The sequence below is a fragment of the Anguilla anguilla genome, chromosome 8 (assembly GCF_013347855.1).
Source record: "Anguilla anguilla isolate fAngAng1 chromosome 8, fAngAng1.pri, whole genome shotgun sequence".
Classification (NCBI taxonomy): Eukaryota; Metazoa; Chordata; class Actinopteri; order Anguilliformes; family Anguillidae; genus Anguilla; species Anguilla anguilla.
The window spans coordinates 23,526,004-23,773,030 of NC_049208.1; the positions used below are offsets into that span (position 1 = coordinate 23,526,004).

At 39.0% G+C, this 247,027-nt stretch overlaps 7 protein-coding genes across 37 annotated transcripts; 2 read left to right on the forward strand and 5 right to left on the reverse strand.

The window, feature by feature from the left end:
- Nucleotides 1–5,819: 5,819 nt before the first annotated feature.
- ube2v2 (ubiquitin-conjugating enzyme E2 variant 2) lies at nucleotides 5,820–18,598 on the reverse strand. Its single transcript, XM_035430529.1, has 4 exons — nucleotides 18,527–18,598; nucleotides 10,200–10,348; nucleotides 9,848–9,973; nucleotides 5,820–8,084 (listed from the first exon to the last, which is right to left on the reverse strand). Exons 1-4 carry the CDS (start codon nucleotides 18,540–18,542, stop codon nucleotides 7,938–7,940), a joined length of 438 nt encoding a protein of 145 aa, XP_035286420.1. The 5' UTR covers nucleotides 18,543–18,598; the 3' UTR covers nucleotides 5,820–7,937.
- Nucleotides 18,599–20,526: 1,928 nt separating this feature from the next.
- Nucleotides 20,527–28,838, reverse strand: mcm4 (minichromosome maintenance complex component 4). Of its 2 annotated transcripts, none has more exons than XM_035428094.1 (17): nucleotides 28,749–28,838; nucleotides 27,975–28,046; nucleotides 27,201–27,365; nucleotides 26,616–26,779; nucleotides 26,420–26,518; nucleotides 25,674–25,769; nucleotides 25,457–25,552; nucleotides 25,153–25,291; nucleotides 24,809–25,029; nucleotides 24,099–24,219; nucleotides 23,715–23,974; nucleotides 22,758–23,123; nucleotides 22,510–22,637; nucleotides 21,925–22,132; nucleotides 21,608–21,836; nucleotides 20,945–21,078; nucleotides 20,527–20,827 (listed from the first exon to the last, which is right to left on the reverse strand). In XM_035428094.1, exons 2-17 carry the CDS (start codon nucleotides 28,039–28,041, stop codon nucleotides 20,735–20,737), a joined length of 2,586 nt encoding a protein of 861 aa, XP_035283985.1. In that variant the 5' UTR covers nucleotides 28,042–28,046; nucleotides 28,749–28,838; the 3' UTR covers nucleotides 20,527–20,734. The 2 variants fall into 2 exon arrangements, with proteins under 2 accessions (XP_035283985.1, XP_035283986.1); XM_035428095.1 differs by lacking the exon at nucleotides 28,749–28,838 and adding an exon at nucleotides 28,690–28,711.
- Nucleotides 28,839–34,937: 6,099 nt separating this feature from the next.
- cebpd (CCAAT enhancer binding protein delta) lies at nucleotides 34,938–36,474 on the forward strand. The gene has a single exon (XM_035430102.1). The coding sequence runs from the start codon at nucleotides 35,211–35,213 to the stop codon at nucleotides 36,087–36,089; it is 879 nt and encodes a 292-aa protein (XP_035285993.1). The 5' UTR covers nucleotides 34,938–35,210; the 3' UTR covers nucleotides 36,090–36,474.
- A 446-nt stretch (nucleotides 36,475–36,920) lies between these two features.
- On the reverse strand, nucleotides 36,921–105,918 carry spidr (scaffold protein involved in DNA repair). Of its 3 annotated transcripts, none has more exons than XM_035430100.1 (20): nucleotides 105,752–105,918; nucleotides 105,087–105,248; nucleotides 104,209–104,272; nucleotides 103,363–103,548; nucleotides 102,001–102,125; nucleotides 93,943–94,163; nucleotides 88,445–88,545; nucleotides 78,745–78,946; nucleotides 66,224–66,416; nucleotides 65,460–65,659; nucleotides 53,738–53,896; nucleotides 47,927–48,014; nucleotides 46,565–46,705; nucleotides 46,060–46,119; nucleotides 43,027–43,231; nucleotides 42,565–42,726; nucleotides 39,762–39,855; nucleotides 39,343–39,457; nucleotides 38,473–38,526; nucleotides 36,921–37,766 (listed from the first exon to the last, which is right to left on the reverse strand). In XM_035430100.1, the coding sequence occupies exons 1-20, from the start codon at nucleotides 105,767–105,769 to the stop codon at nucleotides 37,578–37,580; spliced, it is 2,739 nt and encodes a 912-aa protein (XP_035285991.1). In that variant the 5' UTR covers nucleotides 105,770–105,918; the 3' UTR covers nucleotides 36,921–37,577. The 3 variants fall into 3 exon arrangements, with proteins under 3 accessions (XP_035285991.1, XP_035285990.1, XP_035285992.1); XM_035430099.1 differs by having other exon boundaries at nucleotides 102,001–102,128; XM_035430101.1 differs by lacking the exon at nucleotides 46,060–46,119 and having other exon boundaries at nucleotides 102,001–102,128.
- A 3,988-nt stretch (nucleotides 105,919–109,906) lies between these two features.
- Nucleotides 109,907–126,390, forward strand: LOC118233430 (ethanolaminephosphotransferase 1-like). 2 transcript variants are annotated; one of them, XM_035429204.1, is made up of 10 exons: nucleotides 109,910–110,103; nucleotides 111,928–111,996; nucleotides 114,451–114,559; nucleotides 114,848–114,922; nucleotides 116,333–116,598; nucleotides 117,727–117,835; nucleotides 119,433–119,481; nucleotides 120,133–120,313; nucleotides 120,778–120,960; nucleotides 121,724–126,390. In XM_035429204.1, the coding sequence occupies exons 1-10, from the start codon at nucleotides 110,047–110,049 to the stop codon at nucleotides 121,787–121,789; spliced, it is 1,164 nt and encodes a 387-aa protein (XP_035285095.1). In that variant the 5' UTR covers nucleotides 109,910–110,046; the 3' UTR covers nucleotides 121,790–126,390. The 2 variants fall into 2 exon arrangements, with proteins under 2 accessions (XP_035285096.1, XP_035285095.1); XM_035429205.1 differs by lacking the exon at nucleotides 121,724–126,390 and having other exon boundaries at nucleotides 109,907–110,103; nucleotides 120,783–120,954.
- A 752-nt stretch (nucleotides 126,391–127,142) lies between these two features.
- On the reverse strand, nucleotides 127,143–166,475 carry mapre2 (microtubule-associated protein, RP/EB family, member 2). 3 transcript variants are annotated; one of them, XM_035429208.1, is made up of 8 exons: nucleotides 166,370–166,475; nucleotides 162,104–162,143; nucleotides 144,785–144,912; nucleotides 138,760–138,905; nucleotides 138,136–138,352; nucleotides 134,750–134,889; nucleotides 131,158–131,316; nucleotides 127,143–128,461 (listed from the first exon to the last, which is right to left on the reverse strand). In XM_035429208.1, the coding sequence occupies exons 3-8, from the start codon at nucleotides 144,903–144,905 to the stop codon at nucleotides 128,384–128,386; spliced, it is 861 nt and encodes a 286-aa protein (XP_035285099.1). In that variant the 5' UTR covers nucleotides 144,906–144,912; nucleotides 162,104–162,143; nucleotides 166,370–166,475; the 3' UTR covers nucleotides 127,143–128,383. The 3 variants fall into 3 exon arrangements, with proteins under 3 accessions (XP_035285099.1, XP_035285097.1, XP_035285098.1); XM_035429206.1 differs by lacking the exons at nucleotides 162,104–162,143; nucleotides 166,370–166,475 and adding an exon at nucleotides 152,545–152,803; XM_035429207.1 differs by lacking the exons at nucleotides 162,104–162,143; nucleotides 166,370–166,475 and adding an exon at nucleotides 145,252–145,273.
- Nucleotides 166,476–170,637: 4,162 nt separating this feature from the next.
- Nucleotides 170,638–242,401, reverse strand: dtna (dystrobrevin, alpha). 25 transcript variants are annotated; one of them, XM_035428662.1, is made up of 26 exons: nucleotides 240,267–240,683; nucleotides 235,046–235,075; nucleotides 233,361–233,505; nucleotides 220,437–220,504; nucleotides 219,427–219,507; nucleotides 218,304–218,517; nucleotides 218,024–218,109; nucleotides 216,997–217,151; nucleotides 215,700–215,805; nucleotides 213,112–213,278; nucleotides 211,782–211,906; nucleotides 208,415–208,423; nucleotides 207,588–207,671; nucleotides 206,104–206,190; nucleotides 203,002–203,082; nucleotides 197,551–197,643; nucleotides 192,743–192,830; nucleotides 191,181–191,281; nucleotides 189,971–190,084; nucleotides 187,960–188,056; nucleotides 186,852–186,872; nucleotides 183,800–183,965; nucleotides 181,743–181,832; nucleotides 179,733–179,856; nucleotides 179,049–179,178; nucleotides 170,638–176,724 (listed from the first exon to the last, which is right to left on the reverse strand). In XM_035428662.1, the coding sequence occupies exons 3-26, from the start codon at nucleotides 233,444–233,446 to the stop codon at nucleotides 176,683–176,685; spliced, it is 2,415 nt and encodes an 804-aa protein (XP_035284553.1). In that variant the 5' UTR covers nucleotides 233,447–233,505; nucleotides 235,046–235,075; nucleotides 240,267–240,683; the 3' UTR covers nucleotides 170,638–176,682. The 25 variants fall into 25 exon arrangements, with proteins under 25 accessions (XP_035284553.1, XP_035284563.1, XP_035284561.1 ...); XM_035428672.1 differs by lacking the exons at nucleotides 233,361–233,505; nucleotides 240,267–240,683 and adding an exon at nucleotides 242,392–242,401; XM_035428670.1 differs by lacking the exon at nucleotides 233,361–233,505.
- Nucleotides 242,402–247,027: the final 4,626 nt, after the last annotated feature.

Sequence of the window (247,027 nt, forward strand, 5' to 3'; positions counted from 1 at the left end):
ACTGATGCTGTGTTTTTTATGACAGCATGAATCATCCATTGCTTGCTCTGAACTTATAATCTGGATTGTGTGTCCTTCTATTTATAGCATTTCTTGGCCTGACACTTTCTCTGTAATACATTTTCATGACATATACAGTTGGTAAGCTAATATTTCTGTATTTGAGTGCACAAGACATATAATATTTTTGAAGTTATTATTACACAAAATTAAAATCTTAAGTGCTTCAAGTCCTGTCTCCAATACTGGAGAAGCACAGTTGGTCGGGAGCCAACTCTACATGCACAAATTATTGTATCTGAGTCTGTGAGTTTTTGAGTGGGAGGAGTACTATCAAATTTAGCATATTTGACAAGGGCATATCTTGGCTCTGTTGTTAAATAATACAATCTGGGAAAGTCAACCGTGTTTGATATAGAGAAGGGCTAGTACATGTGACACAACTGGTACACAAGGGACAGGCTATAGGACTGTGTTTAGTGTTAGGCACTTTTTTTTTTTTTTTTAAGTTTTACTGAGGTAATGTACTGGCAAACAGTTTAATGGAGGTTTCATCCACCACTGAGTCTCCCTTACTTGGAATATCCTGTTACACAGGCAAACTGACATGGGAGACCACCATCACAGCTCAAGGAATAAGCGTGTGGTCATACATTTTTTTTGAGCACTCATTATGTTTACTGTGTGTTGTTTATGACTTGGGTCGCTTTGACTCTGCCTCAGAGGGAATTTCACAATGCGTGTTTTAAAAAATGCTACTGCTTGTGTTCAATGCTGCTTTTAAGGTTTATAATTACAGCAGTGTAGGGCTGATTCATTCAGGACTGCCTCTGGTCTGCTGTGCATTTTATTCATGTCAAGGAACTGCATGGTATCATAAGCTATTTGTTCAAGGGTTTGTCCGTTCTATAATTCAGTGTAGATGGAAATGCTCCTTTGGGTGTTTGTGTGTGTGTGTGTTTGGGTGGAGGGGGGGTTACCGTGTAAGACACAATGAATATTATGTGTTCTGTTCTAGGTAGAATGGAATACAAGTGTGTGTGGGGGGGGGGGGGGCTCCACATGTTTATCTCCATTACTGAGCTGAAGCCAAATTATAGAACCCCAAGTTTGGATTCTACAATAGAATTTCAGTATCCCAGTATGCTGGACACAAACTTGCTTGCTATGTTGTTATAATCATCAAGCTATGTCTGCTAGATTTAAAAAGCAGATTGTTAATACAACACTTCCAAATCATAATCTGTTAAATGTAGTGTCTTAGGTGCCCTGCATTACAGAAATGGACAAAGAGATTGATTCCCAAAAAAGATGTTTTGTAGGGCTGCAACATGGCTCAATTTGCTTCAGACCTGTTCTAGTGTACAGATGAAAAGAAGCCATGTCCCTTCAATTCCTCCATTATTCTTGGTCATTTAATCCAATTACCTACATTCATTAGAGATTTTCAGTACTTATTAATGGCTTCATAAAAGTAAGCCTATTAATCTTAACTACTTTAAATGAAGACGCCTGAGCTTTTCCCCCAAAAACACTGGCTTTCCAACCAAGCCTGCAGGCCCTGCTTTTCACAACTGAGACTAATCACTATTACGTGGGTTACAGGAATTAACAGTGTCGGAAATGAGGCATGAAAAATGTGCAGGACGTGTTATTACTTCCTGAATAGAAGCAGGCAGAAACGTCCCCCTGGATCACACACTCAAAATGCATATACCATCCGAATAGTGCAGTACAACTCACAAATACTATGACTTATGTGAAACCTGATACACTGGACGACACTGTTAGCTCCTTGTTACCCGTATACAATCACAATAACCTAACATGTACAAAGAGCCTGATTTCCTTGATATATTTCCTTGCCATATTGTCAAGTATTTAATTTTCAATTTATTCTTCAAATGACATTTGGCGATAGAGGGTACGTGCTAACATACTGGGTTGTTTATCATTTTGTTATTGGTCGTGATTTACCACAAATGTGAATCAGTTATGTTTCCCTTCTATGGCAAGCCATGTTCATTGGATTTACACCATCACATCCACATCCAAACTGGTGTTTTGCATCACATTGTAAGTTTAAAACAATGTCATACCTCATTGTCAACATCTATTTTTCTCAAAGCAAATTGCCTCTTTGTAAATTTTTATTATAAATCATTTTTGCGTCATATATTATTTTACTGATTATATTTTTTGCATTTTGCATTATGAAAGCAAATGTAATACTTTCATGTTCATCTCATACATTACACATTTCTCTCACTCTGTTAATCATGTCCCAGATATAAGATTAAAATAAACTTTGTAACTGAAGTCTGTTTGTTTCATCATTATACCTCCTCCACAGCTGTAGAAGAAGAGACTTGCAGAACTGTTAAGGTTGCGATGGAAACCCAATTATATTGAATTTGCTTAAATACAGAGCAATGGCACCACTGTGTGGTGAAAATCAGTTAAAGCACTTATAATTGTAGAAAAATCTGTCTGCATTAAAATAATTATACTGGAATATATCATTTTTTTCCATTAAAACCTAAAGACCCGTCATTACCCAGAGGTAAATCTGCTTGCGTATTTGCATATGTGTAGTGCATATGCATCAACCTACAGGATGTGGTGTAAAACTGCTTGCCAAAAAAAAAAGAGGATCTTTTTCATTCTGGGCAAAGTCACTGACAAGAGGAGGGCCTTCTTAACAATGGGAAATTGCTTGAGCAAACAGAGGATATGAACCTTGCATTAAAATACACCTTTTCGGCAAAAAGTGCATGCACATTCAAAGATTCACATTCAACTCAGGATGGGTTCAATGGACCATGTGTACTTTAAAGTTCTGACTGGCTTATGGTTTCCCCAAGGAGTCTTCATGACCCTACAGGGATCCTCTGAATCCCATGCTGCCAAAAGCAATTTGTTTGCTTCCCACTATGCAGCTCCCTAGCTGAGCTGTATAACACAGTCGTGTTAAGAGCTCAGATAAAAGGGGGGGGGGGGGGGGGTAGGGTGGGATGGGGCGGGCTATTTACAAAAAGTGCTGTAATTTCTACATGGTGAAATCAAAATGCATACAAATATCCTTTCATAAAAGCTGAGAATCTGTACTGTAATCACATTAATTGTTAAATTACAAATATATAGATACACAAAATAAGAAGCTAAACAAGCATTCAAATTATGGCTCACAGACTAACTGAATTAATTCACAACACAAATAGTGTTATATTTGTCATCCTTTGTGTGTCATTCAGAATTTAGTTGAATTACTAAATTATTCTGAGCATGGAAATTAGCAGTTTTACAAAACCAGAATATGGTCAGGGTTAACTAATGTATTACCACAAAACTTGGGTAGGCACAATCAAAACTACAGAAAACTTCAACAAAGAGAAAACAATACATAAATACTATGGGTGTACTATATAAACCAAAAAGCCACACTGATGTAGATATACTGTTTGGGGTGGTGTGGCGTGGTGTGGTGTGCTGGGGCCTTTGATTGGCGCACTTCTGAAGGACGGCAGCCTAGGCGACTGCCCTTATCGCCTGTGCCTAGAACCAGCCCTGGGTCAAAGTATCAAAGGCAAGTAAATGATCCTTGAGAAAAGGGGAAAAAAGGACGGAAAAAAATCTATCTGTTAAGCTTGTTGACTGTAAATACATTTTAAGTTCAAGAAGTCTCTGGTCCCTCTTGTGCTTGCAAGACAAAATGCTTGCCGGTGTATTTTAGGGGGGACTCCGCTGGTAGCCACAGTAAATGTACCCAGTGCAAAAATACGGAAAATATGGTTTTGATGAGGAATGTCACGCTTCTACAGTATATTGTTCCTGCAAGGTTTTGCTTTGGTACCTTTCATGTAGGACATCTAATGGACACAATACGGTTTGTGGGTATGAATGGGTTTTCCTTTTTTGCGAATCACTTACTTCTTCTAAAATCCATTCTCTATTCCTTGTTGTAAAAGGTGAAAAAATTATTCTGGCTAACTTGGCTGAATGACGTTTTATTATTGTATGCCAGTGAGGATGTATGTATTTAAGGAAACACATTAGCAAGTTAGCGATCAGGCTGGGAATCGAACAGGTGGTATGTGTTCCAAGACTGAACCATGGTGGACAACTCCAAAGAAGCAAATTTGTGTTCCATTTCACTAAAATTATAAGGAAGCATTTTAAGAATGGAAAAGAAAAAAAACAATTCTAAGAGTTCTGATTTTTAGGTGTCACAGAAGGGAAGTAGCCATGTCAACAGTTTATTTGAATGGCCCCAATTTCAGAATACTGTACATATGCTCAGGAAAAATAATAATGAAATAAAAACAAAACACAAAATTTGTGTGATATGTACTTTAACTTGGCTAACCAGTTTGCACAGACTGGTAATTACTTTTCTATCTACTGATGTTTTTGTCTTTGTTTTTCTTCATTGACTTGCATGCTTCAGTGACGGACAGGACAGTCTCAGTAGAGTGGCCAGCTCTGAAGTCAGACTGGAAGGGGCCAAAGAAGGCTACTTTATAACAGGTAGTAAGAAAGTTGAGAGTCAGCTTCTTCAACACTTGTGTAACTTAGGACTCCGTGAAGGTTTGCACTGCCTAAGGCCAATCACTGAACTATGGACATTCTATAAATCTTTGTGAGGACCTTAAAAATATTTAATTTTAATTAAACATTTGCAGCTGGTATCACTTCTGTGATTGGGCAGTGGTACCAGCATGCTGACATAAATGCATGTGATTACCATGATACCTATGAAGCCAACTAGGAGGCAGCTGCCATTGAAATGGAACACCGTCCATATACATTTAATTTCGTCCATGTTAATTGCGAGAAAACCACTAAATGAATTTTTCCCCCTTTGAGAGACACATTTACGCACATTTTGGAGACAACTTCCACACCGTTCACAAAACAACACTAAACCTCGAAACATTGTTAATTTGGTTCATTTTATCTATCTGACATGGAGTACATTAACAATCTTAATCATAAAATGAAATCTCATCCAGATCTATAAATTAATATTAAAAAATTGAGGTGTAAAATTTTACTCTTTGGAGGAGTGTGACACACTTTTTTTCATTTATCCCTAATAATACACTTGTTTACTTCCATGTTTTACCTGAAATATACAGACTATATACTGCTGGAGTTATGAAGACTTATTTCAGGGTCCATGGTAATAGGCAGAAATTGTCTAAAAATATCAACAGCCCTTAAGGGCTTAATACATTTTGGATTTGTTTTGTTGCTGTTGCTGACCTAGGATAGTCAGAATGAGGAGGTTATTTTAACTAGTGCTCAATAAGACAAGCGTACAAGGACCACAACAATGGCTGAAACTCTCCATTCATGGATGAAGATTAATTTTGCACTGTCCAGTGGAGCTGCTGGCCATACTGCCTGTAAACGTCTCTTTTTTTACCCAATTATTTTTATAATCCACATTTTTAATCTGTGTATATGCTTGTGATTTTTTTCATATGCCAGTACTTACCATGGCTCGTAAATAAGTTGTGAATAGTATGGTTATCCTAAGGAATTGCATACGGAATGTTTACAAAGGCATCGTTTCAGCAACAAATACAGAATTCATCAGTTTTAAATGTGAAGATCTGATATTTTAAAGACATTTTTGCAATTAACAGCTAGAGGAATAATTACAAGCTTAATTACGATACTAATTATGCTCCACTATGGGGCATGATTTGACCAGCTGATGATCGTCACTGCAGGTACTTGACATCTCACCCAACACTACATTATATCTGGGGGAAAACGGTGTTTGGCAGAAACACTTTAGAATGAAAACAAACTGTGGGAATATTACTTTTAATGGTTGCTTGAAACAAGGAAAACAGACAGACCTGCATTAATCTGCCAACATTTTCAGCTTGGTCACTAAAATTAGGCTGACGATTCAGTAACTGAAGCCATTCACAATCCTTAAGTTTCAGTGTAACTGCCTGCTAATCTTTAACTCTAAAAATGAGTGCACATTCCAAAATATTCTCATATTCATAAAAAATCAGTGATATGAACCAATTTATGATTCAATTAACCAGTTGGATAAAATAGAAAAACAACAAACAAAACAAAACACAAGGTTTTCTTATTTTGAGCCCCATTATCAATAGGGAAAACCATGTCAACAGTTTATTTGAATATTTGAGTGGCCCCAATTTCAGGATTGTGATACACCGCTCAGAAAAAATAAAATAAAATAAAAAAATAAAAGCCCAGCATGTAAAAGCAAAAATAATATTTAAAACACACACAAAAACCCCAGGCCAAAAATTGACAGTGTGACAATGTCTCCTCATTCAAATGGACAAAATGAATAACATGTGACCAATGCAGACTACTTAAATGAGCACCATCTTGTACACAGCAGTTTGACTTAAAGTTCGCTAATCATGCATTCCAATAGTTGGATACTAGCCTAGATCTGTTCTTCACACTAGCTAAACTCAGGTTTCATCTGTGCCCATTATGTCAAAGACTTGGCGCCAGAATGGCTTCAATACCACAGCTACAGGGAAACACGTAACATGGTAAAAGTTGCAAACCTACAGCTTTCAGATTCACAGACATATTAGGCAATTAAAGATCTATTTGACAGATAAATGATATTAAATCAAAGAAACACCCACTGATTATACTGCAGATATTTTTGACCAAATTTAAATAGTTTCCTTTTCTGGGGAGACATTACTCATACAAGTGACAGCCATACAGTTAGAATTTCCGAACCGCAGGACTTATTCCTCATCTATTACAAAAAAAAATCCATACAAATACAATTTTAAGCAGATGCTTGGCAATTGTGTTTTCAATAAAGGCGCATGGTTCTGTAGGAATTATTTCTTAAATGGAATCCAACTACTAAACTGTTGAAGATTAACAACAATGCTAATGGATGGTAAAAACATCTAAGGGACTGAAAACCTGTTTCTAAATTTGCATATGCTGAAGAGGCCCAGTAGGGACAAAAGTACTCACTGGGTTCTAACCCAAATGTCTGCTTTCTTCCCTAGGTAGCACTAAACCACAGTCAGCCAGTCACAACTTAAGTGGAAACAGTGCCTAAATCCTTTCCCTTTTACACACAGTGGCCAATTCCATCCCTTCATGCAAAGCAATTAAAGCAAATACCATTATTTTTCTGTTCTTGGAGAGTGTACCCTCATCATCTACATTTGGTAGAAAACAGGAAATGAATACTTTAATCTCAGAGTTTGAATTTAATCTCAGAAAATCACATTTCCATACACCTATTGTCTTTCACTTTTATTTTCACTAAAAGTTAAATGCAAGATATTTGTAGAACAAAGACTTGAATGTCTGCAATATTCGTTACATGTCACACAGAGCGGCTTTACAGAAATCAGTTGGTATTGTGTCAAATACAGACATCAAAAACAATCCTGCACACTCTGTGACACAACTAGTAGTCTACAGCCACACTAATATTCATGAACAAAATTGGAAACATATTTCAGTGTACCCGCTAGATTTCACTAACATACAACTTAATCTGTAGCTCTTTTTTAATTAAGATGTCGTTTTAAAGCATGCCATTATATACATCCTATTTTTTGTTTATTATTCAGACCAATCATCTCATCTAAATATGTATAGCTCTGAAATAACCTGACCTTTTGTATCATCATGCCTGCCTCAGAACAATAAGCCAACTTTTAAAGATATCACATACTTCAAGCTCATGATCCCAGTGCCTCCAACAGATGAAAAATAACTGTGCAGTTCTAGTAATTTGTTGTTTTTAACACTTTGTTTGACTAACAGATGTCCCAATCCTGCACCTGCACAGGAAAATCATGATGTGTGGGTGGTGAGCATTGTGAAAATTTACAAGAACTTTTTTAAGAGAGTAATTTTTAAGACAGAGGGTCAGAAGATTCTATGGAGAATTAATTGCTGTAGGTCTGTCCTTCTGGTGGTTGACAAAGTTTCGCATTATCTTTGGACAGCATTAGACGCCTTAGGTCTTCAAGAACCATTTTAATGTTATAAATATTCTGCCATTTGGCTAGAATTGGTATGCTACGTGAATCCACCTGCAATGAGAAAGAAATTCACAGTGAATGCTGCGTGAATCATGAAAAGAGGAGCAGTTATACAGAAGTCTCTCAGTATTGCAAGCACAGCAATTTCCCAGTGTCTGTTTTTTTTTCTAAAAATAAACTAAGAAACATAGCCCTGAAGAGAATGCATTTTACCATCACACTGAACAGGTTTTGGCCGAAAGACAACCAGTTAGAACCTTTGAACAGAATATTTCACACTGCTACTGACAAAACAGAATTTATGAAATAATCAGTTAAAAGTTTAGGTTTTGCCCATCTTTTTTTATTTACATTTATTATTTTTTTTATTTGACATGTCCAATGGCAACCCTAATTTGGAATGTTCAATCAGCCATTTTGTTCATGTGGTGAACAGCCCTGTGTAACACCGGAAGGAAGGCATCCCAGGGCGATACAATCAGCAGATACGCAGGGCTTCCAGCCATGGTCAGCACTGAAACAGTCTGGATTAGGGGTGGGACCGATTACTCAAGTAAACAAGGACTCGCTGGCAGATTTTTAATTGCTTAGAAAAAAATTTCAAAGGAAAATCATACTTAATGAAGCCCCATTTCTCAAAGAGAGAGGTTGAGCCAGTTCAACCATTTATATGTGGTTCTGTTATTTTCTTTGCCTAAAATGAAATACTGTTTCTGCATTTAATGCTGTAAAGAGTATTCATTTAAAAGCACTTGAATCTAAAGTTTGAAGGGTTTCCATATGATCAATAAATATATTTCCTTTAAAGTAATTACCTAGATAAAAATGACCAGCGCAAACAGTCTGGGCTAATATATTTAGGCTAAATCGACCTTGCATTAACATGCCACTGTCATCCTCTCTCTTTAAATTCTTTTGGTTTATGTAAATTGAAAGTGATAGCTAACTTCATTAAACTATAGGCTTAAGGCTAGATATTTTGCAATCTTAGGCCATTGTACGCCCTTCACAAAAACATGTTAAGGAATTATTAATGGTTTTCCTTTAATGCCATTAATTTAAACTGATCGTTCATTCCAAAGTCTTAGTGGTCCATGGCTGAATGTCATCAACAATGTCAGATGAACTCTCACAAAGGGGGGTCAATGTCATTGAGATTTTGGAATGCATTAGTGAGTTCAAGATTAGAACCTGGAACTGCACTGCAGTTTTCTAGAAAATGACAGATTTTTAACCAGTTATCCCTCAAGTCATCCATAGCCGCATATTTAGATTGAAAATAGCCATATGAAATCACGTCACATGCAGAACGTCCTCCTCCTAGAACAACTATATACTCAAACAGAAAATATTACAACTAAACCATGTGATACTATCCATGCGATACAGAAACGCAACTTTAATCCTACACATATTCTGATAAATTCTGTAAGCATTTATTGTTTGCACACAACCCCTTCTCATATCTCAAGCTGTTGCCTGTTTCCACTGAGTCCAACACCAGTTAATTCAGTTGAATATTCAATTCCATTTGCCAAAGTCTATTGCATCACCACTGCTGGGCTAACATGTCGAAAGGGCTAACGCGTCTCGCTACACCCCCTCCTGCACCTGTGAAAATCTTCATTTTTGCATTTATAGGTAAAACAAGAAAGGCTAAATGTTTAATAATGCTCTTTTGTAAATATCTTATTTTTGAATCCAATTTCACCTTTTGTTGACTGCTGCTCAAATACATTCCATCCATGCAGTATGAACCCCCTTTTGCCAGAGCCCGTTATATTCCAATGAAAGGTTCCTGAATGTGTACTTACCGTCCCATTAGAATTATTTACTCCATTCATACTAAGTTTTGTTACAAATCTAACAGTTGGTGGAGCTTGTGGATATTTAGGTCCGCACTCTATTTTCAGGCTGTATATTCTGTTTTCGTACGTGGTCTATAAAAGGAAAAAAGAGAAAAGTAGTTGTCAGCAATAGGAGAATCAGACCCTGTATTGCAAAGAGGAAACTGCCACTGGTTTTCGAATGGGTATCACAGACTTGTAATAGACATTGCGCACATCCTCACAAGAGTAATGACAGCTGTGTGACATATTTCCTGGCCTAACAACAGGATCTCTGGCCTGACCCGAAAAGGCAAACTCACTTCCGTGAGGGGCTTACCCGTGCTGGTCCAATGATCATGCCTGTCCATCTCGTAAGCGTCATGTCTTCGTCATCTTCAAGGCCCCAGCTGACAGTACCATCACCTACTCCTTTCTGTCCCTCTTCAAGCTCTTCCAACAAGCGAAAATTACGTGGAACTGTAACTCCTGCATGGGTGATACAAATCACTCAAATTCAACCATATGTGAGAGTGTACCAAAGCAAAAAATACATTCATTAATCTGAGGCAACAATGAGAGCATGTGGTGACCTTGCATTCCCCATAAAAGGAGGTGATTCTTCCATTTCCAAAAGGTGGAAAAAAAACTTGATTTTGGGATTACATCTAGAAAATGCCACATCATCATATTACAAACCAACAGCCACATAACAATGCGAAAACGGATACACGCTAGGAGAGCCAACTGTAGTCATAACAGAGATGTGAAATGGACACACAGGAAATGGGGAAAGCAACATGGACGAAAAGAGTAACAACAAATTCAGCCAGAGGACAGAAAATTCAATGACAGCTAAATAGATAACAATGCTTAGACAAGGGAATGCGTTCAGCTTTGGGTGAGACCTGCAATTTCCTGATCAGAAAACCTTGAAGTGATCGATGATTATGAAAATATTAAAATGCCCCCAAAACAAACACAATCCGTAGCAAAAAATATCAAGTTAATTAGGGTAAACGTCCCTATTAAGCCCACCAAATCCGCTTTTCAGACATTTTTCATGTATACTCCCCCAATTTAAGTGAGAACATTTTAGTTATAATGAAAGTCTAATCTCTCATTTGAAGTGTCAATAATTCATTTATACCAATTTCTAATGTTTTTATTGTTTAATTTGTCAAAATATGTCAAAAGTCTGGCATGGGCTTAATGGGTACCTAACGTACCCTTTAAGCCCATGGGTGTTCCAAATAAGCCCACTTCATGATTTGTTGATAAATAAATATATATTTAAAAAATCTTAACAATACAAACTTGTTCTATTCAAATCTGTAATCTCTTAGCTCTCAATAGCTATTTTCATTTTGTCTCCACTCCTATCCTATGGCCTGTAAATGGCATTTGAAATAGGCATGACCAGCCTTTTTGCTGTGTTGTCAACACAGAAAAAGCTAAACTTACAACATGTCTTCTTTGGAATGTAGCCAAAAAACTATTTACGAACAAAATCAAAACTATAGTGGAAATTACTCTTCAATACTTCATCTTTCAATATGTGTTGTCATTTTGTCTGTATCTCTATCCTATGGTGTGCTGTTGGCATTTGAAATTGGCCAAAATTTCTGGTCCAGTCAGCTGGTTGAAAGTGCAGGTGTTTTTATGAAGATTTCTGAAGACCGACTGACTGAATGAAAAACAATTTCAAGTTCAATACTAATGTTCTAAGGATAGTAAATGAGTGAATTTCAGGATTTACAATTAAACAATAACTTTTCAAATGTTAATCACATTTAGGATAGTAGTTTGAAAACATTGTAAAAACACATTTTAAAACCATTCAGTTCATTGTGGAGTAACATTAAAACATACAGTTCATTATCAGGAGACATCAGTCATAACATATTGAAGCTCATGTATCATTAGCCTATAACTTAAACAAAATAAACAAGAAAGATGTCAACATTTCTGCAATTTCTACTTTCTCCTATACTAAACGTAGGCCTATGCTCTTTGAGGTGATTGAATCGTTTTAGTAAGGCTATCATTTGCTCCATGCTCCATCTTAGTAGTGTAACATAACAGGTTATATGGTGGTCTAAGCTTTATTTTATTTGTTTGCTTCAATCTTTAGCCCACGTTGTGGTTTTCTTTGTCTTACGCTAGCAAGTCGTTCATGGCTTTCATCTTATTTTTGTAGATTTTCAATGACCTCATGATTGCGCCAATAGAATGGTCCAGGTCCCTACAGCCCTGCTTTGCAGAGGATGAACTTGCGCTTCTATCATGCGTGGGCATGAACTGTAGTTCTTTCGTGTTTTAGTCATCTTAAACTAAAACTCATCTGAAAAGTAAAGATTAAAAAATTATTGCTAATGTTAAGATAGAACACAGGCCTATCCAGAATTAATTGACCTATGCAATATCACTGATATTTAAATATGGGTATTAATTATCTGAATTATGGAGCTGATTTATCAGGTGAGATCAAAATTAGGGAGGAAAATGGTTCAAGGGTCAAAAGGGAGAAAATCCCCATTGAAACACAGTAAAGTGGGCTTAATGGGAACAGGTGGGCTTAAAGGGAACATCAGTGAATTTATGGTTAAAAGACAGAATATTTGATTCTACTCACATGACATTAAAAAACAACTATATGAAATAAATCTATATATGGTGCACTAACATAATATGAAAAGTATAAATTGATCATGTAGAGAAGTAATTAGCTATACTCATTTACATTCACCTCAGACAGTGTGATTTTTTTGCTAGAGTCCCCTTTAAGCCCACCAGGTAAAAATGTTAATTAAAAAATAAATAAAGATAAACATACACATTTATTGTCTATTTAACAGTATAATAATATAAACTGCATACAAAAATATAAACTATACATGCTTATCATGCTTTATGTCATCGCAATGAACCATACTATGTAGCTACTGTATTGATGCAGCATGTGGTCTGTTTGCTAGCGTGCTAAAACTCATATTTTGATTTCAAAAGACACAATATTTCTAATTCAGGTAATATTCTAACATATGTCTCATTCAAAACACTAATCACTTAAATTTTGATAACAAGTGAGTACTTTCCAAAAACAGGAGTAGAAATATACAAAAAATGTTATTTTCTGAGGGTACCAAAATCACCTAAGTTTTTTTGCAACTTCTTCTGGGATCAGCAGGCACATGCCACACATATGCTTCGATAACTCAATATGGACAAATGTGATTGACTTACAATAAAAAGTGTCATTTACGTAACAAGCAGCTTCATTCGAAAAAACATCACACAGCAAAAAATGATGATGTAGTTTTTTTAAATTTGACTCAGAAGTTGCAAGTGGGCTTATATGGTACGTGGGCTTAATAGGGACGTTTACCCTAATCCTCTTCATCACTTAGTTAGCTTGCTAAGGTAGATGAGTGCGCTAGATAGCTACCGTTATCGTTTGTATCATGTTACTTCAGTAAATAGCTGTTTTATCTTATGAGTAAATATGGCAAACAGTTAGTCGGTACAAATGTTAATGAATGATCAAGCTGTAAGGCTTAGGTTAGTTATTGGCACATGAGCATCGGTACAAAAATGAACAATAAAGCTGTAATGTTAGTTATTGATAAGCAAGATTCAGTAAAGTTTCAGAAAGGACAGCTGTAAAGTTTGTCATTTCTAAGAAAGCAAAACAAATATTAAAGAATGATCAAGCTGTACCATTCGTTACTGATGCACAAGCATTGGTACAGAAATGATAAAGTTGTACCATAGTTGGTTCAGGATGGTAAACAAATCTTTCTCTTCAACCCTAATAAGACTTAGGCCTATTTAGAGTACTGGCCCGATTAGGCAAGAGACAGATCAACTGGTCTGAACCAGTGTTATCACAGTGGCCCCGGCCAGCTGGGACTCCTCGCTGTCAAGCCCTGAGAAGCCCCACAGACTGTGTGTAGATGTTAGAGGAAGGCTTTAATATTAAAGAGCTAGCTACATAGCTACAGCAGTGCATCAACAGGCACAGTAACGCTGAAACATCAGTCCAGAGAGAACCTGAGCCATAGCCCTGCTATTTCATTTCTGCTAATGTTCATTGGGCGAGCAAGAAAGGCATTTCCATTCTATCCCTGTCCAACATTTAAATTTCATGATAGACCTGTCCGTTTAAGCTACAGTAAAATCTGCTTTCTTTGTTTAGTTTTTTTGACACGTCATATAGGTTTCAGTAATAAATTACACTCATTGCATTTAAAATGAAAGTGCCCTTTATCCAACTCAATGTGAAACTAATGCAATAGTAGCCTACTTTGTTTTCTGGTGGGGGGAGGAAGAAAATTACATATTGCAGTGGGTGAAAATTACGAGATGCCAATATATTTCTTTGTGCATTAGTCACAGTCTGGACATAAACAAAACTAGTTTGAAGCTCCGCCGAAATAGTTGCCTCAGTCAATAGAATTACCCCTCTCCTATTATCCATTTATAATACAGAGCATCTGCGCAGCAGCAATGCAAATAAATGTAGTCAGTTAGTGAACTGTGCGGTGAAAAGGATCTGAGACTGGCTGAATATCTTTCAGAGGATGCTCGGGCTAGACTATCCCACAGGAATCGTCAATGGATGGTGCATCGATGGGATTGGCCAGTGACAATAGCAATAGCATGCATCAAGTTAGTGACACTCACGGCCAAGTCCTTGTATTTATCACGCTTTAACCAAAAGATAGCTATATAATGCTATATAATGTCCGCCGCAAGCTAGCTAAGCAAACTAGTTATTTAGCGAGCTTAGCCGATTTTATAGTAATAAAGCTACCATAATTATTTTAGAAAGTTAGATACCTAGCTAGCTACATTGTTCAGTTGCACAAGACTCCCTGTGTTTCAATCAAATTCCTCAAACCACAATTTTACTGGGTGAATGAATGTTTTTTTTAGATTCTGGTCATATCGTTTTGAAGAGAAGTTTAAAAATGAAATATCTTCACTGTGTTAAGTGCATAACTGGATAAAAAACATCTAATGAACTCAACTACATGAAATAATTAACTAAAATATACAGATCACATGATTACAAAGAAAATTACACTCAGCTTGTCTTAAAATACATGGCCATTTCATGGTAATAGTGGTTTCAAAGATACAGTAGTCTAGAATCTGAAGTCTAGAACAAGACGTGGCAAGCAATAGGTTCCAAACATGTACATGGAAGGCTAAATCTCTGTAAACCTTAAACAATCACCAACAACCCAATACATCATAAACCTTTCAGCAGTTAGAACCTTTAAGATGCAACTCCCCTACTTAAGGCTACTTCCACAGTTCAACTGAACATGTGTACAAAAGAAGACAAAAAAGTAGAAATGTACTTCTGTGACCAGAAAAGTAATGTTATTCATAAAAAAATTGTTAGCTAACTAAAATAAACTAGGCTGTGATAATTTGAGAATGAAAAAGCACAAATTATTCCTTCATCAGAAAACTGTAACCTTTCACTTTTAGTCCATCACCTCTTAACTGTAGCCTTATAACCAGGACATTTTGCACCCACAACAGAATTCAAAAGATGCATTGTCCACATTCATGTAATCATTCTTGAATTCCAGAAGAGCTTCTGCTTAGAGAAATGTTGCTTGACAAGTTAAGCAGTTCAACTGAACAGGTTAGAGGAAATAACAATGAGATGAATTTACCCCAGCAAGCCACTGAAAGTTCAGCCAGACTCCGAAGTTGGATTTTAACATTTTCTAGAAAAGTCAAGACACTGTTGCATGCATCTGATACGGTACACAACTGAAGAGAACATAGTGCCTCTGGGTACTCTATGGATCTCCAGCCAAGTATGATTTTGCAGGCTCGCTTCTGTATGCTTTCTAGCAATTTGACTTGGATTTTAGTCAGGGAACTATGCCAGATACGGACGGCACATTTCAGAACAGGCCATAATGTAGCCTATATAACCTGTGTAAATGGAGATCAGTTCTTGGTCTCGAACACCAAGTTTCTTGATGCAGCGTAGAGCAAAAAGCTTCCTATTAGCTGAGGTCAGCATGTGGTCCGCCTGACAATCCCATTGCAAGTCTTTCTGGATTGTGGCAACAATATATAATTTAGATTTTTGGAAAAACTAGTTTTTACCTCAAAGGAAAATGACTTATCCAACTTCTTGGAATTTGATTGCCCTAACATGAACACTGATATGCGGTCCATTGCACAAATAGAACAGGCATTATGCTTCACACTGATGGTGTAAGACAAGAGTGGGCACTACAGACATTAGAAATTACACTATATGACCAAAAGTATCTGGACATCCCTTGATCTGGGGCTGTTTTTCGTGGTTTAGGCTAGGCTCCTTAAATCCACTGAATGCTACAGCATACAATCACATTCTAGACGATTACGTGCTTCCCCAACATTTTGGGGAAGGCCCTTTCCTGTTTCAGCATGAAAGTGCCCCTGGGTACACAGCAAGGTCCATATAAAAATGGTTTTGATGAGAATGTTGTGGAAGAACTTGACTGGCCTGCACAGAGCCCTGACCTCAACCCCATCCAACACCTTTGGGATCAACTGGAAAGCCAACTGCAAGCCAGGCCTAATTGCCCCATCAGTGCCCAACCTCTCTGATGCTCTTCTGGCTGAATGGAAGCAAATCCATGCAGCAATGCTTCAACATCTAGTATAAAGCCTTCCCAGAAGAGTGGAGGATTTTATAGCAGAAACGGGTGGACCAACTCTATATTAGTTCCCATAATTTCGGATTAGCCTAGATGGTGGATGTCAGGTGTCCATATACTTTTGGGCCATGTAGTGTGTGCGTGTGTGTGGGTGGGGAGGTTTTACAAATGTCTCCAAATCATGAGTTCAGACTAAGCAAATACAAGAGAATTGAATGGGCAAAAACTACATCTCAAAATTATGTTTAAATCACTTGAACTAACTTTAGTCCATTTGTTTTGACTATGTAACTACTTTGAAAATTGTACTAGTTCGAATTGATCAACTTTAATTTATTTTGAAGCTAGCAATCCAATACTCCGATAACTAAAAAAAACTGAAATTAAAAACAAAGTGAACCATCTCTTCAAAGTTCAATGTCATCTAGCTTATGTGAAAATGTTTGCTCAGTCACTGACTTTTGAATTAGATTTACCTGCAAGGCAGCATGACACATTTAATAACTCCAGAGAAAATTATGGGCATTATATTAATATTGAAGATTTTATTAATATCTGTCCAGACGCTTTGCAAATGGATATTTTAACAAATATATTAACTTTTGAAACCATTTGACACCATTACTGATTTGTGAACCAACACAGTCCATAATTCCATAACTACTCAACAAGGAGATTCGGTCACACAGATGTATCATGGATAATCTGTAGTTACAGATAGTTGGCTAAAACTACAACTTAACAAGTCACTTGTGGCTTTGCAGCCAGGCACAACTGGTCACTAATTTTTGATATTTTTGATACGTTAAAAACATGCATTCTTTGGCTTTAAATTTACATTTATTTTAGAATCGATATAAATGTTCCATTTTTACATGAGATGTTCGAGGAGAGATGTTAAGTTCAGTTTTCTAATAATTCTAGCATACACTAAATTAGATAATTTAATGAATGACTTCAGGTCAGTACACCCAGGATCAGGTGGCGTAGAATGTTGGCCGGCCCGGCTCTCAGTTGCGTAGCTAAGCTAGTGCCTGCTAGGCACACCCCGCAATGCCGTTTGTTAAAATAAAAAAACAGCAAATTCTTCTACGTAGCTGCGCTATTGAACATTATTTCAGCCATTTTTTGTTGGATTGTTTCTTACAGAGCCTGTAATTTCATATATATATAGAGCTACATTTATGTAAGTGTGAATATTATTTCCTAGTTCCTTTTTAAACATTTCCCTCTTCATAATCAACGGGCCTAGCTTCCCTCGCTTGCTGCCAGCATTGAGTGGTGAGCTAGCTAGTGTTAGCTAGCTGTTAACATCGTTAAATCCGCCGGCGCTGAATTTGCGTGGCTAACAAACATGACAATCGGTTGAACACCCAGTGTATCGGTGTATAATGCCGTTATAAATATATAACCTCTAAAAACATAGTATCTTTCATATACGTTTACTTCCCTATGCATGTCTTTCAGGCCCATAAAGGCACCGAAACTACTCACCAAGCTAGCTCGCTACTTCCTGACTGAACAACGGGGTAATGCTAGCAAGCTTGCTAACGTCTAGCAAGCTTGCTAACGATAGCTGCTGCAGGGGAGCGCCAGCAAGTGCACGCTTTGCTTTAGATAAGCAACAGCTAATAAGAAAGATAATTGCAAACGTTAGCTAACCAGCAAAGCAGTATGCAACATCTTTGCATGACCGAAGCTGGCCCACTGCTTTTATTGAAATTATTTTGGACAGAACTTCATCTCCAAAACAAACTATCCGATTCTAATCAACATTCAGATCATAATGAGTGACTATGTACCGAGGACCTTCCTTCCTCTAGTTAGGCAGTCAAGTAGTCAACAAATATCTGAACCCTTCAGACAATATATACTTAGCTTGCTGGTCATTATATACAAATCTGTGCACTCGTTGTCATCTTAACAGTAACAGAATTCTAAAATATGTATATTTGTCTCTGTAAATAGCACAGATAGTTTCACAGACCTGAGGAGGCTGCCATCTTGTTCAGTAGAATCTAGAACTACACGAATCGTGTCATCACAGCCAGGGCCCAGGTGACCAATGCGTCATCATTCTGTCAAGGGTTAGGTTCGAGAGTGCAAAATCCGGGCACAAAAGCAGAGAGGTATCTATCATAATATGGAAAAATGCAAAAAATGAAAATAACTATCCCAGCAAAAGATATTTTTAATTCTTTAATAGTTCATGCAAAAATGAAAAATTGTCAAAAAATTTGACTGAGTAACTTCAGCCAAATGGCCCACCCAACTACTAAAGCCGACATGGTGCTCATGTCCAAAAGACTTTCAGACCACTTAAAAGGGATAGTTCACTTTCTGTTGATGATGATGATGATGATGATGATTATTATTATTATTAGTAGTAGTAGTAGTAGTTGTAGTAATTGTCCTTCTTACAGGCCTATTTATGTATATTACCCAATTATTCTTAAACTAATATTATATTATTAAATATTAAATAATATAATTCTGTGTTGGAACAATTTCCTACATGGCATGCAAGATGAGACCACCCTGCATTCAAGGAAAGATGTAAGCTACTGACACAAGATTAAAACCATTATTATTTACGGTTCAACAATTTATGAACCTGCATTGCGGCTACAAGACTGACTGAGGACAAGTCATGACACAACCACTTTTCTACCTATAATAGGTACTCATGAAATTAGTGACATAAAACAAAATCGTTAATTTCTGCCCCACTAATCAGTATTGACCTCCATAACTGATGATTACATGCCTGACATCAAAATGTTTGGCGGGTATCATTGTGAACACATGCTACAAAACTAATCTGTTCGTATGAACATCATCTGGAAACATAATGTCGCTGAACAAGCTTGAAGTGCTTCTTGCTTCAGAACATGATGGAAGGTTTTAGACAGCAGGATGTTCTCTGAATCACTGCAGTATCGACTGCTCCGGCTGATCAGGCACTTGCAGTCTGCCAGCAGTTGAGAAAAAGGCAGTGGTGAAATGGATAGTGAAGAAAAAATGTGTGACTGCTTGTTGCCACAAGGAAGATATTTGTGGTAGTCTGTTCTCCCAAATTGATAAGAGGGCATGGCAGTGGGGTTCCGGTTTCAGTGCACACATAGCATCACCTGCACTCGCTGCATTCTTCTAGTTACAGTCCAGTTCCAGAAGTGGTGTCATTTGGATGCGTCAACCCCTCAGTGGATACAAGGCTATCACGATTGTATACTTTGGCGCAATGTTTTTCACATGCATACGTACTGGGAAGATAGTTGACTAAGCAGCCTTGTATTTAGCTTTATTAGCGATGAAGGTAGCTAACAATACTCTGTAGCTGGCTTTATCATCTCGTAAGTTAGCAGCTAGAGGAATTTCCACTTTCTATTGAATTAGAAGTAATGTGATCAAAAGCAGTGAAATTTTGTTGCAAAGAGCGTACACGTCTGCTATAATAAGTCACATTAAGATCACAAATGGTTCATGTACAACTTAAACGTTACCCCTGGTCCAATGTTACATCTGCAAAGTATGTGGAGGACTGTTGTAACAGAGGTGCAGAACAACTGTACCAATGAAAAATAACTGCATATATTGCTAATATCTGCAATATTTACAGGACAAACCGTTGTTGGTTCAAAACAGCATATTGTGATTAATGTTTAAACCAATAACCGATTGGGAAGGTCCTTTTTTTTTGTTTATTGCCAAAAATGGTATGGTACGAGTAGTGGCTTCATCATGTTTTCACTAGATAGCGATGAACGTGGAACCCTATCCAACTGAACACTCCCATTCCTTGTGTGATACAATTGGCAATTCCATGTCACCCTATGGTGAATCAATCAATAGGAAATCAATCAAGTATGGGTATATCAGCCATACTGGGGGCCTCGTGTAGTTCTTTAACCAGATGAGCAGAGTATGTGTGTATGGGCCGTAGAAATTACGTTTGTCGGAATTAAAATATGCTGAATAACGCATAACTACCTTACAAGATTTGTTTATTACAAGCTATAGTTTTAAACCATTCCATTCAACAATCCAACGATACAAACAAAATTGACATGTTCTGTATTTCATTAACATTTTCAAAAATATCTTTTAAGTGTCAATAAGAGCAACAAGAAAGACAGCAAAATGAAATGAGTATTGAAACTCAATAACTGCAACCACTTCCCACAGAACAACATATTTAAAGCAAGCGTACAGTCTTCCCTGTGACTGTTAAAAAGTCTTCATCAGACAGCGCTCGAAGAGCCTCTTCAAACATGTCCTTCGTGATTGCCTGAAATACAAATAAATGCATTAACACCATGAGAGGATGCAACTGTAATAGGTCCATCTGTCCATGCATCTGGAGTGTGGTGAAACTTCTCTAAGGGGCAAAGAGATGAGGGCTTACCAATTCAGACTGTGCGCGGAGATCATCGAACAGCTGCTGGTATTTCATGGCTGGAGTCCTGCCCTTTGTCTGGATCAGCTTCTTCAAAGCCTGGGCTATTTCCTCCTTGCGCTTTCGGGCAGTGGCACTCATTCCTGGGCAACATTCAGCGGTATGTTAGAGCACCATACAAAACTCAAACCATACCATTTTCAAATTATTCGCGAAAGCATCGCAGAGGAATACGCAAGCTCTCAGTCAACCCTGACCTGCTGCTAAACAACCAGTAGAGACCAAAATATTTCCAATGACATGTTACCCACTGTACAAGGACTGCAGTAAAAATAAATGAATGTCCAACTAAATATATTGAAGTTTCCACAACTCATGCCAAATGAATCGTTACTGCCACTGCAGGGTGTTGGACTGGATATGAAATACTTTTTAAAGTTGGAATACTGAACTTTTCACTTGCATTTGAACTGAATCACCAAGATATGAAGCTTGGGGCAACAGTAATTTTCCCCTTAATTTTTAATAGGATAAAATCCATACAGTGCATTTCGTCCTCCAATAGATAAAAACCAGTAGTTCAAAACAACAAATAGTGAATTACTCGGGTATTACTTTTAACATATGCTTATCAACATCTAAAACATTTGCAGCGATCATTTTCATCCTCACCTGTGGTGAGAATTGAAATGTCCACAAATCCAGTCCTGGGATCTGTGGCAGACTGTTTCAGGGCTTCACGATGGAGCCGCTTCGCCTCCTCAACGTCGATGGTCTCCACTTTGTCAGAGAAGCGCACCTTGGCATGGGCCTCCGCCAGCCTAATAAGGGACTCCAGCTGGCGAGGATAGGCAGACACCATGCCCCTCCCACTTCCAATTTTACGCATGTCCACATAGGCCTAAAGAGACAGAGGTCACATCTTCACCTGAACACAACAGATCTCGCAATCAAGATTTTAACAAGAAAAGGAAACTAACTGGGTGTACCTCAATAAGTGCCTGACTAGCTTCTTCGCTTAATCTGGGGTTAATGTAAGTGCGAGCGTAAGCAATGTAGTCCTTAAGAACAGCCATGTCCAGAAACTCTTCCTCGATTTGCTCCTCGCTTTGGTGATACAGGGCTACCAAATGGTGAGCGAGACGTCGGTCGTAGGCTTCATCTTGAGGATCGAGCATCAGGAAGATGAGATCAAATCTGTAGAGGGAATATAACCATATAATCCATGAGCTCTTCTCAAACAGACGATGCATGTGCCTCAAAATGAAACCAAACCAATAGTTTAGTATGAAGCTGTGTCTAAAATTATTTACTTCTAAGGAAAACTCATAGTTTTGAGTTATAGTATATAGAAATTGGAAAAAAGTTTATACTTTGTTCATCAGTAAATGTGGATATTTTAACTGAATTCTTCTCAACCCAGTTTTCTTATATATATATATATATATATATATATATATATATATATATATATATACACACACACACACATTTTTTTCACATTTCATAATACTAATGTGCAGGAGTACTTATGATATGTAAATGTTCAGTGCAATAATAAAGTAAATGTTTACCTGGACAGTAAAGTGTGTGGAAGCTGAATATTTTCAATTGTGGTCTTTTTCGGGTTCCACTGAGACCCCACTGGGTTAGCTGCAGCTAGGATCGAGGTGCGAGCATTCAGCTGGCAAATAATTCCTGCCTAAAAAACAAAATGCATAATTAAACCCACGACCCAACATTAATGTTCTGTATACACAGAAGTGAAAATCAACAGATGGGGAGAAACCGTAGCATTAGCTCCAGGGAGTTCACACCGTACCTTGGCAATAGACAGTGTCTGCTGCTCCATGACCTCGTGCAGCACCGACCGCGTGCTGTCGCTCATCTTGTCGAACTCGTCGATGCAGCAGATGCCATTGTCGCTGAGCACCAGGGCACCGGTCTGCAGGACCAGCTGCCGGGTCTCAGGGTCTTTCATAATGTAAGCGGTCAGCCCGACGGCGCTGGAGCCCTTGCCTGAAGTGTACTGGCCACGGGGCACAAGGTTGTTAACGTACTGCAGCAGCTGGGACTTGCTGGTCCCGGGATCTCCACACAGAAGGATGTTGACTTCAGCGCGAAAGTTTCCTCTCCCAGTCTGGCTGAAGTCTTTCCTAGTGCCCCCGAACAACTGCAGCAAAATTCCCTGGGAAAATAACAGAAACCCGCTCTGTTTAGGAGAAACACTTTGGATAATAAATGGTTTGAAAATGAACATGACACGTCCCCTCTTAATCTGTAATCACAACCTCGATTTTTGATTCTAAAGTGCAGACAAGCACGTCCTATTCAGAAAAAAGCACTGTGTCGATCACAATAGAAATTTAAGCAGAAATGACAAGTCCAGTTTACAGGTGTATAAGCAAGCACCCAACTTCAATCTTGGTCTCAAAACCCAGACAACACAATGTACACGTTATGTTCTTATTTCACCTAAATAAATACCAATTCCTCTTCACTAACCTGTACCCTAAATGAGCAGTTAAGAGCATAGATGACTGCCATCAGCAGAACATTTCACAGATTAAGCATGGCAAAAGTTTTTGATTCTTTCAGCTAATCCTCACCGGATTAATGGATATTTTTTGATCAATGCACTTCAACCAATTTTAAAAAAGGTTCCAACACACTGGGAAGAACACAAAAAAAAGCATTATCTTAATATCTTTCCTGCTTCCTTTGTATACCTCTAAACTGAAAACAGGGTTGAACAGTGACGGGTCTTGGAGGAGCTTACCTTCTTGATGTCCTCCTGCTCATAGATGCTGGGTGCCAGCGCTGAAGACAAGCGGTCGTATACGTCAGGCTTGGCCGCCAGCTCCTTCAGCACCCGGACACGGTCCTCCGTGAACAGCTTCTGCTCCGCGTCCTTGTCCAAGCCGTGGAGCCGCTTCTGATCCGTCTTGCGGAAGTGGATGGCATCTATGTGGGTCTTGTACACGGACTTCACGTTGCTTTGGCGTGGGTTGACTCGCATGGGAACCGCTCTATAAATGCCTGAAGAGCCGCACGGTTTCCAGATTAATGCTAAATTCATTCAGAATCCTATGAGAAACCATGGTCAGCCAAATGGCCAAGTAACATTAAAACATTTTCTTTTTTGTTAATAAAGGCAGCTCACCAGTTATGTTGATTCGGTCACCAGGCTGCACCTTGTCGACCAGGTCATTGTGAGCGTAGACCACAGTGGTGTGAGGGGTTTGTCCAGCAGGCATGTCGTCAGGAGATTCCTGCAGCTTTATCTGGAATCAGAGTTAAGAAACTGGTTACAATTCACTGTGACGAAATCCACTGCTGGAACATAAGCAACACACTACATCCTTCCATTTCTCAACTTGCACCAAAAATAACACTAAATCAGGGATGTTCCAGCAATCAAAAACCACAAGGAGGATAATTAATTTATATGATTAATAATCTAATGTATTGTTTTACATATATAGGCTAATCAGTTTCCCAAAAAGGGCAATTTATACATAAATACACTGCACCATTAATAACCTGCTTTGAAATGAATGCATATATGCACATTGTCCGGACCTAATTGCAGATGCAATCAAAGCTCAAGTTTGTCAGCTACCTGAAGTAACCTAAATAGGTAAGCAAGTAGGCCTGTGTTTGTGCTGAATCCAGCTGCATTATTAAGTGTTATGAATCCTTTCCAAAATGTGCCAAGACCCTCAAAACGCCTTCGGGCTAGTTTCAGTCTTCCAGCAGAAACCATAAATATGCACCAAGATTCACAGAGTGGGTCACTTAGGGCCATTAGGGCCACACTAGGGAAACCAGAGGAGCAACGTGGCTCATGGTGCATAGGAAGGCGTCTCTCACCATCTGCTTGTCGGAGAAGGTGGAGCGGTTGTGGATGAGGGCCATGCTGTGGGTGGTGTTGCAGCCACGGCAGACGGCCGGCTCGGCAATGCGCCCGCGGTCCACCTCCACGCGCGAGCTGAAGGCGCACACTTGGCACCTGAAGAAGGCCTCCTGCATTTCGGGGATCAGCTGGGAGGTGCGGATCACCATGCCACTGATCGTGATCAGCTGATCAATGTCTGAGGATACCGAAGACCGGAGGAGGTGGACTGATTAAGTTTAAAGATGATGCATAACACCCCCACAGTAATGAGAATAAAAGTGAAAACCCATCCTATCAAGTTGGCAAAGAGACTTCTTACCCTCAGGATTGAGGTTCCTCATGTTTCTGGTCTTCAGAGCGTTGTAGGGACGCACCTGGATCTGGTGCTCCAAAATGGAGTCAGGGAATCGCTCAAAGAAGAGCTCGTTAACAGCCATGTCAAAAGTAGGAATAACTTCCTGCAACACAAAAACCAATTTAAACACTACGCACTGCAGCGTACGTCAAACTCAACAGAATTTGTAGGCGGCCAGGCATCTGAAATGATCCCGCCGTCACAAACAGGCAGGAAAGGACTGCATGAACTGCAGAGGACTGGTGGGTTACCTGCCAGGGTGCATTACCTGAGGATAAGAGATCAGCTGCCTGTACAGGTCGCCATCAAAGGCCTGCAGGTCCCCACAGTTAACATTCAGCACTGGCTCTCCAACGACATTGATCTACAGAAAGGTCAGAGAGTCACACACCAGAAGCATCGTACGGGTTATGTACCGTTTAAACACCACACATTGTTTGCGGGATGATGTGGGGTTCAGCACCACACTGCAGGTGACAGGCTACCTCCTCCAGTTTCTGCATGTAGAGGGGCTCGTTCAGATCGAGCCCGGCGTTCTCATCCTCCCTGGAGCCAGGATCAGTGAAGCGCTGAAGGAATCTCTGCAGACAGAGAGGAACAGGCGTGTTAAAGCAGTCGGAGGCTCCTCTGAAGATGGGGGACTGTGCAGGATTTGCCAACCGTCAACATTAACACATGAATCAACAAGATTTATCCAAGCAACAAACCCAATATAAACACTTTACTACAATCTAGTTTCAGTCTGGCGACAGGGTTAGCCTGTCAGTGAAGTGAGAATATAGAAAGATAGCTAGCCTGGAAAAACAATCCATTAGTCATTCTGCCACCTCAAACCATCTTGGCTACAGAACATGACCGTCTACACTTATTTCTGCATGGCCATGGAAAATTCTGTGTTGTACAGGGATTAAGCAAATTGAACTTTATGTAGGCTAAAAGCCCAGGTGACCACTCCTGGGCATTGAAACTTCTAGAGTGAATGAAGTATTCTTTATCCAATTAGCCAGATCAAATGTGTTTACAGCATCAAAGAATCCAAAAACAACTAATAGCCCCAAGGTCACCTGATCTTGGAAGCACTTTCCTCTTTTGTTGTATGGAGGGTCTACTAAAGGAAATACTACCGATCCAATAAGTGTACCCCTGCCTACTGCATGACTCCTGCTTCTAGGTCAGCCTGGATGAGGCCACGACAGTTGAAAAAAGGGTTTATCTGATGCCTTCTCCGTACCTGAAACTTCTCCTTGCAGGTCCCCACATTGACATCAGTGCCCCAGATCACCAGCTTCTGTCCTGCTGGCTGCTCGGTGGCCACATCACCTCCTGAAGGCTGGGAGGAACACAGTCAGTCACCTTTGTTTTGAGAGCAACGGGACGCGTGCGATGGAGCACGAGAAGACACAGGCGACGGAATGACAGCCACTCACCGGCTCAGAGTGCAGGTCCACCTGGCGAGCCTTCCGGACGGACCCGAGATCGGCGCGCTGCCTGGCGGGGGTCCCGCGCGCTCCGCTGCGAGGCGTCCCCTCCATCCTGGAGCTGGGGGTGCCGTACATCAGTGGGGAGCTCAGGTCAATCTCACTCGGGGGAGCTAGAACAAGAATTTCATTTTGAAACATGCGATTATGCCAGATATGTAAAGATAATGATAATTTGTTGCTTATTTATACAGCACCCTTTATACCTATCTTTTTCGCATCAGTCAGAAAACAGCATATTCTAGCAATGTTTTAGAGCTGAATAATTTAAAAAAAAAAAAAAGATATTACTGTACGTGAGCCTGACAATTTTGCTATGCATCAGGCCACCGTCATACAGTATGAACCTGCTACACACAAATCAGCAGCAGGTACAAATCAGCTAAGGTGCACTGCAAATCTGAATAGACTTTTAACCATTTTTCAAACTCCACATGGACTACATAAACTTTCGAGCACCATCACACAGCGCCAGGCAAGTTCAACAGCACCTGGAACAGCAGGCTACACAGAGGCGCTAGGGCTGGAGCGTACCCGAGGGGCGGGACCGCAGCGGGCTGGAGAACAGAGAGGTGTCCTGAGCCACCGGGCTGCGCATGTCCGTGGCGGGGGACGTGGGCATCGGCTGCAGATCCGCGGTCGAGGTGTCCTCCGTCCGGCGACGCTGGGATGGAGGGGAGGAGATCCCATCTCCTAGTGCTGGACCCAAACATATGTACGAGTTACTGCAGAGCACTCAATATTCTGTTAAAATGCAGTTCAAACATTTCACACAAATCTTCACATTCAGTTTCAACCTAGTTACTGTAAATCCAGGGGCTGGTCAGTAAATCAATCTTCACGAAAAGGTGTACAAGGTCGGTTCAACGCCAAACCGGTGAGAGCAATTAATGGGAGGGACAAGCCTCTGCATTCCACCATTTTCAAACAAGAGAGCCAAGATGCGCGTGCTGAGCCTTGCATCAAACGCTACTGGTCCAGTGTGATTCTGCCACACACTACTCAGACTAACTGCATCCTGACTCAAATTCTGTAATCAATCCCTAAATTTTTCAGGTAGTAACTTTGTTTGTAGAGTGTGGCTGTCACTCTCACATCCAGATTGTGTATGGACCTAACAGGACCTAACATTGCAATATGGAGTGACAACTGTAGTGTGAATGTAGCCATTGAGCACCTTTGGGATGAGGTGGAATGGGAGGTTCATAGAATTAGTGTGGCCAAAACATCTTCAGGAACTGCATAATACCATAGACAGTATGGCCCAAATATATACTTAAATATAAATCACAATGATCCATAACTCACGGGTAGGTGGATTGCTTCCCCTCCCACGTTTGCCGTTACTCGGGGTTGACGACGGTGACGACATCATGAGCACTGTAAACCATAAACAAAATAGAGGGTTTACACAACCAGGCCAAATGCAAACAAATGCCAATACACATTAGCATATCATGTCATAGCATGTCATATTATGCGACCTAAAAATTTTTTTTTAAAAAAACTAAAGTTGGCAAAACAATGCTACTGTAGCTCTGAACTTCGCTAAACACATCTCCAGCTAAAGCATCAGACAAATAGCTACCACGAGCTAATAATTCTGGCAGCAATTAAAGCAACGCAGTCTTTAAAATATTAACCATTAACTTAACTACCTACTCGCAGCTGGCAAGCTAACTAACATTAGCGAATTCGTATGCTCTTCATCAAGATGTTAGCTGTAGCGACCATACAAATGCAACTTTCCAGAACGACTGTATTTAGAATTGAGTAGCACATACAAACACTAAAAAATAGAAAATGTGACTTGAGGCCTCAGCAACACCAGGGAACTCGCAGAAACAACACAACATGCTAGTTTGCTAACTTAGGGTACGATCTACCGTTAGCTACAATACATAAGACTAAGAACACACCAAGTCGATTTTATTGTTGCAGTGATGTACCGTGTACGTGTACGCTCTTTTTACACTAAACGCATCTTAACAACAGTAACGAATATCACCGGAAGCCAAAATACCTTGTATAACAACAAATATAGTATAAATATCATAATATAAGCATATAATTCGTACCAACCTCTCTCACTGTCCTTCTCTTCAGTAATAACAAATTCGCGCGAAATACAGCCTGGTGACGTATATTTCGCGCGAATTTCTTACCAATAGTTAAGCGCGATTTGGGTGACACTTTCTTTTGCTATTTTATAGGGGACGCTTGCCGTACGGCAACGATTTTAGCAAAATTATTATAAAATGCTGTGCCCATCAGATATACCACATATATGTATAGGACCTATTTAATTTATTTTATTATTTAGAGCTCAGATAATCAGAATTTCATGACGTTGAATGTCGAGCTTACACATACTTGCCTACACTTCCATGGTTTATACCATTATTTCGCGGCAAAAACTGAAAGGAACGAACACCTCACGTGGTTATCTACGGGGTTTATTTGGCCGGCGACTGGCTAGCCACTCGCAGGTTAAGTAAGTGGAGGGAGGTCATTGAAATATACGTAGGCACATTTAGGCAGGCTACCTTGTTAGTGATGGTGAAGTTGCAAATCTGCAACGTTTACGCTGTTAAAGCTCCCGGAAGACAGGTAGAATCGATGTCCGTTCGTTCGGAGTGTGCGTGCGCCCTTTTACTTTTAAGTACGCCGAGAATTTTGCACTAGTCATCAAAGGTGTGCCTCAGAAGAGCTCGTCATTCTCCGCAGCGGCTACATTATTTTGAAGATTCGCAATTGGCAAGTGAAATACTGCATGAGGCCTGCAGGTGTCTCCCAAAGTACGTCTTGAAAGAAATATTATTTAGCGACGTGTCTTCGAGGCGACTCTACAAGGCAGTAGAGTCTAATCTTAGCATCATTCAGATAAAACGTACTGCACATTAATTGGTATGAATCATCGTCTGTATGTCAAAACGTGAATGTATGCGGGTGTATAAACACTGGTTATACCCAGGCCAGTACAAAATACTTGTATTTATTAATACGATTAGAAAATACACATTTATTGTACATAGGCCTACCCAATGAAAAGCAAGCACACATTTGGCACCAAATAGATATAGGCCTACTTGTTTCCCATGTGGCAAACACACTGGTGACCTGCCCTTTCTTGTCTCCTTTTTCCACTGATGGGATGCCTGCCCTCTGGTCTGGAATTCCTGCTGGAATTATGTTTTTTTTTTTTTTGAGTTCTGCTTTAATTCACTGTCTGACATTGTACCGATTGGTCAGAGCTTGAAAATGTATCCCCAAAAGCAGAACATGCAGAGCACACAGCATCCCAAAGTATAATGTATTCTTTTTTGTTTTTTTGTGTGTGCTCTTCATCTGGGCACTGATTATCACTGTGCAACAGATTAATTATTTTTAAGATGGAGTTCAGCAGACATTTTTTGGGAGAATTTTTCCTTGAGGACACTGAATTCAAGGGCTTTACATTTTTGGCATTTGTATTTCTGGTTTAGGGCTCTTGGTGCTTTCTGCAAAGCCACCCTCCCTCATTACAGTAGGGGGCGCTGTTCATCTAATTTTTTATATGCAAAATAATCAAGGAGCAACAAAGCTCTGATTCAATGGTTGTAGACACTGTGACGTAGGACATGGCAGTTTTTATATGTCTGCATTCTGGGGAAGGTGAAATGTTAATGCACATTAAGGCATTACCTTGTTGTTGTTGTTAATATATTTTATTATTTTTTAAAATACATTTCTTTTTCAAGCTAAGTTGCACCAACTTGGGAAGCACCTCAAATTGAAGTTTGCTGAGCAAAAATGTATTTTCTTAGCTCAGTTGATATCTTGCGGTTTTTTATTTAGAAATGTTTGGGATGCCTTCTTGTGTGAAGTGAATGGCATAAATTAAATAACTTTACCACATAACATTTTGGAAGCATATCACAGTTCCTCTCCTAAATCTGTACCTTGACAATGGCTATGCCTATTCAACTGATGCACTGATCTAGGCCTATTTGGCCAATTTGCTGTAGCATTAAATGCTATAACTACAGTATGGTATTCACTCACTTGGTCCTGTAGGCCTATGCTGTGATAAAATCTAGCTTGTGATAAAGGTTACAGTTATCAGTGTTAATCTTTAGTATTGTTCCATTCAGATTTAGAAATATGTACCTTAATCTCAAAAAGTTGAAGGGTGGGAAAAAATTTAAGAATTCTGTATTAAGCTTCAAATTAATTTAGAGGAAATGACTACTTTTTAAATGCACGGTATTCAATAGCTTACTATTATAAAAGTGCATTTTCAGTTTGTAAAAGACACGCCACTTGTATATGAACTTTGGACCAGAAACTATTCGGTTAAAGCGTCTGTATGAAGTACAGTGGGACGTACAGGGCTTCAGCTCTCTGGACTGAAAGCACTCTTTCTTTAAGATTACTCAGCAAAAATGTGCCGTGCTTGTCAAGGGCTTTTGTTTACTTTCTTGGATAGGGGCCAACATTTTCTGGCCCAGTCCGGTAAGTTCATCTAGGATACCACACCTCCCTGCTCTATTGGTGAAAGTTAAAGCTCCCACCTCCCTGCACTGATCTAGAACAGTCCTCAACACCCAAGGCTCAGATAGCTCCTTGCATAACAAGCCCGGGGGGCACAAGCACAAGAGAAATGTAGTAGTATATCAATCAATTCCACATCATTTTTTTCTGTTCTCAACTGTTCTCAACTGTTGTGATTTTCTCAAGTACAAGGAATCATGACAATGTGTAGATATACAAAATCTAGCAGATTACTGAAAATGCAAGCTTTGAAAACATATAACTCTTGGTTCCATTTTATGAAATGTGATACATAAAATTTGAGTTTACTCTCATTACAAAAAACATTTGCCTCAGGAGACCATAAAGTTGACCATATGGGATTTCCACCATTCATAAAAATATGCACACTTCACAAATGACATTTATGAACTACTGCTCTAAGTTGCACAACACTTCGGTGTACATTGTGGCTTTCATACATCAGATATTCACATCATTTGTTAAATCCATTATATTTGGTAGAACAAAACAGTAGGCATAAGCCAAACAATCTCTACAAACTTGCCATATGCAAATGTAAGTATGTGCACTAATGTAAGTGTGTAACTTTGAAACTGTTAATAGAGGATGCACAGTTTAACTGCTCAATTTCTGGATCCAGGGCATACTAGAGTTTCATGCCTACAAAAAATATATCCTTGTAGTAGTATTTCTCAGATTTGTTCATAAGAAGAAATTGTTAATAAGTCCAACAATTTAAATCATCAAAACTTCTCGGGTGTATTTAACCCATCAGTATAATTCTTCATGGTAAATGTAATCTTCTTTGGTCCCTCTGCACTAAGTAAATACATAGCCTACTTTTTCAATGTATACTAATTTCTGTTACTGAGTTTAACAATATGAGTTACTAGCAGTAAGCTTATAGTAGATCATAAATCCTAAGAATGTCAGCCAGTGACTTTGCTGGCCTTCCTGCCTTGATGTACATCCTGAGATTCTTTAGCTTACTGACTTCATTATTACATTACATTACATTACAGGCATTTAGCAGACGCTCTTATCCAGAGCGACGTACGACAAGTGCATTAGTTCAAGGTGCAGAGGTGCAAAAGAAACACACTAGAGTGAAGTAAAGATCATAGTGCCAGAAGTGACCACATAGATCAGGACTCCAACCCTGTAGGGTAACCTGTTCAGCAAACAAACAAACAATCCTGCCAAGTACAAACTAGCACTGAAATCACATTTGCCTAATCAGAATCAGACAAAAACAATCCTGCCAAATAAAAACTAACGTGATCGTATTAGCCTAACTAGGTACATTGAGCTAAACTATAGGCTAGGGAGGGGTGGGGAGAGGTGCAGCCTGAAGAGATGAGTCTTTAGTCTGCGTTTGAAGGTAGTCAGATTCTCTGCTGTTCTGATCGCCACGGGGAGGTCATTCCATCAGTGAGGGGTCAGGACAGACAGCAGACGCAAGCGGGAAGTACAGACACGAAGAGGGGGAGGTGCCAAGCGTCCAGAGGTGGCAGAACGGAGAGGTCTGGCTGGTGTGTAGGGTCTGATGATCCTCTGGATGTATCCTGGTACTGACCCCTTAGCTGCCTGGTATGCAAGCACCAAGGTCTTAAATTTGATGCGAGCCATAACAGGCAGCCAGTGGAGGTCAGTGAGCAGGGGGGTGACATGGGAATGTCTGGGGAGGTTGTAGACCAGACGCGCTGCAGCATTATGCGGTAACATTAAAACAAAACTTATGAGAACCAAGAGTAAGATGGTGCCATGTTAAAATAATTCCCTTTGTTCTCTTGCAGGAAACATTGACATATGTCACGTGTCATGCTCAAAACTCTAAATAGATGCATGTTCACAACTTGATGATAGTAACTACTTCTTAATTAAAAAAAAAAAAAACAACACTGGCACATTTCATCTTTATCAAAAAATCCCAGTTAAGCAAAGCAAATCAACATTAGCAGAAAAAACATAATTATAACATTTCTGACTTAAGATAAACATGCTGTAGCAATCCTTACCATAGATGTGCATGTGATGTTTCTATTACAAATAAAAATAAGCATTTAAAGATAAGACGCCATCAAGCCTATCTAGATTAATCACATACATGCAGGACATTTATGCGAATGTGACATGAACAAATTGGAAAAAACTTGGTGCCATAACTAAAGCATACTCAGACTCTGCTTTGCTTATTAGACCAGGTCATGAGAGGCCTCGCCCACTGGCAGCTGGGTGTTCCAGCCCTGTTCTGAAGTGGGGCACTCTGGAACAGCAAAGCAGCTCTGCCAGCACCAGGTGTGCAGTCACCAGAATATGGAACACTGCGCTCGAGCTGCAAGCAGCATATGGCACAGAAGGGATAATCCAGACAGGGCGCCATTGAATTTAACTTGCCAAATGTGCTATAGACTTGCAGCATTATACACTGCCCTCTCTTCAGTCAGGCAGTCCTGCAGTGGGGAGCCAGAACAGCTCAAGCAGCTCAAGTGTGCACATCTGGCTTCGGCGCAGTTCCTTCCCAAATGGACCAGATGGGCCCCAAATAGACTACTGAACTTCATGGAAGTAGAGCAGTTTCCTGGAAAGGGGGCTCATTTTCATGTATGTTGCATTGCTGCATGTGTCCCTGTGATAGGGACCTGATAATATGCTTTCAGGGCATTCTTTTATTTTCGAGTTCTTTTCGTGGTTCCCTACTGTGATTCTCCTTTACATTTACTACAGCTATTTCCTGTAATTCATAGAAGGTTAAACCAGGACTTCATTTAAACGGTTCATTTAAACGGATATTTTCCTATTGTCCGCAAGGTGGCGTCTGTTAAATCGGAAACAATCATAATTTGAATTATCAACTGGAAAAATACAGAATGTATTCTCAAAAATAGAAATGCCTGGAGAGGCACAAGTGCTCCGACGATGAAAGGCAGTATATTTGACACTAAGTGGCAAAATGAACAAATTGATTAGACATTGTAAAATGACGAATGTTGGAATTTTACGGAATTTTACCTGATTTTAGAGATCTGACCATTTTCTGTGGAGTGAAATAATCAACAATTTCATATGGAACGCGAGCAACTGATTTCACATTCGGATGTGCTTCTATACAGTGAGGTTAAATATTCATAAGACACTTACACTGAAAGCACAAGCCAACTATAAGCTAACGACTATACAAAGAAATTATTGGACTCGTTAAACTTAACTTTAAAACTCATTCTTGCCAGTAACGATAAACTGTAATTCTGTTATGGCGTTTTATCCTACATGCTTCTCTGACAGTAACTTTACTTTGTAGGCTGCAGTTATTCCTACAAATACACTTTTCAAATTATGTCTCCAAAAAACATATCCTATTGCGTAGAATAGGCTACTTTTCAGAAGTGAAAGTGTTACAAGTCACGGAGTGTTGTGTGGCGAGTGACCAAATCTGTATGAGCCAAATGTCATCGGTTTCACACGCAAAATCCCGAATTACTAGTTGTCATCTGAATAAAATCAAACAATAATGAAGCTACACTGCAACAAAACTTGGACAGAAATTTTGAAGCTGAACCTTGCATCAGCTTTGACACATTTTATTCGTAGTAAGGGGAGGAGCGAGACCACCCTCTTTTCCTCAAATGGGATCTGGCAGAGACCGTCTGACTGGAACTGGACATTACTGGTTTGTTAGGAGGGGAGGTGAGCTTCTGACGTCAGCACGGGAGGTACATAAACAGTGTGCGCACTTCGAAAGTTTCAGAACATTGGGAACTTAAGGACACGGACTTTAACAAACTTTGATTTGGGAATAAATATTTATTCACCAGTGATAAGTCTACCATAACAAATAAGGGAAAACGTCTCTCTTAACCTACTGCTAACACTTGGCGAGGCTTATAAACTGAGCGTGAAAACTGAAGTCGTAGTCTGTCATAACTAATTCGAAGACTACACCTGTTACAAAAACATAGCAGGCTTGTGCTGATATTTTCCTACCGGAGTAAAGGGAAATCTACGTTAATGAGTGTATTATACAGCCTGGATTCGCAGTGCGTCTCACCACCATGCAATATGAGTTGGGCAATGGAGCCTGCCAACTTCTACGACAATAAGCTGAGCACGGTGCACGGGTCCTGCAAACCCAACCGAGATGGTGGCACCGGCGAGGACAGCAACCTGGCAGAGCTAAGCACCGCTCCCGCGATGTATGATGACGAGAGTGCCATCGACTTCAGCTCCTACATCGACTCCATGTCCTCTGTGCCAAATCTGGAACTCTGCAACGACGAGCTGTTCGCAGACCTATTCAACAGTAGCGTGAAGCAGGAGAAGGCCGACTTCACGTATCTGCCAAACACCACGTCAGGAACCATGCCGCTTTCGTCCGGCGTGTCTGCTGTCAGCGTGACCAGGGAATTTGGGAGGAAACTGGATGCGAGTTTCTCGAAAGGGGTCTTCAGCGCACCCATTAAGCAGGAATCGGACTGGAGTGACAGTGAGATGTCATCATCGTTACCTTCACAAATTGAAACCTGCGCACAGACCGCAGTGAGTCTGCACACTGGGCAGCCCACCCCGCCGACCACTCCGGAGCCCTCCTCAATTCAGGGCACCACTCGCAAAGTCGGAAAAGAGAAAGGGAAAAAGAACGTTGACAGGTACAGCCCAGAGTACCGCCAGAGACGCGAGAGGAATAATATCGCCGTCAGAAAAAGCCGAGACAAGGCAAAGCAACGAAATATGGAAATGCAGCAAAAAATGATTGAACTGGGCGCCGAGAATGATAGGTTACACAAAACAATCGACCATTTAACCCGCGAGCTTACCAGCCTCAGGAGCTTCTTCAAAGATCTTCCCAACTCCTCTTTTGTAAGCACGGCGAGTGCGAACGGTCGGTGACATGTGAATCAACCTCGGATCGATATTTATGAACTTTAAAAGAACATACCTCAATACATTGATGTCTATTAACAATCTGTAGCAGACTTACTGTAACGCTGCACCAGATTAACTTTATTGCTTTGAAAAGGGTACCGAATATTTCTCATATAATTCATGCATATGATAAAGCAGTCATTATCACTTTTCGGGCAAATGTTTTTCTATTTTAAATTATTTTGTGTTCAGTTAAAAATATATACATGCCAGTTTTGGTACATATTTTAAATTCCAAACTTTGTATTTTTGTCAAGAAGAACCTGAGCATGTTTGAAATTTTTTACATAGTTTGTATATAATTTTTGATTTTTGTAAGAAAATCTATAATAAAAGTGCCTAAAAATAATTGTTTTATGAGCTGGTGACGTTTTTGTGTGGGTGGGGTGGGATTTGAAGTCAGGAGCATATTGTAATAAACGGCAAACCGGTTAGTGACTGTTCTAACAAGTAAAAAAAAAAAAAAAAAACGCCTGTTGAGTTGAAAGTAAATGAGAACCAAAAGTTGGATTAGTTGTTTCAACAGTCTATGAGCTAAAGTTCCCTTCTGCCTGTTCAACATTGGACCGGAAGCAGTGACTTGCTTAGCAAAATGCTTGCTCATTGGGTCTGCAGGCCTTCCAATATGGTTGGCATAGTACTTTGACAAACTGTATATAAGTCCAGTATTGCAACTAAGCCTAAAGTTTTGATAAGGTGTGCACCTGATGTTAAGTAAATGAAATACCAGTGCATTTTCTTGTTGATGTATAATGGTAACATGAAGTGAAACAAAATATCAAGCAATATTACAAATGAAATTAATCAATTCCATGTGGTGTTTATTAGTACAACCATGTACACATTCCCATATGCCAGGAGGAATGAACTCAAACCTGGTCTCTAGTGTGACAGCCTATACATTTGGTAAAGTAACAGTTTATATTTGACATGTGATGATTTGACATTACTGTGAAATCTTTCCACAGTCAATGTTGCTTACCCACAGAAAGGAGGCTGTTCAAATTTTAATCAGGAAAGACTGACAGTGAGCAAGGTGAGTGATTAGTGGATATAAAGCAGGTGACACAGTAGTCTCAGAGGGCACCTGGGGTTCTGTTCTCAGCTCGTGCTGAGGGATCAGAAGGGACCAAGTAGCATCACGGCGCAGGTAAACCACACGTTCAGGTCTGCAGCTTCATCTCATTTCCAGTGTCCTGATTTATATGTGAATAAATCAGAAACTCTTTCTGTTCGATGTACTTAAACGGTCGGTTGCTGTACTAGGAGGGTATTTTGAAACTCCTCTGTCAGGAGGGCCAAGACGTTTGAAGACTGCACATGCAGCTATATTGGTGCGTCTTCCCTGGAGGTCCACATGACTCGTCTGTTTGATGTTGCTGTGCGCCAGGCGTGCGACGAGGAGCCCAGTCCTGACTGCCGCCGAGGTGTGACTCGTGCTCCACATGCTCTTCAGATTCTTTCCCTTTCGTTTGTGGGGACGGGGGCGGGGCCAGACTCCTGTAGCGCCTCGTTTGAATAGCCTTTGCTGAGGCTGATTTCTTCCAGGCCGACCCAGAGTGCCGGCTTCCTTGTTACAACACGAACGTAAGTGGCGAGGGGGCCCACCTCCTTCCCCAACACATTCTCCACCGTGTAACCCTGGAAGCACATCGAACGGCACTTGAAACAAGCGGAAGGAATGTGGGCGCCCTTCTGCAGCTATGTTCTCACATTAGGACTGCAGGAGCCAAATCAAAGAGCCTGGAGCTCTGTGCTTGAGGGGGGGCAAGTTAGCCAAACTTCAATGGCCCGCTGTGTTCAACTTTGAGTAACGGAATTAAGATGGCATTACTCGTTTTTGAATGCTCACACATCACGGTTACTTTGACGATCAACAATGTTATATTCATTAGTGCTTAAATGCATTACTCAAAGCTGAGGGTAAAGTGCGGTAAGTGTTTGACTGAGTGGCCCCTTCAAGCAGAGACAGATGTAACATCAACACCTATTCACCATTTGTAAATAGAAAGTAATTATCAGCTGATAGTTCTTGCATTGAAATCTATCAGAAGAATGAGAGGACAATAGGCTTTAATCAGAGGCACTTCAGATACTGTATGATTCAGGGGTGAAGGGGTGTACATGCCCAAAGTCAAATGAGAGCATAAATAAGCAGAGGCACTGTCATTTCCAAAATGATCACTGTCTGCTTTCCAGCAGGGCTTTGACATGTACCAAGGGTTCGAAATATAAAATGATCACCAATTATTTTACATTCAAGTGTAAAAGACTGAGTCCTGAGTATAAATGCGGTGTCAGTACATTATGGATCAGAAGGGAGATTCTAAGATATGAGAAGACCAACCTCACTGCCAGATGGGGTGAAGTTCAGGAAAGACACGATGGTATCTTGTAGCAGCTGGAAAACAAATTTGACAGAAAAATACATGTTCACTTTAAATCATGCAGAATCTGGAACTGTATGTTTCTGTATGTTTCACTTCAATCAACTCAATGTGATAGGAAATTGATAATAAACAAGGCAATGCACTGATCAAAGGCATGCACTTTATTGAACCGCTTCAAAGATGACTATGCCTTTCAAAACAGGACTCATCCACTACATCTGGAATTTCAGCACTTTGACCTTAAGTAACCCTGTCCCTTTGTCTGACATTATCAGCTGTGTGTAATAATAGTGTCAAAGAAAAAAAAATCACGATGTCAAACTCTCCTGTCAAATGTGCTAATTAAAATGTATTCATAATTAAACACGGGTGGCAATGTGGAGCAACAGTTTGGGAAATGGGCTTGCTGCTAAAAGGTTGCCGGTTTGAGTAGCTGAAGAACTCTGCTACATGTGCAGAGCGCAGCTCTTAAAAGTGTGTCACCGTGCCCCTCCCTTTACAAGCCCTTGTGCTGTTTAGATTTCATGGTTTGTCTCACAGTGGGCAAAAACAGAACAGCAGACTTCATGAAGTGACAGCTTTGTTCATCAATTCATCAACTTTACTTCTGCATGGACCCACAGAGGTTTCAACTTTATCTTCAAGTGTTAAGCCTCAGTTGAACTAGTACCAAGACAAGTTATTCCATCGTGTGATATTTATATATAAAATATATAAAAATGACTTCACACTGATAAATGTTAATCACATGTGTATACTTACTAACTGTAGTGTATACTGAGTTTCAGATTAGATTAAGCATGCAATACTGTACAATTTTCATTTACCTTTATTTTAATGGTGCACTGACTGAATGATGCACAACTTAAAAAGACTTCAAGCTGCATCTTCATTGTAGGGTTGACCACTGTAGTGTTACAGAAACTGCAGAACAATGCTTGACTAGGGGGGACACACAAAATAAATCATATTTTAAACACAAAGTACTGTATGTTTGTTATCAATAACATTACCTCCAAAATAGAACATAAAATTACAGTACTAATAACTGGGTTACATTCAATTAATATTAGGATTATCATAATCATCTTGTGGATAAAATTTTTATAATTGAAGTTTAACTTCAAAGCACCAATGGTAAGAACACCAGAATTTTTTAATTTTTGTCAGTGCAAGATTTCTTACAATAGGATTATCAATTCACCGTTAAACCAGTCATCTTTGTGGATAAATTCATGATACTCACTGCTCCCCATGCAAGGCCTCCAACCGGTCACTCCCACATAGGCTACAGACTGGCCAGGAATAGGCTGTGTCCTCATCCACGCCGACAACCACACCTGCAGACAGAAACAGGCTTATCACATCAAGACACCCAGACTACGATATTTCTTACACACAGTACACATATTTCTGCTGACACACTCATCTCATTGACTCCTCAACTCCCGCTGCAAATACAAAACCTAGAGGACAAACAATTCTAATCAGTCATTCTTTGGTGTTGTATGGATTTCTTAGCCCCGATAACTTTGTAGAATGCAGAAAGAAAGCAAACAACTCCTGTACCAATGGAGGTTAATCAGTTGAGCCAACTGAATGAATGTGTTACTGTTGGACCTACTCTACCAGTTAACCATGCACAAATAAGTATTTGAAGTTATTTTGTAGGTGGGTTACTGACTGAAATGTCCTGTCTGAGTGTGTGGCTCCTCTGATTAGAATGAGCAATAGACAATGTAACCACAGTGGCTATTCATCTGAGCAGTGAAACTCGAAGGTTCACAGCAGTCAGTGATGGCTTCAGAAAGTGTGAGGCCTCATCATCCTCATCATTACATTATTTACATCCTTAACTTCACCAGGATCACACAGCCACATATTTACATATAAAACTTCAGATTTACACATTATACATTTAAACAACTACAGATTTACAAATTGTACATTTATACAACTGCAGGTGTACACATTACACATTTATGCAACTGCAATTTACACATTACACATGTATACAAGTGCATATTTACACATTTGAACAGCTGCAGTTATGCACTATGAAAGAATAGTTATAAATTTACGCATTATCCATTAAAATAGTTGCAGATCTACATATTATACAATTATACGGCTACATATTTACACATAATCCATGTATACATTTATAGTTAGACTATCAATTTACATAGCTGCAGATTTACATATTTATACAGCTACTGATTTATTAATTTATGCAGCTGCAGGTATACACATCATCGATTTATACATTCTTTAAACACTCACAATTAGCTAATGTAAATATTCTGTTAGAACAATGGAACTATGTTAGACAGTCAGCAAGTTAGTTCCGCTATGAAGAAGAAAAAAACAAAAAAAAAACAATATGTCTAATCTAGCTGTTCAAAGATTATCCTGCATGTCCACAAAATTAACCCAAAAACTGACAGGGCTTGTGTAATGCTCAAGAGCATCTCTGCACCATAGTGTTTAGTAACTGAGACAACATATGAATTTCAGCTGGGCATCATTTATATCTATGGTTGCAAAGTTAGACCCTACTGTACAAATGTGTGTAGGCCTGTGTGTTTGCCCCACTACCGTCCATTTCTGCAATGATTAGGTGCTTTGCTACAAACGACAGGTTTGGGAAATGCCCTATTCTGGATCCATGGCCACTATTATTGTAAATAGCTTGTATTTTGAGGCGGTTGCCTTGTTGTGGTAAGGAGGCCTGCATATGTGTGTGCGCTGCCTGTGTGTGATGGCAAAAGACAAGTTGCAAGTGGGGAGGGACATGAGCTGCCTCACTTCACACTCTCCTGTGAAATTCTTTTGTAAGCTTTGATAACTTGAGTTGATAATTCAGTGTAAAATATAGTTTCAAAACTTTTAAACAAGATGTCAAGGTAGCACTGGAGTTTTTTTTGGAGGTCTAGCTTTAACACCATTTCTGCAGTATATCTGCTCTGCCCCCATCTGTGTAGCCCCACCCCGCCTGCTGTGGTAGTGCTGTGAATGTGTAACAGGTTTGGGAAGCCTCCTTGCAAAGAGCTGTCCTGATTGGTTGATAAGATTCAGGCATGGCGAAATTTGGAGTGATTGATTTCAGAGCCTGGGGCAGACAGAGAAACCAGATTTTTTTCTTAGTGCCTTTAATTTATTGATATCTGTTAGGATGTGAAAGAAATGTAACCAAATATGCACAAAAGCGATGTAAAACAAACTCACATACTACATCTAAAACCTATAAGAGCTGCTTTTATGCATGGTCCCAACAGTTGATTTGAGGGAAGACAGCCGTGGTTCCTCTCTAAAACGTGGTATCACCAGCCTGCTTCTTATCACACCATAAATTCCAACTAAATTTGCATAGAGTTGAGGAAGACCTTTCATACACGGCTTTGGCATGTTATCCACGAGTGCCTGAACAACCAGTGGGGGTCGCTAGAGAGTGATGAACCACAGACCCCTAACTGACTGAACCCTTCAGGACCACGGGCACTGCAATCGCCAATTGTGTACTGCCCTGTGGAGCTACCGGCTGCAGTGGGCACTGGCACGGTCCACATTCGATCCGAGGGGCTCATCCTTGCATCATAGCATACATGAGCCACCGGGCAGCCCATAAAGGCAACTTCATTAACTGGGAAAATAAAGAAAGCCTTTATTTCATCAACACTGAAATGGTTCATTTTCAGTCCAATAACCACAGAAAGGATTCTCACACGAGGCTAAAACTGCCTCCCTACAGCTTGGACAAGCCTGAGATACTCTGGGGAGCACAAGGGGGGGTGGGAACTGCAGAATAGCAAGTCTCACACAAAGACCACAGCTTTGTCTTTAGCCACCACAAGAAGGGCCCGCACAATGTGACCAGCACAGAAAAGCCACAGTCCCTCCCCCCTGCTCCCCCCCCCCAAAAAAAACAGATAAACTTGGTTTCCTTCAAGAAAAAAAGAAAACTCCTGAACCCCTAAAAAGTTTGAGTAGGGTGAACGGGACAGCAGGAACATGTTTCCATAACTCCATGAATACTATGGCATTCCAACCTTGCAGCATGCCCAGAGAGTTGGCGGTAGCTGCGGGACCCAGCAGATCCAGCTTTATGGGATGGCGAAGAGGTGGGCCCTCAGTGGCCAGACCGTCCGAGCCAGGTGCGGAAGTCAGGGTGTCCAGCTGTATCACTGAGCGCTCCACGCATTGGATCAAACCTGCACAAAAAGTCCAGACTCACACAAGATACTACCATTTATATCAACAGTGATAGCCAGCGAATTTCTCTGCAGATGTTACCTTCAACCATCTTATTGTTGTACGATGAAAACGTTATTAGATGCTATTGCATTGCATTACAGGCATTTAGCAGACTCTCTTATCCAGAGCGACTTACACAACATTTTTGATGAACAGATGCAGATTAGATGAACAAAGCAATATGCAGTGTTGAAAAGGCCAAGTATTGTTGTGTTTTGGGAGGACACTGCTGGATTAAGTAGGAGGGGAGGAATTACCGTCTTCTCTCACGGCGTCTTTAAATGTCAGGCTGCAGACGAAGGAGGTGCTCAGTGCTTCGAGCACGGCTGGGTGAAGAACGCAGGAGGAGCTCACACACACACCCACTGTCCTGTTCAGCTCCTCACCGCCCTCCTCCGCCTCTCTCTGCAGGCTGGGATCAGTCACAAACAGCCAGAATTCGCTCTGCCTCGGGCCAGAACCCTGAGAACCGCAGTAAACCACTATCAGCAGGCCCCACACGAAAACTGCTACACACCAAAACAACCCTTGCCTTGCACACCAAAAAAACCTAGCCCCTGTGCATCAACACAGCCTAGTCCCTGTGCACTGACACAGCCTACCCCTGTGCGCTGGCACAGTATAGCCCATGTGCACTGCCACAGCATAGACCCTGTGCACTGACACAGCCTAGCCACTGCGCACTAACACAGCATAGACCCTGTCCACTGACACAGCCTAGCCACTGTGTACTGACACAGCATTGCCCCTGTGCATCAACACAGCCTAACCCCTGTCCACTAATAGGAGAACCATGTCCCTGTGCATTAATAAAGCATGGCCCCTGTCCATCCTTGGTCTCTATCAGGGAGATAATTCAGAGTAAACAGCACTTCAGCACCTCATCCATTGCTGCTGTTTGGTTTGTGCGGAATGTATGCCATGTGCAGGAATCGAAACGTAGTGCGAGAGGATGGCTGGTGCCCGTCTGCAGCTGGTCAGGGCCTTTCGACAGCTGCCACAGGCAGGCTGCAGGCACACAGCCGACCAGAGGAGTCACTGTTGTGCAATTAGACGGAAACCTCTTTCTGAGTGACACTACAGAGCAATTATGCACTGCCCAGCAGGGCTAGGCACTGGCACAGTCAGTATTCAAAAACACTGCGAGGCACGTCCACTCATTGGAACAGAGTCTCAAGTGCCCCAAATACCTGCAGCCCCTATGAACATCCATGTGAGAACAAAAACACTGACACTTCAATTTGTCAACAAAAACAAGAAACTCCACAGCTAGCCTTCAAGGATCGTACGGAAATGACTTGTGGAACAGATTTTTACTCAGCTCGCTCAAAAATTGGAAATATTTCCTGCAAAGGTTTTCACATTGCTCTGTTCATGGTATGCATAGCTATTTTGGACAGAATGTGGCATAACAGGGTAAATAATACCTTTTACCATGAAAGGCACCTAATTTAAAAAAAATTAACAGCTTCATAAAATTCTGGGATTGCAATGGTGGATGGAACAAAAACCAGAAAACACAGGGGTACTCCAGGAATGAGGTTGTGAACCACTGCTCAATATATTTATGTTTATACATTGTTTCAGATTATGCTCCTGCTGACAAGCCAGGTTTCCATAGGGAGTAAATAGATTATTTGTCAAATTGAAGTGAAGGCTTTGAGTTATTTAGCTAGAAAATGTAGCCCTTTTCACCAATTCTAATTAGTCTTACTTCGACATGCCATTAATAATTCCTAACTAGCAAGTATAACAGGCACATTTAACTTATGTTCCATTTCCATGCTACTGAGAAAAAAGGTAGCTGGCTCATCATCACTCTGATATGCATTCTGAAATGCATATCAGAATGCTATCTTAATATTTTCTGCCATAATGTTTTTAGATTTCTTAATAAAATGTACTAGGGTCTGATTATTGGTATTCGTACAGCGAACATTAACTGTTCCAAATATCCATTTATCTTGATATAATTTCTTTGTACGATTTAAATGTATGATAGTAAATAAATAAAAACAGCATCTGTTATATGATTCAAAACATTAGAATTGTTAAGTAATACGTTCTTCAAGCTAGATGGTGAATAATGCTCATTTCAACATTTCATTTGTTGTACTTTAAACATAAAATGGAAAGGCATATTGTATAATTGTTTTCATGATACAGTAATTAAGTCTGTAATTATTATATAATCCCATGTTTAAATGTTTAATAAATAAGCATTTCCACATGTAAACCTTAAGGCCAAATGTCAATCCCTATCTGCAGTATCTCTCAAAGAATGCACTGTAAAAATGAGTAAAAACTTGGGTCAAAAGACACTGCAGAATTTGAGTGAAGGCACTTGGATTATATGTACTTGAATTCTGGCAGTAATGTAACAACAAAGAATTTGAACAAGACCAGAGGGACTGAGTTTTGCGTGAGATAAGAAAATTGTGAATGAAAAGATTAATCATGCGCACTCAACTCATTATCTTTGCTTCTTTGACTTTGACACTAAAGCAAAGCCATACATATGGATCCTTGCATGCTTTTGAGACAACTACCCCTTCATTTCCCACTGATCTCTGACCTCCTGAATCTTCTGGAAAAAGACAGCATTTTAAAAGAGCTATTAGGGATTAAGAGAAGAAGCAGCAGCAACCGGCAGCAGGATTTGGTTAGAACGTGCTTTAAAAACACACACATGGAAGATATTTACTTCTTTCCTGTTCTGACCAACACAATGTCCTTGGACAAGAAATCAGAGAATGCTCACAAAAAAAAAAAATGACTTTGAACAACACACAAAAAACAAAAACATAAAAAAATTGGTACATGAAGTCCTGGGGGACCTAAGCTCTGGTAACTTTCTGAGGTGACAGCAACTTTCCAACCACCCACATGCTTCATACAAAAAAAAAAAAAAAAAAAAAAAAACAGGAAAAACAGCAACATGATAAATCAACTTGCTGTCATTGTTCTTCAAATTGTGCCAATGTGTGTACTGTTTTTATGTCAATGCCACAGTCGCTAAGTTTAAACATGCAAGCAGGGGAAAACGCAAATGCCGAAATAAGATCATGGCAAAAACATTGATTTCACTGCATGACACATTTATTTCTAAGGTCACACATTCGCACTCTGGATTATATAGGTAATGACAATCTAAGAATTTACAGCAAAGTTTAGCAAATACACCGACAATCTGCCAGCATGTATTTTGTTATTCATATTTCATTTCTCAAGGTTCCTTTAGAGAACATGTTGATTTATAAGCAACAAGGTGAGTTATGGATGAGGTTTACCTGCTGTCTCTTGTAAATGACTGTGGCTGTGAAGCTACAGCGATGGCCATGGGGGACGCGCTACAACAAAGAAAATTAAAGAACTGATTCAAAGTTGAGCGTCTCTAGATGTGTTGCTCTTACCTGCAGTATTGTGTGTGTGTGCATGTACAGATGTGTTGTTCTTACCTGCAGTATCGTGTGTGTGTGTGTGCTTGCGTCTGTCTGTGTACAGGTGTGCTGCTTGTTGCTCTTACCTTCCAGTATTTCTGTGTGTGTGTGCATACAGGTGTGTTGCTCATACTTGCAGTGTTTCCTCTCTGTGAGTGTGTGTGTGTGCGTGCGTGCATGCGCATGAGTTTCTGTGAACAGTTATGCTGCTCTTTCCTGCAGTATTTCTGTGTGTTTGTGTCTGTGTACAGGTGGGTTGCTCTTACCTGCAGTGTGTGTGTCTAGATGTGTTGCTCTTACCTGCAGTATCGTGTGTGTGTGTGCGTGTGCGTGTGTACAGATGTGCGGCTCTTACCTGCAGTATTTCTCTCAGTGTGTGCACCACAGCAGGCAGATATAGTCCTGGTGCAGGATGCAGCAGCTCATCTACAGAGCCTTCACCCCTTTGGGCTGAGAGCAAGTAACAGAAGCTTGGGGCTGGAAGCTTGGCTCTGTCCTGTAACACAACACAACACACTGCCATCACTGCCTCTGTCCTCTAACACAACACACCACAACACACTGCCATCACTGCCTCTGTCCTCTAACACAACACAACACACTGCCATCACTGCCTCTGTCCTCTAACACAACACAACACACTGCCATCACTGCCTCTGTCCTCTAACACAACACAACACACTGCCATCACTGCCTCTGTCCTCTAACACAACACAACACACTGCCATCACTGCCTCTGTCCTCTAACACAACACAACACACTGCCATCACTGCCTCTGTCCTCTAACACAATACAACACACTGCCATCACTGCCTCTGTCCTGTAACACAACACAACACACTGCCATCACTGCCTCTGTCCTCTAACACAACACACCACAACACACTGCCATCACTGCCTCTGTCCTCTAACACAACACAACACACTGCCATCACTGCCTCTGTCCTCTAACACAACACAACACACTGCCATCACTGCCTCTGTCCTCTAACACAACACAACACACTGCCATCACTGCCTCTGTCCTCTAACACAACACACCACAACACACTGCCATCACTGCCTCTGTCCTCTAACACAACACAACACACTGCCATCACTGCTTCCGTTCCATTTGATTTGCTGTCTGAGTATGTTTGATTGTAGATGTAATGACAAATAACATCCGTTTATTCAAATAAACTTTGTTTTTGTTCAGAAAGAGACTCGCGTTCACATTATTGCATTAACGGGATCTGAATTTGTTTACAACCTGCCCTGCCTTACTGATTACCCTTTCGGAAGAGACAGATATGCTTCTTGTCTTAGCCGTGTTCATGCATCTGTGGTAATTGTTGCAGAACTGCAAATTGATGCATAGTGTTTGGAGAAGTGATTAGCGTGCAGAAGGTTTTTATATATAAATATATAACCTTTCTCCTTCTGCTTTCATATCTCATTAAACTGCCCAGCTCTGCATCAACATATCCCTGCTTAAACTTTAAAAAGCCTTTGATGTCCAGTGTTGTCCTTCATGGAAACCGAAATATTTACATAAAGAGGAAAGACGATGGAAATGTGATGCATGAAGCAGACGTGTGATTGAGAAGTAGTGAAACTCGGATGTTTTCTTTACACCGGCTAATGACACACCACATCTGAGGATACTAATCCCAGAACTAGTGAAAAGAGGAAGCTGAAAGCGAATTCAGGATGTTGCATTGCGCACATACTCACGTCCTGGCTGCTCTGGGCTTTCCCGTGGACTCTGAGGGGCACCATGGGAGGCCACAGGCTGTCAATAAGACTGAAGAGCCCAGCAGCCCTATGGAGAAAAGACACACAGCAATGACGTCTATCATACCTTTCACAGCGCATCCAACATGCCAAAGCTAACACATCTGCCACGCCCACATCACCCCTCACAGCTCTTACATCTGTCACCTGCAAAGGTCACAGAAATCACACGCCTCCACTGTTACACCTGTTACCGCACACATCGCATCTGTCTGCTGACTGCATCTGGCAGACCGGTCACATCTTTCAAACACATCACACCTACCATGGCGGGGTGTCTGCCACCGCTGCCATCGAAGCATCACAACACCAACGTGTCACACCACTCACCTGCGTGCTACATGTGTGTCCTGTCACTGCAGTAGCTATCACATCCATCACAAATAACACAGTTAATTATCACCTCCGTCACACTGAAGGCATCTGTCACATGCGTCACTTCAGTCAAACCTAACACATCTATCATGTCAACTGCCACATCTTACTATCACATCTGCTACCTTTCACATCGCAGCAATTACACATCACCCCTGTCACACCTGTAAGCCACACATTTCATCAGTCACCTCCATCAAACCTATCGTTTTTATTACATCGCATCACCTCTGTCACAACAGTGCGTCTGTCATCCATTACCACTATCAAACCAAGCGCAGCTGTCATCAGTTACAGCTATTGCAAGTGTTACCCGTGTCAAGACCACGGCCTGTACCACCTGCACCTTCCAGAGTGCGTTTGGCTCGCTTCACATGAACTCCACCTGAGTCGCAGATGTGTTGAGACAGAGCGCTACATTAACATGCTGAGGCCTGCCAGGTTCTCACACAAAATCTCGCACGCCTATATAAACAAGAGAGAAATACAGCCAGTCAAGCAAACACTAATGCTGGCTGTTTTTTGGTGGTTTACAGTGGCTTGTTTACCACAGAGAACCTCCACTGGGGTTCATGAGAAGAACACACAGTACAAGGAGCCCGTCATACCCCCCCAGCATATCCTAATAGGCACAGGCTTAGCTGGATTAAGTTACTGACAGATGAAAACGATATGGCCCACATGTTAAACCCTACAACCCTTCTGTCAAATGGGGGAATAAGGTTATAGATGATTATGTCAATGTTAGATTATAAGGGCTGAGCAGAGACCTGCTTTAAACCATGAGAGGTAAACATAAGGGCCTGTGTAACATTAAGGGGGTGAAAGCAGGAGTCTGTGTAACATTAAGGGGGTGAAAGCAGGAGTCTGTGTTAGATTAAGGGGGGGAAAGCAGGAGTCTGTGTAACATTAAGGGGTGAAAGCAGGAGTCTGTGTTAGATTAAGGGGGTAAAAGCAGGAGTCTGTGTAACATTAAGGGGGTGAAATCAGGAGTCTGTGTTAGATTAAGGGGGTAAAAGCAGGAGTCTGTGTTAGATTAAGGGGGTGAAAGCAGGAGTCTGTGTTACATTAAGGGGGTGAAATCAGGAGTCTGTGTTACATAAAGGGGTGAAAGCAGGAGTCTGTGTTACATTAAGGGGGTGAAATCAGGAGTCTGTGTAACATTAAGGGGGTGACAGCAGGAGCCTGTGTTACATTAAGGGGGTGAAAGCATGAGTCTGTGTAACATTAAGGGGGTGAAAGCAGGAGTCTGTGTTACATTAAGGGGGTGAAAGCAGGAGTCTGTGTTACATTAAGGGGGTGAAAGCACTGGTCTGTGTTACATTAAGGGGGTGAAAGCACTGGTCTGTGTTACATTAAGGGGGTGAAAGCAGTGGTCTGTGTTACATTAAGGGGGTGAAAGCAGGAGTCTGTGTTACATTAAGGGGGTGAAAGCAGGAGTCTGTGCTACATTAAGGGGGTGAAAGCAGGAGTCTGTGTTACATTAAGGGGGTGAAATCAGGAGTCTGTTACATTAAGGGGGTGAAAGCAGGAGTCTGTGTAACATTAAGGGGGTGAAATCAGGAGTCTGTGTTACATTAAGGGGGTGAAATCAGGAGTCTGTGCTACATTAAGGGGGTGAAAGCAGGAGTCTGTGTTACATTATGGGGGTGAAATCAGGAGTCTGTGCTACATTAAGGGGGTGAAAGCAGTGGTCTGTGTTACATTAAAGGGGTGAAAGAAGAGACCTGCGTTTAATTATGAGTGGTAAACATAAAGGCCTATGGGAGTAGTGAAAAGAGAGGTCTGTGTTAGATTATGGGGGGCAAAAATAAATAAATAAATCCCAGCCTGTCTTAGATTAAAGGGGTGAAAGCAGGGGCCTGTGTCAGATTATGGGAGAGAAACACCAGGGCCTGTTTTAGATGATTTCTCTCAGGAGGGAACGGTACAGCGCTGATCACCCTGAGGACCCGCCTGTCGTTCAGCCCTCTCTCCTTTTCCTCGGAGTGACTGTGGGAACGCGTTCTTCAGCTCGCGGAGGCCCCTTTCCTGAAGAGTGGCTCTGCAGCTCATTCCGGTTCCGCGGGTCGCACACCAGCTCCGGCGCTCGCGTAACCGCGCGCAGCGGCGGGAGGGCGGGCTTTCATCTGCCCGCGCCCGCGGGCCGCTACAACATCCCCGCGGTCCCAAGCGACGGTCTGCAGCAGAGGACGCGCACGCCTCCGGAGAGCTGCGTAAAATCCTCAACAACCGAGACCAAAAAAGGCCCGCCGAAAACATTCCTGTTACTTAAACTGTTGTTTGTTTTCACAAGATAAACATTTAAGAAGTTGCAGGTCCTAAACAGAACGATATTCCAAGCTGGCTGTTTTTGTTACCACTGAGCCTACGGACACACCTACGTCTACTCTGGTCAAATTAACAATACATATATGCAAATATGACAACATAGCAAAATGGCACGCAACAGTAATTCTGAGGAGTTCCTTTTGAATAGTTTTTTGTTTATATTCTGTAAATTGGGGCACACAATTCATATGTGCATTGCCATGAACAACTGCACATGCTCACAGAAAACTACAAAACTGAGATCCAAACAAATCTACGTGACATGATTCTGTCACTATTTAAGGGTTGACTGTTGCTGTTCTCTTAAGTTTTATAAACAATATTCCAGGCTGTTGGGCTCGCTGTTTGAACACTCATTCAATTCAACCAAGCAAGTGAAAGAGAGACATTGCACTGAGATCATACACGGTTTACTGGGGGCCTCCCAGGTGGAATGTGCCTGCAGTCCTGAGTCCCTGCCCCCACTGAATCGACCCCCCACCCACCCCCCTGCTCCAAAAGTGGAATCCGCTCCCCATTAACCAGAGTTACTGATCCAGTGCGAGGCAGCAGGGGAGCGCTCTGCTGACCGACACACAGCCCCCCCTGAGTGACCCTACGGCCAGGCCAACCGCACAATGCCCCGGGGGTCTGCTGGCACAGACACTGCCAGACTCTGATTCCAAGGGCACATCAATGCCCAAAGAACCAGTGCACTGATTTAAAGGAAAAATTAAAGAAAAATTCACTGAGATTGTTTAAAAAAAAAAAAAAATATATATATATTTAATTTCTGCAGACAGAAAAACAGTTCATTAATAATACTCCTGGTGACATCGTCAGGAATAACTACAATATGAAAAGTATAGGTACAGTGTAGGGGTGTAGAAATGGACCAATAAAAGTGCCTAAGATATGGCTGCATCGATTCCAAAGTGCCAAACCGGTCCAAATTAAGAGGGAAACTAGTCAAAAACAGATATGGCCATCAAAAAAAAAAAAAAAAACCCCCCACAATACACAGAATGCACTCCAAATGTAATTAAGATAATTTATTAACGGGATGAATATGTTGACAGTACATCTGACGGCAGTGTACACGTTATATAAGGGGAATAATGTATGGCCAATAGCCTACAATGGTGATAATAGAAAAATGGAGCATATGGCAAGATGTACATGTTAAGCGTCCGTAGGCCGTGGCACATTGCAGCAGGAACATTAGCAAAAAGCAACTCGACATACTATCACATACCAACATACACCAGTTTGAACTTGACACTGTTTGATTACGTGGAATCGAGACTTTCAATCATTTTTGTAACTTTGCTTACTGTAAACGCGCTGAAAGCTTTCTAGCTATCTGGCAGCATAATGAATAATAGACCACCACTTCAGCATGTAGTCATCTTAGCAAATTACATTTGTTAACTGCATTTTTATTAAATTGAATGTAATGTCCTGGTTTTCATCTCTTTGTTTCCTCCCAGCATTTCACGTTGCGAAAGCCAAATCCATGATTTGGCTTTCACAATGCTTTTCAACAGTGACTTGGTTTTGACTCTGATTTCATGATTGTATCACATAAGACCTGAATTGAATGGGAGATAAAGTGAACTGAATCCAAAGCTGAATCGAATCGTATCGAATCAGAGCTGAATCGGACCAAATCATATTGACTCACTGCATTTGTAAGTTTTGTAAGTATGACTATTATTATTATAAGTCTTTAATTTCTTGTATTGTATCGCACACGGTCTATGGAAATGTATATCACATTATCTGAGAGAGAAAGGTTCACACCCCCTAGTACAGTGCCATTCATCATCTTAGCAACTTACTATCTTTAAATTTCAAAATCAATGAAGTACACGTGTGGGTACTGCCGATTACAACAGATTCCTAAAATGCCAGAAATAGATTTAATTGGTAACTTTGCAGACTGCCCCAAAAATCATGGATGAAAAGGCAGTGTAACAATTGTATCCACTGTACAACCCTGTAAGACAGAGACAGAGGAAATGTCAACCTATGATAAGACTAAGGACACCGTGCTCAGTTACAGGTGTTATCCTTTAACTGCTCTTATTTTACTGACAGAGCATTCACCTCCTGCTTAGGACAAATTTAACAGTGTTTCTACACAACAGGGGAAGACACGGAGGCTTCTGTTACGACACTTCAATGCACCCGTAAACGCATGACCTCCCATTACTGATAAAATGGACCACCCGACGCAAGAATACCCAGAACGCCGTGTGCTTGTGCACAGGTTAGGTGAGGTTAAATGATATCCGAACTGTGGAAAAACCAGTACTGCAGACATTACTAGCTACTAAAATAGGAAGGAAGTCACAAATCAATATTTAAAAGTCTGTGCCCAATATAGCGCCGAACATCAAGACTTCCATCTACCTTAGGGACACCCATATTCAGGAGTGACAAAGGATGCTTTAAACAGCAAAGGAAAGATTTACTGCCCACCAGACATTTGCCTATAAGTGCTGCAAAACACAAGCACTATTTATAAAGGAGATGGGGCAACAAGGCGAGAAGACCCAGTTCATGTTACTGGAGACTCTAAGACCAGACATGTGATGGAACACAGGCCAGGCAGAATTTATTTGCGTGCTGCTGGGCAATTAGAATAGCTTGCATTTCAAAAGGTCTGCTTCAAACATAGCTCCTCCACTTATCTTTCTGTTTCTAACAAAATTGCATGACTTTTAAATTGATGGAAGACAAACTTGTATCTCTTGAGTATGCAAATATGACAATGAAAAAAAGATTGGGATCCCTGCCCTAACAGTGCTCTTCTTCACACAGGGGTGTGGAACACAAGCTTCTCACACTCTCACCTTCACACCCCAAACGTGCTCTTACCTTTACACCCCTCACCTGGTCCACACACCCCTCACTGGTCCACGCACCTCACCTGCCCCACATACCCCTCATCTCACACACCCTTTCATCTTTACACCCCCATCTGCCCCACACACCCCTCACCCGCCCCACACACACACACACACACACTTCTCACCGGCCCCACACATACACACCCCTCACCTGGCCCGTGTAGCTCTCTGCAGCACCTTCATGCTCTTCAGCACACACCAGCTCCCTTCCCACTTCCTGATGTGCTGCTGCAGGCTGTCTTCTGGGGAGAGCTGGTGGAGCGCCACCTCGCTGAACAGCCCATACGCGTCCTGGACCAGGAGGCAGAGCCTGAGACGAGACGCACAGGAACGAGAGAGGGGGGGAGATTTCACACAAATACCCAGCTTTTAGCCTGGAAAACACCCTTCTTTTTTACCAACAAGCTTTTCCAATCATGTGCCAGTGGTCCAGCACAAATATGCAGTGTATACACAGAAAATAACACACGCTATGGGATAGACTCTTGGTGTTAAACACATTAAGTTACCCACCACTTCATGAGCCAATAATGTATAGCAGTTCATCAAAAATCAAACCAGAAGTCATTATTACTCATTGTCACACCACCACACAAGTACCAGTGTTTCATATGTAATTTCAAAACACTTGCAAATTATTATGGCTTAAAAAATCAATTCTTACATTTAAAAGTTTATATAAAGCTGACAATCTTCCCAAAAGAATGGCAAAAGATGCTCTTTGGCTGAACTACAGAATAGTTTAGTGGGACATGTTTATTATGTTCATGAAGAATACAAGAACCTGTCCAGAGGCATACAATCTGCTGTATGTCTCTAATGAGTAAAATCCAATATGTCATAAATAAAGTAGGTCTCACAACCTAAGGATTGACATCACTGAGACAAGGTAAATTGTGTACAGATTTTTTTTCTGCTTTCCCAACTTGCAATAAACCATCTTGATTTTGGTTTATAGCCTCTCCCTTAGATGCTTAAAATAAACATATAAAATTTAAACAGAAATTATTCTGCATTTGCCTTGAACCATATTCATTTGCATTTGTCTCCTTGCATTCAGTTCTGACCCAACTGCCTCCCGCGACTGATGAGGATCCCTGCGGTGTGAAAGTGGGGTTGCTAAAGCGCAGACAAACAGACTCCAGACTACACAGACAGTGGGAGTCCTAAAAGAAAGTACAGTGTCACCGAGTCGCTGGCTGTGCTGCACAACCTGACGTGACCCCGCCCCCGCCCCCGCACTGCAAGTAAACAGCACACAGCATGTGGGGACACATGGTAAAGGAAGAACAGATCTGTGCTTACCAGGTCAAGGAGGAAAATTACTGGCTCTCTGTGTGTGTGTGTGTGTGTGTGTGAGTGCGCGCACACACGTGGGTGGGTGGTGGGCTGAGAGGGTGGGGCCACAGACAAAAGTTGAAGGCTATTCCCACAAACACATCCCAGAACACAGGAAGCATCGGACACTATTCTGGGTCACCTGACCAGGCTCGTAAACAGCTTGTGTTGGTAAACATGACGGACGGCGGTGTGCCTGTGTTTACGCACACCCACCAATGGTCAACGTGACACCAGTGGGTTTGGGTGCACATTGTGTCTCTTCTGTCAGCGCTCATTTTCTCCCAGGGCTACTTCTACAAGCCACTAATCGACAGGGTTCAAATTCCAAAAGAAAGAACAAAGTGTCTCTCAAACCACCATTTTATGTCCTACACACGCACACTAATGCTAATTTCTCAGCTTGCTTTAGTTGCTGTGCCAAGTAGGATATCACTGTATATTCCCCAGATTGTTTGCTGCCTATTCTGTCTGTGCCTGTGACAGTGCTTCAGAAGAAACGAGTCCAATGCAGAATGTTATGTGAGAAACAAGTGTGAACTGCAGTAGTATTCAGGGAAAATAATTAGCGGAGGGGGAAGTCAGCGAGCCCAAGTCTGAGGTTTTATTTACTTCCTTTGATGTTTGCAGAGGCGTAGCACTAGCGCTATTAATACCTGGGGAAACCAAGATAATGAGCACAGATACAAGCCTACCCAAAGCACAATATTTCTTACAGTGAAAATCAACCTATGATTCAGTCATAAGCTGGAGCAGTGTTGACATTCAGGTCAATTTTCCACTGGCTATCCAGGAAAGTGGATTTTCAAAATTACTGGCCTGACCACTGAAACTACTGGCCCATTTGCAAATCACTAGGTTTTGATGCTGCCAATTTAGTGTTCTCATTCAGACAAGTCTAAATTATAAGTCCGATTCAAACAACTAGTAATACACAATTCACTCAAAGTAAATGATCAGAGCCATCCCACACCAAGTAAGGCTACACAGGCAAACTCAGGTCACAAAAGTAACACCAGAAGGGAAAACTTCAGGTCAGTGTCCTTTTGAATCCAGACGTTCAGGCTGCCCAGAGGGAACTATCATCCATCTCTTAAGCGACCGACTGAGGACAACACATTCAGTATGTCAGCACTGGCTTCTCTGGGTGAGGACAGGTGCTTTCTCAGAAAGCCCAGAGTGAAAGCCACACCTGCTCCCGCTGAACTCTCTGCTGTCTTCCAGCTGGGAGCTGGCCGCTGTTCCAAGCCTTGTGCTAAAACACTGAGAAAGGAAACTGAACGCTCAGCATCCCTGTTCACTGTGTTTATTAAGGTTTGTGAGAGCAGATTCCAGAAACAGAGTACTATTTGAAGGGCAAATGTATTATTTGCTTGCATATTAGACATAGCTTACATTATATGTGGAAGGTTTAGACAGATGAGCATATCATCTCACCAATGCAGTGGTCCACAAAGCACAGAAAAGGGGTGTGCAGTCCTAATTCTTAGTGGTCCCAGTGAAGAGGAAGGGGAATGGGCATGGAGGCCATGTGACAAATGAAACTCATTCAGTCCTAAAATACCAAAACATGGGGGGAAATTATACACCTTCCTCCAGGGCAACAGCATTCCTTCATCGCTTATCCGCACTGCTCTACCAATGAACCTCTCCTCCAACTGTAGCACATGCAGTCTCGCACACCTGACCGTGTGTACTAGAACTCTACATTCTGTCCCACGCAATGCACTCTATACTAGAACTCTACATACAGTAGGGTGGTACCGTTTAATCGAGTAAACGAGTACTCAACATCAGATTCTTAATCACTTCAAAAAAGTAACAAAATTTTTTTTTTTTTGGAAAAACTACAATGCATAACCAATATACAAAATAAAGTAACTGCTAACATCACATTGGTCATGTATTTGTGTGGCACATAGGTTTTTATGTGTACTTGCCCACTCATGTATGATATATTATAAGTTCCCCCACCCCCCACCCCCTTCTCTGCAGCATCCACAGCAGGGTAGGGTAGCAGAATGTAAAGTTCAGGACCTGGAGCCGGGTTCTTCAGTTGGCTTTTGGAAGCAGTAAAGAAACCGCTGATAAGCTCACCGGTTTAATTGTTTAATTATTTTCAGGTGACAAATCAGGAACAGTTTTCAGAAACTGAAAAAGTAAGTTTGTACTTTGATTTGTTATTCAACAAATTCACAAATTCACTGAATTCTTCTCTTTTCTTCTTCTCTCCACCTGTGTTTTTTTGAATAAAAAAAAACACAGGTGGACATACAGAGACTCACACCTGGGAGAGTGCACTGAAAGTGAACATGCAGCATATTACACCTGGCAGAGTGTTGGAAATACTTATGGAGGGCTGCTCTTTTAAATGACATCTCGAACCACAGATGATTTTACTATTCAAACAGGTGATTCACGTTCAAGGCAGACTTAAAATCCAAATATTTCGCTTCTGACAATTTGTATACGATTTTAGTTAGGCTGAGGCTCCATATGAAACTAAGAAAAATAATAAAAACAATAGTGTCTTATTTGTGCTGTCATAGCCAGTTCTTCTTGAAGGCACGTCAGGTAAGATTGCTGGAAAATGGCTCGCTGACCTCTATAACTTGGGTACAAGCCGAAACAACATCAGCTGAGGAACGCAAGCTAAGATTAAATTGACTTACTCAAAATAAATATAGAACTTATCGAAAGGGTACTGTTTGACCCCAGGTGAATCCAGCCCATTTGAACAGACATAACCCATTGCAATGCAGTCATATGGCTTTTTAAGGACAATCTGTGTTACAGACCAAAAAATGAGAGGTTTTCTATATATACATATATTCAAAAACACTTTTACTTATTTTTTTCTGAAAGGCACAAAGGCACTAGGTTCAGCTGACCCTTGAGCGGGGGTTGCGTGTTTAAAAAAGCTTCACAGGAAAGATACTATTCATAGAGTAATGGCACAGGGGTCTCGCAGGCAACAGCACACCGAAGTGACAGGAAAAGTCTCCCTGCTTTCGAATACCAAGCGTTTCCTCTCCTCCTTCTTCCTCCCCAAACAGCCCTCCTCTCATTGGCTGGCTCTGTCACACGCCGATTTGTGGAGTTTGTTATTGTGAGTAATTACAGGAATTCTGCCCCGTTCCAAAGCTCTTCCAGGAACCGCTGGCTGGCGAACACACATGCTCACGCGCACGCACACACACGCGCGCACACACACACACCTCACCGAGGCTAGTTCTATCACACAGAGTACACATTCTGAGAACAACAGGGCAGAGACGAGTCCTCACTGGGAGAGGCCAGGGAGGTGGGATGGCTCTCGCTCCCCTGTCCACCAATCAGAGCACAGGGAGTTATGATAAACATCATGCCTGTAACCAGATCTCTGCAGCACATTGTGTTCCCTCTCCCACAAGAAAACAACCGACTCCTTCTCACTTGGAGTAAACACTTAATCCTCTTGTTTATTCAACTTGGAGCCAGTAAAAGTTGAACGTGTTCTAGTGCTGCTTTTCTTCTCTCCCATTTCTACCAAAGTAAAACACGCTTAAACTGCAGCTTGTGTGAGTGAGTAAGAACCCTGCAGTAACACCACAGAGATGGACGCATCATAGCCCCCAGCAGAAGGTTTGCCCGTTTCACCGGAAGCACTGCCAGGAAATCTGTACGTTTTTTCATCCTATTACTGTAGCACAGGAGCTTCAGTCAAAACAGGCCACATTCTCACTAGAAATATGAGGCTGTCTTTGGATATAGCAATGAATATATAAATTTAAATACTTAGTGGAAATGCACCTACAGCGCTGTCCAGATCAAATGTAATCAGTGAAATTGCACAGTCCACATGAAATCACACTCCCATGCAAGCAAACATGAGGAACTATACCAAAATCCTGAAAAGCCAATTCCACAGACTTTTCAGGCTTGTCTCTCAAATCAGAAAAAATAAGTAAAACTGCTCAAACTGTATTTTTTTGAGTGTCTTCAAAAATTTAATTGACCAACTGATAATTTTATGCCTGCCAACAGAAACTGAAAAGTATATGCAGTATATGCAGTTTAAGGACAATCTAGGAATAATGAACTGAGGGTGTTATATTGAACTCCAGAATCTAATTTAAAAATAGAACCTCTTTTTATTTCTGGAAAAATTAACACCATATTCTGGTAACATACACTGAACTAAATGCATACCTCAACGCGTCATGTAAAGAAGTATCTCGGGATACGAGATACCAATACATGGGGAATGAAGACAGTTTATAACTGAAATGTTGGTCATTTAAAAAAAAGTCATTGTATAACTATAATTTTTGGTTTAAATGAATAACCATTAATTAAACCAGTGGTATTCAGGATTATATTTTTGGTGTCTGTTCTGAATGTTCTGAATCTATGCTGGGGTAAAATTTATGACTGATGAAAAGCAAAAAAAAAAAAAAAAAGCTGCAAGCGTAATGGAATGTTTGAAACTGGTACACAGCAGCACGGCGATCTCAGATTTGGCGCCAGGCAGAGAGCCTTGTTTTTACTCATTTCCCATCATCGGCCCACTATCCTCGGGAGCCAGGGCCGCCCCCTAACCAGCTGCAGCTGGATCTGAGAGAGCGAGAGCGAGAGAGAGACAGAGCTTCACAGAGGAATTTCCTGCATGCGGCAGCGGCAGGCCAGAACCTGCTTGGCCCCTCCCACTTCCGGCCCGGCTCTGACGTCGCGGCGATGCGGGTCCCAGCTCTGACGTCTCACCGTCATCTGCATTTCCTGCCCCTCCCCGGGGCCCACTGGCCCAGCTGAATGGGGGAGCCTGAGGTGGCGCACCGTGCTTCCTGCGAAGGGGTTTGTTTACAGTGCAGCGCGTGCCTGAATCAGATTACACAGGGTCAGCTGACTGGAGCCCCCCCCCCCCCCCCCCCCCAGAATTCCGGGCCTAACGCATGCTCCTCCCAAAAGCTCAAAAACATACAGCTCAATGATAGGATAGCAACTGAGGGTCACTCCTGTTCTTTCGGAAATTCAGCGAAACGCACGATAATCATGGAGACAAAGGACAATTTGTAACATCTCTTTCTGTGTCATTAAATGACCGACTATGAAAGATACTAATTACAATGTATATATTTAAAAAATCTGGCCTTCTTGTATGAGGAACACACCAGTCTGACGACTTCAACAGCATCTGGTGTTCTGAGGTAAACAAGCTTGATCCAAACACAGGGAAGAGCTACACTCTCAGTGTGTCCACAGTGCCAGCTGTTTTGTTAACAAATAGAACACAAGATGATTTGTACGCAGGGTATGGCTGTGTTTCAGATTTTACAGAACAGCTGTAATTAATCTAAATAAGAATATAATGAATATCACTCTTATTTAAATTACAGGAAAATGTGGAGCCTGTTACATGTATAGCTCCCCAACCATTTCAGTAGCTTAAGTCTTTATCATGTCTGTTTTAGTTCATTTACATGGACCCTGCCCAGCAACACACGCCTGGAAGTAATTATAAATGTTTGTGTCCTTGTCATGCGATGGCATGCGGCATGAGAAGGAAGGAGCACTGGATGTTCTGGACCAGCTATTTAGTTACAATTGACAGGATCTGGAACACAGAACACCAGTGCCAAAAACAGGAAAATACACTCAGACACAATTCCCTCCTGCACAGAGAGATCTACAGGACCATCAGTCTCATAACACAGAGACCTGTAGCAGAGCACAGTACCATCAGCCTCAAATACAAAAGATCTGTAGCAGAGTACAGCCCAACAGACTCAAACACAGAGATCTGTAGCACAGTACAGCCCAGTCAAACACAGCACAGCACCACCAGTCCAATAAGAGGACTTCAGTTGATAACATTTTCCATAAGAGCACTCAATTATATTTGTTTTTCTTAGCTGACAGCACATTACTGGGAGTAATACAAGCAAACCTGTTTTATCTACACCATCAGTTTAATGTCAAAGTCATGTTAATCAGTGTAAATGCTGCAATAGTTAACACCACAGATTCCAATCATACAAAATGATGTGTCTAAATCATAATTCCTAACATTTATATAGTACTTTTCTTGAAAGGTTGGGAATTCGGCCAATGCATCAGGGAACCCCATCCTCTTTGCAATAAGTGTCATGGGATCTATTATGACCACAGTGAGTCAGAACCTCGGGTTAACGACTCATCCGAAAAACGGGAGCTCCTACAGAACAGTGTCCCCATCAATGCACTGGGGCGTTGGGGTTTATTTGACAGGAGGGAAGATCACCCCCTAGTGGCGTACTTTCATCAGAAAATTAACTTTCCAAGGTGGTCTGCCATCCAAGTACGAACCAAGTCCACGCTTGCTTAGAATCAGCCATTTGGCAGGAGCAGGACACAAGGTGGCATAAAGCATTGACTTTGGAAATGAACATAAATTTTGCAAATGAACAATCGATCATGCTTACAAAGCTAATAGCAGGTGGGTGGTAGAGTCAAACACCAACAAAACAGGTGAGTTAAGAGTAGCTAGCCATTTTAACAGTCGGTCATGTGTTGTACAGTCAGATGTTTTCGAGGATGAATTTCGAACCAGGCATTTAGGTTTTCATTAATTAATGATTCAACGTATATTTAGTTCATATTTTCAAGTTCAACATATGTGATCTCACAGGCAGCCACCATCATTTTTGACGATATAAGTTAATAAAACTAGTAAAACTACAAATATTAAATAAAATGTATCACTGCTTAAGTCAGACAATAAATCATATATAATGGAAGAAATTAAGGGACAAGTTATTATGATACAGGAAAAATTTAGTCAAATTTAGACCAATTTAGTCACCCATGGAAGTATTTCCTTCACCAGGAATGTCTATGTCAGCATTAGTAAGCGAGTCAGCTTTGAACACTCATGTGCATATTTTAGATGTTTTTCACCACATAAACTGGGGGATTTTCCATTGTTTTCTGCCAGCAAAGGTACCAGTAAACTGGGTTTTCAATATCTCTGATATAAATGATACTCAAAGATAGTATCATTATGCTTCATTGTCATTATGCTTTAAAATCATGAGCTGTAAACCTGGTTTTAAAATACTTGGATAAAATCTGTAAGGTTAAAAATGCTGATATTATGACTCTCATCCATAATATTTGTGTTTAGACTTATATCTTGCATAAGTACAAACAGTCATAAGAATGCATAAGTCACATAACTCTCAACCAGAATCAGGGAGCAACAGGTTAAATTTAGATGCCATCCACCATTGATGAACTGCACACACTGAATGCCCCCATTATACTGTAATTATATAATGACTGTCATTTTTTTCAGAGCTGATGAAAGGCAGGAGTACGGCTGAGAACAAGCCCCCAGGGAGCTCCCACTGTGACGAGCCCCACTGCGAGGGAACTGTTTCATACTACCCTGAGAGAGCAGCTGTATAAATCTATTTGCAAATTAAACACAGCGCATAGATCGTGACCAATAAAATCGCACTGTTCATATATTTAATAAAATGTGATTAATGCACTGATTAATTTACGGTGAAAGTAAATAGCTTTAAATTAATCCAGTGTAGTTCGGTAGGAAAAATTTCTTTCTGCAAAGCGCAATTCAAAATATGGCTCACACAACAAAATAAAATAGCTAGTCAACGATAATATTATTATACATCACAACACATCCTTTGTTGGACTTTTGAAAAAGTAAACAGTGAAACATAAATGTAATATTCTTGCCATTATGCTCTGTTCATGCCACACATGTATTCTCCCATTGACAACACAATAACAAAACGGTGTAACAGTAATTCATTTTTAAGTAACTAAGCCCTCTCCAGTGATGTTGTGGGTAGCATAAAGGGGTGTTAGTTTAAAATGCTATGGAATGCTGAATACGTCAGAGTGTGGCATGCTTTTACATACCCATCTTTCTCAGGTCATAGATAAGAGGCACTGAGACCTGGTAAATGAGTTCATTATTAACCAGAGGTGGCCAGCACAGGTCCCGGAGAGCCGCAGGGTCTGCTGGTCTTTGTTTTCACCTTAAATACCACAACCACTTTAGACCCAAGAAACCAAGTTGAGGGGGGTAAACTATGTAATCGCCTGCTTTAATTGATCAATAAAGTTCCAAATAACAACAAAAACCAGCAGGTCCCGAGGCCCTTCAGGACCTGGGTTGGCCCACCTCTGTTCTTGACGTTTGCTGACGCGAGGAAATCAATGCCTGACGCGTTCCACACTGCTGACGTATCACCACAGTGCTAAATGCTTCTGAGCTGCTCCAGTGTTTTCCTGGTAAGAGGCCAGCCAAAGCAAGGATTGCTTGATTTAAAAAGCTGTCCCATTGTTAGGACTGACAAAAAAAGGATGCGATGGATGAAATGTGTTAGGCAGAGGACTCTCGCGTCTTTCTCCGCTCCAGTACCTACTGTTATGCCCCTCACAGTCAACCCGCCCACCACGTCATAGCCCTGACTTACGCACTTGTCTTCTCACTGTATGACACTCTAGATAAGCCAAATGCCAGTAATGTACTGTACTGTAATGTAATGCGATTCTTACAGATCCATCACATCGCACTCTGATAATTTCACATTTCACATTTTCAACAGTGAAATCCCATTTTATTTAATAGACAGGGAACACTACTGCACACGCACAAATATTCAGTAAAAATGCTGGAGGCAAAATAGAGCAGGTTCAGAACAGACAACTTTTTGTCCATTGCAAATTTCATGTTTACTGAAAGTGCTGATCATCCGTTCAAAGACCTTCATCAGAACATACATTTTATTCAGTACAAAATCCAGGGTGCCAGAGTGGAGTCCCCACATGCACTTGCTAACACCCAAATTCACAGTAAATATGACTGCAAAAACATCTGCTTGTTAGTGCTTGAATGGTAGCAAAATGACGTTTGAAAAGCAATAGAGTAAATTGGTCATTTGCATTTTAATCTGAGTTCAATTAATTTTCTTCAACCATCAGAGAAGCTGTAAACTGTTTGTGGTTGCCAGGTCTATGCTTGCAAAAGGTGGGATCCGCCAAGGCTTATTGCACAATGCACTACAAAAGGGAACAAAAGCCTGTAAAAAATGGTTAATGTCATGCATTTTTTAACTTTATTTTTAAATTGCAATTTCAAAGTACCAGTACTGGCAATAACACAACTTTGTGTTGGCTTATGCACCGTATGTCACCGGTTAAACTGAACACTGCTACAAGCCTACTTTTCTCTTTTCTTTTTTAAGCTCTAAATAAACAAAAAAGCTACTTTGAAATCATGGGCGTCCATCTGCCCAAGTCACAGAACTGTCTGGGGTCCAAATTCACGCTACTTTACCGGAGCATTGTTGTTTTCCGTGTTTGGTGCGGCAATCGTCGTCACTGCTGTGTTTTCTGATCAGAACTGGAGAATCTGAATCTGCGCTCTCCACTGTCGTACTGTGTCATTAAATGAACACTTTGAAGCCTCAACAAGAGAAGGCATACACACTGCTGAGTAGTGGACTGCACATCACAGCCAAAACATTATACACAGGTTTAGTCAAACATTTTTCTTAAAATGCCTCTCACCAGGCATTTTCCTGATCGGTATAATTATTACATCAAATGCATCGACAGGCACAAATCAAACTGTCACAGCTCGAGTGATTATGCACCATTATACTGGCAGCAGTACATTCAGTAGCTATGTTAGTGATGTGGATATATACTGTAGCTTCATTCAGGAGCCTACATATGTTCAATTTGTTATATAGTTGTTACTGATTATGTTATGTAGTTCTGTTCAGCAACTAGCCCATGTTCACAGGCCACAAAGAAAGTGAGCCAAGCAGCCTTTTCACTTGCTCATGGGCACAATATTAGGCTTTTTGTTACTGCATATCACTAGTCGTCATTAGTGTTTCATTAGAAAAATTTATTTAATTTTAGTACACAATAGTTTTGTCAATTACTATTTTCCTGATGTGGAAAAGCGATCTTGAGGAATGAAAAAAAAACTGACCTTTCTAAAATTCTCTCATACTTTCAAAACACCTTTGACCTCTTTTCTTCAGGGGGAAAACCCTACCCTTGCCTTCTACAGTTCTAAAGAAAACAACTTTGACTACACTCTTTCCATTCTCTCCCAAACATCAAATGCTCATTATATAACAATCAGAAATGAAATTCATTAACAGCATGAGAAATAATAAACATATCCATTATATTACGCATGCACACACGCATAACTGTAAACTAGCACCACAACTAACATCCTCAGTCAATTTGAGATGGTGTACATGAGGACACATCCTCCAAAATGCTTCTAGATATCAACATCATAATTGGTGATTATATAATTATTGTCCATACATGTGCTTAAATATGGTTACCTGGCTTTATAATAAATAAATACACAAAGCACTTGATACAAAGACGTTGGCAGACAGATACAGACAGAACAGCTTTGTACACTTTTTATTTTCAAGAGCTTGTTAATCAAAAACTCTGCTTACACAATCAGAGAAAATAATGCATAAAATAAAGCCTAATGGCCACTGTACCTGTATCTGGGCTGGAGAGGCTCAGTTCCAGGCAGTCTGTGTTTGAGAAGAGGCTGGGAAGAGGGCTCTTGGATGTGAAGGCAGTAGACCCTCTGCACCACCACTGAAACATCTCGCCCCATCCAGCCTGCCACGCCGTATCCCTCGATCACCTCCAGCAGGGAGTCGCACATCGCATCGCCGACACCCCACGACTCTCCCTGCAAAGAACAAAGCAGCCGGGAAAAGACGTGAAGCTGCTGGGCCAATATCCCCCACACACATCAATCCTCTAACCACCACACAAACCTATACAGCACATAAAAACCATTCTAACCACCACATACCTTTACACCGCACATACACCCCATTCTAAACGCAACACACCTTTACACAGCCCATAGACCCCACTCTAACCCCCACACACCTTTACACAACACATACACCCCATTCTAACCACCACATACCTTTACACCGCACATACACCCCATTCTAAACACAACACACCTTTACACAGCCCATAGACCCCACTCTAACCCGCACACACCTTTACACATCGCATACACCCCACTCAAACCACTACACCTTTACACAGCATATACACCCCATTTTAAATACCACACCTTTACACAGCACATACACCCCACGCTAACCCCCACACACCTTTACACAACACATACACCCCACTCAAACCACCACACACCTTTACACCGCACATACACCCCATTCTAAACACCACACACCTTTACAAAAATGAGCTATAAATGAATGCAAGATAAAAGCACCGTTTTGGCAGCAAGCTTTTCCTCAGAGACAGCGCTGTTCTCCATCAGATGGAACACCCTAGTCAAAGGGTACGGGGTGCACTTTCCAGCTGAGACTCGCCCCCCTGCACAGGCCCCGTCCTCCAGGACCTTCTGGCTGAAGTGTGTGTTGAGAATGACTGGATTATTTTCACCTTCCATTACAAGTTTCTGCCTAGTGAGGAGACAAAGGGAGATGAAAACATAACTAGAGTATGAAATACTGAGCATATTGCTATATAATCAATGAAAAGTGGCCATGGCCAAATTATATTTTGTCAAATTAATCAGAGAAATTATGAAATGATTATTGAAATAACATGGCCAAGTACAGTGGAGTGTAGTTGGGTTTACTTGTAGCCCATATGAGTCACTGTAAACAATATGTCATTGTAAGCGAAATGCCACCCTGTAGTAAGATCCTTTACACAAGTTTTCACACTGCCCAGCAACTGACACTGTTAATGCTATATACCCCAGTATTTCTCAAGAAGGGTATGGCAATGTGAAACCCGGATATCACCCAACCTGTATCCCAACAATTATGTTTTCATGCCATAGGCATTTTATATGAATGCAGTCATGAATACACAGAGCGCTGTTAAGTACAGGTTTCTAGCTGATGAGAGTACAGAACCTTATACTTAATGTGGTAGTACCCATATCATTGTCCTGTATTGCATCTGTTAGTTAACACAAGAAAGTTCATGGATTTTATCAGCCCTATAGACAACAGACATGACAAAAGAGCATTCCTATGTTGGTAACTAATTTTACACAAAAAATTCTGATGAAACCCTGTAATTCTGGCCTCTAGACATGTTCATTAACACACGCACGTACAAACACATGCACTAACGCATGCCCTTAGAGACTAATAGAAGATAAAACTGAAAGACACGACAATTTCAGTTATCGACCAGATGAAATTAGGTGTTAAAGTTTCCAACTGACTTTCAAAAGCTGCGCGTACATACGGACTGCTTTCATGTCATTACTACTTTGACACCATTTTAATTTCAAGCGTGACTTTTAGCAACGCCCCTGTGGCTTTGTGCATCTCGCAAACAGATTTCAATCTATCTATACCCGTTTTAAAGTCAGCAGTGAGAGAGAAGCTTGAATGGTTGGGCAAGTCTCCACGTAAACTGAAACCACAAATGCATATTAAAAGCTGGCAGAAAAGGTCATAGATCTCAGTAAGATATGATACTGCTGCCGCAGAATACGTAGTTCAGGTGTCCTATTCTTACATAAATGCAGAAAGGGCCTCCGAAGTCTAAACACACAGGCTGAGAGTCAAATTTAGATAAGCAGCACCCTCCTCCCACCTCACCACCACAATGGTCATAGAATATCAGTAGAGATCTCTCAGGTTGGTTCAACTCCCTCCTGCTCAGTGGAAAAATACACAACTGATATATGGCCTCTAACTTGCTGAAATGCTTTTTCCACCCCGCTGAACTCAGACAGAGGCAGCTTAACAAACTTCTCAAAGACCTGACCTGACACGCTCTTTGTCAACTCACAAACAAAATAACCTTTTGGGTTCAGCACAAGTTGATACCTTCTAAATTTCCATATATTTTGCTGAGCTTTAACAACAAAAAATAAACTAAAAACTCTTGCTCAGCTTTCAAGCTTTCAAAGTATGGCTGAAAACGTTTTGGTCCCACTTCTGATTTCTTCCAGTTGTTCTTCCATGTGTAACCAAATTGCTTCCTTCTGTTAAGAACACAAATTAAAATAATCAAAATAAGACCATCATGGAAAATCATATGAAGTTGTTCTTCCAAAGAGTTCTGACTGAATTACAAATAGTGAGGGAATGTATATTTCACAAAAGCTCTATAAAAAAGTTGATATCAATGAAATTATACACAACTAATTTTTATGCATTAAACTTTGCAGTTATAAATAAAAATCAGACGTTATAAAATGTCATGGGTGAGGAGAACTAAATGAAATGAAAGTTGCAAACAACATTTTCCCCCTTTCAACTCAGCTGTGTTTGTGAAATGTTTAAAATAAATGTTCTTATTTTATATTCTACTTGTATGCAAACAAAAAGAAATGCGTCACTAGTTAGCAAACACATTGGTTTATTTTTCCGTTTCATTACTCAAAATACTACATAGCTTCCAAACTAATATACAAAAGAACAGGATGATTCAAGGGAGCTAACCTCCCACTGTGTACCACATGCTCAAATTAACCCAATCAACGAAACAAACCAAACTACGGACAGTGCTTTTGGACAGACTAACAGTTTTTGGGGTTTGGGGACTGGAAAACAGGCAGAAAACAGAACGAAACAAACAGTAAAGGAAGAACTTCGCTCAATCTAGCCAAGGAAACAGCCAATAATATTTTTGAAGAACACTGGTTCTAAATAAGACTGCTGATATTAAAAGGGTGCAATTTAAGTTTCTTGAGTGCTCTCTATTTGCTGTGATAATTCACTGAAACAGACGTGGATCGGAACTGATAGCAATTCTCTCCAGGACATTGTGTTCCGCTCCTGGATGTCTATGGGAGCGTGCTTGGCTAAGGGAACCGACAACGTGCCCTGGACGTGTTGCTCCAGGGCATCAGGGTGGTGCTGTACTGGGTTCAGGGAAGCCTGAGAGAACCCTGTGTGTGTCATACGTTGTGCTGCATGTTCTCATGCATACATTTGATGGCTTTATTTTGCCACAAGGTTCAACGTGAGCATTAGAACGTTTGCTTCAACGGTGTTGAGTACTGCTAGAACCGCTGATAAACACTAGCAGCACGCTTCCTCAGTCACGCTTCCACCTCTCTTGCCAACCACAACATAAACAGTGCCTCTCCCAACATCTGCAATACCGCTCTCTTTCTACCACCATGCTAGGATAAACAGAAACTTGACTCATCACTTAACACAGCACCAGAACACTCTGTGGATGGAGAATATCAGCTGGAATGTCTTATGCCCAGGCTTGCTGCTCAGTGATGCTCTGGGCATTCAGCATCGTGCTGGCATGTGTGCAGCAGGTCATCCTCTGATGAGCCTCTTTTTAACTGCATGGGAGCTGATCCTGTCACGGCCATATTCCGGCGGTTCGGGATGTGCAAAGATGACCCTGGAGGTGCCTCGGTTACATATGTCCACCATGAGCAGGGACGTCGAGACGCAGCAGAAGGGGACAGCATCAAGAGAGAGGGAGTGAGAGACAGATCTCAAAGACAAATTGAAAGTGCACTTTTTGCCCCTACTGTTATTTCCTACGTTTCAAAAGATACTTTTAATCATTCTGTAAAAATTATTATTAATTTATTTACGACTGTGTTGGTCACCAATCTACACACTGAGCCGACCAGCTGAGGATGGGTTTCCCCCTTGAGCCTGGTTCCTCCCCAGGTTTCTTCCTATCTGCTACAGGGAGTTTTCCTTGCCACTGTTGCTTTAGGCTTGCTCCTGTGGGGGTTTAGGCCAGGGTTGTCTGTCAGGATTGGCGTATTGTGACAATTGCTGTGAAATACGCTATATAAATAAAATTTTGTTGATTGATTGAACTGTAGTTGGATCAGCGGTCATAGTGGAGTTCATGTGATAATGTTGGATCAAAGGTCACAATTGAATTGATGTGATTGAGTGAGATCAGTGGTTACAATGGAACTGATGGAATACGACTAGTAGTGATATGCCCAGTAGGGGTTATGATTTTAAGATGTATTATAATTAATTATAAATAACTGCCTTCGCACAAAAATCATATTATCCTGGAAGGTTAAAATAAGGTTAATCAGGGTAGTTGAAACATGTGATATAAATTCAAATAGTCTGCTGCTCTCAAGCAGTGTTCAGACACACCCATTCTGAACCCGGTTCACCCCTTATCTCAGCCACAGCCTTTTACCAGGAAGAAGGACTGAAGAACAGCACAGTGACTCAGAGGGTTGTAAACTGACACCATAAGAGCTATGTCTACAAATGTAAAAGGTGAGAGTATTGTAATATAAAAAGGACTCTGTAGCGAATCATAAGAAAACACTCAAGTTGTAAAATTTATGAGAAAAGCAACTTTCCACAAAAGGTGATAAATTCACATCAATTACATAAACCAGTCAGAACTAAGAATTGACTTTAGAATAGCTTTGTGATATTTCAGTACAGAACCAAGTTCCAAAGGTAAGCAGAGACCCAGGTGCGCTTGTCAGTAGCTTACACAACTGGATTTCCCGGCCTATCCAGTGCCCTCAGGGACTTTGTAGGGAGGGTCCTGCTTTCTAGAGCAAAGAAGTGAGGGGATTATGGGTAGGGAGGATAATGCTCACTAGAACTGTGCAGGCAAGTGAAGGATTGTGGGTAGGCAGGGTCCTACTCACTAGAGCAGTGCAGGTGAGTGATGGATTCTGGGTAGGGAGGATACTACTCGTTAGAGCATTGCAGTCCAGTGAAGGATTGTGGGTATGAAAGATGTTTGCTAGAACAGTGCAGACGAATGGTAGATTTTGGGTAGGGAGAAACCTGCCCATTAGAGCAGTGCAGGCAAGTGAAGGATTGTGGGTAGGGAGGATCCTGCTAGCTAGAGCAGTGCAACATAGTGAAGGATTTTGGGTACGGAGGATCCTGCTTGCTAGAGCAGTGCAACACAGTGAAGGATTGTGGGTAGGAAGGATCCTGCTCTGCATCCCTGTTTCAGACAGGAAATCCCAAAGCTATGTAACATTCCAGACACAGACATAGCACAGCAATGTGCTAAAATAACTTTTCATGGCATTACTGGAAAAGTCATCACTGAAAAGTCCAAACAAATACGCAAAAAAAATATTCTGAAAATAAAAAAAATTATTTGAAAATAAAAACCTCCAATAACAAATTCTTGTTTATCATTTTCACAATCCAAGATTTAGCCATTAAGCACCTCCTGAACAGCTTGTATCGCTCGTACATGACATGGAGTACAAAAGGGAGGAGTTCAGTCATCACAACTATAAAGACAGGCTTTTCCGCAGTGTCATTCATCCAAGGACCTTAAAGCTTTTAAAGGCTTACTCAGAAGCCACCTCCACTGCGTAGCACCCACGCACGTGATGCAATGTAGGCATTTCCCACCAGCAGGATAACAATGCCTTCAATTCACAGGAGGAGGAGGAGGAGGGGTTCTTAATCAGCCAATCAGACCGAGAGATGATCAGCTGGCCACGGAACATTACGTCTTCTCTTGAATGACCATCTGCAGAACTACTACATTCTGACTTAAAAACACAGGGAGGTTGCAGAGAGCTGCTAGAATGACATATATGCCAGTAATGTGCTGCATGTGTTTCCAATTGTGTGTGCTGGCGTGGCCCCTGGTGCATTCCCACAGCTCGGCAGCGATTATGAAGTGTTCCCCAGCACAGCTGAAAACGATCCCACTGTGTCTCCCGCCCAACCCCCTTCCCCCCCCGCCACCGCGCTGGAAGCCACCTGACCACTGCCAGGAAGAGGAATGCGCAACATTCCCAGGAGCGGCCTCTGACGTCAGAGCGGAGCATGGGCCCCCCTACACAGCCCTCCTGGAATTTCCAGAGCGGTCGCGCGCGTGCGCATACACACATACACACACACAAACGCTCTCACATGCATGCGTGAATGCTCAGAGAGGCCGAACAGCTGGAGCTGGCTCCTGCTCAAACTGCCAAACATCAGCAGAGCCCGTAGACTTTCAGTCACCCCTCAGCCTTCTCAACCTTCAGCTCCCAGTCTTTTGTTTTTTTCCAAACTAATGGTCTCGCTAAATTTAAGCTTATTACTTTTTACACTTCACAGAAAAACATATATATATATATATATATATTAAACCAATGGAAAGTAACAGGAAAAAGAGGTTTTATTCTGAGTCAAGACACCACATACAGTGTGGCGAGACAAGCCAAAACAATTGCCATTTAAAATGTAACACTAGTTAGCATTAAAAGTGCATCTAATCTAAATTTGAAGTTAGCAGGGCTTCTAACTGTTAACCAAGTTGATTGTCAAAGTTTCAATACAGAATTTTTTAAACAGAAGAGAACTGCACATGATAATGTGATTTTGCTGGCAATTGGGAGGCATGGTGTTTGTGTGTGTGTGTGTGTGTGTGTTACTGTGTGCGAGTGATTTGTATGTGTTTGAGTGTGTGCATAGGACAAGGGAAAAAGATAAAGTTACTGTGGCTTTGTAATGCGATTAAGAGGATCTTAACAAAAAAGGTTAAAGGTTGCCAAGCATTGTTAAGATTCTCAGAGTGTAACAATGAAGATCAGAGGCGTCTTCACTCAAGTGGAGTTACGTATACTCTTAAAAGTGCTCACATCAGGCAATCACTTCAGGGAACTGATAACAGTAACTCACCACAAAGCGTGAAACAAGGGTTTGATTTAAAACTACTTAAAGCCACAGCTAGAGAATGAGCTGTTCTGAAATGTGCTGTAAGCCCCTGCTGTTAGAAATTACATCTGGACAGCACAGTTGTGTAATGTTAGTGCACACAGGAGTCTAAGATAAGAACATTTTGCTTCCATTTTTTCATCCAGCCATTTCCTGTAACTCCTCACAAAGAAATTACATTAATAATCCAGACGTCCTAACAAGCAAGTTGCCAAGCACTGGCAATGGTGAAAGACAAAATCAGCAACTAGTTTTGTTGGTATTTAAAGATTTCACGGAAATGTTATTAGTTTATCCCCAAATTGCATTCAAAGCCCCTTAGTCATATTGCCATAATCTTTGTTTGCTCACCACCTGAATGAAGATGATTCGTGTATTTAAATCCTTTGAACCCGTTCTATTGCCAGCAGAGGCTATTCAGCTAATTGTGTGACTTTTTTTTTCAAAAGCACTCTGAAATAAAGTTTGTCACAACAAACAGGCTTAATACTATGCAATTAATCCATCCCCATTTTAAAATTTACTTTTTATTTTCATTTTTTTAATACAATGTGGAGTAGGTTTTGCAGATCAATTCATTCCTATTTTTTAAATTCCATGATGGCAATCTCTGAATCAAAACAATGTAAAAACTTCAAGGAACATGAACTGAATTCAGAGGCTGATAAATTCCAATTTAATTCTTCAATATGAATTTGACTTGAATCAATATGAATTTCAATACATTTCCATTAAATTCTAATGCCTAATCGGTTTCATTCGTCACTATGAACATTGCTTATTTTGATAGTAATACCATAGTTACAAGAAATGGTTAAAATGTGATTAAAACGCATGCTAATATGAACAAATAATTATGTATTCTATGATCATATATTTGTGATTTGTGTACATACAACACCCATTTCCCCAGCAAATTTCTGAGTGCTTCTGTCTCCATCAACATTTCTAATTACTTAGATTTTTTTTTTTGTCGAGTGTCAGCATAACTGGTTTACAAGATGCCCTTAAACGCCAGTCTACCGTGGTTGCTATGTGATTTCATGGCTTACTTTAAAAAAAAAAAAAAAGTTTTACCTAAAAACGTAAGAAGATAAATATAACGGAATTCACTGAAGTAAGCCAGACTCGCCCTTATGGATTAAATTGATTTAATTCTGTATAAATTTTTTAAAAAGCACATAAATAAATAAATAAATGAATGAATAAATAAATGAATGAATGAATGAATGAATAAATAAATAAATAAATAAATAAAGCAAAAACAGAAAATAAGATGAGCAAAATGCAATTTGTTGAAAGAAGTTGGCACAGCCCTTGCCGAGCAGATGGCCGCCACACACTATTTTTACTTGATTACTGAATATCTCAAACGCAAACTTCAAGCAATGTCATGTTGCAGTGTACTTCGCAAATTTAAATTTAAATTACAGACCGACCCAGTTACTATTGTATATTCAACAGTCTGGAATTATTCAAAAGGTGTATCAAGTATAAACTCAGAATCAGCAGACACATCTCAAACACAAAAGAATGGCACTTGCATTGTGTTCCTCTTAATCTTAGATTTCATGCATAAAGGAGAATAATTTTCACATAGGCATGTGTATGAAACAAATGATAGTGGGTGCCAGTTAAAGTCACAGCCAGTAAATCCAGGCTATTGCTATTGAGCAATTCATCTATGTGTCACTGTTCTGCCAAAAATACTAAATATACACTACACCTTGAAACCAAATACATAATTCCACAGAAACAACAGTCACTCTGTCAATTATAATGACTCAAGGTCCAATGCAAGAACTTGTCAGACACAATACAATGAACTGATTTAAACATGACCTAAGTAAACATCAAGTTAGATGAATCCACATGTTGCTACACAGAAACAAAAAAATGAATACAGAAGGAAACATGACCATAAGGAAGTGGAAAATTAGAGGCAACTTTGAGATGCAGGAAAAACTGTCAGCACTTGTACAGTACATACACAGAAATAATGTATGCCAGCAAACACTAGGGTATAAAATATGCACAGTGCTTAAGGATACTTATTAACGATTTTATCCATGCTGTATGGTGCGTTTATCAATAGGGATGATTGAATCTAGATTTTTTTACCGATTACACAGTGACGCAGATACTGATACCGATCTACAAAGCAGTTTCTCCAACGCAGCTGTAAAGATGCGGAGACTCAATTGCATTTCACCAGTAAAATTTCTTTAAGATTGTGTTTGTTCTATTGAAAAACATTATGTTGCGAGGCAGAGGTCATAAGGTTCAAATTTCTTCAGACTGAAAACATTTTTAGTTCAACACTAATTTCTGAGTAACGTATAAATCAACCTGTGTAGTGTTCCCAGGAAGGCAGTGTCGGCTATAGGATTTCGGTGGCCCTAAACAAAAATTTTACAAAATGTAAAATAAAAAATTAAAACCTGAATTGTGTGGCCCACAGAAGCTAGAAGCGTGTGGCTTTAAACAACAACTTAGAGCATTCATGCCAGCATCCAGCTCAGCAGGAAGCTATGTAAACACCTCACTCTGATCATGATACTGTGGCTAAGCTCTTAATTTAAGTAACCATAATCACAGTAAGACATACAGACTTTACTCGTGTTATTATAGAACTACTGGAACAAGTCAACAGCTTCAGTGGACTTCTTGTTACGTGTTCACACTGAGTATGACTGTTACTGCTGTCTACTAACCTTGCCAAACTAACCAAATCCTGCTAGTTTGACAGGCAAGGCAAGTGGGTTGCCCAAAAGTACACAATTAACCCCACACTTACTAACTGTTCACGGCAGAAGGATGTACCGCTGTCTCAAGCTCTACTCTTTTCAAAACTTTTTGCCGGTAATGCTGTCTGAACCAGTCGGTTCTGCTAAATATGCAAAATGGCAAATACAAACCACTGTTGCATGGCTCAAGTTTTGTGAAAAGTGGCGGGAAAAAAACTCTGACTCCTCCTATTATGCAATGTGATAAAATGAACAATTATTTGCATGTAAAGGGGAGCAGTAGGGACACGCTTCTTATGCAGACACATGTAAATGGCTACATCGCAAAATTGATGATGACTGCATTATTGTGTGCATGAAAATGTGGTTATTGACTTAATGAAGCTAATAGATATTAAAGGAGTTATTTCAGACTGGGTTCAAAATTGGCTGTAGGTTAGAATATGCAGTCGATAAGCCAGGTTCGCACAGACGAGACCTTGGTTTGTGCAGACACAGCCCTTCCTGTCAAACTCCACCACCATAACTCCGGCCAGGTGAAACCCTCCCGGGGCAAAGTGAACACAAATCACCCCTACGAGGGCTGCCGGCCACACGCCACGGTCACGGTTCAGATTCGATACAGGACGTGGGGGCCACTGACGTATAGAACAGTGCCTTATCAAGATGAGCTACCCAGCAGCACCATTAATGGAATAAGATTTCAGAAGTGTGTTCACTCTCTTGAGACCAGGACATCAGTGTCCTGAGAGTGCTCAACTCAGACATGCATTGGTCCTGCAACCATTCTATGAGTTGAAACGACTCTGCATCCTAGCTCCATTAGTACACGATACACTACAACAATGCCACATATAGGGTTTTTAATGGCCATCATTGTCGCATAGTTTGTCCATTTAAGAAGCGCCACAACTCAGTCTCATCTGCAACTATACCAAGCATGACAAACTGGATAATAGCGACTATTTGGGAGTTCATACAAACATTCTTTCAGCATCAAAAATCTGTATACCAACATAGCAACAACATAAAACCAACAATAGGCCAAAGTATGCCAAAAAAGTGGTGAAAAACATTGCTCACTAAATAGAAAAATAAACAAGTGAAATTCTTGTGTTAAATATTTGAGAAATCAAATCTTGAGAACTGAGCATGGCTAAGGTGTACCTTTGCCTAACTGATATGAATTTGGGGAGTGAATTGGAAGAAGAGAGAGAGGGAGGCTCCTCCGAGTCCAACAGCATTGATTCACTCAAAGAGGATACATACCGTACGAACACGGCAAATATGTCCTCCTTGATTTGCATGTATTACTGTTTGAAATATTTCAATTATATAAGTTTTTTATTCAGCTCCACCGTCACCATATTTTTGATATTGTCAAATTCGCATTGGTCATAATCGAACAGTTAGCCTTTGCTAATAATGCCGAGCATATTAGCCTTTGCTAATAATGCTGAGCATATTAGCCTTTGCTAGTAATGCTGAGCATATTTGTATTGAGGGCTAGCTAATGGATAATCACGGTTATCGTAGGGGCTCGTTGTAGCCAGCTTTGCCAGAATTCCTACCACTCACAATGAAATTGACTGCCTTTCAAGAGGTTTGCGCCAGTCTCTAATGAGGACATTTCACATACTGTAGCGTAAGTGTTCGTAGGTGGCTCAGTCATATGCTATACTATGTTTGATGCACCGATTTGCCGTGAAGGTAGAATATTCAGTAGTTAATTGCTCTTAACTAGACAATTTACCCACTTTACATCGCACTATGTCAGAAATAGCTATGCATAACACAAAGAATAAATGTCCAATATTCACACACCCCAGGACATAAGTCAGCTCAAGCTTTAATTTTCTGTAATGTGCGATATGGCAAAATGATTCCTCTCAAAAGAGGCCATACATTTTAAAAGGCTCAATTATTGACTGACAGCTGAAATTAGTGCAGATCAAGGTTCGGAAATGATAAGTACCTGGGGCCTCATTTATAAACCTTGTACACACAGATTTGAGCAAAAGCTGTGTGTATGCTCAGTTCCAGACCAATTATGTGATTAATAAAATCTTAACTTGACAATGAAAGGTAATGTGTGTACCGTAGCTATTCAAATGACATAGCAGTTAATTTCAACAAGAGCAGAAAAGCTTCAATAATTTCACACAATCATCAATCAAAGAAGCTATATATTACTTCAGAATCAACCAGTGAGCACTGCAATATATAATATATCCAATAAAATAAGTATATCAATATAAGTGCATCATAGCCACAATGTTTTTGAATGGTAGGTAAATATGATGACGCAACAAACACATGAAATGGTTATCAACAGGCACACATCAAATGAGCAATTTGTGAGGAAATTATCATTGTGGCCGAACTGACTCAATATATCACTGTATGCAGAGGCATCATTTTTCATTTACACACACTGTGATCTGCACTGTTTTGTATGGTACAGTACTGCAGTGGGAGAAATTAAATGAACCTTGGGTTACTGAACCTAAACTATTTGTGGAGTTGAATGAGGAGAACTGAATGTTCAATGCATATGTTGTTGCATATGTGTTTGTTGTGGTAACCGTATTTATGACACTTGAATCGTTTTCAAAAGCATTATGTCAAAACTCATAATTCTGCCATGCCCTGTCTGCCAATCTCATCAATTTCCATCGAGCCATTCACCAACATTGCACAGACATAAAAAATACAAAAAGAACAATAGTAGCCTTAGGCTAAAATGGAAATGGCTCTGTACACCGTCTTTAAAAATAGTGTTAAAAAGAAAACAACACTGTGTTAGCATGCCGACTTTCTCGACTGACGGGGACATGCTCTGTATAAATTATCCATTAATGATCCAAAGTTCTTCCCAACTGTGTGTCCAACATAAATCATGCTCTGAGTGTTTGTATTACTGTCTGCATCGTCTGCAGATGATAAAAACACCACCTTTTTGTTTTTGGTGAAGTTCTCCTTTCAAATACAAACTTACATTGTGTTAATCCTCCATTAAGTCAAACCGACATTGTGTTAAGGTTTAAGGGAAAAATGTATGAACTCACACAGTTTTCAATTTTTCAACAAACCTGCTCAGATATTGGCTTCAATAAACACAATAAACAAGACCAAGTTGGAGATCCCCAGCTCTAGACTAGAGGGGCTGAACGGCCAGTTCTCATCATCATATATTTGTGTGTTTTCACCTTAAATGCAATTACTGACACAAAGACAGAGCACTAAAGCTTTAACTGGTTGCCGGGTGGTTACATTTGAAATGCAGTAACCTACAGGACAGCAATGGTCTTTGACCCCAGTGGCTGATGACGCTGCATTCCCGCTAGCGCTGCGGTTAGCGACGGGACTCTCACCATTGCGGGTACACGTGGACGGTGTCCCCGGGGCTGGGTGCCAGGTGGCCCGCCGTGTCCCTGCAGAAGAGGACCAGGAGCTGCCCTGTGGCAGACGGGCAGGGGGAGGCGCTGGCCTCTGCCCCCTGGCACACGGCCACGTGCATGCCGCAGTCCTCCCAGACGGACAGCAGTTTCAGCGATAGCACACCGGCTTTGCCAACTGGGGAAGAGATGGAGAGACAGCGCCATCAGTAGCAGTTATCATAGGTGCCAGCAAAGACAGGGATTACTCACGCGCCAAACCAGCCATTATGAACAGATCACTTCCTACTCAGCAGCATAAGCACTGCACTAAAACCTTTATGAACTTTACCACTAGCCAGGTTGGCTGTCCTTAATTAGTAATTATTCATACAAAGCTACATGTGAGTGAACGTGTTGCCAATCATGGCACGAAGAGGCAATAGCCAATCCAGCACACAAAATTTTATTATATTGTTCAAATCCGTCACAACACAAACGGAACTGGAAACAAAAGAAAAAAAGAAAAAAAACACAGTGCAAACACAATTAAGGGCCTGGTGTAAAAGTTCTACCGAAGAGTACAGGAAACTCGCATTGTGGTTTCAAAAATTAAGACGTAAGCAAAACGGACCAAACACTTCTCATTGTAACAAAGTGCTGGTGTAGGGGGAAAACGGCCATTTCAGTCACTCGATTAGTATTGGCACTTTAATGAGGAATATAAATATACAAACAACTTCTTTATCCTGCAGTGAAACATCTGTGCTATCAGCAGGGATTATCCTCACATGCAAACAGTCCAAGGGACATTAACCCTAACTTACCAGAATCATTGCAAAATCGCAATGCACTGTATACACTGCAAATACAGTGAAAGTTGTGAAAAAGCTTATTAATGTGCAAATCTTGAAGTCCTTCACAACTGAAATTGTGCAGTCCAACTGAAATGGTCGAAACTGAATTTTTCCTGTTATTACAAACCCGAAGAGCCATTCCCCTATGTAAAGGCAGTTGTGATCAAATACGAGTAAAGCAACAATCGTTTTCCAAATTTACCGTGAGAAATACTGGGATTTAAAAAATCCCTGGCTCAATGTCATGCAGCTAAGGGCATGTTTTTACAGAAAGAAGCATGTCTATAACTAAGAACAGAACGCTTCTAAAGGCTGTGCTTTATCATTATAGTGAGAGGTAATTTGGGGTGATGTGAAAAAATGCTTTATTAGTTTCATACGCAAAGAGTACATCGCACCAATTATGTCCAACAATGCAAATCACTGAAAGGAGAGTAAAACGCAATAAATCATGCTATGAAATATGTCTGACCCCCTAAAGGGCTAAAAGCAAGGTTATCTTTTCTGTATCTGGCACCAGTTCCCTAACCTTAGTCAGAACATTTCAGCTATGCCCAAAAGCAACACAATGAGATCACTGTGTCTTTAAATTCCAGCAATAATCAGGTTCAATCAAGTTGAAATCAGTCTGTTCCCAGTTTCCACGCAACTTGATTCCTTCGGCATATTGTAAACGGGTGGAATTCAACTGAATGAAACTACTATCCTAAATGTGATTAACATTTGAAAAGTTATTGTAAATCCTGAAATTGACTCATTTACTATCCTTAGAACATTAGTATTGAACTTGAAATTGTTTTTCATTCAGTCAGTCGGTCTTCAGAAATCTTCATAAAAACACCTGAACTTTCAACCAGCTGACTGGACCAGCAATTTTGGCCAATTTCAAATGCCAACAGCACACCATAGGATAGAGAAAAAGATTTCCACTATAGTTTTGATTTTGTTCGTAAATAGCTTTTTGGCTACATTCCAAAGAAGACATGTTGTAAGTTTAACTATTTCTGTGTTGACAACACAAGGCTGGTCATGCCTATTTCAAATGCCATTTACAGGCCATAGGATAGGAGTGGAGACTAAATGAAAATAACTATTGAGAGCTAAGAGATTACAGATTTGAACAGAACAAGTTTGTATTGTTAAGTTTTTTAAAATATATATTTATTTATCAACAAATCATGAAGTGGGCTTATTTGGAACACCCATGGGCTTAAAGGATACGTTAGGTACCCATTAAGCCCATGCCAGACTTTTGACATATTTTAACAAATTAAACAATAAAAACATTAGAAATTGAATGAATTATTGACACTTCAAATGAGAGATTAGACTTTCATTATAACTAAAATGTTCTCACTTAAATTGGGGCAGTATACATTAAAAATGTCTGAAAAGTGGATTTGGTGGGCTTAATAGGGACGTTTACCCTACCTATATTATATTTCTGACAATTTTCTGATTCCACTGAAATTAATTTATGCAAGAAACGACAGCACTATAATAGAATTATACAGAAAACAGATACAGGAATATGAGAGTACAGACAATAGGTACAGGAATACTAATGTACAGAGAACAGAAACACAAAACAACAACAACAAAAGAACAGGCTCTGGGTGAAAACAGGAGAGGTATCCGATTCAGATATCCAATATTTTTCCATTGGTATTTGCAGATACCAATATATAGAGGGATTTGCTTCAAATCCAAATCTAGCCTAGTGTATTTTTGCCTCCTCAGTCATGGTACAGTACAGTAAAATCTCAAATCTAATATTTGATTCAATATCCAATGTTATTGGGATGTGAACATGTTCTTGGTACTGTAGAATAACAGTTAAAATGGCACTGCCTGCACAATCATGAAGTGCAGTTCAAATGGCACTGCCTGCACAATCATGAAGCGCAGTTTCATGATTTCATTTACCATACTAATTCCCTCATTTCACATTTTAATAGCATAAGTTTCACAAAAAAATTCCCCCTTCTGTTAAGAAGTTAAACAAATGGGAAATACCATTTACATTTTTTCAACAAAAAAAACAGCATATGGTGAGAGGAAGAGTGAAATGTTGTCAGTGAAAATAAAATGGATTGTGTGCTCAGTGAGTGAAGAGTGCAGAGGGTATAAATCTTAGCATTCCAGTGCAAAAAATAAAAAAAGTCTGAGAAGACATAAACATTCACCCAAAGTGCCAAACCCCGAAGGCTAGGCTAAACTGCGCACTGCAGAAATACCGTACTGGTGGTCTTTGCCAAATTGAGTAAGTTGAGAAAGGAAGAAACATAACTTAATAATGATATTAATGAATTTGTAGTTTTGTTGTTCGTTACCAAGACAGCTTGTTAAAAACGTCATAAAGCATTTCATTTGGCAAGACATGCAGCATGTTCCATAGGGCGGCCAGCTCTCGAAGCGAATCCCACCCATTCGGCTGGGGGTTAAAATCCCACCATAACACCGAGCTGTGATCCCTTCTCTATCACTAACCCTCTCTGCCTTCCCCCGAGTAAAAATACATAAGGAGGGCAGACTGCCCCCTCCCCTGTAAAACTATCAATAAATACATGCTTTACTGCATTTAATAAATAGGCTGGGCTCTGCGGCCATTGCACGTTTGACCCTGACCCACACCGTGAGCTGACAATGATGGCAGCGAAGCACTGCCGGCCTCGGGCCCGCTGGGGGTTGTTCAGTTAAAGGGGGCCAGGGTTCCAGGGGTTAACAGTGAGAGGTGCCCCTCCCCTGCAATCTGCATTAACGGTCCTGTCATTCCGTGTGACCTGTCCGAGTGAAACATAGTTGCTGGCATGCAGTTAAATGCATCGGATTTGTGCATGTGCTTAACTGTAGTTCTGCTCACGGCTGCAGTTGGCAGAGCAGTGATTTCAAAGGTGCTTTAACAGAACTGGGGGGGGGTCAACAGAAAAAATGCTTTCTGTGAATTTTAAGATACTGAGGGAATAATCACGGTCATAATGTTTAAAAAGCTTGAGAATTTTGGTTCTCTGCTCACCATGGGTGCTTGATCCAAAACTCATAAATGCAGACGGGAACAGAACATTACAAGACAAAACTGCAGCAACAGAGCCTTACATAACTTTGTTTTGTGTACAGTTTGTCATACTGAAAAGTCATCAGCTGAGCAGAAGTAAGACAGTACTTGATATACGGTCATATAAATTCAATGTACATGGATACATTTATCCTTTTTAACTATTTAAGATTATCCTATTTAACTGATTTTAAAAGTTACGCTCAGTTCCTGCGTGCAGGATAATCTTATATCCTAAAGGCTAAGAAATGACAGTAAGATGCCAATGAACAAAGAAGGCATCTCACCAGAAAGAGATGAGAAATAAGTTACGCAAGACTGGATTTCACATCTACTTTCCACCGTGCTAAAGCGACACTAATTGCTGCGCTCACTTAAAAAAAGAAATCGCAGGTTGTCCGCGTACGGTAGACAAGAGTATCGGCTGTCTGATTACGCATGTGCCACATGTGTCGCTGAATGCGACGAAAGCAAAGCTGGGTTAAAAGATGGAAAGAAAAAACCCACGCAAGCAGAAAGCTTCCTGTCGCCCCAGTAAGTGATCGTTTTCCTCTCACGGTTAACACAAGAGTCAGTTCGCACTTGGCTTCATCAAACGAAAGTTTACACTTCCTGACTGCCTCGTTCCACCGCAGTCGACCAAACAGCTCTAGAAAACCAGAAAGCAAATCTCTCTCACACACACAGATGCCATTGGTTCTGTGATTGCAAAGTGTTATGAAAAGCATAAGAAAGACAAGAAATAAAGTTTGCATACCATACAAATATCTTGTAGCAAAATGACAAGGACTAGAAAAACCTGCAGTAAGAAATACTTAGACCATTCTCAAAAGACAACTGAAGATTAAGCACAACTGACTGATTTTCTTTCTCCAGTAACAGAACAGTCATGCTGTGATCTATACTAGTTTTGCTAAACAAAAGAATAATTTATAAAAAGATTTATAACATTCAGGGACCACGATTGTGCTGTCACATGCACTGCATGTTGTGTCCAATATTCTTTTGTCGCATGTTGGCCATATTTCTTAAAATAAGACAGCAAAATGTATCAATCAGAATTAACCTGCTAAAATCTGAGTGCTTCCATCAGAAGACTGCAAAACAACAAAGTTAAGAATCAATAAATGTCCTTCCTAGGTTATAGAATGGAAACACACTATCCACACCTATACAACACTGGGAGCTGAGCTTCAAGATTTATTAAAGAATCACCAAAGTGACACGAATCCTTTTACAAGCCAGTAAAAATAATACTGACAGCAGCTGTATATGCCACAGATGTTACTTACTGTATGCATACACGTTACTTAAAGGAAAGCTCCAAGCTAAAACACCGACATTGTTAATAAACTTGCAGCCATGATGTGACATTCATTCCAGGTTTTATTATCTGCTATTTGTAAATGGTAAATGGATGGACTGAATTTATATAGCGCTTTTATCCAAAGCGCTTTACAATTGATGCCTCTCATTCACCCATTCACACACACACTAACGGTGAAAGGCTGCCATGCAAGGTACCAATCAGCTCGTTGGGAACAATTAGGGGTTAGCTGTCTTGCTCAGGGACACTTCGACACGCCCAGGGTGGGGGATCAACCCTCCGACTGCCAGACAACCGTTCTTACCTCCTGAGTTATGTCGCCCCCCAATTTTTGTAATATATCTTACTTTACTACTATTACCTGGGCAGCGATATCACCAATATGCAAATCCTAACAATGTCAAAGTGTTTTAGGTTGGAGTTTTCTTTTAATTAGTGTTTGAATGTTCATAAACTCACCCTGCTGAGTGATGAGCAAAGTTATTTATAGTTGCGCCTTTTCTGCTAGTTCTTATTTCTATACTATTTTTGAAATTCCTTTACAATTCAGTTCAGTAAAGTTTCACTTTAGTGTTAATCCGTCTGGGTTTCCATGTGCCATTTAGTTCTTATATTATATTTTTTTGTGTCAGTTAACGTGCAGTAAGAATCGAGCACCTTAACAGATAGTGGAAACATCAACAGCAAATGGATTCATTGAAATTTGGTTTTAAAGTATATTAACAGTATATTCATTTGCTCAACACCTTTTTACTGGTACATTTCACAGAATACAATGAAAAACAAACTGAATTTAAAACCTGCATGACAAATTAAGACAGATCTTTTCAGCCACAAAATTCAGGATTAAAAGCTTATAACAACCAAGTAATGCTACCATGTACCTAACAAAATCTCTGGTGAATTTAGATATAGGCACTCAGCGTGAAAGATAAAGTGCTTTGTCAATAATGTATTCAAAGTAAACCCAGGCTGAGATTGTTCTCACCAGGCTTTGGTGGTTGTAAATGTTTGATTGTCATTTTTAGGAAATTCGTTGGAATGAAAATCACAAAAATGATGTCGGTTTTTACAGTATTTATTGTAAAGCCAATAGCACCGTCAGAATTTCACTATGCACTGCAGCTGCTGCTGTGTTTGGCATCAACATACAATGTTCTTCATGATATCGGAAGTGAGCCTTAAAACTTAGAACATTATGAAAACAAGCCTGTCTATATTATTGGAGTTACTTCAATCTGTTTCTGAAGTCTAAGCAGCATGTCTTTTCATGTGCAGCAAATATGTGCATAGTGAAATTTTGACAGTGCAATTAAAATCAGTTTATTGTTGTTACTGAGCCAAGAGAACATAATGGGGCCCCAACAAGGGAGAAGTGCAGGCAAGAGGGAATGCTGGAAGCTGTGAAGTGTAGGCTAAATCAACAATGTTAAAAAATCAGTCAGATCTTCGTGTTCATAACATAAAAGCTGGCATAATTTGGTCACATTTTATTTGAGGAGTAGCCACATTGTGGCAACACAGGCACTGCATGAATTTTTGAAGGTTTAAACTTGCTTTTAGCCTCTGTCAGTCAAATAGGGTGTAGGCAGATACTGTATTAGTTATGAATGCTTATCAATGCTTATGTAAGTTTCTGAAAACTTTGTGCATGTAACTGCACATCTAGCTTATGAGAAACCTCTTTGAGCACAGAATATATTAGAGGCTACTAAATACACAAGTATAATTATTGCATTATATTCCTGGACTACTATACTACTATCATTATATTATACAGTGTATGTATATATTTTTTATTTTTCCAATTACGTGTTGATGCGTTTCCCCCATTAGTAAAGGCAGCCTTTACAGGGTACAGGCAACTAGTAACTCTTAAATCCCCCTTATTTCTATTAAACAAATAAAAAATACCAGTAATAACAAAATTACTAGTGTTATTATTTTACGATTAACCTCAACCTATAGATGTGACAAAATGCATTGAACTACATGAGTCTAACTTCAGAAAGAGTGCCAAAATGGTGTAATGGGGAGCACAGATTCTCAGAAGTCCTTTGACATACTTTCAAACACATTACAACCTGGATAATAGACATAATTCTTAAGCCCCAAGTAAAAGGTATGGAAGACATGCTCAGATAATAAGCAAGAGATATATATGTATATATTTTGCAGTGTCGCATTGTTTGCTAAGAGGAGCAACAACATTTTACCATTTTCTTTGGTCTCCTATGGACAGAAGTTGTCCATTGTCCAAGATGCAATGGAACCATTCCTTCCATGTTTCAGATGGTTTGATTAAACTTCAATCATGCCAATAGTCTGAACAACATGGCCACCAGTAGGGTCTTAATACTTCACATTCATTGCTTTCTGGAGTGTTCAGGTTTGTGGCTTGCTGGGCTTTAAGGTATAAATCCATGACAATGCATAGTGTTGGTAGATGGACATGGTTGACTTGCACCAAAAGTCAAAACTCAAATGGTGTTGATTTCTTGAAAAACATAGCCGCTATAAAAAATGGAATATTAAGCATTTTTAGCCATTTCAAGTTCAGTAACTTGATGTCATTTTTTAACAGCACTGGATCCTACAGTTTTAGCTACATCCCTCATTTTCTATTTGGTGAAAGTTTGATGATGAATGTCATTTCCATAAAATCCTAAGGCAGTTAAGTTGAAACATATATCATGACACCTTCTCATCAACAGCATATGCTAATAACAGAGTTGCCCAGTCTGGCATGACACTCGCACTTTGAGCCTTATTCTCACGCTTTCACACTCCCATAAGAAATCTCATGCCAGATCTATTCACAGATGCATTAGACTGTCTTGACATACCTGCCCAACAAATTCATGTCTTATCAGTCATATTTATCTCGGCTCTACCTGCAGCTAATCTGCAGGACATCAACACAAAGTTGATTGCTGATTCACTGAAAACTCAAATGTGTTGGCTATAAACAAATAAATTGAAATTTTCTAAAACGTGTTTATTTCCTTAAACCAAAGGTAACAAAAGAAGTGTGCGATAAATGTAAGCAGGCATGCACAATTTTCAAATTGAAGACCTCACTCCAGCCAGTTTACCAAAGCTGGCAAGCTCTCAGCAACTGCAAATCATTTTTATGCAAATCATGCAATGAACAAGCAGCAGTCGGTCTGGTTGTGGAATATAATAAGGTAAAGACTTTCCATTAAGCAAGCACATCAACTATGTTTTATTCAAATCAACAGATGTTGACGTTATTTATTCAAATTAATTATAATGAACACAAATCTACTAATTCTCTAACAAACTAGATTAAATCAGCTCAAATAACTTGAGAATGGTCTATATACGGCTAATTCTGAAACAAATTGATGTAATTAGTTAATAAAGTCAATGAAAAAGTTTCACATACGGATTATTCATAATAATTTCATAAATATTATTTTTGTATTTAAAATGCATTGCTTTTTTAAAAATAACTGCGTAAATCAGGCCATTATTTAGTGTATGTTTGATTTATAAACACGCATTACATGGAAATTCATTGTTTGGCTTACATTAAAATGACAATCTAAATGGACGGGAATTTGATATGCATTTAAAATGCAGAAACTGTAAATATTAGGCCTAAATATTTATTTGAGTGAAAATAAAAGTTAACTACCTGCACATTAAATAACTGCTATGACAGTCAGTGCTATCCTGGTTAAGTGGCTTGCTTGTGGCATGGTGATGGGTGATCTTTGTGGGTTCCTTCCAGTCAGCAGCCATTAAAGTCATGAGAACAAGGTGTGCAGACTCTTTAATCAATCAATCACTCACTTAAATGAATCACTGGTGCTAAAATACCAGGAAAATTCCGGAACTGGAGTCACTCGCGTTCAATACCTTGATAACTTTATCTGTGGCCACCTGACCTTTATTTAGCCACTTCAATCTACCAAGTATATTTAACATTTTTCTTGTCTTTGAACAATCCTTAAGCCATAGTTGATAAAGGTACTTCAGAAAGGTATGATTTTGGCTAATGATGGCAGGTTATTCTGATATATCACTTCAAGCAACTAAAGATACTAAAGAGAAGTCCTGCATCCATTTCAATAAGCGTGCTTAAAACATCTAAAACATCACTTGTGCTGGTAGTATAAATAAAACACATTTAGAACTTAAAATAAACACTTAAAATTCCTTGAAATTTCACACTTAATTTATCAATTATTTTTACAATGGATGACTCCATTTAATTTGATACTCAACACTGGTTGATAACTTAAGAATTGTTTAACTGGTCATCAACATTACTCCAGTGGAGCACATTAATAGTTTCAAAACAAACTTGTAATTCCTGATATTCTCACATGCGAGCATGCACGCACGCACGCACGCACGCACGCACGCACGCACGCACGCACGCACGCACGCACAGGATAAGTGGCAGTAGTACTGGGAGCCCCTGCTTACCCGCTGTGGTGGTACAGTCTGAGGTGGACTGGTGCCTCCAGAAGCTGATGGCGGACCTCTGTCGGCCCTGCAGTCGACTCAGTCTTTCTGCCAGACCCCCGCTGCAAGAACAACATGCGCCATTACACTCAGTTAATGAAGACAACACTCTCAATTACATTCTTTAAATCAACCAGAAATAACTGAGAAATCTAACGGGGGTTTCAAGTGATCAAAGTCTCAAAGAGCAACGATTTGGGAATTTTGGCCAAGAACAGGGCTGCCCAACCATGTTCCTGGAGATCTACCATCCTGTCGGTTTTCTTTTCAACCCTAATTGGGCACACCGGATTCTACTAATTACAAGCTTGATGAGATCTATAGCTGTTAAATACAGTGTGTTTTGTTAGGGTTGGACTGAAAACCTACAGGACAGTAGATCTCCAGGAACACTGTTGGGCATCCCTAGCCTTGAGCAAATGAAGCTCACAACGTGGCCACTTAAGGGTCTGCTATCACTGATTTTCAACAGAAAGATCGTAGTCATTTTTTGCAGTTTTGTAGTCTTTATAGTGCAATTAAGCAACAACTCACATCAAGTTACCTTACTGAATTTCCTGATGTCAAGGGATGGCGTACTCATTTTTAATTCGACATGCCTTGCCCTTTCTTTTTAGTTATCTGAATGCAAAATGCTCTGGTTAAATTTTGTTTTTTAAAGAGTATTCTCTTAATTAAATTCAGTGCAATTTAGACAGCGACCATACTAGATGCAATAAATAAGCAATTTCCAGTCACAGTGAATTTGCCCCTCAGCGTTACGCTGCTCTCAACACTCGAGTCCTATACTGAGGGGCACACTCCGTGTCCTACTTCTCTCAGTGCTAAAGTTGCATTCCCCAGTGTAACAGCACTCGGCATCATGTTCACAATATTTCAAACAGACCTTGTTAACATGAGGACTTTGCTGTCTACATGCGAAACTGCAGTTTGCGTCTATAGCTGTGCTGAAGAGGAGGGCCCAGGAGGGAGTCCCGCTATCAGCCCTGTGGGTCCCCTCACCTTCCAGCCCGGAGTTACTGCTTTCAATTAAAAAGCCATAGAGGACCGGCCCAAACGAGAGGGTCAGCCACCTCCGAAGAGACAGCAAGTCTGCCTGCAACAGGGCTGCCGTTACCGTGAAGCCTCCTTCCATTAAACTGATTCATTGGTAAGGCTTTTTCATACGAGCAGAGGTCGTGATTTACAAGGGGAAAGGGAACGGGAAGCTGGTAATTCATTGCCCATTACGCTTTGGCATTCTCTGCTTTCCCCGGAATAAATAACGCTTAGTGTGCAGTGCCCCTGAAGTTGTCATTTATTCTCAAAAGCTGTTAATGGAGACTTTACTGAATGCTTCCCTTGTTCATGGTGTTGATTAGTGCAATAATTTAGAGAAAACTTAAATCCTATCAAAGAGAACTTGCTTGCTATTTAGTTCTTCATTTTTGAAGTTAAGAGTGCTAAAAAATAAAAACACGTCTATTAGACTGCGGCCAGCATTTGTGAATTTGCCCAAGTAGACCCCACGTAAACACAAATATACTCAGAACGGAACTCATGTAGCTGCTCTGCAAATGCAGCTCAGACAGTGGGACTTACTCCACCCTTTCTGTCATAGATTAAACATGGAATTTTTCCAAGACAAAACCCAACATGAATCATCTGCTTTTAATTCGATGCAAAGATTGATATGTAAAAGAAAATTACAATGTTAGTATTCAAACCAAAAAGTCATTTGGGATTAACATATTATTGGCTGTGATCAAATGACAGTTGGATTCTAATTCCATGAAATAATTATTTATGCGTATGTACTACATCATTAAAAAACATGGCAAGGCTATGAGCTGTAGCAGAAAGCATGTGGCGTGTTTGAAAACATATTGCTTTTATTTTATTAGACCGCGGCATTCCATAAAATGCAAATATTTTTAGTCCCTGTATGGTTATCATTTATAATAGCATAGGGACTGGTTTAGGTAAAGATGCAATTATCTCCGTTTCAGGACTTATAGCTGAATTAATCTTATGGGGCCTGTTTCAGCAATATTAATAATGATAAAAATGCAGTAAATGTTTTGTTAAAAGGAAGTAAAATTTAAATAAAATAAAAAAAACTTGATCTTGGCAACTGCTTCACTCTTAGTGTATATAGGGTCATACCTCCCAACAACCATCATGGCTTCCAGAAACAGGGAAGCATACTTTTTGTAAGAAGAATTTTCGAAGGGGAAAAAAATGGTAACCGAAAATATCTGGGGTATTTTGTGGGTTGGGGGGCTTATCGCAGATATAGTGCTTCTTTCTGACTGCTAAAGTATTTTTTAAAAACTGAGCAAAGGTATATAATGAGTGACCATCTTACTGCAGTCATTTATATCATGCCCATAAGGTGAACTCTGCCGTGCTAAACTTTCCCCAATCCTGCCCATACGCACCATTGACCAGGTCCCCCTAGAAACCTGTGAGACAATCAAAATCCTAGGGGATGCTATCCAAAGCAACTTCAAATGGGATAAAAAGGTCTATCCTATGATCACTGTGGCCAACAGGAAAAACATATTGGCCTTGAATAAGCAGAAGCTGCTTGCTGAGATGATGAGCTTCATTAGCCACGGGATTAACAGTATTCAGGTTGAACAAATAAAGGCCATTTATACGTGTTATATGCTTTACACAACAGCTATGAAAAATGTTAGCTTGCAGAAGAAGAAAAAGATATGAGCATGACCTAAATGTGAACAATGAAAGGAGACAGGAAACCTCTAGTAGCCAGAAAATCGCAGAGACTATGTTCATGTGTGTTCTCTCCATGGCGCATGAATAAACAACACATCGCTTTTTTCAGTATCAACCGAAATTAAGCCTGGATTATTTATCCCTGGCACCTGCATAGAGGATTCTGAGGAGACTGCCTCCTGGAATTTTGTGTCGCCTTCACAAAATTCTGAGAAGTGTCGCCACAAAAAAAAAAACATTCTAAATGCAAGTGTTGTGCATGGTGGATTTCTATCATTTGTAACTGCAATGGCGGCATTACTCTCATGTGACACTGAATCATACTCGGCACAATGCACCAGGAAAGGCACTACCAAAGAACGCAAAGCTACAGGCCTGTATGCATGAAGTGCATGATCACACAACGCCCAGGTCAGTTCGCAGGGAAATCTTGTTTTCCTTTGCACCCAAGCACATCCAATATTTTCAAAAAAGTTTACTAAATGATATTAAATCAATTTAGTGTTTTCGACTTCGCAGCTATGTCTCAGAATTTCTTTTATTTATTATTTTTTCTAGTAAAGAGTTTGCGAGGAGGACGGAGGAGCAGGTCAGAAGACCATTGCTGGCAGTTATAAAGTATAATTCACATAACAAGATGTGGTAAGTTTGATCACATGATCACGATTAAAGTACTGCCTCTGCCTCATTTTGAGCCATCAGTGTGTTTAACATCAATTAATTACAAACCATCAATGCTGCCAATCAATTACTGACACAATATATAACAAGAATCACAGCTTCTCTGCATTTGTACCTGCCAGGGAACTCCTCTTGTCCTCACAAAGGTTCTCTATTGCACTGAAACACTGTTTTCACAAAAGTAACACTATCTGTTTCCATGTTTAGAAATGCATTTACTGTCAGCTATAAATAAGAGAAGAAAATGAACGGATGTCCAACAGCAGCCTGTTGACTATAATCTGTGATAAACAAGCAGCAAATGACCGGGCATCAGTCTGAAAATGCCAACCAGCCGCTGGAAAACCAATGAGCAAAACAGTGTCTGGCAGCAGGCCCGCTAACTTCAGCTCCAGTGGCGCGTGCGACTCACTTACCCTCTGCTAGCCCTGTTAGTGTGCTATTGAGCAGAGTTCTCAAACTGAGCAGGCTGCTGGCTATTTAGCCATCTACCACAAACTCAGCCAGCCACGATGACAGCACATTATCCTCTTTCTCAAGTTTTTTATTCACCGTATCCTGCTGGCACCGCACAATTTGGAGTGTCTGGATATTCTGTTCATTGCCCCCTTGTGATATGGACTCTGTACGCCATGCATCAGGCAAGATGATTGAAATCAAGCAATCAAAACCCATACCGACGTGACGTTTTCTCCCTGAACTTGCGTGCTGTCAAACCATGTTTCAAACTTGCATCATTCGTTCCCCCAGAGGGGAAAAACCAGGCAGCACACCAGCATCCCCAAACTCCAGGCTTATAAGCAGCCCATAGGCCAGGCCTCCCATGAGATATAAAGCCGGTGCGTAGGCACCCTTGGGCCAAGGCGGCCAGAGGCCAGCCAGTTTTTCATAATGCCAGCAAAACAATTTCCATTATAAATGCCATATTGAAGCAGCAATCTAATTATATTTGTGGCTACATTTATTGGCCACCAGCTATTATATTAGACATATAGTTAGAAAAGTCTGGCTATGCCAGTGCTAACAAGGCAGGTCGGTTTTGTTTTGGAATTGTCATGGTAGGCTGCTTCTGATGAGACAGGGGGTCCCCACCGAGGAGGTTGGCAGACTCAGGATCAGAGCAGCAGAGGTGAAAGACTACATTATCTACTACTTTACCTGCTGCGATTAGTCTACAATGACAATGTAGGCAAAAAAAATTATAATTCCACAAAAGTAATAATTTGTATCTGTTTCTACCTTTAAAATATACACACACACACACACACACACACACACACATACTGCGCCTCAATATCGCCCACACGTCATTTTTACAGAGACGGATACGGTTCATAATGGCAAATAATCTCCCAATACATCCGATATATTGGTTGGACACTAAAAAGTAAATATATTTTTAGGCTTCAACCTTGCTCCAAATAAACGTACTGCACGTTCGCAAACATGCCCAAGTTATAAGATGAGACTCAAGAACTCTGTACCTTCGATATACCAGGTTCTTTTAAATATTGACAGATAAATATGTGATAAAGCGATTCAACAGCACACTTTATCTACCAGGGGCAATGCTACTGAGGACAAAATGTACCTTCTCGTGCAAAGTTAAAATTGTACCTGACTGACTGTACATGCTCCCACATAGACTAGTTGAGCTCATGACAAAGATCTTTGTGCATGCCTTAAATCACATTCAATACAAGAGCTGATTACCTGAAACAATGAGTTAGGTACACAATGTACACAGAACTGAGACTTTGCCCAGCAGCTTATTGACCCAGATACTGTTTACTACATACTGGGGGGAGGGATAGACAAGACTTTAAAGCTCTAAGTGATGGGTCATGTGTGCAAAGTGACTAAGAATGCTATCGATCTTCCCTACACACTTACAAATCTAATTATGTGTGATGTCAGCAGGAAACAGGAATCCCACCATCCAGACCAGGCAGTAACCGGAATAGGATGGTCTAAGCAAAGTACACCAACTTAGGGGGGGGGGGGGGGGGAAACTTCCACAAAAAACTTTTTTTTTTTTAAATAGTAGAAATGCACACCTTAGAAATTTCTTCTTTTTAGCAGAGTCTTCTGGGGACTTGATGTGGCTGCCGTGTTGTTTCTGAGGCGTCCGCAACATCGCCTGCGCGGACCTGACCCAGTCGCTGGCAGACCTTGTGTTGCTCCCGCCTGGTTTCCAGGAAACGTGTTCACATCTGGCCTGGGCCATGTGTTCGGCTCGCTCGCCATCAGAGAAGTCTGAAATCTCTGCATCTGGCGCCTGTGCGGAAACACCACCGTTTCATTCACAATTCCACACCGTGCCGTCAACAGAAATCTCACACTATATCTGCCATTGTTCTAAATGTAGGAGAACATAGCCCCTAAATACAAATCACGACAGGTGACATCACTATCTACTTTTTTATTTTATTGTTTCTGGAACAAACACTGGTTATTGCAAGTAGTGTTAGAATTTAAAATATCCCAAAAAAAGCACAAGACAATAAAATACTTTTATTGAATAAATACATTTATTTAGCTGTTAAGGCAAGGGAGTGTTTGTAATAAAAAAGGCCCAGCCTTTTCAGAATGATACTAACTAGGAAGCAAATAAACCCATTTAAATAGTTGAGGACACCACCAAACCATTTTCACCTGTGTGTTTATGGGTTGTGGGTTGTGTGTGTGTGTGATTATGTGAGTGTGTGTATGCCTGCCCACGCATTACAGGAAGTAAAGAAATTGTGAGGGGAGTGCTTCTACTTTGGGAGATCTGGAAGAATCTGAATGGCTTTGTGACTACGTGTGTGTGCACCTGTGGGTGAGAGGGCTTGCGTGCAACCCTCGCGGGCCACACCGCGGTGCTCCGTCTTCACCATCACTATGACAATGATCATTATCGCCGCTTTCGCGATGGCGGCACGGCCCACCTGATGGTCTGACAGAACCAGTTCCCGTGGAAAAATCCCAGCCACACCTTTCCGTCGTGTGCAGACAAGGCCCGCATTCCAGGCCCGTCAGCCTCCGCGCCCGCCAGCCTACGCTCTCTCCTATTTGAATGAACTTGACCCTCCTGGGCACAGTGCCAGGAGACGTCACACACTAACCAGCTACAGAGAACACTATGTTCCTGGACCCCGCTCAAAAATGTGTTCACCCTGTGCAGCTCTTTGCCTATCAAACCACTTCATTAGCTTGTTTCACAGAACAAACAGTAGTAAATTCGATTTACGGCCTCCCCGTCAGGGCCGCAGTGGCGGTTGTTAACCCTGTTTTGCTGGACGGCCGCAGCAAAGGCCTGGCCGTCAAAGGTATAAATAATAAATAAATAAATAACGCGCGGACGCTGAATCACCGTGTTGCCTGACTTGCCCTGGAGTAAGCCCTTTCAACACGCGCACAGTGGCAGGACACAGGTCAACGTAAGTGTGACCATGCTTTTTTTATCCATGTTTTTTTTTTTTTTTCTCAATCCTGGCTGCCCCTCAAAAATAAAATACACACATAAAAAGTAAACATTTTCATTTTAAATAAAAAAAGGAGGCTTTGCCAAAGTAGGATGACTGTCTGGTATTATTTTGGACATTGTGTATTCGGATTGTATTATTTGTCCTATTCTCTCTAAACCTTACTTCAGCAATGTAGGGTTGTGAAGAGCACTATGCCCTTCTTATAGTGGCATGGTTTTAGTAAAGCCTTTGGGGGGGGGGGGATCCCTCCCATGTGACAGAGCTGCTAAAAGGGCATTTGAGGACATTTGAGAAGAACTGGACGTTTCAGAGGCAGGACGCAGCTGTGTACTTCATCTTTTTTGTTATCAGTGCATCAAGTTACTCGGTCTTGCTGTGATTTATCAAACAACAGCCCATAAAACCTGCGTGAACATTCACGGGGAAATGCCTCATAATATGCAATCTTAATGATGGGGACTGAGTGCAGAAAATGTGTTTTCATGTTTAAAAAAAAAACAAACAAAAAAAAAAAAGTGATCACAACCACAATGAGAAAGCAAAAATAATATGGTGTTCTGTTATTGCCATCTGTACCCTTCGCTGGTGTCCTTCTCCTTACTGCCATCTGCACAAACTGCTGGTGTCATTCTCCTTAGCGCCACCTGCACAAACTGCTAGTGTCATTTTTCCTACCGCAATCTGCACAAACTGCTTGAGTCATTCTCCTTAGCGCCATCTGCACAAACTGCTAGTGTCGTTCTCCTTACCACCATCTACACACTGTTAGTGGGATTCTTCTTTCCGCTATCAGCACACACTGCTAACATCATTCTCCTTAATGCCATTTGCACATTGCTAGTGTCATTCCCCTTACTGCTATATACTGCTAGTGTCATTCTCACTGCCACCTGCACATACTATAGTGTCCTTCTCATCTGTAGGAAGTGGCTTTGCACATACTATAGTGTCCTTCTCATTTTTAAAACTGCGTGATAGGAGCCAGGGTATGAGAGGAGGCTATTGCAATATGGTCAAAATTTGCTGATGTCAACCCTTTCACTGGTCCAGCTCAAAGAAAACCCCACAGGAAAGTATCTCACTCAGTTAAGCAGACCATTATAGTGCAAAGGCCTTGAGCTTTTAAAAAAAATAATAAATTACCTGGCAGTTGTCGCTAGGAAAAAATATGAGTAAAATGCATGTAATCACTTCGGTCCATCATGAAATGCAGTGCGCCGGTGGGTGGCGCATGCTACCCAAGAAGAATGTGCGTTTGTAAGCACTGCTCTGAATGGACAGAAAATATTTAAGAGAGGAGATGGACACACAAATACAGTAAACTTTCACATAACTAAGCTCAGTGGGACCTGAGGGGAGGCGATTGACGCAATTTCAAAATATGAACATGCAAAAATTTAATTAATTAAATGAACTGGTTTGAAAACGGCTATTTATAACCAAAATATTTCATTTCAGTGGTTATAGTATGAAATATGTTTCCATATGAAAATGGCAATAATATGAACACAGGGCAAAAATAAATCAAATAATTAAAAAATAGAGAAACCGTATTACTCATCAGTAGCAATGTTCCAAATTGGTGTTAACAAGAAACGCAATAAATACCATCCGATTGTAGGCGGTCACGTTCTAGTTCCAGTACATGAGGTGAATTAATGCACTGTTTGAAAACCGGGCACATCAGGATTCTAGAATGAGAAAAAACTATTAATCCTGTTTTGACAGCATCCAAAAATCAACCATATATGGCGGGGGAGGTCCAGCAGCCCTAGCTTCCACCGGTTGAGTGCAAGTATGTACGTGCCATTAATGTACTCCACTCTGCAAAAGGTGGCACGTGGCCAGGCTGCCAATCTCAATTAGAAACTGACAATAACATTGTCATTGTCGTGTTACATGTGGGCGTTGGATAAGCTAGTAGGTCACTTACGGGCGAAGGTAGATACGCAGGAGTTTTCCATACACCTGAGCATTCCAAATTGGGAGGGGAAAAAATCAGCTCAGAAACCAGGTCAGTAAGGTTTTATATAGATATAATAGCTGTCACAGCAGTAGCAAACAAAAACCATTATCAGCAGAAAGTTACTCAGCTAACTCAGAGGAAAGCAATGGTAGCATAATGTGAGTTAGCACAGACATGCTAGCTTCAACTTACACTCTAAAAGCAGTAAAAGTTGAAGCTGGCATGTCCATCCTCTAAGCCATCTCTTTTGCTATAGTTGTTGTTAGAGGAACACATTAAGTTGCACACCTAGCGTGATAAATGCTAATTTATATGGTAGTTTCCCAGCAATAACATGCACAACGGCCTAATTCAGTCGATACATTAAAGCCATTACGGTAATGATGAGATGGATATTTGTGTACTGAATATAAATTATGCCATTATAACTGGGATATGCACCTCTGGCAATCCATGGAGGACACATCCAGCAGCTCGGTAAACTGTAGCAGAAGCCTTTATGACATTAGGGTAAACTGTTGCCCATTGTTGAGGTTCATGCTCTCAGTAGCTGAGGGCGGAAGACTGAGAGAGACTTCGTGGAATCCCACACCACATGTGCTGGGTGCAGTGAGGTGAGAGGTCAACCAAAGCTGACTGCTGCAAATTTGAAGGTGACAGGAGGAAGTGGGTTTGGCTGTGTATCTTCCACAGTCAGAGTTGATGCGATGAAGGAAGATGGAATTGTATATTCTTACAGTTCATACAAATCTGCCTTACATGGGCTGACTTTTGAAAACTTGCACAACGGGGGAAACTGTGGACCAATCACCAAACCAAAAATACATTCTTTAAATTGCGAGAAATTAACCAAGGAGATAAGAAACCTTTACCTCAATAACCAACTTAAATCAGTTCTTTCAGGCAGGGGGAAAAAGGCAAAAACAAATTATTCAAACATTGAAACAACTGAAATTCACAATTAACATGATATTCAGAACAGTAAAGGCTCAGCGGTAAAACGAAATCGCATCAGCACTTGAACCTGTATGATTTCCCAGATGTAACCAGTATTGTGTGATTCATTACTCTGGTTTTGAATTAGGCTACTCAAAACCACACAAAATCAGGAAATGAATCGACAAGGCAGCCCGAGGGTTGTCCTGATAATGCAGAAAGCATACAGTATGTACTGTAACGTGACATTCTTCTCGAAGCGCATGGAATTATACTCATCTCGAAAGGCATTCTCATGCCAGCCCTGCCTTTGACAAACACTGCAGGAGAGACTTGACGTGAGTGACACCATATGACCTGCCTGTCTGAGTCATGAACTACACAAACAGCAACTTCCTGTGAACATACAAGCACAATGGTGGTAGAGCTGTCACAGACAACGGATTACTCATGTCAAACGTCTCGAGTTGGATGACCGGTAGCTACAGATCTAGGAAAGGATTCAAACTTTTTACAGGTCTGCATTACCAATGGGATTGGGATGTTTTTTTGTGAAGAGATACTTAGCAATTAAGAGGATTTAGACATCAGAGAAATATATGTGCTCAGTATGGCCTCTAATTATGCGTCAACATCCATTAGCTTAATGCATGTATGTTTTATAACACAAGTGTGGTGTTTAGTGGGAGAAAAACACATAAAACTGAAACAAAAATGAAATCTTTCACTATTAGAACAAAGTGGTATCAAACATCAGCCTCAGGTTGTTATCTGTACTTTTCCAACCTGTCACAAATGCAATAAATACCTAAACACAGGCGGTAATTCAGATCTTCTGTATTTGAGATATCAATGTGCCTGAAATAATAAATGGGCAGGATGACCTCTCAGGTTGTCAGTTTGGGCCCTCTACTGTAAGTCCACACTGGGCAGCTGAAAGGGTCAGTTAAAATCTTGATTTCTATATCTCCTTTTCAATATATACACTTCACCCAAACATGCAACTCGAGCTCTTAGGTAGCAAATCCAGCTAAAGCTCCAGTTCTCAGAACACTGTAGAGCTTGGTCTGGTATTCAATCCTTACACTCCTAATAACTGGGACAGGGAGTACTGCAAAGCAACAGTATTTGCAGGGACAGTAAAGGAGGCAGTGATGACCACAAAATGAGCAGGATTGTGGTCCATTCTGTCATAGTGCCCTGGTTTCATGGTTGGTTCAGTTCTCACAGTGAGAAGGAGTGGGCGGGCACGTGGTGTGGCGGGAGTGGAGATGGGTAGATGGCGAGCGTTACGGCTTGTGTACGGTATGTTGTTCAAAGTCATACGGAGCTCGTTGGCTTGTTACTCAGCCAATGATTTATCTAGATCTTCCAAACTGAACTCATCGTGTGCTTGGAAAGCCTTAACGGTTGCTTCAGTTGTTGGTGCAACATCGACCAACAAGCAGGTGAAATGTACAAATTGCTGAATAGTAATATATATTTATACATGTAGTTCAGCTCAGCAACAGTCCAAATATTTGAAACTCGGTTCAAAACGGGTGTTAGTCATCTAAAAGCACCGTCATGACCTGGGGGCTTAATAGTCACAAACTGAAAATACTACTCATGGCTGACAGTTATACTCATTTCCTGGAGACATCCAGCCCCAGTATAGTATGTGACACCTTGTCAACAGCCCCACAGAGAAACCATTTTTACCTCCACCAAGGTGGTTATGTAATGACATCCGTCCGTCCGTTTGTCCACCTGTCTGTGACAGAGATATGAGGGAAAGTATTGGTTGGACTGCCATGACATTTGCAGTGCACATTCAGGTTCCCAAGAGGAAGAAGCTTACTGATTTATGTGACCCCATGACCTTTCCTCTGGTGCCACCATCAGGCCAAACTTTCAGTTTGTGATCGACATCTCAAAAAGTAATCGGCAGTTTTCCATGAAATTTGCTGTGGACATTCATGTTCTCAAGGACGTAACCTATTGGTTTTATTGACCCCATGACCTTTCCTCTAGCAACACCATCAGGCCAAACATATCTCAAAAAGTAATAACTGGATTGCCAAGACATTTGCTGCGCACATTCATGCAAAGGGAGACTGGTGTGCCTTGGCAGAGATCTATATATAGTCTAATATTAGTGCTGTGTAAAATATGGCTAGTATTGATATTAACCAAAAGAGAGAAAACCAAAGTAGTCGGAGTGGGACGGGCTGTTCAAAGGCACATCAGCGGGCTACAGTGTCTGTGAGTATCTCTACCTTAACTACCAACAGCTTGGACATCGAAGGCTATGCACCTCTTCAATACGTTTATTTGCAGGAAATTTAAATGGTGTTGCACTGAAAGTTTAAAACCCATATCAACACAAACAAGTCAAAATAAAGGAAACTCTAAATTGTGCTTGCGGGAAACAAACTGTAACCACAATGTATACATTTTCACAGACTACAAGATACTGAACAGTGATTTATAACCAGCATAAGAAGAGACAGTCATCATGTGGCTTTAGCGTAGTGGATTTCCTTTATGTGTAAAAGTGAGAACTTTCCACCCAATAAAATGTTAACTTTTTGATTCAGCCATCCACAAAAACATTAGACTCTAAAAAGGCATATTTCCATTAAAACTTTTGTATTAAGCTGGGCATGTTTGTATTTTATATTTTTGTGTCCTACATCACTTAAAACACCAAAGAGCGACTAATATACTCTGAGATACTAATCTAATACTAATTTAATCTAAGGTCTAAATGAAACTGATGCAAACAAGAAGGATTTTATCATTCTCTTATTTACAATACAATTAAAGTATGCATCTCAAATCTGGTTCTCTTTACACAAAGCCTAACTTTGTTTATCTTCCCAGCGTTTAAACTTGTACACTGCAAGACAACCATAATCTGTTTTACCACATTACATATAAATAATCTTCCATCAAATTTACAAAAACACTTAAAAAATACAACAATACTTTCCAAAATGCGTAGACCTTCCCTGCATTAAAGTATATAGCATTGGCTCCACCTAGTGGTATGCCATACACTGACAAAATCAGGCAAAAATTCAAAAAAGGAAATTATTTTTGTATTAAAATGTTTTAAAGATGAGTTCCCTAGCAAATTAATGCATAAATTCTGATCCTTCTCGCCAAGCAACACAAGGCTGCTGTGAAAGGCAGATTGAGAGGAAAAAGTGTGTTTTCCACACCGGAATGATAGTGGACATGCTCCACACAATGGGTAAGAACAGCAGCTGCTGAAAATATGCAAGTTTGAAAACCAACAACAAATTTTACTAATAACAGGTAATGTTTTCAGTCCCCCGTTTACCCTCAAAAGTGTAACTGGAAGCAACATTAGATGCCGACAGTGAACAGTGCAGCATCTCTGAGAACACAGATACTGTTGATAAAACACCATTTTGGTCAGATGGCTAATAAAACCACACTGAGATCTCTATATATATATATATATATATATATATATATATATATATATATATATATATATATATATATATACACACATGTGCATGTGATTAGGCTGAGCATGTGTGCTGAGCGAAACTATTTTACTTCCTGGTGCCCTGTGTGGCGGAACTGATCACTATAAGTTTGTATTGGCATCGCTGTCTCTGTATATATAGTTTAAGGTCTCAGCAGAGCTGTAAAATGCATACCACATCCTCTGGTCTAACAAAGGCAATGAAAAGATGTGCCTTGAGTTATCGCCACTCTCTACTTACCAAAATGACTTTTGGTGATCGTTTTTGTTCCTTTGAAGAAGAATCAGAGTCCGAGATTTCAGCCAAACTGTCCATTTCTTCCCCATCATCAGTCAGATCACTGTCCCAGTCAATCTTACGAACTTCTTCTAAACAAAAATATACACAGTACAGCATTATAATTAAAAATTCAATTATTATTATTATTATTCATATTATTATTATTATTAAATAATAATAATAATAATAATAATTAAAAATAGTATTTTTTGCTCAGCATGAGGCTGAACATCTACAATTCCCACTCTAATTTTGAATGTCCAATTAGCTATTTTCAGTCACACATGTTGAGTAGTCCAAACATATGTTGGCCTGCTAAGTGGCTTTATGCAGTCCTCAATGAAAAAGAAGGGAGAGGGCTTAATTCCTATGCCATTTCAGTCAGCAGGGATCCCCCCTATTACTGTTTAATAGCAACTCTTTGCCCACTGGATATCTATTTTTTTCCTGTACTCAGTTATGTCCTTCAGATTTAAATAAGTCAAAACACTTATTTAACTTATTCTATCACACTATGCAGGAAAATAATTTTACTTGGTCTGATGTACTAAACATGTATCATTAACACAGAACAGATATCCCCTACTAAGACTAACTGAATGTGATCAAGTCTTTAATTTTAAGTGGGGCCATGCTGGAGAAGTCTCTTCTCTTATCAAGACTGAAAAGCTAGTGTCAATTGACAAAATGGTCATCTGATCAAGGACAGGCAGTAATGTTTCTTTTTGGATCTTGCATTTCTGCATTCCTGGTAGCAGTCTGTACATTCCCCTGCCATTATACCCACACCCAAATTGAATATTGTGTATGCTGAATGTTGCAGCTAGATGACTTCACATTTCAGTCACAGCAAAATGTAAAAACATCTCCTCCAGCTATAATTTCTGGATTTAAGACTTTAGATCAGATGTCTAAAAGAATGAGAGTATAAGCCAGCTTAATTTAAATGCTCAAGAGAAAAACTGTACTCTGCAAATGGTGTTGTGACCTCTGCTTCAAAACGTTTTTATATGACAAACAAATGAAAGCTCATCACCCAGCTAAGAAGCTAGCAACTAGCCACATGTGCCCAGTTAATAATGCAGCTGCAGATTACAGTCACATTTCCAGAACAAGATCAATACGTGCTGCGGCTGGATTCAAACCCACAAACTCGCGGCTAGATTCTGGGCTTAGTGACGTACTGCACAACCAGGCATTTATACTTCTCAGGACAACCTGTCACTAGCTAACTAGCATGCACAATGGCAAACAGACTTGGGCAACCACATTTTGATGTTTAGTGCACAACTGTTGCTGAACACGGTGAGAGCCTCTACTGACCTTTGTTGGGGGAAGTGACCGAGCTGAACAAGCCGAGGTATCTCCTGTAGGAGTTCTTGACGGCTTCTTTCTGAGGTTCACCACGACCCTCGGTGAATGCACTGGGTTGAGGCATCTCGCTGTCAGACATCTCACTCTCACTGGAGTTCCACACAATGTCCACCTCACCCGCTGCACTTCCCTTCACTGTACACAGAGGAAACCATCAAAGCGCTCATTAGACGAGGAGCACCCTGATCCTGCCGAATGGCTGAAGCTAACTAAATGTAGGCTTGGTTAGCCTACTACTTGGATGATAGGCCACCTGGGAAATCTAAGTTGTTGCTAGAAGTAATGTTGGTGGACCAACAGGGGGCAATCTTCACTCTGGTCAAATAAACCCCAATGGGGACACTGTATTGTAGGAGATTCCGTATTTCGGATGAGACATTAAACCAAGGTCCTGTCACTAATCGCAAAGAGTAGGGGGTTCCCCGGTGTCCTGGCTAAATTCCCAATCTGGCTCTCTCAATCTGCCACCTAATTATCCCGATTTGGCTAAAAATTGTTCTCTCCCTCTCCACCGCACCAATGTGTGGTGAGCATCCTGGCACAAACTGGCTGCCATGCATCACCCAGGTGGGTGCTACACATTGGTGGTGGGTGAGGGGAGATCACTATAAAGCACTTTGACTATACGGAAAAGTGCTATATAAATTCAGTGATTCATTCATTCATAGACTACTGGGTGACCACAATCTCAATGACAATAGTGCACCACTAAGTTTTATTGTAAGGTTTAGCATAAATTTGTCAATTAAACACATACTATATTTTATAGTTAAGCAAGGTCTCAGTTTTATGTACCTGGGTCTGATGAGGATGGTACCAATTGCCTTACAGCTTTAACATTTTTCCTTGAAGTACGTTTCTGAAACATAAAAAGTTGTGGTTAGCTTGGTTAACCTTTAAGGACATATTCTCACAGAAAGCAGCAGTTAGTACAAGAAAAATATGCACCAGCAAGCACAACACTCCAAGAGTAAGTAAAAAAAATCATTCTGGCACAGAAATATCTGATAGTCATTCAAAAGCAACCCATGGTTTGTGCATTTTTCTTGCTTGGATTTGTAATTCACTGTATTTGTAATTGTAGGCACACAATCAACTTAAGAGTTCAAGGGACAGGGCACAAACAGAATCTGTCAAATTGACTGATGCATTTCATTTCGTAAAAATGACGTGCAGTCAAATAATTAAGTATACCTAAAATTGATAACTTCCGTTTCATTTCGACAGTGCACACAGTACAAAATAAAATCACTTGATAACTGCATGTTATTATTTGGCAGGGATACACCAGTACTTCCAAATGATCTATATATGGATGGAAACTACAACATAATTGGCTATTAATTCATCCTATACTAGCCTACCAAGTTGTCTTTACCATACCCATTCACATCTATCCCATCTTATGATACAGCATCCCGACTGTAGTCCATCCATCCATTATCAATACCCGCTTATCTTGGTCCTGCTGGAGCCTATCCCAGCGTGCATTGACCGAGAAGCAGGAGTACACCCTGGACAGGCCGCCAATCTATCGCAGGGTACATACCATTTTAGAGTTATAATTTAGAGTCTGCATGTCTTTGGACTGTGGGAGGAAACCCACGCGGGGAGAACATGCAAACTCCACACAGAAAATCCCAGGCCGACGATAAGGTTGGTGCGCTAACTACCTCTGCTGTTGGTGTGCCCAAGAAACCTTCTCCACATCTTTCCCAGGACTTGATTGAAGAGGAAGGCTTACTTCTGCCCACGACAGGTTTCCTTTTTTTAAAGCCGTTGTTAACATCATCAGGAAAGAATAAACATCGTATATCTTTTGAAGTTTTTTTACGCTGGAAGGAAGAAAACAATCGTGTTTGTTCATAAACACTCACATGAGAAAATGTAATATTTCAACTCAAGTTAGGCCCTCTTACAGCTTTAACGTTATAGCGAGCTAGCTAGTTATTGACTACGCTTGCTTTTCAGAATGTTATTAGCTAGCTAGCCCGCTGACGTTTTGAATCAATCTGTGCAACCTATGAAGGTTGCAGCCGATTAGTTTGTTAGGAAGATAGAAACACTGGCTAGCTGTGTCAGTTTGCCATCAGGCTAGCTACATTGCTACAAATGAACGTTATGCACGTATTGTGTAAAGTTAACGGGTAGGTAGCTTAGTTATTTGCTAAAGTTCACTGCATGTAACGTAGGTGACAGCTAACACTAGCATTACGTCGACGTTCACATTAACGTTACATAGCTAACCTAGGTCCTTCGCTGTATGCTAACTTTGCTGATGTTGCCAGTGTTGTTGTAACCTTAGCTATTCACTACAAATTTGTTAACAGCAACTTACCTTTACAAAATTAGACATGCTAGCTAGTTTCGTGCAGTTACTAAATATAGGACAAGGTACTGCAAAGCAAGCAAGATAATTTGTGAGTAATTCTGTAAGTAGTTCGTGGTGACATAGTTCGTTTGGCGCAAGTTCTCTAGAAAGTTTCTGTTTGGCGCGGCGGTTGTCTGAAGGCCGACTATTGGCCAGAATGTCAGGAAGTTATGACGTTTAAAAAGGTAACGCATTATGGGAAATGTAGTGACCGCCTCGTGAGGCGCATTGTTTGTGTAGAACACTTCCCGTCATGTCAATTCTGGCAAGCTGTTTAATTTGACCAATTTTAAATGCATTAAAATGATTAAGTCCAAGAATCCATGTAATAAAAATGCACAAACTGGTTGTGCAAACCAGTATTTGTTCAAACATTACAAGGAATTGCACTTCAGAGATACATTTATTATGTTAAAAATATTGAAGTATCATAAATTGACTGTTGTGTAACCATACAGGGAGATCATCTTGTTACATATGTAACCTTGGTTCTATGAATGAATGAGCAAAGTGATTTGTTCAAATCTAATGACAGACTGAATAAAGCCCAAACAATTGCAACTGCAATGGTAGCATCCTTTGCCCTATAAAAGGGCCTCGTGCTCATTGATTTGGCCTTAGAATAATGCAAGATTTTCTGCATAGTTGGACAGCAAAGTCAATTACTGTCAATTACTACATTCACAGAACCAAAGTTACCAACATAATCAAACATTCAATTTCATCTAGAGCATCTCTAATTGGTTCTACATGGGAATGATACAGAATAAAGCCCCAGCACAAAAGAGGAGTTCAGTTTATTATCAGTCAAAGAGACAGAGCTAGACCCAATTTCCGAACAGCATTAACCAGATTAGTATATAAGGTAGCTTCTGCAGGGCACCCATCAAAGCAGTCTGAGCCACAAGACATTCCAAAGCTATAGCGAAGAGCCAGCCTGAAGGCAAACAAGGGTCAGATCTGTCTGTGCTGTTTAACGAGACAGCGAGAAGACAAGTAGAGAGCTCAGCAGATGGTTGCAACACAGCACTGAGCCGTTGCTGGGATGACATGTCTCATTTGACCAGGACTTTAGCTTGGAAGGGAGATATAGGCTAGTATTTTGCAAGCAAACAAGCTGGGAAGAGAGGTAAATTGAATAGCATAGGTCTCACACACAGCTACAACTGGTCAGTGCAGTGCCGGGCCTGAGGCAATGAGACCTGACGGCAAAAATGGGGAAATATTCCACAGAATTTCACCCATTGGAGAACTACAGGCAGCAATATTAATAGGGCTGTCTAAGACCAGTCTGTCTCGGAGCAATGATAGCTGCCAGAGGGTATTGCCTCAGTACACACGGCAGTATATAGGGAAGCCCATCAGAGGGCACCTGGACACAACAATCAATCAGTACCCCAGAAAATTTACAACTAGATGGCACAAACATCAGTTCTCTTTGGCCCACATCAATACAGGGAGGTTTCTGAACACAGGATGGAGTGGGGAAACATATTGTTTGTGGTACCAGTAAGGTGGACTCGGACAAAGGCTTTCATGAAGCTGCCACATAATGCTTTCCATGCAAATAATTTCAAACAAAGCCCAGGAAGCAATGATTCCCCTAGTCGAGTGAGCCTGCAGGCTCGGGGGAAGCCGCTGCCAGTGACTCATAATCTATTCTTATTGCATCAGTAGTCTAATGAGAATTCCTTTCCTTTGAGAGCTATCTGGCTCTTGAAAAGGGTCGTAACAAACAAAGGTCTGGTTTGATTATTCTCACAGCATAGGTGCAGTCGACACACAGAGATGCATGCACAGGGCAAAGGCAGTGTAATTTCTCTAATTTACCATGGGGTGGAGATTGAGTCTTGAACCAGAACAGTAACATAATCACCTTTGGAGTGAAAAAAGAATTTGGTCTCAACACAGCCTGGCTGTTATCCACATTAACAGAGAAACAGGTAGGGCTAACTGAAAGCACAGAGGGCGCTCATTCATTTTACTGACACGTATACAGCAACAACAGCATCATAACTGATAGAATCTGCAAATTGGTTATGTGCATGGGTTTGAAAAGAGGTTCACTTAGGACCCACTGGGGCGGTAATTGTCTGATGATGGACAGCATAAATGTAGTCTAGCACACACTTTATAGCCATGCTCAGTACAGGTACTTGTCGCAGACCAAATCTCGCATCATATCACTGTACCGGTGGGGGTATGTTAGCCTCTTCAGGATCATACACAGCACCTCCAGTTCTCCCACAACACTTGTCTGTTCACATGTTAACATCTGCCAGAAGGAGGGTGTCCTCCAAATGAATAACAAAAATAACTCCTACAACCTCTCCTTCTCGCCCCGCTACCCTCAATTTAAAAAAACTACAATTAAAATTTTTTTTTTATAAATTTGCACAACTATATTTTATCACAAGCTTCTCTCTGTATCTTTCACAAAATCTCCTCACACTAGCTACAACTGAGCAGGATGGCTGCACGCGATGTAGCTGTCATTTTTATTTAGACAGCTGATTGGTCTAATGGCATTAGTGAGGATGTGTAAAACATAGGACAGCAGAAGCCGCGGTAGAGAGGTTACATTTGAATGGAGAGGAGGACAACAGGTTACTGTCCTCCGTGTTGCAATTTCCCTAAGAACAAGAGGCCGCTGTTGAGCTTTTAACATTGGCAATAGGGATTTTATGTATCCTAGCTGCTTAGAAGTAGGCTAGATATGAACGTGATTGGTTGACATCATTATTTTTGTGGAATTATTTTTTAAATAAATTTTTCTTCCCTTCAAATTCTTTAGGAGGATGGTTCTCCGTTTCCTCTATGGACGGACCTCCCATGGCATATAACCACTTACTTTTTATAGCACCCCAGGTCATATCATGTACTATAACTGTATCAATCATAACAGTCGCTGTACCACCTCACCAGATTCTGTCTGCAGGTGAACAGTAACAGATCTGTGGGTCTGAGGAGCTGTTTTTACAATTGCAGGGATATTTTGTAGCAAAACTGAAACTGCAATGGGAAATGTTTTATTTGTTTTATTATCAGAAAGTTCTGCAATGAAGAAACAAATTCCATTGTTTTACTTGAACTCATGGAGCTGACATAATACAATTATGCACGAAATACATTTATTGTATTATTATTGTGAGTTGACATATTATGGCAAAAAAGTTATTTTTATCAGGACGCAAGTGAATTAGTACCCAGATTTTGAAATGGCCTGGCTGTGATCCAAAGATGCAGCATTATATGGACTAGAGCAGGGGTCCTCAATCTTATCCAGAAAGGGCCGGTGTGGGTGCAGGCTTTTGTTCCAACTAGGCAGTTACACACCTGATTCTACTAATCAAGGTGCTTAGCAAAGATTCCAAGGGGTTGATTAGTAGAATCAGGTGTGTTACTGCTTGGTTAGAACAAAAGACTGCAGCCCTGCACCCACACTGGCCCTTTCTGGATAAGATTGAGGACCCCTGGACTAGAGCAACCTGGTAGTCTGAAGTATTTTCCCATTAGAATTTAGATGGGGTTGATGCATTTCGACCTCCCTAATATTCAAACGAAAGTTATGCCCTTAATATTGAAGCCTTTTGTGGGGTTACAACATAATTCATTAGCGCAGTTTCAAGTTAAGGCCTCTGAGGAACCCTCGTTTATTCCTCAGAACGTTTGTATGTCGCTCTGGATGAGAGCGTCTGCTTAAGGACCCCCAATGTTTAGAAAATGGAATACGCCCTTTCCCTTCATTAAATGTTTTTCACTGGCAACATTGCTGTCGTTTTAACAGGATATTTTTTTCACAGAATTGTTCTCGCAGCAAGTAAATCTTTTTTGGTCTCATAATTGCAACACGTGACCCCTTCAAGTCAGAAGAGTGAACGCATAGCCTACCTCTGAAAAACAATAAATACATTTGTGATTAACTAAATATGTCAAATAATTGACAAGCGCGTAAAATGTCGGCCTGAAAACCATTACATTGGACATTTCCCGGTGACATTTATAAGTGACACGCCACCCCTATTGTAACTCGGAGAAATTCGTTAACTGGCTGCCACGCCTAACTTCTAAGAACAGTGAAATTCAGGTTATTCTCCACCTGGTTCCCAATCAGGAAGTGACGTAGCCGATGCACGACTTGATATTCGCTGCTGTGGAGATTCGGGCAGATGAAATCCTGAATGCGTCTCTGTCACGCCCCACCAACATCGGGAAACATAGGCTAACGTCTGCGAAAACTGGAAAACACAAACACCTGAAATATGTTTAACTACAATTATGTTACGTCGCAGCAACTTGCTGGTTTCGACAAATACAAGGTAAAAATTTAGAACTTGAAATGAAACACTTATTCGAGGGTGCATTTTGTATGACAGTGCTGCCGCATGTGCCCGAAAATGATATTGCTAGCAGATAATTGGTGCTAAGTACAGCAATTTAACGTTGGGGTAAATTTGAGACACTAGATGCATTTACATGAAGAGAAGAATTCTAATATAAAAAAAAGAAATCGTGTACTATATGGAAACCATTACAAGCAGTTGTTCTCCATCAGATCCGGAGATGATGGTGACATGGACGTTTGGTGTCAGGATGTGTTAGCCACCAGGCTGCTGTTTTCATGCAGTTCCTTCGAGATGCTGTTATAGTTATTTGATTGCAAGCTTGTCTTGTTTTTAGTGAAGATGGCAGAATTTGATATGGCGCTAAACATTCGCATATGTAACGTTTGTGCAATATTAGGAATTATAGTGTGAGATCTGGGATTCCAGTTTAATGAGTACAATGACCCAATTTTTAGTAGGCTAATGGACTGTATCTTCGTAAATTTCACTTTATTATAGCTTTAAAATGTAAATTTTGCCTACAGCTGCTTGCTGAACTGTGGGTTTTACATGTGCAGGCTAATACTGCGCAAAATGTAGCATTCCTTATTTGGTTTGTTCTAATGTTGCTATAGTTACAGTCAGTAGAACGTAAAACTGACAATAACTTGCATTAGGGTAGGGTACCTACCATGTCAACGATGCGAGACATTACCAACATGATAGCTGCAGCCTTTCATCGTCATGTGTTGCAATAACTTGATATTCTTACCGAACTGTAAGAACCTTAAATTGTTACATTAAAATGGTGGTATTTTAGACTCAAATCAATTTATAGAGTAGTCAAACATTAAATAGTTGGAGAACTTTATGTTTCTGTTTATTATTTGGCATCCATTTATCCTGTGAATCTTGTGTGCAATAAAAATGTTGTTGTCAACTTTGTGGGTGTGTGTGCGTGTTTATATAAATATACATATAATTGTATTGTTTGTCTAATTACAATTCGTATGAAATACAAAAAATAGTTAAAAAAAAGGTTTATGCTCAGACGCAGAACAAGGCTGTTTTCTTTGTTACAGTCATCTTGGTTTATGTTTCTTCTACATAGTTCTGTGGTGCAGTGGCTTCATATGAAATTTTTAGCCTCACAACTGTTGTGATCATTTTCTGTGCCACTTGAGAAGAGTTAGCCGCACAAGTGGAAAAAAAGAAACTGTACAGACCGTAACAAACATAAGTTATGCTTTAGGCATATGTAAACTGTCTTTTTGTTATTACAATCAGTCTTTCAATCCACCCGTTTTAAAAATGTAAAGAAAGGGGAAAATAGGCAATAGGCACGTATTACTGTCTCTGTATAAAAAGGTTTGCACCTGCCTCCTTGGTGCACCCTGCATCAAATTTACTTGACTTGGATGTTGAGCCTGCATTGGGTGTACCCCTGCTTGGTTTGCACTGTCTTTTTGATAAAATATTTTTTTCTGACTTGATACTGGCCCATTTCGTGTCCTTTTCAACTTTTCAGTCTGCAGTCCAGAGCTGCACAGTAATCGGATTTTAGAGGATTAGACCACTTACTGTACTTAGCTGGTACTGGCAGACTGCAAGTTTGGGCAGTGAGACAGGGACCATTCTTAAGCCCTCTACTGGCATTCCGCACTGGATTCCACACTGGACCATGGTGCCCATACGTACACTGAAATCTCTCACTTTAGCAGGATAAACCACCAGACAGCCTGTTGCTGAGGTAATGGCAGCTGTTGTAGCATCACTAAGTAAGGACTCATGTTAACCTGAGGTTTGTTTTTATTGCAGTACAATGCAGTGGATACCAATCCGCTATCGGTATATGTTATGCAGCATCTGTGGAACAGGATTGTGAAGGTGGGTTGATTTTATTTTTTTGAACTCTGATGTACTTTAAGCACTATGCTTTTTACTGTGTCACAACATGTCATGATCATGCATGCAGAATTCAGTCAGTCTCAGTTACTCAGTCACTCAGTCTAAAAGGTCAGTTCATGGGCCCGGGCATGATTTATGACCAGAAGCTATGCTTATCCAGGTCCTAAAATAGAATGTATGTTTAAACTTTAAGTTTAAGACAGAACCAGTGCTCTGCTACAGAAAATATTGTCCAAATTGTATAATGTTGTCATTGAAATATTTTGAGTTTGGATAACAGGTCCCCCTTATGGCGTATTTAGTAATTTATGGCTTATTAGTATGTGGGGAAAAATTTAATTGGGGACAGGCCATTTTGAATCTCAGCATATAATTTCACAAGGAAATCAACAATAGTTCTGCAGTGACCAGAACCTAATCTGAATTTACAGAATAACATATTCTATAAAACATAGTTTTTAAACACATACTTAACTCTTCCTATACATATCCATGATGTTCTTCTGACAACAATGATTATATTTTATTGGCTGGCCATTTGCCCAGTTTCTATTTAAAGAAATTGTCAGATCGCACCCCTAGTTAATGATTTGCTCTAGTCATTGTTCTGATGATTTTTCCTCTTCTACAGTATGGTTTACAGTCCCATTGCCTGTGATGGAAGAAATTGACTTTGTTTAACCAAAGTATCAAACTAAAATTTTAAAGAGATATGTGCAATCATACATTTTGATCTTCAGTATCTATTTCAGCTTTTCTACTTTATGCTTTTTGGGTCCTTTCTGATACATAATTTAGCCACTGAATCTCATGTAACATTGTCTTTAGAAGAGGCAATTAGATCAGTGGAGAATACAGAAAATTCTGAAATGAAACTTTATATCTATCCTGGTTTTCAAATGAGATTTTCTTTTGTTGGGTAGGTCCAGTTTTGTGGAAGTAGTATTTGTCTTTTGTACATAGAGAAACTACCAAGGCCAGATTTATTCGTAAAATAAGAAGACAGTGCCTAAGACTTGTGGAACATACTGCAAGGATCAGGAATATTTACTGAGTTCTGGGATGGTGACCTGCTGTACATCTCTTTATTTCAAAAGTTATGTTGTCTTTATACAGTGCACTCCAAAAGTATGAGAACGGTAGTTAAATCTGTTATTTTTTCTATATACTTAAGCATTTGGATTTGAGTTCAAAGGATGAATATGTGACAAAATACAGACAGTCAGCTTTTATTTCATGGTATTTACATGTGTATACAATATGTTTTAACCATTTTACAGAAACAGCTGTTTTTGTGTTGAACCCCCCAATTTTCAGCTGTGCAATAGTAAGGTAACAAATGACTGACAGGTGTTAACAGTTGCTCAGGTATTTCCTTTTGCACGGATTGTTCACACACAAGAGAGCAGTGAGTGTCTACTCTTGGTATTATCCTTTGCTTTCACCTGTGGGGATTATATTTAGAGTCCATGGCATACATCTTCATTTACTTGTGCTTTTGTCTCATTCATCTTTTGGTCTCAAAATACTAATGTCTTAAATATGTAGCAAAGATGCCACATTTGACTCTACTCTTTACATACTTGGTGGGCATTGTATGTGTCAAATTGACAAATGGCAGAGTTACTGTTAGTTTAGTGACACTAAACAAACGCTTTGAAGCCACAATGAGAAAAGCTATACACACTTTTATATATGGCGCTGTTCAGATCTATGATTTTGGCCAAGGTCACCACTGAGAAGAAGCAAGAGAGGGATGGCCAATGGGATGAGCACAGTGTCCACACAGTGGTCATGGGAGTTGAAGTATCATATAGTATCACCGTGAATAGACTGAAGTATTTCAGATGCTTTTTGTAAACTACAATATATACTTTTCCATAGAAAATGCTGCCAAAAGGTCACTGGCCAAAGAGTCTAGTTGAGTGAACGAGTATACAAGTTACACACCACTGTCTTGACTAAAATGAATGGAGAAGGCATAACTAAAACTAAAATGCATTTTAGTCAAAATGTGCAACTAAGCAACTGCAACAAAACTCTTCTGGGTCTGTTTTCCTTTCGTCGTATTTTCCTCATTTAAAATGCAAAACAAATCACTCATTGTTTCAAAAAGACATTTTTGTCACGTCTTTGTCATTGTCATAAAAAAACTAGGTGTTGATGAAAAATGTAGTCATAGTTTGACGAAAACAACACTGGCTAGAGTGCAGCAGCATACTAACAGGAGTGACAGTTGATGAAAGTATAAACCACATATCCATATAACCAGTCACAAGAGATCAACTAGCTCGCTAAATAGCTACCTGAATGGCATAATATGCTGTTTTCACTGGTTTATTTTTCACTGCAAGAATTTCATCAGTTTTCTCTGAGTAAAATCGCATTAAGGGCAATAAAAAACTGATGAGCTCATATTTTCATCTTTTGCAGGTAGTGCCCCTGTGGATTGCTCCAAATTTATTAACATTTACTGGTTTTTTACTGATTTTAAAGAACTACCTTCTGCTGTCATTTTATGACTGGAATTACACTGCATCAGGTAATGCATTTGGTATGGATAGTGTTTTAATTATTTTTATCAATAAGGATCAACGTTTGAATACTAATATTATGAGGGCCTATTCTAATATACACTATGTAGGGCATTGTTAAAGGATAGATGGTAAGAGACTCCTTATATATACATTAATATGTTCAAAACATAATAAATGTTATTAGTGTGGCCAGAGATATGGACAGTTTATAGATACATGTGTATGATATGCAGTATGTGTACACGCCTGCCCGCATACACAAGTAGATATTTATAGTGTATTGTTTGAAACAGATCCTGATTCGCAGCATGTTCCGGGTTGGGTGTGGAGTGTGTCTGGCTTGACTACATTCTCAGCATATGCTTTGGGTAAGACTGAGGAAAATAGATGATATTCCTGTGTTCTGTTCATAGTGTTCAAAATGATGAATTAACCTGCCTAAGGACCAAAACAATTAAATGGGAATACTGTACGCATAGAGTTACATATGATAACATATGATACATATGATAAGATGCATTAGCCAGCTTTTTTTTGTCATAGTTACATTAGGTTTCCTCCTTTCAGTTACACGCAAAGTACACCATCATAAAATGGGACCAAATTATTTTCTGTACACCGCCTCTGACAAAAGCAAAATTTTGTTGGAGAGGTGCAAATTAAAGTTAATTTATTTTATTTTAACAATTAGTTTTAATTAATTGTAAAAATGTGGAAATTGTTCATGCAAAAGATTAGGCAGCACAGTGGTTTGTACTTTTACCTCGCAAGGAGGTTCTGGGCTCGGCTGGATCCTCACTGTGTGGAGTTTGCATGTTCTCCCCATGTTCGAATGGGTTTCCCCCTACACCGAAAGACATGCATGTCAGGTTAGGTATACTCCTGCCATTGCCCTTGACCAAGGCACTGGTCTCAGAACTGGAGTTGCTCCCCAAGCGCTGCACTGTGGCTGCCCACTGCTCCCAAGTAACTAGAATGGAAATGCAGAGGACAAATAACGGAGTTTCACAGGATTCAATGAAGTATATCACTGAAGTGTAACGACACTATAATTTTCTAAATTTGATAGAATTTAAGACAGACTTAACAAAAGCAATAATTGAAAAATTGATTTGATCATGTCACAGAATTGACCTTTTTCCATTCCACAATGCCACTTTTCATAACTGCCACTACACTCTTAAATTGAAATATAAAAATGTTATGAATTATGAAGTACTAATATACATTTATAAATAAGTTAGCATAAGTAAATATCATTAAGCATTAAGTGTCAAGACACTGAGCAAAGGCCATTTGCTTGAATTTTAAATTATTTAATTAATTTAATGGTTTATTTAAGTGAAATTTGGTCTCAGATTTGGCTGCAAATGTAATGCTATCCAGATGAGAAAATGAACATTTTTGTTTCGTAAAACATTTGACTAACTTTATTCAATGTGTACTGTTCATGACATTAACAGAAATTACCTGCACCAAGGAGGCAGGTAAAGGCCTCTTTCATTAGAGTTTGCCATTTTTAGATTGATTTGTGATGCAGATATAATGTGCAGTATTTCAGTGAGGGGGAAAACACGAAAGGGTAGCTGAGAGTTAAGCACTCATTATTATTAATACTGCAGTTTAAATGGCAGTAGATGCAAGGGGATATTGCCTCATAAACCTACCCATTGTGTTCAGACGTAATGGCAATCTTGAAAGCTAATGTCTAATGAATAATAACAGATGTGCATAAAAGCTTTGAAATGTTCAGCGTGTGATGTGGCTCTGTCCCACAGACTCTATAGACGGTAAACAAGCTCGCCGCACCATGTCCAGCAGCCCCCTGGGAGAGCTCTTTGACCATGGCCTGGACAGCTGGGCTAGCTCCCTCTTCAGCCTCTCCCTCTTCTCTGTGTTTGGCGTCAGAGCAGAGAGCGGTGTCTCGGCCTACACGCTGTACTACGTTTTGTGCGTCATCCTGCTCACCTTCATCATCTCTCACTGGGAGAAATATAACACTGGAGTTCTCTTCCTCCCCTGGGGATACGACATAAGCCAAGTGGTGAGTCTTGCCTCATACCCTTCCTAAAACTAAAGTAAAAAAAAAAAAAAAATCTGTTTTAATTTGAATAACGACAGGATTGGAATTTATCAACCAGTTCTGAAGGGCAGTATACAATTTGTTATAACATCACCCCGAGGAGGGAGGGATTGTGTTTGCAGGATGTTCTCTGTGCAGTCATGTAAGAGCTGTTCCTCAGGTCAGTCAGGTGCCTTCTGCTGGCACCAGCTACATAAACAGTGTAGTTTTCACCACACAGCACAGCTGATGAACTGCAGAGTAAAAGGGAGGCACTGGCTGCTTATGCTTCAGAGGAAGCATGTGCTAGTCTGCAGTCTCCCAAAGAGAGGATGCTATTGTTATATGACAGTGGTTGCTCCATGAAATACAAAAAGGTTCCATCTATTAAATTGAGGATTATGTCAATTCAGTTCACATTCTGGCCTTTAATCAGAAAATGGCAAATGTAGTTAAGGACAAAGCTTCCCGATATTGAAGTGGCACTGAGCCAGTAACAGTAAACAAATAGGACAGAGATAATCTATTTTCTCAAAACCTGATATTTAACGGTTGAGCTGCACACAAGATAATGGTAGACATCGCACAATCGCAAGTGAATGACTTCTGTGATCAGAGGTTTTTCAATGCAAATCTAGATATGGTAACAGTTCTACTAAAGATAATTCTTACTTGCCTTATAGCAGGGTTACCCAACTGTTCCTGGAGATCTACCATCCTGATTTGGCACACCAAATTCTACTAATTAGCAGCTAAACAAGATCTTGAGGTGTGTTTTTTAGGGTTGGAGCATATAAGTTAAAAGCTACAGGGCATTAGATCTCCAGGAACAGGGTTGGGCTGCCCTGCCTTATAGAAAAAGCAGTTTACAGGTTCTGCCTGTCTGTTGCAAATCAAGTATATGGGATATGATATATTTATTTATGGTCACAAAGTCAATATATGCAGGATAAGCTTGTTATTTCTTGTCGACCATGTGTTGACCAACATTAGTGCATGACAAGATAGCCATCTTTCAAGGCTGGAAATGAAAGGATATAAGCTGTGCACCACAGGACATCTTGTCAAAGTACTGTTCTTTCTAAAGTTTCTTTTTTCCCCTTCCTTTAGACGCTAACAGTTGTGTATCTGGTGACGGCAGTAATTGGGGTAGAAGCCTGGCACAAGCCTTTTCTCTTCGGATATTTCTTTACGGATATATTAATAGCTATGGCCATAGGTAAGTAACATTACTCTCAGTGCATATGTCCCTACGTTAGGGATCATTTAATTTCACTGTAACCTTTGTACTTTCATGACCTTCCTTTTATATTGCCGCTACAATGTTGTCAATGTCCGCTGTAGTTCACAAATTTGAGAATTGCAACCGAATCATTTAGATTGATCACATATATCAGATATACTGAAAAATGTTTATCTCTGGTCTTTACAAACACTATGAGAAAATATGTGCCTTTTGTGATTGTGACTTTACAATCACTATAGTTATTCCAACAGATTGTTCTGTATCTGATTTAGTCATGGTGTGAGCCACTTCTTTGCAGGGAGAATATTGCGGAAATGTGACGTTGGTTCAAATGAGAAACAGCTGGTCTGACTGTGGGAGCTTCTGCTCTACATCTGAATTGCATTACAGCACCCCAGCACATCAGTATGGCCTTTGTTTTCTATTGGAGTGGAATCTCATGCCAGGGTAGTCTGGTGGTCAAGGCAGGAAAACAAAGAAATGCAAAGAAATGCCAATGCAATTTATATGAATTTTGAATGCAGTGGTATTTGTAAGCCTTCCTTAGTGCTGCACCAGCTTCTGTCAGTTTGTATGCAGATAAGCAAATGAGCTCCTTCAAAGCTCGGAAGCTTAGCCCCTTTTGGATCTGGTATTCAGAGTGCATGACTGGCTGTCATGTCTCCTACCTTTAACAGGATTTTTCCTGTTTGTGAATGAGAAACTCCACTGGTTTATCGACAGTCTGCATACACAAGTGATTCTCAACCTCCAAGGATAGTGATCCTCTTAATTAGGAATTGCATTTTCTTATCCACACCATCCGTGCCGAGCCTGTGTCAAGATTGGCTTGCTTGCCCCCTTGGCTGAAAGGCAGGTTTTCAGTGGGCAGGGTTATCTGGGTACAATGTACGTCACTAAAACACTAAGAACGGCGGAATCCTTTCTACTTGTAATATGTGAATGATGTTCTTAGAACCTTTGTGCAGGTACGCCAAGTTGGAAATGCCCAAGCATTTTGCCTTCTCTGGATGCCAGTATGCTCTTTTCTTTTCCAATATAATGGAGACCCACAAGAAATGTGTTTAGTTTCTGGAGGCCCACGAGTAATGCACTATTGCAAAGGTTTACAAAGGTTTATGAGATGGAAGTACTTTAAAATGGAGGAAGCTGTGTCCGATAGATTTAAGATGAATGCACCAGGTCTGAACTGAAAGGTCAAAGTTATGCTACCATTCCTGCCTGTCTTGGTTTTCTGTCCTTCTGAATTCTAAATGTATTCTTTCTTCCTGTGCAAGTATTGATTTTTAATCCATTAAAACTATTTTTACACGATTTATGTCGGCTAACTGGCAACATGGGCCACTAGAGACCTGTCTGCCAGTGTCTCCTTTGCCTTCTTGGAGAAATGCTTTCAGCAACAGTGCAAGCATTCTGTGATCTCACGTGTTCGCTGAGCAAGAGCACGGACAAGCAGCATGCACAGTCACTGGCGTGAGCATTCACTGACAGCGCGTGTTCACTAATGATGCGAGTGTTCTCTGATGGCGTGAGCGTTCACCATCAGCGTGGGGGTTTGTCTCTTTTCCAGGCTGCAGTGCCGTTCTCTCTGTGCCACAGACACTGTACAACATCCATCTGTGAGTAACCTTCACTCATTCATCTTACTCTCTGTAACACAATGCAATGCAAGTTATCCTTTTAAATACTCTCTGTGTATGCCCCCGCACATTGTTTCAAGATTTTTCTATGGTTTTTATTAGTTGACCACAATTTTTCTTAACTATTCCATGGGTTGAAGTGTAGATGTATTTTGCAGTGTAAGATTTTGGGATGTTTGCATGAACTAGAATACATCGCGTTATCTAACACTGCTTAAAGTGATTATGCTCCAGAATTTTCATTTTAAACTTTGCATTACAAAATTCTGTTACAGTCCTTGATACTCAAGGAAATGCACATAAATTTTGCAGATCCATGCATTTAATTATGAACTGCAATAAGCCACCTACATAAAGGAAAATACGACATTGGAATTGGCAGACTTTAGGTGGACTTTTGCCTTTTGGTTTTGTTGACTGAACTACCTTGAAATTGCTTCCATACAGTAATTTATCGATCCATTCAAAGATTTTTCAATATATTTGACCTGTTTTCTGTGCATATCCCACTATTTGACTACTTCAACCCAATAATCAGATCCTGGTGGAGCAGGCTCATGTTTACCACAGTGCATAGGGTAGCTGTCCTGGCTGCTCCTCAGCAGGTTTCTAACTGGGGTATCTCTCCAGGGCTCACAGGAGAGAGGCACTCCTCAGGACCTCACTGTATGAAGGGCTGCTGCCCCTCTTATCTCCCGGTCTGCTCTTCACCCTCCTCACCACGTGGGTCCTGACCTCACCCAGCGAGATACTTGTCCACAATCCCAGAATATTCCTCTGGATGACTGGAGTGGCTTTCTCCAACGTCACAGTAAAAAACCTTTCTTTACCGTCATCACAGCATTATCTCATTTAGGTTTCTCAGAGAAACTCAATCAGTTGGACAAAACAGCTGCTGAATTTCTTTTTTTGTTTAACTTTTTACCTGTGCATATTTGAGAATGGAATGTACTGATGCAGTTCTGCTTTAATTATATACTGCCCTACTTTCTTTTCCTTGCATTGTTAAGACATGGCTATTTGAATATTTAACATAATAAAAGTCCTGCATTCCTTACTGTATGTACAGTTCACAAACTACCATAGTAGATAATAATGAAAATCATTCAAATAAATTATGAGTAAGAAAGCAAAAAAAAAAAAAAAAAACTAATAATGTTGAGACAAGTTGGATTGATGGAGGATCTGTGCAAAAGACCTGGAAATGCTTCTGTGGTATTCCTTCAGTTCAATGCTCAGAGTTTACCCCCATTGTACGTTCCTTCTCTCGTGAAGTGCAGACTCATCATTTGCCAAATGACCAACACAAGGACTGAGGCGTTCCACTGGCTTCTGCTTCCATTGGCTGGAATCAGCGGCGGAGTCGCTACAGGGATTCTGGTGCAGAGCGAGTTCCTCTGCCTCGTGGCCTACAGTATCCTAGTCACTGTGGCCCATGTTCACTACGGGGTCTGTGTGGTGAGTGTTTTCATAATACTTACACAGATTTCTCTCGATTCAGGATGCACACAAGGAAGATCCAGGTAGTTTGCGGTTAGAACAGTCCAACTGTTGTGTAGCTGAAAACAGGTCGTTGATTCCATCTTGGTTCATCACTTGGCTAGAAAACAAAACAGTAAAATGGTACACAATTGTAGTTGTAGGTAGTTAGGAACAAGTTCAAGAAAACCCACTAAAAACAGCCATAAGAATAAAATGAAATGGAATCAAAAGTACAGCTAGAGTCAACATAACTGTATTTTAATCTCAAACAATTCTAGGGTCTTAGACTGTGACATCTAAAGAAGCTGTTCCATGCATTGATAACTATGTGTAGTAATTCTAATTTTGGCATAGAAAAACATGAGACACTCTTCTTAAGCCACATGCTTACAACATGGGACCAGCCATTTCCTATATCCTTTCTTGTCCGTATATACGTTATAGTTTTGGTTACCAAAACTCAAGTGCACCATTTTATTTTACCAACCTCCTTTGACTTGTACTTTTGGTCATATATCCCAACATACAGTATTGTTTACCATATCTGCTTCTGCAAAAGCATAGAAAAGCATCCTTTTTTTAGAATCTTTTACAAGCCAAGTTATTGAGCAGCTGGTGGTACTCTGTTCATGCTTGTTTATTTAGAACCCTGAAATGCAGGATATCTCTGCCTAATTACAATGGAAATATGATGATGCATTTTCTTCATTTTTACACTCATATACTTCTTTACTTTTAGGGGAAACAGCTGAGTAAACACTTGAACATTTACATCTTCTCTTTGGGTAAACGGCATCAGGAATAATTTCGCCCTCTTACCTAGAGCAGCCACGAGGACTTCAATCAAACTCTACTGTTACAAACCGGAACAAATTAAAGCTACCATACGACAAAGACGAAAGGGATATGGGACTAGGCTAGTCTGAAATGTTGTGTCTGAGGAAGGTGTTGCAACGTCTCAGGTAAGCAATTGAGGACAAAAGTTACTTTTAAACTTTTAAGGGGGCATCTGCAATTATTACTCCTGAAAATAAGAACACTGGTAATAGTACATTGACATTGCAAAATACAAATATTGCTAATCTAATACGGAGAAAAAAATGAAAAATTATTCATTTGGGCTACAGAGAAAACACTTAATTGACTTTCCTCATTGATAGAATGGCAATAGTTACATTTCCATTAGTGTGAATTTATGCAAATTTATGAAAGGGGGGTGTTGATGTCAAGTTTGCAGTCATGAAAATGAAAGTTAGTGAAGTGATAGTTTTTACATTTTTATAAAGTTGACTAACTGGACAGTTTGGGAAAATATGAAATGACCTCACATATTGTAATGAAATGATATATGAATGAATGGGTGACTGCAACATGCAGCTTGAACGAACCATGTTGTACCATTTTCCAACAAAAACAACTTTTGTGCACAAGCATTTGTGCTCAGAATGAATTTGCCACTATGTTCTCATGGAAATGTAGCTACTGAAAACAATGCTAAATTGATTTTTTTGAAAAGCTTAATTTCAGTTGATAGCAGTTCTTTGAGTGCTTACTGTACTCCTAATGGAATATCACATCGTACTCAGGAACTTCAACAGATTTAGAATCTATTGCCCTCTTCTATGTCAACAACCACTGTGGCATTTTTGAAATTGGTAAACCCATTAACTACTGCTTACATCTAATGGCAAAGAGAACATAGCTGCTTGTATTGCATTAACTCAGCTTGCGCTGTCCAGCTTCAAAAGCTCTAGAAGTACAAAGCTTGAGAAACTCTAATTGCACTGCGTCTTCCATGTCTGAGAGATATGATATAAGCAATATGAGTGTGGCAAAATGGAAAGACAAAGGATATCCAATTTGTACAGTACTATTCCAAGTGATCAATGTCAAAACACAATTTTGAATTAGAAAGTGGGCTGTAACTAATTGACAAGAGATTTTTGAGACTTGTCATTTCACTAATAGGCAGAAGTAGATACAACAGCATTCCACTGCCAGCACTTCTTAAATCCTGTTCTGCAGAATGCGACTGTCATTTTCTGGAGAAATATGGGGAAAGTCCAGACCTGGTTTTCATGCATGTACTATTCATTTGCAGTTTCAGACCTTTTTTTTGTTTTTGTTAAACCTCTGGTTCCTTGAAACGTGTTTTAATACTGCTGAATCACTGACAACATGCACTGCTTCTAAAAACAGAACATTCTGCAGCACCATGGGCTTTTAAATGAGGAGATATTGCTTCTCTCAGCTCAGCTAGTGGACTGCAGAGTGAAAAGATGCAGGGCTGACAGTGCGTGCTTTAAAGAAGGTGCACGCTTGCCTGCGATCTCCTGAACTGACAGATGACGTTACAGTGTTGGAACCGGCCTATCCACTTGAATGAACATTCAAAACGGGGAGAAAAAATTTGGTTTGGGGGAAGGTACAGTGGCCCCAAAAAGTATTTGGACACTTAAGCCACGCTTAAAAATGTATGGATTTCATTGAATTAAATAACAAATTTTTAAACCAAGTAGCATTTATGTTAAAGACCGATACCTAAAGCACACTTTTCAAGCAAAACATTTCACAAAAAGATGTTTGTTAGGTTTTAAATTATAAAACAATAGACATACTGTTCCAAATTAAGACAAAAAAGTATTTGGACACTCAAACCCATACTGATTGTGAAACTTAGTGGAACATGTCCATGGTTAATTTGATGATGAACTACACTTGTGGTTGGAGCACCTGTGTGAAATTAAGGATAATTGACTCATCTACCCACTATAAATGATCTTGGAGCAGTTGTTTAGAAGTAATGCAAAAATGGCTAAGAAAAGTGAAGTTCTGAGAAAAGGTCTAGAGTCATGTGTTGGCACAAAGAAGGCAACTCTATTCGACAGATCAGCAAAAAACTTAATCTCCCATCTTCCACAGTTGGATATATTGTAAAAAAAATTCAAAGATGAAGGACTTGTGAATGAGAACAGAAAGCGCAGAGGCAGACCCAGAAAGACCACCATCAAATTGGACAGGATAATTGTAGATAGCATCAAGAAAAACAGGCGAGAAACAGCAGCAAGGATTGCCTCAGACATCAACAAGAATTACCAGATACAACTCAGTTCACAGACTATTCGAAACAGGATCAATGAGCATGGGTACAGAGGGAGAGTAATGCGGCGAAAACCATTCATTAGCCTAAAGAATAGGAAAGCCAGGGTAAAATTCACAAAAAAACATACGCACAAAGACGGCAGCTTTTGGAGAACTGTCTTATTTTCTGATGAGTCCAAATGTAACCTCCATGGATCTGATGGCAGAGCATTTGTGTGGAGAAAGCCAGGAGAAGTATTCCAACCCGACTGCACTTAAGGTACTGTAAAGCATGGAGGTGGAAATGTGAAAGTCTGGGGCTGTTTTTCTTACAGTGGTGTTGGCGAGCTTGTGTGCATTGATGGAATCATGAACTCTGAAGTATACAGATGCATTTCGGATGCAAACTTACAGAAATCAGCAAAGAAATTATTCAAACGACAGAAGTGGATCTTTCAGCAGGATAACGATCCAAAACATACCAGCCGCCTGTTGAAAGAATACTTTGCCAAAAAGAAAATTTCAGTCTTAGAATGGCCGTCCCAGAGCCCTGACCTAAACCCTATAGAGCATCTATGGGATGCAATGGAGAAGAAAATGTCAGGCTGTTGATGCACTCCTGTGGATGAATTGAAAGCTTTGCTGGCTGAAACGTGGAGGAAACTTTCACTACAGCTGTTCATGAAACTAACTGATTCCATGCCCAGACGTTGTCAAGAAGTTTTGCAAAGTAAAGGGTGGCAAACTAAACACTTAAACTGTGATATTTATTGAAGGCATTATTGAGTGTCCAAATACATTTTTTGTCTTCATTTTCAACAGTATATCGATTGTTTTATTGGTTTGCTTGAAAAGTGTGCTTAAGGCATCTATCTTTAACATAAATGTTATTTGGTTTGACATTTTATGTCATTCAATAAAATTCATACATTTTTAAGCATGGCTTCAATGTCCAAATACTTTTTGGGGCCACTGTACATCGAGGTTTGCATACACCCTTGATGTGTACCCTGGATGAATCCTGGAGTAGCCATTTCCTCCAGATGTTTCCTGCCTAAGAATCGATCATACATCATCCAGATACACATGGACAATGTAGGTCAGGAAGCCCTTGCTTTCTTTGTGTGATTTTAAATGGACATTTTCATTATCATTAGTGAAGTGAATAGAACCAGAATATCCAGTGGGGATCCTCAGTCTCTGCCAAGCAGAAAGGCTGATGGAAACCCTTGGCTAAGCGAGGGAGGAATCCTTCAGTCAGATCTAAACTTGAGATGCTCCTATTTACAAAGGAAAATATACATTACAAAAATACCGGCCAAACAAAATACAGAATTTGGTCATTTCCACAGGATGGAAATGATTTTGGATCGCAATATGGAACATAAACATTTATTTGCCGTTTGAAACTATTGCTGTGGGAACATATGGGTAACCCTTGGGTCTGTTAGTAAAAGTGCTCACCCCCAGAGCACGCTAAACACTATAGCCTGTATATCTCTGCCAAGCCATTATTAACTGGGTATGACAGGTAATCCATGACTCCAGGACGCAATGGGCTTTTCCCACCATGGGAAGAGTGGATTTAAATCAGCCTGGGTCATTAAGTTAACATTGAGTAAGTGCTACTTACCTACTCATTAGACACCAACGGGTTCCTGGTTGTCATCGGTATGTGATCCGCTTCTCTTCCTATGGGTGCTAGCTGTCCTGTAACACAGTGTCGCTTATAGCATAGCACAGCACTTGGTTTGTGGGCACGTTATCGGCTGTCTGCGAAACCTGTGACGAAGCACTGACAGGTAGAGTAAATCTGGCCATTCCAGAAAATGGGGAGAATGAGGAGGAGGGGGGCGTGGGGAACAGGAAACACAAATTATCAAAAGAGCAGATTAATTGTTTGTGGCAAAGTTGAAGTAATCATTTAACAATATGTTCAGTTCAACACTTGAAAACCTGGACAGAAGCATACAAAAGCACATTGTACTGCCTATTAACTGATTTTGAATGTAATTATTTGAATTAGTTGAAATTGTGTTGAAATACCTAAAAATGTTGTTTTGAAAAATGTGGTATGAATAATATTTAATTCTCTAAAAATGTTTGTAGTAGTGACAGATGTTTTATTATATAATTCAAACTTAATATCATGGACCGAGTATTTCCTTTATTGTGTAACTTCGTCATGTTTTGCTTGTAAAATATGTCTACATTGCATTAGAGCTTTTTATTTTCCATTGATATTTTTTGAGGACAGGACATGTCATTGTACTTTTTATTTTTCTCCCCATTTAAAATTTTTACCCAATAAAAAAATAAGTCAGATTTTTGATGCACAGAAATGTTTACTTGCACATGGTTATGCAGTCTGTTACATGTATGGAATGCCACCACCATGCCAATATGCAAATGCATCACAGCGAGGTGTGAATTTAAGACTCATTTTCCCTGACCCAGAAATGGTGGACCTACATTTTTGCTGCAGTATATAGCAAGTTTTACATTTTGTACAAATAAAATACTTCTAATAACGTTGCGGTTAGATACATTGAAGTAATCAATTTGTCACTTTTGAGTACCCTGATTTATGTTAAAGATTTGCCTCCGATAACACTTTATTTAGCTGTATGTTTATCATTTGAGCTGTACTGTATGTACATTACTCATAAGAATCATTTTTTAAGACCAGAAACAGTGAATATTTAAGTGCAGATAAAATAGTTTTAAGAAATTTCATAACATGCTCTTATATCAAACTAACTAACTAAGCAAAAAATAAAGTAAAATACAATCCTATAAACATCATGACAAAGTGCAAATTATTTTCCAAGGAAAATGACCCTGGGTTTCCTCTTCTGCATTAAAACTCTTGGTTATTGACACATCCAGGCAAATGTGAGCCAATAATAAATATATTAATCATGAAACAAAACACAGAACAAAAGTTATAAAATTCAAAATAATACATGAGTAAATTAAACAAAGACCAGAACCAGAGGCAAGACAGAACCGAGGCAAAGCCAAGCCTGAAGTAAGACCGCATGTAAGGGGAGAGAGAACACAACACATAGAGCTGCTACTTTCATTCTTCAAAGGTGTAGGTTTTTATTATAGCAAATCCACCCAAATCTCCTCAGCTTTGAAATGGCAGGTTAAACGTACAAAACACAGCTCACTTAACATAGTTTTTATTAAATATGTAAAAAGATAAAAGCAGGTCAAGTTATTCACATAATAATCGAGGACAAAAAAATTACCAATGCTAACATGCAACAAATTGTGGGGAGCGCATGACGAGTAAGACAGTAAGACGTCTAAGGAATCCCCAATATTTTTTTCTTTTTGCTATTTATAACTATAAACAGTACATTTGTTTACATTCCTTTTCATTTTACACATAATATATGACAAAAGCATTACGGTGAGCTATTGAGTTTAGTAATAGTAAATGCATAATCAAGGAAAGTAGTAATACAATGTACTGGAATACTGTACTGCGTCAAATTCCCAGTGAATGGACCGGTAACAACTTCCTCTATACCTGTGGTTTAAAATTAAATATAAGCATATATCTTACACATGAATTCATCAATTTTTCAATTCCTTGGAATTTTCAATGACAGTCAAAAAATGAAAGGGTTTTACTTACAACCTAAGTTGAATTCCTGATTCATAAACACTGCAGCATTTCTCCCTTCATGTGGAAACAACCTAATCAAATGCACTTCGTTCACAACATTCTGTAAGCATTATACTTTAAACATCCTTTTTTACTTAAAGTATAGTATAAGTTAAATTGTTGTGATGGAAGTAACGTGGGAGGCCTTAAAAAAATAAAAATAAAAAAACTTCAGGGCTATGCTTATTGCATTTTATCACAATGAATAGAGCTGATATGTCGAATCCAATAAGGAAAAATTAAAACTTCAAAGTACACAGTTATTGATGGGAAAGAAGCAGGTAGTGTTCACACTAATACAAACTAACTGACCTAAATACCACATCTCATACCTGAGCTCTGAATGAATCTTCTCCACACCGGAGTGCTTTGCCCTTACTGTCCTGGGATCAGTCGGCGGTGGCCAGAGCAGTATGCTTAGGTGTCGAAATGGTTATAGTGGGGTGCAGCACTTCAACTGTCACAAAAACACAGCAATGCTGAACAGTGGGGGGCATAGAAGGGGGGGTGCGTATGTGCTCAGTCCTCAGGACAAAGAAAATAGATCATGAAAAAATAAAAAGCTGAAAAACAGTTCCCACGGAAACAACGGGCGGGGTGTGATGGCGGCGCTCGGCGCCGCTCCAGCGGCCCCAGCGCTCAGTACTCCTCCTGCGGCTGGGCTTCCTCCTCTTGGGCCTGCTGCTCGGGGTCGTCCCCTGGGTCACCTGCTCCCTCCTGGTGAAACATCAATGGCAGTGGTCTCTTTATAACCATGACTGTCTCTAACTGATGCAATGCATTTGGAGCTGATGCTTTATAGCATAAAAAATGGCTGCTTGGCATTGACTGGGTGAGAGTGCAACAGCTGAGACTGCAGCTCAGAAAGCGATCACTTGCAGAAAGAAAAGCTGCACAACTATTGCAGCAAGATGGGCTGGCATAAACACTCGGGTGTGACCCCTGGGTGGGCCTGAGCTCCCCCACCCCTTACATGAAGGTAATCTTTCATCTTTGAGGATGAAAATATATTGACTGTTTGGTTAATATTTTCAGATTATCTAGAAGTATTTGATTAATTTAGGTGTAATCTTTGATGGCAATCTAAACTACACACGGGTATGTTTAGCTATTTTGAAATGAGCTTTTTTGTCTAATAGCACCACTGAAAAAATAAACATGCTTTTAAATAGTCTCATCTATTGCAATGCTTTGTTTATATTTCTCCACCATTGCACTGTAGCTCAGCTGCAAACTGGACAGAATTCTGCTGCTAGACTATTGATTATGAGTAAGCATTTTTCCCCACACCACCCAAACATAGACTTCACAGCACTGGTTTCCTGCTGCTTTTAGAATCAATTTTTAAGTTTCATTAATGAATACAAGGCCTTACATGGTTTGGTGCTCAATCATATTAGTGAACTTTTAACTCCCTATTGTCCTCAGAGGCCTCACAGGTCTGCCAGTCTTGGGCTTTGGTTCTACCAAAGTCTAGATTAAAATCAAGAGCTGATCGAGCCTTTGCTGCAATGGCCCCTATGCCCTGGAACAGCCCTCCATGCAATATTAGGTCTGTGCTACAGTCTCTGTTTTTAAAAAACTTTTCTTTTTTACACAAAACTGCCTTCTGTAATGACTGATTTGCTGTGCTTTTTCACTTATTTCTCTATGCTTGAAAGGTGCTATATAAACAAAATTTATTACATTATTGTTATTATTATTATAATCACAAGGACAAATCAGTTTCTCTTTATATACAGAAAATCACCAGCACTGAAACCTTACTGAGACGAAGAACTTGTGGTGGGGATGTAAAAAAGGATTTCTTGGCCAGACAAGCTTACATGTGGTGGCAGTAGCAGTCGGTTCAGACGTGAACCAACAACTTAAAATAATATGATGTGGATAAATGGTATAATTTAACGTTTACTATAATTGACACTGGATAGCTATAACATTTGTTTGCAAAGTTATCTAATACTAGACAGCTACAGCACAACAAATTTGTGGGATTGCTGACTTAATGTATTTTTCTAGGGCTAGCTGTCTGGATGCTGTGCTTCAAATGGTTTGTTATTTGGTTAAAATGAATGCATATAATGTTTGGAATTGCTGTTAGCTTGCTAGGTGTATGTATTAGATAACTAACAACTATTATAATCCATTTTAAATTAACATTACAGCTGAGTTTCCTTGTTGGTTTTATTGTTGGGACCAGTCAGCTAGCTAACATTTGATTATGCTAGCTACCTAGCGCTAGTTGGAATTGGAACATTTCTCGTTCGCCTGCACATTGAGTTACACAAAGCACTAATTCCTAGGCTTCGGTCCTGTGCTTAAGGTAAACATGCTACCACAAAAGTACCATAACATAATTTTGCAAAACACCAAAAAATCCATATTATGGCTGTGTCATACCAGTATTCATGTTAATACTGGTGTACCGCCCACCCCTAGAGCTAGGCACATATATATAAAGTCCTATAATCACATTTTTTGATATACCCAGTACAACACACTTTTAAATACAGACACACTTTTTGGCCCATTGATTGGGATGGCAATAACATTGTAACACATGGTAACATGGACAGACTCAACAGCTGCCTATGCAGTACATTAATGCCAGATGATCTGGGCCAGTGTATGGCTGTATGCTACACCTGTCAGACATAGTCACATAGTAAGTTGGCGCCAGCAGCACAACAAGTGCTCTGTGTCATAGCTTCAGCCACACAGTTAATGCACATCATGATTAGCAGAGGATGTCAAGGAGGTCAAGGGCCCATATGGCTGATTTTTAAACTTTTTTAATGGATGCTATATCATGCAGCTTCCAGCGGCCCACTATTACTTGAATAAACACAGAAACCTGAAGAAACACAGAGCTAAGATACTTGAATGAACAAAAACATGAAAGCTCTGCTTTATCTAGTCTAGTTCCTAGAATGAGATGTCGCTTCTGTTGGTTGGGCTCTTCATTTTAAACCTCTGAATAAAAGGTCAATTTCTCCCTGATACTTGGAAGCACTGTTGTTGTTAATGCATGAACTACAAGGAGAAGAGAACCCTGGGAGGTTCGAGACTGGATACTCTCCAGACAAGTAGAAATGCACAGTTAGCAAGCCAAATGTCCTGCTCTCATCATAAAGAATGTTGAAATATTTTTATTTTCTTAACCTTAATGTAAGGGCCTTGCCTCCAGGAATTAATTAACGTGGATACGCCTTTTATCAATACACTTCCCATATACAGTCCCATATCCTTTCCTCTACACAGCAGTATCAAATAAACCACAGCTCTTATATATGGAGAATGAGGAGCACTGTTACAGGTAGATCTGTGGTATGATGAGAAAGAGAAAGATGAAGCTCACGTTCAGTGAGGAATCTGGACAAGCACTTCGCTCTTTCAAGTCCGCTCTGACTTACCTGCTCTTCCGTGGAATAAAGCACTTCCATTAGCTGCTGCACAAACTGGGCACTGTCCTGACCCTGTTCCTGACACAGCAGCTCAATCTCTCTCAGCTTCCCGAAGTAGAAGTCCCTTTCCTTTTCCACACCTTCTAATGCAAGTTTTAATGTGTTCACCTGCCAAAAACAAAATGAACAATAAGGTTAATGTGTGGTTAATGTGACGCACATACACTAAATCCCAACACAAAAAAAAAAATTAATTCTGTTCCCAAGAGCAGAAAAACAAGACCCACTTTCTACAGTCCTTTTGATTTTGGTATATTATATTAGGGATGTGATTTTCAGTTAATTCACAGACAGATAGATGTCAGGTGGATGTCAATCAAATATTCAGCCGGAAAATTGTTGCTGCCCACAAATTTGTTTATTTTTTAATACGGCACAGAACACTGCCGGCAGCTGATTGGCTATATTGGTTTCGGCCCAATGTATTTAAATCCCAAGAAAACATGGCAGCCTGTTCATTAACTCTTATATTCCACCTAAACAGTCCACTAAAATATGATACTGAAAACATCTGAGGTGAGAAATAGACCATGTAATTGCTGAATCTAGGTTCATATTTCATCTGCAACACCTTGTATGACAGTTTGATCAGAATTTCATAAGCTAACGCTGTAGAAATAACAACCATATAGAATACTTTATGCAAATGAGATGGACACACCTACTCCACCCACCCCAGGATTCATTTTTTTTAGAATTGTGTAGTAGGTGGAGCCTGGCTGAAACAGTGAGTGCAGTTACATTGAGGGCAGATATTCTGTGGTCATTGGGGTTATTTCTGTAAGAAACCCCGAGAAGTGCCAAACTCCCAGTCCAATTTGCTCCTTAACCTCTTAGCGCACAGCCCCTAGTGGTGGGCACGCCCGCGTGCATAAATTACTAAACTCAAACATTCGGTGCTACTGCAACCAAAGTGTGAGATGAAAACAGAAACGCGTTGTTTCAGTTTCATTAGTAGACGATACATGACAACTATGCCGAAAACGGAGTTTCGCAGCCCCACCATTGTCGCTCCCGTCGTTCATTTAACACACACCCCCTCCCTGCAGTCTCATCTAAAAAACACCCCCCACCCTTGACATAATGGACAATATTGTCTATCTTGGCATTCATAAAAATATTCTTTCACCACTAAAAAATCGTATTCCGTCATAGCAACAAGATAAACCCGACAATAGCCCTAAGATATGCCTATACAGAAGTGAAAACGCTGCTCACTGAATAACGAAATAAACGAGAAAAAGTTTTTAAAAATGATACCATGTCATTCTACAGTCAATATCTGGGACTAAATATTGAATAAATATAAAACCTTACTGTTGGTTTTACGTGTAGAGATGTCCCTTTTGAGACTGCGTGGTCATATATTGTCTTGGACAATCCGTTTGGGAAATATAGGCGCATCTGTGACGCCTGGGTATCTTCCAAAATAGCTGTGCGTAACACCACACCTGTTGTTTACGGCGTCGTCGCCCTTTTTAGTACAGTCTGACTAGATTTACAATTCATTTATTCGGTAGGCGAGAGTATAAGCTTTCTAACGATGTATAACATGTCTAATTCTGCTTTCGGAATAGCGTTTTATAGGTCAGCGTAACAGAAAATATTCTTAGCATAGCATTCACTTACGCAATCACACTCTGTTAGCAGACAAATACGATGCACCTAACGAAACATGTTCAAGGATATTTCGTAATTTCTTGGAAAATACTATTATTATTGAGGACTTCTGAACATAGCTAAGCCATATGTTTGCTGATAGACCTAGCTGACATCGTTTTCTGGAGCAAAACAGAAGCGAATAGAACAATATAATTGATACTGTCTCTCTGTCTCTATCTACTGAACATAGAGGAGATTTCACCATTGCTATGTAAGTATTATCGTTCAAAATATTTCGGTTATATACGTTCTTTTTGAAATTGAGTATTTTTAAATAGGTTAGTGGTGTTATATAATGTAAATATTTCACACTGTAATGTAAGCGTTAGACGGAAGTGTAATAGTTTTTGTGAAGCGTGCAACGTGATGACGTCAGAGCTGGAACATTGCCAAAACGTGGTGGACGGGTGAAAATTGTTTTCATGTTGTCTCATCCCCATACAATAAAACATACGAGAGTACAGAGTATAGAAATACACACGAGTTAATTATTACACATTTAGGTACTGTACCGCATTGTGTGACAATGTTTTTGCATTATTTTTTTAATCTGATAGCAATGTTTCATCTTAAACCCTCATAAGGGGCTCATTTATATGCTTTATAATGGACAAAAAACATTTTATTCAATTTTGGAGAGATTTTGGATATGTTTCTGGACACCTAGCTATTTTAGACCACTGTACTGACTGAAAGCTTGTAATTCCCATTTGAAAATTATGCAACAGTGATTTTCTTGAGTCAAAACAGTTGATTTGTAGTGAAATACATGGATATGTTATGATTTACAGCAATGCATAATTTAGACATTTTGGATAGATTTGGAGATGCTGGGTACACTGCTTAGTTTTTGCTTCACACATCTATAGTAGTTCTACATATCCACCCTTAGATTTTATGAACTTGTGGTCAAGAGGTTTTTGACCTAGCACATGTATAGTTTAACCTCCTGCATATATTCAATCTCGCAGTATTTCATTGCGAACTTAAAAAGTGCAAATTTATTTTGGATTTTTTGTCAAAACAATTGCATTTGTGGCACTTTATTTCTTCCAAAATTATGAATATAAACTAATTTGTGTTAGTATTGTAAATTGTACAAATGTCTTGCTTCATTTAAGCCATTTTTCAAGTCTCTGTGGTGTTCACGTCTGGAGTTATAAAGCTTTAAATAGGGTACCCCCTAAATGGGCAAGGATTGGCAAAATTTGGCTTGTGCCTTAAGAGGTTAAGCTGTCATCACAGACATTACCTGCTTGTTAAGCTGTTATCACAGACACAATATATGCTCGTTAAGATTTATTATTCAAGATAACTGTGCTTGTTAAGCTGTTGTCACTGACATTACCTGCTTGTTAAGCTGCTGTCACTGACATTACCTGCGTGTTAAGCTGTCATCATAGACATTACCTACTCATTACGATGTTATCATGGACATTACCTGCTCATTACGATGTTATCATGGACATTACCTGCTCATTAAGCTGTCATCATAGACATTACCTGCTCATTACGATGTTATCATGGACACTACCTGCTCATTACGATGTTATCATGGACACTACCTGCTCATTACGATGTTATCATGGACATTACCTGCTCATTACGATGTTATCATGGACACTACCTGCTCATTACGATGTTATCATGGACATTACCTGCTCATTACGATGTTATCATGGACATTACCTGCTCATTATGATGTTATAATGGACATTGCCTGCTCGTTAAGCTGTCATCATAGACATTTCCTGCTCATTACAATGATATCATGGACATTACCTGCTCATTACGATGTTATCATGGACATTACCTGCTCATTAAGATGCTTTCTTCAATGCATTAGCTGGTCATTAATCTGCTATCCAGGAGGCATTACCTGATCATTGAGTTGTGTGACCTGTGCCTCCAGTTCCTTCTCTCCTTTGGCAGGGGCTGTGGGTGTGGGGATCTTTTTAGCTGACGAGGGTCTTGATGAAGGTGTTGAGGGTTTAGTGGCTGAACTTGACTTGGTTGCTCCTGGACATGGCACAACGTATGTAGTCCATTAGTATTCAGTAAAACAACATAATTACTATATCAACACCATCACTCCGTTTAACACTGCGCATGGAGCACAAGTCATCTCTAATGTGTCGTTACCCTGCCTCAATTAGCTCTAAACACTAACACCGATTTACTCGTAGATTAGGCTGCATCACAATATCTGATATAGGAAAATAAATAATAGTGAGGTGCTTTGATTCATGGGCTTAAGACGTTTAGCTAAAATGTCAGATCATGTAAATGATGGGTCTATTTGAATAATTAAGAGCTGAAGCTGACATGAAATCCAGAAACTGATATGGAACCTCCTTGCCCACCCCTGCAGTAAACCAAGTCATCCTGGCTCTCTGTGGTTATTAAAAACCCCCGGTGGGTGCTGCAAATGCTTTGAGACTGAGGTGAGTTAACTTGTTCAAATCAAGTACTTTCAGAACCACCAGATGAAAAGTACCATATAAATGCAATTCATTACTATTATTATTATTATTATTATGAGGACCAGAGGACCAAGCACAAAACCTGAAAGCCACCTTTTGTTTAAGTAAGGAATGTAAGCCATGGTGCCAACTGGCCACATGGTGGTGCTGTAACAGACCTCTGAAATGACAAACTGACAGTGTTGAGTTCCAACAGAGGTTGTTAAAAGAAATGACCTCTGTACTTTAATTCATCTCAAGTGTTTGCTTTCTAAATATAATTTACCGGATTTTTCAATGACAATTTTTTAAAAGAGAAGTTTTAATTTTAGAAAATAACCCAGGTGTAATTACAGTAGTATTGTGAATAACCATCACAAAGCTGTATTGATATAGCCACACACTCAAATTCCAAGAGACTGACATAAAACGTAAAAATAATGTTTTGCAAAGTAAAATTACTGAAGTTTACACGCATTACATACAATATCTGAACAAGTGAAACATCCAAACAGCACCATTTGTACAGAAAGTCAACCATATCGAAACATCTTTTTTCAGATGTCTTCAATTTCTTTGACATCAATATCTTTATGATGTAAAATGACTTATTTTAATAAAACAATGAATCACACTAATATTGGGACATCTGTTAACATTTGTAAGTGTTGACAGTTTGAATGGACTTGCAGTTTAGAGCTTTTTTTTTTTTTTTTTTTTCAAACATCAAGTATGGGGAGTTGATCCTGGAGATCTCAGTTACTAAAGATTTGCAAATGTAGCCCACTGCATTAGAAAGTGACTTTTTGCCCCAAATAGTGGCCTGTTATTTTAGCCACCATATTTTCAGCCATTCATAGAGTTCTAATTTGAGCAATTTTGTTGGTGTCATTTATGTGGGTGCTACACACTTCCATTGTAAAACTGAAGCCTCTGTAACTGTGGCCTCTTAGCAACAAGCCAAGCACGCACACATATAATTTGCACCTCTGTGTTCATTTCTACAGTGAACATGGAGAATGTATCTTGCCAGCCCTACTGTCAGTCTCCACATTATGCAGATAATTCAATTTTTTGGACAGAGGCTCGCCCTCATTCTTCTGCAGAGGAAATGACCCTGCTCTCACACATAGTTTTTCAGTGATGTCAGTGGGCTGTAAGCCATTTACTAGTCTCTGGAGCCCTTTACTTCCCTGAAGCCTGTAGTATGCATCTAAGTGCTGAACTGAAGACAGCTTTGCAGGTTTCTGGCAGGAGTGTTATGCAAACTGTAACATCTCCATGTATTTTCAAGGCGGATGATTTCCCTTACGAATTTCTAAGTGTTAAACTTTTCTCCTGTTTGAAGACTTCGCAAAGCCCATCTGCAGCTGACCCGTTTAAGAACCATTAGCTATGCCCACAGGAAAACAGAGAAGGAATTTAATTAGAGCAAGAACATTTATTTTAATTTACTTCCTTTTTAAAGGCAAATGTGTCAAATGCATGTAGGTACTGTAATATTTTAACCTTACTTATTTACTTTTTATTCTACCAAACATACCTTGTTCATTATCCCTTTTGTGGCATAAATCACCAGCCAATCATTAAGCCAATTTGCTTAACTCCCTGTGGTTTTCAAATCTGACTATATCAATAAATCGGTCAGTGTATAATAAAACGCCTTTAAAAAACTTCTTGATCTCAGTGTGGTGTGGGCGTAGCATGACAAATGTTTACATTTCCATTATTTGACATAATCAAATCTGCACCCCCCCCCCCCCCCATTCTGAATTGCTAGCTGCGTTTTCTTGCTTTTTCATAATCGCACCTTTGCAGCATGTTTTGTGGCTCATTTACAAGTAAGACTTCCCAATGAATGATGACATTGTCAATTAAGTGTGTAGAAAGCTTTAAAGTTTGTTGGTATGCAGATCCTCACATTAAAGGAAAAAATGCATGAAAGTGGTCCATTTTATAAGATAATTTTCCCCAGGGAAGGACACCCCTGGACCCCCCTACAAGTCTGGCCTCAGCCCCTCAACGCTTTTCTGCTCCCTCCCAAACTACATGTAGTTATAGAATAGACTTACAAATATGACTGAGCATCACATTTTTGAAAAGAAGGGGGAAAAAAGGTGACAAAACAGTGCTTCAATAATAAAGAACCTTTGTTTGTTCAAAATACCAGCATAGAAATGTGGGACAATCTCATTTTCAACAACTCAAGCTGTCGCTGAGCCAGTTCTCACTTTTAGCCCGTAACATCATTCCCTTATTTGGCCAACGCTTTTTTTTTTTAAAACTCAGTTCGAAGTGCACTGAATTTACACTGAATCAGCCAATCAAGGGGACCCATGACAACAGTGAAATATAGCCAGTTCCCTCCATACTGCTCTCCTGACAGGTATTATTAAGGGAAATTATATTACTACATTAATACACACATCTCTATATGCACATATATCTACAATGTGAAGTTCTTAAATAGATCAAGATTGTGCCAGTCACAAAATTCACTCCAAGGAAATGGCTCTTTGATGTAGTAACGATTATGGTAACTGTATTGCATTTATATAGCACTTTTCTTTATGGTGAACCTCAACCACCATTAATGTGTGGAACTCACCTAGGTGTTGCATAGCCATTTTGCAGCAGAGCAGTCACTGCACATCAGCTGAGGTGGGGAGGGAGGGATTGCTCACCCAGTTCAACTGGGAATGATTAAATGGCTAGATTGAGAAATCCCATTGGAAATGTATGAATGAAACAGCTAGCATGAGGAGAAAGGATGACCTAACCCTCTAGCACAGTGACAACCTACCTGCTGTAGGGGAGCTTGCTGCGTGGTGGGACTTCTTAGGGAGATTGAAGATCTGTTCACCAGGGTCTGGGGGAGGAATGGCATCTTGGCCCTGTCTGGCCTGAATTGGATTGTACTCCTTGCCATCGTAGTTGGCATCAAAAAACTTCTTGAACCACTGGATGAAATCTAGGTTATCCTGAAAGCGGCCTTTGACCAGCTTCTCCACAGGGATAATCTGAGGGAAGCAGTAACATAGTATCACCCCATAGTCACACCGTTCAATTTCCCCCCAGAGCAAAGATTTGGAGATACAATTACTGTCAAAATAAAAACTGGATTCATCTGGACAATGTTATCATCAACAGCACCTCCACCTTTCCATTACATTTCTTCCTAAAGTACCAAATTCTGAGCTTTTGGGGTCCGGTTCTCCAACATACTCATTTTGAAGGAATAATATAAGCACTGTGTTACAGTGGCTTACTGTAAAATCCACTCAGTGCCCTGCTTGTTGTATTTTCATTAATACTGTATCTGCTGTATTTTAGCTAAACACCATGTTCTGTGCCCAATAGGCTGGAATATATGTGCTGAGGCACAATTGCGAAACTGTATTGCGTATTTGGGAACTCATCCACTAACCTTGTCCACATTCATCCTCTTGAAGGAAGCCTGCAGCAGCTTGAAGTTGTGAATGTACTCATGCTCCAGTTTGGCCTGAAACTTCACCTTCTTCAGACTGATGCAGCCAGGAAACAGCATGTCCATGAACTGGCAATAGGCTGCTCCTGTAAACAGAAACATCAGGGTTCAGTCAGTCTGTCTCTGGCATGGGCCACTGCAGTGCACTACCACCATGAACCAGCACAGAGCAGACTTAATAAAACTGTGATAAAACAAACTGTGATGCACCAATGCAGTGGCCCCAGTTCACCTAGTTGCATTTACGGCCATCTTGCACCAATAAGTATATACGTTACAGCTGGTCTTATCCCCATTTTATCAACCAAAGCACAGTGCAGCCAAAATGTATGTGAAAAAAATAAACATTGAAAATGAAATAAGATATTTATTTCATTGCTTATTTAACTATTTAATTAGCGTGACCCTTACTAATATTAGTAAGTTAAGGTCGGCTCGTGTTGAGCATGGCTGACATTTTCATACCAGTATCAATAAAGGCTGGTAATGTAAACATTAACCAGTCTCGCAAGCCAGACTTCCAACAGGGTCGGAGGCTAAGACTACCACGCTGTTAGCCGTCCCTTAATTCATTACCAATAATCACAGGTATTTTCTATTTCCAGAACACTAGAGGTTTTTTCCTTTTTGTGATTTAATAAAAAATTATTTTTAAAAACACATAAATTAGTCTTTATATCAGCCCTGTTGCCTTATCTAGGCTATCTATTTAATTAAACTGAATTTCGCAGCCCAACCAATATAAACAAGTTACTGCTTTTCTGCGTAAAGGCCGGTTGATAGGCCTGCATGTAAGATTTTTGCATGCAAGTAACTTGGCTTTTAACATGGAAAATGTTGTTTTGTTGAAATATCACAACAGGCAGGAACTGAACATTCATGAGAAGAGACAAGGAGTTTTGAGAATGCTGTTTAATAGCCATCACATAGCCTGTCAGTCATACGCACTGCTCATAGTAAGGCTTTAGATAATAGGCACTTTTGTTTTGATGGGAGGATAATTGTCATGCCAAAACAGCTCCATGTATAACAGGAATGACTGAAATGTTAAATGGATGAAGGAACCTAGTGTCCTTTAGTGTATTTTTTCTTGCATACATTTTAGTTTACACTGGCCATTTTGTGGGTCCACAAGCAATCTGACTTCATACATAAAGCTTTGCATAAGGTTTGTGAAAGGTATCTTATTTTAAAAACAAATATATTTGAATACAACTGAATTTAAATGAATTAAATATAATTTAAGTAACTGATAGTTCAATACAGATCCTAAAGAAACTACACCCTCAAAACAGTTACACATCTGTAAATCTGAAATAAAAATATGAGTATGCTATTATTAATTCTTCAGAAATAACTTCACCATACAGCATATTCAGGTTTAATCGTGCCTCTTTTAAACCTTAATTTCATCAGTATCTATGTATACTTGCTACTAAATGTTAATGCATAGGTCCAGCAGTTCAGCTTATGAATTGCAAAAAGACCTTGCTGGATTTGACTTGTTTAGATTATTGCACAAATTATCTTTAATGGCTCTAATTTAATCTGGCCTTACCTAAATATCATGCCTTTTATTTTCTGACATACACTGTATGTCAATGTTTATCAAGTTTTAGCATTCTATGTAAGATGTCCCATTTTCCATTCAGGTATGACAGCTATGTGTGGGTTAGATAGATAATAGATTTTTTCATGAAAAAGCACAAAACAACATGAATGCACCATTCAGACCATCTTGGCTCACCCGTTAACTATAAACAAGGGAGTATCCAACACAACTGTAAAACACGATGACAACTCTAGGTAAATATGCATTTCCTGACATTTGTGCAGAATTGGCCCCTTGCTCTACTAACAAAACTCAACCTGAAGATGTGTTGTGTGATAGGGTTGGGTCAATTTCCAGTTTTACCCATGCAAATATGGTGTATGAGCTTAATACGGCACAATTTTATGCAAACCAACCCTAGTGTGTGAACCAGAAAATGTAAAGTATGGTCTGTTTTACATGTTTGCCTTTTTTTGCAAGGATGTTGTCCAATTACAGCCAATAATTTATATAAGAATTATGAAAATAAATTATTTTAAGTAATAACATTAAATGGCACAGGGGTCTTCTTTAACTTAAGGCATTATATATGTGTGTCTGATATGCACATCAGGAAACAGAACCTGAAACAGAACAGTGCAAAATATAGCAACTGTTGATTTATTTTATGAAGCATCTGCTGACTTTTAATGTATATGTGGCATTTGGTCCGCCGGAGAGGCGGATTGGTCTCGGCTGTGCCGGCTGGTGGAGGGAGCACACGCACCTGGGTTACGCTGGCTAATCGGCCCAGGTGCTTAAAGGTGTGCTGCTCTCCCCAGTTCTGGGCCGAGAGTGGGAGCTCACACAGAGAGAGTGTTTATGATTTTAATTTTGTTTTATTTCTGGAAATGACTTCAAGCAAGAATGACCAAGAAAGTAACCCTCAGCTGGGATGTTGGAGGAGCTGGCGCTGGCTGAAAAGCGGGCCAGCTACGGGCGGAGCATAGGAAAGTGGCAGCGGCATTTTACTCTTTTTTTGTCTTTATTATTTTAGCTTGTTGTTTTAGTTTATTGTTTTAGCCTGGAACCTGTGAGGGGGAAGGATTGTCCATTTTTTTAATTTCATGTTTGTGTGGGTGCGCGCTCTCTCTCTCTCTCTCTCCATACAGCAACCAACGGTGTTCCCCAGCACTGCCGCATCACCCTCCTAGGGGTGTCACGCTGGCATGTGACAGTATATTTATAGATTATAATGCAATGTAATTGGACACAATACCCAGTTATATACCTGAAATATGCATTAGTGCCTTTTGCAAATATGTGATCTCTTACAATGAAATGAATTGGAAATGGCTTGGAATTCTGCAATTAAGTAGATTCTACTGTATTATCATTAACCTAAACTGTTTCTGCCTCTATGTGCGGATTGAACTGAGAAATAAAAAGTCTGAAAAACCTTCTACGTTGCTACAAGGTACAAGTAACACCAGTGACAAAAAGGATGGTGCAAGCATTCTTTGAGTGAATGTATAAAAATAAATACATTAAAGGTGACATTTTTGTGGATCCATTAAGTTGTAAGGTTAATATCGTACCCTTTAAGTCCACTTTTAAGTTACGTTTTGAGTGACAAAAATGGAAATGCATTTCAAGATATGCATTTCAATTACAAATGGCACTATTCCTGTGTTAATCCTTCAGCATAGGCGATAGTATTCCCTCCTCCTCAAAATATTGAATTTTTTCCAATTTTACATTTTGACAGTTTTTTTTTCCCACTGCCTGCATCTCAGTGCATTGTGGTAGTCTCTAGAAGACTTCACAGAACTTAACTAAATGTAGCTAAATATAGGGAGACAACGCATAAAGTTGATAGTGGCAGTGAAGCTGGACTGACTGCAGTCGGTGTCATGCAAAGTCATCATCTAGGCTAAGCCCTATTTTGAGCCAGGAAAACCCCTAGTAACTGTCAGATTTCATACCAGGAACTAATTTCATTGCCCTTGCTTGTATTTTTTTCCAGAGCTTTGGTATCTTCCTTATGGTGTGTTGCCCAGAATTACATACAATAAATACAGTAAGTCGTGGCTGAAAAGGCTTTGTATAATAGTGTATTTTTCTGTAATTTATGGTCTATACTTATTGCAATACATCCCATTTGCAATTCATCCCTACATACATCAAACTGAACACATTCCAATCTGTTCCCGCCATAAAACACTCCCATCTTAAATTGATATTTCCCACATGCCAGGTTTCTGTCCACTTAGTTGCAAGCCTCCCAGTTTTTGTGATCTACAAATTTAACTGGCTGGCCCTGTTCATTATCTGATGAGTTATGTAAATAAATAAGAGAGGCCCCACCACCAATCCATGGGGAACTCCACTACCCACAGTATCTTGCTCTGATAAAATTCCTTACTTTTACCGACTCTTCTATCCTGGAGCTAATTCATAAACACACCCTGAAATAACTCCTGTAAAACTTACTTTAGCTTCATTCTTCATTTTGACACTGGGCCTCATTCACGAAACGTGTACGATCACATTTGATCGTAAGCTGTGTGTAATGTTTCCAAGAAAATTACGGCATTCATAATTTTTTTCTTATCTGTATTTGTTCATGGCCGTGTCCTTATGCTAATCAGATGAACAGGATTGCACATTAGATTTACAGTCAGCATTCTCATACAACTGGGATATGAACAAAAAAAAATGCTGGTCTGCACGTGTTTCATGAATCCCATGTTGGTTTTTTGTAGGAACATTTGTAAGAACAAAAGTAATAATAATTTAAGAAAAGTTCTGTGAATGAGGCCCAATGAGTCTGAAGTGGTCATCTGTAAACTGCTTCAAATGGAGAGGTGGAAAATCCAGGTCGAGAAAGTAAAAGTCCTACTCAGTATCACCTGGACTTCCCAATTAGCACAATTCTTCAGCTAGGAGGTATAACGAATTGGTGAACTCAGCACCAGTTGAATTCATGGGTGGATTAAACATGGGGTAGGACTTTTACCTTCTGACCCCTGGACTTTTCAACTCTGTTCAAATGTATAATATTAATAAAAATGGAATCTATATACATTAAATGCCAACATAAAGGAAACACTTGAGTAAATGAGGAATACAAGGTTTTCCGTAATCTGGTGCTTCCACACAGGCGTAGTTTTTCAATTAATTGAACACCTAACATTCCATAATGCTTAGGGTCATGTGTAAAATACTGAACAGGCCCAGCTGCTTATTATTTTGGTTACCATGGCTAGAAGAAGAGATCACAGTGACCAGGAGTAATTGGTGGGGCATGTTTGGCAGTGACTAAGACAGTGACTAACCCTGTTCTCAACAACCAGACAATGTGCGGTGAACACCAAAAAAAAAAAAAAAAAAAAACCCTGAAGGCCTGAGTGATTGCTGCCCATTCAATAGGAACTGAATTAAGTTATATTACGCAAATGTTCACTAGAGGAAAATAATGATAAGCTCACAAGCTAAAGAGTACTTCCCTACTAGACTTTATTTCCCTACTAGATTTGATGAGAGGATGAGGGGGAAACCCCCCCCCCCCCCCCCCCAAAAAAAAAAAAAAAAAAAAAAAATTGTTAGCTATATAATATGCCAAATTTGCTGGTCAGCCAATAGCTTGTTGTCATATATTTGGCAGAGAATAAATGTGTAAAATTACTTTTCTATTCCCTAAAGGTAAGAAAGTCATTAAATTGTTACCCAATTTTATACTAATTCCACTCAGGACAGAAACAGAACAGACAACAAGTTCCCATTTTGATCACATTATACAAAAATGTCTCCCGTAACTTTTCATCCCATTGAAAAATTTTACATTTTACTTACATCTTACATTTACTAGATGACATGCATTAAGAACTGCATCAGTTGGGTCACTGCTCAAAAATGTATGAGATCACCATGATGAATAATGAAAATGTGACCTTCAAATTTAATGTATATCATAATTTAATATTGATCTACATTCACTCATTACATTTGTGACAAACTAGCAAAAAATTAATAAAACAAAAAACAGAATTACTCATGTCTCCCTTTCAGGCATTTCATTAAAAAAGATAATTAATGCAAATGTGCCAAATGAAAACACAAAACTTACACAACTGCTCAACTATCAACAACAATGGCAATTATTTTCAAATGAAATCCAAATGAATGCATCAACAGTGTGACTGAAATATTTCAGATGAATTCCATCTCAGACCATCCTCACAGACAAGCACTTGGTTAGCTATACACAGTATGCTAAACTCTCACCTCTGCGATTACCCTAGTTTCTATTGCTGCCGTTTATTACGGTTCATTTTGTTCATCATTTGCCACAACTGCTCCTTAGTACTGACAGAGAACCATGAGAGATTTGTATTTGCTTAAAACACGACAAAGGCAAAAGTCAATTCTTACCTGAGGACAACTGCTCCACTTTAGTGTAGTTTAGACAGAGAATGTCATTGACCCAGGCAGTGATGTCATGCCTGCTCATAGTCTCCTGGGTTATTGAGGTAGAATATACATTGACCGCCATTCCCCAGCTGAAAACAAAAACACAGCAATATTCATTCATAGAAAAGTTTCACACACCTAATGCACATTTGTAAAGGTATTACTGTTAATGCAACAACCACCAAGGTACATAAACTGTGCAGAGTACAGTGAGAAAGAGGGAGATATTAATGCACTATGTGGAAGATGTGTAGAATTAGCTGAATGTATAGTCTCTACAAGGAAGGGTATTCAGTTCATAGACATAGAGAGGCAGAAACAGACACAATCATGGTGCATTTCCATTATTGACAGCAAAGCTAAACACTACAGCAGGGAGAAATAGGTGAACACGTTCCCTAAGGATGGATACAGAGTTGAGTACTTGCATCATGCAGGAGGAATCCTTTACTGATTCTGATGACACTCCTACTGTTACTCTGGTCCCAAGACAGATCCATGGCTTGTCTGTGTACAAAGTGATAACGAGGCCCAATAATTGAAGGAAGCTATCCTTTTGTCCCGTCAGATTCTACAGTTCCCTGTAGGAATGTGCCTTTTCTAAGCGTAACTGAAGTCTAACAATTTCTTTAAATGCGCAATTTTGTGACCACCAATATAACTTTGTAAATGCACACAGATAAACCTTCTGTTGACCTGCATGCATACTCTAGAGTGTGATTGAGCAATACTCATAAAATGTAGGCTATATTCTGAACAGAAATCACAGGCTCCTGAGTGGCTCTGTCTGTAAAGTCCTTTTTCGAGAGCAGACAGAGTCCTAAAGCCAAGACCAGGTGTCAGGTCTGGGAAAAGTTAAACATTTATCATTAGCCTATTTTTCACGCTGCACATATCAAAATAATCAAATGAACATATACGTGATTTACGCAGATACGGCAAAAAGACCTGAAGATACTGATCCTATGACTTCCTATGAAAACAGGAATAGCCTTCAGGCTCCTGACTTAACATAACATAGCAGACACAAAAACATTTTATCCTAAGTGCCATTAAGACTAAATTATTTCAATTATCCTGTTTTTTCAGCACCCAACTTGACCTATTTCATGACAGTGCTTTCCAACACACTGCTTTCTACACATAGATATTATATTTTTAAGGGAGGCATAGCTGTATATGAACTGAACATAATAAAGGACTGGTTATAGTGCACTGCATTATACAGAACAGTTCATGTCACGATTTCAAAGCCTTTATTTACTGAAATTCTTTGTATTCAGGTGGTTGTCATTACAGTGCAATAGGGCTACACAGCTGAAATTCCCTTTTCAGCTTATGTGCTTCATACTTCACCGGGGAAAAAAAACAATACAAAGTATCTTATTCATCCCATTAAAAAAACAACTATCCATTTTAAGTGATTTCAAAGACACTATTTTGAGAAAACATCAGAATCCTCGAAAACCCTCCCTGCTGACATACACACATTTTTTAAAAGCAGTGTTTTCGAAGGTACCTTAACGACACCGATCAAGCAAGGGTGGCATGGTACTCATATCTGAATTTCACAGCTTTGTGCCATTGGCCATACTTATCACCACCTAATAGTTTTTTGTCTGGAATTTCCATTGTTTTATACAGTAAAATAAACACTTTCATGAGCTACAAAATTAGGGACCTTACAAAATGAACAATATGCGAGGTTCAAGGTAAATTCCCATCGGATCAGTCATATCCGACTGCTTTTTTAAAAATCACACAAGTTGAAATTGAAAAGCAGCAAGATGTCCTAACTACTACCAGTCAGTCCTAAAAGTATATCTAGTTGATCCAACAACTGACTCCAATCCTAATAAGTGCATTAACTGTCAACACCAACAGCAATTCACTTTATTTTGAATATAACCTAAGACATGGCTATATTAATTATAAAAAAGAATGTCACATCAGATATTTGGTAAATAATTATAAGATGTAAGAAGCTAACTATTAAGTTCAGCAAGCTTGCCATTATTTCACATATGATAAAGTAGACTGAAATCAAACCATGTTTCTGTTCACTTACTAGCTATCCTGCAAAGAGCAGTCAGCTATCATTATTAAATCTGAAATGCTAGCTTGAACCAGTCTTACATTAAGCTTGTACTCACCAGATAGCCTACGTTATCTGACTAGCAACCAGTCAGTTGAATCCACAGATCAATAGCCACCTATCTACCAAATAAGCAGATAAAAACAACATGAAAGCAGTCCTACATCTCATTGTGATTATTGATCTTGGACATTTGAGTCCAGAACCCTCTCCTTTTTAGCAGCATGAAATTTTGAGGAGAAACTGATTTTTTTTTTTTTTTTTTTTTTTTTTTTTAAACCCCCCAAGCACAAATTCTGATGAAATGATAAAAATGAATGGGAGCCAACGGGCACTTGGAGGTCAAATTAATTCAAATCTATGGCATCAAGTCAACTTCTAACTTTAAAACTAGCCAAATTAGCATGTTGCTGAGAATACACCCATCTGAACGACACCTGACACGGAAACAGTCAGACTCTTACACTACACTGAAAAAAATCTGTGCAATTGTGCAATGGCAGAATCAGATCTAAATCTGATGTGCTCCATAATAACTCCATAATGTTCATGACATTCATTGTAGGAAAAAAAAAAACAGGACTTTTATTGCTTAAGCTCAATCCTCACTGAAATCTCTTTTCCATGTTCAGGTAAAAATGTGTTTATTAGGGTTTTATTTATTCTAGATTTTATTATTTATTACCTTTATCATTTTTTTTGTTTTACATTCCACCGCATTTGAGAAAAATGGGTACAATATCCACATGAATCCTCAATGTGAATAGTACTGAAATTTTAAAAGGAGTATTAACTGCAACTAACTGAACCTTGAACATTTCAGATATGCAATGCTTAAAAACCATCTTCCAGTGAGCTGGAGGTCTAACTGACATGCCATTTCTTAATCTCATTTACAGAGAGCTGTCTCTTTGTAAACCATGTTGGAAAACTTACCACTTCAAACAACATGGCTGTCATGAGCTAACCAATAACATTGACTTATTTCCAAGTTCCCATTTCCAGTAGGGGAATGATCTACTGTATACTCTGCCACCACTCTGTAAAAATTTTGATTTCCATCTGAGGCAAGAGTCTTTAAAAATAATTGGACAAATCCAAAGAATCCACAAGAATCAGTGACAATATTTTGATATCTTGGACTGAGGATTTTTGGAAGCCATCTGAAGTTACATATACTGTACATGCATTCAGCCTAGTTTTCTCTATGGTAGTGTACTTGCTGAAGCTCTCACAAATTGAGGAAGATGGTGACTGGACATTATAAATGTTGAGTATAGAACAGAGGACAAATATAAAACGTTCTATAAAATGTAAAGATTAACCTGCTTACAAAATGCAGTTTCCAAAATATTTTGCTAGTACACGTGCAGTAGCATAAACATGTGTAGTGCCACACTACAGCCTGTTCATGAAGGTTGTATTGAATTCATTGTCTTTGGTTAAAAAAAATAAATAAATAAATAAAAAGCTGTAATTCTAAGCCAATTTTTGCTTCTAGGCTATAACTGACAAAGTTGAACCTTTGGTGAGTGACCACACCTTCCCTCTAGTGGCCTGCACTACATTTTTAATTGACACATATTCTGAGTTTCTATATTACTAGAGCCAAATCCAGACAAAATATATTTTATGTCTCCAAATAATTATGAATCTCACTGTACATTTAGCTGTACTGAACATTTGGAACGTGCAATATTTTTTAATAAGCTCTGTAAACAAGTCAATTAAACAGTCTATGTGATGGCAACACCACTGTCAGAAAGGAAATGTGATCCCAAGACGTCCCAAGATGCTGTTAAGATATTTCTAAAAAAATAAATAAATAAATAAAATTTTCACTACAGTGATAGGCATTTGCATGATTTTCTGTGCTCGATAACCTGAGGGAATTTTTGATATTTCAGTACTCATTTGCATTACGAAGGCTGGGCAGAGACAACAAAATGCTACATTTTTAAATTAATGTTAGCTAGGCCTATAGATCATCTATCGACATAAACACTTAGCAGGTCTACTGTGAATACAATAACCCATCAAAAACACTTACTGCAATCCATTTAAAAAATTTGACCAACACTTTCTTTTATTTGTAGGCTACTTGGTACAAGAAAAATGACTGAATCTCTGCGTTTCTTTGAGCTAGAATGTATGTATGCTTGCATGCATCCATTTCTCTCTCAAGACTTAATTATCTAATGATTCATAAATGTATGCATTACCCTTAACAGTTACTCATAACAAAGTACAAAAATAAATGATATCTCAACAAAAAATGTTTTCAACGTACAAAAGAAGTTACTCACACATACATTTCATGTGACACAAACTTTAAACGACCACATTCTCTGCAGATAAGATGAAAAAACACAGGGCCAAGTTACACAAAATAATTCAGGAAACATTGGGTAGCATTGCTTTGGAATAAAGCTTGTTTAAATTGAATGAGCTAATATAGTCAATATTGTTTGTTGTAACTTGGCCTTATTTTGATATCAAAACTTTTATATCTATATCAGCAGTAGCAACCCCACTACCCCCCCCCCCCCCCCCCCCCCGGGTTGCACCATCTCACCACCCTGCCAACAAAGATAGCCTGGGGGAAACACTGGTTAGCTACTTAGCGTGCTAAGTGGCTAATGTCACAATCTCTGGCTAAATTCAGCATGTCATTGTTTTCAATTGTTGTTGCATTTTGTTGATATATTATTGCAAGCATCATTTCCTGTTGAGTGTAGTATACTCCTTTCTTTTGTTTGACCTTTGTAGTTAAGCTTACAGACTGACGTAAAATACTTGTCAGGATTTAGCTTCACTTGTGTGCTTTGTGAAATGCTTAAATTCTTCAACTCATCCATTTAAACCTGAGTGCCTTTACAGTACCTTGGAGTCTCGTGTCAAGTTACCTATTCCCCCATACTAGACTGTAATACCCTCATGCGCTATGGTGTTCATAAACTGCCTGTAAATTTTTCAATTTTAATTTCCATTTCAATTTTACTTCTGGGCTAAATGATCCTCCATAACTCTTGTCCTCTTAGCCATGAAAAAAATGAATACAATTGTATTTTTTTTTTATCTAAAGAATGCATAAATTAGGACATTTTTATGTTAAAACTTATTTCTATCCAAGCACAAAATTGGAATAGACAGGGTATAAGTGTTAAGTTAGCCACAATGACACAGCAAACCGGCTGCACTTAGGCACCACATCAGTACCTCAGAAAGCCAAGGAAAACCCCAATATCATCAGCTCTTCATTAAATGTGTCCCCGTCAGCAGAAGTACTCTGAAATCAAAGGCCGTCCTTTAATTTAAGCCGGAACAGATAATTGGAGGCCTGTTAATCTGGGCCCCTGAAAGCATCCTGAGGGCAGTAGTTATAGCCGACTTCCATAAATGGCATCAGGTTAGCTTGATAGGTTTCTACAGACACAACTTAGAAATTAAAAACATTATGACATGCCGCTAACATGATTACTATCACAGAGCAAAATGCTTACAGTTTATCACTGTCACTTTTCCCCCACTGAGGTAAGGAAATCAGGACCGTGAAATAACTAGCCTAACTAGTATTCAGTAAGTAGCAGCAATCAGAGACAATTTCCCAAGGTGAAATGCTCAGGAGTTAATGGTACATGCATAATTTTCAAAAGGAGGTATGTGGGGAAGCGTAAAATTGAATGGGATTCAACAGAAAATAGGAACTGTTAAGAAACAGAGGGAGACTGCCAAGATTCCAGCAACAATCCTTGTTTGTCCTTTGCTCACCTTTTTAGGTCAAATGACCTTATCTTCAGTAAGTTTTTATTGAGGGTGTGGCATTCAGGCTTACTCCTTTTACTCTATACAGGCCTAAGTTATCAGCCGTTCTAAGAGTTCATTTTAATTACTTTCATTAATAAATCACATAACTCTTCTGTCCACAAAGGTGAGAAAAATCACCATCACCTTCGAAGGTGCAAGCCACAGTATTTTAAATTGAGCAGTTCAAATCAGCTGTAGGAACAAACGTACACTTCACATAAAATGGCGTTTCACAAATAATTTGGGGATTTAATTTTTTCAACTGTGTCCGCATGTTAGCCACATTAAATTTTGATAATAAGCTGAAAAGTGGATGAGAGTGAGCACAGGATCTTTCCGCAAGTTTTCTGGATTCTTCTGCTGCCTATATACAAACATTATTTCCCAATATATGGTACCAGCCTATTTCACCAGCCTGCCCACAGCCCTATAAAACTGATCCTATAATGTTCAAGGCAATTGGCACCTCAGAGCCTACAGAAGGAATCCCTTAGTCTGTGCAATTATTAACATGATTATGAATTAAATCAACCACTATCTATAAATGGGCAAGATTCCCAATGAAAGCAATCCAGTAAAACACTGTATTATATTTAGCATTTCATTTTAAGCCTGTATGAACTCAATAGAGCAGCAGGCAGAAGAAGGTAATACCAGAAGGTATTCACAGGACAAAAAAGCCAGCACCATCCACAGGACAAAAACGCCAGCAGCAAGATCAACAGTTACATGCGATTGCAAAACTGTTTTGCGTACATTTGAGACAACTGCAAGAAAAAAACGTCACAGACAGTGTAGGGCAACTCATTCATTGAAAAAAATCACATACCCATAAACTATTTTAATACGAACAGCTGTTTTAAATTTTAAAAATCGTAAAGAACTATGTATAGGTACAAGAGATGCCCACAAAATTCAGTGACTTCCAACAATGCGCTCTACTAACAAAAAATACTAACCATGCTGAGTCCCAAAAGTCGCAAAGGTAAAGCTACGTGCTGCTTTCCTCTTTCAATCATGGCAGACATTTAGCGTGCTTATCCTTCAGTAGGCTACCAATTATTAATATATAGAAGGGCTAGAATATCTAGAATTTAGCAAACGTTATTCAAAACATGCTTCACCTACCATTCCAAACTTCAGAAACCTTGCTAGCTCAGTTTGACTACTGCAGCAGTGTACGACTAAAAAGAGAAATGCATCTTCCAGGGCAAATTAACGGTATAAACATGACACGAATATCTGGATAAATGACCAATGACCAATTCCAGTGACCTCCACTGTCACAGGTACCAGTAAAAGGCACACTACTTACAAAAAACCCACCATCCTTTCGATTCTGCCCGATATGAAACCGTTTAATTCCTGTAGACGTAGGAGACCGATCCATTTTAGCCAGCTTGCCATTTCAGCATGTGAGAACACTGATTAACCGGATCCATATTTATTTATTTTTCCTAAGATAAAAAGCAAAACCCCTGCACAAAAAGGCCTTTCAGCGAATTGCGCCATTGAGATGGAATCAGAAGCTATTAGCCATTGAGCAAAATGATGGGGACGTGCATCCGAATGACCATGTAAATAACGCCCATTGTACAATAAAACGAATAATGAGAAATATGAAGCCAAAACGTGATACACGTCGCTTTATTCTGATGCATAATTTGACTAAACGGGCTTATTTATAACGAATAAAACCATAAAGGTTATATAATCTCTGTATTTCCTGATTTCACTGCAGCGATGTTTACGATAGCTAAGACAGCTAGCTGTAGCTTGCTAGCTAACCCGCACATAATGCAGCACTGCGCTCGTTTACCTGTAGGCGCGCTCCCCTCGCACAGTATTTTTTCTGTAGGGAATGATGTTGGTTCCGTTGTCCGGGATAATGTCGTTATTATTTTCTCCATTTGGGGACAGTGCTTGGGTGGGACCAGGCATTGGGGCTCTCCAAAACTGAAACGATTCCTGTTCAGTCTGTGCGGAAATTACGCTATGCTAAAGCACTGCTCGCTGTTTTACTGCTTATTCTTCACAAATCCTTGACGTCAAGCGCTGCCCCCAAAGCAGTAGCACATGAGTCACGTGACTGTGGGGGTGGGGGTTCGCTATAGCAACCGGCGAATTCATCAAATGGAGGCTAGAATCTTGGGGCCTGTACGTATTGATACCGTGTATCAAACTCAACAATGGCGTTATTTTCAAACGGGTTTTTAAAATAAGAACGTAACTCCACCTGGATCTTTGCACCACAACTAATTGCCTTTTTGATGAGCAATTAAATTTTTTAACTTTACAATCAAACTGAATCAATTGCACAATAGTTCCGTTCAGTACATTTAGCTAAATCAATAGGCCTAAATCTACTTCTGAAAATATATTAAACTAACCTAGCACTTGGCACCGGCTTCATCTAAAGAATGGGACATATTGTGATGAATATATCTGACAAAAAGGACTAAATCTAAAAACTATCAGTCCCTCCGTAAAATAAAATAAAAAATAAGTTGGTGGAATTGTGCTTAAAATAGAAATATTGTTTCACATTTCAGCAGTAAATTAGCGCTATAATGTAGGCCTACAGTGCACGCAGGTAATGACTGAAGCTTGGCCAGTTAAATGCCCAGTTTATATCACCTGAAATGTATGGTTCATACATGCTCAAATGACTTTGAATGGTTTTGCAAACGTTGACACTGCAGGTATTTTTATTACTTTTGATAAATTATTTCAAAGCAATAATTTATTGGACGAGCTATGCAGGAGTTGAAAAAAGAGCTAGAAGCTTAGTGTTACATTACATTACATTACATTACAGGCATTTGGCAGACGCTCTTATCCAGAGCGACGTACAACAAAGTGTATAACCATAACCAGGAACAAGTATGACGAAACCCCTAGAGAGAAGTACCGGTCCAAGTGCAGGGAACAACCGCATAGTTCAACTTGGACCCTGATGGTTAAACTGATTAACACTAACAATGAGAACGGCATCATAAAGTGTTCATAAAGTGTATTTAACATTTAAGATGTAAAAGATAGGCATAGTGACAAAATTAGTTAACAGGATACCTTTAAAAAGCTACAGTAAGAAAACAAAAAATGACAGGTTTTTATGGTTATGAGGAGTTCCCCTCCACTTCTCATTGTCATAATTATTACTTGTCTGTAACCTGCAGAACATACTGGGATCTCTAGTAAATCTAAACCTATTAACTGATATTTCGCAGGCACAGCTATCTGCAGCCGGTCAATTCATTCACTGTAATAGGTAATACCATGGTTGGCGAACATGCACCATTTCAGTTAGGCCTACTACTCATTTAGGCCTTTTTATCTTCTTGGCTGGAACACCTACTGTCCCTATTAGACATTCTGTTTGTAGCATATGCTTTACTCTGACAAACACAAACCTGCAGGGTTGTCAAAATAACACTCCTTTATGCAACTGAACACACGCATGCAGCCCAAAGCTATTTGGACAAATTACTTTGTTCCACCCTATAACATAAATGTCTAGAGTGGAATTCAAAACTGCCCCAATGATAAATTTCATTTAAATGAAAAAAATACATCAACCCACAGTAATATATTACAGCATATAGAACCTGACACTTTTCAGAAAGACTAAGACTGTGCATGCTTATTATGAATGCTGTCACAATAAAACAGTTAATTCTTCAATTCTTCAGCATAACAAAAGTGACACTATAAATGATACCTGATGCAAAATTAAATCCTCAACCTTCTGGACTGGCTTAATTTTTTACTGAACATGATAAAGCAAAGTCACAGGCCCATCTATGTAGTCGAATACCCATCAGATGGTGGTCGCTTACAGTATGGGAAATTTGGGAATATGGAAAGCTTGGAAAGTCAACAGAATGGATGTAATTCCCTAAAAGCATGTCTGTATATACAAATGGGAAGCAAAGCATTTTTTAATAAGCTTCCTCATAAATCTTAATTTCTAATTTCTTTACACAGTAACTAAAAGGGTCATTCCATTTCAAATCAAAGAAAATTTGGGAGGCTCATGTACTTTGTCTTGGGAACATTTACCGGACACAATGTATGAAATACTTGAGTTATTTTGCATGCACTTCAGTCCTCAACTACCAAACAGTCCATCAGGCCTCTATTTAAACACATAATCATTCATTTAATTGCACCAATCATTTCAGATAATCATTCAAATACCAATTATTCAGGCCCATGAGAATAACAACAAGTTTGTTTTAGAGACTTTTCCCACATTTGTCAGATTCAGCACATTTCTGTAAAAATTTAAATGTCCACCAAGTACCAATCAAGTGGGGGGGGCGGGGGGCAGTGATGTTGATACAAAATAAGAAACAGATAGAAGTGCAAAATTAGGTTCAAGGCTAGCTTTTTGAGGAGCAACAAACAAAATAACTAGCTATCTAGCTATGTCAACGATAACTATGTGATATGGGCATTTTATTTAATGAAATGTTTGAATATTTCATTAAATAAATGAAATATTAAAATTAGAGCCCGACCGATGCCAGATTTTTGGGTCCGATGCCGATCCCGATTTTGGAGAGTCCTAGCCCACCGATTACCGATGTTTTGACCAATATTTTGTCAAAAAGTGCAACATTTTCAAATCAATTTGAAAAACTTATATTTTATTAAAGTTTCTATATTTAAGAACATTTAACTTATAAGCAAAAAAATAAATAAAAAAACACACAAAGAACTTAAAGAACATAAAAAGATGATATTAAATTAAATATATATATTAACACCATCTTTAAGTGTGTGAAATCAAAATAACTCCACACCTTGCTTTTACTCCTTTCTTTTCCAGCCATCTATAAAAAATTAATTTAAAAAAAATCAGTTTTCCAGTTTCAAACATGTATTTTTATGAATATTATTATTATTGTTGTTGTTATTATTAATTTGTTATTATTTCTTAGTATCTATTCTCAGTACATTAATTATATTTTCTTATTTTATTCCTACTACATGATCTCAAAGAGTAAGACTATCTAGCGAGCTTCCCTGTCCATAAGAATTAGGCGGTGAAAATAACTACAATGCGCTCTGACGCGTGACTAGATGACACACTCGCTCGCAATAACGCATTAGCTATTGACACAGCCTCATTATTTATTATATATTCTCAGTAAGTTAAATTAATCATATTTTCTTATTTTATTTCTACTACATGATCTCAAAGAGTAAGAGATTATCTAGCGGAGCTAAAGAGTGAATCAAGTGTAACGTTAGATTAAATTAAATTGACTGGATGAAATACGTGAAAAAAACAATGCGCTTTCGTGCAAGTTACCCGCGCTACCTGTTGGTTGATTCACTTCTCCAACAGCAATCCTTCTCTCATGTTATCACGACAAAGCTAGATAACATGGCTTAAAATGATCCATGTTAGAAGTGTTTTATCTGCGTTTTTACTGTCTGGTTAGCTTGCTACGATGACGCGTGACTAGATGACACACTCGCTTGCAATCACGTTGGCTGTGTAAATAGCCAACGCGTGATTGCATCATATAGTAGCTAAAAAAAACAAATGTGTGATACATTCAATCACCATTTTATTTGGCTGGTTATTTATTTGAGAATACAGCGATGTCTTCTGGAAATGTCGATCCTACGCTGCTTATGAGCTCACTGCCACTTCATAAAGGCTTGCTAGCCAGCTAGCTTGCTAAAGTGAACCAAATATGTTAGCTAGCTCGCTCGCTTGATAATGAGGATTGATAAACATAATGGTCGTATAAACGCATTTAATTAAAAACTTTCACTAAATATACATACCTTTCTTGCGGCAATCGAATCTGTGCATACAAGTCTTGCAGTGGAGAATATTTGATGAGGCACCAGTGACAAACGTCTTATTAGAGAAGTAGCGCGTCAGCGGCTGCAGTTCACACTTGTATTAGAGCTCCCTCTACTGGATAATTCTAGTAAATAGCAATTACAACGTTCGAACAGACAAGTACAGATAAATAATCATTGTTTTTTTTGTTTATTATACTTATTAAAAAATCGGGGCACATCGGCGGCATAACTGCCGATCCCGATGTCGTCAAAAAAGTCAAATAATGGCCGATATATCGGCCAAACCGATATATCGGTCGGGCTCTAATTAAAATATGTGTCTTGCATTTAACACGGTTTCCCTTTGTCTAATATATAATTTTGTCTAAAGATCGGAAACCATTTAGTCTGACAAATATTCAATAATAGAGGAAATCAGGAAGCCGGCAAATAATTTTTCCTGACACAGTATTTCCTTTTATATGTAAGGTTATGTTCAAACTATGTTGTGTGGTGCAACACATTTTCTTTTAGAAGTGCGCAAGTAGAGATTTATGTTGCAGCCAGGCTTTGTTCTTACTTATGCACAGCTGGTGCAACCAGCCCCTGGTTCTGACTGCATGGTTCAGGAGGCAGTCTCATTGGTAGAGATTAGAGAATAACTTTCTAATGTAGATCAGTCTCTCAGATGGAGAAAGAATTGTATGCATAATGTCTGAGAGATGCATATGCACAAGATTTTGGGGATTCAAATTTTCAAGAATAATATCAGCAACACTTATCAATGCCTCTACTGAATCATAGATGGTTTATCAATGGGCTGCTGGGTTTGGGATGCCTAAAGGGACGCCTGGAGGATAACAGCTAAAAATGAGGTTGACAGCCCAGAGGTTCACGTACTCAGCTATCTCTGAGCCCTAATTACAGCAATACTTGTGTACTTTTCAAGATACATAAAATGGGAAAAACCTAATTTAACATGTGACACCCACATCTCAACATCAACATGGAATTTAGTTTACAATGTTAGATTTCACACTATGAATAACTGAAGAACATTTCACAATGTGACAGGCCGAAACAGGTCCTATACAACACTGAATGCATTTCTATAGCTATTGATTGTTTCTTAATTTGTCCAGATATTTTGAGAACTACTCCATATCATGCTTAGTGGTTGACTTACCATATGCAGATTTTTAAACTCCATAATAAGGAATACCAAGAGGAAATTATATAGTTATATGCTTACTCTCTGACTAAGACTGTCAATGAGCAAAACAGTGGAAGGAAGTGAACTTCTTCTGCCTCCTCAACACGAGGTGAGAATTTTTTCTGTTAGACTTGCTAACATGCATGTTTGTCTTTCACTCTGATAACAAGTTTAAATTGTTAATCTGTTAAATTGGTAATTGTTAATCCTCTTTGTAGAAAGACAGCCACTGATCTGTTTAAGGAAGTACAATGTTGTGTGTGACACCTCGCAAGGATGAGGATGTCAGAACATCCTTTATGAAATTAATTGGGTCATGTGGACATATGATTGCTGCCACTAGGATCAAATGAATGATAAACAGGCTCACAGTAGAGAGGGAGAACCCCTGGAGCATGAAACTCATTACACAGGTACAGGCTATAGCTCAGTGGGACAAGTCAATAAAATTTTGGCGCCCAAAATGGGGCTGAATATATCCAATTCCCACCCCAATTGGACATTCAAATGTCCAATTACCTGCATATGCAACCGCATTCATTCTGCAAACCCCACTGTCATTTCAGGAGATTGTAGACATCCATGGTTATCTTCCTGTCACCAGCTGCTTCTTCACACGCCGTTCACACACTATGGTTAAGCTCATATAGAGCAGAATCAAAGGAAAAACTTGCATATGCAGCTTTGACTGCAATATATGGGCACCCGATCGACCAGCAGGGGTTGCCAGATAGCAATGAACGGGGAGCCCTATCTGACGGATCCATCCCATTCTCTGGGCTATGCAATCGCCAATTGCACCCTATGGACCTACTGGCCACAGTTAGCACTGGTACAGTCCAGATATTATCTTGCATGATACCTTAACCGAATGAGCCGTCTAGCAGTCCTTAAGTCAAATTTGATAAGTCTCAGACAAGGAAATAATCAAAATGATTCACACAGGTAGGCTTCTGTCCATGCCAAACCTCAGAGAGTTTACTCAACCAGAACAAACAAGATGAGATGAGTATGCTTCCCAAAACTGCATTTTCAGAAGGAATTTGCGTCATGGCAATACATCTCAAGTGAAAACACAATAAATGCTAAACAGTGAGTCCAGGGAGTGAAACGTGGAACAGTGAACATTAGTGGGCAAGGTTGGCTACCAAACCATATACGATAACCACTTAATTGCACCTCTGATTCTGGGGTGCTATTTTTGCACCACTTGACTCAGTGGGAGGCCCCATCTGGAATGTGCTGAGCCCCTTCCCCCAGAAGGCATGTAAGCAAACTAGCACTGTAAGTGCATATTGTAGGCAAAACATTAAGTCTGAGGTATTTCCCAAAGAACATGGATACAGGAAATGTAACAAGTCAAGAAAAATTTAATTAATTGCAATCTTTTGTCGGGAACTTCAATTGTTTTTAAACTGGAACATCAGTACTTGCATAGGAAAAATAAAATTTTTGATCTTATAAAATGCATGGTTGGCAGGGAGGTCTGAGGTAAACGCTTGATTGCCTTCATAAGTTAAAGTATGTGTGTCATGGTCCTCTTATTTCAATTTCCACACTTTGATGGCATTTTCAACACTTCTTGTCACTTGAAATCCATTTCTTGGTCTGGAGTTTCAATATTTAGGCTACAGAATTTTAAATCATACAAAGTAAACACTTTACAGAGAAGTCTAAGATAAGCTCCAAGACTGCCTAAATAAATGGACTCCGAAATGAGTACTAGGAGCCAGTTTTTCGACGCACACCAAAGATGAAAGGAAGAGAAGTGATACTGTCAATTCCAATCCAATGTATAATGACTATGTATAATGCATTGTGAGACCAACGACGAACCCCAAAGAAAATACAGTTTGCTCACAGTCTAAAAGCAATTCAATGTATTTTGAATTCTAGGTGCACCAAGCCTGATGCACAAGTCCATTGCTAAAACTTGACTGCTGTCTGAAATTGATTGCTTGTTTGTCTCAAATTGACATTTGCACTACACTAAGGCACAAAATAACACGGCCAATTGCAATTCCTGCTAAATCAAACATAAACTAAGTCAAGCAAATTTGACTAACATTTGCCACAACTTCCAGAGGTTTCCCAGGAGTTTCCAAATTTAAGCCTCCATTCTCACTCTCCCACAAGCCAACACCTGTTTTCTGTTTTCTTAAAATCTTATGAAAGATTAGACAGAGTAGTGATGTTTGCTGAAGCGAAAAACCTGTTATACTGAAATCTACCAAGAGATTGCCCACATTAAATGGCATTACAGTGGTTTAACTAGTTGTTTGCAAACTCTGCATAACTTTGTCTTCCTACATTGTAACACAGACAGCAAACACATGAAGTGATGTGGATAGCTGCTTTAACAAACCCTGTAACGCCAGCTAACCAGGTTAAGCTAGGTATCCTGCTACTAGCTGCCAGCTATTTATCCTTACATTCACAAAACATTATATACAGTAGTATGTAACAGAGCAATATAATATTCTTGTAAAAGCCAGTACCAGTTAAACACACTCATTGGCGGCTACTTAAAGTTATCCAATTTAACAATGAAATGACTTTATAAAAAAGTTTTCCCTGCCTTTTACTCCTAATTTTGAATTCCGAATTGTATTTGGTGTCAGCACTCCGTGATGCATGATGCACAGGCATGTGCATGATGTGACCTGCTGATTCTCATCACACTGTAGTCTACAAGTCAGGCTTGCACAGACATGAGTCTGACCAGTGGGTTTTTTACTAGTGTGCAATGAAATGCTGTCATACCGGCCAACCAATTCCCTTCCTTACCCTTGATACTGCCCTGCAGGTCCAGAAGGGAAACTAGAGCATGGGGCCCACCCGTGCACTAGAACAGTGCCTTAACAGGATTAGCCACCAAGCAGCTCCACAAAGAACATTTTAAATTACTGTAAATGCCCAATTGTATTCATAGGGCCTTTCAATAAGTACAGGCACCTCCATGGATTTGTGAGAAAGCAGAAAAGTGAGTATGTTCCTTCTTCAATGCATGTGAAGCAAGTTACCAGTTGACCTATGAGGTCACAGCTTTGAAAGAGTCTTGCAGCCGCTGGTACAGGGACAGCGCACCTGACTGACTAGAGGGGGTTTGCGTGTAGAATGGGCCTTCCCCCAAAAGTGAAATACTCTCTCCTTGGGCAATGTGGCAGCCAATTACAGGTCCCTCTCCAGGGCTCATGTCCAATCATTGGCATGGTCAAGATTTCATACCAGATAGTGAAATATCACTAAAATGTGTTATCAAGAGTAAACATGTGGCAGCACAATTCTTTCCAGAATAAGATGTTTAAAGAAATTCATAAGGCTCATTTGTGCTGACAAACAGGCAGTCCTTTAAGTATGAATTCACCTCACTGGTGAAGTGACAGCTTAAAACATTTGGATTTAAGTGGGAGTCAGAGCCTTAAAGACTTGCAGTGGACAGGTATCCTTTCAAATACTGTATGTGCATTAGTGTATCTGTGTGTTCATTAAAAAATACATGTAGGTACAAAATGTGCATTAGTGCCACCGTGTGCCCATAAAATGAAATGCACCAGAGAATTAATTAATATACATATACACCGGCATCCAGAAAATTGCACATATTTGAGAATTATATATTTCAAAACCAGATTGAGTATCACATTGTATAATTACTACACACAAAGCACACAAATAATGCATATACCTGCACCATTGTATCTTAAGAAAAATACAAATCCTGAAAATGGCCAGCTCCACCATTTTAACAATACAGCAAGCTGGTAAGTGTTGCACTTGGCTATTGTGAAGTGGTTCATTTCAATGAACGTGGATTACATAAATATTTTCATTGGTACAGTACTCACTCGCCAATGATTCTCAAGACTGGGCAAAAGTTAAATTGAAAATTAGCACCTGATAAGATATGAACTCAGGATCTGACAGGATTAAAGTGCCATTTCATACTGTCATCTGGGCATAAATTTATTTAAATGCATTTAGTAAAAACTACCCTGCCAAAGGGCCCTGGGGTTCTACCAAAGAGCCAGACTGGGGATGTTCCTTTTTGGTATATTAGTTCATAACACAATAAAACTCAAACCGACTTTTATAGGCAAGAAACATTTTAGCATGCCACCCACCTCCATTTACCTCCATATACAGTACATACCTCACATAGCCTTGATTAAATATATATAATCTATTAATAAATTCTACCTTGATATCATCTGAACAATTCTATACTTGAGTTACAGGAGGTTATAGTTTAAAACCTAGACCTGGGGACTCAGGGTTCAGGGTAAAAATAATTCTGATCTTCTGTTTACGGTTAGACTTAAATCAAATAGTCATTTTAAAATATGCTTCCACTCACCCTTTCACCTATGCACTGTGGTTATTTGTCCTCCACGGATCTGAAAGAAACGATACAGCCCTTCATTTAACCAAGCAGTAGAATGGTCCTGCATTTGGAATTGCAGATCTGGTAAATGGCAGTGTGGACTGTAACAGAGGCCTCACTGAGAGAGATGAACAATAGCAATCTGTTGCAGGAGACTCTGTGGTCTCCAGATGTTCCTTCTGTCACTGAGTCTGAGGTGGTACCAGCAGCCCAGTTTACAACATTCAGAAGCTTCTAATGACTTTATGGCGATAAAATGGCTAGTACACTGGCATTCTGGGGGTTGTTGCTGAAAGCAAGAAAATACAATTCAAGTAACGTTATGACTCCAGAGATTTCATATGTTTAATATGACCCAATTATTATTCAAAAACAAATTCTGTTTTTTTTGTTGGAAATATTTCAGACATATGACAGATGCAACCTGATACTTCTGTGCTCAAAGAAAGTACCAGCATAACATAAAAACTTACTGTGAATAAATGATAAAAATAAATCTGTTCATATCTACAGTCTTTTGGAGGACAGCATGTGCTTGTTTGTGCTCTACTGAATTGATAGTGGAGGTTCCAGAAATGAGAACTGAATTTTGCACACAAGTAAAACACAGCCTCCAACTTATAGGAACCTTGCTAACCCTGTATTAGTGAGGATTTCCTTCTTTAGCTCCCTAAATTTGTGAAAATGTGGTTCTTGCATAACAACACACATACATTCCAAAAGAAATGGCAGCTAGCTTTAAAAAAAAAAATTAAGTGTTCATCCAGGGCCAAAAGAATTTACGAGTAGTTCCCTGGGCTTTGAATCAGTTTTGTAGTTTGGGACAGAAAAACAGTAGTTTCAGGTGTCCTGACTATCTACTTATCCACCTGTCCCTGTTACATATTCTGCAATTACTTGAATAATTTGGTGACAGCCATGCAATTGTTGTAAGGTTTCTAACATTCATAATGATATAACAACTTAATATCATCACCCTTAACTTACATTACACAACATAAAACATGATATCGCAACAAAAAAGTCTAACCCACAAAGCATGCACACTCCATACAATTGTAAAAACATAATTACTAAAATCTGTCAGAAAACCAAGATGATGTCAAATTACAGCTAAACGTCAAACACTCTTCCAGGGCAATTGTCCCCATGCTTTCATATACTATGCAGTTTTTGGTATTTTTTTCCCATGTAACTTGGCCCTGGGATTGCCATCTTGTGAAACTGTAGTCTTTATGTGTATGATCAATACATAAAAACCTTGCTAGTTAGCAGAAAATCTCTGTGAATGAGGTTCACTTAAGTGCTCATGGTAATGTACTTAAATATTCTCTTATTATTTTAATTATTATTATTATGCAAAAACAATGGCCTATGAGGCCTGCCAGATGCCAAGTTTTTGAACTGAAAGTCTTTTAATTATTTGTGCTGGTCCAGCTTGACAATATAATGTCTGGTCTGAGTAATTGATGGACTATTAGTTTGTAATAAATTTGTTTGCCTGAAGGCCATTATTAGTTAATTAGCTGAATCATGAAATCATTTATTTAACTTTTTTGTGCAAGTTAAATGTGATACAACTGCTCTCATTTTTAATGTGGGCATTTCCCACTGCTTCTAACAAAACGTACCATGCCCATGCATAACATTTTTAAATACGGCAGCTTGTCCATGGTAGTAAGTAATTGAACTGAATTTAACACGTGAGTGTTGCTTGAAAACATCGCTGCCGATCATCATCTGTTTTTAAATTAGTGCCAATTACTTTATCGCCTTAGATTATTTAGGTGGTGCAAATGGGATAATTGCTTTAGAAGGGGCTTGACAAAGAGGCAATCACAACCTCGCTGGCGGAGGAGTGAAGTGCAAAGCAAGAAAGCAAGGGGAAACAAACTGGCGGCCCTAATGATAAGAAAGCATTTTGAATAGTTTTTGAAACTCGACACATACAGACAGGTGACAAATCAAAGGAAAATCTGAATAAATGAGTGGAGAAACATAATGAATGCAGATGCTTCCATACAGGTGCACTGTATGATACAATTAAGCAATTAACATTCTATCATGCTCTGTGGAATGCATAAAAATGCTTAGCAGGCCCACTTGACCTTGATTTTTGATCAAGATGGCATGACGAAAAGGTCTAAGTGACTTTGAAAGAGGGTTCATTATTGGGGCAAGGATGGCTGGAGCTTCAGTCACAAAGACTAGCTCAAATGGCTAGTGTTTCAATAGGAAAAATTACTAAAATGACATCCGTATTAAGATCTATGTGAAAGACATAAGTAAATGGGTTCAGAAATTATGGTCGAAAGCGAACATTCGATGACTGCGATGTCCATGCATTAGTGCAATATGTAAGGAAAAACAGAAGAGCAACTCAGGAGACTGAGAATGTCAATGCAGGACAAGATCAGACTGTGTCAGCAAGAAACAGTCCATCAACAACTACATAGAGAGGAATATTATAGTGGGGTTGCAGTGCATAAACCCCTCATTACAAAGATGAATGTGGATTTGAGAGTTCAATGGTGCAAAAACCATAGGCACTGGTCTACAGAGATGTGGAAAAAAGTGATATATTTTCAGATGAGTCATCCTTAACCATATACTCCACAAGTGAGCGAGTACATATGTGGCATACACCAAGAGAACATTTTAGGCCTGAATTCTTGACCCCTCGAGTGAGGCGGTTTGGTGGCTCTGTTATGCTATGGGGGACATTTTCCTGGCATGGTTTGAGTCCACTTGTCCCCTTAGAGGGAAGGGTCACTGCAAATGAATACAAAGTTATTCTGAGTTATCACCTTAATCCTATGATGAAACATTTCTATCCTGATGGGAGTGATCTCTTTGAGGATGACGATGCCCCCATCCACAGGGCACGAGCAGGTCAATATAGTATTAATAGGCTACACGGAATGGTTTGACGAGTATGAAAATTAAGTGAATCATATGCTATGACCTTTGCAGTCACCAGATTTCAACCCAATTGAACACCTATGGGAGATTTTGGACCAACGTATTAGACAGCGCCCTCCACCACCATCATCAAAACACAAAATGAGGGAACATTTTTGTCAAGAATGGTGATCCATCCCTCCACTAGAGTTCCAGAGACTAGCAGAATCTATGCCAAGGCACATTGAAGCTGGTCTGGTGGTAAAACACCTTATTAAGATACTTTATGTTAGTTTTTACTTTAATTTGTCACCCGTCTGTATATGTCATCCTTTACACTTTGAAAATATTAAATATGCATTCTTGTGTTGATGATCATCCTGTAATCCTCGGTATTGTACTTAATGTTCCAGGGTTCAGGTTTGTAATGTGAAGTACCAATCAATACCAAAGCAAGTAGTTACATATGCTGTATGGAATGGGCTAACTGAAGTTGGGAATGTTAAAGCCATACAGATAATTTCGCACAGGCCTGCACTTTGGGATTTGTCTGATGACATTTGAAGAAACTAAATGAAAGAAGAGATGGTGAGATGAATTATAGTGACTAGTTACATAATCTAATGTAGATAATGTAGCATAACGTGGGTAGCATTGCTCAGCAAGACTGCTATAGTATTTAGTTTGTGTGAAAAATATCGGGAAAGTTTAGTTGTAAGTTTGCATAAATTTGCTATCAAGACTTCGGTTCGCAGGAAGATGAAATGAATCGCTCTGATCTTGGAATGCTTGGAATATACTTTCTTTATACATCTTTTTCCGCTGGAAACATTTTTGTGGAAATTAGCTACAAAATTAGTTGAAGTCATTCCTTGTGAAGCAATTCTATATACAGAGGTGTGATTTATCCTTGGGGTTACTTTGTAATTAGCTTAGTTAGCTAGATTGCGAGCCGGCTACATTTGTAACGTGACAGCTAGCAAGTTTATTTCCCCTGTGCACAAGTTTGATCTCAATGAAAATCACTATAAATAGAACGATTGCATGAAGAAAAAATCCGATTAACGTTTGAAACTGGCGGAGATAATTCTTAGAGGCATCACTTGCCATTGCAATAATTAGGTTTGTCCAACTTAGCTTAGCATAGTAGCAGGCATGATAAACCGAAACCAAAGCCCACGTTGACACACCGGACTTGTATCTTTGATTTGCTGCTTTAAAAACACTGAGGTAAACGTGAACAGGATATACGCAATCACAATTGTGTGCTAAAGAGTAGCAGCTACTATTAATGTCAATATTAGAAAACATAGGTGATGCATCTTGGACTTCACTCACCAGTTCCCTCAGTTCACTGTTTCCTTGTGTACCAATAACGAGTAGCTGCTTTTTCTGATTTACTCCACCCTCGCTCTCACTTAATCACGTGATACCGCGAACCAACACACCAGGCGAATATTTTTAACACTGACGTGTAGCCTACTAATACTATATTGACCTGCTCATATGTATGAGGATCAACCATAGCATGCTTGTGCATTTCCGCGATTTTAAGAAAAGGGCCATAAACTGTTTGACATTTCACAATTTACAGCATGCGATTAGCTACTTTCCTACGGTCCATTGTTTCAATATATTTCCAAAAACGTGAAAAATATCTGTCATTCTACGCTTCTACCCCCGAATTCTATATTTAAATTGTATGTCACACAATATGTTCAGAAAATCGATTTTATCGGTATTGAATAAGGGGGTTTTCATAATATTTTGGGTGTTGTTCCATAAAGCCATGTGTCACCAAATGATCTATGAATCAACGTATGAAATAAATGCTCATTGGTGCACCAGCAACGTTAAATCGAGAAGTAAAAGCCCACAAAAACTAATGTTAAATCAAGACTTCAGCCATCTGGCAGAGGCAGGGTGCAGGGCACTACTACTACTACATTTGTACCTAGTCTTTAATTTTCAACCAAGATGTAAGCATATATGAGTGGACTGCAGTTCCCCAGGCATTTGCGAATGAGGCTTCACAAACAAGCATCACCCCCAGCAGTCTTCACTCCCAAGTAATAATGCCTGGAAATGATGATGTCATTATTATTATTATTATTATTACATTACAGGCATTTGGCAGACGCTCTTATCCAGAGCGACGTACAACAAAGTGTATAACCATAACCAGGAACAAGTATGACGAAACCCCTAGAGAGAAGTACCGGTCCAAGTACAGGGAACAACCGCATAGTTCAACTTGGACCCTGGTGGTTAAACTGATTAACACTAACAACGAGAACGTTTTTACTCCATTATTATTATTATTATAGAAAGAAGAATAAGAATAATGATCTGTTTTCCCCTTTACTAGTGTTGCTCATTTTCAGTTCACAGTAATGTGTGGAACTGTGTCTGCATTGTAATTGTACCTCTGCATGCATATGACATTGTTTAGCATAGCTTTTTCCAGTGTCAGAAAATGGAAGAAATGACAATTTATGTAAATTTACCAATGAGAAATGTATGCTATGTGGTCATGGTTTGTAGTATGGGGCGATAAACATCACTTACTGTAACTGTACTACACTTTTTTTGGGTGGGAGGGGGTCTCACTTTTCTCATGCCTGGGTCTCTCCTTTCTCTCTGTCCACCCAAACTCACACATTCTGTAATCATTTTCTTTTCTTGGGATTATTTCATTTCTCCCCACTAGGAGTCAAACTGGCTTTGGAAAGACAATATTTGTATGATCAATATCTATCCTGATGGGAGGCCTGAGGGGTTGTACCTCATTAGATGGAACGATAGGGGCCTGAACCGGTTAGTCAAGAGGAAAAAAAAATCCTTTCTAAAATAATTTTTTTTTAAAAATAAATAAATGACCTGGTTTATATTTGAACCAGTGAGTCATGTCTTGGATACAGAGCAGAGAGATTGGTTAGACCATGTGTATACATTTGGCAGGTGCAGCAATAGTGGAGGAGCACGATTATAGTTCTGCACTTTCAATTTAAATGTGTGGCCGAGAATGGCTATGGACAAGTTGTTATCCTTTGGGCTGAGATTCAAGGAAATGGATTAATTTTAGCAAACATCTATGACTCCATTGTTAATGACCATGGTTATTTTGGAGACTTGTAATGCAGAATGAATGGGATGGCAGGCCCGGTTTGAGTCCTTTCAACTCCTGCCTCTGTAAATATTCTGAGTGCTTTGTGAAAAATAAACCCAACAACAAAAGTTATACATTTAACTTTTCCCCTTTTAACATATTAGGGGTAAATTGACTCATTTGGAAAATGTGTTTGCATGTGTGGGAAGACTACCCACGGAAAACCATAATTTAGAACTGCCTCATTGAAAAAAGCATCACCAGCAACACTGAGAACTTTCGCTATGAGTTTCAGTGACAGGTGGACAATGTATACATAATCACTGCTGTAAGTCCTACTCATACTTTTAAGGTTTGTGTTCTGTAAACTATCTATAATTATGTTTACCATTTGTATTCGTAATTATATACTGTGTATACGCTCGCGTATTCTACACTGTTGCTTTGTTTGTCATGTGTTAACATCAGGAGTGTGTTAAAATTCCAGTTCTAGGTGCTGCTATAACCTTGACGCCCTCCAGTGGGAAAATGCATGACTGATGGCCCTGATTTTCTACAGTCTGAGAGTTTCCTTGAAGGCTTTACATTCACATTTTAGCATACTCTCTTATCCACATAAACTTGTAAAGCTTGCATTTCTTCTTGCAAACAATCAATATATACAGCTTCACATTTACAGAATCAATTCAGGTTATGTACCTTACTCAAGGGTACAAGCTCAGCTCTCAAGCCATTATGCTACACTACCACCCACAGGAGCTATGCATCAACCTCCTGCCTCAGAGTAGGTGGGAGACATAAATTAAATAATTGTCTGCTACTGTAAGCATCTGCTTGCCCAAAGCAGCAGGACTGCTCACTGCATAGCTCGCTGGTTTCTATATTAATTCCAACACCAAATGTCACGGTCACTGGAGAGTGAAGTGTGTGCATTGTATAATTTAATATGTTTCAAAATGTAAAATTCAGGCGAGAATTATTGTCAGCCTTGAAAACAATGCTCAAGAGACTGTAGAAAATAAATCATAAACTATTTATTTCCAAAAAAACTGGTTTCACAATTACTGACACCCCTGTGTTTAGCACATGATACAGCCTCCCCAGGCAAGGATAATGGCAGTGTTAGTCCTACTGAAGCGTAATATCACTAAGAATGCACACAATGCCTATTTACAATAAGTGTTAACCAAACAAAGCAAGTTTGTATCGTAGCAAAAGTAAATGACACTAGACAGAGCAGTACAAAGCTATACATTTCCACAACAATTTTGTGCCAATAGAGCTGGACACACTGCTCACTGCGTATTTAAGTTTATCTGAATGAAGTGTATTTGAAGAACCACTGAATAATCAGTAGAGATGAAGCAATGTTTATTTGGAATGAACCCAGAATGATGTATGGACAGAATTTACTGGACCTAGGACCTTAGTACTTCAGCATTCTATTTAGCAGATATTGGATGATATGAGCCACATTGAGGTGGTCTTATTTTTCCGAAGGTTTACAGAGATTGGGGAAATGAAATATTAGATGGATAAAATAACTGATTAACAATTTGATTACCACTTTATTTACTTCATTTATTTGGAATGTAACCAGTCCACATGGTCAGCAGGGCTCCTATCACCCTATTGTGCAAAAGAGACTCCTTCTGGTGTTCTGGTGTTTTCTGTCAGCCCCCAGTGTGGCCCTCTACTGAGGTCCCCTGGATAAAATGACTACTCAAATCAGCTGGTAAAATAAGGGGCAGCTGACAGAAAGCACACTATAAGATGCACAGATCTACAAAATCACCAAACCCAACAGGAAGGAAAAAAAGCTAATTTTTTCAATTCCGATTAAATACACACCAGAAATGATTTGTCATTTTCTCCCTAAAAACAAAAATGTTATAAATAATAATAATAATACACATAATGTAATACTATAGAAATTTGTCATCAAATTTAAATAAGGGCAAATAGACATAAAATAAACTGTGCTTTCTCTAGATAGCTCTACTGGCACCTGTTAGTATAGACATTAACTGCTACTTTATACCAATCAGGATTTGCGCTGCTCCATGCAAGACCTGAGTGACTATGAATTTACAATCCAATACGAATGTACAATCCTCTTGTCCACATTTTAAGAGCAAACAATGATGAATTTACCAATAGGTACTGTGTGCTCAAAATTCAGACTGCTGTGGCTAGTAATGAAATGTGTTGTTCCAGTGGGATGCCCAGCTAATCCCAGTGGGATTCCAAATGCCCAGCTAGACTCAAGCTAAATAAAAAACCAACCAAAATAACCACTCTTTACCTTTCTTATTAACCATTAATCAGAGCTGTTTCTAGGCATAGGCATTCACTTAGGGCCCCATCTGTCTGGAGCCCCCCCCCCCCCCCCCAAAGGATGCCAGGCCTTTGTGCGAACCCTATTAAAACAATATTTATTATCCTTCACCTTAATAATACAAATAATATTAATAAGAAATAATTTCATTCCAGGATATTCACATTTAAATATTTTAATCACTTCAAAATATAACATGTCCCAGTTGTTTCCAACACAAACAAACAAACAAAAAAAAAAGATACTGAACAACAATACAAAACAGACATCATTAATTCTATTACAATACCATGAAGAGACAAAGTAGGCATATTTAGTGCTTCCTTGTTCAGTGTATTACTTCTAAAGGTGTCAAGCACAGTAGTAGCATTTAAAGTACTATTTTTTACATTTAGTAGTGACAGCTGGACAAATGTACATTTTTGGTTCAAAATACAGTGCCCTTGAAGGGGAACTGCAGTCAAAAGCTATAACATTATATGATGTATAATACATATGGATATGAAGAAAATCATTCCTGAATTCTGCGGATTGAGGGTGATCTTTTGTTCTCTGAGCAGATTGTGACACACTACTGTATTTATGTAATAAGCAAACTTTGTACAGGGAAAGCAGTAGCTGGCTAGTTGACTTGAGAGTGATGATGTCCAGTGAAGTTGATAGGACTTGGAGCTAGTACTTGCGCTGCATTTCTAGAATGTAAGGAATTGCTTATCCATATCCATATCCACATGTACATAATATATAATTGATCATTTTACAAATACATACATATGCGCACGCACATAGACATGGCAGTGTGCGTGTAGGCACAAGTGTTCAAAATAATCAATTATAGATTTTGACCAGTGTTCTCCTTACATATTCAGGGCATATTAGTGTCATATGTACAGCTGAATTAACCATTTTCTTGGGTTTTGCTCATTAATCAATACGTATTTACATGGTAACACTACATTATTGATTTGTAAAAACTGGGAAAACCACAGAAAATAAAACCCTTGGTCTAGTCACCAAATCTGCAGTTAAATGACAGATGAATTAAATTTTAACTTGTTTCCAATTTTCCCAACCACAGGGGATGCTATACACCCCACCAAAATGTTGATGCTCCATGAATAAAATTGGGCAGTTCATGCAATTAAGAAAGTAAATATTATTTCTTACCAAAACAGTAGTCCATTCAGAGGGAAAGATCTCTGCACACCCAAACTCTTAAGCCAGTAGACAGCACACAGCATTGCTCAAGTGTTAGCTGAAGGGGATTGAACCGTTTGACTGAAAAATGGAGGCCAGACATCAGCTTGATTTGTCTGTTATTACACATCTAAATTTAATTCCATATAAACTTGAGTTACATGTATAATATGAAAATGCACTCTTTGAATAATATTAACACTACATACTGAACAAAGAGAAAAAGGCAGTGTAGATGCCAACATTTAAAAAAAGGGAATTTTAAAGCATTGCTCATATATATTAAATGAAAGCCATTTAAATAAAGATGAAAGATGGGTTTGAGTTCAAGACTGAAATGTCAATAGAATTAACAGATAGGAGAGGTGGACCAGTCTAATGCAGCTGCTACTAGTATAGTTGGGCAGGTGTTTCACTGAGTTCCATCTGGCTTGCATATACTCATCAGTAGTTTGTTGAATGTGAGACAATGATCATGCAGTGTGTAAAATTAGCTTTGCTTTGTGCCACATGCCATTGATGTAAAAATAATATAATTTATTACAGGACATTTAATGATAAAAATAACTATGATACATCAAAGGATTTTTTGTTCACTAGACCAGGTGTCATGACAGTATTCTCCATTTGGGCATTTTTGGAAATGTAGGTGGTCTAATATAAGTTAACTCTTTAGTACCAAATGATCTTGAATAACCAATTGAATATGATAAATATGAATCTGAAATAATGTTAAATTAACAATTGTACATGTATCCTAAGAATGTATGTTGAGTGAGTGACAGAATATACGTACATGCAATCAGGCTGGATGTTCGATAAGCAATGATAAATAAATATATTATGAATGGATTTTGAATAAGGAATGGTCTACATTGAATAAAATGGATGTTGAAAAAAGTATGGCATAGATTTAACTGGACCCTTAAGAGTTAGTTATGGACCCAGACCCTTTTTTATGTGTGTGTAAGGGGTACTTGTCCTGAGCTGACATCTGTGATTTTTTTGTGCACTAGCAGGGTATGTGCATCACAGCTGATTTTAAAAAAAACATTTTAATGACAGATGCCATATGGTGTATGGTATGGAAGCTTGTAGCAGCCACACTGACCCATCTCCTTGAAGTGTGGAAATATAGACAGAGGACAGCCCTAAAGAGAAGGGAGATTTTTTAACAGGAGGAATGGCATCAATTTCTAAATAAGAACAGAAGAATGTGTAAATTCTTCTAAAAGAAAGTTGATGAATATGAGATATTTTTTGTCTGTTTGCAAAATCATTTTAGATAAAGTTTAAAGTGGAAAGAATACATGAACCTAACGTAATATAGCCATTTTCTGGAAAATCTTAAAATAGCACTTTAAATCTTTCATTATTTTGCTATTTCACGGGAAACGTCACAGTGTATAATGGAGGCTTTAGCCTTCTGTTCAGTGCTGCCCTGCTTAGTATGAAGACAAGTGAATGAGATACATTGTGCTTTGCCCAATAACAAAGCCACAAATATACAGTTTAGATCGAATCTAGGGCTTAGGTGACATTACACCAGTATAGTGTGTTAATGTTAGGCTGCGTCTCATCCTGTTTCCTTTATTTGAGGCCACCCCAGTAAGCTGTTTTGCTGACCTCTACAAGAAAACCAGCTCAGGAGGTGAACAGTACGGGGAGGGGAGAGGGCAGGAGATTCAAGACGGTAGCTTTGGACCCAGCTGTGGCTGTGTTATTTCGCATTAAGATTATGTGTTTAATCATAGCAGTGCAAGTTCAATACATTTCAACATAATTTATCAAATTGTAAATATAAAATCAGCAAGCCAGCTAAATATATCTTAATCCAATTACCTAGCAAGTTACCCATTTCAATTTATGTCCAAACTTACTGGGTGGGGTGGCGTGGATAAATGGATTTTAATCTTTATCATTTAGATAAGCTATCAAAGTTATCTAATCAGCTTGCCTGGTATCTAATTAACTTGTACAACCCACTGTCAATATCATGAGCCAGCAAGCTAAATCCTTTTTCATCTTATAGCTACCATTCACAAAATAATATTAATTGGGTGGCCAGCTTGATCTAATCAATATTGAACCTTACTGATGACTAGCAGAACGGCCTTATGCAGAATTCACTCTAGCTAGCTCTCTATATAATTGTCCTGTCAGGCATTTTTCAACAGAAAGACACCATTATACATAACATTATACCTGGTACACAAAATAGTGTGTATTATAATTCATACACAGTTTTTCATATTATGCTGATGAAAAACATAAGAGCTTATGTAATTCTCTTTCATATTTTTAATTTGGCATTTACATTGCTTAACCTGAAACCTCGCTGAATTTTTGAACTGTCTGCAACTATAACACAAAGTGTTGTGGGCAATAGGAATTTTCTCCCATGCTCCCAATCCAGGATAAAGCACATAATGCCGGATCCCTGGAAGGGAACTGATGATGGGGCCACATGCCAACTGCCCTTGCTTAAATTGACCTCCAGTGCTATTGGGGGACACACAACATGGCCAAAAGCATACTCATACTCAGTAAGAGGAGTTGGCAAACGAGGATGTAGAGCAGGGATCTCAAACTCAAATCCTGGAGGGCTGCTGTGTCTGCTGGTTTTTTATGTGTTCCTGCACTTAAGTGCTTAGTTTAAGTCATTGATTGCTAAAGAGTCTGGACACCTTGTTCCCAAGGCCAGGATTGGCTGCTGATTGAAAGGAAATCACGAAAACCAGCGGAGACTGTGGCCCTCTGGGACTGGAGTTTGAGACCCCTGGTGTAGAGGGAGAAGCAGCCTAAAAGGACTGGAAAGGGAATATTATGTAAACCCTTCCAGGACTCTGGCAATCGAGGGCAGCAGAAATTGTTTTGGAGAGTTTCACCGCCATCTAGCTTTATATAAAAGAACTGCATTACCACAATACAAAATAATGGCCATTGGGGGAAAGGCATCAAGTCAGAAGAGAGTCACATTTGAATTTGAATTTGAATTTGAATTTGACCCTGATCTAGCATGTGTTGGACTGGGACCAATATTATATTGTATACAAACAGTGGGAGAAAATCACAGGACAGGTATATAATAAGCACCTTATGTGAAAGACACAAACAATTAGGCTCAAAGCAAGCAAGATTACTTCATTATACATAAACACCAATTAAATAAAAGATACCATGCAATTTTCTGGATGACTACAGAACAGCAGAAGTAGACAACAAATCCTAATTATTAATGGTCAAAGGTGAACAAATAAGAAAATATAAATTCCAATCAATATTAACATTCATTTGTGGAACCGCAATGAACAATAGTGGATATTCTTTTCAATACCTGAATGCCATGCTGTTTTTGCCCATGTCTTAAAGAAATGCCTCTGCAAAAAATCATGCTGATATACACAAATCAACTGTTATAACTACCTTTCAAATACAAATTTCAAGTTGGATGAATTGAATAGAGAACAGAGCACTCCAAACATTAGCTACGTCAACTCATTTCTCTTGTGCTATCCTACTTTTACAACTACTTATACAATGTTGGGAGAGCTCACAAGAGCCTAACATCTGCACACATATTGGAATCAAAATCAAATACAACCAAACCAGAAAGAAATCAATTTCAATTAAACAATTCTCAAAAACACCTGAAGGCCTCTTGAGAGAACCTATACTGTTTCTCTTAAACACATGCTCTGTTAATAACCAGCCACAGAACACAAAAAGAAAATGAACCAATAACTCTCATAGTCCTCTGATTTTATGGCACCTGTGGTATTATAGACAGCTATGTTATTGAGAATCCTCAAATCCCCAAATCACTTCACAGTTTACACTTCCTTATGCTGTGGAGTAAAACTAGCTCTTTACATGTCATTTACTGCTTTATTTAGCAGCATCACTAGTTTAATGTTGAAAAGTCTACTTCATGCAAAAAATATATGTATATGTATGTGTATATATTATATTTATATACTATACACACACACACGCACGCACGCGCACACACACACACACACAAACACACACACATATTTACAGAAGCAATATGGCTGAGATATTTTGATTAAAAACTTTTTCATTTGAAATTCAAGTCAGTCCTTTGCTTACAGTTCCAACTATCTGAGGTGCAAAATCATGAATGGGTAACTGAAAAAACAAAATTTAATATGTGGTTCCTGAATATGTGGCTCCTACCGTTTAGTAGGCATGTATATTGCAAATAATGGAACTCATTTCACATATGAGAAATGTATTTCTTTCCACTAGAACATCAGTTCCAGGAAAAACTTTCACATTTAAATAAATTTAAATAATTCCTTCTGGTAGGATGCTCAGCATGAACTTGCCACAGGGTAACAGACCAAAAACATATTTTGATTTAGCTTCTTTCCTAAATTATTAAAATTATTGAAGCATTTCCAAAATGGATAAATTCTACATGTAAAGGCCCTTCAAATATAAGGAACAACACAGAAATTTTGAGATTTTCAGTAAAGCTGCTGTGTCCTTTGAAATACTAAAGCAAGAAGACTGATGCTAAATGCATGTTCAGCAGGATAAGACACGCAGAGTGAGGGCTATGACTCAATGTTCAGTGGCACTTGTACATTTCTGAAATTTAATAAGCTAAATAAGTACAGTAAATCAAACACAAACCAAGCATTTTGTCCAGACTTTCTGTGAAATATGTCATTGCGTTAATGAACTGCTATAGTAATAGTAAAAATCACAACACCAATGATAATACTGCTATTGGATAAGCAGCAGTAAGCTGCCATTTCCTGTCCTGGTATAGGCAATGAATCATGGTTGCAAAAATGCTGAAAAATAAGTAAATATGGATATATTTCTTTTGAAACCCATGACTAACTACAATCTTTTGGAAGCAGTTCCAGTGCTCTTGTTGAGGGATTCGCTGCAGGGCTCGTGCTCGTTCCATTCTTCTGATAGGACTAGCAGACCCCCCTCTTCCCCTGCCGTCCCAGTCCTCATCCTCCGATCTCACATGCTGTACCTCTCCTCTCCAGTCTGGGCATGGCTCATCTAGGGAAACACCGTAGACTCAATCTTTTTCTGGCTAAATATATCAATAAACATATATCTGTCACAGTGCATTAAGCTGACATAAAATGCTGAACAAAGTTTGTTTTCCAAAGAGAACTAAAAAGCATGAAACCCCACGTCAGTACCATGTTAACAAAGATATTTTTTTTTTCACTTTTTAAAAAATGTTTTTGAAATAAAATTTCCTGAGTTTTTCCAAGATTAAAAAAAGTTGTGTGGACCCTTTCCTCAGTTATACAATGGCACCCACTCCAGCCACACCCCTTTCAGCTTTGTCTTCAAACCCCAGAGGCAATTGGGGAAGAAGACAGACACTCAGTAAATGGATTTCACAGAAATCATAAACCATCATACTTCACAGAGGAGCAATTCCATCAACAGGCTACTTTTCTAGCACATAAAAATAATATTTATAATTTAAAAGGCAAAATGCTTTTCACAGAGGTATGCCATTCTGGTACAGGTAAGACAACAATTTAAGTTACTTAACATTTACTAATTTCACCCAATTGTGTTCCCCAGTGGTTCCACTTAGTTCCCTGGTATAATATTCCCTCCAGTTCACTATGTGGAAAAAACAGTGTGAAAAACAAAAATCTTGAAGTTAACTTAGCGCTGATAGAATTTGCTCATTTCAAACTATACTTCCTTTTTCTGCTGAAAAGCTTTTGTCATCAAAATGATATACCCCTTTTTAAATCTGAAAGGGCTCTTATTCCTCATGTCTTCCTTTATCAAAATGCATTTCTTTTACAAAAATGTGCTGCATTTTTCTGTGATAAAAGATGCAGCTGCAAAGTAAAACTGCAGTTGATACATGCATACTCAAGGAAGGTAAATATAGGGAGAGCAATAGACTTGCCTAGTTCAATCTGGTGACACATAATAAATTAATTTAGCTAATGCTAGAAACCCTTCATTTATATAGTAACAGCTGTATGGAATTGCACAAGTAACAAAAATGTACTCAATGCACAGTGCTTGAGTGTGAGGGACACTCATGAGTTCATGATTAATGCTACTGTTAAACACATCATGAATTGGTGGCTGACAGTGGCATCTGCTATTGCTCAATGGTTTGGAATGCTAAAAATGCACTTGAGATATTTGGAATGGTTGAATGGTATTGGGATGGCAGGTAATAACAGTGTATGTAATGGGCATAATGGACAGTCATATGTTAGTGGCAGAGAGCATGCACTGCAACTATATACACATGAAAATAAGGGTACATGATGCCACTGTTCATTTGAAGGGAATGTGGCAAGCATCTCGGATTATCTGGTGTGTGGCCTTTGCCATGCCTCTGGTGTGATATGCCCTGCGTATGCTTGTGCAGCTGAACTATGGAAATTGATTTAGACATGCCCTCTTCTCATCTGTGCTAGTGCTATTTTTTAGCCAGTTACATTTGAATCCTTAAAACATGGTCATACATTTCAACATTTTTAAGTCTTTCTATGCATCTTTTAAGTATGATATCTGGAACCAGCTTTGTCCTCTGTCTTTTTTAAATGCCAGTTTTACCTTTTCTCGTAATTTTGACAAGACTGCTCTTGTCTACTGGGAACATCCCTTCCAAGGCAATGCTTTAGCTAGCCTAACTTGCCAGGGTCATAACATTATAGTATTATCAGGTTGACTGATACAAGATAAGTCTAACAATCTTCAGGGGATGTGCTTTGAAATAACCAGACTGTGAGACTGCAATTTGGCCAATTATATGTCAGTGTCGGGAGCTTCAGGCCATACTTGTTACTAGTACAGTTGATTGAAGTGCCTCACCTTGGACCAAAAATCGTTCTTGGATTTATTATTAGTATTCTTATTCTTATGCATCATTGGAGATCTGAGAAAAGGCCACAGAATGAGAAAGAAGTTGAAAAACAAGCAGGAAGCAGTTTTGTAGAGCACTTACTCAGAAACGGATGGAATGCGCTCATTCCTGCAAAGTCACCTAGGACAGGACAGGACCAAGAAAAAGGCAGAATCAAAGAAATTAAGAACATGACTAAAAGAGAGGAAAAAAACCTCTTTTCACAGATTTTCCAACAGAGACAGTGCACATGAACACATAAAGCGCAGGTGCAAGCTTGAAGCACTCTGATATTACACACTTGTAGGCAGTCTATGGTCTTCACACCAGCAGCAGAGATAAGCAGCTCAGATTCTACTTCTACACATAGATTGTACACACACTTCTACTTATGCTCAGTTTCAGGCTAGCGATAAGCACAGGATACTGATGGAGCTATCCACAGTGGTCTGTCGATGTAGCTGATGGGTGAAAAACGGATACTCACCATGTACGTTTTCTCTTGCTGGTTCTGTTTCAGGAACTCCTCCATCTTCAACTCATTTTCAAGTTGTCGAACAGAGTCATTTTCATAGCTCTCAACTTCCGGCCTCATAAAGTCTGCATCATCTGCTCCCCTGACACAATTTCACAATTTACAGCTTAGTCATTTTGCCAAGCACTCTTATCCAGAGTGACTTACAATAACAGTTGCATTCAATTAAAGTGGGCAATATAGGAAGAATTCACATCTTGGCAAGTAATATCCTGCACTAAAAACAATGCTTCTAGCAGTAGGTGAGGTTAGAATGCCCACACCAAGTGATGTTGGGGAAGTGCTGGAGGGAAGGTCAGGAATAGTGGAACCAAGATGCGGTCTAAAGAAATGATCTTTAATGTGGCAACAGAAGAGGGACAGCAAATTATATCCTTACAGTACTTTGGAGGCCATTCCAACACTGTGGTGCCAGGACAGAGAAGAGTGTACACAGTGACACCAAATAACGCACATTAATAGGCAAGCCTTGAACCGCTAATGCTATCTGTAACCACTAAATGTTTATTTAGTTACATACAGTATTTAATGCTTTTTTTAAAATCAAGTTGAAAAAGGAATGTGGCTGATGCAGGATAAGCAGGTATTTAGATGTCAGTAAGGCTGCTGGTCAACACAGAGGCGCTTAAGTGGTACCCTGGTTTGCGGGCATGGATCTGTGCAAGGAAGGCCTTCTCTGAAGTGGGCGATAGGACCAGGTCATCAAACTGCGGGCGGCCGAAGTCTGAGTCCACATTGCTCTCTGTCTCGCTGCCAGCCTCTAAGGAACAGTTTAAATGGGGAAAGTGTGTGTTATTGGAAGAGACATACATATGCCATTTCATAACTGATTTTTTATGAAGTTTAAAATTGGATTTTCAATTGACAAGTATACCGTCAGCAAGCTGATTCTTATAGTTGATGAGTTCTTCCCAATTGCAGTGACAGATAATCTTGATGCTAGACTACTACATTACATTCAATTACCTTTTCAGTTGAATTTCTGATTAACATTTTTATGAGTAATGGGATGGAGTCATAAAAACAAGGAGATTCGTTCCAAAGTACTAAACAATTTATTTGGGTAATTCAATCTGTCATTCCATTTACTATTCTGAGCTGCAAACAGACAGCACACCTCTGAATTACTTTGGAATATCAGTTTCTATATTTAAACAGAGACCACAAATATTCAAATCCCTCTTGCTGGCAGTGATACAATCCTGCAGATGCTACTTTTGAGAAGTACGGGTGGTTTTGCTGTCGTCATGTTCTTGTTTTTAAGGGTATTCTCATAACCACAAGGCCCTGACTTCCTGTCACATGACATTACTGTATCCTGTTAAAGATCTAAGTAGTGTCAGCCTGGGACTCCCCAAACAAAAACATTTACACATCTGAGCACTACATACATATGTTAAGAGTGAATATTGTTTAAATAATTCCAAAAACCTCTACAGTATATTATGAATATCACTTGACTGGTGAAAAAACAGACAACATTTTTGGGTATGTGACCTGAAAGCTGAAGGTCTTGAGGACAAAACAGTGAATATTTTTTATGAATCATATTTTGCTATAAGCGATGTGTGGAAGCATATTAATTTATTTGATCCAGGTCTAGCTCTAGTGGTATTGCCTTGTGTCCATCAAAAGGCACTGCCAGAATACAGAGAATCTACTACTCTGGACCCAACATGACTCCGGAATACAAGTGTTTTGAGAAGTATGTTACAAGAAAGACAACTGACTGTTTAATTGACAAGGCCGTTGCAGGAAATGATGGTCAGAAAATGTGACCCGACATGAGCTTGAGATATATGTCTCGCACTCGGCCATTTCATAGGAGAGCTGAAAAATGTTGCAGAATCACTATCTGGCCAAAATTGAGTTAATGCCAGAATCACATTCCTGTTGATCAAATCTACCATTCACCTAAATTTCACAATTGAAATTGTTGTGTAAAATATGTGAAATTTTGTTTAATATTGGGACCAGTTAGTCATATTTAACTCATCATAAATGTCACAAACAAAACGTTCACATGTTCAAACATGTTCGTCATTGATAACTAATTACAACTAATAGCTAAGGATGAGGCAAATACCCAACATATCAGGTCAGGATATATCCCTGGAAAGGAGATGCGGCAGTTCTGGTAAACACCATCGTTTGTCACATAGAGAGAGAGCGCACCCACACCAACACAAAATCAAATAAACAAACAGCTTTATCCTTCCCCCTCACGGGTTCTGGGCAACAAAAAAAAAAATAAAACCACAAACTAAAATAACAAAGACAAAAGAAAGTAAAATGGAGTGACAGGTTTTCAGCTTGCCACTCCTAGCTGACCATCTTTTCAGTTGCCAGCTACATCGTTTTCTTTCTTGCTGTCTTTCGTGCTCTGACAAACATAACTCAGGAACTCGCTCTCTCAGTGTGAGCTCACGGTCTCGGCCCCATGTGGAGGGGAACACACCCTTAAGCACCCGGGCTGATTAGTTAACACAACCCTGGTGCATGTGTTCTCTCTAACAGTCGGATTCGCTTCTGGCGGACCGAATGCGACAATAAAATCTCAAGATTCATTTTTTTTTGTGATTATGGAATCTTTTGGTTTTTACTGATGTTTTGTGGTGGTTGTGTATACCTAGGCCGGCTTCTCACCTGAATTGAGCTCCTTGACAAGTGATGACATGGTGTTTGTGATGGAATCTGCCGCCACCAGCAAGTCATTTCTCAAGTTCCTCCTGGAGCCTGACAAATGCAAACGGCCAGTTAAAAAGGAGAACAGGATCAGGAGAGCACATTCTACATTCCCCTGTTGCCTGGCAACACCAAGGCAAAAAGTGAGCTCTTTCCATGGCTTGTGCATAAATAACCTTCTGTGAGCTCTCTTCTCTTCAGCCCATACAGTAAATATAACAGGCTAAGAATATAGCCTGGCATCTCACACTGTGTGGGTTGGAGAAATATTCATAATCAGGGTGTCAGTGGAGAAATAATTAACTTAACAGCTCAAATGTCATCATTTAAACACTGTAAAAAGCCTGCTGGGCCATACATGAAAGCCTTGTTTCAGGAGCTTTTTCTCCAACATTAGTCAAGCAATACACACATGCATGCCATTATACATGTAAGTATTCACATACAACATTATATACTGAAATGCTAATACAGGGACACACATATAATAATAACGATAATAATAATAATAATAATAATAATTATTATTATTATTATTATTATTATTATTACAACAAATGCAAGCAGCTGTTTGCCCAAGGGAGTGAGAATGTGAATATAATTTACCAAAAGAACATTTCATTGATCTTTAGAAAATAACATGGTTGTTGTAAATCAGTGATAGACTCTTTCTTGTCCTTAATTACCAGTGTGAATGATTAGGAAAGGAGAAAGCATCTGACAATGGAGAAGCTTTCACCATGCCAAACCCAAGAAGCCATAACTCACCTAAATCTGTTGAATGCATATTTTTGTAAAGCAGCGTTATCATTATAGCCCTCTGTAAATTATGCCTCTGCTTGAACAGCAAATACAGGCTTCATCTAAGGAAATCCCTTCAAAGGTAGATGTGTAGGCTCTATGATTGAACACAGGGGGGTGATGCACACCAACTAATACTCTGTAACAGATATATATGATGACATCATTGTTTTTGCAGAGACTCTGCTGTAATTTACTCATTCATGTTGGAGGCTACGTAAATAATTTTTAAAAGTTTTATAGCTGTCCAGTCACAAGCTGCGGGTGTAATGCAACAGACAGTTGCATTTTGTAAAAATGATGTAATCGTTATTGCCTTCCTATTACACAAAGAACTGAAGAATTTTCGTCTGTTCTATTTTACCTCACTTCCACTTTGCTAAATCACCCATTCTGCAGTGGCATATTTTTCCTTTAAACAGTGACATGAATGGCATTTGAAAAAGATGGCATATTACTTCATATTAATATAGCAAATTTGTTTCAAAATCAGAATGGCTACTGCTGAATGACCATATTACTCCACTGCTCTATTAATTGGAAAAGCTCTTTGGTGGTCTTTGGTTCTGAGTGTAATAGGATGAACCATTCACCAAAGCAATGACAACAACAAAATAAACCTAAACTGATAAGAGTACCTTTGTCAGTTATATGCATCTTAACATCAAAATGGATTATACGTGCTGCTGGACCTGGCTCAATTAGGTCCTGTAAGTGTCTGTGCCAGGGAGCGATGACTTGGCAAAACCACGTACTAGGCAGCTCAAGGAACCAAACAAACTCCATATTGAGGAAAATCAGTAGTTAGTTTGTGTTCACGTTCAATATTCGTTATTCCTCTGGCTGGGATTGTCGTCCTTGTCATTTGAGCATGTCTGCTGGCACAGGATGCCCGTCCCTTTCAGATTCCTCAGACCACTGCAGCCTGACGGGGACTTTGTTTAATGCCTAATTAAGAGCAAACTCGACATCATCACTATACAATGTACTGGCCTTAAATCAAAACAGAGCACAATATGCAGTCAAAGTAGGTGTGGTCATGATGTCAGGCCATCCAATACAAACAAAAAATAGGTGATACATTATAGGAGCCATCAATAGTGCTAGGCAAAGGGACTTAGATTGTTTAAATGGCAAAATCAATTGAACACACCCCTAACTGTGAGAGAGGTCAGACCAGGTCTAGCAGAAGGTAAGTGGATGTTAGCGGGGCGTACCCTGAGCAAAAGCCTCTTGGACGTCACCTCCCACACCAGTGAGCGAATCCTGAGGCGTGTGGGTGGGTGTGGTGCAGGCGGAAGCAGAGCCAGAGCGAATGGGCATGGGGATTGGCCGGCTGATGGTGTGACTGGGAGAGGAACGAGGGGAACCCGCCCCCTGAGTCTGAAACAAAGGGAGAGTTACACCCAGCATGAGCCAACATGACCTCTTTTCTGGAACACTGTAACCAAGGCAATGACACATCATTCACAATAATGCGCAAAGTGCATACTTTAGCATGGCACACATGAATACCATAGAAACATATAAGAAAGCATTTAGCTTCTTAGTCTTTTATGATTTAAAATGTTGCTTGTTCACCAGTAAGAACAGAACAGAACAGAATCCCTTGTTTCCACTAATTCAAGAGCGGATTGACAGCCAAGCATGCCACAATGCAATTTAGGTTCAGTTAGCAGCATTTCCAGGAAATTCAAACCACAGCAAAAACATGACATGCTGTTAGTTTAAGGCATTAACTGCATATTCATGTTCATAAGCTATACACCAAAACACCTTCAAGTAAAAACAAAATTATAAGAGTGCTTATTAGCCACTTAAAGGATGAATTCATAGAATCAAACTGAAAATTACTGCCAAAAAACATAAAATACAAAAAATGCACAATGTAAGCATGACATTTTTCCTTTACACACATCATGTTCAGATGGAATTTCATATTTTGCTATAATTTCTTTTATACTTTCTTAATATCTTTTAGGAACACATTGTGAATGGTACTCCGTACTTGATGATGAAATGATGCCTTGTTTAAAAACAGCAGCTGGAGTTGTAGTTAGGGCCAGTTTATTTGATACTGAAAAATGTGCTTGGAACCACAGTGATATAAAGCATTTCAAATGTTTTTTTTCTCAACAGTTTTGGTATTTTGGTTCATTTTTTATTTGATGGGGATACATTCAGAACAAAGATCCAAGTAAGCACCTGATGTCAATTCCAGAATTAACATGTAAGGAATGAACCAGGAAGGGCTGTCCCATTATTGGAAAATAATGTATGACAGGGGTGGTGATGTGGCAAAGCTGAGGTGCTGATCTGCACTTTAACCACATGTAAATTATTTGATTACAAATTAAAGAGTTGATTTTAGGTCTAGGGTTGATTTTAGTTGTGGAATTTGCATTTGGAGTCTGTTGCCGTTGTCTCTCAACATGAGGACAAAAGAACTGTCAATGCCAGTAAAGCAGGCCATCATGGGATAGAAAGACATTGACAAAACACTGGGTGTGTCAAAATCAATGTTTGGTACATTGTTAAGAAGCTAGAATGCAAAAGCAAACCACCTGGTGGACCACAGAAGACCACTATAGTGGATGAACGAAGGTTACTTTCAATTGAGAAGAAAAAACACTTTTCAACTGCTGAACAGATCAAGAACACTCCCCAGGATGGAGGCATAGACATGTCCAAGGCTAAAGAAAAGAGATGGCTACTCCAGCATAACCTCAAAGGGTTCACTGCAAGATGCATACCAGGTAAGTCTCAAGAATAGAGTGGCCAGTTTAGAGTTGGCTAAAAAGTACATTTAAAAAACTGAGTTCTGGAATGAAGGTAGTGTTATGGCTTGGACATGTATGGCTGCCACAGCTGGAACAGATTCAATTGTCTTTACTGGTGATGTGACTGTTCACAGCTGCAACAGGATGAATTCTGAAGTGTACAGAAACATATTATCGGATCAGATCCATCCAAATGCCTCAAAATTCAATGGAAGGCACTTCACCTTGCAGCAGGACAATGACTCCAAACATGCTACTGAAGCAACTAAGGAGTTTTTCAGGGCCAAAAAGCAGAATGTTCATGAGTGGTCAAGTCAATCATCCAATTCAACATGCATTTCACTTGCTGAAAATAAGACCGTAAGGCAAAAATGACCCAAAAAAAAAAATGTACAAAAAATTAAACTGAAGAAGGCTGTAGTACAGGCCTGGCAGAGTCTCACCTGGGACAATACCCAGCATCTGGTGATGTCTATGGGTCACATACTTCAGGCAGTCTTCAAATGCAAAGGATTTGCAACCAAGTACTAAATATGATGACTTTATTTAAGATTATGTTAAGTTGTCCAATTTGGGTTGGTCCCCTAAAATGTGAGCACTAAGTGAGCATTCCTACATGGATATGGATGTGAATATCATTAAATTAAAGCTGACAGTGTGCACTTTAACCTCATATTTATTGTATCATTTCCAATCCAATGCGTTGGAGTACATTCCTATTCAGAATTTCTACTGAGGATATTATATACAACAATGTGTATTTGTAGGTTGTTTACCGTTCCATCAGACAGAAAGGTTTCCTATTAATAGTCCAAGCATAGCATCACAGCTGCTGTCAAGAGACGCAGTAGTACCCAATTCTAAGTATAACATTACTGATAGCCTCGCAGCTACCGTCAAGAGATACTAGACATGTCAGCTACACAGCTCAGAAATAGTGCTGCTATACTCCTATTGAACAAAAACAGAATCCATTTATTTGCCCCAAGCTAACTATAAGCATCAGTCACCTCTTTCTTCAAGAGCAGTGGCTGGTACCTGAAGACTTATGTTGTTTCCATGGTGACTGTCAGTCTCTATAAGGATACTGTATAGACCATTTTACAAACCAGTGTGTGAAAATTATGGGTCATTATTAACCTCACCACACAACAGAAAACAGAAACTGCAACGGTGGGCTTTTAGTATAAAGGAAAAAAATGCACTTCCCTCAAAACATAAATTTGACGCATTAATATGAAGAGTACATGGGAGAAAAAAGTAATTCACTTTTGAAGGTTTGAGTCATCTAACTTAAGGGTGAACTTTGCATATTCATTCACTCTCAAGTTATCGCTGTAACAAAATAGTACATATATTTTAATATGTTTCTTCTATATTGTACTGGCCAGAATACATATGCAAACAATTCTGAATCCCAGTTCTCTTCATATTTCAGTGAAAAGTGTTGCAAGAAACCAGTGTTGGTTTGCTTATTTCACACACTTACTGCATTCTTCAACTCTTCCTCCTGTTGAAAAAGGGTTAATAAGATGGACAGAATCTTAGAAGCAGCATAGTGTTGTATACCCTTTTGTATTTTTAACCTTTTAAGCATCACTAGTTATTATATCACTGCTGTCACCAAGCTATAGATATAGATTTGCAGCAGCTTTCATACCTGTGCACACAGCACCTCCTTAAACTCATTCAAACAACACCTATTTTAAAATAATTCATACAGCACCTCCATTGCATTCATTCATGCAGCAATTTCATTCATGCATGCTCAATTTAAACTCATTCATATTGTGCCTCCCCTACACCCATTCACACAGCACCTTCCAACAATCATTCACACAGCACCTCCATCACATTCATTCACAAAGTGCCTCCTGAAACAAATTTGACAGCACCTCCTTAAACTCATTCACATTGCATTTGTCCTACACCCATTCACACAGGACTTCTTTTACAACTTACAAGTTAATCCACATTGTGCTTGTGAGCTTCTGGTTTTTTAAAACCCTTAATTAAGTGAAACTACTCTTTTCAAGTCACTGGATTTGTTAAGTACCTCTTGCACTGATACTAGACATTTTGTATGGTGCATTTTGTGTCCTACTCCTTTTCATGTTTCATACAATTTTTCTTTTATTGCATTTATGTATTTTGCAATCATTACAATAGTGTTGAGTGTTGTTCTGATGAGTAGCTGTATTAATCATGTTTCTTTCTGCTGTTGTTTCTCTCTCTTCTTCTCAAGTTATGGTATCTATCAAATAGCATTGTTGGAGTAATACAGAAACAAAGACACGTGAGGCAGTAATTCCCAGTACCCTTGACACCCTTGACAAACACCCATTAATTAATATTTGACCCAAAGAATCATATTTGTGTCCATATATACACACACACATATATATATATATATATATATATATATATATATATATATACAGCATATAATATCTACAGGGATTTGTTCTGGATTGGTTTCACTGAATTACTGAGGGTTCAGAAAATTGACAATAGAACTGGATACTTTGAGGTGGCTCACAAGAAGTGGGAATGAGACAATCACCCTCAGGGGCGTGGCAGGTGGGCGGAGTTCATACCTTCAGCAATCTCATGAGACCCTCCAGCTGCACCATCAGTTCTCTGCGGCTCTCCTGCAGAGCAGACATCCTTTGCTCCAACTCATCCTTACGTTGCCTGCCAGGAGAGTCACAATATTACTCATAGAACCTTATAGAACAACCTGGGCCAGCCTACATTACCCATGAATCCGCAATGAAAAATAATACCAGCAATGAGAAAACTGCGACACACAGAAACCTAATAACTTTAGGCATGACAGAAACTATGAACTATTTAATGGGAAATCATCATATACATACAATGCATTTTGTTATGTTATTATCAATATTAATTATATTTTAAATATATGGGCTACTGAGTGGTTTATCTAGCTGAGGTTCTTGTTTTCAGTACAATGCACCCAAAGGTCCAGGCGGAATCCTGACCATGTCAGTGTCGGCCAAGGCTGGGAACCCAGAGGGGTGATAAATAACTAGCAGGTCACCCAGGGAAGAAGGGTACAGTAAACACGGAATTTACCACATCAGTGTAACAGTGGCCTCTTTGGTCAGTTAGGCACCAGCTATTTGCCTGCGGCACACATGAAAGTTGCGCCGTATTGTGCAGTAAGTGTGGCTCAGCTGGTGGACTGGCGAGAGAAGAAGGTCACATACTTTGGAAGAGCATATATTAGAGTGCACCACGCCTAATTCATAAAAGAAGTTGCCATGATACGGCAGCCAATAATTATTATTGGCAAATGGGGAAGAATAGAAAACTAAATTCATGAATGAGTGACTGACTCCATAAATAAAGGCACTTTCCATTAGGCACTTTCCACTGTTGCTACATTACGTCATTAGCTGATTATATCACCATAAGGCAGCAGTGGCAGGAAATCATTTGCCTCATCCCAGCAGGGTTAGGTTGGGTTTAAATTTAACATATTTTTATTTTGTGTAATGAGTAGACGTGTGCCAACCTCACTCGAGTCATCGCCATATCCCGTTATAGCAGAATATAGTCTTAGTTGGGCCGTAAACAGGTACAGAAAAATAAATGAATTTCTAGCTGTAAATAGCATGACTCTGCGCAAGTTCATAAAAAATTTGTCTCTTTCTATGAATACACTGCGAGTGCTTATGATTACTTTGTAATACCACTCTTCAGAATTTATTTAATCTTAATGGGCATGTTTAACTTTATTGTGTCTATCAGCAATGTAAACACTGACCTGCCGACGAAGCCAAGTAAACTGAGACATTGTTATCTATACTATACTGCTATCCAGAGAGAGGCTAATAGAGGCGCAGCTGCTCGCAGTATAAACATATCTACACTCTTCCTCATTACTATTTAGCATGAAGCTTTGGCCTTCATTTTGAAAAGGTGAAAGAGCATTTTAGTGGCTTACTTGAGATAATATTGTTCTGAAAGATCAGGGAGGCTAATGTCACTGTACTCTCACTGATAGTACAAATGGGAAAATGTAATGTACATTACTCCTTGAAAAATAATGAAACAAGTAATATTATGTCTATGGAAAAGCTATTTTTTGCTCATAAAGTACTATGTGTGTACTATATACTGTATGTGTTTTGCAGGTATTAACAAGCCAATGCACTAAGCAGTTTGCAAACTAATAAAAAAAACAGGGTTAGCCTGGTAAATTAAATTAATTTTTTATTTGGGCCCTAATTAAACACTTTAGAAATGATGATGCTTCCTGAATTGCTTGCTTGAATCTGAAATGTTCCACCATTTTTGTCTGGCTATGGAAATGTCAAAATTGTCAGAGGATAGTTGTAGTTTGAAAATTGCCCAAACCCACACCAGTATTTTCTGAGTAGTCAGCACTCCCACATTATCCAGTTAGTTAATCAACATTGACCTAGGCTACAGCAGACAAAATTGTCAGCGAGAGATGTGCCTCTTCTTTGTTCAGCACTAGCTCTGTACGGTAGGTCTGTGCAGCCTGGAAGCTGTAAAATAATCATAGGTGAGCACATGGGCATGAGTGTGTGCCTGTGTGTGCGTATGTGTGTGTACCTGAGAAGTCGAAGCTCAGCCAGCAGGGTGGGGTTTTGCTGGGCCTTGTCAGGTGGCAGCTGAGAGGCCTGCTCATGTTCCAACCGCAACCGCTGGATCTCTTGCAGTATCTCTCTGTGACACACACACGGATATGGTAAGACCATTGATTACTGACTGGTTATTGCAGATTAATCGACAGCCAAGCAATAAATACATGCCAATTAATATTTTTATCGAAATTTCAACCAAGAAAAAAGTATTTAAGTTGTATTTTTCATGTGCTACATAATGTTTTTACACTGTAACTTTTTCCTTGGTACTGGTCCAGACAAGGAAGAAATTTAAATTCTGAATCTAATTACTTTTCAAAAATTAGCAATTCTAATTCAATAATAGAAAAATAAGGTTGCACACTCAGATTCCTCCTTGCTGTGTTTATTAAACCAACTTTTCGGCAAAAAATGCTTTCATCAGGTCATTCTAATTAAATTCTTCCTCAATTCTAATTCAATACAGAATCCAAGCTTCAACACACATACTAGTGATGAGTGGATAAGCTGTGACATCTTCCAAATCCACACACTCATCATTCACTCATCAACTAATGATTTTATCTCAATTCAAACCTCTGAACCTAGCCTGCATAAAACAATTTATATTATTTCTCAGTGAATTAGCCGACAAAAAGTATTGGGAAAGTAACTCTGAATGTAGTTATGTAGTTAAGCAAGCTACCAATTACTTGGCACTGGAAGACGTACTGCACAGCTACCAATAAGAGAAATGTACTTAACTAAACTAAAGCTACTTTTAAATAGTAGTTAACTAGGCCTATATTGAAGCTACCTCAGTGTAAGCTAGTTAAGCTAGTAGCTCAGTTACACGTAGTTCTGCTACACCACAACACTGCCTGCTAATGTTTGCTAAAGAACAAATGAAGCTTCAAAGATGTAATTATATATTTTTTATTTGATCCAAAATAACATACTGTAATTTATTTTACAAATTTAATTACGTTCTCACCCACCCACCACCCATCTGCGATTAATAAGAATGTCATTTTTTTGTGACCCAACCCACCTGACCCTTGGATAAACCTTGGGGTCTGCAGGTTTTCAGTCCCATCACTACCACATGCATGCACACACACACACACACACACACACAGTACACACAATTTTACATACTAGTGGGAAAAATTTTATTTCTTACTGAATGAAATTCTCACCTGTTTTTGTTTTCTAGCTCTGCAATAAGTTGCCGCTGCTGTTTATTGGCATCCAGAGAGAGTGCAATATCTGAAGTCCCTCGCTGCTGTTGAGCTTGTTGCTATCAAAAAGAAATAAAGGAGACAATATCACACTGCTTGCCATTCATATATTTGTGACTCATAGCTGGCATTACACTATCACATAGGACCTTTGTGACTTCACCTTACTTCAAAGCACTTATGCAGCGAAGCAGGGCTGGATCCCCAAGCTGCCATTTTAAAGAACACTCCAATGCTGAGATAACAGGTGCTAGAGGTGTTTTCCACCTTCAACTACAACTGTGGAAACTACTGCTGCCATGTGCTGCAGGCAGCACTGGAATGAAGAAAAAATGATTTAAAAGTGTGTTTATATGATTTAAAAAGACACCCATGGCATCAGTACAATGAAGAAAATTACCTGCATCTATCGTCATTAGATGCAATTAGACAGAACAATATTTTATTTTCTTTCTTCCCCCCTCCCATTTGTAATGCCCAGTGGTTTTTTAAAAGCTCATTGCTGCAGTCAATTTTGGAGAAGGCAGACAAGCATAAGCTTTCCTCCCAAACACATTACGTCACCCATTGCTTCTTTTGCAGTCTGCAATCCCAAATTTCAGCTCGCACAGACAGTGAGTCAGGGGAAGATGCTTCATGTGCCACTAGTGGAGGCAAGACTTGAGGGCCCAACTGACTAGAGGGGGCTGCTATTTGGAAATGGTGCCATCAAAAAACCTTAATTGATTGTTCGATTCACTGACATAAACATCCATGAAACTTCACACACATACAGAGACAAGAAGATCGTAAGAATAGACTTAGTCTTCCTTTTTGCAGTATGCAGTAAAGTATCTGAAGTTTCCTTGTAACATGTATATTTCATATGACAAGATGCTAATGATTCTAAAATACTAATTGACTCTGAAGTATGCTTTAAAGTAAGCTGATAATAGTAATAATGGGGCGGCAGTGTAGTATATTGAGTAAGGAGCTGGTCTTGTAACTCAAAGGTTAGGCACTGTCATTGTACCCTTGAGGAAGGTACTTAACGATTGCTTCAGTATATATCCAACTGTATAAATGGATACAATGTAATTGATATGTAAAAAGTTGTGTAAGAGCATCTGCTAAATGCCTGTGATGTAATGTAATTAGTTAGTTAGTTATCTAAATGCTAACTATGCTAACATGCTATTAATTTGCAGTACTCTTATAAGCTCACTGAAACATTGATAGATGTCTAAATGAGCTAAATTTTGTAATTGCTTGGTCATTCATACCTGATGGCCTGATGCTTGGACCCTTTAATTGCCGCCTACAGCTATTATTATTATTATTATTAAATTATATCAGGAAATACAGTTATCAAAGTCTGCATGTAGCTACAGAAACAACTATGTTTTTGCACTAATAATTTACTCTAATGCAGTGGTTTTCAATGTCACTGCATTGTAACACAGCATTCAACAGTCACTGCCACACTGTGCAGTGTTCCACTTTCATCACACTGTACCACCGCAGTTTCCACAGTCTCTCACCGCTGATGCAGCGTCAGCAGCAAGTCTGGCAGCGTAGCGGGCGATGAGATGGTGTTCTTCATCCAGACGGCTACTGCTCTCCAGCATGCTGTGGGACATAATGAGAGGAGTGGAACACAGGTCTCCTTCTACTTAACCTAGAGTAAAACAATATCTTCCGTTACACTTTATACTATGAAAAACACTGGCTTTCCCTACACATATACAGGATTAAACCTTAATATATATTCTAGAGTAAAATAGAAGCTTCCTTTATACTTAATAAGAGTAAACCACAAACTCCCCTTTCACTTCACAGTAGTAAAACCACAGGCTTCCTTACATAGCTAAATTAAATTAAAGGCTTCATCCACATTTTAACTACAGAAAATGCAGGCTTCAGTTACAATTTAAGTTACACAGACCTGTAAACTTTAAAAGTGTAAAACACAGACTCCCTTTATACAGATAAGAGTAAAACACAGGGTTCATTACTTAATACAACTGAAATTCAGGCTTCCTTTACACCAGTAAAACACCAGTTTCCTTTACACATTCTAGAGTAAAAAAAAAAAAAAAAACACACACAGACTTCCTTTACACTTTTCAAAAATAAAATGCTGAATTTTTGTATATTTTACGAGAACAAAGCACAGGCCTCCTTTCTACTTTATAAGAGTAAAGCATAGGAGTCCTTTACACTTTACAAAAATAGGTTTTCTTTACACCTCCTGAAACACTGTCTTCATACACAATTTACTTGGGCAAAATACAAATTTTGTTCACACTGCCAGAGAGTGAAACGTTTCCTGTATATTTTGCCAGTAAAGCACACGGTTCTTCTAGATTTTACTGTAGTAAAATGTGTCCTTCACATATTACACAAGTAAAACAAAGGCTTCTTTGACACTTTAATGGAATAAAACACATACTTCCTTCACACTTTACAGGAGTAAAACACTTTACACACTTTATCAAGTAGTTGCTAGTACTGTAAAGTAGTTTTACTTTATAAATGCGAACACTGGCCTCTGTTACATCTTACTAAAGTAAAACATAAACCTAAACCTTACAAAAGGAAAAATTCCCAACTTCCCACTAGAGTAAAATACACATTTCACTTGTATCTTGTGTTAAACAGTCTCCCTTCACAGTCAAACTTTTCTACAGTAATCCATGTTTCCTTTATGCTATACAAGACCCCTGTGTTCAGAAAGGGATATCTACACATACAATTTCATATTTAAGGAAGACAACATAACAATACTTTGTAATAATACTTATACTAATACTACTACTACTACTACTACTACTACTAGTAATAATAATAATAATAATAATAATAACAACAACAACACACTTACAAATAAATACTGCTAAATACTAAATAAGAAAACATTGACTGAATTTGCACAATGTTACTTGTATATTGTGGCTACAAAATATATGGACTTTTTTCTGTAAATTATATGACATACCCTTTCTTTCATGCTTGGAAAAAACTTTCTACAAAGCATTGTTCATTTTCTAAGGTTTTATGACATTAAATATTATTGTATGTTTAAAAATTTTTATTGTATGTTTTGGTGTGCATTGAAGGATATTTTAGATATTCAGAGAAGTTTCTGATGGACCGCCAGCTTTACAAAGGGAGATTGCGGCCTAAAGCAAGAACATATGCTTTGAGCAACTCCAAAGCAGCTTATACAGCAAAGTTCTCAACAGGCTGTTTGTATGTATAACACCAGATTATTCTTTAGAAATGTAAAGTTAATATCATTTTTCATTGGAACTATTTCCTATGGAGCCTGCAAACTGAGGCTGCTGTGCTCATGGAAAGAGGCATAGGCACTACGATATATTTTTTTAAATTGTGAATAAACACCATATAATGAATCTGTCACCTGTATAGTCTGTACTGCACATAAAACTCTGGTCTGAAAACTTAAAATAAAAATGAAATAATATGTTTTCTAAAAACCCTGAAAGTGAACTATCCATTTAAAATTGCCATTGTAATACAATACCCATTTAGCATTTCATCAAGGTTTCATAGACATCATAGACTGAAAAGACTTTACAATGAATTATGGAAGCCAGAGAAAAGAGAAACATGAAAATGGATGGCTACATTCTTTTCAAGATGAAGTATAAAAGACAGCAATGTCACATTGACACACAAATAGCTTGCAGTAACAGAAGACAAGTAACCACACAAGATTATTGATTTCAAAATTGTAAAGTTAATAGCCGACAGCATGAATGCCAACAAACATATACTTTTTGTACTAAACAGGAGCCGTCCCACCTACAGTACATTACAAGGAGTACTCTAACTCTTGAGTGTTATTTTTCAAGGAGGCCATTTTACCATACTCTGTAGTACCACCTATTTTATTTAATGAATTGCTTAAACAAGTTGCCAAATTAGAAAACAGTTTCAGGAAATAATAAACCCAACAAAAACCAAACAGTTCAAAATATGCACATACTGTGAAAACATTAACTAAAGCTATTGTACAGTTACATGTTGGGGTGTCCTTGCATATCTGAGATCTCTGACAGCAACCAGTGTTTTATAAGCAAGGTGTTGAGGCGCTCACAATTATTGAAATTATGACAGTGACACAGTTTTTTTGTTGTTATGGCTCTACTCCAGCACATTGGATCTGAAAAGAAAAACTATAAACATAAAGTTAAAGTGCAGAATGTCAGTTTTAATTTGAGGGTATTCACAGTACATGTATATATGGTGATCGTGTAGGATCTTTTTATCAGGGATGTCCCGATCCAATCCATGGACTGGTATCAGCTTCCAATACCACCATATTTTAAGTATCAGTATCGGCTACAACTCGCCCCATCTGAATCTGACCCTCTCTGACACAGCTGTTACAGCTGTTAATATGCATATTTATTTTCACCTGGAGCAAAGCTTCCTCTTCGTACTTTCTGACTCTGCCTGTACTCCACTTACACCAACTGTCTAGATGGATGGTCACTGCCATACACAAGCACTATCCATTTGCCACCAAGGACAATTTATGAAAATTAACTGCTATCCACAACAATGTCTGCTCTGTGGGACTTTTGCAAAGTGGAATCCAAAAGCAACCCTATGACCAGAAGTACATTTGCAATGTCAGTGTTTCAAGAGGCAGCATTAGCATAGCATCTTACAATGCAACAAATTTGATGAAGCATTTGAAGAAATGCCACCTAAATAGATAGGCTAATGCTGACTTTTCACAGCTCACCCGAAGCAAGGCCGCAGCTGAGCAGTAAAGCACTGGAGGTTACTTTTAAAAGACAGGAAATGTTTCCATGACAAGGCCAAAAAAAAACTGAATATCTATCCATATATTATCTATACCCACTTATTCCTGGTCAGGGTCGTGGGAGGTACTGGAGCCTATCCCACATTCTACTTTCTGGCCTTGAAAAACTCCTTGTTTGCTTTGGCAGTATGTTTTGCATTGTTCTGCTGCCAGGCAAAGTGCCATCCAATGAGTTTTCAGGCATTTGGTAGGATCTGAGGAGATAAGATGTTTCTGTAGACTTCTGAATTCATCCTTGCTGCTGTCATCAGCAGTCACACCATCAATAAAGATGAGTGAGCTAGCTCCACTGACAGCCATACATGCCCAAGCCATAACACTACCTCCACCATGTTTCACAGACGGAGGGGTGCTTTGGAACATTTCAGTTTGTTTCTTTCTCCACGGTTTTCTCTTTCCATCATTTTGGTACAGGTTAATACTCTGTCAATAAGACTTTGTTCAATAAGAATTTGAATGTCCTTTTTAGCAAACGCTAACCTGTTCTGTTCTTGGGTTTACATTTTGCAGTGAACTCTCTGAAGAAATACTGGTCTATAATTGAAAGTATTCTTCAGTCATCTACTACAATGGTCTTCCATGGTCTTACCAGGTCATTTGCTATAGTTGAGCTCACCAGTGTGTTATTTTCAATTTCAATTAATTCAATTTTTCAGCCTCATGATGGCCTGCTTTACTGGTATTGACACTTATTTGGTCCTCATGTTGAGAGACAACAGCAACCGACTCCAAAAGGCAACTTCCATACCTAGAATCACTTCGACCTTTTGTTAGCTTTTTTGTGAATGAACTAATTACACAAAGACAAACAGCTGGCCATGAAACAGTTGAGCAGCCAATTATCCAATTATATTTGCTCCCCGAAAATGGGGGACTATGCATAAAAAGGGCTGTTATTCCAACAAGGATCACTCAATACGGATGTAAATAACCTAAAAATATAGCTGACAGTGTGCACTTTTGCCTCATATTCATTTTGTTGTATTTCAAAGCCAATACACTGAAATACACAGCCAAAATAAAAATAGTCTCTAATATATGTTTACATTTTGCATATAAATGTATATTAAAGTCTTGCTGACAGAACTTGCTTACCATGAGAGTGACACACCTCAAGATTTTTCCTTACTTTCTACAAAATACATTTTAACATTGACAGGTAATAAGTAACTTCACTGCTGCTGATGTACCCAAAGAAGTAAACCTAAACAGCCCCAACTGATAGTATGAACAGAAAGATGTTGTAGTTAAACCGTTGTTTGCGTAGGCTCCTATACTCCTATAATGAACTGCACAAAATACAAAAAAAGCTCTGTTGCTTTCACAACACACAGACCTACAATTTAAAAGCACACATTCTTGAAGATATGGACAGGGAGATCAGCTGTGATCTACTACGGACAGAGACAGAGTATAAGTGCAACGAAGGCAAGCCGCCTCGGTGGATCGCTTGCATTGGAGCACTGTTTCCTCAAGGGAAACCACACTAACCATGTGGGGTTGCTGTGCAGTAGATTGACATACAGCCCGATGAGCACATGTTCATCAGCAAGTCTATCCGCAACATCGAGGCTGTAGTTTAACCTGGAACAGTGTAGGGTTTCAGAAAGACACAAAAATAGACAAGTGAGAGTGGCATGGAGAAATTACACCATGAGAAAAAAAAAGTAATGGACTAAACCACTGCACACTCTAAACCGGCCATTACAATATATACAAGTATATATATATATATATATATATATATATATATATAAGCAAGTGCTAAGCGATTATTGTGTGAAAATTTATTTGATTTTGCTTCAGCCTATCCTGGTTATGATTATAAATTTGGATTATTAAAATGCAATTTATTTTATTACGCAATAATCTTAGTATGTAAAATAATCCATAGATTGCCAAATGTGGATAAAAATTGAAGCTGTTTTTTCTTTAACCTAATCTTAGATGAAAGAAAAATGAAATTATAATGGAGTCTTCAGTCACAAAGCGAGCTTCATTTGAACTACCTGTTTGCATATATACATGATATATGCATGATCAAATCTTTGGTGCATAATTACCATTGTATTCCTATTTTTTAAATGGAATCGAGGGAACATTTCAGCATTACAAAGTTCATTACAAGCACACCTATTTTTCCTCAAGTTAGCCTTCTATTCCCCATTGAAACTGTAATTCATATGCACAAACACTTCCACTGCCTTGGTATTAACAGTTTCAGTGATGGCTAAATACATTTTTCCGGTTGCTTCTCTAATAATAATATGAATAACAGTTTCATATCTTATAAATTTTATTTGAAATATAAGACACATTTTCGTTAATCCCTGGGCAACATATTATACATGATATTAATAAAGTTACTGAAATATATCAATTAACAGTTTGGTGCCAATTTTATGGACTGTTCATTCCTGATGACCATGATACTCTGGACTAACCGGCTGTTGCATTAGTAATCCAATAGCTAAACAGTTTAGTTAAACAGAGGTGAATGTGATAACTCAAACTATTGAATGTGGACTAAACTCTCAAATGTACATTTGTCTTTGTACTGAGGGGTTTATACACTGCAACCAAACTATAATATCCCTCTCTAGTTGTCGACGGACTGTTCTTGCCGACACAGTTTGATCATGTCCTGCATTGACGTTCTCAGTCACCAGAGAAAGAGTTGCTCTACTGTTTTCCTTTTTCCTTGCATATTGCACTAATCCATGAGCATCACGGTCATCGAATGGGCACTTTAGACCACAATGTCTGACCTTATTTACTGATGTCTTTCCCATATATCTAAATGCAGATGTCACTTTAGTCACTGTTCCTATTGAAACACGACTGAGTTGAACAGTCTGTGTGACTGAATCTCCTGCCATCCATGCCCCAATAATGAACCCTCTTTCAAAGTCACTTAGATCTTTTCCTCTTGCCATCATCATTCAAAATCAAGGTCAACTGGGCCTGATCAGCATTTTTATACATGCCACAGAGCATGATAGGATGTTAATTGCTTAATTGTATCATGTAGTACACCTCTATGGAAACATCTGAATTTGTTATGTTTCTCCACTCATTTATTCAGGTTTTTCTTTTAATTTGTCACCCGTCTGTATATGTACTGTATTATACGCATTCTCTGGAGTGATAAATCATGCTTCACTATCAGGCAGTCTGACGGACGAATCTATGTACGGTGAATGCCAGGCATACGCTACCTACCCGAATGCATAATGCCAACAGTAAAGTTTGGTGGAGGAGGAATAATGGTCTGGGGCTGTTTTCATGGTTTGGGCCAGGCCCCTTACAGTAGCTCCAGTGAAAGGGGATTTTAATGCTACAGCATACAATGACATTCTAGAGAATTGTGGGCTTCCAACTTTGTGGCATTTGTTTGGGGAAGGCCCTTTCCTCTTTCAGCATGACAATGCCCCCGTGCACAAAGCAAAGTCCATGAAGAAATGGTTTGCTGCTTGGTGTGCCTGCCTGCACAGGGCCCTGACCTCAAACACCTTCAGGATGAATTGGAAAGCCGACTGCGTGCCAGGCCTTATTGCCCAACATCAGTGCTCGACCTCACTAATGCTCTTGTGGCTGAATGGATGTGAATTCCTGGAGCCATGTTCCAAAATCCAGTGGAAAGCCTTCAAAGAAGAGTGGAAGCTGTTATAGCAGCAAAGGGGGCGAACAAATCCATATTAATGTCCATGATTTTGGAATGAGATGTTAAACAAGCACAGATGGGTGTGATGTTCAGTTGTCTACACACTTTTGGCCATATATATAGATATATGAAACATAAAAAGTAAAAAGTGTATCTGTGAGAGCACACGTATCTATGTGCATATTATGAATGCATTTATCACATAGAAAATTATATATGTATGTGTATGCAGAAATACATATTGTCTGTTGTATATGCCTTGCATATGTGTCTATGTTGAAGATTATTTTTGCATGTGTGTATTTATGTTCCCAAAATTTGCCATTGCATCATTCTCTAACTATCTGAACATGTCTTCAGAAACAGTGGGGGAGGGTAGGGAAGAGTTGTTAAACGAGGTGTGAAAACTGACCGTGTGAAGACTGACATTGTTGTTTGCATAATAGGGTTACTGCCAAAATATATTCGTACCTTTGACTAACTAGCATAACAAAAAAAGATCATTTAACATAAGAAATGTAGCGCAAGCATTCCACCCTTCACACAGCAGCACGCTTTTTAACACATATTGCATGTTTCATGTTCTTTTTTATGAGACCACTTTCTGGTCTGTGCCATAAAATTTGAGCCCAGCTTGTCTGCATTTTTCACCATTCGTCCTGTCAGTAATTTCCAAGTATTCATTTGCCCTGCAGACTTTTCTTGAAAATTACTTTCTTACGCAAAAATCAAAAATTATAAAAAGAAATGAGTATACTAGATAGCCTAAACTGGATGAGTAGTCTAGATAGCCTGAACTGGATTTATGCTTTGTATCAGATTCATACTGGGATATCAATTTTATCCAAGCTTTAGTTTCTCAACAAAATTAAACCGATCATTACAATATCTCGTCTCTTCATTTAGATCGTCATTAAACTATCAAAATCATTACCTAATTTTACAAAGAAAACAGATATGATCCCATGTATCATGTCTCTGCATGAGCTTCACCCTTTTTGCAGCTGATGATCATAATGTGATTGATGATGATAAGGTTGATGTTGTGAAGATGACAAAGATGATAATGGCAATGATAATGGTGCTCTGATGGTAATGCACTTTTCTGCTAATAATATACAGTAGCAGCGTAATAGATGTTGTATCCCAGAGATATCAGACTTTCCAGATGCTGATATCATCATTGCCATTGGGTTTGGTTTCCTGGAAATACTAATCACAGTACATTGTGCTAAATGTTTCTGTTTCTTCTTCTTGGTAAAGCAACTACTGTCTCCACAGTCTTTCCGCTCAATATAGAGTGATACAGTACCCAGACAGCACACTCAGAAACGTGACATACAGTAGGCCCGACGTAGGTGCTCTGTTGCTCTCTGTCTGTGGGAGGTAATCGCGACGTAGTGTGCAGGTAGTTTGTCCATTGGGAAGATGTAGCATCTATTTTCTTACTGCTGCTCGGCTACAAAGTCGAATTAGTGTCAAAAGTATCAAACAAAACCCTGTGCGAAGTATCAAAGATGAAAGATAGTTTGCCCAATTTTTCCTTTTTGTTCCAAACTCTTGAAATCAATATTTTTCTTTGCAATATTTATTTCTCAAACAGAAATGTTTTGCTTGATAATTTTGACACAAATCGGATTCTGTCTTACAGTAAGCAACTTAGCCACAACAGCTTCCTAATGGGCAAACTACCTCCACGCAATGTCATGACTACCTCCCCCAGAGGGAGCGTGACAGACCGCCTATGTTGGCTTTGCATCATTGTGCAGTCAGGGTAGCTGTGGTCAAGCAAATATCTTTGGGAATCTTTCAAAGCCATCACATAATTTGTGGAGGTTAATTACACTGAAATGTTCTTATGCAGAGTGACTTCACAGTTTATATTTTAAAATTTCATAAAATGAATTTATACAGGTGCATGTTTTCTGAATATTTACTAAAGCAATTACCAGTATTTTCGTTTCAGGATTATATTTTCAGGTATATTTTTCTCAAAATGTTATTATAAGGCAGTAGTTGTTAATATGAACCACACTGGTAGTAGTACATAACACGTTTTAATCTATTTGTGTAAATTTTTTATATCAATATATAATTTTGAATTGACACACAATAAGACCACTTTTCAATTTTTATTATATATACAGGCTGTGAAAACAACTAGTAACGTTTATTATGGTTTTATGAAGGTACTGTGCGCCTGTACTTGACGAGTTTTCTTTAGGCCTACGATTTTACATTGTCCTCCAGAGAGAGCACCATACCTGTGAATTAACCATTGTCATTTTGATATTTGATTTTTTAAAATTTTGATTATTGTTTCAATCAATGCAGCAATAATTGCTTTGGTTACAAATGCAATACCCTTGAACAATTACATTATTGTATTACTGGTAAATACTGTTTTTTTAATTATTATTTTGAGGTTGCTTGAATGCTGATTTCCTTTAATTAAATTCTACCGAGCAAATAGGAAATACTTTACACTTCATTTATTGCCTGATAGGCAATATATCAAACGTAATTCCTTCATTGGAAGCCACACGGATTTCAAACATGGCACTGAAGCAGAACCTTACACTGTCAAATACAGTGAGACCATTAGTCACAATGACTGCTCATGAAATACGCTTGGCTATAACCATCCCTGTGCTTTACAACAGTTGTGATATGCGCTTCCATGTGACTGTTTTGCTCAGTCAGGTCCCAAACCTATCTCTGGTCATTTCCATCTGGTTTCCCCAGTGCTGGTTTTGATTGATAATGTCAAAAATGTCTCAGTTCACAAGCAGATATTTAGAAGGAAAAGAGTTGAAGGGAATTTGACTTAAATCAGAAGCAATGTAAAACATATATTATATTGTTTAGTGTGAACATAATAAATAAAAAAGCAGAAGCAACCATACTGCATGTGGGAAGACAAAATTATATATTCCATAGAATAGGTCAATAAAATATAACACAATAAATAATGCAGTAAGTAACAAGGGATGGGGCTATTTGAATTAATCGCTAAAATGAAAAGGTTGTCAATTTCTCACTAACGAATAATGTTGATCTTTGTTAATATTAAATACATGCATTATCTGTCTACCTGTCACATAGCTTGAGTATTAGAGTTGAGAGTTAAAGCAAAAAAAACAAAAAACAATTCCAGGTATAATGAGTAACTCAGCATGAGAGCACAGCCTCTCTTAGACAGTACACATCAGCAGGCGGTATACTGCCTTCAACACGTGCAAAGCCACACTCACACACATCACCTTCGTGTGACTTACCCCTTCCCTTTCAAAAGAGACGGAGCAGCCCTAGCCAAGTCTTTGCTCTGCTCAACTTCATTATTCTTGGTGTTAGGCAAGCTTTTTACAACAATACAGCAACACAGCAGAGAAGAGGGCAAAGAACATACATATTTAAATTGAAAGGAAAGACTGGGGTGAAAAAAAGTTATATAACAGTATAACAGAATATACAAATTATTCAAACAGCAGAGAATTGAGAACATCTCTAGACTTAAAGCATACATTATATCACAAGGTTGAATAAAATTAAAAGAGAGATAGAGGGTGCCAATGGCATCACAGAACTAAAACACACCGTGATTGATACAGAACTTGTGCGACCAGTGAACGTGTCTGTCTACACAGATCCAGAGGGCTGTTGTGGTTAGTAAAAATGATCATGTGACACAAATGATCCACACGTTGCATTTGCACTGAATTGGTCTAGAGCCAACGCACATGCTTATGCACATGTTCACAGATACGTGTGAAACATGTCAGGCCAGCTGACCATTCATTTCAGTTGTGAGCAAGGAAAGCTGGTGGTTCTGCAGGCAGCAACCTTGTAGAACCATAGAATCATACAGCCATAAGCTATATGATTCTATTTTTAAATTGATATATGGAATTGTCACTGCTTTTATATCATGTTAAAGGGAATTTATAAGTCAAATAAAAACATTAGACAAAATCCTTGCCAGCTGGCAAAGTTGCCAGCGGGGAAAGTTGGTATTTCTACAGGCAGCAATACCATGTAGAGCAACAGTATTTTATATTTTAACTGATATATGGAACTGTCACTGGTATTATCTTATGTTAAATAAATGTTAAATTAAAAGTCAAATAAAATTAAAATAAAAAAGAACTAATTAAGAATATCCTTGCCAATGCTTCCATGTGACAAATTCCAAATCAAATATCATCATTTAAACAATCTGCTTCAGTCAGAGAAGCCTCATTACTGCTGTGATTGGAGACATTCCCTCCCAGATTCAGAGCAGGAGAAAATGGAGAGCCACTCCTTCTAGGGTAACTGAGGTGGAAGGAGATTTTTCCCTTCCTATGAAAGGAAGGGCAAATTCCTTGGAGCCAGCCCAGTACATTTTTTGCACCTCTAATATCCCAACAAGTTTTGTTCATAGATTAGGAAACTGGATTCCCAGGCTGGTCTTGCCAATCTGGTGAGTCACCAATGCAGCAGTAACCAAGAGAACTATGGCAGACATTTGACCATGCGGCCTTGGCAGGACAAGGACAACTGTTGCCTGACAAAAGCGCTCACTTGTGCATATGCTGAGCACAACTTTGGCCTTTTAAAATGTTTTTTCCCCTTCTTGCTCACAGTGGAAATAGCATTATAAAGAATTACCCCTGTGTTCTAGGGGGTGAAGCTAAATTTAGCCATTAGTCAGTATATAACTTTTTGCCACAGCAAATGTGTTAAAACATGTTGTTTTAAACATATATCCAATAGGCCTATAGGAGGTTAAAAACAGTAGTCCCTATAGCCTAAATGAATGCCAATTTTCTTTAACATATTTTGGTAAAAAAAGTGATCTTTTTTTATTTAAAAGGGCACAAACTTCACACTTGAAAATGACTGATTTTGTAAATCCACTTAGTGCATATATTCCTCTCTCATAGGATCTCTTACAGAAGCCAGTTCATTTTCTTGTACTTCATTGTATCCAGAAATATCCCTGTTGCTCATGTTTCATAATGGCACAAACCATCAACTTAAAAAAATATGTATTAGAAATAAAATTCTTGTCAATAGCCTGAGGACCTTCTGATGAAATAATTAAGTACAGACAGTACAGAATTATTGTCTGATGCTTATAAATTTTGAGTGACATATTGATTGCCAAGCTGTGACAAAAAGAACAGTAATTTGAGCCTCAAGCTGCGTCCTAGAGATCACCGTATTTCAACAGGTCATGGGAAAAAAAAAACAGTTTGCCATTGTGAGTTTTGAAGCTATGAGGACATGCGCAAATTGATGGACACACCAGGACAGTAGATACTATACCTTTGAATACAGTACTACTTTTCATACTAACTGCAGTTTTTTCCTCCCAAGTTTAATGTCAAAGAACCTGAATAACAGTTTCCAGTCTTACCAATATTATGTAGCATTGTTACATGTGCCGCTTGTCCAGAACAAGCATTTTAACCCAAAAGAAAGCTCTGACCAAAGACAGTTTCCACCAGGGGTGTCAAACATCAGTTTTTTTTTTTGTTGCAAATCAATTACTTCAATTAGTCACTTAATTTGGTTAAACACACCAAAAACCAGCAGACACTGCAGCCCTGCAGGACTGGAGTTTGACAACCCGGGTTAGATCCTATAGACACCAATCCACGTGTCTTTCACATCGCCCATCCATAAATCATATAATTTGTGAAAAGTCACTTCATTATTTTAGGTTTTATAATAATAGTAATAATAATAATTTGTATTATTATTATTGAACAGGGCCCTGTTTCACAAAGCAAAATTACTGAGTTAGCTGGATAACTGCACTGAGAAAATCCTGGAACGCACCCAAATCTGGAACATAGACTGAAGTAAAAAGCTGTTCCAGGTTTTGCTCAGTGCAGTTATCCAGCTAAATTGGTAATCCTACTTCGTGAAATACCCCAGAGGACTGTAACTGAAGAGATTTAAAGTTATGCGAGTATTTGCATTTGAAGATGGATGACGTATAAGGCCCCCAGGATCGGCATTTCCATCATGTTAGAGACATGATTTCATTAATTTAGCAGATGCGCATATCAAAAATGACTTACAAAAGTAAATGATCAACAGTTGCCAGTTGCCCCCATTAGACACACAGTGGGTTAATTTAGTATTATTAACTCTAAAAAGATTAGTCTATATTAGGACAAACAGGTAAGTAGCAAACTAGAAAAAATGTTCCTCAGATGTCACATGACTGCGAAATGCAAATCACATGACAATTCAATATATCACACAATTACTCAATGCAGGCCACCTATGTTATAAAGCTGGAGAGTTATTTGACAGAGCATCTAGAGCTAGTAGGATTTAGTGAGTCCACTACTGAGCTACAGAATCTGAAAATCTGACATACTGACCGTGGAGCTCCGTTAAGCTGACTTACAAACAGGTTTATTAGAACATGCTCATCGCCATCACATTTCTCAGAATCAGACAGATGGCACCTGCACAATTCAAGCAGTAAGGTCACGGTCAGGACATGCACCCCAGTGGAATCAGTGTTCTACAGACACATTATTGCTAAGGATAAGCAGTTGAAAAGTTGGCTACAAAAACACTTTCAGGTTAATAGTATTCATCTTCATGAACACATTTTAAATCCAAACCAGCCACATTAAACCAATAAAAAGCTGTCCAGTTCTGCATTTCTTATGTGTGCAGTCACTCTCAATTGAGTCATTCACCATATAAAAGCAAACACCAGACCAGACACTTAAATTATTTTGTACTTTCAACATAACCATCGGATATCATTCAGTCATCTTAGTCACCTAGCTGTGATGCCATGCTGGCATTGCTATACTTTTCTGCCCTAAAGACCATATAACACAGCGATACTGTTCACATTATACTGCCATGCAGTTCTGCCTGCAATCTCCACATTATACTGCAATACTGTTATGCCCGTAATCTCCACATTATACTTCCATACTAGTTTGACCACAACCCTTTGAGGAGTAGGTTTTCTAGAATGTTTTTTTTTTTCAAAATTCTAAGTCAGTGTTCAAGAACTCCATCGCTTTCACTTACCAGTAGTGAGTTTTACATAAGCATTGGAATGTTCAGTTAAGAACATTCTAATCACATATTTGTGATCTCACACCTGAAAGGGTTAATCTTAACATCGTACTGCCATACTGTTCTCCACTTTATACTGCCCTTAATCATCATAGCAAAATAAAAATATGGCTACAAGAGCTCTCCAACAAGAAAACTTAATGGAAAGACATACAGTACATAGATGTAACTGTATGTTAAATTGTATGAAATTTTAAGTATAAGAAATATTCTGTTGTTTTTTTATATCAGGGATTCCTATGCTATTTCATTTGAAAGTTTATGCATATGCTGCATGAGTTTTTCCAATATACTTAAAATTCCACATATTAAAGGAAAAAGCAATATATTTAAATCAATGCATATTGTGTATATCTACGTATATAGATACACCAATGTATTTTGCAGTATACTTGACCCATATCATTTTTAATTTCTGATTTCACATACATTAACCAAATCTGTCCATTATGTTTTGGAAAGGGAAAAAGTAACATTATCAAGTACATACAAAATGTCCCCTTTTCTTTCTTTTTTCTTCACTACCAAACAACACAACATCCCTACTGCCTCCACATAAATGTTATCATTACAGAATTAATATAATGAAAGACTTTCACAGACTATTCCTCTTTAGTCATGGGAGTGCTTCATGGTCCACCAGGCCAGCGGCAATTACGAGTACCTGTTCACCTTTTTAATACACAGAGACGAATGCTTCCTGACCAGACTGCATTCACCCCCACTCAGGGCTTTGCAGTCTTGTTATAAAACAATTGCTCACCTCTTGTTTGCGAAAGGGCTTCCTGAGGAGGGTACTGAGTGGGAGAACAGGGACTCATTCATGCTGTTCACGGGTCGGGGAGGCCTACGGTGAAGATAGACATACTTGCTTAAACATCTTTAGTTTAATATTACGCCCAAAAATCTTCACTGCAGATTGCTACTTGTTTAATATTTTGGCCAACAATCTTGCTAGTGAGATATTCAGTAGTTCTGCTTTGGGGACATGCTGTACTGGAAATCATGTAGTCTATAATAAGATGTCAGATTAAATTTATGAAGTTTAATGGAATATGGATAAAACAATAATGCAATAAAGCAGGACTCACTTGGATTAATCAGAGATTCTAGGTAGCAGTAATAGCCAAGTGCTATGATTAAATAAATTTATTAATATTTTGCAAACTTCTACCATAATGGATTCAAAATAGTTTCAAAATCAGTGCTAATATAAAAGGCAGTTAGTTCACAATTACTGAACAAAAAATTTGGTGTTAGGACTAAAATGCATTATTAGAAAGTAGCGTTGTGGTAATATGCTATGTCAGTTATAATATTATCCAGTTTGTACGTATCACCAATATGATGCAATATTAAATGCTGTTAGGATTTTATAAGGCAAAATATAAAATTTTTTATTTATGAACTAAAACACACATATATTACAACACTTTATAGTGCTCAAGACAAAACGGACACAGTGTAAATTAAATGAAGAAATGCCGCTTACGCTGTTGAAAATGAGTATGCAACTGTATTTAATTATAAACTACAACAAGTTACAACAATAGACAGATCAATAGTAATCTATAAAATAAACACACTTACCAAGTATCTCTATTGTGTAGCGCGTAAAGAAACAATAACAAATGTTGGTTACAGTGAAGGAATCCCACAAGGACATCTTAAAATTACCACACAAAGAACCAAAGCCAAAGAACAGCCCAATCAATCTTCATCAGAACAGACGTGTGTACTGAAACATTACTTTCATTTCTTATACATGTAGAGGTAAAAATAAACACAACTCCAAAATGTCTTGAGCAATCCAGGAGTCTTTTGCATGTGCTTGAACGAAGGAGGTGGGGGAATTCCTGGCAATTGAACCCTCCCTCCCACGATGGGTAACTATGTATCATCCTGTGGGACTCCAGGACACTGTTGCTTTGCTACATCAGGGAATAAAGCTTTAGCAGGAAATGCCACCAAGAAGTCATCATTGTTTAATTTGCAAATGTAAACATAACATGGATCGCAACAACAAAACTACACTTGACAATTTAGCAGACATCATGCCTGTTTAGATCATTTGGATGATCTGTTCACTTGGTAAACTGTCAAGTCCAGCACTGGTTTTTTGGTTTTTTAAAGAGTTTCAATCACCAGATAATCCACTGTAGGGGAGAGTGGTGAAATAACAGTTTCTGTATTTGGCTCAATTCAGAAAATATTACTAGAGATAGATTAATCATTTTTTAACATAAACAATCTACAACCCTTGGCCATGATTACAAACCACAATGAAGTTTCTGGGAAATACCATTCACCAGCAATCTGACTTAAACTACCGAGAGTTAATTTGTTACATTTAAGCCCATGGGTGGGGTAAAAAATAACGTGGCGCGGGGTACATCTAACAGTCTTAATAGCTTTAAAAGTTAACACAAAGTACGGCAATTCAATACAATTCCACGTTATAGGATACAAACAGTCTTTAAGCTATTTTTTGTATTACATTTATGTTTTTTGTGGCCTACTTTTATTGGTGAAAATCTATCACAAGACTCATCTAATGTCTTTTTGATCCAAACGGCTGTATCAGTTGATGTCACATGTCACCATGTAGCCTAAAGTTGAGTTAAATATATTTACAAAGATAGGGTCTGAGTTTAACAAATCAAATTGCTTGGTTAATCAGTATTCTACTGACAACAGGCTACCAACCCATCACTAAAGTCCAAGTTAACTTTGGTAACCAAGAGCCAAAATAAATAAAATCGTAAATAAAAGCACAGACAGGAAATGTGACTGGAAGGAGTGATCATGCAGGGAGGGGAGAGCGAGTTGGCACAAGGTTGCAGAATGGAGAGATCTGGGGTGTAGGGTTTGAAGATTAATTGTAAGTATGGTGGAGCAGTCCGATTCACTGTCCTGAAAGTTTTTTAACTTTTTGCAAGCTATAGCAGATAGCTAGTGAAGTGAGATGATGAGAGGTGTGACATGAGCATAACTGGGAAGGTTGTCGAAAAAACTTGTAGGTCTGATCTGTGTTAGCTGTAGGGGTTTAGTGGAAAATGCAGGGAGGGCATTGAGAATGAAATTGTAATAGTGCAGGTATGAAAGTAGCAGAGCCTAGACAAGGAGCTGTGTACAGCTAATGATAAGGAAAGAATTCTTCTTATGTTTTATAGAAATAATCTGGACACCTGACTCATTGCTACTACACAGAGAGAAGACCTGATCATCCTGGATCTTGCTGCTTGCAGTGCAAGAGCTCTGAGTGAACTCTCCGGTAGCATCTAGGTTAAAGGAAAGGTCTTGTAGTGGTGAGGAATTAGAGGGAATATAGAGCATCAGAGTCTTGGCCAGATTGAACTTCAGACAATGGTCTGCTATCCAGCACGAGATGTCCTTCATGCAAGTTGTGATGCAAAGTGAGACCTGAGTGTCAGATAAGAGTGGAAAATCTGAGTATCGTCACCATTAAAATAGTACGAAAAACTGTGAAATCACAGACACAAGCAATTACGCATAAATGGAAAAAAGAGGACGCCGAGACTTGAACAACACCTGTAAGAAGGTCCTGGGCACAAGACATGCCAACATCGCAGGAAAACCTAAAGGCCATTTCAGAGATATACTGTAGAATTCAATCCACTTCAGTAAGCACTGCCTGGTACCCAAAGAAGAGCCAGGATGGAGAGGAGGAGTATGTGGTAGATAGTATCTAAAGCTGGAGAAATGTCTTGTAAGAATAGAGCAGAAGAAAAGGAAGATGTTCTAAGCAACTGCAGTGCTTCAGTGATAGTGAGAAGGATGGTCTGAGAAGAGTGACTAACCAAAAAATCTGACTTAGAAGGGGTCAAGAAGGTTTTGGAATAGGAAGTAAGAGAGTTGGTTAGAAGCTGCACATTCCAGAGTTTTGAAAACAAAGTATAATAGAGAGACTGGTTCATAATTCTGGAAGCAGAAGGGTCCAGAGTCCATTTGTTCAACATGGTGTAATTCAAACCTACCTGGGGGCTGTTGCCATGCAGTCTGTGGACAATGATAGAAATAGAGCATCTCTTATTTAGAAATTATATTATCTAATTTCTTTATTTTTATCGTATTTAGCTGTTTATCACTCAGGCTATTGGGGTTACAAATGAGATCTGTGCGTCTCTGAAAAAGCTCTGTGTCATGTGTCTGTCTGTAGGACGTGAGGCAGGGTAGGAGAGCTTGCTTTTAGTTCACATGTTGCACATATTTCAATATGTACCAAGAATAAACATTTGGTTATTACAGAAATGAAATGAAGAGGAGGTGAGAGCTGCCCTGGTGAAGTGAAATAGATTCAGGGGACAAAAACGAAACGCTCTGCTGAAATTAGAATTTCATGGAATAACATGGCTGTTTGGTTTTGAAAATTAAAGGCTCTCAGTGATGCACACAGATAAATCACTCTCTGTCACCGCAAAGATGCCCCCCACCAGTCAATCAGATCTTGAGCTTTCTAGTGCTGACTACGGCTACTGTGGACAATAGGACTCAATTCTGCCAAAGGTTATGAGGGTTACAGTCACATCATAGCAACTCATCTAGTGGAACATGCACCTTCTATCTACCTGTGCCAGTTGCGTACATAGTTTGGTTTCTTTGTACTATAACTGTGCACACAGCTGGACATACGTGGTAGAGTGGACCAACATAAAACTGACAGAATAGCAATGGAACAGGTCTGAATTTGGACATGAAGGAAAATGGGGAATTATTTTTTAAACAAATATTTATTTTATTTGGTTAGAAAAACCAAACCAAAATAAGAAGCATTTATTATTGCACTCTAAACTGTCAATTTATGAGAACTAAGCTCCAAAAATAGTTCATTTCCATTGAGGTAAAATCTATAACCCAACATGGAACAATCCACTGAAAAAAAAACTTGGGCCACATTATAACACCCCAGTGTTTTGTGCATGTTCATTGTACTTACACAATATGAGCCAGGTTTAACGGTTTCTCGGGCTGGTCTGGGAACATGGGATGCAAAGGTTCACGACTGGAAGCACAGCTGAGGGACTTGCTCAGAGCATTAGTTAATTTCTTAGCAGGAGATTTCTGGGGGGAAAAAACAAAGTGAGCAGCGAATGAAAAAGGAAATATATGATTTGAAAGGGTTTTCACTATATTTCATTAGATGAAAGGCCAACACATGTTTGATATTCTTTAAAAGCTTAGAATTTCATACAATTTATGCTTGTCACACTCTAACAGACAAGAATCTATAGTATAGATTTTATGAAATAATTTACTGTTCGCATTCACATCAGACTCTCACAGAGTATGAAATGCTATTCTTTTCATGCACTATTTTAAGAATTTAGCTTCTTTTGATTGAATTCAGAATTTCTTGTCTGGAGAGAAAAAGCCATTTCCCTGCACTACAGACCGAGACCATAATTCTCTCTGACACCTAAGCTGTTGTAAAGATGTCCTGTGCAGTTATTCACTTCACCCACAGTGACTGGTTCGGGCTTTTCAACATTAACACATCAATAACGAAGATCCAGGCTGTGTGAGGGTAGACACTTCGTTTTCATTTTAGTATAGTTCACAATTGTGATAACAGCTCAAGGATGCAGCCCACACTATGAAGAAAAAAAGGTCTCAGCAGTGGGAAGTAGACACAGCAACCATACTAGAAATAGAACTGAAACATAATGACCACAGCGCAACAGGAATATTGGAGATGACACATGAGAATTTTTAAAAAGCAGAATGATGAAAGCCGTGGACCACAGCTGAATAATTTATGTCATCTATCCTAATCTCTATCCCAGGGACAAACATATTTTATGAAATTAATTGGTGAAATTATATTTTAAACCCAAAGAGACTTTTAACCACCTCAAAATCACCTGGAATCACCTGCAACTTTTACAGCAGGGCTTTGGTGCTTGTATCTTGCAATGATCTAATTTATTAACATGTAAATTGTCAGTTATACTTGAAGTTACCAAGAAGGAAAAGTAGGCTATAGGCTCACATCATTGCAGGAGTCAGATTTTCTACTTTTGAATACCCCCTAAGGATCCTGTGAGTGACCAGGTTGGCTTTTATTGATGAACCAGTCTCTGCTCCCATTGAGCCCTATTGATCACTGACTTTTAGTCTTAAATTTCCTTTAAGTCTTCTCTCCATCAGAACAAAACATGCACAACTTATTTTTAAACAAAGGACACTGTATCAGTATGTTGCATGACAGAGAAAAGGATTGTTGGGTACAAACTGGTTTAATGCAGTCAGAGCCCCCTCCTCCTTACCCATGATGTGTACTCCTTCATTTGGTGCTGGTTGCTATGGGAACCACTGGCATGTCCCCTCCAGAAACAGTCCTGACAAAGCTGGTAATTATGACACTGCTGGCAGCGATAGCGAAATCCCATCATGCTCTCAGTGTGGCAGTGGGAGCACTCGACCGGGTGAAAGACTGGGGGAGGGAAGAGATCACAACATCAAAGTCCTGGTTATATGCCAGGAAATAGGAATCTTACTGGCCTGGATCTCTACACTAGGCTGCTCTGACAGAACATTTTGCTGATGTTCTGGATTACTCCTGATAGCTGGGGATGTATTTAACAGTCTTTCGGTGAACCTCTCCTACCGGTTTAGCATTCATCTACAGGCTGAATATAGTATATCCCCTGTATCTCATCATTCTGAACAGAGGCAGCGTTTAAAGTGATTCATAGTGAGACTGATTGCATGGGGGAGGAGATAATGCAGTCATAATTCCTCCCTACAATCCAGTCTGTGTTCCAGTAGTATTGTTCTGTTGAACACTACTGACGGAGAAGTGATAAGTCTTTTTAATGTACTGTTGATGTTCTCGGTTGAATGATCTTATATTTCTTTCTCACCCAAAAGAAAATATGCAGATGTTGCAGAAAAAAACGGGTAGGATTTGAGCATTGGAAACTCAGAAAAACAACCTACAGTGACAGGGGATACGAGAGATCTTCTGGACTGCCTTCTCTTTTTGTCTTTCTCTCTCTTTGGCTCTCAGCATCAATTTAACTGAAATTGCTACTTGTGGGATATAATCTGAGCATAGTGATTAACAATTGAAATTGCAGTGATGTGACTAGTGGGAGAAATATGCTTTGTGTTTGTGCGGCAGAACGTCCTCTACAGAAGGTGACATCACACCCTGGATCCTCAATAACCACACGGACAATCCTACATCTGACTGCAGTCACTCAGCAGATCAGCAGGTAAAGTGAATACTTTATAGTGCAGAAAGTAGCTGAGGCCTGCCATTTAGAGCCTGTAGCAAACAAACCTGCTTCAGTTAGATAAAGTGGTTCTAAAAATGCAGCTGAAAAGCTACAGTTCTAACTGTACCAACTCTGTCAGTTATGTTCTAACAGAATGTATTGGCCAAATGCTAATGGTTGAGTTCAGGTGCAAAAATGAGAAGTCATGCAGCTAATATTACTGAGAGTATGCTGCTCATTTTAGGACACCCAGCATAAGTGTGTGGAAGTTGTATCAGTCAGACAAAGTCGAGACAGGAAAAAAAACTTGGTATCAGAAAAACATCCTTGACTTGGTGTGAACTACTGCAAGATTGTTTACTTCTTTTGTCTATTATTTGGCAACAGATTTGAAAGAGCTACCATAAACTACAATGAATGTGCTGGTGAAAGAACAAATTGGATTTTGGCCGAGAATTCAAAATAATTGATAGTTTCAATGGATCTGTACTCATATATTAAAGGCATATATATTACTATGCACGATTTACCTTGATAATATAATAAAATTACCATGCTAAGGCACATCTATGATGCACTAACAATCCCGGCCTTTAAGCACTTTTGCCAAATCTTTACCTTTACCTGCATTTGTTATTCTAAAATGTGTTCCGGGCATTTCTGTGCATGATGCACATTTCTGTGTTGGGAGGGGAGGGAGTGGCTACAGAGCCTAGGATCAGATTTGTGCTTTGTTGCTAGCTAACTAGCCATGGCTCAGATACAGTGAAGCAAAAAGACAAACCGCCAGGGCTCGTTCAATGCAGAGTTAACCCTGGAACTGCTTTTGCTTGGTGAAGTTCACCAAGAGGATGAAAAGAAATGAGGAGCTGGCTTGTTTTCTGTTTGACCTATAAGTAACATTACCTTTAGCTATCCAGCTAGGATTGCCAGATGTTTGTTTTTTTTTCACTGGAATGTCCGGTTTTCAAATTATTTGTACAGGTCTGGTTTGTGGTTCTGACTGGACGATGTAGGTAATGTCGGTCTGAGTAACTGATGGGATTAATTTACCAGCAACGTCTAATGAATTTACGTGTCAGTGACTCGGGGGTGAGTGGGTTGCATTCCAAATCTTCTCATAAAAGCAGCTTATCCATATTAAATTACAATTGTACAATATAACGCACAAAAAATGAATCCTGTAATGACTACCATTCCAGAGCGGTATTCATGAATTTCACAATAATGGCCAGTCCAGTTAATTAGAAAATGCAAATACAAATGGTCACTGAAAGCAATGAAGTAACTGCAAGCATAACTGAAATGCAAACTATTACTCTAGCTATTACTGTATTGGCAATATTTAAATATCAAATACAAAGGTTTAATATATTCAATGATACTGTACATCATAAAAAGGGAGCAGCGATAAACACAAGGCCAAAGTATGTGGATACAATAGATTTGTTGTAATAAATACGTATATACTACTACTACCAATAATCATCAATCAAAGACTGAAATATTCTTCAACATTCTGAGACTAATAAATAAATTAAAACTAATAATGGCTCACAAATACATTAAATGTAAACATTTTTTCCAGTAAAGAAACTGTTCAGAAATTGCCTGAACAACTAACAGTGGCTCACCATTCTCTACGTTGGCTAGTCGGTGCATTAGTGGCAACCAGACCAGACACTGAGGGGGAGGATCAGACATGAGCGTGTCCAGGAAGGTATTGAGGGAGACCTTCTTCTGTCCATTTCAATTGGAGGATGGAGAAAGACCATAGTTAGACAAACAGTGTACAGTAACTTAAACATGCCTGAAAGCTAAAAAGAGCCAGCATTTTATTCTTTTCTTTGTTAGGCAGGAGTGCTTTCACAGTCTGGCTCTTATAACTGTTCTCTTGACAGAAAGCCACAAAATAAAAAGTAGAAAATCAAATTAAGTGTGACAGAGTGTAATTGTACAGAGCTGCACTGTATGTTACAAATGGGGTGTGTAATCAGTTAGTAGGCACACTATCTCTCTCTCTCTCTCTCTCCTCTCTCTCAAATTTCCAGAAACATGGAAACCACATAACATGTAACAAGTATGACCACAACACTATAATAATAATTATGCTAATAATAATAATAACAATAATAGTAATAATAATAAACATATTCACATAGTGTTGAAAAGAAACAAATAACATCAATTAAGATGTGAACATGCATAGCAGGGGTTTATGGTGGAGTGAATTTGGATGACTTAGTTTTACTGTAAATGAGTTCAGAATTTTGTGCGTTTTTGTATGCTGATAATTAATGGATAAAAGCCTAATTCTGCCCCGCATGCATTGTTTGGAGTTTTTCTTTGTAATTTTTAAATTCCACATGCAGGGATTATGTTGGGTGTTTTTCCCATTTGGTGTAATTCGGGTTAATAATGGGACCCCACGCTTCACTACCACACACCTCTCTCTCACACACACATGCAGGCTATACAGTATACTGGCCTGGCTTACTGGCTAAGCTATTGATATGGAAAGCTGAAAAAGTTTTTGATAAAATGCACTGACAATTAAAGTTAAATGAGTGGCTATAGCATATACACAGTAGGGGAATTGTGTAGTACATATCCATCCATTTTATAAACCCCTATCCCTGCAGTGAACAAAGGGCAGGAGTGCACCCTGGACAGGTTGCCAATCCATCGCAGGGCACACACACATTGATACCTACAGGCAATTTAGAGTCTCCAATTAGCCTAGGAATAAACCGGAGAACCAGGCCGAAACCCACAAGGACACGGGGAGAGCATGCAAACTCCACACCGAAAGGCACTCAGTTAGGATTCAAACTTATATCTTCTTGCAGTGAGGCAAAAGTGCTATAACCGCTAAACACATAACAATTCAATAAATAATTATACAGATAGTAGTTTTTGTATAGAACTCACCTGCTGGGCAAAGCAAGACCTTGTGACTTGTTCAGTGTAACCAAAGGAAGGGCCCTCAAAAACGGTTGTTGGCAGTTTCAGAACTTCCCGCAAGAACTGATCAAATTTGGAGTAAATCATTATGCCACTAGAGTCTGATATCTGTGAAAAAATATCTGGTAGAACAAAGCAAAAATATTACTTAGTCAAAGTAAAAAAGGGCTAGCAACTATTACACCATGTACCTGTCAAATAAATGGAAATTGCAGAATCTAAGTAGGCACTGGCTTGGTTGGGAGACCTCCAGGAAAACCTATTTACTGCTGGAAGAGGTGTTGGTATGCCAGCAGGGGGCACTCTTCCCCCTGGACCAAATATAAATCCAATGCCCGGGCACAGGGATAGGGAGCACTGTGCTGTAGAAGGTACCATCCTTCTGATAAACCTGTGGCTCTGATTCACTATTAAAAAATTTAAAAAAATTTTGAAAATATGCAGGCCTTTTAAATGGTATTTTATATTTGTCAAAGAAATTAATTGTACTTGTCAAAGTATTGGATGTTAAATGTGTTCAGCTAATTTGCTTGCTGCATTGACATAGCATCATCTTCTGGAATGGATGCTCCAAGTGAATAATAGAAAAGAAACAGCCACCTGGTCACATGCATTTATAATAAGCACACACAAGGTTGTGTCCGACTCGATTTATGAATGTAATTGAAACTGGTAACAGCTACTGATATGTCAAAGCTGTCTAAAGTAAAATTTCATATTGATAGGCTGAATATTTTCTGAGTAAATGAGAAAAATCCAAAAACAGTTACAGTTATACCGATTCCCCATTATAATTATCCGTCCGGATCTGTCATTAGTAATTTGGTGAAAATCTGTTCTGGATTAATTTTTAAAATCTCATGCTTGCTGTTAATGACACTGTACCAGGTAGGTACTCACACACTCAGGTCTATGCATGGCTTCCATTAATAAAGTAAAACTGTACAGTTTGTGCCTGTTCGTTACCAAAGAAACTACTAATACTACAACTTACATCTTAATTTGTCTAAAATCTTTCCCCCACAGATTGTTGCCAGGGCCATCTTCACAACAAAGACTGAGATTTTACCATGGCCTTCCCTGCAAGAGAACACAGCAAAATCACAAGACAGAAACAGTCTGTGTCCTCACAGCACAAGGGCTCAGAGAGCTGCACGCTGGGGGCCAGCTGATGAAATGCTGCCCTGCTGGTTTTTCCAGCTTTAATGAACAGATATGAGGAATTTAGCAAGCAAATGGGACTTGGCTGGGTGATGGTAACGGGGAGGACTTACGGATCATATGCTGCCAGTAGGAAGTTAAGCAGAAGGCTGATTGACTGCTCCACGTTGATCTGGTGGGTGGTGGGCATACGCTTGTTCAGCTGATAAAAAATAGTGGACAGTATTGCTTCCAGACGAGTCATGGAAAACTCAGTGTTGAGGTCCATGGTGTTTAGACCATTTTCCCGAAAAGCCTCAATGACATTCCAGATGTCCACCAGATGCACTGTACAGGACAGCATGAAAAATAGCACAAATCATTATTTTTGTTTTGACTGACGTAGCTAAACATGGAGAGAATAGAGGGAAAACTATCAGAATAAAGCAAACAAATCAGACAAAGTCTTGTCAGCTGTATGACTTGAAAGATTACAAAGACGCTCAAATGCCAGCTAATACATGGTCGACAATCTTAAATTATTAGAAATGTGTATCTTCATCCAGCATTTCACACATCTGCTCAATTAGAACATGCTCTCTCTGCTTATGTTTTGTTTGGTTTATAGGACACACAGACTACCCTTTTCTGTTCACATTGGTTTTTTAGATGTGATTTATATGTTTATTAGAATAAGGCTTATAAATGAGGATTTAATTGGGATGTCTGGTCACCTTAACAATACCACCTCACACCAACTTCACAGATACATATCTGAGAATTACAGACAATACAGTAAACTTTTATGGCATAAGCTTGATATAATCTGATTGGCTGGTGGAGTTGGTTTATCACGTAACACAGCAACCCCAGAGACTTTGTGCTCTTCTGTTTCCCTGACTTGTACTTCCATTTTCTAAATTAACAGGAAGGGTTGTTTGGCTATACAATAAATGAATGCATCACTTTGCAAATGGTGAGATTTTGAGGGTTAACACTATGCAAACAAATATCAATGCAAGATATAACTGAGCTAAGCTTGTGTACAGAGTCGTGTTCATTTCTTTTTTATTTCAAATTGGTCAGCCCACTAAAAAATACTTGGTATATTTCAGCATCAGGTTCTTCCTAGACACTTTGTTTGTGTTACTGGTAATGGTAACAGTTTTTGGTTCTCACGCTGGTAACTCATGCAGATGCTATTTATGACACAGAAGGCGTGAATCTGCCATTAACCAATGAATGCCTTATACTCACAATTGCATTTCTTCTGAACAAATCTGAGTTTGCAAGCTGTTCTGTAGGTTGATAATCTAATACGATCCAAGTCTTGAGCCCCTGTGAAAAATTGAAATCACAAGAGGATTAACAAACATCTTTAAGAAAAATACAGTAAACAAGGACACATATGAGTATGCTATAAAAGCAGTCTGCGTGCTGGTGATAGACAGAGTGGAGCCAGCAGGAGGATATCCTTGTGACAGACCACATACAGGGTGGTTTAAGTGGGCACATACTTCAATGCTAAATCTATCCATCATTATGAGTGACACAGTCAACTGGTGTCCTGCAACACAGAGTGAGCTGTCCTGGTAAGACCCCCACATTAACAAGAACTTTTTCCCTACAACTGGGCATTTGATCAATAAGCAAAATCACTGCATTAATCTTACTATACATTGTGGTGGGAGAGCACTGGCTAACCAATACATCTGTTTAAACCAAACACCTGTATCATTTAATAAATGAGTCCACAACTGCCGTTGAATCTCTTTATTCCTCCATTAGAACCACATTATTTGATTGACCCAAATACTAGGCTCCACAATATATTACATAATTATGTAGGGGTTGTTCAAATGTTAAATTATTTTTTATTAAAATAAGCTAATTTGCCTTATTTGGGTAGGCACCATTATCATTATTTTTTTAAGGTGAGCAGGACAATCTACCCTCTTTCATATTTTTTTGCTTCATTCAGGCAGGTAAAAAGCAGACAGAGTAACAGATACAGGCGTTGAACCCCCTAACAAACAGGGGTACTCACAAATGGTTTGAGACTCAGCTGCCCAATAGACTGCACCATACATATCGCCAGGCCCCATTTTTGTATGTGTATACATCATTACATGTGTTGTATGTTCTGTGTCAATTCAGAATATGTTATGAGGTGGCATGTTGTGTTTTGATTTATGCCATTTTGTCTTGTGTAGTGGAATCATGGCAAAATATATAAACTTAAAACAAAGATGTCGTTCAGTACTCACGCATCTCTGCAAACAGTTGTCTTCTCTCTGCCATGGTATCCCCACCTCTCCCACTACCTTCAATCATTCTGTAGTGGAAGAGACAGAAGAGATCTCATTAACAAACAATAGGTCTCAGTTTTGGGAGTTTATATTTAGATTAGTTTAAAAAGTAACTATTAATCAAAAAATAAAATCCACTGGCTTTCATATATCTGTATTTTCATAATGCAGACCTTGGAAATGCCTGCTTTTGACCAATTTAATCTCCATTAAAAAACTGACATTATTAATAGGTATCCATTAATAAATCAGAAATATGAAAAAAAAAATTAAAAACGTATTTTAATAACTATAGCAATACCACTGTAACCCCTTGCCAATTATCTTTTAAAATTATGACATTTTTAATGCTTTGTAAATTACATCAGATATTTTCATATAGCAATGCCAAACTGTAGATATAGTTCAATGATGCTGTAGAAGCTGAAAACTTTGATGAGAGTTGATTGATAGTGAAAATAGATCTGTGACATATATGATATCTGTGGTAGAGCAGGCTTGCCTCCCTAGTTTTTTTTATAGCTGTATCTTTTGCATTGAGTTTACTAAATGCTGACTTTAACTTTGAGGAAACCTGCAACAATATGAATGGTTAATCTTAAATGGAAAATAGGCGCTTGTGTCCATTTACCCTCCACTACAGCCTTGACTGCCCCCCTTTCAATGTTACCTGAAACTGGGTCTTTTACAGTAGGAAACAGTAAAAATAATCTCCAGCTTGCTCTGAACTCACAATCTGATCCATGTATCCTGCTAGAGCTTTTCTTGGTTGGTAGCTTTTCATTTTCTCTGTAATTCTTTGACACACACATAAGAGCATAACTAATTTTTAAGAATGCATATAATAATTTATACAGAATATATACTTTGTACCATTGAGTAAATTTGGAGTTTTGTTTTTCTTTTTACATTGAAAAGGTTTGTTTTACAACATAATGTAACTAGCAGACATTATAAGGGCTGCAGCGCAACTTAAAATTCTTTGTATTGGGCTGCTGGGTTTTCCGTCTTGTTAAGGTACTGCTCTAGTGCATGGACGGGCCCCATGTTCTGCTTTCATTACAGACATTTTTTCTTTTTTCTTTTACTTTCGAATCAGAACTGCGCAAGCGCCAATCGTGGCCCCACATAGTGATACACAATTGGCTCAAGCATTGCCCAGGAATGGGAGGGTTACAGTCCGTTGGGATTACAGCGTCGCATTGCTCACCAGCGGCACCAGCGCCTGATCATTCAAGTACCAGCAAGCACGCTTGTTTAGCCGCACATGAAGTGCTTTACTCTGACTCATGGCTGTGTGAGCCTGACTTCTGAACTGCGCTATAATAAGAATTGGTAGCAACTTCACATGCTTAGGAGGACAACATGCTTGTCTGCGCCCTCCCAAATTGATATTGCAACAGGTCGAATGTGCAGCAATGAATGCTGATATATACATGACTGGAGGGTCCAAATTGGGGAGGAAAAGGGGGGCGTTTAAAACGAATTAAAAAAAAAATTGTATTGAGGTCATGAAAATGGTACTGTTTTGGCACAGCTTGGCAGTTTGACCTTCATCCCAACATGCCATTCTAACAAAGGCCAAATTGTGCCAAAACTATAACATGATGGACAGACTGGAAAAAAGTCCAGTCCATACAAGCCTTTTTTGAGTGCAGTGTCACTTTTTCGTCCTAAATTTAAAATTTTCTGGGAAGCACAACTGCCACTATTTTGCTGATACGCATCTACTGCATTTCCAGTTTCCTTTTGTTTTTGAGTATGACATTCTTTATATTGTTTGTAAGCTATTGTAATGGTAAAGTTACTTCAACAAAAAAGCCTTGTTTGTGTTCAGGCAAAACGCCTGCACAAAAGGAAACTACTTCTACTCAGAAGCTGAGGAGCACAATGAAAGATCACTCTGAAAAGTTCTTAGAAGCCAAATTAGCTTTGCCTTGCAAGTTTTACTTTTACATTATGTTAAAAGTCAATGGAGGGACTTCACATTTTCTTCCACCTGTATGTGAATATAGCTTCCTGTTGGATTTTATTTGTAAATCTGTGGGCCCCTAGTAATTGCACTTACTCAAAAGCCAACATGCTCCTCCCCTCTCTCCCTCTACAAATATTTTCAAAGGGCACATTCCAGGGAGAGACAGAGTGAGAAAAAGAGAGAAAAGAGGACCCAGTACACAGCTTCCAGCACCACAGTTAATAATACAATTCAGCATTTACCTCTGCACTGAACAGCACCGTAGTTAATGTTACGCATCAGATTTTACCTCTGCACTGACCGACATCACAGTAAATATTACACATCAGCATTTACCTCTGCGCTGACCAACATCACAGTAAATACTACACGTCAGCTTTTACCTATGTACTGACCAACATCACAGTAAATATTAGACATCAGCTTTTACCTCTGCACTGACCAATATCACAGTAAATATTACACATCAGCATTTAACTCTGCACTGACCAACATCACAGTAAATATTACACATCAGCATTTACCTCTGCACTGACCAACATCACAGTAAATATTACACATCAGCATTTAACTCTGCACTGACCAACATCACAGTAAATATTACACATCAGCATTTAACTCTGCACTGACCAACATCACAGTAAATATTACACATCAGCATTTACCTCTGCACTGACCAATATCACAGTAAATATTACACATCAGAATTTAACTCTGCACTGACCAACATCACAGTAAATATTACACATCAGCATTTACCTCTGCACTGACCAACATCACAGTAAATATTACACATCAGCATTTAACTCTGCACTGACCAATATCACAGTAAATATTACACATCAGAATTTAACTCTGCACTGACTAACATCACAGTAAATATTACACATCAGCATTTAACTCTGCACTGACCAATATCACAATATATATTACACATCAGCATTTAACTCTGCACTGACCAATATCACAGTAAATATTACACATCAGCATTTAACTCTGCACTGAGCAATATCACAGTAAATATTACACATCAGAATTTAACTCCGCACTGACTAATATCACAGTAAATATTACACATCAGAATTTAACTCTGCACTGACCAATATCACAATAAATATTCCACATCAGCATTTAACTCTGCACTGACCAATATCACAATAAATATTACACATCAGCATTTCCCTCTGCACTGACCAGAATCACATTTAATATCTCACAGTAGCATCTATGTCAAAATCAAAGTAAATATTTCACATCAGCTTCTCTTTACTGGCCAGCACCACAGCACAGCTACATTTACCTCTGTAAACTACAAGAATGTGCTTAGCTTACTTAGCTCATTAACACTAGTACAACATACTGGAGGATGACAGACTTTTGATCTATCCATTTTACGGTCAAAAGCAGAAAACAGACAGGACGTCGCTGGCACATGTTCTAAATATGGCAACATTCAGACCCGACACAGTTTGAACCCCAAAATGGAATCAGAACACCACATGCTGAGTATAACTATACAAAAAGGAAAAGGCTTACCTGCAGACACAGTTTGGCAAAAAGAAAGAGTGAGCAATGAAAGGTTATGTAGAGGAATTTACTCTCAGTCCATTGAAAAAGTTGCACAGAACTGGAATGATCCTTTCACTTGAGCAGGGGAGTGAACAAATTCTCCCCCACTATGCCTCACTGCACACTGTCCCAGGCAATCTAATACACCTCATCATGTGGTCTGTTGCCATGGGAGCAGTGAACCCAGCAGCTCCACGAGCAGGGTGAAAGCCCTTTTCTCGGCTGGTATTTGTAGTAACCAGCTTCTCACCAAACTGTAATTTGGGTGAATGACCACAAATCTTTCTTTCACAGACATGCTGATTTTGGTGGTTGAATGAAGTTTCATGAAAGGAATTGAGACAAAAATCTAAAGGTTAATGTGCACTGCCTATCCTTTCAGAGTTTAAGAGGTATACTACAGAAACAAACATTCTGCATAAATACTGCTGTGATATAAAGACGTTGCATTCTTAGTCTCTAAGGTAATTTTGCATTGAAATGCCAAAATTTCATAAATTCATAATTGAAACTAAATGGATGCATTCCCCAGAGTACATTGCACTGCACCTGCTTGATAGTGCCTGTTATAAACCTGTTTGGTCCTTGTTAGTAGTCTGGACTAGCATAGAGTGTCTACTATGTATATAAATATTGTATTTGTAGTTCTAAAGTAAAGTAAATAAGACAAACAGTACAATTTGCAGAGAAAAGGAAACCAAAAATTCTTTAATGCTAGCTTGTGAGCTTTTCAGGTTTCGTAAAGTAAAGGTAAGGAATAACATATTACGGTTTATTCTCCGTGAATTTACCCATTAAGAATCAGAATTAATAATGTCTTTGAAATTAAATCATTCTCGTTTATGATGCACAATTTTTAACCAACAGATACACACCTTAGTTGTAAAGCAGAAATGAATGATGAGTTCTAATTATGTTGTACATCTAAGAAAAGAACATCTGCTATCCCACACTGCACATCAGGACAGTGTTATTTTTATTATAGTACTAGGAAAATATTCTTAGTTAAATGTTTATAAATTGCTTTCAATGAGCAGAGGCTTCTGAAAATTATACATACGACAAAGGAAAATGAACTGACTTCATTACTGAGGCAGAATGCTGCATAGCAGATGATGTCAGCTCAGGACAACTAGACAGAAACAATGAGAGTTGCAAATTCCTTACTGCTGGATTCATTATCAAAAATCAAATAATCAAAACTGCCACATACAAAGCAAATAATGGAGATATATTGCATCTGCACCTCAAATCGCGCCAAAATTTTGTAGGATGGATCAAAGTTTTTGTTCCTTAGGGCTGAAAGCTTGTGAAAGTAACTAGGACTATGCTGAAGACAACTGAACAAATTTGGTCACACACAAGTCAAGCATGTGCAGGAAAACACTTTGTAGACTCTTTTAAAACAATGCCCATGCCAACACATTGAATGATTCATGCTGTTCATTACAGCTCACAGCAAGAGCAGGAACCATTGAGAGCTTGTAAATGATAAGATGCTCATTACCCTCTCCTGATGCTTGGCAAAGGTTAAAAAGCCCTCTTGTTGTAATTGTTGATGCATCGGTTTGACCTTTGTGCATTACGTGACAGTAGCCCAGTGCAGACGCTTACACTGAAGCTATCCGTGTGCCAAAAATATCTGTTCTATTGTGTGAGAAGGGCATGACAGCTGGAATCTGAAGTTCGAAAATGTATGTGCGAGTGCGTGTGTTTGAGTGCATGCGTACCTATGTGCACATGCACACATGAATTCATGTATGCACCTACATGTGCCCCACACCTATACATATCTGCATCTACATATGTACACCCACACCCACATACACACATAACTGTATCTACATATACATATACAAACATACTTGCATCTACATATGCACACATACATATACCTGCACACGGACACACACATACCCACATCTACATATGCACACATACGCATATGAAATGAGCATCTGTATAATCTGAATAATGGACTCTGCCAATAAGAGTTAAAGCAATATTTTGGGAAACGTAGTCTGTTTTGTCTTTGCTTTGCTTATTATTAACATTTGTAAATTGTAATTTGAATGCAATTAAATAAAGACATATAAGAAAGATATACAGACAAACACATTATCTATAGTTTCACTTTTATACTTTCCCGCTGTACAGAAGATCGTTTTTCAATTACTTTGCAAGATTAAGCTATAATTGGGAGTTGTTTCTACCCACAAAGCCAAGCTTTAGGTCTCATAAACTATAGTCATTGTAGAGCAGAAACAAATTGCAAGTTAAAACCCTGATCCGTTGGCACTCAGCCCCATGCAGGAAAGAGAATAATTCATTATGCCTCCACTTGTCCTTGAGTATTATATTTATAATAACGCATTTGCTACTTCAGAAAAATGGGACACAGTTCTCAGGAAACAAAGACATCTTTGATGCATACCTCTACATGAGAAGAGCAGAATAAGCCCTAGAAAAAAAGTCTTCGGTCGTGAAGCAAACAAAATGCTACACTGCAGGGAGTACCAGTTCCCTACATGCTTACAGAAATCTAAGGCACAACAGCAGGTTAAAGAGCAGGTAAAAGACTTACAGCATGTATACATTCTCCCCAACAAGTGGGCCGAAGGCCACTTCCGGCCAATAGCGGGGTCCTTTCAATGTCCAAGTATGTGGACATAGCGGTAAATTAACTCATTTCCTTATGGTGGATTGTCCTTGTTTAAGAGACGCAAGGGGGGCTATTTTGAGTACGCAAAGGCATTTGGCAAAGTGTAGAGCAAACACTGACGTAGATCAAAAAGAGCAATGCCTGAATTACTGTTGGTATTTTAAGGACAGTGACATATACCACACAAGCCAGTTCTTGGTGCTCATTTCAGTTTTATAATGAGCTGAAGTAAAACAATGTACTGGCCAATCAAGACATTTTCCATATTCCCTATAAATGAAGAGCTGGATCAAGTATCCTTGTTTCCCATTCTTTTTATGTAGTGCGTGCTTTAAGCTTTGACTCTCACTAGCAACACTCATGTTTGATTGTCATGTTTGGCAATATTTGACTGTCCAATATGCCTTAGCAGAGTATACAAGAACCTTTTGTGCGTGTTTTTGCTCATTCTAAACTATTATTATTTATTTATTATTAGTAAAGTGATACTCTTGTATATTCAACAAAATCTTTAAATGTATTTTCTGTCATCATAGGCATATGCATCTATTTTAAATTTTAAGGGCACATATTTTACATACCACCCAAACTGTCCAGACATCTGATATGCATCTTTTCAATGTTCTATCAATAACACAATGTGCCACTGACAGCCAATGATTTACAGTTTTAATGTTGTGTGTCACACCATCTGTCTGGGAACAACGGATCTTGTCTTGAACAAACAATATGTTTATTCATTCTGTTTAGGGTCAGCATATCAACAGGTAAAGGAAAGCAACAAGCCACAAGCGACATATCCCAGAAACAACCAGTTTTCTGTTAATCGAATCTTGAGACCTCTTTAATCTTTTAAAATGTCACAGTGCCTTGTGTTTACATTAATCTAGACCCTGACCAACCCAGCCCTCTTTCGACACACCCAAGGCAATGAGAAATGACAAATCGTGAAAATAGTCATGGTAATACCAATCAAGGCATGGACCCTTTCTGTGCAGTTCTAAAATACACAAATTTGCCATTGGAACAGTTGCACCAGCACAACTAAGCACCTTTTTTGCACCTGCAAAATACAGCCCACCATGCCATATTTTTATAAGCAGGCCACAAAGCAACTGAAGCATGTGTGCTCCTCTGAGAAACAGTCACATGCGAGTGAGAGTCCAAAACAAACACAGCACATACATGTTCTGCCGTCTCTGTAAACCTTCCCCAACAGCCGGCATGCAGCACATTCAGCACAAAATTTCCTTGTAAAAATTTGCCACTCTAAAACCCCCATTATAATTCCAATCAATTAGTCGTCAATTCTTGTTTATTACACATGCCATTTTTCCATGGCAAACACACAAAATGGTCATTTTCTCAATGTTGAGATGGCGCCTAATCATGACTGCTTAACAGAACATTTCATAATCACCGTCCTTATGAAAGTATTGTTGTCACAATGGTTTACTGTGGAAACAGTACATTGCTGAAGGCTGCATAAAGGTCTATGCTATCAGACCACATCCTGTATAATAAGAAACACAGCTAGCATCATTTTTCCTGTAAGAACTATTGATTACTATTATTGATACGGAGCCAGATGAATTTAGGGTACTTATTGCCAAGTGAACAGGAAGGGGCACTGTCACAAATTTTAAAGACAGACACATTATTTGTTAGTGTGAGATGTGCAGTTAAAACAAGCTACTGAAGTACTTTTTGTAAAGTCATAATGACTAAACCCAGTGATAAATGAGAAAGAGTGATGTCAGGCCAGAGCATCCGCCCTGTTGATATTGAGATATAACAGCCTGTCAGCAAAAACCACAGGAAAGAATGTGTGTGTTATCATAGTGGATATAGACAATGACAGCACTAATAAACCCAGAGAAAATAGACAGGCTGTACATTCACTTCTAAACTACAATATCATTCTTTTTTGCAACAGTAAAACAAAAACAGCTGCACAATACAAACAGATTCCTTCAGTTACAGCGGCTAGTGTAGAGAACACCATCCCTCAATTGTAAAATAGTGTAAGATGTTCATGCCCACCTACATTAACATTATATGCTACAATAGGTTTGACTGTTGTGTAAGCATCCAGCTAAAGAACTCGCTGTCAGTGCAGTGATTCAGCACAGTTCAGAACCAAACCATGGCCATGCAAGTGCCCACAGTGGCCGAGAATCCCACAGAGTCAAATATGTTTAAATTCAATGAGTACTCGTAAAGGAAAGCTCCAGGCTAAAACACTTTGACATTGTTAGAATTTGCATTTTGGTGATGTAAAACGCAACTCAGGTCCGATTTTCCTATTTTGTGTAGTATTTCAGTTTTTCAAAGTAAAACTTGAGTTTTGTAAATGGTGATGTCATGTAATGATATTGCCACAGCAGGCACAATGGAGTTTAATAGGAGAGTGTGTATTGAACTCTCTATAGCACCAACTATAAGAATCAGATATTGATTTCAACCAATTAGGGACAAGAAGTCAGGGGATTGTGTGGCCACAACTGATTTTAGCTTTTTAGCTAACATTTTCACAAAGGAAGGTGGTGAAAGTAGTTCTAGGTAATGTAGGAAAATAATACACTGGAGCAGTTGTACTTATACAAGGCAAAAGGGAGCACATGTCTGTTTTAGAAGGAATGTATTGAGTGTACTTTCAAAACAATATGCACAAGAACAGTTGTTGCCATGGCCATTTTTACTAAAACAGCTGTGATTTGGGAATGCTTTGTTCAGTCACCACAATACTTGCAATACTTATGCAATGATTGACTCTGCCAGCAATCTAATTCTGGTGCTGTTTCGCCAATAGATAACGCTGTAATAGGAAAATAAAAATGCTGCTTGCGATGATAACAATAATAATAATAACAACAACAACAATAATAATAACAGAAGTTGTTGTTGTTATTATTATTACTACTTTTATTATTATTATCCTCTGGGCGCTTGCATTATCATCTGTGTGAAAGCACGTTCTTACTTTTCTGTTAAATTCTTCAGCTTCAGATGTCCAAAACAAAATGATCAAAATGGCATTCAGAAGAGAATTAAAGACTGCCCCAGTCCCTCATTTTTTATCTCCTTGGCTTAATTTAAATTTGAAATTGTGTTTGTTTTTTTTCAAGCAAACACAAAGAAGGGGGAGGGGGATAGGGTGATGTTGGGGGCTGCTGTTTGAATGGAATGGCAGTGGTGGCTTGGCGAGGGAGGCCGGGATTGGGGGAGGGGCTGTGAGGTGGGGGGTGGGGGGGTGGTGGGTGTTATTCTTGCTAAAGTTAATGTTGTTGATGTTAATGTAAATCTTTTAAAAGGAATAAATATAATTTCACCACCATAATTTCTGTTTGCACTCATAGTTAAAATATACGTCTAGAAGTCTATACCTTTTGTTTTACATGGCTTATGTTGTATTGTGAAATGTCAAGACATTACTTCCTTTGTGTATCTTCTTTTAGTACTCAGCCCCAGTAGGGAGCCATAAAATAAAATATCACAAAGGAGGGCAGTGGCTTGTGAACAGTGTAATTGACTGCCTGGTCACATAGCTGTGAGAAGTTACATTCAAAAGCAAAGAAGTGAGCAGAATAATTATTAGCATTAACAATAGAGTATTTGTTGTTTCTAGCTAGCAACTTTGGTTTTGAAATGCAGTAAAAAAAAAATAAAATAAAATAAAAAAAAAGAAAACTAAACATTTCAGAGATTATGAAGAAGTGGTGCCATTTTTTAACTACCATGCAGCCACACTGAGAAAGACAGAAAGAGACACATAGAGCAGAGGCCTGCATACAAGTTTTATGTTGGTTACTATTTATGTACAATTGATCCTGTACACATAAGAACTTACAACCCATTTCATTTGGGAATATGTTACCCATTCACCTAATGGTTAAAAATGCTTTTGTGTGTGTGACTCACCATGTCATCTTTGGCCTGGACACCAGAGATGTCATCACATGGGCCCATTTAAGCAGGTTCAGCTTTCATTAAATGCACTGCTGCTAAAGCCAACAATGCCCGCTGTTCAGTCAGTCCATTTAACTGAACTCCATGTATGGCAGTAGCAAGAAGGAAGCATTACTGAAACAATCCATCTCACACGGAGTTTGAAATAAAGCACTTTAGCGAAATGTGGTTAGATGAAACAAAACCGGAACTCTTTAGTCAAAATGCAAAGCATTAATTCTAATGTAGTCTTTTGATCCGGACACTTGACTCCAGACACTCCAATATAGCATGTGTTAAGTCTTTTGGAATAGGCTAGTCTAATTTGTGCCAGCAGATTTCTGGGGGTGGATTTGGCCGACTGGGGCAGCTTATCATTTCATTCACCCACCTCCAAGACTCTGTGCCCTGCCCTCCCCCTAGTCTGGACTTTCTCTTGTCTTTCCATAGTGAGTTATCTAGTTATCATTGTTACAGCAAGCTATCAGTAAATTAAAATTTTGAACAAATTATGGGAAAAAAAGAATCGTGGGGCTAGTCTTTTTTTATTTCTCTCCCAGCTGCTAGGAGAGAGGGACAGCCTAATCTAAGCATTTTTGAGGTGTCACAATACACCAATCCACTTTCTAATGATTAACTTGAGCATGCCCAAAGGAATACTCAGTATGTCCTTTTCCTGATCTGTGCCATTCAGTCTTCAGGTTCTTTAGACTTGAAAATTGAAACAAGCATCATTAGTTATAAAATCTATGTACAGGTGCAGTATTTGGCTTAATCGATAATCATAAGCTATTATGAACCCATAACGCTACATTAAATGAGTTAACGAATCAATCATGCTATCAAGTTTCCACAGTTTAAAATACATTTATGATGCTGTTACATTCTTTGAGCATTATTCTTACTGATGCCATAGCATTGAAACTTAATACCAGGGGTGGCCAAAAATAACCTGCTAGGCACATACTTAAAGGGCTAGTACATTGTGGTCTTTGTTTGAAATCCACACCCAAAACCACTCTAAGTATAAAACAAAAAGAAATATTAACATCAACAAGGTTAACATCATTAAAGATATTAATCACAATTTCACACTATTCCTTATTACTATTCCTACCACAGACAAGAAAATAAATATATGTATTATTAACATTTACAATGAAGTCAAGAAATTTTGTAGAAAAGATATTTTGTAACTATGCATTGATCTTGCTTGTGCTTCTCAGTATGCAGGGTGTGTTACATAGCCAATGGCAAATTAAGTCCAGAGAAATACATTGATTTACAAGGTACAGATCTCAAAGGATTCACAGGAAACCAGATAGAAGAGTGGGCACCATACTGTACATTATCTCAATAAGAGCAGCTACCACAGGGTAATGTGCTTACATTAACAAAGCAATTTGGAACAGGAACCTGTGTAATATCATGAATGAACCCGACGAACACACTTACATGACGAAGAGAAAAAAATGTATTCATAATGTGGTTTTAGTTTCAAACTGACTGAAAAAAGCTGTATCCCTAACATATTTTGAGTACTAAATGGATTGATTTAATCTTTTCATCATACAGATTTATCTAGTAACCGATGCTGTAAAACAATCATTCTACAAATGAATGTAACACCTTGATAGGTGCATTGTGTATGAATGGAAAAGCTCTCCATTACTTTAGCATTTTAAGCAAAACATCAGAACACCACTGAAACATCAATCATCTCAGCTTTCTTATGACACAGGGCTATGTGAATAGTCAGTGGGTAAAATTCAGCTTCACCGCCCCAGAAACAGGAGACGTAGAGCAACATGGAAAACAACATGTGCAGCAGTTAAGAGGTGGTGATTATTTACAATAATTCTAATGCCATTTTTATATCCTTAACGGACATTCCAATTACGGACTGCTTACATTGTCATAGCTGTGCACCCTGCAAATTCTATGTCCTATTTCTACAGAATTTTCACTCTTGCACAATCATGTGAATTAGTCAAAGAAAAACATTAATGTTTTGATGACAGTTCAGAGCCTCGTCCCATACTGTAGGTGTGCAGTCAGCAGGTCTTTCATTCAGCACACGTTCCTCAGTTAATGCACACAACATGTCTGCTTTAAGGGCTTATTTTGTATTATTTGTATCTGCTTAGTTAGAATTGTAATTATAATCTTTAATGGTCCTGAATTCCATTTCCCTGAATGTAATTACGTACTTACATTTACATACACAGCAACGAACAACCACATGACAAAAGTAAGCATCTGACATTCAACATATCAGCACTGCTTGGTATTGTTCGGAACATAGAAACATGCGGTCAGTTTCATATGTCTCATGATTCATTTCTATTTTATGTTCAGGGAACCATTTGTCTTTGAGCAGCTGCAACTTATGGTGCATCGTCCAAAATACTACTGCCTCCTTGACATCAAGACCGAAATAAATGCTATTCCCCATACTTTAAGTCACAATATATGCTTAATTCAATGTCCATACTTTTATGCCTCCTGAAATTCCCTTGGTTTTTATCATATAAAAATATTGAGAATTCTGTTTATAGCTTTTAATACAAATACAAAGCAATTCTCAACCTTAATTTACATGGTCAATCTAATAAGCAGCCATTAGAAATGCATGCATATACATAGTCCACATAGGCAAAACATTATCACTTTCACCATAAGTGCAAAGGAACAGGTTTCACACTTTCCCCCCTCAATTTAAACATACCCTTCAGGGTGTACCATCGTCCGTCTGTGTTTATCTGTGTGTCGCTGAATAACTGTGAGAGTGTCTTCTCCCAAACAGCTGCGCATGCAAACCCTTCTCTCAGCAAATCCAACCAGCCGCACAGTTGGAGGAAACTGGCAGGTATCTGAAATTGGAAACTGACTTGAACACGTCTGGTTCTGCCTCTATCTTTAACTTCAAATGAGCAGGCTCTGAATTCCTACTCCGTGTTGCTGACACACAGCTTCTCTGCCTCCTCAAATCAGAGCACAGCTATTCTCCAGCCCTTCTATTTCCTCCACCAATCACAGCATGGCTCTCCTCCTGTCTATCTGGCGCCTCCACCAGTCACAGTCCAGTTCCTCGCATACCTCTCTGTTGGCTCCCACACTAAAAGCCTGGCATCAATAATACTGTGTGTGTCAGTCTGAATTTATTGCAGGATAAGTATTTTTATTTATGAATCTAGACATTTTAAAAGCTTAACAAAGAGCCATAAAAAGAATTTCACAACATGTTGTACTGTGGTTCTTGAACTTGCCCAGACATAATTCACCATTGAGGGTTGTATAACCAGAAATGTCCAGCAGGAAGAAATATACAGCACAGTTCCTCAGCATGTTTGGCATGTTGATTTGTGTTGAAATAAAAGTGTCCTATCCTAGTTACTGAAGAGGGCATCTCTGGTGGCTAACAGCCTTGCATTATTGGTATTTCATTCATACCATTCTGCCATTTTTACACTGTGGATTACAAGGGAAAAGACTGTGTTATTATAACTATTTCCTTCTTATACAGTTAAGGTCATGTGTGAATATCACTGTTGCACACAGTCATAGATGAGAAAACTGCTACACCTGCATCATCTCCATTTGGAAAAGGGGCCAGTGCTTCGGGATGCTGCAACACGTTGGCTACACTCTTTGACCCATTACTATGGCAACTGTTTTTGAAAGATGCAAAAAGAGAGAAAAATTTCCAATTTTCCAATTACATTTTTTTCCCATAAACGTTTCAGAATCTGCTGGTGAGTTCACTCGAGTAAATGGTCCCACCCCTAGTATGCATTACCAAGAATGTATAAACTGCTGTACACGTGCCTCAACTGAAGTCCAATGTTGCAGCTGAGGCACACCTACAGATTGCGAAGTCCAAATTTAGGAGTAGAACTAAAACAAAATAAATATATAAATGGTAGAAATGATAGATGAACAGCCTGTCAATAGCTTAATATGGTTTTAATGTTTTTCACTGTTGTTTTGTTTAGTTTTAGAAATAATATTATGCATTATTCTCTCTAGAATGCCTCAGCACCAGCAACAAAGCTTTCCAGTATGAATATAATGAGAATTATTTGTACAGTTAATAATCTTTCTGAATTTCTGGCAGCTGCTAGGCTACCTGACGTTCAAACAGACAGCATAAATCTTCTGTGAGCCTAGCAAGCACACTCAGTCAGTCACTGCCCGACACACAAACGTTTTTAGTAAATAAAAATATTACTCATTACCTAATTAGTGCTGCAAGCTGGCTAACAAGTATGAAGTCATACTTCATACTGCTGCAATTTTTACATGTTTATCAAATCAAGAAAAATAAAAACAATCTCCCTTTATATGCTAAACATATACTCATTTTGGTTTACTGCTTATTCACTTGTGCAACATAGCATGAAAATGTCTTACCTTTAAATGTGGTGAAGAATTCTAGGGCATCTAAAGGTCCGACATTGCAACAAACACAGTAACAAAAACAAAACAGAGGTGTCTTAAACAAAACATTTAAGTTTATAGTTATTTATTGTATAACTTTAACATACAGTGCCCTCCAAAATCATTCACACACCTGATAAAGAAGGCTGCATAAAATAAACAACACTGGTAAGGAGTTATGTTGCATGCTCAAAAATGGCAAAATTATATTTTAGGAATAATTAAATCAATTTGAGAAAAACATTTTGTTAAATAAGTATTATTTTCCCAAAAAAGATATGTATAAAAGCATAACATTTTTGAATATTTTATATTACTTAAGCATTATCTGTATTGTTTATCGTATACAGGCTCCTTTATTAATTTTTAGCAAGGGTGTGAATAATTTTGGAGGGCACTATATATACATGTATCAACAGATTGGTCACAGCTGAAACTGCATAAAACACTTGAACAACCAACTACTATTTCTCTTCACAATGAACTTGGCAAAAATAGACATAGGATGAATAACTGCATGACATATCCTACTTCGAAACACAAACATACAAATATATCGTCATGGGCAGCAATGAGCCAGCTTCTACTGCAATGCCGAAAATGGCCAAAACAGTGAAAAAATACAGGAGGACTTTGTTGGCCCTCGTGGAAATGTCTTCCCCATAATAGTACTGAAGCAATTAACTTGTTATTGGACAGTGATTGACTCAACTAAAAGCATGAGCTTGCTAAATGTACAAGGCTTGGTGAATGCACAAGCTTCCGTGCTAGCTATCTAAACCTAGGATTGCAACACTGTAATTCACTTCACTCATTTATATGGCCGCTGTAACAGTGATGCTATGAAACATTATCAATCTCAGTTCACACAAAGCTTTTTTTTTTTTTTTTTTAAGATATATAACATTGTTAAACACATTCTTTCATTACGTGAGAACAATACATTTTCACAGAGTTAGCTAACGTTAGCTTCCCAACTCTGGCTTTATCCCTATATATGTTAGCTACCTTCCCAGTCTAGCTTTACAATACAGAGAAACGACACTTAACTCAAACTCAGTAAAACTTGTTTTTACTAGAGGTGGGACTGTTTGCTCAAGTAAACAAGTACCCACTGGCAGATTCTTAAACACTTAGAAAAATGTAACTGGAAAATCTGATTTTTTAATTTGTCAAGTAAAAACTATAAGGAGCAACCAAAACACAAAAATAAATACATTTTTAACAACTGATAATGTCACATTGTGTGTGTGCGGTTGTATGTGTGCATGTGTGGCACAGGTGTTTATGTATATTTGCCTACTCATATATGTGGTGTATTCAAATCTCTCCCCAACCCCATTTAAACTTAATTATTATGTCTCTGGGCAATCTGGTAAATTTGATGTCATTCCATCATGATAATTAAAACTATATATATATATATATATATATATATATATATATATTGAGGAGGGAGGGTGATTGATGTTCATATGCAAAGCAAGCTTAGGTGTAATAAACAACAAAGTGATTGAAGTTCTGGTGCTCATATTGTGACAGGCAGCTGAAAATAGAAATTGTGGACCATTTCTGGATCCTGTGATGGTGGGTGGAGGAGATTTTTGTTTATCTTATATCATTTAAACAGTACACACACTCTCGCACTGTCAATAAAGCACTTGTGGAAACCGGTATTACCACCATTCCTAGTGTCCAGCTATTCCATCCCTCCCTCGGGTGTCACATGGAATATGACAATGTCTTAAAACATGTATTAGACATTTGCAGTACTCTTCATGGTGCTTTGGATTGATGGCAAGTGTTTATTCAGCTCATACACCACAGGTTTTGGGGATTCCAAAACGCTTTCATTACTAAAGTGAAGCAATACTAGTGAGACATACTTGAATCTTGAAATAACTCATGTTCTCATTGAGCACACTTCACAGTAATGCAAGATCACACATGGCCAGCAGGGGTTTTTTGTTTGTCATTAAAAAATTCACAATCACCTATTGCAGTGGTAACCAACCCCTGTTCCTGGAGATCTACCGTCCTGTAAGTTTTCATTCTAACCCTAACAAAGCACACCTCATTCAACAGCTAGATAGATATCTTGTTGAGCTGCTAATTAGTAGAGTCAGGTGTGCCAAATTATGGTTGAAATGAAAACCTACAGGATGGTAGATTTCCAGGAACAGGGTTGGTTACCACTGACCTATTGGGTGGTGTCAACATGTGAGATTTGTAGAAGACAAAGAACATTTTTATTTTTTGTTATTGCTGAAGCGAATTAAAAACTGCATCACCGAACACATTTGCATTTTACATGTACATTAGAATGTTTTGTCATAATTGTTGTTTAGAGAGCACAAGTTATATTTTATATAAAATTTGGATTCAATATGGTTTTGAAAAATGTTGCAAATTTGATCCAAACTCTTTGTCTATGTTTATTTACAAACAATAAATACATATTAATGCAGCTATAGAAATTAATAATGTTTGCAGAATATTTTTTGTGATTTTATAAACAAAATGCACCAGTAAACCCCTACATTCACACACTATGGGGCCTATTCAGAGATATTGTGCAACGTCCACTAGGTATCCAGCTAATTTGCAAACAAAGTGGTTAGCTACCAACCTATAGCTTAGCTAGCTACTGTTGACAAACATCAGATGGTACTAGTATTGAGGTGTTTTTAGAAACTTGATACCAGAATTCACATTTTGATAGAGTGTAGTAGTTAACATTCACTACCTACAAATGACTGTCTACCATTAGCTAACATGGCACCACTAACAGACTAGCTAGCTAGAGGTGGGAATTTCAGAATGGTACATTACTTTTAATGCAAGGTAGCTAGCTGACTTATGGTTCAGTTGAGCCACAGAACAAGTAAGTATATCTGTCAGAACTAACTTTTGGCTAAAGTTTCAGAGAGTTTGATAATGCTAGCTAATGTTACAGAATGATTGACTGAGCCCTCAGTGGAAGCCAAGATGGGGAGGGGACTACCTGATAAATTTCAAAAACTTCTTTACTGTACCGGCAATGAACTCCATGACCTAGCCCCAACTTACCTCACTGGCTGCCCCCTTACACATCCGCTGTTTGTCTTCATTCTCTCAACCCAGCCTACCATTCCACTCCTCTCCTAATGATCAGGCTTTCTCCAATGAAGCACCAAATCTTTTGTAATTCTCTCTTCCCCCCCCCCCCCCCCCATCTATAACTCACTGAACCACTATCAAGGAAGTTACAAACAACAAACAAACATAACAGTTACTTTACACAAGCACATATACCATGGCTATTCCATTGCTACTTGGCCATTATACACGGTAATTGTCGTCTTTCATTGCTTTTCCTTGTGCTCCAAAACTCACATTTACAGTCCCTGAAGTACCTGATCATCTTTACCTGACTGTATGTACAGTACATTGGTTTTTATCTTGTTCCATCTATGTGTTGTATACAATTATTCAAAATGGTGGCCTTTGCAGTGCAGAAAGCATAAGTGACTAAACATATTTTTCTATTATTATTATACAGTATGGTGTCTCATGTAGTATATTAATATAGAAAGTTAAACGTTATAGACTAATACCATATGGAAATGCAGAAATGTAAACTTTATGTTCTTATGAAAAGAAACAGCACAGTCTGATAATATATGAAATTTGGAATGTAAACAGCGTGGTCTCTATACTGGACAGGTATATGGAAACACATAGAATATGCAATATGCCAAGACATAGACAACAGTGTAGTTGAATACAGAGTATTAAATTGGAAAAGTAAAGAGCTACTGTGCATTAATAGGGAAATATAGTGTGGTCTCATACTATTTGTGAATGTGGACAGCTAAACAAATAGACCTACTGTATTTTCAAATAGGATGGTAAACAGTGTGGGCTTTAATATGGTGCAGTATTTTAATGTAGACAGATAAGCTGCACAGTGTTTGTTAACATGAAAAGTGAAAAAGGACGGTATGTTAAAGTGGATAGGTAATAGTAGCAGCGAGATACACGCCCAAGCAATGGGTACCTCTAATTGGACAAATGGCAAATGTGCTTTTCTCAGTTCAAAAACGCTCAAGTACAGTAGCCATTACAAAGAAAGGAAATTAATACTTTTTTATTGCAACCAGCCAACAGCTTTACAAAAATATAATTCTAAAGTAATTATCAGCTTTTTTTGTAAACACGAGGGTTTACATCGGGTTTTCCCCCACTGCACAGAATATGTTTACAAGGTGGGTTATTAAATTGCTGCACAACATCTGGGCGAATTTAAGCCTGAAGTTTCAAGCGCGCGATGACGTAATTGGAGAAGTGGCACATTCTTATACAAGCGATTCCTTATAAATTAAATTCGATAAATACAAATTAATCGGGTTTTTAATCAACATCTTTGCTATTAAATGGTAGCTGTATGTGTAAAAATGTATTGATGTTGTTTTTAGTGAAAATGGTCTTCAGACCATATTGTAAATTAAAAAGCACTGTATGAGCATAAGCGACGTTTAAGTAGGCTACTAGAGAACCGAATTTGACGTATGCGTGCACGGTCATTTTTGTTTTATATTTGAATGCTTTCTAAGAAATACAAAGGCAGTATATGTCCTTAATGTCTTATAAGCAATAAGGGTAATCGTAAACCACTTATTCTGCAATCCATTTTACTCTGCATGCTGTTTAAATGAAATGCTTCACTATTGCTCCTAATAGCTTGACGCTCTGTGGATGCTAGGTCGTGCTTCCGCGTGTAAGAGATGACAGATCGTAGAGCTGTAATGCACAACCATCAGACTCTCCAAATGCAAGCAAACCAGAGGCGTTGTATCTCCATTTTTATCACCGTATACAATTATTAGAAACAAATATCCACCATTACCAGTGGAAAGAGAAGGGCCACGTTCTATGGTTTTCACATTTCCACCGCAGTACCCTGCATCGTTACTCATGCCAAAGACAACTCAACAGAAGGGGAAAATGCCTGAATATGTCGGTTATTTCTTACATTAAATTCGATAGTGTATTTTATACGTTTTTTTCAAGCCAGTGGACAAGAGCGGCAAAGAACGTATGGTATTTTCATGTAGGCTACTGGTAAGCAGCATCAGCTGATTTTTACCTGTGAGGTAATGCTCAGTCTAAGGTCATTTAACCCCAAATATCGCAGTGCTCTTGTTCTACTCACCAGGGTCTCAAAGGGTAACGTCAAGGATTGTATCAAGCACATGCTTCGCGTCGTTTTTTCCAGCGAAATCCAAGCGCAACGTTACTCGATATACATTTTTAAGATTCTGTTTTGCTTTTTGCGTTGCCCTCCCTGCTGCTTGCTCTGCGTCTCCTGGCGCTGATGCTTGTACGTAGCCAATGTTAATGAGCACAGCCGCACCTTTCCATTCAACTGGGCGCCTCGGCCAGTGACGTAGAGCGGAATCTCTCTGGCTGATTCAGTGCATCACGCAGATGGATGTTTTTTAACGAAACAACACCTAATGATAGGCACTGGTTACACAAAATAAGAAAATGTTGTAAGGGCTATTGTATGTCATTTATGGTAAGTGCAAAATACGCATATTAATCTTTCCGCGTTCCCACCGTCCCCGCCTTTTAAGATGGGCACACAGACACTGACAAGCGGAATCTTACCATCTCGCAATAAAATGCATTTCTTCCAATGGAGGACAACTGAGCACAGAGCTGTCGAATGTATAAGATAGTGTAACTGCATTTTACTTCAGCACTTAAAATGGATAAAATACTGCACATAGTTCTGACAATACTTAGTAATGGACAGCATCTATATAGTGCCTTTCATGAAGGGTTTTACAGTGAATAGGGAGGTCAGTGCAACCACTTACAAAGAGTGATGACAAACAGAAGTGTCAACTTAAATCATATAATAATTAAAATTACAAAATGAATTACATTTTTATTAAATTAAATTACAAAATAATTAAAATAACAAAGGTGCTGACATTCTTTGAGGAAATTTCCATTTGGCTGATGGACTATCATGAACTCACTTTGTCAGAAAACTAATAGTAGTAGTAGTAGTAGTAGTAGTAGTAGTAGTGAAACTTTCATTTTTGGATGGCAGGTATGTTGGGTGGGATATATCTCACACTTGTACAGTGCCAAGAGTTTGACACTTTTCAGGGCTACCCACATAAATAACTACAATGACTGCAGACTTTCAATGCCTACAAAATTCAACCATAGATTCAATGATTCAACATACCTAGCCAGTTTAAGGCCATGTACAATTCAATCAAATCAGATTTAATTAAAAGAAATTTTATATTAAGTTAAACAACCTTAAGCTCTTAAGTCTAAAAAAATCCAAAAACATTAAACGGCGTGGCCCAGGGCTGGAGGTGGGAACTTTTTTAAAGACCAAGTGAGCTTACCCTCACTGTTAATATTCACATTTTTATTTAAATGCATACAATATAATATAATCAAAGATAGAGGTTTAAAAATTATTTAGTGAATTACAGAATAAAGCAGTTAAATGATCTTCACTATTTATTTATTAGTTTAATTATATTTTGAGGTTGTAAAAACAATAATGTAATAAAAATGGTTAATGTAAAAAAAACTGTTAACGTGATAACTTTTTCCTCTTTAATGGAAAGGCCTAATAACTATATGGTTAACTTAATAACGTTTGAGTACAAATATGATTCCCAGCTTTTATTAAAGCAGAGAACAGTGCCTTTTTGACTAAGCAGTCTGAGGGTACTTTCTGATAATTACAGAAATTTATGTACAGAAAATGTAAAAAAAAAAAAATTTTTTAAACGCATACCACATTCAAGTTTTAGCATTTTTCCCTGATGAGCTACAAAAGCTATGGAAGAAATAACTCATGTTTTTGATTCTGCTATATGCTGACTACCTGTGTTAAATTTGGTGCCAATATCTAAAACCAATCAAATTCTATTGTTTTTTTTTCTTCTTCAAGAAAGCATTTGTGGGTAAACAAATAGTGCCAAACTATGCTGAATTGAGTCAAAAATGGTCCAGAAAAGTCTCAATATGATTTATTGAGTAAGTTTTTACAATGAAATTAGTTGCTTTAACAATATTGGCAGTAAAAAATTATTTTTAGATGGTTTTTTTGACATGTTTCATATTACACAACTAAATATTCAACTTATATGTGATATACAAATGCGGTGGACTACTAAAAGTAGATATGACATTAAATGTCCACCAGTTTCCTGCTGTAATAAAAAAAATCCATACCCTTTGTAAGTGCTCGATTTACTGTATTTACAAAACAAAGAAAGAATTAAATAAAAATAAAATACCAGGGTCTCAGAAGGATAGAAAAAAAATACCTAAAAAGTTAAAAGAGGCAGAGTTAAAATTCAGAGGTGGGGTTGCTATAAACTCTGTACCCTGTCTGTGCCATGCTTGAAAGCAGATCCGGTCCAGAATCAGGCAGATAGGTCCATCATACTGGGAGAATTTCCAGGGTGTTACATTATGCTCACCATTAGCGGTGCAATTAACACATCGTCACCTGTTGGCTGTTGTCTTCTGGGAGCGATCCATTGTGCTAGGGTCAGAGAAGGGGACTGAGTGGCAACCGAATCCACCAGCTGGACCCACAGCACCACCAGCAGCAGCAGGACCAGAAGCAGAGGGAGCAGCACCTGGGAGGAGCAATGACTGGTGCTGCAGAAACAGCGGGAGCTGGGGACACACAGATAGCAGCTGTGCTACCACCTGAGTACCAGAACACAGTGGGACAGCCCTCTGGTCAGCACCCTGCCTGTGTGGCCTCTTCAGAGGAAGACCTGCAGGACAGGGCTGGCATGGAGGAAGTCCCTGGCCCACTAATGGCAGAGGATAGGGTGACCAAGAGGGCAAAGGAGAGCTAACAAGCACAGGACTGCCAAGAAAAAAGAGAGAGAAAGGTATTATTTAACCATTTATACAGAAGAGATTTACAGACCCTACCAACCCTGGCCATGGAAGCCAACACCATGTCCACCATTCTGAACTACCCGCTAACCATTCCTCCCCCTTATCCAACAACAACAATAACAATGAAGAATAATAACACAATACTTCGACTGTTAACACACTAAAAGTCCTGTCTTCTGTCATATCAAGTGTCACTTAGCTATTTACTGAAACAGAACTGCATTAGAAGGCTCATACAGACATAGAAACACTACAGCATGAATCCCCCTTCCTGGATCATGGACTTGTCGTGGCAGAAGCGCTTGCAAGGTTTTATGGTCCCTAGAGCTATGTTGTCAGGGTCTTCCAAGGCAAACAGGTCTGGGGTGACAATCCAGAAGAACATAATCCAAATAAACCCATAATGAATGGTAAAAAGGCTTAAGATTCAGTTTACCTTGGCTGGAAAAGGGTTACTGGGACCCATCCCTGGAGCCAGGCCTGGGGGTGTTGTCCACACAGTGTCTTACCCGAAGGGTTGTTTGCCTGCAACAGATAATAAAATGTCAGTCCTTTCATCCACTATCACCATGTGTCCTCCTTGCCCTGGAAACCAATCTTTGTGTCCTCCCTCCCTCCAGTGTTGATGGCAAAGGATACATCAATGTATACGACCGCAGAAGTCTTTTCAAATTTCTGGGTGACAAATGTGTCGTCTCCTTTCATCCACTGCCACCTCACCTCCTTGCCCCCGAAACCACAATGTAGCCAAATTTGTGTGTGGTTCAGTAGGATATTATCACACAGTGTCTCACCTGAAGGGTAGTTTGCCTGCAACAGATAATAAAGTGTCATTTTTGTGGCTCATATCCTACCGACAAATTCAGCAATTTGAAATGGGAAGCAGGTAAATATTTTGCTTGTACATGTTGCTTAAACAAACATGACTCTAAACATAAGTAAGCATGTGAATATGCATGAATGAATTTATTCAACTAACTGTTTCCAAAGGAATTATTTATTACTGACATACTGTATTTGATATCAAATGTTACAGTTGGAAATGATTGTTTTTCAGTGTACATGAGAAAACAATATGATAATATGAAGCAACATATCCATTTCACTAATCTATGGAAATGTTTCTGATTTAGCCTAATGAACTGGCAATAAAATGTAGGCTGTCACAGCATATCATATGGTTGGTTGCATCGAAGGTGGTTGGCCGAGTTCAATTTTATTTTCCCATTCATCTCATTACTGTATAGTCCCATGGTAGCAGGTCATGTCTATATGGGATACAAGAGATGTCAGCAAGTGGTGTCTAATCCATCAATATGATAGAGGAATTAAATTTGGCCTTATTTCTACTTCTAGAAGGAAAGTTAGAATGTCACAGTATAGCTACAATATATGATCTGAATGAGTGATCTGTATGTTCAGAACATGGTGCACATTGGGATTCTGGAATAACAGTAAATTATTTTTGTTTACTATGAGATATTTACTTTGATATAATGCTGCTGATTTCATATTAATTATTGTCTCAACACAAATCACAATGTCAGGTTCATGTTTGTACAGGCTACTGTGGCCTACATGCAATTGTACTTCCAAGCTATTTTGCGGTATTAAAAAGGCTGTCCACATATAAGATCTGTGATTGGCCATGTTAGGGAGAGGAGCTCAGCTGTCTTGGAGGCCCTCAAAGTAGAGCCGCTGCTCCTCTGCATCATAACGGGTCAGCTGAGGTGATTCGGGCATCTGATAATGATGCCTCCTGGGAGGGGACCCAGGGGCACGGCCACCTGGGAGGAGATCCAGGGCCAGACCTAGGACATGCTGGAGAGGTTATATATATACTGGCTTGGGATCACCAGTCCTCCCAAATTTGCCCAATATTATTCTGATTTTTATTTTTATTCCCCCACCTCTCTTATGCGATTTGCTCAGAAGTCAGCACCAAGTTTCTCAGTTTCACACACACATATTTACTGTACTTGCTGTTTTTTTAACCTTCTAACTTTGTTAAGCAACCTTGGGAAAGGTGCTATATAAATAAAATGTATTATTATTATTATTATTATTATTATTATTATTTCCACCCACTTGGTGCAGGGCTTGTTCTCTCGCATGCAACAGCAGGTAAGCAGGAGAAGGAAGGAGGGATGTGTGTTTACATAGCTAATTCACTATATATTAGATTAGTAGGCAGCAGGGATTGAATTGAGGTGGGTGGGGAGGGGGGTCCCACATAGTACAGTTGTAATAAGTATAATGGCCAAAAATGATCAATTCCTTTGGCCGGCACATAGTAGCGCTTCTTATTTGGCCTGTAGGAGGAATAAATCTGCAAACCACGGCGTTCTTTATGTTGCGGCGGTACTTCTACATGCATGGTCACAGTCAGATTGCTCTCTCTGCATGGACATCAGATGTTGACCAATCAAAATCCTCCTAGGCACCATAGGCATGAGCGGGTGCAAATACAGCCCTCTTACTCAGTCATTTATTTATGTAGAACTTCACATTTAGCTATATTGAATTTCGTTAGCCAGGTTTCCACCCACATCAGGATTTTGTTTAAATCTTCTTGGTTTACTTTAGTAGATTGCAAACTATCAGCTTGGCCCCCTTGTTTTGTATCATCTGCAAATTTAACTAATGTACTTTCAATGTCCCGGTCAAGGTCATTGATATAAATGAAGAAAAGCAGTGGCCCCAGCACCGATCATTGTCCCACAGTATCCTGCTCAGATCCCCCCAAGATCTCTCCTACTACTTTTTGTGTTCTACCCTGTAGTCAGTTCCAAACTCACTCTGAAATACATCATGTAATTTCTAATGTCTTCATTTTGCTAATGGAAATCTGAGTATATAAAATCATAAGCCCATAGTCAAACCTTGGTAACTTCTTCAAAGAATACCAGATAATTTTCCAAAGTTCCAAAACTATAAGGTGGGTGAGGGTCTGTTTAGTACATAATCTTTTTTATCTTGAAAATTGATTACTGTGGATAATAAATGGGTATACCACGGTCAAATTTTTAATTATTTTTTTTATCATAAAAAATGTGCATTAGACATATGTTAGGCCAACAAAATGGTTCTTGACTCCCTCACCAAAAAGCTAAAGTAGGTGCCAAAATAGCAGTATATAAATTAAGATATTACTACCAACTATATACACACATGCAGGTTGGCGGGCTAGGTTGCAGTTTTCCCGGCCTTTCTTCTTGTTTGTAGTCTAAATCTGGCCATACTGTAGGTGGATTTGTACAAGTGAAGAGGCAGTGAAGAGGCACAGACAGTGGAAGGGGAAAGCTGGTTTGTTTAGAAAACACAATGGGCCTCATTCATGAAACATGTGTACGATCACATTTGATCGTAAACTGTGTGTAAGAATGTTTCTAAGAATATTTTGGCATTCATAATTTTTATCTTAACTCATGGCTGTTTCCTTAGGCTAATCACATGAACAAGATTACGCATAAAATTTACAAACAGTCAGCATTCATCATCTCATACACCTGGGATATGCACAAAAACAAAGGCCTGCACATGTGTCATGAATCTCATATTGGTATTTCGTAGGAACATTTTTAAGAACAAATGTAAGAATGATTTAAGAAAAGTTTTGTGAATGAGGCCCAATGTTTTTTTTTACCAATGTACTGTAGCTTTTACAGTGAACTGTTTTGTCAGCACACTGTCAAAATGGATAAATCCACCACTGGATGTTTCTGTCTTTTAAACTTTACATTGCTGTTGTTTTTGTCAATAACAATGCAGGTAAATGGGCAGAATTTCTTTAGATTAGTTTACGGAAACATTGGTGAAAGTTTAACTGTTCTTGTCATCACTTAGCCTACATCAGTCATTTGGTGCATAGTTACCCATAAACATTTTTTACACATGAATAGAGTAGTCAGTGTGTCTATATGAGCATTTTGGTCCTTATGTTGACAACGTTTCTGGAGAGAAATTATTAGAATTTACAAGACCAGTAAGTTGCTTGGTGCTCCATGCAAACAA

What these genes read in the sequence shown, in the direction of transcription:
- cebpd (XM_035430102.1), top strand. Translation starts at nt 35,211, where the DNA reads ATGAGTGTATTATACAGCCTGGATTCGCAGTGCGTCTCACCACCATGC.
- mapre2 (XM_035429206.1), bottom strand. Translation starts at nt 152,666, where the DNA reads ATGCCTGGTCCCACCCAAGCACTGTCCCCAAATGGAGAAAATAATAAC. An exon ending in AGCAAGCTCCCCTACAGCAG is followed by an intron (nt 134,890 to 138,135) that starts GTAGGTTGTCAC and finishes TGCCATGTCCAG; the next exon opens with GAGCAACCAAGTCAAGTTCA. An exon ending in TTTATTCCACGGAAGAGCAG is followed by an intron (nt 128,462 to 131,157) that starts GTAAGTCAGAGC and finishes ATGTTTCACCAG; the next exon opens with GAGGGAGCAGGTGACCCAGG.
- ube2v2 (XM_035430529.1), bottom strand. An exon ending in TGATCATTGGACCAGCACGG is followed by an intron (nt 9,974 to 10,199) that starts GTAAGCCCCTCA and finishes TTCCTTTTATAG; the next exon opens with ACCACGTACGAAAACAGAAT. An exon ending in TAAATAATTCTAATGGGACG is followed by an intron (nt 8,085 to 9,847) that starts GTAAGTACACAT and finishes TTCTCATTGCAG; the next exon opens with GTGGATTCACGTAGCATACC.
- spidr (XM_035430099.1), bottom strand. An exon ending in CCTCTCCAGCCCAGATACAG is followed by an intron (nt 53,897 to 65,459) that starts GTACAGTGGCCA and finishes GTCTCGTCTCAG; the next exon opens with GCTCTGCCTCCTGGTCCAGG. An exon ending in AGTGCACCATTAAAATAAAG is followed by an intron (nt 38,527 to 39,342) that starts GTAAATGAAAAT and finishes TTTGTTTTCCAG; the next exon opens with CTGCTACAAGATACCATCGT.
- dtna (XM_035428662.1), bottom strand. Translation starts at nt 233,446, where the DNA reads ATGCGCAGCTGTTTGGGAGAAGACACTCTCACAGTTATTCAGCGACAC. An exon ending in GAGCTAGAAAACAAAAACAG is followed by an intron (nt 190,085 to 191,180) that starts GTGAGAATTTCA and finishes TGTGTGTCACAG; the next exon opens with AGAGATACTGCAAGAGATCC. An exon ending in GCTGAGCTTCGACTTCTCAG is followed by an intron (nt 188,057 to 189,970) that starts GTACACACACAT and finishes CTCTCCTGGCAG; the next exon opens with GCAACGTAAGGATGAGTTGG.
- mcm4 (XM_035428094.1), bottom strand. Translation starts at nt 28,041, where the DNA reads ATGATGTCGTCACCGTCGTCAACCCCGAGTAACGGCAAACGTGGGAGG. An exon ending in AGCTGATCTCTTATCCTCAG is followed by an intron (nt 25,292 to 25,456) that starts GTAATGCACCCT and finishes TTTGTGTTGCAG; the next exon opens with GAAGTTATTCCTACTTTTGA. An exon ending in TCCGCGCACAGTCTGAATTG is followed by an intron (nt 20,828 to 20,944) that starts GTAAGCCCTCAT and finishes TTTGTATTTCAG; the next exon opens with GCAATCACGAAGGACATGTT.
- LOC118233430 (XM_035429204.1), top strand. Translation starts at nt 110,047, where the DNA reads ATGTTTAACTACAATTATGTTACGTCGCAGCAACTTGCTGGTTTCGAC. An exon ending in CTGGTTTCGACAAATACAAG is followed by an intron (nt 110,104 to 111,927) that starts GTAAAAATTTAG and finishes TTTTTATTGCAG; the next exon opens with TACAATGCAGTGGATACCAA. An exon ending in GATACGACATAAGCCAAGTG is followed by an intron (nt 116,599 to 117,726) that starts GTGAGTCTTGCC and finishes CCCTTCCTTTAG; the next exon opens with ACGCTAACAGTTGTGTATCT.